The 271,351-nt window shown below is 42.4% G+C and overlaps 5 protein-coding genes and 1 non-coding gene across 23 annotated transcripts; 3 read left to right on the top strand and 3 right to left on the bottom strand.

Annotated features, from left to right (window-relative positions):
• Positions 1–91,767: 91,767 nt before the first annotated feature.
• LOC128110628 (60S ribosomal protein L39-like) lies at positions 91,768–91,950 on the bottom strand. Its single transcript, XM_052738260.1, has one exon. The coding sequence runs from the start codon at positions 91,948–91,950 to the stop codon at positions 91,768–91,770; it is 183 nt and encodes a 60-aa protein (XP_052594220.1).
• An 8,339-nt stretch (positions 91,951–100,289) lies between these two features.
• Cpsf2 (cleavage and polyadenylation specific factor 2) lies at positions 100,290–130,638 on the bottom strand. Of its 5 annotated transcripts, none has more exons than XM_052738816.1 (15): positions 130,525–130,638; positions 123,818–123,999; positions 122,732–122,891; positions 122,450–122,555; positions 120,896–121,025; positions 118,910–119,025; positions 117,584–117,771; positions 116,253–116,543; positions 110,589–110,689; positions 110,045–110,245; positions 107,869–108,021; positions 106,971–107,196; positions 105,542–105,841; positions 103,827–103,961; positions 100,290–103,452 (listed from the first exon to the last, which is right to left on the bottom strand). In XM_052738816.1, the coding sequence occupies exons 2-15, from the start codon at positions 123,964–123,966 to the stop codon at positions 103,360–103,362; spliced, it is 2,349 nt and encodes a 782-aa protein (XP_052594776.1). In that variant the 5' UTR covers positions 123,967–123,999; positions 130,525–130,638; the 3' UTR covers positions 100,290–103,359. The 5 variants fall into 5 exon arrangements, with proteins under 5 accessions (XP_052594776.1, XP_052594777.1, XP_052594774.1 ...); XM_052738817.1 differs by having other exon boundaries at positions 123,818–123,989; positions 130,525–130,637; XM_052738814.1 differs by lacking the exon at positions 130,525–130,638 and adding an exon at positions 130,284–130,415.
• Ndufb1 (NADH:ubiquinone oxidoreductase subunit B1) lies at positions 130,637–138,016 on the top strand. The gene is made up of 3 exons (XM_052738821.1): positions 130,637–130,764; positions 136,342–136,480; positions 137,909–138,016. Exons 2-3 carry the CDS (start codon positions 136,350–136,352, stop codon positions 137,943–137,945), a joined length of 168 nt encoding a protein of 55 aa, XP_052594781.1. The 5' UTR covers positions 130,637–130,764; positions 136,342–136,349; the 3' UTR covers positions 137,946–138,016.
• A 6,003-nt stretch (positions 138,017–144,019) lies between these two features.
• Atxn3 (ataxin 3) lies at positions 144,020–182,407 on the top strand. 10 transcript variants are annotated; one of them, XM_052738807.1, is made up of 11 exons: positions 144,032–144,112; positions 153,289–153,453; positions 153,683–153,724; positions 155,995–156,080; positions 156,457–156,523; positions 159,339–159,426; positions 163,869–164,001; positions 166,961–167,127; positions 168,316–168,412; positions 174,939–175,036; positions 177,932–182,407. In XM_052738807.1, exons 1-11 carry the CDS (start codon positions 144,089–144,091, stop codon positions 178,027–178,029), a joined length of 1,065 nt encoding a protein of 354 aa, XP_052594767.1. In that variant the 5' UTR covers positions 144,032–144,088; the 3' UTR covers positions 178,030–182,407. The 10 variants fall into 10 exon arrangements, 8 of the variants coding, with proteins under 8 accessions (XP_052594772.1, XP_052594767.1, XP_052594766.1 ...); XM_052738806.1 differs by having other exon boundaries at positions 153,680–153,724; positions 177,935–182,407; XM_052738805.1 differs by having other exon boundaries at positions 153,680–153,724.
• A 2,365-nt stretch (positions 182,408–184,772) lies between these two features.
• Positions 184,773–184,880, bottom strand: LOC128111291 (U6 spliceosomal RNA). Its single transcript, XR_008218557.1, has one exon. It is a non-coding gene; the product is annotated as a U6 spliceosomal RNA (small nuclear RNA).
• Positions 184,881–186,839: 1,959 nt separating this feature from the next.
• Trip11 (thyroid hormone receptor interactor 11) lies at positions 186,840–268,319 on the top strand. 5 transcript variants are annotated; one of them, XM_052738802.1, is made up of 21 exons: positions 186,840–187,359; positions 194,278–194,339; positions 199,746–199,856; positions 202,121–202,399; positions 206,202–206,261; positions 208,076–208,241; positions 208,895–209,257; positions 212,070–212,110; positions 212,840–212,926; positions 215,700–215,912; positions 216,613–219,642; positions 224,491–224,580; positions 225,437–225,630; positions 229,666–229,829; positions 231,896–231,999; positions 243,647–243,746; positions 257,397–257,478; positions 258,739–258,853; positions 259,446–259,562; positions 259,676–259,820; positions 264,588–268,319. In XM_052738802.1, exons 1-21 carry the CDS (start codon positions 187,221–187,223, stop codon positions 264,806–264,808), a joined length of 5,883 nt encoding a protein of 1,960 aa, XP_052594762.1. In that variant the 5' UTR covers positions 186,840–187,220; the 3' UTR covers positions 264,809–268,319. The 5 variants fall into 5 exon arrangements, with proteins under 5 accessions (XP_052594762.1, XP_052594761.1, XP_052594763.1 ...); XM_052738801.1 differs by having other exon boundaries at positions 186,841–187,359; positions 194,281–194,339; positions 224,440–224,580; XM_052738803.1 differs by having other exon boundaries at positions 186,841–187,359; positions 208,895–209,119; positions 224,440–224,580.
• Positions 268,320–271,351: the final 3,032 nt, after the last annotated feature.

Genomic DNA, 271,351 nt, shown 5'->3' with positions numbered 1-271,351 from the left:
GCAGAAACCAATGGAAGAGTGCTATTTAGTGGCTTAACCTCTGTGGTTTGCTTAGTTGCCTATTTTATATAGCCTAGGCCCATCTGCCTAGGGATTGCACCACCCACAGTGGGCTAGGTCATCTTACATCAATTAGCAAGTAAGAAAATGCCTCATAGACATGGTCATAAAGCAGTCTGTTTCCACCAACAATTCTTCAGTTGAGGTTCCCTCTCCCCAGGTGACTCCAGATTTGTGTCAAGTTCAAGTTGAAAGCTGAAGCTAACATGACATCTCCCAAAGGCCTCACCTCCAGCTAGTAACATGTGAATTAGAGATTAAGTTACTAATACATGAACTTTGGGAGACACATTCAAACCACCCCAGTGACTTTTGGTTCGGGTCTTGTGCTGGCCCCTGAGAAGACTGAGACAAAAAAGAGATAGCATCTGCCCCAGGATGTTCAGGGTCTAATAGAGGAGACTGGAGACTATAATAATTAACCTTCTTTTTTTTCTTTTAAATTCGTTCAGTTGTGTGTGGGTGGGTGGGAATGGTCATGTTCATGCCAAAGTGTATATATGGAATTAAGAGGCCAACCTGTGAGTTGGTTCTTTCCTTCCACCATAAGATTCCAGGGATTGAACTCAGGTTCTCAGGCTCAGTGGCAAGTGCCTTTACCCCTGAGCCACATCACTGGCCCCAAGTGATGGCTAGTCCTAATTGTTGACTTGATTTTGATGGAGAAGCACCTCATTTATTAAGGCACACTTCTTGTTTGTCTGTGAGGGCATTTCCAGATGTGCTTGACATGTGGGACAGTCACTAAGGGGGAAAGACTTGCCCTGACTATGGGGGTCACCAATGGCTTGGGGCCCAGATGGCACAAAAGGGACCAATGAAATCAGTATGTAGTACAACATCTAACCCCTTTGTCCTCGCTCCCAACTGATGACCGTATTATGTTCTGCAATCCCTTCTCCACCATGATAGATTGAAACCAAGCCAAATCCACTTTTCTTCCCTTCCACTGACTTCCTTGGGTGTTCCTTGGGCACACCATCAAATAGCTGACTAACACGGAGGACAAGTGCAAACAATGATGCAGAAGGATGGCTGGGGGACAATCATGACTTCAGTTCTGCCACAGATGGGCTTCCAGGCAGTTGCCAGTATGAGATTTGAAATAGAGAAACGCACAAGCCCCACTAAGAGAACAGGATCGGGAGACAGTAAGAAGGTTCTGTGGTTACCATGGGGACCCCAAAGTTGGCAATGTGCAGAGGACCCTGCCTGAGACCTAGGACTCAGCCCTGTTTCTTCCAAGGCTTATCTGTATTTGGGATGAAGAAGGTCAATCTCCTAAAATATACTGGCCCAAAGAATGCCAGGTTGCCAATAAAATGCAATATGGCAAGTCACATTGGAGTTCCTGAGACCCAATATCTTGACATAAGTATGTCCCACGTACTGTCCAGAGATTCTCAAACTGTGGGTAGTGAACCATTTGGGGTCAAATGACCCTTTCACAGGGGTTGCCTAAGACCACCAGAAAACAGATATTTATATTACAATTCATAACAGTAGCAAAATTACAGTTATGAAGTAGCAACAAAAATAATTTTATGGTTGGGGGGTCACTGCAACATGAGGAACTGTATTAAAGGGTCACAGCATTAGGAAGGTTTAAATGATTCATTCATTAACAGAACATTCTTCATATTACCTTGCTAAATCTAGCAACCGGAAGACACAGGTTCACCTCTCTCTTACTTGAGAGTCATATTGGTCTTGATTGATGGTCATTCAAGGACCCACTTTCATCTTCCTGCTTCACCATCCCAAGGAGCTCTTGGTTCAGAAGCCAGCAGCAGCAGCAGCAGCACTGGGAGACTTGATAAGGATGCAGTCTTTGGGCCCCGCTCCAGATATCCTGAGGGTGGGTCCAGGGATTGATGCATTAACAAGTTCTCTAGATCATTCCGATTAGCTTGAGTTTGACAACTGCTGACCTTAGGTGTTGTCCTCTTCAGTTGGATTGAAGTTGGGCTTTCCAGTACCCTCTTTTCCAGCAGGTGGAGGAAACTGGGGTGGGGAAGGGGAAAAAAACATGGATGAGCCTGCCTAGACCACCAAGAGCTTCAAATACTTTCCATTGACAGCTGGTCACATGGCCATGCCTATCCTCAAGGAGAGCCGAGAAATGTCATCTCCAGTGAGGCAACTGGGTGTTCAGCCACAGCTCTTTTACAAAATGGAAGAAATGGGCTGGAGATGTAGCTCAGATGGTATAGCGTTAGCCTAGTATGCAAGAAGCCATGGGTTTTATCCCCGACCTCATGTAAAACTAGACATGGTAGCAAACACCTTCGATCCTAGCACTTAGGAGGTGGAGGCAGGAGGATCAAAAGTTTAGGGTCATCTTTGGCTATATAGCAAGTTCAAGGTCAGCCTGAAATACATAAGACCCTGTCTCCAAAGAGGGAAGGGGAGGAGGAGGCAGATGAAGGAAGGAACGCTTTTCATCACTATGACTAAAGCATCTAAGGATTTATTCTGACTCAGTTTCAGAAGTCTCAGTTCATGACCAGATGACTCCATAGCTTCCTGCCTGAGGTGGGGCAGAACATCGTGAGGCAGGAGCACACAACAGAAGAGCTGCCCGCTTCATGGTGGTCAACACACAGAGGGAGGGGCAGCAGTAAGAGATCCCCTTCAAGAACACCGCAATCTATGTTCTACAGCTAGGGTACATCTCCTATGGCTTCTGCCAAAGTCTGTTCAGTTATGAGCCTATCTGTAGATTAATCTACCATAGAGGTCGGAGCCATCATGATTCAGTCACTTCCAAAAAGCCCATCAGCTAGCAACCTAACCGTTAGCACATGGCTTCCAGGGGACAGTTTAGATCCCATCAAAACAGAGGAGAGAACAGATTTGGATGGACCACTAGCCACTTCAGCTGGACCTGCCCTCTGGTCACCCTGGCAACAACAACATGGGGTCTTAAATCAGCTCAACCAGAAAATAAGGTGCCTAAAGTTAGGGTGTTGGTGGATCCAAGGATCCAAGGAGGGCAGAGAAAGTGGGTGTATGGCTTGGGGAACTGACCAAAGCCTTCCTGTCTTAGTGTCTATTCTGTTCTTTTTTTAGCAGCTAGAGCACTGCCTGGGCCCCATTGGGGAGTTCCCACGGTAACCCCTTCATTCCAGCATCTCATGTTTTCTTGATTTCTTTTCTTAAACCTTACCTTCTCTGTATGCCATAATAATTCCAAGTGGAAGTTTAGCCTAATGGCTCATGCAGACCCCAGGGGCATCCATGGAAGCACAGATCCCAACCCAAGTAGGTAATAGAGGCAATTCCATGCTGTTTCTCCAGCTAAAGGTTGCATGTCATATTATGTTCTGGTGGCTGGGCTCTGAACTGAATTTAAAAATTTAAAGCATACTTAACGGCAACTGTGATGTTTGGGGAATTGTTTAGATTAAAGAGGAAATCCTCAGAGATGTTTCATCTTTGAGCATTAAAAAAGGCGGTCATAGAAGAAAGTTTGACCTATTCCATGTAGTCAAAGTAGAAACAGTAACCATTGAGCACAAGACACAGGAGGCCAACATGGGTTCCATGATGCTAAGGAGAAGCAGGATTGAGGTTTGATCAGCAATGCAGTAAGGCAGTTGTCTTTTGGGGACTAGGTCCTCATTGTTTAGATTCCTAGCAGACATGAGGTGACTGTGAGATATTATAGAAGAGATGGCTCAGTTGATGAGACTGTAGCCCACCCCCAACACAGAGTCTTTAGGTTTAAAGTATATTTACTGGTGACTCTTAGCAAGCCATTTAACCTTTCTGTTGTTTTTGTCGCTTGGTTGGTTTTTTTGGTTTTGTTTTGGTTTTGGTTTTTGTCTGTAAAAGTAGGAGCCTTGATCTGGTGTGTTTCAACTGGGTCAAATGACGAGATAGACAAAGCCCCCTGTGACTGTAAAGGCTGGTCAAATCATAGTTCATGATGACAATAACATACTCCTACAACCCAGTGCCTCTAATAATCACTAAGCATGGATCAAAGTTCAACACCTCACATGAAAGAGTGTCAGGGAGAGGAGGGCGGTGCTTTGACAGGACATTTGAAACTTCTCAGATCTCTGCACCTCTTTGGCCCTACACTTGTGACTGCAGCTGTCAGAAGACATCTTAACTGGAACTCTGCCAGGCAAGTGGGGCATGTGTCCCCTGCTCCTCTGCTCTTGACCGTAAATCCACTTGACATTTTTATTTACAAATAGAGCTTTTCAGGCTTCTCAGGAGAGGCCCTTTGTCATCACAGTCTAGCTTGTCTCAGCTCCACTGAGGTCTCTTTCACAGATCCCTCAAGGGTAGGGGGTGGGGAAGCAGGTTTTGGATAATGCCACCCTGCAGAATCGAGCCATTGTCAACCAACAAATGTGAGGCTGACGACATGGACCTATTATCTGAGCCATGATAACTGCTGGGAAAGGACTGCTGGCTGGCTATTGTCAGGGCTCAGTTGACCAAAAAGCCAAGGGCAGTGAGCGGGGCAGCCACTGAGCTCTCTGCTGATCATTTTGCTGATTGTGTGACCAGTGGGGACAGAGAAAGTTCCATCAACTGGCTCCACACAACTGTGGCGGAGGGAGAATTGGTGGGGCTCTGTGCCTACTCTTCTTTATACTCATGCAAAAAAGGGGGGCTGGGGGAGCTCCTGAAAAAGCAGTTATTCATCCTACAGTGTACTGTCTATTCTGTTGGATTCTTAATCTGTCCCGTTTATAGTTATGAAGCCCATGGAGGACATAGTGACATTTTAGAGACTGCGATGCTTATAACATTTGCTTAGATGGGTTTCTCCCACTCAGGATAGAGAAGTATGGTGATGTGGTGTGCTACTGCATGTATGTGACTTTTTTAGGAGCAGAACTTATCTCTTACTAGATTAAAAAGTCATTTTAATAGGTGAGGACATTGGCTTGCTTGTTATTAGAGTCTAAGATTGAAACAGGATAGCATTCTTTCAAGTATCCATTCACTTAAAAAATAGTGATGAAGCACCTCCTATGTGGTGGGTCCTGACCTAGAGATGAGCCTGGAGCATCCATCAGACAGGTGGATGGATCCTGGAGCATCCACCAGACAGATCCTGCTCTGATGGGTTTATGCTGTATAGAGAAATCTACACACACACACACACACACACACACACACACACACACACACACACGAGTATATTGCCTAGATCTTACCTGGTGTTGGGCCCATAACCAATTGCTTATAAATATCCAATAACTGAAAGAACAAGAGTTGGGGACATAATTCAATTGGTAAAGCATGTGAAGATCTTATAGGTATGAAGATCTGAGTTTAGACCCCAGAACCCTTATAATAAAGGCCCGGTGTGGTGGCATTAGCCAGAGACTGCAAGATAGCCAGTACAGACAGGCAAATCCTTGGCAGCTCACTGGCCAAGTGAATTAGCCTGCTTATGTCATAAAGCTCCAGATTGATGAGAGACCCTGCCTCAAACAAAATACATGGAAGGTGCCTGAAAAGGTGACACCTGAGACTGTCCTCTGACCTTCACAAAGATGTGCACACATGTGCACTTATATACCCCCTCAACACACACACCATAAGAAAAGAAAGAACAAACGCATAAGAGTGACCTTGGATCCATGACCCCTTTTCCATTTCCCAAGGCCATGAGGTGTTCTGGATAGCACTGAACCAAGATGAAGGTAAGGATGCTTGCAGATGGATTTATTAGTGCCATTCCAGGGAACAATTTGACTTTCCCATGAAGCATGAACTTGGAATAATTTCCAAACGGAAGGTGCACAAATTATTTCCCTAAGGAGAAGACAATTTCATCTTTCCCCTTTCATCATGCAAATCTTCCAAAGGCAGGTTTATAAGAGGCAGAGATGGATATTGAACTGTTTAGAAAAAAAATGAGTTCCATTGAAAAAGAGATTGAATCAGACAAAGGGCTGTGGGGTAGCAGTGGCTGTGTCTGAGTCATGAGAGCTGGGGGAAAGGAGGCAGGAGGTCAGGGGTTGAGAGGGAGGCCTTTCAACTTTCAATATGAATGTTTAATAGTCAAGGCGATGGGCTCAACTGTTGCTTGCCCCTCTGTTCATGCTCCTGTGCCCACAGAGCCATCCTGAACAGACTTGCCAGGAGGTTCAAAGTCATTCATGATCAGACCCCCACCTGCCTTCCTAATACAGTTACTGAAGTGGGGTCATGGAACAGCCTTTCAGGGACTTCTTAAAGATATTCATTAGTTTGAGATGCACACAGGCTTGGGAGCAGGGAGATGGACCACAAACAGGATGCGGATGAAGATGAGGCAAAGAGAGGTCAGGGTGTCTGTCCCTGTCTGCCTCTCTTCTGGCTGGAGCACAGTCTTTAGAATGACCTCTTTCTATCACAGTCTTGATCGCTCCCAGGTGGCTCCTCTCTCCAGACCCCATCTCATACCCAGACTCCACCAACTGCATTCCCTTTCTTGGTCCTTCACACCTAGGGATATGGATATCTTCTTGCTGCAGGGAGTCCCTAGAGGCCACAGCATCCCACTGTTTTTATTTTATTTGCACCTTTATTTATAGGTCTTGGCTTTCCAACTTTCAGCTGTACATGTTAAAACTCTTCATCTCTGACAAGCCCACAATTCTGATTAAGAAAATGCTGGGTATCATTCTACACAGGGTATCAGCCAACATGCTTATTTTATAAACAAAGTTTTATTAGAACACAGTCATGACTATTTGCTTACGAAGTGTCTGGCTGCTTTCAACCTGTTATACCAACAGACACATAGCTCTGACAGAGACAGAAAGGCCTATAAACCCTAAAACATTTGCTATTTGGTCCTTTACAGTCAAAGTGTGCCCATCCCTGATAATTACTGTGTGTTGGAAGACTGACGCTTTTTAAAAATATTTTTTAATTTTTTGGAATTCTTATATAATTGCATCTCTTCCCTTTCCTCCCTCCAACCACTCCACTCCATGACTTCTTTTTCTGTCATTGTTACACACACACACACACACACACACACACACACACACACACACACACACACTCCTAAATATATGAATATAACCTGTTCAGTATATATACTGTTACTTGTATGTATGTGGTTTCAGGGCTGACCACTTGGTATTGGATACCCAATTAGGGGACCTTCCCTGAGGAAGACTGTTTATTCCACTCTCAGCATTCCTCGGTTGCCTGTAGTTCTTTGTCTAGGATTGGGGTCCCATCAGATTTCCCCTCTCGGTGTTAGTGTGTCTATTGGTGTATTCCTTGTTCTACTTAGGCAGCCATGTTGACGAGACTTCATGTTGCTTTAATCCATCTATAGTGCCTCCCTAGGGATCACTGCTTCTAAGGTCTGGTTCTCCCATCGCCCTCTGTTCTCACTATTTTCCCATCTGTTCTTCATGGGACTTCCAGGCAGATTCTGCCCAAATAGAATTCTGCCCTGCTCACTCTCCTTCTGGACTCCACAAGGTAAATCTTGACTTTGAGAGCCCATCTCTCTCCGTTTTCCACCTCTCTCATCGTATTGGTCACTTGTCATGGAGGCTCCTCAGACGCAAGTCCCTGCTGATTATGTTGACTTCCCAGCGCTGGAGGTGGAGAGAGAGCAAGGGTTCTGCATGAGAGACTGGCATGGGCAGATCTGGCTTTTAAAAAACTGTTCTTAGGGGTGTGATGGCTGCTGAGAGGGCTTGGTGGTTAAAGACATCTGCTGCTGTTCCAGAGGACCTGAGTTCGGTTCACCGAAGTCACACTGGGTGTGTCACAACGACTTGTAACTCCAACTTCAGGGGATCTAACGCCCTCTCCTGGCCTCTGTGAGCAACTGCATATGCACGAGCATATGCACATACATTAAAAATAAAATACATTTCAAGAACCTTCTGAGGAGCTGGGGTTGTGGCTCAGTTTCTAAAGCTTGCCTTACTGATAGGAAGAGTTGTGTTCCGTCCCCAGGATCCACACACAAAAGAGAGAGAGAAAGAAAGCAAGGAAGGAAGGAGAAAGAAAGAAAGAAAGAAAGAAAGAAAGAAAGAAAGAAAGAAAGAAAGAAAGAAAGGAAGGAAGGAAGGAAGGAAGGAAGGAAGGAAGGAAGGAAGGAAGGAAGGAAGGAAGGAAGGAAGGAAAGAAAGAAAGAAAGAAAGAAAGAAAGAAAGAAAGAAAGAAAGAAAGAAAGAAAGAAAGAAAGAAGGAAAGAAGGAAGGAAGGAAGGAAGGAAGGAAGGAAGGAAGGAAGGAAGGAAGGAAGGAAGGGTGTTGGGCATGGTGCCTCAAGTTTGTAATACCAGTGCTGGAGAGGAGGAGACAGCAGCATTTCTGGGGCTGACCCCCGTCTAGCCTAGTCAGCTAGTTTCAGGCCAGAGAGACCCTGGCTTAGTGAAGGTGGGTGATGTTTCTAAGAATGATGCCTGAGGCTGTCTTCTCTCCACATGCATGCACCCACATGTGCACCCACCCTCACATACATACATACCCCATCCCCGAGGTCAGGTATAGTGAGTGGCGTACGTCTGTCATCGTAAGCACTTGGGAGCAGGAGCAGGAAGAGCAGGAGTTCAAGTCCATCCTAAACTCACCCGAGAACATCAATTACATAGTGAGTTCTTGAGACTCTCTCAAACAAACCAAAACAACCCACAAATTAAAACCATTCTGCAACTGTCATGGAAGGAAGGTTGAAGAGGCAATTACAGGGAGGCCAATGAGTCGAAGAACACCAGTTTATCACAGGCCTGACATCAGGGCACTGACTCCCAAGAAATTCAGAGTGGAGTGGACTGGCTGGTGACTGGAAGCAGGGCTGGGACAGCAGAGGAGGAGGAGCTGGGATGGCTCCCAAGCTTCTGTCCTGAGAATCTGGAAGAACCAGATATATGCTGGAGCTAAGGGAGCTCACATGAAACCTTATATTTCCTTCATCCTTAAACCCAGATTCAGCTTGAATAAGCTCTAATATGAGTGATGTGCCTCTTCTGGCGTTACAAATGTCCTTGGGAAATCCACCATCTAGAACTGTGTGGCCTTGGCTGGCTTTCACGTACCCCGAGAGGCTCCTCTGATCTGGGGGACATTCTCACGCAAGGGTACAAGTGGAAATGGCTGACTTTTCTCATGAAGCCTGCAGAATCACCCCCAAGCCTTCCCAGGACACTACCTCCTCTGACTTTTCCCATGACCAGCCTCACAGGATGATGTAGCAGCGAAGAGAGGTGAAAGCCCCCACTGTCCAGGGAGCATCCAGCCCCATGAGGGGCACTTGCTCCGGAGCAGGGTCCTCCCAGTTCTGACGCAGGTGCTCTGCTGTCTAAGATCCCCCCAAAGGGTCTAGCTAAGGGTCCCCTCACTTCCTCAGCTCTTAGAAATGAATACTAACTTGTCAAAAGTAAGGTCTGTGCCCCAAGAATAGGCATCAAGACCTTTCTTACCAAAGGCAGGAATGCGAAAGAGTGGTCCCCCATCATTCCTGAGAAATTGATGCACAAGAGATGACCACCGGCCATGGACAGCAGGTGGGAGTACACTCAGGGCTGGAGTGGCAGCAGATGGCTGAGGATGCTAGAAGCGAGAACCATCCCTCCCTTTGCTTGGCCTGCTGAGAGATCAAGACCCAGGCAGCCTCAGGACACACTTTCTTTGTGAGGAGTGATGTGAAATTAATGAAGGAGGGCATGTCAGAAGGACCAAAAGTTTCAGTTGGATGATAAAAAGTGACTATAATAAAGCACCCGAGGTAGGGACCTGTATAAAGAAAAAAAAAAAGGTTTATTTTGCTCATTTGTTTCGCTTGGTACCAGATCTGGTGAGGCCTCCTGATAGCTGTATTGTCTTGTGGTGGACAGAATTACTACAAGAGCTGGTGTGAGGAGAGAATCTCTAGCCAAAGAGAAAGTCAGCCCCAGGAAGGATCCAGTTCTAGCCTCCCATAGGCCCACCTCTTAAAAGTCCCACCACCATTTGAAGTCTCCAACAGGATCAAGTTTTCTGTACATGACTCAAACTATAGCAGATGTGCATGTGTAGACCAGTTCCTGAAGGGCAGGGTTGAGGTTCACCTGGAGTTTAAGCTAAAGAAAACAATAGTATCCTCCCAATCCTGTTCAGATGTCTCTGGGGTCACCAGCTACACAGAGGCCATCACTTCCCATGTGTACATGTGTGACTTGCTTCCAAGACCATTCTGATTCATTTTCTCTGGTGGGTGAAGCAGATAAGTAGGGGTGTCACTGTGCTCTCCTCTCCTGCCAAGAACCCAATGACCTCACACTCTTCTGAATTCTCATAGTTGAGGGGTGGTGAAGCCTGGGGTGCTGGTTACTATTGGGAAGGGTGGGATGCTCCTAATCCATAGCTCTCTCTCCTTGACCCACAAGCTGTCCTTTAAATGTCTTCAATGTATCAGGAGAGACCCCAGAAGAAAAAGAAAGATGCTTCCATGGATGTGACCGAATCTGTCACAGAACTCTTATCACAGGTGTAAGAGGTCATGTGTTAACTCAGCCAAGATATATTTGTTTTTAAGTCACATTTAGGGGTGCTAACCGCCCTGCACAAAGTTGACTAGATCATCTGAAATATTTGATTGCTTCTAATCACCAAATAACTATTTTAAAAAAATCACCCACCCAATTAATTATGCTTTTAATTATGAGAGAATTGCAAGATTTTCTGAATGCTCCTTAATAAGGCTTTTAGTGTGAAGCATATTGTGTCATTTTGTTCTATTTACCACAAAGACCTGCCTTGGAGGAGATTAAAGTGAGGATTCTTCAAAGGGGATAATTTCTGCTGAAGTGCATAGTGAGCTCTTTATGTTGAGCCTCTGAGAACAGTAGCTTCATTCTACTCAAAACTTTTCAAAGAGAAGATGAGGTTTGAGACAGGGAGAGAGGATGAGAAGCAGCCGAGGGCAGAGAGGGGACAGGGTTGGAGAGGGAGTAGGGCCCTAAGTTTCCCCAATTATAAGAATAGTGTAGAAAGCTGAGGACATGGCTCAGGAGGGAAAGTGCCTGCCATGCAAACATCAGGACCTGAGTTCTGATCCCCAGCCCTGATGTGACAGTTGAGTACAGGTGTCCCTGTCTGTACAGCGTTGGAGTGGCCGAGATGGGGATTCCAGGGGCTTGCTGGCCAGACAGTCTGGCAACTCTGTCAAGCTCCAGGTTCAGTGAGAGACCCTGTCTCAAAAATTAGGGTATAGAATGATAGATAAAAATGCCCAGTGTTGACTTCTGGCTTCTATATGCATACACATGCATACACTCAACACACATGCATACGCAAGCAAACATGCACACTCACACACACACACACACACACACACACACACACACACACACTCACACACACACGCAGTCACATGTAATGTAAAGATAATATCAGTGGAGCAGGTTGGGAGTGGGGGTATCAGCAAGAAGGCGAGAGTGGGGCTTCAGCTTTGGAGATTCAGCTTCTGGTTGGAGGTCTTCTCTGCTTTGATTGGTCTGTCTACATCCTCTGAGCACTGAGTGAGGAGCAGGCAGACCCGGATAATAAATCCCACTTGCTTCTCCCTCCCTCTTGTCTTCCTTCCCCAAGAAACTGGGCTTGTGGCCACTCTAGGGAAAGCAATGCCCTCATAGGTAATCCCCATTTTGAAATAACTGGCCCCTATTCTCTCATCTGATACCCAACCAAGACAAAGAAATGGCTGGGCAGGAGTTACAGAGACATTGTACAAATGAACAGGCTGAGGTTCGTAGAGCTAAATGTCTCATCCACAGTCCCCAGAAAGTAATGGTGCAAATCTCCCCTGTCAAAGCCTGGGTTCTGAAATGAATTCCTATTCAGAAACCCAGATCCTATATTGTGTTCCTATTTGAATCTCCTTTTCCAGGCTGAACCCTGTTTTCCTATCGATGAGAGTGTGCTCACAAAGTGGGAGATTAATTGAGGTTGGGAGTCAGCAAAAGGGCACAGTGACAGAGTGGTATTTGTGAGATATTGGGGTCAGTTGGCTGAGGACATATGTTTCTCTGAGGAACCAATGAGAAAAGGCTTCTATGTCTTACTATATCCAAAAGACCTTAGAGGGCAGAGAAGGTGGTTCAGTGGGTAAGCACTTGCTACACCAGCATGAGAGTCTGCATTCATATCCTCATGCATACATTGAAGAAGAGAAGAAGAAGAAGAAGAAGAAGAAGAAGAAGAAGAAGAAGAAGAAGAAGAAGAAGAAGAAGAAGAAGAAGAAGAAGAAGAAGAAGAAGAAGAAGAAGGAGAAGCAGCTGCCAGGTATGGCCACATGTGCCTGTAACATCAGGGCTGGGAGAGGGTGGGACAGAGACAGGAAGATTGTTGGAGCTTGCTGGCATCAGCCTTGCTAAAAATGGTGACTCCAGATTCAGTAAGAGACCCTGTCTAAAAGGAATAAAAGCAGAGAACAACAAATGTCTACCTCTGGTCTCTACATCCACTTAAGGGCACACAAATTACACACACATGTGTACATGGATGCATAAATCACACACACAACTCTGTGTGTGTGTGTGTGTGTGTGTGTGTGTGTGTGTGTGTGTGTGTGTGTGTGTGTGTGTGTTTTAAATAAATAAAAGTGCCAGAATACCTTAGGACTCAGGGTGTCTAGGACTGCCTCAACCAATATCCATATTCAGGGTAGCCCAAGACAATAGAAGGTCATTTTCCTTGGTCCTAGAGGCAGGAAGTAAGATCCAGGCAGCTGCAGGAACATGCTCTGTCTGAAGGGTCTTGGGAAGAGTCCTGTCTGGTTTCCTAGGTTTCTATCTAGGTTCCGGTAGCTGGGAGCATCCTTGGTGTCTCTCGGCTGGCAGCTGTGCCACTCTGGTCTGTCCCAGTCATCGCCTTCTGCTTTCCTCTCTGGGTCTAGATCTTGAAATCCAAATGGTCTCACCTTATAAAGACATCTGCCACTGGGTTTGGACTCACCCTCCCTCATCTTAACTTGATGACATCTGCCAAGACCCTCTTTCCAATTAAGATCACTTTCACTGGTACAGCGACTTCTATCTTAACATACCTTTCTAAGAGACACCATTTTACCCATAACTGTGGCTGTCTTTCCCATTTCACCAATTCACAGGGGTTCATAAATAATTGTCAGAAAGGCTTCCTGCCACGGACACATTTCAAATGTTCTGCCTTTGGAAAAAGAAAAAAAAAAGAAATAACCTTAAGCAACTTCAAAGAAAAATATTTTTTTCTGTATTTGTGCAAGAAAGGAATTGCAATGTCCTCAAGCCTATTTTTCCCAGCACTCTACATTACTTATAAGAAAACTGAAGCCCCTCTGTTGGAACTCCTCCAGGTGTGACAATCTACTTAATGCTAAATGGGGTTCATAAAGCTCTCTGAACAAAGTCGCTATTGTTGGTGGAGTTTGCAGGGCCGCTCTCGCTCTGTGCACACTGTGCTTAGGAAGCCCATTCTGTGTTGCTGATCCATTTGAATGCTTATCTTAATACGTACTTTCTAAAGAGGTGGCTTTACCAACCTCGGCCCTGAGAACTGAAGAGTGTTTTTGCCAGAACGTTAAGGAATATGGTGCTTTTGTTAGAGGTGATGTGGATTCAAGGCAAACAAATGAAAGAAAGCAGCAGTAAAAGTTACAGAAAAGATGTTCCCATTTGGACACATCATTAGCTTCTCATGCTGTCATGAGAGGGGTCTTGTTCTTGCTTGGTGTCAACTGGAGATGTTTGCCACTCTATCCTCTCGTGTTACCTGTGTGTGCACGCATGCCGAGGCATTCATAGGGAGGTCAAGGGACAACTTTCAGAGTTGTTTTCTTTTTGTGCCATGTGGGTCTGAGGAATGAAACACAGGTGGTCGGGTTTGGTGTGACAAATGTCTTTTTTGGCCGAACTACCTCACCCCACTCCCTACACACACCACTACTCACCTGATTCTTCCCCTGAACCTTTGTTACGTATTTCTATAATTTGAGAAACAATATAGAAAATGTCTAATATACATGTTCTTCATTCCTTTTACATTTAAAAAATTATAATATAATTCCATATATAATATAAATATTTCCCTTTTCTTCCTCCAAATCCTCCCATACACCCCTCCTTGGTCTCTTTAAAATTCATGGCTTCTTTTTTTCATCACTGTATTTTGTTTGTTTGTTTTTTCAAGACAGGGTTTCTCTATGTAACCCTGGCTGTTCTGGATCTCACTCTGCAGACTAGGCTGGCCCCAGTCTCACAGATATCCGCCTGCTTCTGCCTACTGAGTGCTGGAAATAAAGGTGTGTGCCATCACTGCTCGATTTCATCACTGTATTTTAAAATATATTTTATTTGTGTGTGTGTGTGTGTGTGTGTGTGTGTGTGTGTGTGTGTGTGTGTATGCACAAATGCTACAGGTATGCAGGTACCCACAGATGCCAGAGAGGGTGTTGGAACTCCTGAATCTGAGTTGTAGATGGTTGTGAGCTGCCCTGTGTGATGCTGGAGATGGAACTTAGGTACTCTATAAGAGCAACATGTGTTCTTAACTACTGTCACCTTCCCAGCCTGTGTATTTTGATATTTGAAAGAAACACTCATTTGCTGGTCCTCTGGACACCTTGGAAAACCATTAATTCTGCATCTGAGGAAAGAATGCTTTTCCTAGGACACATACAAGGTGGAAGGAGCCAGTCTACACACTGAATCTACTGGGGTTCTAGCATGTGGTTCTGCTCCAGCCTCAGACTGGCTGTTCCAGGCGACCTACAGAGCCAAGTCCTCACAAATTCTAAGAAGATAGGACATGCAGTCCAACCCCACTTCTCTCTCTTCAGATCTACCCCTCCTCCTCTCTATTGGGCATCTGTGGGTCTTCCTTGGGATTAATGTTCTTCTTCTCACTCCCCAACAGCCTCCAATTTCTGCCTGAGAGTCTTTTTGAGTCAGAAATAGCTACTTCTACATGATTCCAGAGACCAAAATGAAACCCAAGACTGAGCCAAGCACTGCTTTTGGTGACCCTGGCCTAGGCTCAGGTATGGGGAGACATTTGTAGAAGACCCATTGTCCCCTTGAGACAGGAATAAGGAATATCTCCACTCCAGGAGCTACTGGCAGCTACTCTATGTCCAAGGTGATGCTTACTTTTGCATAGTCTACACTCTGTGTGTGTGGGAGGGGCGGGGGGGGGGGGCAGAGAGATGTCCTTTGAAAACACTGACCAGTTGCTTGATTAAAGCTTCAAGCAAAACCTGTGCTCCATTTAGTGTAAGGAACAATCAACTCCCCCTAGTCACTTAAGCTCATTCATAGTGGGTTGTATGTTACTTAACAACGAAAGCCAATCTGTTATCCCTCTCTCTTATCTCTGTTTGCTCACCCTCTTTTCCACGCATCCCAATAGTCTATGAGTAATATACTTTTTGTTTTGTTTTGTTTTTAGTTTTTCAAGACAGGGTTTCTCTTTATAGCCTTGGCCATCCTGGAGTACACTTTGTAGACCAGGCTGGTTTTGAGTTTACAGAAATCCACCTGCCTCTGCCTTCTGAGTGCTGGAATTAAAGGCTTGTGCCACCACTGCCTGGCAATGAGACATAATGGTGAGGTGCTTGCAAAATACCCAAGGGCAATAAAAGCTGAATAATGCTGTCCAAAATGGTTGCTTTATGCCACTAACAAACCCTCAAAATGCAACTTGTATGTGTATGTGTACATGTATGTGTATTGTGTGTGGGTATACGTGTACCATGGCATAAGGTGTGGTAGTCTGAGAACAACTTGCTAAGTTGGTTCCTTTCTTCCACTATGAACATCTCAGGGATTGAACTCAGGTCATCAGGCCTGGTGGCAAGTGCCTTTTCCTGCTGAGCCATCTTGCCAGGCCTCAATTTTACTTCAAGAATCAGTATTTGAGGAGCTGGAAAGATGGCTCAGTGGTTAAAGCACTTATTTATTTTTCTTGTAGAGGATCTGGATTTGATTCCCTGCACTTACATGTGGGGCTCATAACGATCTGTAACTCCAGTTCCAAGAGATCCAGTGTCCTCTTCTGACCTCTAATGGCACCAGGCATTCATGTGGGACACGAACAAGCAGGCAGGCTAAACAAAACTCACACACATAAAAAGAATGTATAGAAATCTTTTAAAAATACACATTAAAAATTTTAAAATAATACATTTTAAAAGAAAATGGAATTTGAATAGCCACATGGGGCTAGCAGCAGCTGTGCTGAGTAACTAGAACTGTTAGGAGCTAAGACATATACTGGGTGAGGGCAGAAAGGTGGGGGTCTCAAAGGTGCTTGGAGGATGTAGAGCAAAGGGGCCGTTTTCCAGTGATGTCTATGCACATGTAGAAGGTGAGGAGCCAGCAAAGGCTACTAAGAACACAGGGATGTGTGGTTGATATATTGTGCACCCCAATAAACTTATCTGGGGGTCAGAGAACAGAACAGCCATAATATTAACATAGAGGTTAGGCAGTGGTAGCCCATGCCTTTAATCCTAGCATTCCAGAGGCAGAGATCTGCCTGGATCTCTGTGAGTTCAAGGCCACACTGGAAACAGCCAGGTGTGGTAACAAGAGCCTTTAATCCCAAGAAGTGATGGCAGGAGGCAGAATGGTATATAAGGTGTGAGGACCAGGAACTAGAGCTGGTTAAGCTTTTAGGCTTTTGAGCAGCAGTTGGGCAGAGATACATTCGGATGAGGACTGAGAGGCTTCCAGTCCAAGGAAACAGGATCAGCTGAGAAATTGGCGAGGTGAGGTAGTTGTGGCTTGTTCTGCTTCTCTGATCTTCCAGCATTCACCCCAATACCCAGCTCCAGGTTTGTTTTTTACTAATAAGACCTTTTAAGATTCACGTTACAGGGATGACAAGTGAGAAACACATAAGGTAAGGCATGCTGAAACCTGAGGAAGGAAGGGTCCACAACAGAGCCACATGCAGTGGAGAGAAAACCAAAGAAAGTGTCCATTGACCTTATCAACAGGAAGGTCGCTAGTGATCTTTGGATGTGTGGATGGGGAAGCCAGATGGGTTGCAGGATCAGAACCAAGATGCCTTCATCATGGTCATTGCTAATCTTATTCAGACCATAGGATGTCCCGGCAGTGGCAGCCAAGGAAGTGAGGGCATCTAGTTCTGACATTGGTCGCCTGTCAGCTGTCGGGATTGGTTCAGCAGATCTGGTTGGCTAGGCAGGTGTGATAATTAATACTGACTGTCAATTTGACAGACTAGAATTAATGACCAGAATCCCTGAGGGGGCAAGTCTCTGAGCACAGCTGTGAAGGATTACCTAGGTTAGGTTCATTGAGTTCAAGGGTCACATGAGCCGTGGGTGGCACCATTCCACAGGCTGGGATCCAGAACTGAATCGAGCTGCCACTAGCAACATCCCTCTCTGCTACCTGACTTTGTATGCAATGTGGCCAGCCTCCACAGCGCCTGCTGCCACGGCTTCCCCATCATGGTGAACAATACCTTTGAACTGGGAACCAAAGTAGACCCCCTCCCTTGCTTGTGTGAGAACATTTTATGACAGCATCAAGAGCCGTAACCCAGACAGCAGACCTCCCCCTCCTGCCTTCTGTCTCCCTGTGCCTCTGCCAGAGCTGCTGAATGACCTTCTGTCTGGGGTAAAGTAGCTGTATTCTCCTGCTAGAATTTCCATAGGAGTTCTCAAGGAGCCAGCAGACAAATGGCCAACAGCTCATACATCCCTAGCTTTTCACCTTGCTTGTCTTGACTTATTTTTAGAGAACACAGTAATGTTTATTCCCCAACTACCTTGTTGGAAAACACTGTAGTATCTCATGATTATAATCTGGTTCTAATCTCCACACTCTTGGTTTAGGCTGACCACCAACAATTCCTTCTAAATCACCCCTTTCTTATTTTTTCCTTACCTCTGATATATATTTATTTGAGGCTTCTATTTTTAGCTTGTCTGAAGGGGGGTGGGAGGGTAATGGGAATTCACAGGATTTACTGCCCAAATTACTTCTCTGGCTCGCTCCAACCTCCACCCAAGCCTCTGACGGTGGCACTGTATTTCTTATTTATTAGATTGTTTCAGTGCTCTGTTAGGCAGCAGACAAGCTGCCCCGGATGTCTCTGCAACCCATGTGCACAATGACTGCTGGGAATTGGTCACAGGTCAGATGTGGCCCATCTTTGGATTGAAATCGCAGAGTCTCATCATCTGCAGCCTAGGTTCCACATAGAGATTGTTAGAGGACTTTAAAAAAAAAAGAAAAGAAAAAGAGGGGATGGATTAATTGGTAAAGTGTTTGCCATGCAAATATAAAGAACTGAATTCAGACACTCAGTGTCCACATAAAAACCCCAGCACAACAGTACATAGCTGTAATGTCAATGCTGGAGAGGCAGACACCGGACGGCCCCAGAGACTGGCTGACCAGTCCAGAGGAAGTGGTGTGTGCTAGCTGCAAAACCTGTCTCAAAAAAAAAAAAAAATAGATGGAGAACAACTGGGGAAGATGCCAGACATCAATTTCAGGCCTCCATACCCACACACAAACATGTGCACACACGCGAACACACACGGATATACACATGTGCTTGTGAGTGCATGTACATGAACACACATATACAAATTAAAAAAAATCAAAGAGAGACTAATGTCTGATGTTAGCTCATTTATAAGATACACAAGTGGAGAATTGTTTAGCCTCCATACTAAAGCCCAAAGTGAAAGTCAAAAACACATTTTCAAATATTTGCAAACCATTATGTCTCCTACAATAGTCACAGGACTTACAGTTCACTCTCGAGCTACTAAGTTGTAAACGGGCTTTTTTGGTTTGTTTTTGTTTTTATTTGGTTTTTCAAGACAGGGTTTCTCTGTGTAACAGTCCTGGCTGTCCTGGAACTCACTTTGTAGGCCAGGCTGGCCTTGAACTCACTGAGATCCCCTTGCCTCTGCCTTCCAAGTGCTGGGATTAAAGGTGTGCACCCCCACCACCACCCCCAGCATAAAGCAGGTTTTTGAGAGACTTCTCCTTTTACTACATTCATTTTCTCAGGTTTTGCTGCTCAGAATCTCATCAGGACACAAGAACAGCCAGTCATAGAATGGGGGAGGCAATCATACATTTCTCCCTGGTTGAAGACCCCAGGCCCTGTGACTCTGGATCCTGTGTGGAGACACAGCCCACATTGCTCCTGACCTTGAGCTATAGGTAAACTGAGTCTTTTCAAGCTTGCTGCCTTAGCAAACACATTTTCTATGCTTCAAATGCCCACCATGTGTCGGTGGTAGCAAACTCCTATTGGTCCTTCAAGGCCCTTTCCATGGTGTCCCTATGTCCTATATGTGTTAGAATTTTCAGTGTAACAGTGTTGAGACTTGGCACTCGAATGAGTGGAACAGATTAATGTTGTGTGCTGGTTAGTTCATTTATCAACTTGACACAGACTAAAATCATCCAGAAATCGGGACTCTTAATTACCGAATTACCTCCATCAATCTGTCTATGAAGCATCTTCTTGGTTAATGATTGATAGGAAAGGACCCAGCCCACTGTTGGTGGTGCCACCCCTGGGCAGGTTGTCCTGGGGATGTATAAGAAAGCAGATTGAGACTGGGAAAGCAGTGAGGAGCAGGCCAGGAATCAGCATTCCTCCCCGGCCTCTGCTTCAGTTGTACCTCCAGGCTCCTGCCCTGCCTGAGTTCCTGCTTTGGAGTCCTTCAAGAACCATGTGCTTAGAGCGTAAGCCAGATACACCCTTCCTCTGCATGTTACCATCAGTCCTGGTTATACCACAGTAATAGAAAACAACCTAGGCTTCCTCTTACGGTAGAAGTGGATTCCTGGTTTTAAAGAGAAGAATGTGTTCGGCTCATGTTCTCTGTCTTGCTCACTTTCACTCTCTCCTCCCCACCCCCACACACATCACGGAATGCTTTCTACCTTGTAATGATGCTGTAGCCTGAGGCCTTCACCAGGTGCAGCCCTTTATTCTTGGACTTCCTAGCTTCCAAAATCATGAGACGAATAAACTTCTGTTCATTATAAATTAACCAGCCTATGCCATTCTGTGATCAAACCACAAAACGAGATAAGACAACTTGACAACTTTATCCAGCCTCTGTGTCCCTCCTCGGAGCACCCACTTCCACTCCACAGCACCAACACATTGCCTTTTGTTTATTCATGAGTCATTCCCTCCAGATAGATTCTTCTAGGGAAGGGGTCGTGTCCCATCCACGGACCCCCAAAGCCCGCTTCATCATAGCTAGTCCCCATGTGTGGCCAAATAGAAAGCTGGAGATGAATGAATGGATGTTTTCTCCAGAATCCAAACCTGGGTCTGCATGATGAATGCCCAGTGGAGATTTTAGAACAAACGCAAAAGAGATTTAGGGTAAAACAAAATAATCTCTGAGCAAATAAAGCGTGGTTGAAAAGAGGGACCAGCTAAGAGCTGAGATGGGGACCACAGACTGTCTCTGGCACTAAAGATGTCCGATGTGATCTGGAGGAGTTGCTTTCATCTCTGGCTCCTTACTGGACAATATGGCACAACCCACTGGCCACTAACATGCCTTCCAGTCGCCTCTTCTCTATGCCAGTGGTGACTGACCATATGACAGATTTGAACAGGCATCAGAGAGGAGAAATTTGAATTCATCTTGCTTCCAACATTTGGATATATATATATATATATATATATATATATATATATATATATATATAAATAATGTGTGTGTATATACACATATATGTGTATATATATATATATATATATATATATATATATATATATATATAATGTATTCTCTTTGTTAATGCTTCACTCTTTGCCTCAAGCTCTCTTACCCATCTTGATGTTGATATAAAGGAGAAAGAAGGTTCCATGGATGTTGTTGTCCCTACACATTTCCAGGTTGGCATTCTCTTCTTAGTAAGTCACTCATTTCTTCATTCCATCCATAAATCTCTTCCTTCACTTAGCCACTCGCCCATTCAACCCCTCCTCTATCTATCCTTGCAGCCATTCGATAAACATCAGATTGTGCCAAGGTACCCAACATGGCACCAAGTCCTGAGTTGGTTATCAGGCAGCATTTTGGTGTGGGTAGTGTGGATGGTGGTCCTTACTTTGGGGAGAAATAAATGAAGAAATGAGCTATTCCAACAGGAATCTTGTCTCCAATGGCTTTGCCAGGCATCTTCACCGTGTGTGAGAAGGGTGAAAATTACAGGTTCTTGCCACCCACAGAAGTAGCATATGGGGACCCAGGAACAGGGACACTTCCAATCTGAAGGTCTTCTCTAAATGCCACGGGTGGCCTGCAGCGAGGCCATCCTATACAGTTACAGGAAGCAAGTGTCTGCCTCACCTAAGAGAACACTGGCTGGGAGAGCGGTCTGGAAATGAAATGGGCCGCCAGGGAAGGTAATGAGTTTTCTGGCATGGGACATGATTGTACAAGGGCTAGATAATCATCATTTGCTGGGGCTGTCACAGAGGGAATTCAAGCATGGGACAGAGAAGTCAGGCAAGGTGATCTTCAAAGTTCCCTGTTTGCTCAGAAGTTTTAGATGGCTGGGAGGAAGACGGCACCGTGTGTCCCACTCAGCACAGAGCCAGGCCAGTGAGTGCCAGCCCTGCATGCCTCCCCATCCCCCAAGCTTCTGATGCAGCAGCAGATCGGATGGCAGAGAATATGACAACCTCTTCACCAGGCCAGTTGCCCCTGTCTGTCTGTGAAATCAGCTTAGCTGCAGAAATCCTCGGACAGGAGAGTCAGGGCTGGGGACAGTGCCGTCAGTAAAGCGCTTGTTTTACAAGCGCGAGGAACAGAGCTGTATCCCAGGACCCCATGTTGTTGTTGTTGTTTTTATGTCAGCTAGGTGTAGCGGTACATCCTGTTAGTCCCAGCTCTTGGGAGGCAGAGGCAGACAGATCTCTGTGAGCTTGATGGCAGTTTGATCTACATGGTGATTCCCAGGCTCGCCAGGCCGATATAGTTAAGACCATGTCTCAAAAATATATAAATAATAAAATTTATAAACAAAGCCAGGGCCAGTGAGATGGCTCAGTGGGTAAAGGTGTCTGCCCCCAAACCTGACAACTTGATTGCAGTCCCCAGGCCCTGCATGGTAGAAGTCAAGAAGTGACTCCCATACGTTATCTCTGACTGCCACACACACCTCATGGCACAAGCAACCCTCACCCCTGTAACACACACACACACACACACACACACACACACACAAATAAATAAATAAATGGAAGTTTTAAAGAAGAGTTCAAGGTCATCTTCAGCTACATAGAGAATTTGAAGCCATCCTGGGCTACATTTGACTCTCTCTGGAAAACAAACAAATCCAGAAGTGGTGGCATGACTGTACTTCCAGCACTGGGGAGGTAGAGACAAGTGGGTCCCTGGGGCTTTCTTGCCAGCCAGTCTAGCCTACTTAACAAGTTCCAGGCCAGTGAAAGAGAGAGAAAGAAACTATGTCTCAAAAATAGCCAAGTGGCTAGCACCTGAGAGACCACATCCAAGGTTGTTCTCTGGTAACACAAATATGTGTGCACATGTGCACGTGGATTTCAAACCCACTGGCTTCTTCACACTTAACTTGCACCCAAATGTACCATGGAAGACAATTGTCCCACATCCCAGGAGCCAGGTGTCCTCTGCAGCTGTGTCGCGTTCTGTAGCTTGGAGCCTGCAGGACCAGTTTGGTCCCTTATGGAACGATGAGTTTGCTGACAACCATGCCTGTCATCTCTACCTTCCCTGACAGGTGAACCACTCTCTTAGATCATAAACCATCTTCTCTCATATTAAAAATTAAGACTGTCAACAGAACAAAGGAAATAGCTCCACGCCACACCACCACCATCACCTCCACCAGGAATCTCACGTAGCCCTATAAACATGGACGTTTATATAAACAAATGCCAGGGACGTTGCCTTGATCACCAACCAGCTGGCAGTAAGATTTCTGGAAATTCCCATGGTCCTTTTCTCCTGCACTCAACAACACAGGGGTTCTGGGTACATCCTGGGTCTGGCTTTCATTTCCCTGTAGGAACAGCAGATGAATGTGGAGGCCTGCAGAGTGGCATTTATTGGAGAGATAAATCTCTTTGGCTAAATATGAACCACACATAGGAGACAAAGGAACTGCTTTTTTAATGAAGGAGGTTTACACAAAGCCCAACAGCAGAAAGCAGAACGCCAATTAAGCAGAGATGGGAAAGCAGAGTCTAAGAGACCACTTACAAGCACATGTACCAGGAATGGGCTGGGCTCGTGGGATTTGAGAGGTAAGGAGCTTCCCTTGCACTCCGGGCGTGGGTACCCAATGGGACTAGTGCTAGTGGGGCCAAATAAAGAGGACGAAACAAGATAAGGACAACAATGATTGATGTATGACAGTGTTGGACGAAACAAGGTGAGGACGATGATTGACGTATGACAGGGCTGGGCAACAACTTGGAGGGAGAGAGGGCTTCCGGAAACTGTGCCATTGACCTTGTCCTGAAATATGTGAACAGTCTAAAAGGACAAGGCGATGAGTTCATCCAGACAGGAGACAGATTGTGTGCAGAGAGCTCAGGAAAGAAGAGGGCACATGAGGTTGGAAACAATGCCAAGGTCGACCTGAGTCTGGTTATGAGAAAGGAAACTAGACAGGTAGACTAGATCCCGGCTGCAAATGTCACAGGTGTTGTGAAGGCTTCGGGAATGTATTCCACAGCCAAGGGCTCTCAAACACATAGGACTTAGGGAGCTTATATCAAAGTACTGATGGACAAGAGCCTGTCCGAACAAATAAACAAAGTGCTGATCCTGAGACTGTAGCTCTAGCAACTGGGAATCTGTAGCTGTGAGGTAGGACCTGGAAATTTGCACAGTGACCTGTGATGCTTTGGGACAGGGAAGTAGCTGTCTGGAAGAGCTGATAGAGGAAGGCAAGTAAATCTGGGAGTTCTCACTGGTCTCCCGTAGGACTGACTTGAGGAGGAGGGGTGGAAAGGGGGCCCTCCCAGGCTAATGGGTAGGAGGGATACTGGCATGAGGCTAAGGAGGTTTCACTCTGGTGGATTGTTCGTGACATCTTGAATCAGTGCACCCAGGAAGAAGAACCTAGGCCAAGGAGCCAGGGAGGAAGAGACAGGATCCACCTCTTTAGAGGCAGTGCCCAGGGGAAGCTAGCCATCCCAAGGGGCCCAGACCTCATTTATATGTTGTGTTACTAATTAATCCCGGAGCCCCAAGGTGAGGCAGGGGCTGGCTCCTGGGCTTGGGCCGAAACTGGAACAGCAACAAGTCGGCCTGTCCCTGAGTGCAGCATGTGTGGACACCCTGCCCCTGCCCGGTGACAATTGATGTTGATAATCCAGTCCCCACCACTGCCCCAGTCTGGGCTCCCAGGTGTCCAGGCTTCTCAGGCTGTTACTGTTTGGCATACGTAACTGGGCTCGGAGGACCTATTCTTCCAGATATCTGCTCTCATTCTCAGCTCTTACATCAGAAAGCAGGATGACAGATGTTCAGGAACCTTGGCAGTGACCAGTCTAGCATCTGATTCACAGTCTGTTCAGGTGACAGCACAAGACTAGTTCCAAGAAGGCTCCACATCAGTCAAGTCACCCAGGTCCAGTGACACCAAGAAGGTAAAGAAATGTCAGTCACCAAGAGAGCCTCTGCTTGGACAAAGCTGGTATAGAATGGAGTCTTAGAATATCTTGTAATACAGTCCCAACCCTGATTTTAAAATATATTCAAAACTTCTCCTATACCTTTAAGTGAAGTTTTTAGATAATAAAACCACTCAACTCATTTCAAAACAATATCCAATGTGTTGACTGTAGAAAACTGAGAGGAAGTTGTAGTCACACATGTCCCAGCTATACTGGAAGACGTAGTGAGGCAGACACCTGCAGACATGAGCGGAACAGCCATGGCTGAGACAATGCCTGTAAACAGGAGAGCTGCCTTGGGATCAGGCACCACAATCACGGTTGCTCCTAGAGACCTGCTTCAGGAGCCTGTGCCATAGAAAATAAGTGTTGTCTAAACTAAGTTTTGGTAAAGGTTTAAAGCAAGTAACACACAACCTCCTTCAGGTTTGACTGGCTAGGCATGTCTACAAAGAGCGTGCATCGACAGTTTGCAAAGGGAAATAAGGTCTTTCCATAGGGAATTGGCTCCAGAATTCCCCACAGATGCCCAAATCCAACTTCTTTTACACAGAACAGCATTGTGTTTGCAACATAACCTGCAAACATCCTCCTGGATAATTTAAGTCACCTCACACTACTGATGATTCTTGATACAAAGTAAAGGCTAAGGGGATGTGATTTCTCTTGGACTGAATAGTTTAGGGGATAATGACAAGAAAGAGAGTGTGGGTTCAACATAGACACAAATTTTCTGCTATGTTTTTCTCTCTGAGGTTGGTGAATCCGTGAACACCAGGGGCCCACTGTACCTTTTGATTATATGTGGAATAGAATTAGATGCTAGATTATTATGAACATTTTCTCCCACCACATGAATATACAGAGATAGCTGTGACGGACGGCTCAGTTCATTGTTTGGGACTATCCCTCACGTATCCACACTTCTCCCTAGCTCCTGTTCACTAAATGTTCAGGGGTCCAACCATCTTAACAACCCCACACACGTAACATAGATTTCGAAAATTCCCCTTAGGGAGTGCTGTCCCTTGGAGGGCCCTTGCTGGAGAATTCACATTGTCCCTTCTTGTATATTCACTGATGCACTGCTCCCATTGGAGGAAGGCCAAGCAGCTATGAAAGTGGAGGTCCAGAGACCCCCACCAGGGCAGTTAGCAAGGCAGAGAGAGCCTAACTGCATCCTCTCCAAATCATCCTTCTCAGCCCCTCATCCTTTATAGCATAGCCGGATTCGGATGTGATTTAAAGGGTCAGGACACAGCTCATTTGGGTAAAGTACTTGCCACACAAGCAGAGAGATCTGAGTTTGATCCCCAGAAACCACATTTTAAAAAAGCCAGGCACAGAGGCACACATTTGTAATCCCAGAGGTAGGGAGGCAGAGGCCAGCAGACTTACTTGGACTTACTGACCAGCTCATCTAGAATTAGCAAGCTACAGGCCAGTGAGAGACTATCTAAAAGAAACATGACAGACAAGGACCTGAAGAATGACACCTGATGTCAACCTCTGATCCTCACACACAAGCACATGTGTACTCATACAGATGAACTCAGACATACATGAACATACATGCACAAAAACAACAACAACAAAAATACGCCAGTGTGTTTAAGGTCCAATGAAGTTGTATTGTTGGGACCTCATCCAGTATGTCTGGTGTTGGTCCAATAGGAGATTAGGCCACAGGCTCACGCAGACCGCATGAAAACAGGGAGAAGCGCCATGGGCAAGCCAAGGGAGAGGCCTCAAATACACCCTGTCAACACTTTGATCTCAGACTTCTAGCCACCAGAATTGTGAGAAAATAGACTTGCTTAATCGCAGGTCTGTGGTTCTTGGTTTGGTCAGCCCTAACAAACTCATAGGGGACTTTGCAGATCAACTTGCCCAACTGTCTGCCCTGTATAAATTGCCTTGTGATGACCAGAAGTCAGCCTTGTGGCTTCCTGTCCGCTGTTCTCCATAGACTGCCGAGTTGAAAATATAGACACTGCATGTTTACTGTATAAATCAGATGAAGTAATTCACACCACACCAGGTAAATGCAAGAAGAGTCTCCCGCAAGCTGAGTCAATAGGACTCATGTAGCAACCTCTAATTGTATCTCAAACACTTTCCAGACCTGTGTGGTCCAGATGAGAGTAAATCAGACCAATTAATTACCCAAATTACACGAATTACCCAGATCTCTGTGTTGAGACCTTATCTCCTTGACCAAAGGGGAATCCTAGTCATTGCCTGGGCTCGCAGACTCACCTAGTATTGGTGACTCATGTCTAGAGCCTAGTATTTTTGCCTTCACATTCTGCTCGTCCCGAAATTGGAATGGAAAACCAGGTGGCCTGTGGAAGCCAGACTGTGCATATGTTGTCTCCTGCCCACTGCGCAGTGATCTGGGCCCCGTCTGCAGCCCTCCATCCTGAGAAAGAACTGAATTCCCTTTCCAAGCCAAAGCGCCTTCTATGTTCTGCTTCCCGGGGCTTCCTGGTACGGCAGCCTTGCCCCCATATGTCCCCTCTCCTTTTCTCTCCACAGATACAGACCTGCCCTCCCAAAGCCCCAGGCAGCTTAGGAGTTGCCCTTAGATGGGCTCCTGGACTAGCTTCTTTGACGAGCCCATGGCCAGCTCTGGACTAGCTTCTTTGATGAGCCCATGGCCAGCTCTCCCACTCCAGTTTGAATCTTCCATGATCCGCAAAGAGCATTTGCTTGAAGCCTGTGGTGCTTCTGGGAGGTGGTGGGACCTTTAGAGGTGGGGCCTAGAGGAAGGGAGTTAGGTCATCAAGGGCACTGGGACCCCAGCCTCTTCCTCTGTCTCTTTTTCTCCCTAGGGCAGCTTCCTCTTCATGTGCTCCCCAGCCATGAAGTGCTGAGCTGCCACAAGCCCGAAGGAATGAGGCCAAGTGACCATGGACCAAAACTTCCGAGTTAAAGAATTCTTCCTGTTCTCCTTTCAAGTTGATTTTTTTTTTTTTTCAGTTCACAGTGACAGAAAGATAGCTAACATATTCCTCTTGGCAGCGGTCCCGGGGATCAGGTCTGGGGTGCCTTCTCTGCTCTGTCTATGTGCAGTCCTTGGGTTACGCTCATGGTTTTAAACACCATGTTGGAACTTAAGTCCCTAAATTGAACTCTCTCTCTTCTCCCAGACGTCCCCGTCCACACTGCACGCATGTTCTCCTCTCACAGCTGCTTCTCAGCTGAACATCTGTCAACTCCATTCCTCGGGCTCACCCTAACCATGTGATTTGGGCAGTCACTTAGCACTCTGTGCTTTAACAAATTCCTGTTTCTCAACTGTGAAATATGCTTCGTAGAGCTGTTATAGAATGGTGTCTTTTCACCTTTATAAAAGACCAAGACAGGGGTCTGAGATATAGAAACTGTTACAAGCTGCTTTAACTCTCTGTTCCATTAAACCAACCCTTGTCTCTTCTTTTCCTTTCCCATTTTACTGTGTGTGAGGGTGTAGGTACATGCGCATGGATATGAAGGTCAGAGGTCAATATCATGTGTCTCCCCTTGGGCATTCTCTACCTCCTTCCTTCCTTCCTTTCTTCCTTCCTTCCTTCCTTCCTTTCTTCCTTCCTTTCTTCCTTCCTTTTCTTTCTTCTTCCTCCCTCCCTCCCTTCCTTAGTTCCTTCCTTCTTTTCTTATCTATCTACCTGTCTATCTATCTATCTATCTATCTATCTATCTATCTATCTATCTTTCTATCTATTTTTTGTGGCAGGGTTTCTCACTGATCCTGGAGCTCACTGATTTGACTAGAATGGCTGGCCAGTGAGCTTACACATCCCCCTGTTTCTGCTCCCCAATGCTGGCATTACAAGTGCATACCACCATGCCTGGCTTTTTGTATAGGTTCTAGGGGTCTGAACCTGAGTCAGCGAGCACCTTTAATGACTGAACCAGCTCCCCAAACCTCAGATATCATTTTGAATCCATCAGCAAATCTTCTCCACCACATCCACTAAACAGTACCTGACTAGTTCCCACTGCCTGCTCCGTCATCTTCCCGATCCAAACCAATGATTTTTCTTTGAGTAAATTTATAGTTACACAACTGTTGCCACAGTCTAATTTTAGAACATTTCCGTCATGTCTCCTTTAGGCATTTGACATATGTAGATCATACCATATGTGGTCTTTTGTGTCTGGCTTCTTCCATTCCGCATAATGTTCTGAGGTTATCCACGTTGTGGCATGTATGAGTTGATTCCATCTTAATGCTGAACCATGCCTGATACCTGTTAGGAATGGCCCCCTCATGGGTCTCTCTGCTTCTTCCTGTCTGCCCTGACTCCCTGAGTTCTGAGTAGAGCAGCCAGACAGATTCATTGGAAATCTAATTTAGTACGTGATGTTCTAGACTCAAACCCTCTCACGGCTCCCAGTGTGGAGTAAAGGCCCAGCAGAGGTGTCTTAGCCAGCTCAAGATGCATGTGAGTGGCTTGCCTAACACACCTTTTCCCTCACAGCTCTGGAGGCCGCAGGCCTGAGGTGAGGGTGCCAGACTGCCTGGGTCCTACTGGATTGTAGAATGTCTGCCAGCTTCCATCTATGTCCTCAAGTGGCCATTCCCTGCTTAAGGCACTCCACCTTCTTTAAGACCTTAGTGATTTCCCAAACACCTGGCTCTGAATACAGCTCCACCAGGACTTAGGGTATCAATAAATGGATCGAGGGAAGAAACATAATTAAATAGACAGCAAGAAGCCACAAGACCCTGCCTGATTGTGCCTCAGAACACTATGTGGAATGGAAGAAGCCAGACACAAAAGACACATATGGTATGATTTATGTATGTCAAACGGCTAGGGGAGACATGACGGAAATGTTCTAAAATTAGACTGTGGCAACAGTTGTGTAACTATAAATTTACTCAAAGAAAAATCATTGGTTTGGATCGGGAAGATGACGGAGCAGGCGGTGGGAACTAGTCAGGTACTGCTTAGTGGATGTGGTGGAGAAGATTTGCTGATGGATTCAAAATGAAGTCTGAGGTTTGGGGAGCTGGCTCAGTCATTAAAGGTGCTCGCTGACTCAGGTTCAGACCCCCAGAACCCACACAAAAAGCCAGGCATGGTGGCATGCACCTGTAATGCCAGCATTGGGGAGCAGAAACAGGGGGATGTGTAAGCTCACTGGCCAGCCATTCTAGTCAAATCAGTGAGCTCCAGGATCAGTGAGAAACCCTGCCACAAAAAAAAGAAGAAAGAGAGAGAGAAGAGAGAGAGAGAGAGAGAGAGAGAGAGAGAGAGAGAGAGAGAGAGAGAAGGAGGAGGAGGAGGAGGAGGAGGAGGAGGAGGAGGAGGAGGAGGAGGAGGAAAAAAAGAAAAAAAACCCAAAAAGGTAGAGCATAGTTGAGGAAACATCTGATGTTGGCCTCTGGCTTCCACATCCATGTGCATGCACCCATACTCACACTCACAGCAAAATAGGCCTCAAATATGTCCAGCACCCTCGCACCCCAGGCCTTTATCTTTGCTGGTTCCTCTTCCCCAGTTCTTACATGGCTCCCTAGCCACATTGCTCTCGAGTCAGAGCTCCATGGCTCCTGAGACTGACTTGTTTATTCTGCTGCAAACTGTGACCCCTTAACACTGCTCTGTCCTGTCTCCACCTTCCCTTTCCCACTCGTGCTCACGCGGTAACATCTGACAAAATCTTGATTTTTTTCTTCGTTCTTGCTTTATGTGCTTAGCGCGTAAACTCTCTGAGGATGAGCCATCATGTTGCTTGGTCAGGCTCTATCTTCAGTCCTTCCGTGGCACACAGCAAGCACACCACAAACAGCTATACGAAGGAGCAATGAGATGCTGTTGAGTTTCAGGTCCTACTGCCACAGTGTTCCTCCCTCAGGACAGGGGGCAGATCTGAATATCACAGGCAATGTCAATATCCGGTAACAGATGAAGCTGAGCTCATGTAGTGGGTCAGGAAGAGTTTGCTTAGGCAGGACTGCACATGGCTCCACTCAGATTCTACCCATTCATTCCACCAAGGAATGAATGTTCTGCTCATGTGCTCCACCTGCAAAGCTAAGAGGCATAGTCCCTGTCCCTGGGAGCTCACAGCTCTGCTGGGGTGGGGAGACAGGCTCCCTACAAAGCGGTTAAGACTCCAAGCCAAAGAGGCACCAAGGAGTCAACCCCCCATCATGAGCTGGGTTTGCTTCCTGCCTTTGGAACTGTCTTGGAAGATGAATACGTGTTGATAGTCAATGTAGTGAAGCTTATGTTCTTATTGCATGGGGATGGACTGGAAAGGTAGGGTCAAAGAGGAATAATGCAGACAGGCTGGACCAGCACACAAGGACCATGTACTAAGTCTTTAGAAGTTTAGTCTGTAGACCAGTTTTGAAACTTTGCTTTGAAGGTCTCTGTGAGGTCTTTACAATCACCCAAGGTGAAAGATAGGCAGAATTCTGAACTGCTTCAGTCAGAACTTTCTCTCCCATCAGTTTTACATAGAGGACCACAGTAGTTTGGATGTGGTCTAAGTGTGTTCCCCACATGTTTGTGAATTGGAAGCTTAGTTTAAGTGTGATAGTGTTAAAAGTTGGTGGGACATTTAAGAGGCAGGGCCTAGTAGAAGGCCATTAAGTCATTGGGGACATGCCCTTGGAAGGGATTAACACAGGATTCCTGGTTGTTGTCTGGCTTCCTGTCTCACCAGATGATCCTTCACCCCCTCTCATACACTCCTGCCATGGGGTACTCATAGAAGTCAGGCTGACCCAGTACCAGGCCCTTGTGAATTAAACAGACATCTTTTCCTTATAAAATTCCTAACTTCTGGTGCTTTGTTGCAGTAACAGAAAATAGACTGATACAAGGACTTTATCCTATGACATCGTTTTATGAAAATTTTGGAAAATCAAGTCACAGGCTGAGGAGACAGCTCCATTGGTTACGTGCTTAGATGGCAAGTATGAGGACCTGAGTTGAACTCCCACAACACACACGCATGCATGCACGCACACACCCATGCACACAGACACATCAAAGCAAGCATGGTAGCAGAATGCTTATAATCCCAGCATTAAGGAGGCAGGCACAGGTAAATCCCTATGACTTTCCAGACAGCCAACATCGCTTGATTGGGAAGTTCCAGGCCAGCGAGAGACTCTGTCTCAAAAATTCATGTCCCAGGAGAGTTCATCCTATGTGTAAATTGCTGTCTCCAATGTGGCTTCTAGCTTCCTGTGAACTTCTGAGAAACCAAAGCTGTATGTCAAAGAGATAGCAGTTCAGAGACGGGGGCTGTGGAGGCAGGCACAATGAGACTACAGTCTGTGAACCATGGTGTAGGTCTTCTATCATAGGCGAGCCTAAGACCCTATGTTCCAAGGGCAACAGTCTGTAGGGTATCATTCCTTGTTCATTCCTCTTCTCCACTAGAATGTGAACTACAAGAAGACACAGACCATTTGGTCTTGCTTGGCTTTGTGCCAGACACCAAAAGGCCCACTACAGTTTTTAACTAGGAGTCCAGAAAACACCTGTTAAATGAGTTGGTAACAATGGAAAGATACTTTAAAGTCTTAGAAGAGATGGCAGGACCACATTTGTCTTCCCAAAATCCAAAAGAGAATGGTGGTTTGAATGAGACTGGCCCCCATAGGCTCATATATCTGAGTGCTTCGTCTGAAGTTGGTGGAACTGTTTGAGAAGGATTAGGAGTGTGGCATTGTTGGAGGAGGTATGTCATTGGGGTGGGAGAATGGGCTTTGAGGTTTCAAAAGCCCATGCCATTCCCAATTAACACTATTGTTCCCACTCTCTCCCTTCCTTTCCTCTCCCTCCCTCCCTCCCTCCCCTTCTCTCTGCCTCAAGTTTGTGGATCAAAAGTAAGCTCTCAGCTAGTGCTACAGCACCATGCCTGCCTGCCTGCTTCCATGATAGTCATAGACTCACCCTCTGAAACTGTAAGAAAGTTTCCAATTACATGTTTTCATTTATAAGTTGCCTCCATCATGGTGTTTTGTTCCATCAGTAGAACATCAAGAGACAGGTAGAAACAATACATGAGCCAAATCTCAAAAGATGGAGTGGAAGTCTAGGAAGCAAAGTAGATAGGGATCACTCCAAGCCAGGGAGGAAGAGATGAAGGTCCATTGTGGGGAATAAACCAAGCAAAGTATAAACTACAGTCATTCACTCACGCAGCCCATGTTCACTGAATATCTGCTGTAGTAGTGCCTAGGAAAGCATGATGGATAATATCATGTGTCAACTTTTCTAGGATAAAGGACGACCAGAAAGCTGGAAAAATGTTATTTCTAGGTGGGTCTATTGTGGTGTACCCAGAGATATTAGCATTAGATTCAGCATATGGAGTAAAGATCCCCACTCACCATTGTGGGCAGACACTATGTTCATACATCACTTGGACAAAGGGAAAAAGGGAGAAACATTGATCTCCCCCTGCTCTTAGACATTGTTGTCCATAATTTTGAATCTTTGGACTCTGGGGGACATTCCTTGTAAGCTCTGGCAACTTGTCAGATCCCTGACAAATGTTTAACATGAAGGGAGGCAAGTGCAGTGCTTGAAAAAGATATGGAAACACCTGCAATTAGGCCCCACCCCTAAGCAGTCCATGTAAAGACATCTTGGCTTAGTTCTTCCCTCTCCTCTAAATCTGAGGCAAAGAATTCTCCATCAGTGGATCTGGAGACCTGATCCCAAGGGGAGAGGAGCTTTGAAACAACGGGAGAAAGATTGCAGCTTTAATAACACATCAGAAATAATAACCTTGTTAGTTAAAACGAAGTCTCAGGGAGAATCCTACGGAAGCATCACTGACATTCTCATTAATGTCAGGAGGCCTCTCAGTGATTGGTTCCAATAGGCAGCCAGGGAATCAGAAGTGACTGGTTAGCCTGGCTTTTTAAAAGCATGGTGGGGGGCGGGGCAACTGCCTCTGGGAGTGTATTTGCACCTCAAGTGAAAACTGCATGTTTAAATAATTTGGGCCACTGTCTGTCCAGGGAGATACAAATTGCTCTGCTGATGCAAAGACCAGGTGTGTTGGGAGGCCAAGAAATTCTGGAGTGTGCTCTATACATCTGCCCGCGTGCACATTTCTACACCATCACCCTTTGTGTGGCAGGTAACTTAGGTGGTAAAAGCCGGCATCCTAGGTGGAGGTTACCCTTAGAACCTCCCTGCATCTAGGAGGTTGTGATTGGATTTGATGCACAGACTCCAGCCAGCTGTGGCCCATTGTTCTGCTTGAGAATGACAGGAGGACCCAGGATGGTAGTGGGGGGAGGGGAGGACCAGGGAGAGTTCAACTGTCTCCTTCCCATCATGGTCAAGCTTCATGGAATTACTTCCATACCTTTCTACATCTCTTAAACCTTCATTCAATCCACAGCCAGGGGGCTGTCTACACACCCAGATCACAAGATGCATGCAGTTAAGGTGGCCAGTAACCAGTGGTCAGCTACATGCCTTCTGGCTGTGACTCCAATGACCACTCTCCCCTACCTCCTGCTCAGTCCCTGGTTCCTATGACATCACCTCATCCCAGCTCCTCAAACTCCAGCTGCTGTGTGTGTCTCCCTTTCATCCTCTGCCTGCTGTTCAAGCCTCTACACTGTTACCCCTCCCTCCACACCTCAGAAATCCGAGGGACATCTCCATGCTGAGTGGATGTCTTCAGTTACCCCCAGACACTGCTATTGACCATGTGTGATGTATAACTGAGCCCAACTCCTTCAGGAGCAGTACTACCATGACTCAGGTCTGCCAACCAGCTCTGTCCAGCCACCTAGGCTGGAGTGATTGACATCCATGGCTGCATCTCTCACCAGCAGAACGCTTCTTGATCCTCCCGTAGTCCGCAAGGTCCTGCCTGAATCATTTAGGGACTGCTGGATGCTCCTCCCAAGTGGCTTCAGCCTCCCATCTCTCCACTCTCTAACCTCTTTCCTACAGTACAGTCATTTGTCCAAAATGCAAATCTAGTCTTGTCCATCCTCCTTCCTCTCCTGTGGCCTCCCACTCACTGTCCCTGACATTCAAACCCTCATGATGGCTCATAACATTTTCAGTCTCTGATTCCCACCTGACTTCCGTCCTAACTTCCCACACTCTCCCGGGCACCCACACTGCAGCCATTATAAGACCACCAGAACCCCACCTTCCCATGCTAGTCATACCTTCTGGCCTTTGCACTCTGGATTCCTTTGACCTACGTATGTCCTCTGCTTTCCTAAATGGCAGGTTTTTATTGGTCCCACCAAGGGACCAGCAAAAGATTTCCTTTCCCAGAGAAGCCCTTGACTTTGGTTCTGAGAAGCAGAGCCTGAGTCAGGGTTTCTCATTTAGGCAATTAACTGGTTGATCTCCAGAACACAGATGGATTTGAGGGGAAACAGAAATGGACAGGACTGAGCTGAGTATATGAGGAACCTTGGGTCATGCTCTGCATCTCAAACTAGCATTCCTCCACAGAGGAGGCAGAGAACATGACTGTACAGCCATGTCAGCCCTGCCAGTACTCTGAATCTGTAGAGGCATAAGAGGATTCCCCTTGCCAAGTGAGGCAGCCTGCTGCCAGGGCCAATTCTCCAGCAAAGGGGTTGTGGTGAAGGGTCAGCAGTAATGACCTACTGAGGGCACTGAGGAGCAACCAGACAGCTTTCAAACACCCAGAAAACTTCTCAGCACAGATTGCTGAGTCTCACACCAGCAGCTCTGATCTTGGGAGCCTGGGCTGGGCTGGGCAGAGCAGTTGCATTTCCTACCAGTCCCCAAGCACTGTTTGAGAATCTCTTCACATTACCTCTTCCTGCTGTCCATCCCTCAGCAAGGATGATCACATCCCCACTAAGATCACCCAGTCTTTGGTAGATTGTGAACCCTGACCCATGATAGGTGCTGTGGGCCTCCTGTCTCCCTGATGGACCAAGACAGTCGGAGTGCAAGGGATGTGGTCTTGTGCATCTCTCTGTCTGCACATCCCAACTCAGTGTGGGTGCGCAGCAGAGCTTGATTGATAGCTGTCCTTATTCTCAAGTGAGTGAGTGACAGCCTGCCATGCATGCATGGATAACATTATCAGGGCGTCATTCACAGTGATGCAAAGCCGACGACCTTCAGGATGAACTACAGTTTCAACGCCGCCTGTAGAAGTCTCCCTCTGAGGGAAGGAAGCGCTAATTGCTTTGAGAAATCGACATCAATGAATTTTCTCAGTGTGCAGAGGGAAAGCCAAGTTGGGGAAGGTGAGAATTGGAAGATAAGCTGCTCTGTGTGTTACTCAAGGCAGAGAATCCCCCTCAGAAAGATTTTGGGACAGGGACCCAGAAGTGAGAGGATACTAGCTAGCTACATGCACCCTAAGAGGCAGGAGGCATGCTGGGGAGAGATGGATGGTATCTCACTGCACAGGCTCATCAGCGGCAGATGTGACCACAGAGAGACAGGCAGTCCATTGGCCAGAGTCATGGGCAGCCATCCAGGAGCATGGAGCTCCACTCTCAGATGCCTTGTGTTCCCTTTCCCACCACAGTTCCTGGGCTCTGAAAACATTGGTGAGGCAGTGATTTTAACTGGGCTTTAGAGAGCCATGATGAGCTACTGAAAGAGGGATCAGGCTGGACAGGCCAATGGGGGAATGTGAGAGATGAGCCCGGAGAGGAGGCTGGCTGGGATGGTTTCAATCATCCCTGTTTTGGGGGACTGAGGGTTGCCCAGGACACAGGATGTCTAGTGCCAAGGCTGGCAAAGCCCCGACAGACAAGGACAGGATGACCATTCTACTACCTGGAATGATGGGAGACAGGACCCGTTTGTAGCATGTATAAGCAGCCCTCTGATATCCCCCAAATACATCAGGAGTGTGTGCAATGAAGTGCTCCCCAACCATGTTCTGAAGGAAGACAAAACTGGTTAGCTATTGAAGGAAAAGCCAACCCTGAAGGCTGGCATCTGAGAAACATAGGAGGTGTCTTAGCAATCTGAAGGTGTTTTGAAATCCATACTGTGGCTAATGACTTTATAGCAATCCTCGTCATGGGAAAACACCCAGCAAAGATGACAGAGTAGGCCTAGACATAGCTAGGAGCCCTAAGCCCCGAACTCCACTCCCAGCCTCTCCAGACCCACTGTGTGCCACAGACAAGAGAGGCTGGATCGTACTTTCTGGGCTCCACTTTCTTCATTTATAAAAATTTGTGTTTAGGGGCTACAGAGATGGCTCAATTACAAAGTGCTTGCCTTACACCATGAGGACCTGAGTTTAGATCCCTAACACAAGGCACAGAGGCACACATCTACAACTCCAGTGCTCAGGGAGGAGGGAATCACAAACAGGCCATCTCTGAAGCTCACTGGCTCCAGGATTAGTGAGAGATCCTGTCTCAACAACAAAATGGAGAGATTGAAGAAGACACCTGACATTGTCCTCTGGCCTACACATGCATGTGTGCGCATGAGGGCAAATACACACACATACCTGCATGCATATATGCACATTACACATATGTGCATATATACTTGGGCATATGAGCATGCACATGTGCATAGCCCACACATGTGCAGGTACACTTGAGCACATGTACATGACCCCTCCACCCCATACACACACACACACACACACACACACACACACACACACACACACACACACACACCTCATACATACACATCATATGCTGAAGTTCCAAATCTCTGTAGCTAAGGATATGATTCTTCAGACAGGGACTTTATATAGGTGACTACAGTTCAATGATGTCATATGGAAACATGCTAATCTTATAAGAAGAGTAGAATAGGACACAGCTATGCAAAGTGCGAGAATGCAGGGAGGCAGACATATGCAGGTCAAAGAGTTCCACCTCAGAAGAAGCCAGTCCTGCAACACCTTGACCTTGAGCGTCTGGACTCCAGAATTATGGGAAATACATCTTTGTTGTTTAAGACACTCAGCCCACAGTGTTTTGTTATAGCAGCACCCACAATCTGATACAACTCTCCAGTCAAAAGATGCCAAGTCCTGAAGACTACAGAATTAGACAATGCCATAGGTCCTTTCAACTTCTCATGCTACCAAGGCACCTCTGACAGGCAAGAAGGGCACTGGATACATCATTCTTGTGGTTGCTATGACCAATGGCCCTATTGAAGCAACTCAAAGAGGATTTAGTTTTGGGCTCTGGGATTGAGCGAGTGCATCCTATCAATGCAGGGAAGGCATGGTGGTGGGAGCAGCTTGAGGCTTGCTCATATCTCAGCACCAACCAGGGAGCAGAGAAAGTAGACTCAGGGCAGAACCAGCTCTGGCCTCTAACCCATAAGCCTCCACCCTGTCTGCCAGCTAGGCTCCATGTCCTGAGTGTCCTACAAGCTCCCCAGACAGAGCCACCAGCTGTGGGCCAACTGCCCAGACAGTGAGCCTTCGAGTCACATTTCATATTAGGACCATAACAGGTGCTGTAGATGCAAATAGAAAGGTCAAGACCTCGGGCTACTACAGGACAAGTTAGGGTGTCAGCGAGACCCAAATACCATTGGACCCCATTTGGGCTGTGATTGCTGCTGTCCCTGTGAGCTAGTTTCATATCCTCACACCTCTGAGTGCAGAATCTGGGAGACAGCCTCAAGGGCAGACAGTCCTGTGGACTTGACAGTGTATCTACAGACAGCCAGGCCTGCAAGGCTACATGGCTTTGACCCTGAGGCACAGTGACAGTGTCTGCAAGTGACAGAATAGACTCTAAGAACTGAGACTGCATGCATGCCAAGTTCTTGTGAGGAGCAGACTGGATGTCCCCAAACGATCACCAATTTCAAAGCATCGAGATATCTGCTCCAGGTGTGCCATCTCCCAGCCAGGGGGCAATGATGATGGTCAGGGGCAGTGATGATGGTCTGGGCATCTTGGGGTTCTGAAGAAGAAGAACTGCAGAAGGACAGAAGGAAATGAAGAGGAAGTGAGGTCTGAGTGAGGAGAGGGACAGGAGAGACAGGAAGAAGAAAGAAAAGGAAGCAATCAGGAGGGCAGGTCACTTCTCCTGAAGCTGTCGGAGGTTCCATTGTCTCTCCAGGGACTGCCAATGACCCGGGACAATGAGAATGAGGACTTTGGCAGGACCTCATCACACCCTGACACCTTCCAAACCAGTGATTCCTCATGAAAGACCTTTTCCCTACCAGCACATGAATGAGTAAAGCCATCCCCCTGCAGACCCAATTCCGCAATTCCTAATTCTGGAAAGCGGATGAGGAGGGGCAGTGCTGCTTTTCTGCCTGCCCAAGAGGGTCTCGACAGGAAGTTGCCTCCATACACAGGTAGGCTGCCCACCCCTGGGGCTCCCACTGCTCTTCCCAGCTAGAGCCCCAGCCTCCACCTTCTCAGGAAAAAAAATCTTTGACACCATTTATTTTCTTGATGCCAGTTTGTTTTCAGTCCCAGCCACCCTGATGTGCTGCTTAATACGTCCCTAGGGAGCAGGGTGAAGCCGCTGCAATCGCTGAGGTAAATACCTAATTAGGATGCTTCTGAAGGGCGTATTATTTACATGGGAGAATGTAGCTTGGATGTCTCTGCAATTAAGGAGGTTATTATTTTCTCTGGTTCCGGCAGGTCTTGCACTTAAATATGTCATTAGGTGCTGCTTAAAGTATCTGGGGTACCTAGAAGGCACCTTCATTTATTTTTAAGATACTTGCCTATTGCCGCAACCATACAGCGGAGCCACTACGATGAGGAGAGATGAGTTTCTAGTCTAACGACACAGCTGAAAGACACAGAGCAACACTCGGCAAGCACCCAGCTCAACAAGTAGCAATTAGTGATTCTGAGCCCGAAGGATCCATTGATTCAATCAGGAATGTGGTCTATCCAGGGCACAGCGCTCATCATTTTTAATTTAGTATTCCATTTAATCCTCAGCCCAGTACTATAAGGGGACATTATTCCTGTTTTATATTATAGATGAGAAAAGAGGCTCAGTGAAGAAACATGTCCAAAGTCACAAAGCTAATGAGAAGCCAGGCCACCACACCAAGAGTCCAACATAGGAACCGCAGATTACTGCTGAGAAATCTATAGGACGGATTTTTTTTTTCTAAGCAGGAAAGCTAAGTGGGAAAACTCAAAGTCAAACGGAGATGAAACTAGGACACCAGAGCAATCTGAAGGGTTTAGAGTGCACAACCGTATTAAATATTAAACACACCCCACTGTTAGACGATGAACAGAAACCCTCCGCTAACTGCCTCCTTACTTCCACTGCTGTCTCCCAGTATGATACCTCCAGCTCCCCGCCAGAAGTTACAAGGTTTGCCCAAAGGTAAGAAAACTCACCGAGTCCACAAGGCAGTCACTAGAACCAGACTCATTCCAAGAGGGCAGATGAGGATGTCAGGCAGGGGATCTCAAGTAAAATGATTGCTATGTATGCACAATGCATGTAAGGACATACGGCTAAGTAAGCAAAGAGAATGGAATTTTAAGAAAACACCAAAAGGAAATGTTAGAAATTAAGGACCTCATGACAGAAATGAAGACTGGCATTCAGGACTGGAGATGTCACTCAGTGGTAGAGCGTTTTCAATCCCCAGAATGGAAAAAAAAGTAAGAAAGAAAAGGAAAGAAGGATGGAGAGAGGGAGGGAGAAAGGGAATGCCTTTCAGGGATTCATCAGGAGACTGACATAGTCAACTCAGGCAGCTTGAAGACACGGCAATAGAATTATTTCTAACTGAAATGCAAAGAAGAGAAGGAATGTCCAAGACATAGCAGGACATCAAGAAGCATGGGGCAGGGCCTTCAGATGGCTCAGGGAATAAGAACACTGCAGAGGCAGAGCCTGTTGATCTGAGTTCGAGTCCCAGAGCGCACATGGTAGAAGGAGAGAACCAACTCCTGCAAGTTGTCCTTTGACCCCTGTATGCACACTCTGGAATAAGTGCGTGTGTGTACACACACACACACACACACACACACACACACACACACACACAAGCAAATAAATGCTAAAAAAAAACTTTCAATGAACAGTGGGATAATATTAAAAATCATAGCATGTGTATAATTAGAATGCCAGAAAGACAAGAAAAAGAGAATGGAGCAGAAGAATTTGAAGAGATAATGGTCACAATCCCAAGCTAATCTACTAGGTAGAATAAACTCAAAATAAATGAGGAAAACAAAGACACCCTCATATCTAGATAGGTACACATGTCCAAAATACAGAAAAACAAGGAAGGTGGTAAAAAGTCTGAGCTACGCACAAGCAGGGATGTGAGTTGCCAGCTCTACACACACCAGGCAAGCAGGAAGAGATTGGAGCCATGGACTTGAAGTATTAAAAGGGGGAACAAATCACCAATCAAAAAATTTATGCCCAGCAAAACTGTCCATTAAAAGTGAAAGAAAATAAAGATTTTCCTCAAGTAAGCAAGAACTCAGAAGAGGATGGGAGCATCAGGGTGGGGAGGTGATAGTGAGCTCTAGGCTAGGGAGCCAGGTCCCCAACCTGTGCGCCTGAGATCCAGCTGACCGTAGCTTGGTTCTGTGTCCCCCATTACCGGGGTCAGAAAAGCATCCATTAGGAATTGGTGGGAATGTCCATCCTCACTAGTGGAAGCTGCAGAGTCTGGTGCTCAAGCATGAGGTTCAAGAAGTGGACTATGCCAGCAGCTGCCAACCCCCTCCCCATCTCAGACACAGGGGTCACCATTGCCCATCTCAGTTTCCTCATCTGTATAAAATGGGGTGTCGATGCTTAGAACACTGACTTTTGAGGGTCACTGTGAGGACTGAAGAGTTTGCCCAATAAAAAGCACGGGACACAGAGCAGCCTGATTGCTGTTGTCCTTTTAAAGCCTTTGCTTCATCCAGTTCTTCCCTAGGCCAGATGTGCAATTGCTTCTGGCAGGAAACATGTTTCATAGCCTTCCCGGCCACAACCTGCTCCTCCAAAGGCCAGCTTGAAGGCCCCTCCCCTGTCCCACTCTGCACCCTAAAGGGACCTGGAGACAGACTCAGTCATATAACCTAAGAGCCCAGTGAATGGATCCTGTTGAGAATGTGTTGAATTCGTAGGTTTCCGGGACTGAAAGAGCTTGGTCAGCTGACATATTGGAAAGTCAAAAGCCAAGAGTTGTGTGGGAGCAGGAAGGGTGTGTTTTGTAGAGTGTGGGGGAACAGGTGCTTGGAGGGGCGGAAGGAAAGAACAGTCTATCACCTGAGCTCGACTGCACTTACTAAACTTGATCCTATCGGAGCCCTTATCTTTCGAGAAGGACTCTTGACTTCCCGAGTGCTTGAGTGGATGTCTGCTTCTTACACTTGGGTAGCACTAACTGAATGTTAATGTGTGGATCTCACCCACCAGCCTAGGTGCACCTTCTGCATTTCTAGGCACTCCTGTGGTTTCTGGGTGCACAAATGCTTCTTTAAGAGAGCCAGGCATGGCCAAGTGTGGTGGCACACGCTTTTAATCCCAGTATTCTGGCAGAGGCAGCCATATCTCTATGAGGCCAGCCTGGTCTACACAGCAAGTTCCAGGACAGCCAGGGTTACCCAGAGACACTAGGACAGCCAGGGTTGCCCAGAGACACTAGGACAGCCAGGGTTGCCCAGAGACACTAGGACAGCCAGGGTTGCCCAGAGACACTGTCTCAAAAAAACAACCTAGTAGCACTCATTTATAAGCTCAGGACTTGGGAAGGGGAGTCAAGAGACCTCAAGGTCAATTTGCAACACAGCAAGACTCCCACACAAAAAATAAGGAAGAAATAGAGAGAAAGAGAGAGAGGGGGGAGAACAAAAGATAGAAAGGAAGGAAGAAAGAGAGAGAGAGAGAGAGAGAGAGAGAGAGAGAGAGAGAGAGAGAGAGAAAGAAAGAAAGAAAGAAAGAAAGAAAGAAAGAAAGAAAGAAAGAAAGAAAGAAAGAAAGAAAGAAAGAAAGAAAGAAAGAAAAGGGATAGAGAGAAGGTTGGGAGATAGGAAGGCAGATATGCACCAGTCTAATTCTTACTTCCCGTGATGTTCCTACATCCAGCCTCATCCACTTCCTCTGACCCTGATGGTCCTTTGGTCTAAGGAATCCCTCTTACACATCCTTAAATCATAAAACTTTACTGGAGAGGTCTCTTATGTTATACAGCCTGGTGCTTCCCCCACACAGAGATGGAGAGGGCAATGGATGATTTTTGGAGAGTCATCTTAGGAGACACTACTGATTTAAGGAAGCTGGCTGGATCCAGAGGCTGGGCTCATCACAGGGATGATGATCCCTAAGATGTGTCCAGGCATCTTAGGTCTTGTGTGTACCTTCCCTGAGCCTGCCAAGCAGGTTTTGAGTCTCCTTGCTCCAGCTGACAGAAGGGATGTCCCCTGTCAGCCTCTGGGTTCAGCCAGGAGAGTGGACTGTAGAGACAGGACAGGACAGGGATTTCTCCTCCGTCTCAGGTGGCCTGTGCCTAGGGCTATGTGCAGTGACAGGGTCAGCCTCATGCTTCTAGCATACCTGGTTGTGTGACCCTAGGTGAAGGTCCCGTCACCTCAGGCCCAGAACTATCTTCTATTCATCCTTGGTTTGCCTTGCTTTCCCCAGTCAGCCATCACCTGTTCAGAATGCTGCTTTCGAATCTCCAGGGCTTCCCATTTCCTCGACAAGCCTGTGGAGCCCACATTCTCTACATCCACCTGTAGCTGTAACCAACCGTTTTATTAAATAAGAAACACAGAACCAATGCAAAGAAGAAAGCCAAGAGGTCAGAGCTAAGAGCTAAAACCTTACCCTTCCTCCTGCGGTGGTCCTACCTCTCCAAAAAAAAAAAAGGAAGGAAGGGTAAGGTTTTAGCTCTTAGCTCTGACCTCTTGGCTTTCTTCTTTGCATTGGTTCTGTATTTCTTACTTAATAAGACGGTTGGTTACATCTACATCCACCCCAAGCAAACAGAGCCCTATGAGCGGCTCACCCCAGGTTGGACTGTGGATAGTCAGTGATGCTGGATTTGAACACAGTGCTGCTTGACCCAAAGGTCATGCTTCAACCATATACCTCCTCCACTACCCGTGAACATTCCTCAGTCTCCAGGGAACCAGCTCCACTTCTACCTGATCTGTGGCATCCTTGGAAAGGGTCACAGTCCTGCCTGAACAGCAGGCTCCCGGCCATTTGGCAGCCATCACTGGGCTCCGTGTTAAGTTCAAACTCAAAAGCTCTATCCCTGGTGCTGGAAAGTGTCTGCCCTGCTTTTCCAGAGACTGTGAACATGGATGGTTCCGATGAGGCTCTTGAAGCTCTTGGCTTAACTGGCTTCTTCATGCCCTTAAAGAATCAAAACTGAGAATCTGTAATCCTCTCCCAAGCAGTAGAAGAAGTGAGTCTTAGTCCCTGTGTTCTCCAGCCCTGCCTGTACCTCCGCTTGTATCTTTCCCCCCGCCCCCGCTCCCCTCAAGGTACAGGTGATATAGGAAGCCATCTGGATCTTTGTTAGAAGTACAAGTGTAGTCTTTTCAGCCAGCTTTACTGCTTGACAGACCTCATGTAAGGGTAGGAGAGGGTGGCCATAGATGCTTCCATTCATATTTCCTGGGCACTGGTTATACATAATTTCCTAGCAATGCTACCTACCTTGTGGCAGATTAAATGAGTTGACACATGAGTGAACTATGCTTAATGTAAAGAAAGTGCTATATAATGTAGTACGATATTCATTTTTGTTATATGTGTGCATATGCTTCTGCCCGGGTGTGTAAACATGTATGCAGGTACACATACACGTGTGTGGGTAGGTGTTCTCCTCGATAGCTTTCCTGCTTATCTTTTGAGACAGGGGCTCACTGAACCTGGGGTTCACCAAGTCAGCTGAATTAACTGGCCAGCAAGCCCTGGGGAATCCTCCTGCCTCCACTTCCCCAGAGCTGGGATTACAGGTGAGCCACCACACATGGCTTTTTATGTAAGTGTTAGAGTTCGAACTCCAGTCCTCAGGCTTGCCCAGGGAAGCGCTATACTGACAGAGCCATCTCCCCCAGGCCATCACAGTCATTTTTACAACAATTTGCGCTAGGTGGCTCCAAGATTAATAGATGACTGGGACAGAGCTAGGCTGGGAGGAATGCAGGATAAGAGACGGAAAACAGCCTGTGTCGTAACAGTTATACTCTGAGACACAGGGCTGACCAGGCTGAGCAGCACTCTGTGATTTGCTGACAATTCACACATGACTCTGTTTGAACATGGCAATTTATGAGTCCTCTATTGCCTCAGAAGAACAACTTAAATGCATGTCCTGTAACTTCAGACTCAGTGTTCTTGCATGTAGCCCCATGACTGTCCCCAAAGAGAACGTAGCAGGCCACCACACCTTTGGCAAATTCCACGTGGAAGCCTGCATTTGGAAACTGCATCTTAGGTCAATGCTAAGCTTCAGATGTGGCTCATGTACCCCCAAAGACTCACGTGCTGAGAGGTGGGTTCCCAGTGTATCAATGCTGAGAGGCCGAGGGACCTTGGAGAGGTGAACTAGGATAGGAGGGGACTGAGTTCTGATTACCCTCAGAGGGGTCCTGCTGGTCTAAAGGATCAGGTCTGGTAGGAGTGAATTACCTTCTACCAGAAGAGGTAACTGTAAACAATGAGCTTCCTTCCCTTCTCCCCCCCCCCCCTTCCTCACTCTCTTGCACCTGCCTTGATGTATGACATTTTCGGCATGCCTTTCTCTATTGTGGTGGCATGTGCTGTGAGACCCTCTCCAGAGCTGGGCAGATGCTAGCACTATGTTCTTGAGCCTCCAGAATTGTAAGCTAAATAAACCATCTTTCTCTATAAAGCCCCCTCTCTAGTATTTTGTTACAGCTATGGAAACCAGAACAAGCCTGATATTGCATCATTCTCATTAATTTTATTATTGGAGGTCAGTGGCCAGGTTGGTACCACTGCTTCTCAGAAGTCATAGACATAGGCTGGAGAGATCATTCAGTGGTTAGGAAGGCTGGGTGCTCTTCCAGAGGACCTGGGTTCAATACCCAGAACCCACAGGGTGGCTCACAGCCATGTGCAACTCTAGTTCCATGGGCTCCGATGCCTTCTTCTGGCCTCTGTGGGCACCAGGCATACAAGTGATGAAAGCCAAACACCAACACACACAAAATATGGGGCTGGTGATGCAAACCAGTAATGCCAGTTCTCAAGAGCTGAAGGCCAAGGTCTTCTGGGCTACAGAGTGAGTTCAAAGCCAGCCTGGGCAACTAGTGAGACACTGTCTCAAAATAAAGAGAGCTGGGACATTCATTTCTCATTTTTTACCTTGATTTATGTTTGTTTGAATCAGGGTCTCATATATTCAAGGCTTGCCTTGAACTCCTTATCTTCCTGCCTTCTAGAATGCTAAAATTACAAGTGTATACCACCACACCCAGCTCTACATTTTTCCTTAAATTAGCATATGTTAATTTTCAGCATAAGGTGTTTCATTGTAACATTTGCATACATGCATATCATGTATCTGGATCATATGCACCCTGCTATTCCTCTTTATTATGGCCCTTCACACCCCTCCTTTCCTGATTCTCTTCTACAATCCTAGTATATCCCCCATTAGTTTACATCTTTCTTTTTTTTTTTTAGTTTTCACAGGTGAGAGGAAATATCTTCTGAGTCTGGCTTATTTCACGCTGTCCAGTTCCAGCCATTTAAATAAAACAACAAAACAAAACAAAACACAATGCCATTCTTCTTTATTGCTCAGTACCATTCCACTGTGAATAGATGCCGCTCATCTGTTAACAGATACCTTAAAGTAATTCCATAATTTGGCTATGGTGGTTAGTGTGGCAACAGAAATGGGTGTGCAGCTATGCCAAAGCAAGCTGATTCTGGTTCTAGATCCAACAGTGGTACGACTGGGTCATAAGGGAGTTCTGTTCTTAGTTGTTTTTTGTTTGTTTGTTTGTTTGTTTGTTTTTTGCAGCATTTCCATCCTGATTTGCATAGTGACTGGACTAATTTGCATCGCCCACAGTGACTAAGGGTACATTTGTTGTTTTCTTGCCGATGGCCATTCTGACTGGAGAGATGGAATCTCACTGTGTAGTCTTGATTTGCATACCTTTGTATTGTCTTAGTGTTTCCATAACGTAGTATCCCTGTGGCTGGCTAAGGAAAATCAGAATCTTAACAGACCCCAAAACACAGAGAGCATATTCTCAGGCAAGCAGGGAACATAGGATTAGGTCACTGATTCTTGATGGGACAGTTCAAACACATACCACTCTCCAGCCATGTCCCTCTTTGGGAGAAAGGGCTGTCTGTGATGGCTTGAGGAGTGGAGGCATTTTCTTTAAGTTTTAAAATGTGGTGTCTTCCCTAGTTTGATGGAACAGGAAGAATACCTGGCCTGTGAGACCTTGCCCAAACCTATCACAATAGCTAAACCCAACCCAAGGAACAGTCTACAAAAACCTAATGTGACTCCTCAAAATTGTCAAGGTCATGAGAGACAAGGACTGAGAAACTGTGATAGAGTAGAGGGTACCAGGGGGACCCGTGGACTATATTCCTTCATGAAATCCTGCCCCAGAAAAGAGACTTCCACCAAAATTTGGATGATATCTCAATACGGTCTAGAGTTTGGTTGAGCAAGCAGGTCATCACTGTGGGCCACCAGGACGCAGGCTTCCCTGAGATGGTAAACATGGCAGCTCAGAGCTACCCTTCAGGAGGCAAAGATGCTAGGATTCTTATCTTCCGTTCTTGGCAGCCATTGCTGGAGGGTAACCAGGATCCAGATGCTTCCAGTCTGCCTCATGTGGGCCTCACAGGCTTGAGCGACTAGAGGCAGTCCTGCCGGAGTCTTGGGGCTTACAGCTCAACACTGCCCTGTTGACAAGCTAGAATGTGTGGCTGATGGGTGGATTGCTGGCAACACTGTTGTTCTCAACATCTTGCCTGAAAATCTATAACTGCTTCCTGAGTGATGGCATCAAACACATCATTCTATCATAATAATGTCTGATGGCCAGGTCTGATGACATTATTTAAAACATCCACATTCTTTGTTAGAGTTCTATTAACATTAATATCAGACCATGTTCCCAGAGGAACAGTGGGACCTGGAAAGACATCCTCTTCTCTAGGTGTACCTAGTCCTGCTGATGCCTGATTCTGCCTGCTGTTTCTGTCACTGAGGCAACAGCAGGTGAGAGCCACTTGTGCTGATATTTCATTTGTGCTCTAACAAGTAAAGCTTGCCTGGGATTTAGAGGACAAAGTCAGCTGCTATATTAAACATAGAAGTCAGGCAGTGGTAGCACATGCCTTTAATCTTAGCATTTGGGAGACAGAGATTCATCCAATCTCTGTGAGTTCAAGGCCACCCTGGGAAGAGAGCCAGGCATGGTGGCACACACCTTTAATCCCAGCACTAGTTAACCATAGAGGTCTTGGAGGTCTGTACAGACAGACAGGAAGTGATAGAGCTGGGTGGAAAGAGGAAATGATATAGAACATAGCAGGGCACAGAAAAGTATATAAGGCAGGAAGTAGCTCTTTTGGGCTGAGGATTTCCTAGCAGTAAGAACTTGTGGTTGGCTTGTTCTAGTCCTCTGATCTTTCAGCTTTCACCCCAATATCTAGCTCTGGGTTTTTTTTTTTTTAATTAATAAGACCGTTTAGCAATTGGTGTTACAGCCATTGTTACAGCAATCAGTCTTGGGGGGAGTTGGGATTTGGGGTTCCTAACAGCAACTCCTTGACAGCTCTGGGGCTTGGGATATTATAATTATTGTGGTTTAAATGACAGATGCCCCATGGGCTCATGTATTTGAATACTTGATCCCCTGTGGGCACTACTTGGGAAGGTTACAGAACCTTTAGGAGGAGCCTTGCTGGAGGAAGTGGGTCACTGGGGGCGGGCTTTGAGGGTTTAGAGCCTCACCCTACCTTCTGATGCTCTTCTCTGCTTTCCATGTAGATGAAAATCTGATGGCGAGCTTCCTGTTCTTGCCATGCTGTGCCTCCCGGCCACAAACAGACTCTATCCCTCTGGAAGCATAAGTTCAAATCAACTCTTTCTTCCTTAAGTTGCCTTTGCCTGTAATGTTTATCACAGCAACAGGGAAGCAACTTAGATGGTGGCCCTCAGCCTTTAGGGCTTGGCAGCTCCCCGGAACTCTTCCAGCCACTATGACCTGCAGCCCTGTCTTGGGCTGTTCACAGACTCTATCTTCCCTATCCTCTTTACTGGCCAGCAGCCCTTGGTCGTCTCCACTACCTCTGCTCCCTGCTGCCTCTGCCCCAGTTGCTATTTGAAACTCTCCAGCTGCCCTCCTGTGCTGCAGTTGCTGATGTTAACCCCTGTTGCAGGCTGGACAGACAGCACTTGGTGGCAAAGACCAAAAGACTTGGGAGAAAGTCTTTCATTGGAGCCTAGTGCTGCAACACCAGGGTGCGCCATACAGAAGAGACCTCCTGGGTGACTCCAAAAGGAAATGGGGCTGTCTAGTTATACAGCCAGGAGGGGTGTGGCATGTGTGTGGTATGTTGTGGGATTTCTGCCATTTGGACCAATGACCAATGGTAGCGGTTTGGTCCTATGGGCGTGGTCTTCTCTGAGGATACATGACCCTTTAAGAATTCATGAGAGGTGAGTTGCACACTCTCTTTTGGGGTGGTCCCTCTCTCTCTTGGGGTAGTTGGAGCAGGAGGGAGCAGCGGAGAAGCATGGTTGCAAGTTTGGCTCCATCTCCCCTGGGCAGACCAGCAGCACAGCAGCAGCTGAATCTGTGGCGGCGAGTCTCCGCTCTATTCTCTGTTGTGAGTGTACCTATTTGATCACCTGCTAATAAACTTGATTTCACTCTAGAATTCAGTCCTGCATTAGTGGTATGCAAATGTGGTACCTAAAACTTGCACCACTTACAACATAACTTCCAGTTTTGTCAAGATCGATCACAGCCAAGCCCCGGTACAGCCCTCGCATCTGTCCATCACATGCTTTTTCTGAGTCACTAGGGGAGTGTACTTGCTCCTCCAGACCTGATAGAAGATGCCTTGGCAAGGTCTGGAGTACTCATAGGTCAGACTCTCTGGAACAGCTGAAAGTGAGGTCATTTAGAGTCTACTGAAGCTTTTCCTGCATGCAGTGAAGGCTTCCCACATTGCCGCGGATATGGCTGGAGGTCTCCTGAAGATTACCACATCCCTTGTAGCTGGAGTGCAGAGCTATGGACAGGTCCTGCTGAAGTCTGTTGAATAGACTCTCCTGCAGCTTCATTCATCCACAGAAATACATCAAAAGGTGTTTGTTTGTGAGACAAGACTAAGGCTTAGCTGGTATCTCAGTGGCATTTGACTGTCATCAGTAATATTTAACAGGTTTCATCTCTGCCCCAGCACCTCAGGGGAGAAGTTGGCCCCTATAATCTCACATAAGGATGACAGCTGTGGCCAGAGAGCCACTGCAGGGAGGAGACACAGTCGTGGCTTCTGCTGGAGGCAGCAGAATGGAAGACAGAGACTGTCTTCCTGACCCCCAGCCTCCTTCCCAACTGTCCTGACTCAACCAGAAGCCTGAGAAGTTCTCCCTGTCAGGGTCTGTCTCCTGGCAAAGAGTGCAGCTGAGGCTCACATGCACATCCCCAGTTACCACAAGCTATCATACAGGGAGAAGCAAACTGCCCATGACTGTCAATACGGCTGACCTATAAACGACGTAAGAACACTCTACTTGTCACCATCCTCAGAGCACTCAATTACCCTTTTGTAAAGCCGGAGACTGGCTTTTCTCACTTGCATGGTGTTCTGTACTCATGGCCTTTCACGAGTTTGCTTCAATTGACCACATTCATAGAGGGTCAAGTTGTCAGGCTCGTTCATGTGAGCACTGGGGAACGCTGCTGGCAGCTTTGAAAGCATACTTCCTTTCTGATAACAGTAAGTAGTGACCCCAAAATTTCCATCCTCTGTCTTTTGACGCAAGACAGGTTAGTCATCAGCGTCGTGATATCATGGATGGAGAGTGTAGAAAATTGAAATCTGGCCCTGGAGTGGAGGTGTATCCTGTGGTCACAGCACTCAGGAGGTAGAGGCAGGGGGATCTAAACTGTGAAGCAGCATGGGCTTCACTTAAAGACTCTGCCAAGGAAGGAAAGAAAGGAGGGAGGGAAGGAGGGAAGTTAAAGTCTGCCTGGAGGGCTAGGGATGTAGCTCAGTGGGTAGAGGTGAAGATCAATGGTGGAGCCCATGCCAAGCGTACACAGACCCTGGATTGAGGGGAGAAAAAAGTCTGACTGTAAGGCATTTAGTACTGGAAAGTTGGAAACGTTTATTTTTGACATCATGAAATTACATTGACAGTTTTACTTCTGTATAGTATCTTGCTGAGCCTCATTTTTTTTAGTGTGTGTGGTGTGAGCATGTCTTCCTGTTTGTGTGTGTGTGTGTGCCCAGTTGTGTGTGCACATGTATACATTCACACAGAGACCAGAGGCCACTATCAAGTGTCTTCCTCAATGCTCCCCACCTTAGGATTTTTGAGACACAGTCTCTCACTTAATCCAGAGCTCATCTATTTTGTGAGGTCAGCTGGCCAGTGAGCTCCAGAAACTCCCTATTTCTGCCTCCCCAGCCCTGAGATTACAGCCGTGTACCACCTTGTCCCGCTTTCTACATGAGTGCGGGGAATCTGAAGTCGGGTCCCTATGTTTGTTTGGCAAGCACTTTACTGACCAACCAAGCCTTATTCCCAACCCTAAGCATCACTGAAAAAAAACATATCCTACAGCTCTTGTGGCAAAGACTTGCCCAACAGAACCAAAATAGCCAGAGGAAGAGACCCGAGCACTGGCTTTAAAAAGGGCGAAGAAACTGAGGATTGGAGAGATTTCTCAGTGGTTGAGCACACTGGCTGCCCCTCCAGAGGACTTGGGTTTGATTCCCAGCACCCACACGGCAGCTCACAACTGTCTGCAACTCCAGTTCCAGGGGATCCAATTCCCTCTTCTGTTCTCCATGAGCACTGCATAAACATGGTATAAAGATATACAAGCAGGAAAAACACCTATACTCATAAAAAAAAGTGTGTGTGTGTGTGTGTGTGTGTGTGTTTAAAAAGACAAAGACCTAAGCCAAGTCTTCTACAGCGGGGAGGACCATGGAAACCAGTGAATGCACACACTTCCCACCTGCCCGGGTGCTGCTCAGCTGCTCCATCTTCACTGCCCGCCTTGGGGGCACATGGTGTCTCTGCCTCTTTTACATACAAGGAAACAAATTTACACAGGTCCATGTACCAAAGGTCCTGATGTGTTCAAACTCGGCTAACCCACCTGCGGAACTTGTTCTCAAGACCACTGCACTGTAAGCTATAGGTCCTCTCTGGCCCTAGTCACTCATTTTCATACTACAAGGCCACCAAGCCTTTGCCCATATGGTCTCTTCTTCCTTCCTGAGCACAGACCACCTACCTTGACCTTCAACTTCCTGCTGGAAGGCTCTGCCCCTGTGTTCTCCTATACACGATGCATACTAGAGCTGAATGCGAATGGACTCATGTCTGCATGTGCCTCATTAGACCCAGAGCCCCTCAACGGCGGATTCTGCATCTCATTCATCTTCATGTTCATGCTACACCATGTTTGACGGGAAGCAGGTGTCCCAGGTGTATGTGATGAAGGAAGGAAGAGAGAAGCCTGGACCCCACATAGCTCAGGAAAAGACTTCTAATGCATGGGACAGCAGACAGCTGATGGATCCCACCCCAGTCATTCCCGACTTAGGAAAAGGGGTCTTGTCCTCACCCATATCTAAGTGCACATGGAGATTATACTGCAGCTTGTAGCCTATTTCTCTGCTAATGAAGCAGCCTGATTTGTTTCTGGTAATAATTTGAACATCACTGAGGAGAACTGGAGAGAGGTCAGAGACTAAAGACTAAGTCTAATTTGGGGGCCTAAAGGCCCTTGGTAACCAGTAGCTGCTAAAGAAGCCCAAATTCAGTCATTCTCTCCAGAATGAGAAATTCACTAGCATGCACAGGGCACACTGAAATGTTTTTGGAAATGACTGATGCATGTATCCAGTCATTCACATTGTCACCTTCCAGGGCACATATCATGGAGGGAGCAGCACCCAGGATTCCTCAGACTTAAAAATTGTGGACATTTGGGCAGTGCCAGGTTGGTGTGGAGCCCTCTTTAATGAATGCATAATTAGCATTCTGCTGGACTGCCAAGGGCCACTGCTCAAATCCTTGAAAACAGTCAGTTCCCTGAAATAGGTTAACCTTCCCTTCCAATGCCAGTTACCTCCTTTACACTATTGACTCAGCCACAATGCCTATATGAAGAAAACAAGTCCCAAAAGAAATTATTAGTGTTGGCATAGCAACAATATGTTAATTGCATCTCCCCCGAACATCCCAGCAGGACCTCTTGGCCGAGCTTGGTCCAGTTACAATGCACTTGACAATAGAATAAAATTGTGTTCCTAGGACTGAAGCTGCATTTCAGGCCCTCCCTTCCATTTAGCCCAAGTTAATAGGGTTTGGGGGGTGTCTAATGCCTCCATGCTGAGACAGAAACAAGCTGAGTCTTGATCCACAGGATTGTCTTGATGTTGGGACCCTGAACATCGAGATCATTATCTTCTCCTCTGCCTCACCCCAGACTCTCTCCACTGCACCTCTGAAGTCTAGTTAGTCAAAGAAAGAGGGCTCCTGAGTTTAATGTAATAAACTCATGACAGCTACTCTGCTTTGTGATACAGATGATGGAGCCCTACTCAGACTGAGAGATGGGAAGCAGCATGAACAGCTTTGCAGAAGCTTCAAGAGGAGCATGCAGGCTGGTTGTTTTTGCAGCTCAAGAATGTAACAGAAGGCTGGGGTCGTGCCTGATCTCTGCTCTTGCAAGTACAGTCCAAGACTGGACCCCTGGGGTAATGGCTACCAACACTCCAAGGAAAGGAGAGAGAAACAGCTAGGCAGACAGGAAGGCACAGGAAGAGAATGAATCTGGCTGCCCTGCCCGCCACCAAAGGGAAGACCATTTATCCAGAGTCCTTCAGCAAACCAGTGTTGCATCTTATTGGTAGAATTAAGTCACCTACCCATTCCAGAGCTAGCTGAATATAAAAAGGTAAAGTCTCCAGTGTATTAAGATGACTGCCTGGGCCAAAGTCATGTTCTTCTCTGTGGGAGCTCTGGGTTGACTGAGAGACTCTGACTTAAATTAAGCAGAGTGACTGAGGAAGACACCTGGAATCACCCTCTCTGACTTCTACATACACCTACACAGGCCAAAACACACCCACCACCCACACCCATGTACACACACACACACACACACACACACACACACACACACACAGGGGGTTAGCTGATTTCAGCTGAAAACAGCAGGAGAGGACACTTTCAAACTAAACATAGCTTAAACAAAATAGAAGGCTTTTTCCCCCTTTCCTTAGTTTAGAAGTACAGAACCTACAGTCCACCAGATGAGGTGGACTGCTCATTGGTGCTTCCTCCAGAGGAAAAAGCACACCTGCTTTGGAATCAGCAGACCCACCACAATCTCCACCATTGCTTAATAACTTTATATATAGTCTTGACTCTTAACTTCTCTCAGCCTCAGCTTCCTCATCTGTTGAGATGTAAAGGATGTAAAATCCTACCAGAGCATAGCTGGACGCTTCAGATGATAACTGACCTTGAAATGCTTTGGGAGTGCTCATGTTCTTTGTACTTTTTTTCCCTATTATGTTCTTAAAGTATGACTGGATTTGGCTACAGTATGAAGTAAATGGGTTTCCAGACTAGTGCTGGAACTCAAGCATATTCCTGTTGGACCTTCAGCTCCAGTGACCAACCTGCGTTTGCAATCCCATTCTCGTGGATTGCCTGCTCTTGCATGCAGGTGTGTGTGCCTAGCATTTGCTGATGGGACACAGTTAACAATTTAACTAATCGTTAACAATTTAAGTGGGCCGGTTAAAGGGTGTTCACTCCCAGCTGCCTTTCTTTGGAGGTGGTCACAATTAAAAGATTCCAATTTATTGTTGGATTAAGTCAGGAACACTACCAAAAATATTTGATCATTTTTGTGGCTGTCTGCATTCATCCTATGATCCCTCTAGCAAAGTCCCTGAAGTCAGTTTTTTGGAAGTTGGGACAGAAAGCTTTGCTGTGCACTTGCCTGGTTTTTTTTTTTTTTTTTTTTTTTTTTAGATAATCCTTCGTATTTACAAATTTGCAATTTCCAAAGTGCTTTTGGATGCAGTGGGTCATCCAGATCTGCGGTGACTCATCACAAGGACAGATAATATTTTCCCCATTTTACAGATCAGCAGATTACTTTATGAGAATTACACCAATTAGAGTGGTTCTCACAGCATCACCCAGCCCTGACTGAAACAACCTCTTCTTCCCCCTAAAACTCCAGGAAGCAGGGTGGGGCTGGCCGAGTGATGATGAGGGCCCTGGTCTAGTTGTCTATGTACACTCGAAGTGAGAGACTCAAGGGACACTGAGATGCAACACTGGTTTGCTGAAGGACTCTGGATAAACGGTCTTCCCTTTGGGGGTGGGCAGGGCAGCCAGATTCATTCTCTTCCTGTGCCTTCCTGTCTACCTATTTTTTCAAATTTCTGTTGGCTGAAAAGTCACCCAGGAAAACATAGGGTAGGATTGAGCAGGACCATGGACTTTTTATGTTAATATTATTTTAAGATTTTTAAAAATGTGATATGTCTGAGTGTTTCCCTACATGGATGAATGTACATGTACTACATGTGTTCCTGGTGTTATTAAAGGCCAGAAGAGGGGTTGAATACCCTGGAACTGGGGTTACAGATGGCTGTGCGATGCCATGTGGGCAACAGAAACTGAACTGGGGTCCTTTGCAAGAGTGGCAAGTGCTCTTAACCACTGAGCCATCTGTCTGTCCCATTGTGAAATTCTTGATACTTGAAGAGTGGTCCCCAAACCCAAACCACCTGGGAGCTTGTTAGAAATGCAAACATTCAAATTCTTGCTCCAGCCCTACTGCATGAAAACCAGCATTTGAAGATCTACAAGCCAAGTGTGCACATGAAGATCTGAGAAGCCATTCCTATCTAGATTCCACCTTCCTAAACAGGGCGCCTGCACAAAACAAAATCAATTCATTCAATTCACGCACTCTATTCTATAAATAGGGTAAATCAAGGAACTAGAATAACCATGTGGTGAGGGTTATGGGGTGCTGAGAATCTAGCCCAGTACCTCATCCATGCTATGCTCAGACTCTGAACTACACTCCAGCCCCTAAAAACAGTTTTTGAATTAGTGCAATATTACTGACAACTCTGGGGTACAGGCTGGATGATCAGTGTGGGGACGAGCCTTTGTGAGGGAGCTGCCAACATTTGTTGCCATCTGTTCAGTAGCTCCACAGAGTGAGCGTATCGTCACAGTTCTAAAGACAGGAAAAAGGATCTCAGAAAATGGGAATGATTTGTTCAGGATTACACTGAGCACCGAAGACAGAGCCAGCATCATACCAAGGTCCATGTGATCTTCTCTTGTAGAACCTATGTGGTACCTGGGTTTCAGATGCTCTGTAATAGCACTCCTCCAACATGTAGTATTAGCATCCCCTGGGAAGTTGCTAGAGATGCAGTCTGGAGCCCCACCCTAGAGCTTCTGAATCAGAAAGTCTGTTGAGTGGGGCTGGGGTGGGGAGGGTGGCAGGGGTAGCTGCTGTGTTCTGTGCTTTAATACATTAAGTGGTTCTAATACACAGTGATGCATAATCTGCTTGCAGATCCACACCTGATAAAATGCAGATCCAGAAGGAGGGCCAGAGATTCTCACCTCCCAGGGACCACAGTCCTAGAAGTCATGATGTTGAGAAGCACTCCTGATTTCAATGTCCCTAAAATCCCAGCACAGGTAACCCTTCAAAAATGCAATGCCATGGGCCTTGATGCTTAAAATGTACACACATGCATTGCTATGGGGCCTTGATATTTAAAGTACATGCACCTCTAGCAGCTGCTATACTTCTTGGAAGCTTCTAGAGAAGCGGCATCCAGGACCCACCCCTAGATCTGCCCGAGTAGAGCTAGTGTATTAGGAATTTCCAGAAGCACTCTAAAGAAAGTGATGGAGTGGAGTGAGTACCAGGCTTAACATCTTCATTCCTGAGCATAAATTCCAGTTTTACCCCTTCCTTAGCCTTCCATCTAGGACTCCCATCCCACTTAATTCTCGAGTCAGTACAACCCAGTAAGTCTCGGAGCCAGCCCTGGTCTCCTACTAGGGTCCTGCCCTTGACCCTGTGAAGTCCTGGGATGTGATGTTATGCTGGGTCATCAGCAAGCAAAGACAAGAAGAAACATGAGGTTACCTAGAATATAGCTAAGAGAGATGTGAGGCATCGACAGAAAGAATAGCGGGGAGGCCAGGAACCACAGCCTAAGAAAACAGAGCAAAGGAGGAGGGGCATGAAGGATGAAGTCGATGACTTAGAAACTTCAGTCTGTGGAAACTGATGGCTGTGCTGTGCAGGGCAATCCTGACGGTACCAAACTCAATCCTAGTACTGGATTAGTCTCCACACGTGTCCCCTGCCCTAGGCACATCCTGAAGAGCCAATCTTCTGGGCAGGAGACATGGCTCAGCAGTTACAAATACTTACTACTCTTGCAGAGGACCAGGGTTCACGTCCCAGCACCTACATGGTGGCTAACAACTATCTGCAACTACAATTCCCAGGAATCTTACTGTGGTGATATTGTGTTCCCCAAAATATTGTGCACGCTAATAAATTTATCTGGGATCAGAGAACAGGACAGCCACAATATTAAACATAGAGGATAGACAGTGGTAGCACACACCTTTAATCCCAGCATTCCAGAGGCAGAAATCCCTCTGGATCTCTGTGAGTTCAAGGCCACATTGGAAACAGCCAGGCATGGTGACTCATGCCTTTAATCCCAAGAAGTGAGCCTTTAATCCCAGGGAGTGATGGCAAAAACAGAAAGATATATAAGGCGTGGAGACCAGAAACTAGAAACATTTGCCTGGTTAAGGATTTGGCTGGTTAAGCTTTTAGGCTTTTGAGCTATAGTTCAGCTGAGACCCATTCTGGATGAGGACTCAGAGGCTTCCAGTCTGAGGAAACAGGATCAGCTGAGGAACTGGCAAGGTGAGGTAGCTGTGACTTGTTCTGCTTCTCTGATCTTCTAGCTTTCACCCCAATAACTGGCCTCATGTTTGTTTTTATTAATAAGAACTTTTAAGATTCCTGCTACATCTTACACCCTCTTGTGGCCTCCATGGGCACCAGGCACTTAGGTGGTATACATGCATACACAGAGACAAAGCACTCATACACACAAAATAAAAATAAATGATCGTAATAATAGTAATAAAGAGGTGGCCAAGGGGAAAGCAATCCAAACTAAGGATTGTGAGATGAGAACTGGCCATGGTAAAGGCATCCAAGCTTTGGGGAAATCCAATATGCACATGCCTGCGGATTTTAAATCATCACTTTTTTATTAAAGCCACTTGATATCCAGGAAGCCTTGGGAGATAATTCAGTAGCCTTTGTTAAACTCTCTTTTCAACAGCAGGAAGTTGTGTTCTGCCAGGAGAGGATTACTTGGTTGCGAGATTATGTCTATAAGATCCCAGATAGACCTGACATGGCCCCAGCCTAGAGAGGATCCTGCTGGTGAGCTTGCCCATCCTCCTGCCCTGGGAGATCTCTCTGGAATCCAGGTGTTCTCTTCAGCAGGGTCTGCCACCACAGAATATCATAGGCTGGGTGATATGAAGTCACCAACTCCATTCGGGAAGCTGGGTCCACAGTCAGGGCTCAGCAGGTTGTGAGTCTGATGGAGGCTCCTTCTGGCTAACAGATGGTGCCTCTTGCTGTGTTCTCCTGTGGTCCATGGTGTACACACTCCTGATGTCTGTCTCCTCTAATGGGGACAGTGGTCCTATTGGGTTAGAGTCCTCAGCATGCAAAATGAGAGACAATGGGCTACCAATAATGCAGTGAGACAGACTGGATAGATGCATCATGTAAGGACAGGAAGAATGGAGAAGTAAGTAGCTTTCAGAAGAGTCTAAGAAATGAAACCAGTTCACCTGTATGATACCAACTAGCCTTAATTAGTTCATTTATAAAATCCTATCTCCACACACTGATTAGTACTTTTCCATTTGGAAGGGCAATGCCTGAATGCATGACCCAAGATTAAAAAGCAGGCTGTGATCATTGGGCAGGAAAAAGCAAGACAAGCCTGTTATGTGGTGAACCATCCGGACCTCGGGCTCTTCCTCTGTACAGACTGAAGTCAGACAACAAACAAAAGAGCCCTCTTGGGAGGTCAGGACATCTTAGATTTATAGAGCACCTGAATGTCACAGGGCCGTGTGTGTGTGTGTGTGTGTGTGTGTGTGTCTGCCTGCCTGCCTGTCTGTCTGTCTGTGTTGCTGAGGATCAGATCTAGAGCCTGGTGTTTGCTAAACTGGCACTCTACTACTGAGTTATATTCACATCCCATTTTTAACTTTTTATTTTGAGACAGTGTCTCATTAATTTTCCCAGATGACTTTGAGCTCATTCTGAAGCCTATTCAGGTCTTGACTTTGTGATGCTCCTGTCTCAGGCTCCTGAAATGTATAGAATTATGGATAATTACCACCAGGCCCAAAGTATATGGTGTGTGTGTGTGTGTGTGTGTGTGTGTGTGTGTGTGTGTGTGTGTGTGTGTGAGAGAGAGACAGAGAGACAGAGAGAGACAGAGACAGACAGACAGACAGAGACAGACAGACACAGAGACACAGAGACACAGAGAGACAGAGAGACAGAGACAGAGAGACAGAGACAGAGAGCTCATTCCTGCCCTTTTTGCAGTTCTGTAGATGAAACTAAGGTCCTGCAAAAGCTAGGGAAGTGCTCCACTGAGCTACACCCCAAGTCCTCACATAGCACCCCCCTGAAACAGGGTCTCACTATGTAGCCTTGACTGGTCTAGAACCCACTAAATTGACTGGGCTAGCCTTGAACTCACAGAGTTCTGCCTGTCTCTGCCTCCAGGGTACTAGTATTAAAGGTATGTGCCAGCACACCTGGGCTTTAACTTTCCATGTAGCCTTTTTATGATCAGTTTCTCTCCTATATAAAAAGAGGCATTATTCCAACAACTAAAAAATGGGCAAAGGACTTCAATAGGGATTTCTTCAAACAAAATACTCAAATAGCCAACACCCACATGAAAAGGGAAATGGGAATCAGAACTACAGTGAGATACCATCTTATACCCACGAGGATGGTCATTATCAGAAAACAAAATCACTAGTACAGGAGATGGTGGGAAGAAACTGGAACCTTTCCACATTGCTGGTGAGAATATAAAATGGGAAATGGTTTAGCAGTCTCCCCAAAATTAAATATAGAATTACATATAATTCAGAAATTTCACTTTTGGGTACACGTCCAAAAGAATGGACTGGAGCAGCTAATACTCACCATGTTTACAGAAACACTGCTCACAAAAGACATAGTGTGCACCCAAACCAAGGAAGATAGATTCTGGTACAAGCTGTGTGAGGACATGTGCTAGATAATCCAGCCACAGAAGAACAAATGTCGATGGCATAACTCCATGACTGAGTCTGACCTTGGAAGCTAAGCAGCATCCAGCCTAGTCAGTACTTGAAGACTAAAGAACAAATTGGTAGGATTCCACTCAAATGAAAAGTTGAACAGTTGGCAAGGAGGGACTAGAGGATTAATGTTCAGTGTGGACAGTTTTAGTCTGACAGGATGAAAATATTCTGGGGGTGGATTGGGGGTGTTGAATACTGAGAATGCCATTGAATTATACATTTAAACATGGTTTAAATGGTAAGTTTTATATTATATGCATTTTACCACAACAGAAAAAAAAATTAAATGGGGCACTAGGCCACGTCTAATGTGTCACCCAGCCATGAAATTCAATGTGTCTTGCTGCTGACAGAGCAAAAAAAGAGTCCCTCCTTCCTTTCTTCTAATGGCAAAGGGATCCTCAGCCCAATGGCACTGACCAGACCCATTCAGGAAATGAACATCTATTAGTATCCTGGTTCATCGGTCTGTTATCTAACCTAGGGATGCCTGCTGGTGGTGCAGGCAGCCTGGGCAGGACTTTTATGATCCTTGGGAGGGAGAAAATCTTTTGAAAAATGATTTATTTTATGTATGTAGGGAGTACATGCACATGTGTGCATGTGCCTGTGGGGGTCAGAGGTGACAGATCCTCATGAGCTGGAGTTGCAGGAGTTTATGAGCTACCTGATGTGGGTACTGGAGCCAAACCTGGATCCTTTGCAAGAACAGCAAGTACTCTTAACTGCTCAGCCATCCCTCCAGCCCCAGGAAGCACATCTTTACAAATTGGCATCCTTAGACTTTTGGGTAAGTCTTGCTTGATGTATTTCTTAGCTGGGAGAAGTGTCTAGGGCTTTGTCTCAGGAAAGCTGGGCTTCCTTGCTCAGCATTTGAACAAAATCATGGGGAGTTCTAGGCTAGAAATTGATTAGGAACTTTGATGTGTGCGTGTACACATTTGTGTGGATATGTGCACATGTGTGCTCAAGTGAAGGGATGTGCTGAGGCCAGAGATCAACACAGTCATCTTCTTCACTCTCAACCTTAATTTGTTTTTTTTTTAACCTTTTTATGTTTTGAAATTATAATACAAATATATCATTTTCTGCTCCCTTTCCTTCCTCCAGACTCTCCCCTATACCTCTTCTTGCTGTCTTTCAAATTTACAACTTTATTTTTATTAATTATTGGTACATGCATATATGTATATGTATCTTATTTCAATACTCTCTCACAATTATGCTTCCAAAGGATGGGTTTTGTATTTTGGCCTCATTATTTTTTAATTTTTTTTTATAAAGTAGACTGAAATTATCTTCAAATTTGCTTTGAATTGATAGTAAATTTGAAATTGTTGACATTTTCCAAAGACTCTTCTCTACAGATCATGAATTTTTTTAATTGATAAAGCATCCCCTTTAAGACAGACTCTCACACTATAGCTCAGACTGGCCTAATACCCATGGTGATTCTCCTGCTTCAGCCTCTTGAGTGCCAGAATTATAGACATATACAACCATAGCCAGTCCAGAAAATATTTTTTATAGGTACCAAGATGTTTAGTGAGTTTCAAGGAAAATGATCTAATATTTAACCTATATCATATTAAAAAGCATAACTAGGGGCTGGAGAGATGGCTCAGTGGTTAAGAGCACTGGCTGTTCTTCCAGAGGACCTGGGTTCAATTCCCAGCACCCACATGTCAGCTAACAACTGCTTGTAACTCCAACTGCTGGTCCAACTCTGACACCCTCACACAAACATACATGCAGGCAAAACACCAATGCACACAAAATAAAAATAAATTTAAAAAAAAATTTTTTTTTTTTTTTTGGTTTTTCGAGACAGGGTTTCTCTGTGTAGCTTTGTGCCTTTCCTAGAACTCACTTGGTAGTCCAGGCTGGCCTCGAACTCACAGAGATCCGCCTGGCTCTGCCTCCCGAGTGCTGGGATTAAAGGCATGTGCCACCACCGCCCGGCTAAAAATGTTTTTAAAAGCATAACTATTTTAACCCAAATATTTTCACAGAAATTGTCTTTTTATCTTCTTTTAGAGTACCTCTTTTTGATAAATACTATTACAAGATTTTTTAAAATCATCAATTAAAGTATTTTATCATTTTGAATATTTTGCCACTCTTAGAGTGCTAGCCTTCTCAATTCTATCCCACTCTGGTAAGGAATATGAATTTATACAATTATCCACGTATTCAGCTCCTCTCCCTCGAGTTAAGATTGTCTAGAGCAGTGTGGGCAGTGCCACAGATGTGCTCGTCTTCAGCTTTGCTCAGTTCCTTCCCTGTTCTCCTCAGGGATGCACCTCCATGCCTTGCCATTTGCAACTTTGTTTTTTCCCTTTTCTTTTTCCCAATGCTAAGAATTGAACCCAAGGTCTTGGGCCAGCAGGCAAACACTCTACCATAGAGCTGACCACTTGTCCTGTACACTTTGATTTCAACCGTTGCAAATTAACAGTTTTTTTTTTTTAACTTCATTAGTGTTCTATGCAGAGTATTTTGATTAACTATTTCCAAGTGATTTTTGATCAAAATATAGAGAAGACTCTTTTGGAAGAAAAGTCTGGTATGATTGCTAGATGTGGGCTGATTCACAAGCACAGGTAGACTGCCATATACATAGGTAGCCTGCCATATGCATAGGTAGCCTTCCATATGCATAAGTAGTCCACCACATGCATAGGTAGCCCTCCATATGCATAGATAGCCTGCCAGATGCGTAGGTTTCACATTGGAAGACTTAGCCAACTACAAATCAAAAATATTTCAGAGAAGAACTACGTCTTTACCAAATAAGTACAGACACTTTTCTTTGTTCTTATTTTCTAACAGGTGATTAGAACAACTATTGACATAGCATTTATGTTATTTTAGATCAGAGGTATCCATCCTTCTAGCTCCTTTGGCTACAAAGGATGAAAAGCTGCCTTGGTCCACACATTAAGTCTAGGAGTGTCTAACCTACAGTCCATGGGTTGTGAGGGCATACATGTTTGGATGATATTATGACACGGTGTTGTCACCTACAAAGTTTGTGCTTGAGAACGATGCAGTCGATTCACACACATACACACACACATACACACATACACACACACACACACACACACACACACATACGTAAAAATAAAAAATCTCAGTGGCTTTTTGTTTTGTTGGTTTTTTGAGACAAGGTCTCACTATGTAGACCAAGTTGGCCTCAATATCACAGAGATCCACCTGCCTCAGCCTACCAAGTGCTAGGATTAAAGGTGTGCACCACCATACCTAGCAAATCTCGTGGCATTTTAAGTACGTTTGTGATTTCATGTTGGACTGCATTCATAGTTATCCTGGGACACAGGGGGGTCTGCAGACTATGGGTTGAACACCCATGCTAAAGTGTTATAAGTCATTCTAGAGGCAAAGAATATACACTGAAGGATATACATAGGTTACATGCAACTACTCTGCCATTTTTTATAAGGGATTTGTGCATCCATCCCCAATTTGGGTGTTCACAGGGGCTCCTGGAACTTACTCAATTTTATATTTCTGCCAAAGCTTGAGCATTTCTAAACTCTGATTAATGGCTTTTAGCAAAAGCAAGCAAACATGCTCTGTGCCAGATTTTTTGTTGTTGCTGTTGAATATGACTTCAGCTTTATCACAGTTACTCTGGGTATATATAAAAATATTAACAACTGCAGTTTTAATTTCAGTTGGTTAGATTATCACAGCTGTTCTGAATGAATTAGAAATTACAAGTTCATCACAACCAATTCCAGGGTCATTGCTACTCAATAGTTAAATTTAGCAAAGTCATTATTTGTTTTATTATGAAACTGCGTTCCACCAAAATGGATATTTGAGACCACAAAGCCAATTTTATCTTGAATGCCAGGCATTTTAACTAAATCTGTGGTCATGTTTACATTCCTTTTGGATACCTCATATTTGGCAGGATGAGCTTCCTAAAGCCTTATTTTGAATCCGTGAATCAGTTGAGAAAAAGCAAACCCTCTTTAGAGCTATCTGATCCTTTGCTTGACACAGCAGCTGGCATTGCCCTGGAGTTGGCATCATCTGTCTGTCAGCAACGCTGTTCTCCTGGTAGAGCCCACACATTAGCAGTTATCATTTCTCATTGCACATGTGCAGAAAAGCTTGAAATTAAAAAAAAAAGTGAACAAGAGAGTTTTTATTTAAGGTAAAATATACATATACATTATAAAATTTCTCATTTAGCCATTTTTAATTTGTTTTTATTATTTGTAATCAACACATAATAATTGTAGGGGAATGGGAATAATCTCAGTGGGACACTGCTTGCCAACCATGCTTAAGGCCTTGGGTTCCATCCAGAGCATTGTAAAAAGTACTGTGTACATTATGCTTTTCTATGACCCAAGTTCAGTACATTCACATTGCTGTTCCGCCTCATCGTTATCTCTGGAGCTTTTTTCCATGAGTTCTTTTTATCATCTATTGTATTGGATTTTAATTATATTTAATTATATGTACACACACACACACACACACACACACACACACACACACACACACACAAAGGTCAGAGTACAATTTGTAGGAACTAGATCTCTCCTTCAACCATATGGGTCCCAAGAACTGAACTTCAAGTGGTCAGGTGTGGCAGTAAGTGCCTTTACCTGCTGAGTCATCTTGCTGGCCCCATCTGTTTTAAATGTGAAATGTCTCCCTAGGCTCACATATTTGAACAATTGGTCCCCAGCTGATAGTCCCTTTTGAGAAGGCTGTGGATCCTTTTAGGGGTTAAGCCTCACTGGAGGAAATGGGTCACTGGCTACAGGCTTTGAAGCTGCATAACCCAGTCCTAATTTCTGCTCACTCTCTGCTTCCTGAGTGTGAGTGTAATGTGACCAGCTGGCTCCCTGCCACTGTGCCTTCTCCATGGTGATGGACTGTATCTCCCTGGAACTACAAGACAAAATATTATCTTTTCTCCCTTAAGCTGCCTTTGTCAGGACATCTTATCTTTAGCAACAGAAAAGCAAATAAGATGCTATCATAAATGGAAATAGTAAGTCCTTATATTTCCCGCCCCCAGCTTCTGGTACCCACTGTTACACTTTCCTTGCAGATTCCACAACTCGCCATGCTTGACACAAGTGGGATCATATCAGAGTTGCTGCTTCACTGCTGGCTTAGTGTCTTCAGGGCTCATTATTCCGTAGTGTGTATCGGAGTTTCTGCCTTTTTTTTTTTTTTTTTTTTTTTGGTTTTTCGAGACAGGGTTTCTCTGTGTAGCTTTGCGCCTTTCCTGGAACTCACTTGGTAGCCCAGGCTGGCCTCGAACTCACAGAGATCCGCCTGGCTCTGCCTCCCGAGTGCTGGGATTAAAGGTGTGCGCCACCACCGCCCTGCGAGTTTCTGCCTTTTAAAGGATGAGTAATACTCCAGTGAGTATCAAGAGCACATCTTGTCCATTCATCCATCCATTCTTGGCATGTGGACTGCTTCCTCTCTTTTGTGAACAATGCTGCTGTGCACAGAAGTAGACCACATCTATTTCCATCACTGACTCAACTCTTTGGGGCATTTGCCCAAAGGTGGAATGGCCGGGGCAGATGCTCATTCTTTGCTGTATTTTTAACTTTCTAAGAGGATTCTGAGGAACTGGCAGACCATTTCCTCCCTTCTTTAAGAAAAAAAAAATTATTTGTTATTTTATATGTCTGTTTTGAGACAGGGTCTCATGTATCCCAGTCTGACCTTGAACTCCTAATCCTCCTGCTACCCCTCCCACGCACAGGGACTTCAGCTCCGCGCCACTTGTTAGTGCTCTGAGCTTGGATGCCAGCCATCCTCTTGAGCATGATGTGTTTGCTTCCTTCATTTTTGATTGGCACTTCCTTAGTAACGGGTGGTGACAAAAATCTTCTCACGTGCTTATTGGCAACAAAATATCTTCCTTGAAGATGTGTCTATTCAGTTCATTTTCTCCCCCACATGAGCAGGATTAATTTTAAAGAACAGTCCTTTCAGACGAGTCAAGAGCCCTGACAACAGAAAGCTGTATAAATATCCTTTCCTGTAGCTGCTGGTGCTAAACCATTCTTCTTGGGTGTCCTGTCCAAATACTAGCATCTTTGCTCTTTCAGCACAAATGGATGTTCACCATCAGATTTATGTCTTCTAGTTTTTATACGGCCAGTGACTTTAGCCCCCTTGGATGTTTGCAAACGTCTATATCTTGTGTCAAGCATGTGATTACCACAAGCTTTTTTTGAGAAACTGAAAGGGTATTTGTGTCCTTTGGATGCACACAGATCGTCTTTCTGAATGATGTGAAAGCATCACTAAGCAGAGCAAAGACTGGGAAGAGAGATGCTCTCAATGACTGACAGCTGTAACAATGTGGCCAAGAACATTCATGCTTCTCTGCTCAATGCTCAGCCTCTCTTTCCAACACATTAATATGACTCCTAATTTATGACTTCCCATATTTCCTACTGATGCCATCCATTGGCAGCCCAATGGCTTCAAGATCTCGTGGATCACAGCAAAGGCTCCAGGTACAAGCCACTGGTACAAGTGCCTATAAGGTCCAGTGCATCAAATCAAATACTTTTTCTATACACAAGGCAAAACTACAACAGTTAGCTCTCCCTGGTCACATGTGCTATTGAACATCCACCTTTGAGTCCCTCTGCATGCTGTCCTTGAAAAGGGGGTGTTGGTTAATTTATACAACAGAGAATTAAGGCTACTGCTAGTAATCATCTAAATTTGACTACAGATTAAAGTGTTCTCATGGGCTGGAGATGGCTCAGCTGTTCAGAGCACTTACTGCTCTTCCAGAAGACCATGTTTGATCCCTGGCACCAACATGGTGGCTCACAATCATCTGTAACTCCAGTCCCTCTATAGGCCTTCATGGATATCAGTCATGCACATAGTACACAGGCATACATGTAGGCAAAACACCCACATACATAGAATACATTTTTAAAAAATTAAAGTGTTCTCAAGTTGCTATGGTTTCAATATGTCCCTCTAAATTTCATGGACTGAAAATTTAATCCCCAGATTTACATATTAATGGTATTTGAATGTGAGATCTTTGAGAGGTAATTAGTATTATCTAACCAAGGTAATGAGGATGGGGTCCCCATGATGGCACTAGTGACTTAATAGGAAGAGGGACCCACTCTTACATACTTATTGAATGTCACTATGTGGTACCTCCATCAGATTATGATGTAGAAAGAAGATCCTGGACAGATGACAAGTAGATGCTGGCACCATGCTCTTGAACTTCCCAACCTCCAGAAGCATGATTCAAATAAACTTCTCCTCTTTATAAATTACCTGATCTCGAGTATTCTGTTATAGCAACAAAACGGGCTGAGATACATATTACACACAGCTGGGTGAGACCATGAAAGCTAGGAGTATCCAAGGGAGCTCAACTTAAACCCATCCAATCTGACTTATTAGAAATAATATAATAAGATGAATGCTGACTCATGGTGGGAGTGATGGCACACACCTGAAACTCCAGAACTAAGAAGGTCCAGGCAGGAGGATTGTTGTGAATTCTAATCTAGTATGCATTCCACATAAGTTCAAGCCCAGCCTGGGAGACACAGTGAGACTCTATCTCAACCCCCCTTATCCTGCCACAGACACACAAAGGCTAAATCAGATGAGACTTGGAGCCTTCACTAAGAACTATTCCGGGGAAACTAGGGTGGATGGTGGCTTACCATGACTGATCCACAGGGACACTTACATGCCCTTTGCCAGGACAAGCTCTGGTGCCCACATTACACCAATTTCTTCCACAAAGGCATTCTCAAAGACATCTCACTTGCATTAGATATTTCCTGGGAAAGAATCAAACACCAATCAAAATACTTTCCACCTGCTTCATCTCAGGACATGAGCACCAGGCCACTCCTCTGCAAAGTCTGGAAAGAGATGCTCTCAATGGTTGACAGCACTGTAGCCAAGAACACTCATCTTCTCTCCGTCTGCTCAACGCTCAGCCTCTCTTTCCAACACATTGATGTTACTCTTAATAAGCTCAGATCACTGTTGAATGGCAAAGAACCCGCCAAGGCTCTACCTTAAAGGAGGTTCTGGATTGAGACTTTCCAGTCCAGCCCTCTACTGAGCAGCTGTGCAAAGCAGGATAGACACCTCCATTACTCTGTTTCTTGTCTTCAAAATGGTATAAATATTTGACTTACTAGCCTTAGGCTTGCCAGATAAAGTTAGAAACCAATATATTTGGAATTTAGATTAACAGCTATTTTTAGTGAGTATGTCCTGAATTTAACTGGGCATCTTGGAATTTTTGTTTGCTAAATCTTGGCTTCTCCACGGATCTACCAGATAGAGGGGGTGTCTGTCAAGTTGTAAGTGGCCTGGATAGAGTTACCAGCAGCTGGAGGGTGCACAGGGACAGAGCTGCTTGTTGGGTGCCTTGTGATGTCTGCTCCTTGGCTCTCAGGAACTCTGTGGCCCTCCACAGTTGGACTCTCCTGGCTTGGTACCTCACTAACATCTGACTCAACAATAGTCTCCAACCTCATGCCTACACCAACTTGTAGAGCCAATCCTGTCTCAGTTGGGATTGTTGAAGACGCAGATCCTGAAGAAAAGAATTTCAGTTGAGTAGTCAAGTCTATTTGGGAGATAGCCCCCAAAACACCTTTAAGGGAGTAAGTGAGGCAGGGAAAAGAAGTTGGTAAACGGGGCATTATCAAATAAATGGCTGTTATGGGTAACTAAACTGGGAGCTGTTAGAAAACTCTGGAAAGCTGCTGTTTCAGCCGAGGGTCAAGGAAGCTGGGTACATTTATCCACTGACTCTGTTCGGCATACTGAGGGCTGCTCTGGGGCCATTCATTCAGTGGTGCTTCTGGCTGGCCTTGGGCATGGGTGGAGCACATTCTCAGCATTAGGCAAAAGTCCTTGCGTGCAGAGCAGACAGCTGCGTCACAAAGCTATGTGTGTATGTGATGTTGAGGAGCTACATGTGGGACCCCAACAAATCTGCCAGTCCCACGCAGTAGACTAGTTCAGATTCTCAGGGGAAAGCAACTGATGGACAGTGGCCAGCCAGTGGACCTGTGGTCTTGGTAAGGTGGCAGCCCTTACCCTTTATCAGCTGCACAGGGTGAGGCTGTGGGGGGATATAGGACCTGCTCTTTTGGCAGAGGCTCTGACCCAGGATAGCAATCACAAAAGGGGAATGGGTGAGGAAGCCCTCCTCACTAACCACCCATTCTGACATTAATCCAGACTATGTTTATGTATGAAGCCAAGCTGTGCCCTTGCCTGGGTCAGGAACTTTCTAGAATATACCTAGTGCCTCCTCTCTATCAGATACTGTGCTCATGGAGCCTTTCTCTTTTCTAGACTAAATCAACACCCCCAGTTTCTTCTTCACACCAGAGTCGCATTGTTAGAAGAAGTCCAATAAGCAGATGTGGGTGAGGACCGTGGAGGCAGGGAACTTTCCTTCTCACATGGGCCTGGAATCTTGCCGAGCTGATAAAGCCAGCTGGCAGGCCCATGGGGCAGAAGGCCTGGCCCTAGCTAGAACCACCTTGTCACAAATGTCAGTCAACACTGCAGGCTGCAGCCTCCAAGGGGGCTACTCAGAAGAGGGGTGAGCAACCCATACCTCACTGCCCTTGCTAACTAAGCCAGCTGTCTGGGAAACCCTGAAGTGAACAGTCTTCCTGGTGACTGGGGCAGCTTCATTTCAACAAAGGAAGGACAAGGGTTCTGTCTTAAAGTCCCTCTCTATCCCTCAAGACGGCCTGTTTGCCTCACTAGAAACCTTCGTGTTTTCACCAGGGGCACTGACTAGGAGCAAGACAAAAGACGCAACAGGATAAACAAATTAGTCCCATCAAAAGGAAGCTGAGCATCAGTCCTGGTGAACAGCATGCTCTCACCAGGATCCTCACTCCATTTCAGGAGAACCAACTCACTGTACAGTGTCCAGCCCACAGCTTAGTGCCACCCACGGCTTCTCTGTCACACAGAGTTGGCTTTTCCTTTGTGTATGTGGGGTGTGTGTGTGTGTGTCTGTCTGTCTGTTGTCTGTATTCTTGTGTGCAGATGCACATGGGGGGACTATACGTGCACGTGTACATGTGTACATATGAAAGCTACATGATCCCTCAGACATTGCTATTCATTTATTCATTCGTTTGTTTGTTTGTTTTGGTTTTTCGAAGCAGGGATTCTCCGTAGTTTTGGTGCCTGTCCTTGATCTCTCTCTGTAGACCAGGCTGACCTCGAACTCACAGAGATCCACCTGGCGCTGTCTCCTGAGTGTTGTGTTTAAAGGCATGCACCATTGCTGCCCGGCCACCTTTTTTTCATTTTTGACACAGGGTCTCTCTCCTGTTTTCCTTCCCCTCCTCCTTTATCTCCTCTCTCCTTCCACTCCCCTCCCCTCACTGAGTGGGCTAGGCGGGCCAGCCAGTGAGCTCCAGGGATCCACCTGCCTTTGCCTCTCAGGCCTGCGATGATAAGTGCACACAACATGCCTGCATTTTACTTTGCTTATGTTTGGTTGACCCGTCACGTGAGGACTGCCCTGGCTTCCCTATGGAGGATTCCATGCCCGTTTGTCCCGCACCTCTACAGCTCTTTCCCTCTTGCAGCTTCTCTCCTCCAGGGGAGCCAGCAGATGTTCTCTTGATCATCCATTCCCCCCACCTCTAGAATGGCCACTTCGCAGGGGCAGGAGTCTAACTCTCCTGCTTGTTCACAGATCATCAGTCCTTAGAACGCTGGTGTGCTAACCAACCATTTATCCTTTTGTGCACATTCATGCAACAAATATTAATTGTGTGTCTGTGCTGTGTCAAGCACTGGTCTTTGTCCTCATTGGGTGTCCACAGATTTCTCTAATTTCCACTGCCCAAACCCTCTATCTTTTGAACTCCATGCATGGCCAGTTTTCTGGGCTCTAGGCAGATCCAGGCCTCCATGATTTGTTGTCTTCTGTGACTGGAGTGACAGAGAGTGTGAGTGCACCCTTTTAGTGTGGCATGATCATAGGCGAGCCCCTCCTCACAGCTCCCCGCTGCCCTTTGAGGCTGAGCTCTTTGAAGCCAGAGCCTTGGGCTGCTCGTTTGTAAGTGATGATAGGTTTAGCGACTCAGCACTTCTGCAGGAGCCTCTGACAACCACTAGCTGATTTCTGCCCTGCTGTCTAATCAGCCTGAGTCTGAGCCAGCCAGCAGCATCTCACCTTCACATAAGCACCTCAAACTGCCTGCCTGCGCTGTGCGGCTGGGCACATCTCACCTTCAAAGCTCACGTTATTGGACTGTGGCAAAACATGTCTACAATACAGAGACTTCCCATGTCAGGCATAATGATTACAGAACTGACCAGAGTCTCTTGACATTCCCTCAGGGTGTGTGAAATGCAAGCAGAAGGAAGGGAAGGGCGGTAAGCAACAACAGAGAAAGAGAGAAACAAAGGAAGGAAGGAAGGAGGGAGGGAGGGAGGGAGGGAGGGAGGAAGGAAGGAAGGAAAGAACTGTATATGCAAAATAACCCTGCTCTGACAGGCATGTTACACCTTCTGTTTGGAAAAGCCAAGGGACTACTGTCAGAGATAGAGATTTTAGCAGCTGAAACCCTAAAGGCAAAATCATTCCCAAGAGGGCTACAAACAATGTGGTCCAGTACTTGGCTGCAGTTTGTCTACAGAGCTGGGAACTCGGTGGGCAGTGGGTATTCGTGGCGCTTTCCTGAACAGCAGAGATACCTCTTTTCCCCTTGCCAGGTTCCAGGAGACAGATGCTAAGGAAGGATGCAGACTACTCTGAGGGTTTGTCGATGAAATGCATCATGTTCTCTTTGGAAACAGTTGAAGACAAAAGAGGGAACGTGGATGGAGGGAGCTGAGAGAAGGGTGATTTCACACTGGGTAGAGGGAAGTAACCCTTGCCTGCCCCTCTTCAAAAGCAGGGCATGTGAAGTATGCTGCCCATGCCCCCAGGGTACAGAGAACACCCCAAAGTGAAGGACGCCTTAGGTAAGAACAGTGCAAACCGGGGCACTGGGAGCCCCATGGCATGCTGGGAATTGGGAAATACAGTCAGCATCAGGCTCACACAGGTACTGCTGAGATGGTTTCGTTGGTCAAGTGCCTGTCACAAAAGCTTAAGGATTTGAGTTAGATCCCCAGTGCCCAGGGTTTTCTTAAAGCCAGATGCAGTGAGGTACCTATAATCCCTGCACTGGCGTCAGTGGCAGGCAGATCCTTGGGCTTGCTGGCAGCCGGTGTAACAGAGTCAGAGAGCTCTAGGTTCAGTGAGAGACCCTGTGTCGACAAACAAGGTGGAGAGGGACTGAGGGAGATGCCCAATGTGGATCTCTGGCCTCTGCGTGGACATTCACACACATACATGCACACCTGCACGTACACATGCAAACTGGGGCCTGGAGATATAGCTCAGTGTATGAAACTCAGCATCAAAACAATTTTAAAATTTTAGCCTGGTGGTGGTGGCGGCACGGCGGCGGCGGCGGCGGCGGCGGCGGCGGCACATGCCTTTAATCCCAGCACTCAGGAGGCAGAGGCAGGCGGATCTCTGTGAGTTTGAGGCCAGCCTGGGCTACAGAGTGAGTTCCAGGACAGGCTCCAAAGCTACACAGAGAAACCTGTCTCGAAAAACCAAAATAAGTAAGTAATTAAATAAATAAAATAAAAATAAAAATAAAAATTTTAAAAGTAAACTGTATTATGTTGCATCTTTGCATAGAATCTTCAATGACCTGGGCATGGTGGTATAGCCTGTAATTCCATATTTGGAGGCTGAGGCAGGTGAATCCTTGGTTCGAGGCCAGGCTAGGTTATGCAGCAGGACTCTGTCCAACAACACATGACAAAACTTAAAGTGACTTTTGGATCGGAATCATATGCAGACCCTCTGTCACCGCCTATGTGGCCTGATGGAATCTGGCTTCTCCCTTCCAACCTGACCTTCCTCCATTCTTCCCATCACTCATTGTACTTCTGTCTCCACTTCCTTTGGTTAGTGTCTCACATGTCCCAGCTCTTTCCTGCCACAAGGCCTTTGCACTGACAGCTTTCTCTGCTTCAGAGACCCTTTTTGGGTCTTCACACCGTGATATAACTCCTTTCCATGTTGTGCCTCATCTCAAATGTGACTCCTTGATGACCAAGTCTTCGTTAGCTATTCTTCCTGTCTGAAATGCCCCCTCATCTGAAATGCCCCCCTCATCTGAAATGCCCCCTCATCTGAAATGCCCCCTCATCTCACTACCAGAAACCCCAAATATCTCCCAGCATTTCACCTTTGTAAGAATTATCACTGATCTATAATTATACTGTTTATTTGGCTAATTAGAATTACAGCATAAGAATGGAGACAGCTAGACCAGAAGGTCAGGAAAACAGGAACCAATTCCACCCAGATCCCACCCCCAACATACAGAATGGCAGCACAGACAGCCTGACAATGTCTGTCTCCAGTGAAATGGAATGCATTGCCGGCTCTGGGGAGAGTGTTGAAAGTAACATAAGTGCTCAGAATCCATCCATTTTTATTTTATTTTATTTTTTTTTAGAGCAGAAGTTTTGAAACTGAGCATAATGGGCTTGCATCTCTGTGAGCACAAAGCCAAAAATAGCACAGCCAAGAGATAAAAGAACAGAGAAAGATCTATTAGCTTCAGTGCATAAGGAGAACAAGGGAGTTATTTCCAAAGCAATGCCCTCACAGGCCATGGTGGCACACACCTGTAATCGCAATATTCAGAGGTGAAGACAGGAAGGCTGAGACTTAGGCCAGACCTAGCTATATAGTGTAACCCTATCTCAAACAAGCCAAAACAAACAAACAAACAAACAAACAGCAACAAAAAGCAATACTCTCCCCAAACAAAAAGAAGTTTATTCCAAGAAAAACATATGTATATATTTACATATATTCCTATAGGGGCCAGCAGGTTGATGGCTGTTATGCCAAGAGTCCAGAAAGATAGCTTGAGAGTCCAAAGAGATTTCGCCACCACTAAGGATGTGAACCAAGAAAGGCAAAACCAAGTCCTGAGATAAATTCCCACAACCAGTAGCTAGGGCTGGATAGCAACTGGAAAATGCCCACTGCACCAGAACAAAAGAACAGCTCGTAGAAAGCTGGGGGAAAGAAAAGCCTGTGACAACAGTGGCTGAAGGGAAGAGGTGCTGGGGGTGGTGTGTCAGAAGTCCTTGCTGCTTCTGGGCAGGTTGGAGTTAAGTCCCGGAAGTTTACAGTGAACCAGGTGATTGCCCTGGCAGTCCGCCTGCAGTAATGGACAAAGTAGAGGTCTCAACATACGTGTCTTTCGGCTGGTTTTCTCCTAGCTGTTCAGATCCACTCCCCTTATCTTTGCCTTTCTCCACCTTCTGACTTTCAAAATGTATTTTATTGTATGGGTGCTTTACCTGCAGATGTGTCTGTGCACCACATGCATGTCTGGTGCCTGAGAAGGTCAGAAGAGGGCATCAGATCCCCTGGAACTGGAGTGACAGACAGTTTCCAACTGCCATGTGGGTTCTGGGAATCAGACCTTGGTTCTCTGGAAGAGCAGTCAGTGGTCTTAACTACTGAGCCACTCCGCAGCCTACCTTCGGATTTCTATAACTCAGTTAGAGCATCTCTGATTTTTATTGGCTGGTTACACCTGTTTCCCTCCACCCCACTCCCTGCTCCTTTCTATATTTTCTATCTTCCACATTTCCTTTTCCAAGCATCCTCCTGACTTCCTTCCTTGGTTGGGAATTGGACATCTGTTTGGAGACAGCAGCCTATGGGTGCAGTTTTACTGATGTGTAGGTGTACAGTGGATGAGGACCAAGATCCTCTGAGCATTTAGGATGTGTCAAGGGTTGGTGAGAGTTGGACAGAGAAATCCAGATGTTTGTGGAGAGGGAAGAAGAGAGTGCTGAGAAGTTGGTGGGTGGGATCAGTATGAGAGAGGCCTGAGATGCTCTGGGAGCATAAGGGGGGAAAGGTTTGGTTTCCAACCCTCAAATTGGCCTCTCCTCATCCTCCCTATGCTCTTCCCAGCCTCTGTCTCCTCTTTCTTGTTCCTTCAGGGCCCTGATGCTACTGGAAAATCTAGCCTCTGGGACTAGGGACAGTAGTGAGGCATGCCTCCTGCTCCTCCTCTATTTTGGGGTAACCTGACTGGTCCAAACCCGAGAAAGGACATTCTTGAGGACACCCATGGGCTGCAGAGCCCAGATGGGCTCCCAGATGGACAGGCCAACAGTCCAGCTAAAGTATGGGCAGTAATGTGTCCACGGCTTTTAATTGATTTCAGATCCTGTAAACAGTCGATAGCCACCTGCTAAGTTGCAATTAAGCTTTTGGCCTTGGATGGAAAGGTAAGAGCTGGGAGTGCACCCTTCACATACTGGCATAGCGGACTTTGCAATTCCTCTCTGCCTCTATCGTTGGAACCTTTCCTTTTGCAGTAAATCTCCTGAGAAGACAAAGCAAGCTTCCCACTACAGATGTTCCTAACAGGAACCCAGAAAACACCCCAGTTTTCAAGCACAGGAATTTAATAAAAGGACTGTATATGCGGAGCATAGGAGTCCGGTGCACACACTTTGGCTTATTAGACACAGAGAGGTGGTACTACATAACTGTGTACAAAATTGCCCAACTGTTCTCCAACACGGCCAGATCGCCTCATTTCTGCCAGCACCGGCCAGAGTCCCAGCTGCTTAGCATCCTTACCAGCATTGGATATCATCAGATTGAAAAAGTTGAGCACTCCATTATTTCATTAGGTACTTCATTATAGTTTTTTTTTTAAGAAATTTTCTTTGAGATAGGATTTTACTCTGTTCCCTGGTTGTCTTTGAACTTCTAGAATCAAGCAATCTTCCTGCCTCAACCTTCAGGACCAATTTCCTTAAAGTTTGACTTGTATTGGCTTAATTGTCATCGTAGACTCAGTGTGTGCTTTGTAACTGTGGAGCATAGCTGTTATCACTCACCACATATCCTTTGGCAAAGTTCTGTTCGAATCTTTTGCTGATTTTGTATTGCTTTTTTATTTCATTCATTTCACTTCTGTTGCTGTGATTTAAAAAAAAATCCCAATACAAGCAAGACAAAGGGAAAAGGCTTATTTTGGATTACTGGTTCCAGAGAGCTAGAGTCTGTCATGGTGGGGCAAGAAACAGGTAGAGAAGGAATGGAGGTGGGAGCTGGAAGCTGGCTGGTCACACTGCACACACACTCAGGAGGCCCAGAGCGAACAGCAAGTGGTACTTGGCTATAAAACCTCAAATCCCACCCCCAGTGACATACTTCCCACCTCTTTTAAACCACTGCAGGACCTTTTCTTATTATTGAATTTTATTTAGAGTTCTTTACGTATTCTAGTTACCAGTCCTTTATCAGATATGTTTTGCAAATTTGTTCTTCCAGTCTATGGCTTGATTTTTTTTTCATAAGTGTCTTTCAATGTAGAAGCTCTAATCTGTGTGCAATTTCATTGTTTTTTCTTTTGTGGCTCATGTTTTGTGTGTACCTAGAAATATTTATCTAGCCCCAAATAACAAAGATTTCCTCCTGTTTCATAATTTTTTTTTCTTTCTTTTTTTTTTTTTTTTTTTTTGGTTTTTCGAGACAGGGTTTCTCTGTGTAGCTTTGCGCCTTTCCTGGAACTCACTTGGTAGCCCAGACTGGCCTCGAACTCACAGAGATCCGCCTGGCTCTGCCTCCCGAGTGCTGGGATTAAAGGCGTGCGCCACCACCGCCCGGCCATAATTTTATCTTCTTGCATTAAGTATTTCAAAATAGCTGTGGCATGAAGCTCCTTACATTTTTGCATAGAACTATCCAATAGTTCCTTCACCTTTTGCTGAAACACTAACCTTCCTCTGTGAACTACCTTAGTATCAACATCACAAATCACTTGTGCATTTTTCCAGACTGCTCTCTGTTGTGTTGACCTCGGTGTGTGTCCTATCGATTGCACCATACTGTGTTGATCACTACAGTTCTGTCTACAATAAGCCTTCAAATCATGTAGTATCAGTCCTATAGTTTTGTTTTTTATCAATATCGTTTGGGCCAATTTAGGCACTTTGCTCTTTTATATAAATGTTAAAATCACCTTTTCAATTCTCAACAGAGGCCTGCTAGTATTTTGATTAGAATTGCATTGAATCTGGAGATCAATAGGATGGTGGAGGTTGGGATGGGGAGGTACTGGCATGTTGATAGGTTCCATTATTTCCAGCCCATGAGCACAGTATCTCACTTAAGACTTAAGACTTCTGGGATTTCTCTTTGCAGTTTTCAGCTTCCAAATCTTGCACATTATGTATCTCTAAGTATCTCACGGTTTTGTTGCTGCTGTAAGTGGTGTCATTTGAATTTCTTTCAATGTTCTACTGTTCATTGCTAACATGTAGGGATGCAATGAAATACGTACATTTTAGGGCATTGAACTGGTGTCTTGCATTCTCCTAAACTCACACGCTAGATCTAATAGGGACTAGAAATTCTTTGAGCTTCCCTCTGTAGATACAATGTTGGCTGTTTGAAGTTCTTTATCCTTCCGCCTTTTCTCTCTTTCTCTCAACTCTTTCTACTGACTACATGTTGATTAGGAGTGGTGAGAAAAAGACATCTTTCCCTTTTCCAGTTTGGGAGGAAACATCCAGTCTCTGACATTAAGTACGTGAGTAGCTATAGATTTTTGCAGACACTCTTTATTAGGGTGAGGAGGTCCCTGCTAGTCCCAGTTTGCTGAGAGTGCTTGTCATAAATAGATATTCATTGACCTTTTAATATATTTCTTTTATGCTTAAATCAACCAGAGATGGTGTCTGTTTCAAATAAAAATTCTGACTGATTTAGCAGCCTTGTAAGGTTAGGTAAGTTCTTCGATTTCATCTGACTCAGGGTCTAAAGGGAAGATTAGGGATGGAAATGTTAAGTTCTCTTAATTTTACTATCCAAAAAGACTAGGCATGTGCTTGCTTGAGAAGCACATATATTAGAATTAGAATAGTCCAGAGCAGTGGTTCTCAACCTGCCTAACGCTGTGACCTTTTAATACAGTGCCTCATGTTGTATTGATCCCAATCATAAAATTATTTTGTTGCTACTTCACAATTGCAATTTTGCTACTGTTATGAATCATAATGTAAATCTGATATACAGGATATCAGATATGTGACCCCTGTGAAAGTGTTGTTTGACCCCCATGTTGTAGAATATTATTTCAAGGTGTGTTACTTTTGTTTATGCTCTGGAACGTTTGTTTAATGATGCAAAGATGTGTTTGATTAAATAAAATTCACCTGTGGTCAGGAGGCTGAGTCAGCAAGTAGCTGACAGGAAGTGGTAGGGAGGAGCCAGGTAAGGAAGGGTTTATAAGGAGGGGCGAGGAGCCGCACAAGGGCTTTTTGGGGGATTCGAGCAAGGAAAGGGGGTGAGCTACTTGCTATTCAGCCTCTCTGAAGAGCAGAATTTCATCTTAACCTTTGAATCTTGAGTTCTTTAGAGGGAGAGAAGTTTAATTAAGTTCCCTTCATAGCTTTGCAAGAGTTGGAGCCGGAGGGAACAGATTTCCCTCTGGCTATGGCCCTTGTGGCCTAACCGCTGCTGGTATCGTGAGTTGCAGTTGCTGATTCAGACAGCTGTGGCCTAAAAGGCAACAACCATTTAAAAAAGAACAGCACCTCCCAGAGGGGTCACAACCCAGAGGTTGAGAACCACTGGTCTAGAGACTAGCATAACCCCTGCACAAGGGTGATATACATAAGAACAGCCATGGCAATCTTCAAGGCTGTCCACTGTGTTACAGAAAAACTCTGAGTTGATTATTTTTCTTTCATCTCACCTTCAATAACCTTGATGATAATATTTATTTATATAAGTAACTTAGACACATTGTAAGCAACCTGAATGAATCTTTAAAACATGAGGACAGTTAAAGGTGCCCTGGATGTTTTCATCTTGAGATTAATTACCATTAACTATTTGGTAGCCATCTTCTGTGATTTCACATGAATGAGCCCAAAATATGCATGCTGCTTTATCATGGGCATGTGGCTACTTCCTCTCTCCATCCACATATATAAAATTCTACTTTATCTTCCAAGGCTCTTTGGAGTGACTAGGCCCCACTGGGTGCCTCTCACAAGGGGTCTGTCATGTTATTGCAAGCAAATATTTGCAGCTGTGATGGTCTGAATTCTCATCTAAATTGGGTGTCTACACTGGTCTCTGCTGTGGTCAGCACTTGGCAGTGACAGTCAACCGGGGTTTTAGCTGCTGACTGTACATAGCCTCTTCTGGGACCTCAGAATGCTTTGAGGAGAAACAGAGTCCAAAAGGGAGTCATCCAGGAGTGAGCATTCCAAGAACTCCAGGTAGAACCCTAAATACTTCTTACAACAGGTTCAGAGCAACATTTCTGCTGGGTTGCATTGGTTGAGTGAGCCACTGAGTCAAGCCTCCATGCAGAGTGAGGAGAGACAAACCCACCTCTCAATTGGAGAATTCACAAAGAATGCATGCCTACATTTAACATACCATTTCAAACAAATATTGAGCACCTACTCCATACCAGATGTTATTGTAAGTGCTGGAGATGCAGACTGTGCAGAGTTCCTTGTCTCAGTCTCGAGACTTGAACCTGGGAGTTTGGAAGAGCTAGGCCAGTGCTTTACCACTGAGCTACATCCTCAGCCCTCTTATGTCCTATTGTGAGGCAACATCTCACTTAGTTGCCTCACTTGGCCCTGAGCTCACTCTATAGTAAAAGTACATCTTGAATTTGGGATCCTCCTGCTTCAGTCCTCTGGGTAGCTGAGCTCACAGGCCCAGGCCACTAGGCCTGGCTCAACTTCCTACATTCATCAAACTTACATTTTATTGTCTGTCTGCAGACAATAGGCACAGCAGCAAATAAAGCTAAACAAACATATGACTGATGTTAATTGTTTATTAATTAATACTGTCCGTGTCTGGAATCCAATTGTCCTTGACTTTGAGTACCACATCCCTTTCTGCCCCACCCTTTAGGTGTTGTTATTCCAGCTGGCATTGTGGGGGGGTCATGCCATTTCTATCCTAGTCTCTTCTGAAGGTCACACAGGATACATGCATTCAACAGTGACTATACAGTAGGGTGCTTTGGAGCATGAGAGCTGTGAGCCTGATAATGTGGCTTTAAATCATAGTTCTACCTACCTGCTGTGTGACCTTAGTGATCTCATTTCTCCATGCCTCAGTTTCCCCATCTAGAAATGGAGGAACTGGAGCTAAGACTAGACACTGCTCAGGAGAGCTAATATTTGTGAGACTCTTGGACAGCCTCTGGAACACAGCAGGTGATAAGCCTGGGCTCTATAGGATAAACACAGAGCCTCAAGCCTCAGACATACTGAGTCAGCTTCCATTACAGGGTTGAAGTGGGGGATCTGGGAACATTGTGGAAACCTGAAGCAGCCAGCCACCAACATACTGGCCTGTACCAGTGTGCATGTGTGGGAGCAAGGCAGAACCCCATACTGCAGTTCCTGTTTCCAAATAACCCCTTGGGGATGGAGATGAGCAGCCTGACCCATAAGTCATTTCAAGAAAGACACATAGACATTGCCCCTTGGGGACTGCAGCAAAGTCACTCCACCACAATTACATCCCAGGAAGGCAGAAGGGTTCTGAGAGGCAGGAACAAGTTCATTAATAATTCACCACACAGAGGACTTCATATTTTCCCCAGTGGAGCTCTGCGGTACAATGCCAGAATTCAAGTCCCTGAAGCCGAGTAGCCCGGGACAGTGACAGCCTCGCTGAATCTCAGCTCCCAGCCCGCCACCCACTTGGTGCATGTGGAGTGATGTGGGTCTCTGTCTCCCACAGGTCATTAAGCCACTGGCTTACCTCCTGTGCCTTCTAGCCTTGGAAGTAGGCTAAGGCCAGCCTGGGAGATTATTTGCAGGGAATTAGCGTGGGAGAGAGCAGGATTAGAGCAACCGTTCAGTTAGGGCTCAGCAGCTCCACCTGCCAGGAGTTGGTGCCACCTTCAGCTGAGGAGGGGTGCAGCTGCTCTCCTTGTTTAGGAAGGACAGAGAGGAGGAAGGGGTAGTGTTGGTGGGAGGAGCTTCCAGGCCAGCAGAGGGGCTCCTCTGAGCCTTAAAGCAGGCAGATAGCTTCCTGTGCTTTTCTTCTTCTTCAGAGTGTGAGTCTTTGTCTAAAGCCCAGCGGCGGTCAGTTCTGCAGGCCACCCCCAGGTATCTGGGAGCAAGGAGACCTGGGAGGACAAGGGCATTTTCTGTTCTGCTACTTACTCTAGGACCTGAACAAGCCATCTTCCTTTTCTGGGCCTACGTTTTCCCACCTGAAAAGTGAGAGGGCTGAAACAAAAGACCCACAAGCAACCACATGCTTGAAATGGCTCCATCAAATCAGGAGGGAGGTGGATGAGGAGGAAGGACTCATAAGGGATTCCTACGAGGTTGGAAGCCGCAGCCCCAGCAGCAGCAAAGGAAGAGACTGAACTGTCACTTTGTCTCTGTCTCTGTATACGGGTATGTGTGTATGTGTATAAGTGCATGTGTCCACGGTATATGTATATGCATAAGGGTATAGAGGCCAGAGGTCAATGTTAGTTTTCCTCAATTGAAGTCTACCTTATTTTTAAATGTTTATTTAATTTTATGTGTATGTGTGTGTTCCTGAGTGTATGTACATGTACTGCATGCTTGCAGGAGCCCACAGAGGTCAGAAAAGGCATCAAATCCCCTGAAACTGGAATTAAAGGGAGTTGTGAGCTGCCATGTGGGTGCTGGGAACTGAACCTGAGCCCGGGGATGAGCAGCAAGTGCTCTTGACTTCTGAGTACAACTCTTTTTTCAGGCAGTGTCTCTCACTGAACCTGGAGCTCCTGAACTGGCATGGCTGACTGATGAGTGAGCTCCAGGGATCTGCCTATACACACACACACACACACACACACACACACACACACACACACACACATATGTGCACACACATGCACACACACTCACACTCACATGCCTGCCTGCACACACACAGAGAAAGACAGAGAGGGCATGTGGGAGTCCACTGGGATTCCAGAAGTGTATCATCACTTTCACACGGGTTCTGGGAATCTGAATTCAGGTCCTTCCATAGCAGGCCCTTTACCAACGGAGCCATCTCCCCAGACCCCTCACTAACAGGGAGTCTTCACAACTGAGTGAGTGACTCAATGAGTGAATGAATGAATGAATGAATGAATGAATGAAGCAGCAGCACTATTTTCTCCCAAGGATACAGAAATGGTAAGGTTAATTATATAATCCACATAAACTGAATAAATAAGATCAAAACTATTCAAACATACTTTATGTAGCATGAATAGTTAGCATTTATTGAATATTTATTCCTTAGAAATTGGTCTTCTTGAGCCAGGTGGTGGTGATGCATGCCTTTAATCCCAGCACTCGGGAGGCAGAGCCAGGCAGATCTCTGTGAGTTCAAGGCCAGCCTGGTCTATAGAGCGAGATTCAGGACAGGCACCAAAACTACACAGAGAAATCCTGTCTCGAAAAACCAAATAAAATAAAATTTGGGAGATGATCTCCACTGCTGGTTCCTATGCAGTGTGCTCTCTTTAGACAGAACTTTTGTGCTGCAAATTCTAGAAAAGCTAGCTCATACTAGCTGAAATGAACAAGCAAGCATTTTGGGTCAAGAACCTATGAGCCTTTGTAGTTAACTTCCTGAGACACTCAAGTGACAGCTCCAGCTTGGTGGCTTTCTCTCTACTCCCTCCCTTTTAGCTTTCCTCTGTGTTGACTTCTTTCTGGGGCAGACTGTTCCCCCAGGAAGAGGCAAAGATGACCTCTTCCCCAGGGCTAGATCCCACCAAATCAGCAGCCTAATAGGAAGTGGAGTGTTCTTTCCCAAATGGTCTGGGGCTGGAGATGTAATTCAGTGGATGAGTGTTCACCTTGAAAGCCACACACAAGGTCTTGGGGTTAGTCTCCAGCATACACAAGCAAAACTCCGGTCTGGGGCTGAAGTCCTGTGACCCTGGACTGAGTAAGGTTACACCAATCACTGTGTCTCTACCTTTAGTCACATGCTCAGCCCTGGAACTGAGAGTGTCGTCCTACCTCTTCAGAGCAGGGATGAGATGGGTTTCTCAGAGCAAAACCTAGCATTCTTACTAGCAAAGGGAGAAATGGATGTTGAGCAGGTAAAAACTGTGGGAATGACTCCATTTACATCCATGTTCTCCTTAGGCAAGTGAAGCAGAGAGGTTTTGTCTTGGGGGGGTCACAGACAAGTGTGACTCCAGATCTCAGGGCTCACTTCCACACTGATGGAGAGAAACCCACTTTCACACCTTAACTCGGTGCCTCTGCTCCCCAGCTCTAAACCTGCTGTGAGAAACCCCACTTGTCTCCATCTCAAACTGAGCTCCAGCTATGCTCTGAAGAACACCTCTTTATTCAGTTAGCATCCTCTAGTTCAGCTGAGCCACCGTGCAAACCCTCTCCTGTTCTTTTAGATTTTCCAGGAGGCAAAGAGAAATCCCTGGGCCCAGCCACTCTTCCTTCATCTCCTGATCCTCCATCCGAAGCTGACTCTACCCTGCACGAGCTATCCTGCCAGTAGGAGCCATGCCCTTCCTCACCATCGTGCCTCTTTCCCTCTGTGGTCAGCTCAGGCATCCCTCTGACTGCTTCTTTCTGATTTATTGAGGAGACTGCACTATCCACAGTCTCCCTTTCTCTGTTATTTTTTTTTTCTTCAGTGCAGAGGATTGAACCCGGGGCTTTAAACATACTAGGCAAGAAGGACAAGGGCTCTGCCACTGTGCTGTATCCCCAGCCCGGTGTCCATGGTCTGTCTTAGCATGCAGTCATCCAAAGCCAGGACTGCACTTCATGTCTTCCTCCTCCAGAATGCCCCAGGATGCTCCCCAGAGTCAGTTTCCGATCAACGGTTCTGTCTGGCACCAGTCCCACTTTGGGGGTTCGGTTAATGTTCCACAGGCTAGAAAGCATGAAAAACAACAGGTACTACTCATTTCTATTTTTAACTTTGCTAATCATAGATTGTTCAAGAAGCTATGGATTATGGGGTGTAGATGGGAGCAATTCCGTAAGTGTTGTGCAGGGTGTAGATCCATTCTGGGTTATTTTGTTATTTGTTGCTTTGTAGAATATGTTCTCCCTGCTCCCCACATCTGTGGTCAGATCCATTGCCCATTTCTGGCTCATCAGAATATGCTTTTTAAAAAAAGATTTGTTTATTTTATGTTTACGGTGTTTTGCTTGCATGTATGTCTGTGCACTAATTGCATGACTAGTGACCGCAGAGGCCGGAAGAAGGCTTTAAATGCTCTAGCACTAGACTTAGAGAAGGTTGTAAGCTGCCATCTGGGTGCTGGGAATCAAATCCATGTCTTTTGGAAGAGCAGCCAGTGCTCTCAACCACTGAGACATCTCTCTAGTCCAGAATATGCTTTAAAAATAACCTCTTCCGATAGTGTCCTTTCCTAGCCTGGCTACTCACTGCAAAAAACTTCCCCTTCTGCATTTCCACATTCTTTCTGGAAATAGATAACTGCAGATGAAGTCATGGATTTCATTCTCCTCAAATTTTTATATCTTCTTTGGCTTCTAGCCCCAACTTCAGGCTGAGGAAAGGGAGTTAGGGAAGTCAGAGCATTAAAGATTTATCACCGCCACTGCTCTTTGTAGAACTCCTCTTATTCCGAGGACTATCTCATTTTCTTAGGTTATTTTGCAGGAGAGACAGTTTAAAGGGAAATTGGGGCAGGCAAGATGGCTCATAGGGTAAAGATGCCTGCCACCAAGCCTGACGACCAGAGTCTGATCGTTGGGACCTATATAGGAGAAAACCTATTTCCAAAAGCTGTCAACCAACCACATGCAAACCTTGGCATAAATGCTAGTACACAGACATACAGACACGCAGACACAGACATACACACACACACACACACACACACACACACACACACACACACACACACTTTTTAAAGAGGAAGCTAAAGTTTTTCAAAGCCCTATATGAGTTTTTAAAAATCTGTAGCTGCTGAGTTTTTAATGACTCCAACTAATTACCCTTTCCTAATGATTAGATCTTAAGTCAAAATCATCAGTTTTACCACCATTGAAAAGTACAAATAAAACTGATTTATTGTAAAGAAAATGTGGTTTCAATACGAAATTACCCCCAGGGGATGGCCATTTGTACAACAAAGAGTGTCCCTAGTTCAGGTCTGTGGGAGGCAGATAGCAAATTGATTCCACATAGGAATGCTATTTGCAAGTTTGCAAGTGCTGAAATTCTGTGCGGCCGTCCCCCCTTAGCTGAAGAGTGAGCTGCATTAATGCAGTATTTGTTTATCCCCACTGGGTGCTCTTGGCAATGAGGAGAGGGAGGGCTGAGTGGAGGATGGGGGCAGTGGGGACCCAGAGAGGCATTCAGCAGCCAGGTCTTACATTCATTACCTACTCTCCAGTGTGTTGATTTAAAACATGGCAGGTCCTCAGCAACACAGTGTCTGTGGCACAGAGGACAGAATCAGAATGTAAACAGGGATCTTATTGATTATCTGGTCTAACCCCAACCCCATCTCCACTTGACAGACAAATACACTGAGGATCCGAGAGGCCCGGAGACATTCAAACGCTCCAAATCTGCTGTCAATCCACTCTGCATAGACACATCACGCTTGTCAGAACAAGAACCCAGCTACTTCTGCCAAAATGAGTGGGCACGTTCTTCAAGAATCTTCCTGAAACCGTGCTGGTATCTGAGCTCGTCCAGTCTTCTTAAAGGGCAATGGATCTCAGATCAGAAATGGAGTGGGCATAGATTAGATGACATTGTGATGTTCTCAAAGAGGGGGTGCCACTTATGCCAGGGTAGGTGATGAAGAGCAAAAATGTAGGCTGAGAGTAGCCAGGCTCTGCAGCAGGCCACGCCTTCTGTTCATCCTTCCCCCTTCCGTCCCCATCACCTCCTCTGCTACCTCTTCCAAGCCATTGCACACCGGCATGGGGAGTAAGGAAGATCAGGATTTTCATGCCCCATCCCTGTTTCCTTATAGTACTTATTCACAGGGACAGAAGCAAAAGGTAGTGAGAGTTATAAACTGTGTGCTTTGAAAAAAATCTCATTTTCAGTACGGGTCGAGGCTAGAATCTTCCCTTGGCCATTTGCTATATAGCTGTCTAAGTGACCTTGCATCCTTTTCTGCATCTTACTGACATTTTGTTTGTGGGGCTTGTTTTTGTTTTGAAACAGAGTCTTACTATTCAGTTCTGGCTGTCCTAAAACTCACTATCTAGACCAGGTTGGCCTTGACCTCAGAGTTCCACTTGCCTCTGCCTCCCAAGTGCTTGGATTAAAGCCGTGTACCATCACGCCTGGCCTTTTACTGATACTTTATTATAATATAACACAAACATTTTTTCAGGTCAGGATTAGTACTATCCAGTCTACCCATCTAAATTATATTTATTATTATTTTTTTTTTTTTTTCAAGACAGGGTTTCTCTGTGTTACCCTGGCTGTCCTGTGACTCACTCTGTAGACCAGTCTGGCTTCGAACTCACAGAGATCTGCCTGCTCTGCTGGGATTAAAGGTGTGCGCCACCACTGCCCAGCTAAATTATTATTATTTTTTTTTTAAAGAAGGTTTAAATATTCCACAGAGTAGCCAGGTCATATTACCCAAAGGACCTATCAGGTGCCAGTCAGAGAGTGAATACAGTCTTTAGCCTCCCTGCTCAGTCTGTCCCTCCTCACCCTTTCCCGCCCTCTCCTCCCCACCCTCTACAGACAGGGAATGAGAATGCAAGCGGAGGTGAGCCCAGTCCAAGGCCTCCTAGTAATCACTCAGTACTTGTGCTCTTGCTGAGCTGGTAGGTTTTCCCTTGACTTCTGATTTGCATTTGACACTAGTCCTTTCCTTACTGTATTTCAGAGGTGGACATCTTGAAATGTTAAATCTGCCCAGAGCAGCACTGCCAGCTGTCCCCACAGCGGGACAGGTGAGCAAGCACAGTACTACTGCAAATGCATTTTGAACAGGTGAGGCTGAGTGTGAATTAAATCCCAGCCTTAACCAAAATGATCACTATTCCTATTGTGAAGGGAGAAGTCGAGGAACAAGGAAAGCCCCAGAAATAAACAGATCCTGGGGGTTCAACCCAACAGAGAGAAACCTGGAGGTTCCTTTTTCTGAAGGCAGGAAATGGAATTTTTGAACTATTCGAATTCTATCTTTCCAGCTATATAATGCTGCCTTCCTCTTTTCCTATATCTGAGCCAGTCTGTTTTCTTTCTTTCTTCCTGTATTTCTCCCTCCCTCCCCCCCCTTCCTTCCTTTTTGTAGTGCTGGCAATGAAATTCATGGGTCTTACACAGGCTGGGCAAATACTCTACTGCTGAGCTACATGCCCATTGCCCCACCTCCTTCCTTCCTTCCTTCCTTCCTTCCTTCCTTCCTTCCTTCCTTCCTTCCTTCTTTCTTTCCTCCCTTGTAGATGTAACAGTCTTATTAAATAAGAAACACAGAGCCAAATGCAGAGTTAAAAGCCCAAGAGGTCAGAGTAGTAGCTAAGAGCTGATACTAAAAACCGTTTCTTACCCTTCGCTGCCACTGTCATCCTTCCCCTCAGAAAGAGACCTACTTCCTGTGTATCTGTCTTTTCATTGACTTTCTGTTCTGCCTTTTCATTGGTTGTAAACCCAACCACATGACCTCATCATCATTGCCTGTCTATACAGACCTCCAGGTCTTCTATGGTTGGTATTGAGATTAAAGGCGTGTGTCTCCATGCTGGCTGTATCCTTGAACACACAGAGATCTGCCTGTCATGTGATCAGGATTAAAGGTGTGCACCACCACCGCCTGGCTTCTGCTATGGCTTGCTATTAGCTCTGATCCCCAGGCAACTTTATTTATTAACATACAAATAAAATCACATTTCAGTACAAATAAAATATCACCATACTCCCTCCCTCTCTTCCTTCCTTCCTTCCTTCCTCCCTTCCTTCTTCCTTCCTTCCTTTCTCCCTCCTTCCCTCCCTTCTCTCTTCCTCCCTCTCTCTCTCTCCCCCCATCCTTCCTTCCTTCCTTCTTTCCTTCCTTCCTTCCTCCCTCCCTCCCTTTCTTTTTAGATAATAGTTTTTGCTATGCAGCCTAGGCTGGCCTTGATCTCTTAATTCTCCTGCCTCAGCTTCCCCATTGTTGGTATTACAGTATGTGCCACTATGCCCAGCTCCTACTGCCACGTTCGGATGGGTCTAACAGTCTTGGCCACTCTTTTTTTATTTTTTTTTGTTTTTAATATAATATTTTTATTTATTCCATATGTGCATGATTGTGGACAATTCACTGGAGCATGGGCTGCCTACCAGTGGCCGAACCCCCCAAGACAAACAACTATCTCTCTCCTAGTAGCCACCAACTGCCAACTGCCTCATGAGCTCCTTACTCATCCATGCTGGGATAGTGACTGACTTCATTTTCTTTTCTTTTTTTCTTTTTTCTTTCTTTCTTTTTTTTTTTTTTGGTTTTTCGAGACAGGGTTTCATTGTGTGGCTCTGGCTGTCTGGGAACTTGCTCTGTAGACCAGGCTCTCAAACTCACAGAGATCCGCCTGCCTCTGCCTCCTAAGTGCTGGGATTAGAGGTGTACACCACCAGTGCCTGGCTGACTGGCTTCATCTTGTCCAGGTAACCACAAGGGCTGTGAGTTCATGAGTATAACAGCTATGTCACTTCCAAAAGACAGCATTTCACAGTACTCCTCTCCATCCTTCTAGCCCTTACATTCTTTCCACTCCCATTTCAAGTGTTTTCCCTGAGCCTTGGGGGTTGGGGATGGTAGTTATAAAGGTCCCATTTAGGGCTGAGTACTCAGAGTCACTTATTATCAGCATTTTCACCAGCTGTGCGTCTCTGTACTAACTGTTAAACAATGCAAAAAGCAGCTTCCCCGACCAAGGTTGAGGGGAGCACTGATTTGTTGGTGTAAACATACTTAAGAGGCAGTTTGACAACGTGACCATTTAGCAAAACAGCAATAGCTGGTTTCCACCTAGTACCTATGACCTCCCCAGCCATAGAGTTTCAACCAGGTTTATAGAGCCAGGCATGAATTCCCTCGTGTGTAGTAGGTCTCAAACTCAATTAGAAAGCCATCTGTTACTCCCCAACAGTCATGCCACTATCACACCGGTGGGCATATCTTGCCTGGCAGGTCAGTATTGATTCCAGCACTAAATAAGATCATTGAAACCTTTTCTCTCCCAGAAAGCTGAATAATGAAAGCTAGCCACCAGGGAGAGTTTCCAGATGAATTTCTTTGTCTTGCAGCCAAAATGTGTGGTGTCTCCATCAATGTGTGGTGTCTCCATCAATGTGTGGTATCTTACCATCTAGTTACGGTGGAACCAAGAACAATGACACTAGCCTGTGTTATTTTGAGTCCTCTGGTATCTCCCTGGCAAGAACTTGTAAGGAGGGGTCCCATGCATCACTGAGAGAGAAGCATTGCATACCCATGCAGGGTACCTCTGTTCAAACCACTTTTTAAAATTATATGTTAAAAGTAGTAGGTTTCCATAGGCCTTTTTCATTCATCCTTAGTTTTGTTTAACCCATTCATTCTCTCCCCCTCCCTCACCCTCTTTTAAATATTTAATCAATTGCAGTGCAAGTGTGCACTTGGGAGTGCTCAAAATCTGATTCATATCCTTACGGTGGTTTTTATTCCTACTGATTGGCACCCAGAGAAACTGTGAGCCTGGATCTTTACTTCTTCATCTGTGAGGTCTGGTAACCTGTTAGATCTGGCATGAGATGCTGGAGGATTAAATCAAAGTAATGTACGGCAGGTGTGTGCACATGATAAATGCTTCAGTCTAAGACCATTAGGCCAGTGACTAAATAAAAACACTGGGCCCAGTGTATTAGAGTGTAATGTGCTCTGTCATTACGAGTTAGTTTATTTTCTGTCCTTCATTGACTTTTGTAGAATTTCCAACAGAAGTTCATCCTTTTAGCGTATGCGTATTGGGGCTAACCAGGTTAATACTGGCTTCATGTCTCAGGAAACTCAAGGCTGGTGCCTGGATGGATTTGTAATGGTTCTCCTTTTCCCCACTACGACATCTTTTGTCTTTTAAAAAATATTTTGTGTTCATTATTGTCATGTATGGTGTGATGTGTGTGTAGGCATGCACATGCCATAACATGTGTGTGCATGTCCAAAGACAATTGTGTGGACTCAGTTCTCTCCTCCCACTTTTATGTGGGTCTCAGGGATTGAACTCAGGTCATTGGGCTTGTTTGGGAAACACCTTTATCTACCGAGTCATCTAGCTGGCCAGAAGAGATCTTTTCACTCCAATCCTTTAAAATTTTTGGATTAGCATACAAAGCACTGGGTTTCATCATTGCATCCTCATGCGTGTGTCATGCTTTGTTCCCATCCATTTCCTGACAGTGCCCTCTCTACCTGTGACTTATTCCCTTCCTGTCCGCAGACAGTTTCCTCTTCTGCTTTCTTTTAAAGATGTTTTTTATTACATTAACCTTTTTATTTTATGCATGTATGTGCACCTACACAAGCCATGGTGTGCATGTGGAGAACAGAGGACAAGCGTCAGGGGTCAGTTTTCTCCTTCTGCCATTTGGGCCCTGGAACTTGAGCTCAGGTTGTCAGGCTTGGCAGCAAGTGCCTTGACCCTCTGAGCCATCTTGCTGCCCCGTCTTTTGCTTTCTTCTTATAGATATTTCAAGACCTTCTTATCTCTCACCCCTTTAAGATCTCGTCCTCCCATCTCATGATCCCTTTGCTAGTTTCATGACCTACATACACACAAACACTCATGCACACACACACACCTCACACACACATAACCCTAGGTTATACGTATTCAAGAATCTTTTGTTTGCTTGAATATTTCATGTAGCATAATGATTTCTGATCCTATGCATTTTCATGCAAATGTCATGATTTCATTTTTATTTACATCATTGAATTCCATCATGTGCATGACCACATTGTCTTTCATCTGTTGGTGGGCATCTAGGTTAGTTCCATGTTGCTGGCTATTGTGAATAGCATAGCAATAAATGTGGGTGTGTTGATATCTCTATGGTATGTTGACTTAGAGTCCTTCATGTACATCCTTAAGAATAGCATATATGGTAGGTTTTTTTTTTAAAGGTTCTACATTTTATTACTGGACAAACCACAGCCCCCCATTTAAACATGATGAAGTCTCCAGGTTAAAGATGTTGAACTCCATCTGATAGGATTGACCAATGAGCATGATTCAGTCAGTATAAACCCTTAGTCTTGCCATTGTGTGAATCCTGGCAGACCCATCTTCGTTCTCCTCTGGTGTCTTCCCTTGGAGTTGTACCTGATTTTGTTACCATTTGTTTTCATCCAAATCCATTGAGGAACAGGATGATTTTGCTTTTGTTTGTTGGCCAGGAATCCTTTGATTCTGGAAGTCTTGTGAGAAGACATAGTGAGAAGCTGAGTTAGGTATGGAGCATGATGGCAGAGGAAAGAAGAAGAAAGTCTGGGGTTGTTTGTTTGTTTGTTTGTTTGTTTTTAAGCCTCCATCTTGACTTCCACAGAGGCTGTGGAATATATATACTCATGTCAGCAATGAGTAAGTGAGTAAGGGATCCTCCCTCTTTCTGTTCATTTTCACCAATCTTTGTAGTCATTGGTTTTCTTGAAAATAGCCATTCTATGGTGACATGGAATCTCAAAGTTGTTTTGATTAGCATTTCCCTAATGACTAAGTGTGGGGATTAATCTCGATTGTCTACTTAATGTTATTTAGAATTACCATAGAAAACAAACTTTTGGCTATGCCTGTGAGGAATTGTCTGAATTATGTTCATGGAGGTGGGAAAATCCACCTATTCTCTGTTCTGAGGTCCTAGACTGAATGAAAAGAAAGTGATCTGAGATCAAGCAAACAAAGTTGACATTTTGTTTTCTGACTATAGGTGTATTGTGACCAGATAATGGAAATGTCTACCCCTATAACTCCTATCAGACTTCTCTGTGTACCCTCAAACCCTGAACCAAAATACACCCATCCTTGTTCGTTAGGCATCTTGTCGAAGCAACAAGACAGCTAGCATGCTGAGAATATTGAACAATTTTTCACGTACTTATCAGCCACTTTTACTTCTTTTGAGAACTGTATGTTCAGTCCATTAACTCATTAGCATTTGCTTTGTTTCTTTGGTGTTTTCGTTTTCTAGTTCTTTATATACTCCAAATATCCATTCCCAGTCTTGTGTGTAGTTAGCAAAGATGTTTTTTCCCCCATTCTCTACTCTGCCTCTACTCTCTGGTGATTGTTTCCTTTGGCATGCAGAAACTTTTCAGTGCTATATAGTCCCACTCGTTAATTCTTGGGATTTGAACCCAGGTCCTCTGGAAGAGCAGCTGATGTTCTTAACCACTGAGCCAAGACTCTCTAGCCTTATGGGATTTCTTTACCAGACCTCAGAATAGCCACACCAGGTTCTGTTCACTAGATTGCTTCTATCCTTGACTATCAAAAGTGTAAGAAGCAATCCTGTGGTGATATACTGTGTACCCTAATAAACTTGCCTGACAATCAGAGAAGCAGAGCAGCCAGCCACTAGTTCTTACCTCTACAAAATCCTCAGCCTAAAGAGAGTGAGTTCCTGTCTCCTCACACCTTATATACCTTTCTCTGCCCAGACATCACTTCCTGGGATTAAAGGGTGTGTGCTTCCCAAGCAAAGGCATGAGATCGCAAATGCTGGGATTAAAGGTGTGTGCCACCACTGCCTGACCTCTATGTCTAATCTAGTGGCTGGCTCTGTCCTCTGATCCCCAGGCAAGTTTATTAGGGTACACACTATATCACCACACAACCCCAACACTGAGGTCCGTACACACAGAGCACCTGGCTGTGCTTTCAAGACCTCCTGAGTATTAATCACCCTGGTAGAAGGCTGTGGCAATCAAGTACATCCCTGGAACCTCTGAATTCTTGAGCTCCGAAGGGCAGTGAAGGGCTAATATGTGGCTCTAGAATTTGACCCATCCATAGCCTCAGGCTCAGAGCTGTCAAACTCCAGAGTTTCCTCAGATGATGAGATCTGCTCCTGGCTCTAAGGATGGGGCTAGCTCTCCCTATGTACTTCCCAGGATGAACCAAGTCCCTTGCTGCCCACACCCCAACATGGTTCTCTTGCTCTCCACAACTGCCTTTCTGCTTTCCCCCATTCCAGAGCCGTGGCAGGCCAACCTGGGGTTCTTTGACCTGTGTTTGTTTCCTGATCTTGGGCTCTGATTTCACTGCAGGAGCTCTGGGATTATAGATGTACACCGACATATCAGTTTTATACAAGGCCTGAGGATCTGTACTTGGGGCCTCAGGCTGGCACAGCAAGTGCTTTACCCACTGACCCATCTCCCTAGCCCAGTTGTTGTTGCTTTTAATTTTATGTGCACTGATGTTTTGCTCCCCTCAAATGGGAGTTACAGACAGTTGTGAGCCACCAGGTGGGTGCTGGGAATTGAACCCATGTCCTCTGGAAGAGCAGTCAGTGCTCTTAACTGCTGAGCCATCTCTCCAGCCCCAGTTTTTTTTTTTCTCCCCAAACAGGGCTTCTCTGTGTAGTTTTGGTGTCTATCCTGGATCTCGCTCTGTAGACTAGGCTGGCCTTGAACTCAAAGAGATCTGCCTGGCTCTGCCTCCCAAGTGTTGGGATTAAAGGTGTAAGTCTCTACTGCTGATGCAAGGTAAGTTCTTCATCATGTATCTACAGGCCTCTCATCTTGCTGTTAAATGTTGAAGATGTTTATCTTCTTCCATCTACTACACATGGAATACAGAAATGAAGGACACTACTGGGGGTAAAGGGGGTGAAGCTTACCTGACCAGCAGCTTTGTGGAGGCCTGCTGATTCTTCATTGGCATCTTTGGAGAATGGTGTCTCTCTCAAATGAGTCCAAACGTACATCTAACCTAACAATCTTTAGTCCCTATTTGCTATGGTTTCCAGATCCTTCAGTATTCTGGCTGTGCTCCTCTGGACCTACACCAGTGATTAATGTTCTTCAAAAGTTGTACTTGAGCATTTGAAATTGTCTGCTAGTATGTATTTCACCATGCTGCCTGACTTGATGCATGTCTGCATTTCCAGCTACATAGAAAAAGGTTGGAAACCTTAGTCAGTGATTAGGAAGAAATTAATAAATAATGATACATGCATTTGATGAAGCATTTGCTTATAAATATAGGAAAATTTCCCCTAAGGGCACAATATCTACATATATGTGTATGTGTAGTAATATTTCATTTTTTAAAAAAGTTAGATATTGGCCAAACTGATAAAAAATATTATATCTAATATAGGACATTTCTACTCATGTTTTCTTGTACCTAAACTTTTCTATAACAAGTCTTTACAACTTCGTTGAGGTGTCAGTAAAAGGTTGGGAGGGGGTAAGTGTATGGAATAGAGAGCTCTAAACAGAGCCTTACCAATAAAATGAAACAGGATCAGTCCACCTTTATTATAAAATCTATTAGTAATTAGAGTCCACTGGTCTGTTAGCAATAGGGCCCAACTATCCATTTCTTCTTTTTTGGCAGCCATCTTTATATTCAACTTTCAGTCTCAAGAAACACTTCTTGTATAAAATCCAGATTCTGAGCTTTAATACTACACTATATACTTGTGCCACCAGTTTAGAAAGACGGGTGACATTTCACTTTCTTAGATTTAGCCCATTGCCCAAACTTGTCAAGATTCAGGCATCTCACACGAGGGTCATTTCCTCCGGTGGCAGGTCATTTGCCAAGTTTCGTAACTTGTCATCTATCTCTTGAACCAAGATTTATAAAAATGTCAAGAGAAGGAGGATGAAGACAGAGCCATCACATCAAATCAGCACAGATCCACCAACGAGCAGTCTTGGGAAAGAGCGCTGAAGGACCAGAAGCCCACTGATTGACTCCAAACCGGAACATCCCTTACTTATCCATAAAGATTTTTATGAGAAACTGCGAGGGGGCTTTTTAGAGACCACATGGAAGCATTCCTGGATAAACATGTTTTAAGATTCTCATGCAGCCCATGGGTTTTCTTTTTTGAACAGCGGAAGGCTGTTTTCTCTTATTCTGTGGACAACAGCATACAACCAGCAGTAGAGAGAATATTCAGTAACTTTAAGATGAATGCATTATCTCGTTGATCAAACTAGAAAGCTTGCTGCGTTATATGTGTTAGACCTACATTAGGCCACATGGTAGAAATTCCCCTGTTGCTTAGAGGACATTGTGAGTAATACAATTGGAAGTTATTTTAGAAGTTCTTGTCTAGAAGCTGAAAGGATAAATATGAGTGCTTTTTTTTTGTAGACAAAGTGGCATGTTAAAAGCTCTAGTTCACCAGTAATCAGCTCTGTGACTTTGAAAAGCTATTTAGACCCCTCAGAGCAAGTTCTTTTAAATTTGAAAACGGAGATGACACCTAGCCTTAGAGTCATTATGTAGTGCTGGGAGGCAATGTCTGTGAGCGTGGCATTTAATCATGAACATGTGCAGGGAGGCTTCCTGTGCACATACTGAGGGCTTTGGATGGTTAGACCACTGATCCTGGGAATGGTGCATCCACCATTCTCACTGACTTGAAGTGTTAGGGTAAGGCCACTGGTCCAGTCCACACAATGATGGCCATGGTATTTGAAGCCCTTGACCCTGAGCCTTCATTCTCAAACCCTATGCCTATGGAGTCGATATTTATCTTGCCTTACAGCATGTTCTTCTACCTTTTGATAATAGCTACTCGAATCTTCACTGACAACTCTCCCTATCTGTACCTAACTTTGGTAAAAGCATCACATTAGCCATGAAAACATGTCAGAGAGGAAAGGGCCCAAATTGTAGCCGATCCATTCTTTTACTAGTACCATCAAAGACTGTCAGGCCTGCTGCCTCGATCTTCAGAGACAACTGAGATATTGCCTCAGTAAGGTCCATTGGTTCCTAATATGACCATGGATAGTTTCTTCAGCTCAATCTGAAGAATTCTGATAGAACATGAAAACTATCCACTGGGCTGGGCATGGTAGCACATACCTTTAATATCCTAGCGCGTCTCTGTGAGTTTGAGGCCGGCCTGGTCTACCTACCCAGTCCCAGGCCAACCTGGGCTATATAGTGAGACTCTGTCTCAAACAAAACAAAACAAAAAACTATTACACATTGTTGGGGGCACTAAGGTGTCTCAGAGGCTTGAGTTCAGTTCCTGGGACCCACGTGGTAGAAGGCAGAAGCCACTCCAACCTGTTGCCCTTTGACCTCCACACATGCACTCTGACACACAAATAAATGGAATTTTACAAGTTAGTTTTAAAGACCATCATATACTGAAATCCCTATCATGTGTAATCCATGGCAGACTGTAAGCCTCAGTTGCCTCATTTATCAGTAAGGACTGTAAGTTGCCCATACAGCCCACAACTGTGAAAGCTGAGGCAATGTACATAAAGGACTTAGCACAGCATGTGGTACGAATAAAAGACTCAGTGAGAGCTACTATAGGTTAGGGGCTTGGGTTGTTTGTTTGTTTGTCTTTTGCAAAAAAAGAAAATTATTCTCATTAAGTGAGCCAAGTCTGTAAAATGGAAATAATTATGGTCACAGAACCCATTTCCCCCACAGGTAAGAACAAGTTCTAATAGGTTGCCCACATCAGTTATGTAACTGGACCCCATCCTGCGCTTACTGAGGAAGCATTTGTCCAGGGGCATATTATTCCACCCACTCCAAACTGTTAAGACTGAAAAATGACTGTTTAATAAAAGAACATCTCAACGTTCAATATAGTGAACTTGGTCCTGACACTACCAAAACTTAAGAGTTAAGGGGGTGGATGATCCACATGAACTGACAGTCAAAGTTCTCTGGCAAGGACAGTTATAAAATTGTGCTAGCACGTTACTTAAGATCTGGAACTGCTAGTGTTTTCTAGCTTAGAAAACCAGACTGCGATCACTACAGCTCCTTTTTCATCCATCCCTCCACTAACAAGCCCCCTCCACAGCAATCATTATTATTTCATCTTTGCTTGCCTGAGCAGTGAATATAAGGCTGATTGACAGAGAGTTATGAGGAGAACGTTTAACAAGACAGCCAAAACAGGGGGCTGAAGCCGAAAGGGAAATAGTATTTAAGTGCAGACATAACCCTGGTCAATAGGAGCTATTAAGAGCACTTTAAAAACAAATAGCAGCTACTTTCTTGGGGCTACCTGTGAAGCATTCACCATCAGGGCTGCTTTTGAACCTCTGGTGAAGCCCAAGACTGTCAAAAAGAGGACCCAGAAGTTCATCCAGCACAAGTCAGAGGGATATGTCAAAGTTAGGTACAACTGACAAAAACCCAGAGTACTGACGACAGGGTGTAAGGAGATTCAGGGGCCGGATCCTGAGGCCCAGCACTGGTTATGAGACAGGAAAACTGGGCACAGGCCACCCGGTGGCTTCCAGAAGTTCCTGGTCCACAGCATCAAGGATCTGGAAGACCTGATGTGAGCAGATCTGACCGTACTGAGATCACTCGCAGCGTTTCCTCCAGGAACCCCAAACCACCATGGAAACAGGGGCACAGCTGGTTCATCAGTCCCAACGCCAGGCTGTGCAGCTAAGAGAGTGAATAGATGGCTCATATGCATGTTTTATTTGTGCTTAGAAAAAAGGCTGCAAATAAATAAATAGCAACATCTGGATGGGGCTTGTGCATCCTGGTTGTTTTTTTTTTTCTTTCTTTCTTTCAAAAATACTGAAAGGCCAGTGTGGTGGCACAGGCCTGTAACCCCAGTACTTGGGAGGTGGAGGCAGTATGACTCAGGACCCAAGAGTCCCTGCTGCTATTGCAGAAGACCTAGGTTCTGTTCCCAGCACCCACCTCAGGCAGCTCACAACCACTTGCTAACTCTAGTTTCAGGGCATTGCTCTCTCCTGGCTTCACTGGGCACTGTTGAAAATCATTATAATTTTGGGCATATGTGCCTGGAGCCTGCACAGGCCAGAACACCGAATCCCCTGGGACTGGCATTATAAACCACCCTTACCTCATCACCTCTCCTGAAGTTCTGTTTTAAATTTATTTTGAAAAACGGAAAAAGTTCAACCTTTCGCTTGGACCTGCTCAGTTGGGCACGTCTAAGTTTTCCCCCCTTTTCAAGCTGCATCTTCACTCACTTGTCCTCTCACTCACCAACAGAGTGAAGACAAAGCACAGAAAGATTTGAAAATGTATCTAGAAGGGTTTCATGTCCCCCAAACCACTCTGCCTCTCAATGAATTAGTGATCACTATTGATACCCTTTGCCTTAAGCGATGATCAGTTCATTAATACTTTAAAGGGAAACACAGGATTGAACACGTCAATTCTTTAAAGAGAAGCACAGGGTCTCACCTTTAGTGGCTGACATATGATGGAAGTCAGTATTCTCATGCTAGCGTTCTATCTGGTGCCGTTCTTAGAGCAGATGAACTGGATGTATTATCCCTAAGCAAAGTAAACAGGCCAAGGAACTGAAGGGGCACACTGGATTCTTTTAGTCTTGCTGTGGAACCCAGAATGGCTTCGGATTGGTGATTCTTCGGCTTCAGCCTCCACATGCTAGGAAACTAAGGATGGACCACCATGCCTGACTCTGGGGACTAGACTCCCCACAGCTGGGCTCCAATTCCAACCCGGCCTTTAACCAGCTTTGTGTCTCTCAAACTAATTCTTCCTATTCCACAGCTTTGTTTATTGAATACGAAAATTCCACACAGACCTTTTTAGACACTGCACTGTAAGATTTGAAGTAATTTCAATAGCTCCCTTTTCCTATTAAGAGAGGGCTTTTTGCTGAAGTTGATGAACTGATTCCAACAGTCACATGGGAATGCAAAGGACTCCTTACAGAAGAAGAAAGTCCTGAAGGGAAACAGGTTAGGGGATTCAAGTGTCCCCATCTCACAGCTTACCAACACCTCTCACAGCTTACCAACACCAAGTTGTTCAGACGGTGTATCACTGGCATGAAGACACAGTGATCAATGAAACAGAACTGGGCAAGCAGACACAAACTTGGATTTGGTCAACTGACTTTCCACAAGGCAAAATAATTTGATAGGAAATTCAACAAATGATAGCAGGCCAACTGGACATCCACATGCAGAAAAATGAAATTAGATGCTTACCTCATAATTCAACATGGGTTAAAAAACAAAAACAAAACAAGAACCAACCTGTAAGAGTTGAAACTGTAACTATTAGGAAAAAAAAAAGTCTATCTTTGCAACTTTGGATGAAGCTTTTACAGGGTGGAAGGCAAGATGGCTCAGCAGGTAAAGTGCTTGTCAGCAAGCCTGACCACCTGAGTCTGCTCCCTGGGTCCCACATGGTGGGGGAAGAGAACAGACTCCTGCAAGTTGTCCTCTGACCTCCACACACGCTAAGGCGACTGTGCACCTGCCCCCACCTCCAAATAAATTAAAACATTCCAAATAAGAGAATGCTTTTTAAGAATGACACCAATAATGCAGGCAACTGAAAAGAGCAAAAACAAACAACAAAAAACCCCAAAAACTGACCTCAAAATTATACATTTTGTTTCATTTCACATGACCAACAAAGTGAAGACAAGCCATGTAAGTATTTACTACTCACATATAGAAGTATCTAGAAAACGTACAAAGCTTCTAACAATGAAAAAGATAAACAGTTTACAAACGGACAAAGGAGTTGAAGAGTCATTACTCCAAAGACATACAAACATCCAATAAGCACAAGAAACACAGCATGCTCAACATCATTGTTTATTACGAAATACAAAGCAAAACCTCCAGGCAATCCCTCCTCACATGCTAGGGATGGTGAGGACAGAAGATGTAGTCAAGAGTACATGTGACAAAAATGGGACCCTCACATATATGCCAATGGGGACAGGAAATGGTACAGCTGCTTCACAAGACAGTCGGTAGTTCCTTAGATGGTTAACCAGAGTTGCCATATGATCCAGCAATCCTATTCTTAAGGACACACACAAGAAAATTTAAAACACAAATGTTTATATTTTAAAAAATCTTGTACAAGAATGTTCAAAGCAACATTTTTGATAGCAGCCAGAAACTGGGAACCACTCAACGTACATCAACTGATGAACAAGCACGACACCGAAACAAAGGGGTGTCACATGACTGTAAAATGGATACTGAAAGTGTACGCCTATAATCCCAGCATTCTAGAGGCAGGAAGATTATGAGTTGGAAACCAGCTTGAGCTATACAATGCAAGACCACGTCTCAAAGCAAACAAAAAATGATGCTAACATATTACTACATTAATGAATCTTGAAAAACAAGCGTTAATTGAAAGAAGAGACAAAAGGCCACATGTTGCATGATTCTTTTTTATGAAATGTCAAGAGACAGAAAAGACTGATGACTGACTAGGGAGAAGAGAAAATCAGGGGCAAATGGTTACTGGGTTTCTTTTTGGAATGACAAAAACTAATCTGGAATTACATAGTACTGGCTGCACATTCTGGATCTACCAAAACCAGTGAATTACATATTGTAAGAGTAAATATTTTATGGTATGTGAACTGCACAAACACACAAAAAGGTGAACAACCCACCTTACAAAACCGATTTTTTCAATATAGGTTCAGGTCACCTACTGAGTCACACAGAAATACAGAAATAACTGCAATGATACTTGACATGTATAATTGTACTGTAACAAATACAATGAGAAACCCCCAACCTCCAGACCTGGGCCACACATGCTAGGTAAGTATTCTTCCACTGAGCTACATCCCCATCCCTTTTCTCCTTCTTTTGAGCAGAGTCTTATGCTGTCCAGGCTGGCCTTAAGCCAAGTTTGAATGAAGTGATGAAATTACAGGCATGTGTCATCATGGCCAGATAAAATTTCTTTTTAAGAAAACTATTTGTGTTATCAGCTGACAGTTCACATGCTGTATTTATTCTTGCGTCTCAAAGCTTCTCTGCACTCATGATTTATCCCATTGGTCTTTAAAATGTCATCTAGACACAGGCAGAAGTATTGTTCTCTAATGGCATTATGTAGAACAGCCATCTTCAAGCAGTACTTTACAATTTAATTCCTATTCATAGGACAGCAGAAAGGCTAGGCAAGAAATACTTTTACATGTAAGTATTACCATGTAATAGGTATAGCCAGAAACTTCATGCTATGTAACAACTGCAGGTTTTCTTCTCCTGGAATAGAAAATAGAATTATAGGCTTCCTCTATATAGTAATGGGGAACAAGAGGAATGTTTCATAACTGCAAAAAAGAAAACACACTCTTAAACTCATCTCTGCAACACTATTTTGTACATCTGCTTTTCAGTATCAGAAGGCTACAAACTTGCTTCAGGGCTGTAATCCAGAACAGAAGGCTCCGTCAGCACCTGAGACTGAATAAAAGGCTAATTCTAGTCTGACAGTGGCTCACTGGGTTGAAATAACATAGTTCTGAAGTTAAACAAGATTGAGGCTTCTCTAAATGCTCAGTGCAGAGAGGAGGGCTTAAAGCTTAGGCAAGCATCAAGGGCTGCCTTGATTATGCTGCCTTCTAAGAAATAAACCAACAGGCTACAATGGGACAACATGGCTCATTGTTCAAGTCAATGGAATTGCATATTTTCAGTTTTCACTCTTAAGCAGGATTCTTTGTACTATATTAAGGGAGGCAATTACCCTAGTTCAGTATTATTTTTGTGGTAATAAGCATAAAATCCAACCACTGTTTACATAAACTTAGAAAACAAGCTAAGAAAGGAAAACATTTACACCCTTTAGTTAAATTACACTGTTACCTTATAAAAATGTGAGAGTCAACATTTGTTTTTTAAAAACAAGAGCATTGGACAGTTTCAAATACAGCTGCTTGGCCAATAGGTAAGATGTGTCTAAATAAAATGTCCGCAGAAATGGTAACATGCCTGGCTTTCTTTTTGCTGGTTTTTGACACAGTCTCTCACTATGTAGCTCAGGCTGGCCTCTAATTCACAATCCTCCTACGCCAGTCTCCTGAGTGCTGCTGGGATTACGGCGTACGTACAACACTCAGCTTCAAGGCTTTCTTTTAGATGACATTTATTCAAATGATGAGGTTATAAATTCAAATTGAACAACAAAAAAAATCTTCATAAATAAGAAATGGGAGAAATAAAAATTTATTTCTAAACTAAATGTGTGCTGCCTCATATGCACTGAAAGAAGAGGGTAAAGAGAACCATGTGGAGGCAACTGCAGATCAGAATTCAAAAGGAGGAACAGCACAGCACGCTTTTTTAAATGTTTCACCAGTTTTTTGTTTGTGTTTGTATCTTTTATAGCATATCCTTTCTATGTAATTCTCCCTTTTCATTCCAGAAAACGTGAGAAACTGTCTGCACAAATGCATGCACACCAGTTTCTGTAAGGCCATGAACTGGTCTGCTAAGTTGCACTGCTTGTTTTTTCAAGTAGTAAACCCTTTGAAGCAAGGGGTCTGCAGAGGAAATCAATACCTTCAGCTCTGGGCCTGTGTCTTCGCTGGGCCTCCAGCATTCCAAGCAAGGTAGAGCATTTACAAAATGGGTTCTATTTACACTTTCTTTCTTTCTTTATTCAGTACTGGGAATCAAACCCAGGGCCTCGCACATGCTAGGCAAGAGCTCTACCACTGAGCTACGCCCCAGGCCCTTGATTCATATTTTTCAAAATCTAATACATGCTCACGTTTTCTGGCAGATTCTTTTTGTATGTTACAAAACAAGACAGCGAAAGCTTAGCCTCAGATGATAATCCTTTCTTCCTGAGAAAGGTCAAGCAGACACTTCCTGACATCATGTCCTTTACACAATGGCATATTGTTCATATAAAAGGTCTCGTATCCTATAAAAGTCTTGACAAAGGCAGCCTTCTAACCCGATGCGTCCAGTTTCTGTCTAGAAAAACAGTTTAAAAAGTTCTTTAGTATATCTCCCATTCATCAACATGCAGAAACAATAAACAACATCTATAACACGGGTCACTTTATGACTGGTCAGGAAATGGGTTGCCCTGACTTGGGAATATAGGTATCATATTGTAGTAATGAGTTTTTATAGACACATAAATGTCAGAGAATTCAAATAATAAAAATTTACTATAAAATTATGTACCATGTATTTGAATCACTGCTATAAGCCTTTAAAGTCATCATTATGAATGTAAATGGCTGGTTTTCAGTTTTATGAAATTATAAGAACTACAGAATTAATCTGAAAAACCTCAGAAGTGCATGCATGTTCAATGCAGTCCTTATTAAAAATAAACTTACTCTGCGGACTGCTACTTGGTTGTTGCAGACAAGTACGCCTCCTACAAATTCTGCTTGAATCCCCTCCCGCAAAAGAACTTGCTTGAAGTCAGACAGTCTTGGTTCATTCATAAAAACCGACTGATGTCCAGGAACCTTGAATAAAGTCAAAGGCAAGAGAGTAACTTCAATAAAACAATAGGCACAAAACTGTATCGGATAAAGTGGAGCACTGCATAATCTCTAAGATACTTATTCCCTCAAGTCCTTTGACAGGTAACGTCAAGACTGTAAGTCACATTCCAAGTTTGTGACTCTGGTTCTACTTTGTCACTTACCATTACAAAGCCCTTCACAGTTTCTGATGTTTCACAATTTTCTTAGTCATGCCTCCTAATAACAGAGACTCAAGGTAATATTATGCTCTTCACCCACCCACTTGCTGGAGGGGTCAACTAGAGTGTCAAGAGGCAGAACTGAACTGAAACCCCATTTCCAGGCCCCAGCCCCCTGCTGAGTTCAGAGTCTAAGTCTTCCTAATGCCACTTCCACGTCCCCTCCTCCTCAGAGTGACTGCAATGGATGCTCTGGGCTGAGAACCCGAAAGGCAAGTGGTTTTGCCCACTCTGAAAGTGCTTTGAAGAGCACTATAGCTTTAGCACGGAGAAAACCCTCCTCGTCCCCCTCCTCCAATTTCAAGAGCAGTGCTAGATCAGAAGCCGGCAGAAGGGCTGTCTCCATCTCAACTCCATGATGTGCTAAAGACGGCACTTGACAAGCCTGTAGGACTCTTACAGTATTAATACTGCTCTAGCTTCATCGCCTAGGAGCTTTTCTAATTAACTAGGTCCCTCTTGAGAATATGTAACTTCTAGGCTAGCATTAAAGCTGTACTCAACAGAAGATACTTAACTGCATCAAAACCAAAGTGATTTGAATGGAACTGATAACACAGAAAAATGGCATTCTTAGAAAACTCCCATTTCCTCACTGGAGAGCCTCACAATCAGACTCCACATTTTCCACGCTGAAAACACACATCCTGAACAACTGCATTATTAGCTAGGCGAGGGGGAATAATATGGCACACATGATATGAAAGCAGAAAAGGGGTTAGAGGATGAGGGAGAAGAGAAAGGGAGAATTGACAAAAAAAAAAAAAATTCTGTTTAAAAATACATAATAAAACATAATACTATGTATTCTACTTAAAATTTTTAAAAAAGATTCATTTATTTAATGTACGTTGGGGTTTTGCCTGCAAGTATGTCTGTATGAGGGTATCATATCCCCTGGAATTGGTTTTACAGACAGTTGTGAACTGCTATGTGGGTGCTGGGAATTGAATCCAGCTCCTTTGGAAGAGCAGCCTGTGCTCCTCACCGCTGAGCTATCTCTCCAGCCCCCCTCCTTAAAAATTTTAATAGTAATAATAAAAAAGATTTGTTAAAGGTTTCCTCTAAGTTATCATCCTCTAGCTGCAAAGACTGAGACACACAGACACATGCCCTGGGCAGTCCTTTGTAAGAACTCCAAGTTCGGGCCCCACACAATGTGTTTACACAGCTAAAAGCACAACAGGGGAACCAGAAGGATGACAAACACAGGACAGACGAACTACAGGACAGACGGACTGGGGATGCAGCTCAACGGCAGAGCACGTAGCTAGCACGTGTAGGCCCCATCAATCCCCAGGACCACTCAACAGAGAGACAGAGGACACAGAGGCCTCTCACCTCATGAGGCGGCAAAGGCTCCAGTGTGGGGATGATCTCACTCTCTTCGCCCAACTCTTTGTCGTCGTCTCCAAACAGACTCTTCATGGCCTTCTGCTGGGCTATGGCGCTGGAGTCTGAAGGAGCATCCACTTGCATCTCTGAGTCTTCTCCATCGTCCTTGAGCTCCCCTTCTTCTAAGATAACTCCGGTGTCCACTTTGGAGACCCTCATGTCTAAGACGCCATCTATCCAAGCTAACTCGGCATCTTTAGCTTTACAAAACTGTAGGGAGCTGACAAGGGAGTCCTTTAACCTGACCTGGATATGCAAAGGGAGGGGAGGAACAAAACCCACAGGGTGTACGTTAACAAATCAAGCACAGCCTTTGCCATTTTCTAACTCTGCAATATGAGCAACATCTGAAAATCTCTCTCCTCAGATCATCAATCTTCACAATGACCTAATTATCTGTAAGGGCTTGAGGATCCTTGGCCACTTTCCAAAACAAGGTTCTCAATCTGACTGCACAACAGAATCACATGGAGTCCCCAGCCCGATACTAACACTGGGGTGCTACCTCTAGTATTTCTAGCGTAATTACTGAAATTAAGATGGGAGCTCAGATGACCAACTGTGCAGCCACGGCTGGTGTGCCTTAGAGTGCTGGCTCCTATGCTTTCTGGAATGTGCCACGTAATTTCACACCTCCATGTCTCTTTCTCTTACTTACCCAGAATAATTTTCTGCCTGGCAAGTTCTAACTTCTTCCAGATATAGATGTCACACCTACCTTCAACTGTCACTATCTCCCACAACCAGAGAAGACTATCTCTCCTCTAACTAGCTGTTTGCTGTACCTGTCTATTTTTTTCCATTAGGAGAACTGTGGCATCTGTTGAGTGCTTAAACAAAATTATTTGAGGCTGGGCATGGCAGTACATGCCTATAATTCTAACACTTTGGAAGTTAAGGCATGAGAATCGAGTTTGAGACTAGCCTGGGCTACACAGTCAGACCCTGTCATTCATGAAGAAACGAACGTCTCTTTGGTTTTGAGAACACTTATCATTCCCTCACATTGGTACTTTGGCCAAAGCTGTCTATCTGACTATAACACTCTTTCCCCACTCTTTGCTGCTGTCTGTCCTGACAACCTAGCTATACATCCAATAACAGCCTGTTTAGTTAACATTTCTTCCAGAAAGCCTTTTCCAAACTTCCAAACTTGAGTTGGAGCCCTCTTCTCTATCCCCTGGCACCTTGCATACCACCAAAGGAACAAAAGCGTAAGGGGAATTCGATTTGTTTGGTTTAAACATCCCAAACTATGGGATGTTGTTAGGACGGGGAGCTGTACCCATCTCACTTGCCATATCCCTAACGTATGGGAGCTAGTGTGCTGACAGCCATGTCTATTTCCCAATGGCTCCACTGCCAACATATTTACCTGGTAGATATGCGTTTCGCTTGTGGCATCAACTGTCTCATGGAGTTTGGGCATGTACACTTTAATGTCCTTCCCACCGAAGGCCCGGCAGCACTCGGCCAGATCCTGACTGGCCTCTGGTGGGCCGTGGACAATGATCAGCTGTCGCGGTTTCATCTGGTTGATGATCTTCTTAATGGAGTCTCCATCTGAGCGTCCTTCATAGTCTATGTAAGTTACTCTGGCTCTGTAATTAGACATCATTAGTCAAGCTCTCTTTCCTGATAAGCTAATTCCAAAACTAGGCTCTTACCATCAGGAAAGAAATGCATACAACTATGTAAGGGGAAATTGTGAAATGCATGTCACAGTATGTATCCCAAGAATATATACAAACGATGTCACTGGACAAAAGACCAGTTGTTCTCTGATGATTCACATTCTGAATTATCACTCCTTGGCAGTACTAACTGTATTATATAGGAAAGGAAAGCGTTTCTTAACTACTCCTGGTCCTGATAAACTTTCTACTCCCAAGCATTAGAATGTCTAAGTCAAGGAGGACAGTTCATGAACCAAGCAGTAACGCAGAAGAATTAGTTTCTCAGCTGCACTGTTCTCCTACCTGCTACTAGACTTATTAGAAAGGCCAGAAATAATGTGTCTTCATATAAATGTACAATTTAATGTTCAGCTCCTTCCTCAAACTACCACTAACCCAATTACTTTGGTATTCGAGAATCATCAATGAAAATACCACCATACTTCACAGGTCTTTTCACTGAAAAGGGAATTTTAAAAGCATGAACTCACTAGAGGCTCTGTTGAAATTTCACTTTTGAAACAATACAAGTTATATAATTCAAGCGTTGAAACGGTAGATTCTAGCCTCATCTCCAAACCCCACAAAGGCACTTACTTGATCTCAATAGACTCTGTTGCAGAAACACACTTGGTGGGAACGTCAGACAGGTCCTGATCCATGGGCTCGTCTCCATTTGTCAAACCAGATTCCAATTTGCTTTTTTCTTCTTCAGTAGCTTGAAGTTCTGGCACTAAGAAATCTTCTGGCCTAAACAGCAAGTCTCTAATTAGACATGTGGAAGGCATGCTAACATTATGTAACATATGCAACCAACTAATAGGTGGCATAATTTAAAGACTCCTTGTGCATTTTAAGACTTACTCATTTAACTCAAAGCTAATTAATACATGATATCAATCATCAGATGATTACATGTATAATGTTTTCATAACCACTGAAGAGTGATATTTAATTATTTAGCTAGCAGCACTAAGGATTGAACCCAGGACCTTGCACAAGCTAGGCAAGCACGCTATTCCTGAGCTACATCCCTAGCCCAAGAGTGCTCTTTGAGGACGCTGTAGACCACTGAGAACCCCTAACACGTCAAGAGAAGATCTGAATGGCTGTAAGGAGCAACAAGCACCCTTGAAACCTGACCCTGTACTTTTTTGCCTTTTTCTTTTCTTTTTTGAGACAGGGTTTCTCTTTGTAGCCCTGGCTGTCCTGGAACTATCTTTGTAGACCAGGCTGGCCTCGAACACAGGGATCTACCAGCCTCTACCTCCCGAGTGCTGGGACTAAAGGCGTGTGCCACCACTACCCCATGGTGTTGTACTCTTTTTATAACTTACTTATTAGTGTGAGTGTATGTGTGCATGCCCAAAAACAAAGTTCTCCGTGTGAGCATTACTGAAAAGAGGGAGATACCTGTTTTTACAATTCTCTCTCTAACACCCTGTGATCACCTTTCTAACTTTCTAGTCCAGTCTCACTCCTCTCTGAGAACCCAGGCTCTATTCTCTAACAGCCACGTTGCTACAGCTTCTTATTCCCCAGGGCAACATCTCCAACTGTAAACCACAGAATAACAATAGCGGTAACAACCACTTAAAGCACATTTAGTATGATTCCAGGCTAGAGACCTTAAAAACAAAGCCTCACAGGCTGGAGTGTAACTCAGTGATAGAATACTGCCTAGCATGTACAAGGCCCGGAAAGCCCTAGAGCCCCACCCCAACCCCCCAAAAGAACCAAAGCAACAACGACTAAAACTTCCTACAACATTTCATTTGTATCCCCCTGTTTCTCAGGACAGTCAATCTGAAGAGCAGTGTCCAGTGCAGTGGGATCGCTCAGTGGGTTAAGTAAGTTGCTGCCCAACTTGACAACCTGAGCCTGATCTCCAGAACCTACAGTGCAATGAAAGAACTGACTCCTGAAAGTTGTGCTCTGGTCTCCACACGCACACATGTATACAAGGTACACACACACACACACACCCCAGTAGGCAGCAGACTGGTCACTTATCAAATGAAACTAAACAAACACCAGTGTCGTTTCCAGTGCTGTTTCTCTTGGTTGTTTTAGAGGGCTATGTAGACCATGGAACTTTCCTAAGTAAGCCAAGAATGATCTAAGTCTACCACCTGCTCAATAGCATTATGGAAGTAGTAGGTAAGTACAAAGTCCATGCTTATAGTCCTGGCTACAAGCGGTAAATAAGTGTAAATAAGAGAGAGACACTTAAGTATACCTATGTATAGCCAAAGAGGGAGGGGAAGAGGAAAACCTGAGAGGAAGCAGGAAGAACTAAGAGTGTCAGACACTGCACAGTAGGCAGAAGTACCTGACAGTTTCTGCGGAAGCAGAGGGAACCCTGGGAGACCTTTACTCAGGTTAGCAGTGTTTTCAAAATTGCAGCTCGAGCATGTGATTTCAGCTATTTTTCATGGTTCCACCCTTTATCTCATATTTCCCTTATAGCCAAAAGCATCAGAAGTCATGTCCCAAATAAATACAATCACCAACAAGTTTTTTCTCCACAACATGTCCCTTCTTAATCAGAGAAAGGATGTCTAAATCATCTTTCTTAAAATCTTTCATGCAACTGAGTAATGAAACCATACTCTCTTTACTACTAATTCTCAAGATGCCCCTCAACGCTTCTATTTTTATGCTTCAAATTAGAAGCCTCCTGTATCTTTCAAGCCAAGACACTCGGGAGCAAAGCACACGGTGACCAGAGAGCAAATTCACTGAGCCCAAAGTGTTTGTTTTGCTCACATACTTGATGATCTCTCCATATTCATCCCATTTAATTCTCTCTTCTGGGGCAGGAAACATGGGGTAGGATTTTTTGGCCTGTTTGAAGAAGCTGCCTTTGCGACTGCCTTCCCCTTTCATCATTAGGTCATGCTTTGTCTTATGAGCCGAAGGCTGGTCGATATCTTCTTCCACGTCACTCTCATCACTGGAGTCGATATCTGCCCTAGGAGGATTTGGGAACACAGCAGGGTCATAATGTCCCTAAGTCAGTTTGACTGAATATTTATAAAACTATGAATGAATTATTCTCCAACCTTAACCCAAATCATGATAGTTGGTATATGTGGATCAATGTTTTGTAAAAACCTAACATTAACTTCCTTAATAAATTGGTATTATTAGCACTAAAAGGATTTTACTTTTGCCATTTGAAAAGTTTAATAAAAGTCACAAAGTCCTAAGGAAATTTAAGTTGTTTCCACTGAATGTTTGAATCCTACAATGTTTTCTTTTTCCATCATCTGCAGACTTAGCCTTATGAATTACTCTTTAGGTGAGTGACTCACTCTTTGGACTGTTCAAGTTTCTTAGCAGCTTCTTTCTTTAGTTTCTCTTTCTCCACATATTCTTCAAGTTCTTTCCCTTCAAGCTTCACGCGTTTCCTCAGCTAATGGAGAACAGACAAAAGAAAAGGCAGTGTCAGGAGAGTTGGGCAGCAGGGTGAGATACCTCGCTCCTCTAAAGTGACCCATGCCCTTTAATTCTCATCTGAAATTAATCAGGCTTCCACGACACCGACTTAGAGATCTTATTTAGATTAGTACTAAAATTGAGCTATTAGAGAAGATGGATTTAAATCAAACTGGCTAAAATACACCAGTCAACTGGGAGAAGGAAGCAGTTAGGTATTTTTATAATTTGAAGTAGAAAAGCCACATAAAGCCCCAAGGCTAAAAGTCTTAAAGAAAGAGTGAATAATTAATTATCCAACATGGAGAAGATAAAACATCTTTTATATTTTAAATTTCACAGAACTAAAAGAAAAGGTGAAAATATTGGCTGTACTGACTGTCAGAATCTATATTTTCCTAAGAACTCCCCAGATCAAGAAAGAGATAATACATCAAAAAGGACAAAATACGTAGAGGAAATTTAAAAACTAAGAAACATGGATAGCTTATAGCCATGGATAGATGACTAAGTTTATCAATGGTTGTTGACACAGGCAACACATAAAAGTTAACACACTTTAATTTGCAAGACTGGAAATGCCTACCTGGAGAAGGGATACCTTCAGCTGTTTCCAGCAGGTACTATCAGTAAACTGTTAGAAGACAATTTGCTAACAACTAAAAATAAAAAAGTGCTTGTCTTTGGATGCAGTTCTTCCTATTTCTAGAACAGAGATATTTTTAAAAAGTATATAATAGTAATGTTGAAAATAAAAAAAACTAGCAAATTCATCCATGTGGAACAACTGAATTAGTAGCAGTTCATTCTCTTGTCCTCAGAGTACCTTAAAAGCTAGAGAACCCTGGGGCTGGTGAGGTGGCTCGGTGGGGAAAGGCACTTGTCAAGAAGGCCTCATGACATATGCTCCAAGTCCAGAACCCACTGTGGGAGGAATGGACTCCAGAAAGTTGTCTGAGCTCTGACTTCCATGTGTGTACCATGTGTATACAGAACTCAGATAAAAAATAAATTAAAACATAACCAAAGAACCCCAGAGGTTGGAGAGATGGCTAAGAGAACTGACTCCTCTTCCAGATGATCTGGGTTCAGTTCTCAGAACCAACACAGCAGCTCACAACTGTCTGTTACTGCAGTTCCAGGGCATCCAACACCCTCTTCTGGCCTCCATGGGCACCAGGCATGCACATGGTGCAGGCATATATGCAGACAAACCATCCATATACATAAAATAATGCGAAAATATTTAACGTAAACAGAGCCTAAATTTTTGTGTGTATATATGTATTTATATATGGGGGGGGGGGGGTCATGAGAAAGGAGGAAGAAATGTGAGAGGAGAAACAGACAGTAATGGAATACATTTGCCAAGAGCAGAAAAAGGAACTATTTGGGGGAAGAAGGGAGCTAGTGGGGCAGGGGACAGGGACAAAGAGAACGAAGTGCAATGGCACACTTGTACATCAAAACGCCACAGTGAAACTCACCACTTTGCATGCTAACCTAAAATTATTAATAATTTTTAAGTGTCAAGTCATAACAACTCAATGCAACATGTACTCCTGGGTAGGATCACAGACAAAACTGGAACAGGTAATTAAAAAGGATACTGTTGTGCCAACCAGCTAAAGTTGGCAGGGTCAGCGGATTAAAAGGTAGTATGGTGTCAGTGTTTATCTCCTGTTTTCAGTGGCTCTTGTTTCCACACAATACACACTGTGGTACTACTGAAGAAATGCTGGAATAACTGCCATTTCTTTCCAATGATATAGAGAAAAAAAAAGTGTGTGTAAAACTGTGTCTGTGTAGATACAAGATTTGATATAGCAAACCCAGCTAAAACCTCGACAACTGGGGTGCTGGAGTATTCACACTATTTTTGCAACTTTTGGTTACATTTGAAATTATCTCAAAATAAAAATTAAACCAAAATCAAGTGATGAACATTAACAAATGTGGCATCTCACATCTGGCTCTTGGCTTACTTGAAATGTGTTTTAAAATTATAAACTGTTAGCAACTTACATAAATACTTTGGACAAAAATTAAATTGTAATTAAGTATTTAATTCCCTGATTTAACTTGTACCTCTTGAAAATGTTGTTCTTAGCCTGGTGTGGTGGCTCAAGCCTGTATCTCAGAACCTAGGAGCCTCAGGAGGGAGAAATGAGTTTTAGGCCAGGCTGGACTACATAACAAGACCACATCGCAAAAAAATAAATAATTAAACAAATTTTGTCTCAGTTCTATATTCCATTTCTGAGATCTGAAATTAACTGTGATATTCATAAGTAGTTTCCAGAACAATCAACTCTAAGATACATTCTTCTCCACCTTCACAGTATCACTCCAAATCATGTCTTTTCCTAATATAAACCTCCAGTTTGCTCTTTGTTCACCTTTTTTGTGTTTTCAATTACTAGCTTCGCTCTTTCTAAATGAACAAGGCTTAACTTCCTAGGGCACTGTACGTACATGAAAACAGACCCACGATAAACGCTAATGCGTCAGAAGATTGGCCTGTTATGAACTCTCTCTTGTCATTATGATAGCAACCAGCACATTCACTGAGGGTCACCAGTGCATTAGCACTACCCCAGCCACTAGGAAGGTCCCTGTTCTTCTGGAACTTTATTTAATTTGGCAGCAAAAAGAAGACAACAAACAAGGAACACGTGGTAATGGACACTAAGAAAAATAATTCAAGGTTGTAAGTAACCAGATAGCTCTTTTAGATTCATAGTAGAGGCCCTTTAAACAGACTGAAATGACAAGGAAAAACCAGGGTAAAACCAAGACACTCCCCTATAGCCAGAAGAACTGCCAGGGCTAAATGGTACAATGAACAAGAGTGTGAGGATGTACCTAAGTCAGAAAAGTGGGTGCTTGCCCGGTGTGGTGGCGCACACCCTGTAATCCCAGCACTCTGGAAGCAGAGACAGATGGCTGGGACCATACAAAGTGATGGGAGAGAAGGGAAGTGGGGACAGGACCTGAGCACACTAAGGAGCCTTTTAAACTAAAGCCTCTCACTTTGTTTCTGCTGTTTCTGATATCAAGAGGATGCTTTGGAATATCATTTTCTTTTTCTTTTTCTCCAAACTTTTAATGTCCTTTTAATTCCTCAATGGCATATCAACCTTAATTGAGTTTCTAGTAATTAAAATTTTCAAATTCAGCATTTCATCTCTCATGAAACCATTTTAAGTACTTCTGAGTTATTTTAACTTGGTATTTCTAAGCTATTAAATAACCCAAGGCAGTATTTTATTTTGATATGCTTGCATGGAATCCTTATCAGCAATGCTGTAGTTAGTGAATACTTATCGGACTTTAGTTGCGGATAATGATGCTTTTCTTAAATGACTTAAAAGACAAGGACACCACATAGCTTTCCACAAATATTCCTTCAAATGCTGCTATGAGGATAAAATACAAAATGGCCATCTAAAACTATGCATAGTCCTGCAGTTACTAGCCAACCCACTTGAAATGATGGCTATGGACTTCTGTCAACAATACCAGCTGTGGAAAACAGACAGTTTGATGGCTTGGTTCTTAAGCAAAATCTTTCCACATCTTGGCTGTTCTGCTGGCTGTCTTGGGATGAAGGTGCAGAGGTGGGTTAGTGTATTTATTTAGTGGTAGGACAGGAATTCCTGACTGATCCTTTCTACTTCTCTGTTAAATTCCAGACAAGGTCTGTGCTAGGGATGACGATAGGTTAGTTGTGGAACACTGGAAGGAAAGAAGGCAAAGGTTGGCTTATTGAGGAATGAGAAAATGAACATCCTGTTGAATGCTAAATGCTACAGTTGGTGCCCTTCCGAGGTGAGGTCTCAACATGAAGGGAAATCTGTTTACTGCTCCTGTTGAACTCACATGGCGTAAAGCTGCCTGAACACAGGCACACACTAGGGCAAAGGTGTGGCCAGGCGAGAGGAAAGGTAGGCTTGCTAACAGTGCCTGCACGGTGTTTAATCACGGGGCACTGTCTCTATGCTAATAGGACAATGCATGGTAAAGGGGGGCGTTAATGAACTGAAAGACCCAATGGGACTGACAAGCTGCCGACACAGGAGTTAGAGAAAGGCAGCTTAAGATCAGACTCACACACTTGAAGCAGACAGGGGAGCAGCCTAGGCAGAGCGGACAAAGACCATTAGGAAATGGACAGGGCCTGGGTGTGAAGACATCTTTAATTCCAGCACGCAGGAGGTAGAGGCAGGTGGATCTCTGTGAGCTCCAGGCTGGCCAGAGTTAATGACTCTCATAAACAAACAAACAAACAGAAAGAGAGAGAAAAAAAAAAGAGACCAAGGCTTTGATTGCCTAGGGCACATGTATACATGAACACACAAACTAAAAAGTAAAACGTGCGTTCGCGCGTGTGTGCGTGTGTGTGAGTGTGTGTGTGTGTTTTCTTTATAAAGATAGTTAAAGTGTGTAAGGGTGCTTGCTGCCAAGCCTGATGACCTATTTTTAATCCTCAGGACCATCATGGGGGAAGGAAAGAAAGGACTCCAGAAAGTTGTTCTCTGCTTGAAGAATGAAGGTCAAGAGTCAGTAACGGGGCTGGGAGTGTAGCTCAGTGGCAGAATTGCCTGCCTATCATGGGCAAGGTCCTCGGTTTTAGCATGGGAAATAAACGTCACAGGAAGATTAATAAATGCCTAAAACAAGGATTAGGAAATCATCATGACTGACAGTATGAGTTGCAAAGGAAAAATGGGTTGAAGACTATGATATAGAGTAAGTATACTGAACCAAGGTACAAAAGCAGTAAAAGATTATCTCCTTGAGTGTGGCCACTGGTGCAATAGTGGCATGACTGTTATGGGTCTAACCAACTGACTGGATTTGAGGCATGTTCTACAGGAGGGAATTCATAACAGGCAATACTAAACCTGGTCAAAAGCTCTGACTAGAGAGGTCAGTGGCCACTGTGGGGAACTTACTGTTGCTTTGATATATGGTCATGTTGCCAAACTGCCTTCTAAATACTTATGTTTATATCCATAGATTAATGCTGCTCTCAACCTTGGGGAAAGAAGCTTTTTGCAATAGACAGCAGTTAATGGAGACTCTTTGCTGGTCAACTGAGACTGTGAGTGCTAAGCCCTAGACAGGAGAGCTGTACCAACTGCCCTGCACCTCCAAGGCTCAGGGAACACAGCAGAAGAGGAGACAGAAAGGACGTAAGAGCTGGAGGATGGGACAGGATGGACGTTAAGAGCTGTGAAATGCTGTCTTCTGGGTATAATATGTGCTGCACTCAGAACTCATGGCAGCTGTGGTTACCTGCATACGATCAAGCCAGTCAAATCTCTGGCATAGGTAGACCCACCTCGAGCTGAAGAGCTACTGGCAGGTGATGGCTGCTGAGGTGGGGAGATCATTTTTCTTTGGGGATACAGCACAAGCATGCTGCCTATGCTTCAGTAGATGGCTTCACGCACACTCATATGTATACAGGCAGCACTAACTGGAGCCAGTGCCAGATAATATAACAAATTTAAAGTTTGAATACAAGTGCTTACCTCTATTTCTGTAACTTTCTCAGAAGGATTATCAATCAAGAAACGTGCTAAAGTCCCAGGAGTTGTTCTATAGGTTAGAATGATTGAGTTTTTAGGGTCCTGACACCACTGAATAAAAAGGTCCCTTGAGAATCCACACTCCAGGTCAGGCTGGCTGGCAAGTACAACTTTGGGGCTTGGAACTCGAGCCAAGTCAGAAAGACCATGGCACAGAGAGAGATGGCGAAACTGAAATGGGTTATTTCTTTTGTCTTCAAAACATCTCATCAATTTATCACTCATCCATTCTACCTAATACAAGGAGGGGGAAAATGACAATAATTAGAAAATGCCCTATGTGTGAGATATTTAACAATAATAATAAAATTTTAAGTCGTTTCCTCCACTAGTTGATTAAATTTGTGCCATTTGGACAAGTAGCTTCTTTTCCCCATTAGATTCTCCTACTCCAGTTTTTAATCCTTAAAAAACAAAACAAAACAAAAAATCCAATTTTGTTGAGTGTGGTGTTGCCTGCCTTTAATTCTTACACTCGGGAGGCAGAAGCAGGAGTTGGGGCCAGCCTGGTCTACAGATTGAGTTCCAAAGCCAGGGCTACACAGAGAAACCCTGTCTCAATAGACAACAATTTTACAGTGTTTCACTTATTCCTGAGAAGAGAATGTTGTTCTAAATGAATATTGGAACCCATGTATCCATGTATCTTTGGAGAGAAAGAACTCATTTTAAGAATAATGATGCTGGGCAGTGGTGGTGCACGCCTTTAATCCCAGCACTTGGGAGGCAGAGCCAGGCGGATCTCTGTGAGTTCCAGGCCAGCCTGGTCTACAGAGCAAGATCCAGGACAGGCACCAAGACAATACAGAGAAACCTTGTCTCGGAAAAAAACAACAACAAAAAAAGATTCTAGAATTGATTTTTTCCCCCATTTTATAGATCAGAAAACCAAGAGTTAGAAAACAAGCAACTTGCTTAACCTGTAAAAAGGAGACAAAAATAGAAACTTTATGCTTAAGTGAAATAACATATGTGAAGAACACAGGACAGTAAACAGTTAACATTCAGCTGCTGTTTTTATCAACTGCAGAAAATATCTGAAGGGCAATTAAGATGAGCCACGCAGTGGTGGCGCATGCCTTTAATCCCAGCACTCAGGAGGAAGAGGCAGGTGGATCTCTGTGAGTTCGAGGCCAGCCTAGTCTACAGAGTGAGTTCTAAGACAGGCTCCAAAAGCTACACAGAGAAACCTTGTCTCAAAAAACAAAAACAAAACAACAAGAAAAAGAGATACTACATTTAACCTCTTTACTCAATGTCACATAAGAACAAACCTGTGACTTAGAAAACTCCACCACGTTATAACTGACGTTATTCAGGAGTGCCAGTGAATAAACACCCAATCCGGCATCTTTAGTTCTCCAAATCTGGTCAAGAAGTTGAGCAAGCTCCAGAACTCTGCCTGCTGTGTCCACTGCTATTAGCACGTTTCCATCACCCCGAAGAGTTTCCAGGACATTTGCTTAAACAAGAACAGAAGATCCCTATAACACATGTGCTTTGCAATAAAATTTCCCAGCATCTCTGATAAAGACTGCATAAGTAATTACTAGGACACATATAAAAAGTATTTGTTCAGATCAACACAATTACTTTTGACTTGGTTAAGTATATCTTTCTAGGAATAAAAATGATACATGTTTTGTATGCATGCACGTAGAATAAAACACAGAACATGTTCCCTTCCAAGAAGAAAATCATCTTTAGCAATAGATGTCCTTGTTCTCAAAGTCAGCTTGAAGTGTGGGGTAAAAGCAAACTCTACCTAGCAAGCAAGCAAACACACACACACACACACACACACACACACACACACACACACACGAATTGAGGCGCTTCTTAAAGTTAGTGAATTGTTAAGTAGACAGATGAGAGTGCTTGCTCACACGTTTAAAAGTGGAACCCAGCTTTCCTGTTGCCATCACATATGGCTTACAAAAAATAACACAAAGCACAGCAGAATGAGTCAAAGCTGAAGCGAGAGGTGAGGGCTCAGAGGCGCCTCAGTAAAATCAAGATAACTCTGTCAGAACAGAACAAGCAGCACCCAGCCAGCAGACCTTGCACACTTCCAGTTCTCTCTTGGGCTCACTTTCAGTTTTTCTGATATATATACACACATACTGCACACACACACACACACACACACACACACACACACACGTTATACAGAGACCAGTGAATGCCTGGGGGAGCTATCTACATGCTGAGTGGTATAGGAAGCCAACCTTTAGGGAGCATCTCAACATGGTCACATTAACATTTCTTAAAACAAAACAAAACACCACAGGAATTATGGGGCCAGCAAAATAGCTTAGTGGGTTGAGGCACTTGTTGCCAAACCTGATGCCCTGAGTTTAATCCCGAGACCCAGATGGTGGGAGGAGAGAACTGACTTCCACAAGTTGTCCTCTGACCTCTACATGTACTCTGTGGCAAGCATACACATATACATACACACACTGTATAAATGTATAAAGTATAATTAGAAAATTATTAGAGTTAGCTAATCTCTTATGACATAGCTAAATAGAACAAGCAGTAATTGCTATCTGCACACACGTCCACAGCTATTCCAATAGAATACTAGACATACGTACTCAGGAGTTGCTCATCTCTCTGTTTCCTTCTAGGCTGCACATATGTAGCATTAAATGAATCTGTGATAAGTAGAGAGGGTCTGCTTAGCATTTCCAGGGAACATCCATTTAAGTGGCTATAACAAAGTTTAAAGATGAAGAATACCTGTCATTTCAAATGAACAGTGATAGCTTCACCTATCACAAAAGTAACTGCTTTATAAGCACCCCCCACCCCCAATTATAAAGGAGGAAAGTAAAAATGTTTCAGAGGACCACTTCAGTGCTATGATATATTGGACATATCCTTCTAAACACACAAATTTTCTTGTGTATCTAAAAATGTATTTAGAACAGACATCCCATATATATTCCTATATATTTATTTCTATCTTCTGGCCTTTCCCATAACATTAACATTTTTTTTCTAAACTTAACTTTTAGAAATTGTAAAAACTTTCTGCCTGGCATTTGTTTCTAAAGAAATAGGCTATAGCAGCCCAGGTGATGACACAATCCTCCTACCTTAGCCTCCCAATAGCTAGGCATGTATAAAGGTATCCAGCTCGCAATTGTAAAAACTTTCCATTTTATCTGTACTATATTGTATTTATCTGATCATTTATTTTTACCTGTTTAAGTCACCTTTTCACCACTTTATTTTTGAAAGAGATGTTTCTGAAGTCCCAATCCTCCTGCCTCCATCTCTCAAGTACTGAGATTACAGAGGCGTGCCACCACCCCAGCTGTATTTTTTATTTCTTTAGGACACATTCCTTGAAATGTATATACAACTAGTGTCAATGGTTTTCCAGAAAGGCTCAACCACCAAGACTGACAAGCTCAATTCTTCCTAGAAGGCTATCAATATTTTAAAATAATGTAAACATATCTAATATTTTAAAATGTAATACATACTTTTTCAACATTCTCTTTTTGACTAATGCTTGCCCATTTTGCAATTAGTGTATTTTTAATTTCTTGAGACATCCCTAGTCTTATAGGTATGTAAACCTTTGGCTAATTGTTACAGTATTTCCCCTGGTTTAATGGTTTTATAGTGTAGGTTACTGTTTTAGTTTAAATCTGTATATAAGCAAATTTATCAGTCTTCTTTTGTAAGTCTCTTCCAAGTCAGACTGGACACAGCAACACTGCTTCCTTTTCTAGTTCATTCTAAACCCGCCTATAATTTATTGCTGTGCTTCCTAAAGTGGTTGAATTCATTCAACATTTACTCAGTTTTCCAACCTTCTCATCCCATGATTACAAGTATAAATTCAATCTGTTAGTCCTCAATGTTCCTTAATATAAAGATCTTAAGATGACTGCAATCTAACACAAAATAGCCATGAACTTAATGTACAGATGTAGCAAAGGAAGCCTGTAGGACAGTGAACACACACATAAAATTTACACTATTTTTCTGAATATCAAATGAATAATATAAAATTATAACCATCATATTCCCCTTAAAAGGAAATCTGTCATCAAATATCATTAAATTAGATGGTAATTACTACCCAGCCCCCAAAGACAAGAAGTCACAAATTTCTATTAAGAAATAAGTCAAGATCATATAAAATATAATTTAATGTATAAAAATTCACTACTTTTAAACACCTCCAGGGAAATACCTGCTTCATAGAATAGATATTGATATATAAAAAGTTTAAAGCTCTACAATGAAAATACTTAGTATTTGACATTTTTTTTTTTTTTTTTTTTTTTTCTGGTTTTTCGAGACAGGGTTTCTCTGTGTAGTTTTGCGCCTTTCCTGGAACTCACTTGGTAGTCCAGGCTGGCCTCGAACTCACAGAGATCCGCCTGGCTCTGCCTCCCGAGTGCTGGGATTAAAGGCGTGCGCCACCACCGCCCGGCTTAGTATTTGACATTTTTAAATTGCTATAGAGTTCTGATGAAAAAACAAAAAGTTGCTTCTAATTTTCCCTTCAGTGAATGAAACAGTAACCGCATTGCTTTTAGCACGTGTGGAGATATACCTACATCTCCCTCTTGTGGTTGAAGTCAACGGCATAAACAATTTCTTCTTCTCCATCTTTGACTATTTTCCATATTGTCCCTCCTATCATATGACCGGCTGGCAGGGGTGTGATAGACAAACCATGGCCTTTGCCTACATAACAAGATAGTGACAATACTCAGATTTTTTTTACAACCCCAAGGACAGATGTATTTCTAGGTTATGTTAACAGCATGTTCATTGGTGCAAACTTCAGATGTTACAACGCTTACAGTGAAAAGAAAGCCTCCTCTCCTGTCTCCAGCTACTCTACTCCCTTATTGGAGACAACTGTTCTCATTTCATTGGGCGTTCCCCCAGAGTGTCCAGCTGTGCTTAGGAATACTGGGTTAGAGAGCCAGCACACCATTACTCAGCATCAACTATACGTTGTATTTGTAGTGATACGGACTGAGCCCTAGGATGTACGCACACCAGGCAAACACCACTACACTACATTCCCAGGACTAAGTTTTGATATTTGTATTGCACAAATAATTGCCAAGTTGTTTCTACACCTGTTAATCTAACTGATGGAATAGCAATTCAAACCTCATTATGGTAAAGAATTTACTAAACCGAACAAAAACTAAGACTATTCCATTAACAGTCATTTTTTGGCTTAATCATTAGCATCGACTGCTTTTCTATTTTTATTTTTTAGGTAGGATTTCACTACGTACAGTCCAGGCTGCCTGAACTTGCTGTGTATCCTAAATGGGCCTTGAACTCATGATCCTTCTCTCAGGCCTCCCAAGCACTGGGGTTACAGGCATGAGCCACCACACTAGCTACTGTGCCATGTTTTTAATGCCAGAGTTCACATTTAAGAACATCTGTAACAGGATTCCCTCTTGCAGACTTGGTATTTGATATCCTTATTAAGTAATAAATTTTCCACTATGCTGTCCAAGTACTTCGTTTGCTACAGTTATTACATTTAGGGTTCTGAGTCACTTTGTCTCCTGAACCTAACTGGAAGCTACAAGGAGGATCCAGACATATTAGCTTTGTTCATTTATTACTGTTTCCCACCCAGCTATGAGGACATCCAAGCTGTTAACATATTGTTAGTATTTAGTCTGAAATATTTTGAAATTCTAATGGAAATTCCAGGTAGAAAGTGCTAATCCCACCCTCATCTCCTCCAGGGTTTCTCTGTGTAGCTCTGGCTATCCTGGAACTCACTCTGTAGACCAGGCTGGCCTCAAAACTCAGAGATCTGCCTGCCTCTGCCTCCTACGTGCTGGGATTAAAGGCGTGCGCCACCATGGCCAGGCAGAAAGTGCTAACTTTTATTCCCACACCACAGTGACTATAATTTGCATTATGAAGTCCTCTCAGTACTTTTCAGAAGGCAACTCACTCATTACTCCAGGCTGGGTAGAATGTGGCTAAGGGTAGATTCCTTGCCCAGCTAGCATAAGTGAGGCTCTGGGTTGGATCCCAGCACTGTAAAAATTAAAAAGCTAAAAACAAAAAGAAAAAAGAAAACAACAGAACTTCTACTCCATCAGTTCATCAATTTACTACATTACCTTTCAAGTTCACAATCTGAGAGAATTTTAGCTGCTGTATTTTATCAAAGGCTGCATCCACATCATCTAATGTAAAGAGAGTAAAATCTTCGGTATTGTGTCGAGACTAAAGAAAAACACAAGCCAAGGTTAAAAATGATCATGAGTGGAGCACAGAAGCCGCCTGTTAACTGCTTCACTTACCTGATAAAGATCATACATGAACATCTGCCCCATTTTATAAACAGGGATTGTAGCATAGTGGAGCACAGAAGCACCCCCCGTGTTAACTGCTTCACTCACCTGATAAAGATCGTACATGAACATCTGCCCCATTTTATAAACAGGAATTGTAGCATAGATGGCGCAGTTCAGACCCAGTTTCCCCACAGCGAATGGAAGGGCACCGAGGTGGAGAGGGTCAGGGTGAGACAGGAGCACCGCGTCAATCTGGTGAACGTGCCTGTGAACATAACCAAGAGGGCAGCTCCATCAGCTCTTTAAGCATAAAAGGCAGAAGCGCCGTCGTGATTCCCCTGCTTTAGACTCAAGGCTGGCTGAGGTAGAGAGCAGACCCCAGGGCTAAGACTGTGACACCGATGAATTGTAATTACTACTGTTACAGTATCCACTGTGCTTTAAGCCACTTCAAAGGGAAACTGTAGACACCACATTTAAGTTGATCTTGAATGGGTATTACCTATGCTACTAAAGTTAGGAAATCAGCTTGGAATTGAGGAAATTGTTAAAGGGCGATATTTAAATGCTCAAATAGTTGGTACTGACTTTGCTTCAGTTTTCTAGCTTTATGACAAAATAAAATGACAATTGTCATAAATATCATTAACCACCAAAGCATAGTGGCTCAAGGGCAACAGGATTAAAGGAGATGCCTTAGAGACTTTTTTTTTGCTTCATGTTCTCCTTTTTCATTCATTAATAGTAATAATGTAGCAAATGTAACTTTTTTTCTGACATATTTGTATGGGGTAGATACCATTCAAAGAGTAAAGTCACAATGTTGACTATGGAGACACACAAAGTCAGGTAATGTGATTGAGGACAGAGCTTTCACAGGGAAGTGTTGAGCCTCTCCTCAGGTTTTGACAGACTCATGCTCTTTCCAAAAATTAAAGAGCACACTTTCTGTGGTCAACTAGCAAAGTAACAACAAGGTTTTCCTGAATTTCGAAAACAAAACTTACTGGCCAATCAAAACTTTGTAAATTACAATGGTTACAATTTAGCTTTCTGCCATAAATAAAACTTACTGTAAACCAAAAAAATGATAGCAATAGTATATAACATCAGAATGACATTATAAAAGTATAGAAAAAGTTGAGGACCTGGTTTTTTTAAAGCTGATTTAAAGTACAAACTGTAACTTACTTCCTCAGGGAATCAATAATGTCCATAGAGAAGTGCTCATCCCAGCCACAGTCCAGCAAAAACCTAAACTCATCCACCTGGAGAAGATAGCAGAGTGCAGACTCCTCTTGGACCCCAGAGAGGGTGGTTAATTTGATGATGGATGTCATCTTTCTGGTCCTCTAATGGTTACCTAAACGGTGCTTACAAATAAAAATATAATTAAACATAAAGCACAGTCCACATAACAGGCAAACTTTTTCAATTTTTAAGTGCACCGAAATTCCAGAGTCTGATTAAAATCTAGCATGTTAAATTCATTCCATCCCAGCCACATTTAAAAGTATAACCTTGTTTACAAGGTCCTTCAGAGGCTCCCCAAGGTGGGCCTGTGAATAGTAGGGAACTTTGGAATCACTGATCCAGACTTCAATCAACTCCTACACGATTCAGGGCAAGTTAATTACCTTTTTCTTACCTAGGGACTCCTGTCCATAAAACATTAGTATTAATATACACATACAGAGGGTAGAAGATTCCAAATATTTTTCTCTGTATAAGAGGTCTTGGGACTCTCTTGAGAATCTGATTAAAAACCATGGCTCCTCTGTAGCAGGAATCTCAAAAGGTCTTATTAATAAAAACAAACCTGGAGCCAGGTATTGGGGTGAACGCTGAAAGATCAGAGAGACAGAACAGGCCACAGCTAACCTTACCTAAACAACTTCTCAGCTGATCCTGTTTCCTCAAACCAGAAGCCACTGAGTCCTCATCCAGAATGAATCTCAACTGAACTGCTGCTAAAAGCCTAAAGCTTAACCAGCTCTAGTTCCTGGTCCTCACGCCTTTCTGCTTCCTGCTATCACTTTCTGGGATTAAAGGCATGTGTCACCATACCTGGTTGTTTCTAGTGTGGCTTTGAACTCAGAGATCCGGATGGATCTCTGCCTTCAGAATGCTAGGATTAAAGGCGTGTGTGCCACCATTTTCTGGCCTCTATGTCTATCTAGTGGCTGTTCTGTCCTCTGACCCCAGATAAGTTTATTAGGATGCACAATATATTGGGGGACACAATATCACCACACTCCTTTCTCCCACAATCCTCAACACACCCACACGGTAAATGTATATACTCACAGAAACTCACATACTTTTCAGGAAGCTTAATATTAACAACACTTGTGCTACATTGTAAGCAACAGAAAAACATCTTACTGTTTGTAATTAATTCTGACAGTATCTTAAGTTCCCAATTCCCAAAACAAAGCCTGACACAAAGTAGGCACTCAACATAAATCCAATGCCATGTATATGGGGATACCTACTACACATTTTCCAAAAAGATTAATATGAATACTCTTTTGTAGTAAATTTGTAGGACAAAGTTTTTGGTAAAAGTCAGTGAGATGGCTCAGCAGGTAATGTATGAGTCTACATTTAAACTGTTCCAACTCCCTTTTGCTTATTTAATTTTTTTTTTTAAATTTTGGTTTTTCAAGACAGGGTTTCTCTGTGTAGCTTTGTACCTTTCCTGGAACTCATTCTGTAGCCCACACTGGCCTGGAACTCCCAGAGATCCGCCTGCCTCTGCTTCCCGAGTGCTGGGACTAAAAGCGTGTGCCACCACCGCCTGGCCTCCCTTTTATTTATTTTCTTTTTGAGACAAGATCTCATGTAATGTAGATGGCCTCTCTATGCAGCAAAAGATGACTTTAAACTCATCCTCCTGCCTCCCCTTTCCCAAATACTGGGATCATAGGCCTGGGTAATCACACCTTCCTAGACTTGAGCCATTTGATAACATTAATTGGCAGAAGCACGTAGCAGCTGTTCTAGTAAGTTAAAATCTGAAATACATTGATTTACTGTATTCCTATTTGAGGTATGAGAAATAACACATGCATTTTCTATCATTTGTTTGTTTGTTTTTAAGATATGGTATTACATAGCCCTGGCTGTCCTGGAACTCACCGCATAGACCAGGCTGGTCTTGAACTCACAGAGCTCTACCTCTCTCTGCCTCCAGAGTGCTGCCTCTGCCTCCATATTAAAGGCATGCAACACTATGTCCCGCTTAATTTTCTACTCTATAAAAATGTTTATAAATACAATTTTGAAGAGAATCCTGGCAATATTTTCTCCAAAACTTCTACTTGAGGGGAGAGCAGTGCGTGAACTCAAACTTGGGGTCCCATGCATGTTAAGCAAGTGCTCTATCTAGCATTGAGCTAAATGCCCAACTCTTTAAATCTACTTCAGCTCTCAGTGTTACTTAATTATGAACTCAAAAAACAAAGTGCTTGCAGCTATAACTGAATGAATTCCCATTGAAACTTTTACAGAAAGACCCAGACTCAACAGATGGAAAATATCATGTAGGTCTTTATGGTAAGTATGTATCCTTATCAGACATTCATTACTTACTGATAACTCAGTTGAAGATATGATAAAATACACATTCAGAAGTTCTGTATAAATCTTAAAAAAATAAGAAAGTCTTGTGGATGTAATGTAATTTGCTTCTGTTTATAATTATGGTGTTTCAATTTCTACATCTTTCCCTAAGATCATGAGCAGAAGTAGCACATGCTTTTGTCTGTTTTTGTTTTTTTGTTGTTGTTGTTGTTTTCAAGATGGGTTACTCTGTGTAGTTTTGGTGCCTCTCCTGGATCTCCCTCTGTAGACCAGGCTGGCCTTGAACTCAGAGATCTGCCTGGCTCTGCCTCCGGAGCGCTGGGATTAAAGGCGTGCACCACAGCCCTCAGGCCCAACCATTTTCAAGATAGCTGGCCAAGCTATTTGTCTGTTTTTTTTTTTTTTTTTTTTTTTTTTTGGTTTTTCGAGACAGGGTTTCTCTGTGTAGCTTTGCGCCTTTCCTGGAACTCACTTGGTAGTCCAGGCTGGCCTCGAACTCACAGAGATCCGCCTGGCTCTGCCTCCCGAGTGCTGGGATTAAAGGCGTACACCACCACCGCCCGGCTATTTGTCTGTTTTTTAAGACAAGTTCTTCCTATGAAGCCAGGTTGGTCTGGAACTGAAAAGCCCAAATGGCCTTGGTTTTTTCTCCCCTGACCTCAGCCTTTCAAATGCTAGGATTCCAGGAATGTACAATCATGCCTTGCCCTATATATTCAAATTTGAAAAAGAAAAAAAATTGGGGCTGGAGAAATGACTTGGCAGTTAAAGGCACTTGCTGTTCTTATAGAGGACTTGGGTTCTGTTTCTAGTACCCACACAGTGATTCATAATGATCCATAACTCCACTTCTAGGGGGACCCAAAGCCCTAAACTCAACAAGGCATCAGGCATGTACATGTTGCACATACATTCATACAAACATATATACAGGCAAAACACTCATACACATAAAATAAAATAATATATCTAAAAAGAGAAACAATTGTAAGGTGTTAATTTACTAAAGTGATAAAACAATCATGAGCCAAATCGGTTATAACCTGCTTACATATACAATTTAGAAAATGAATTTTAAAAATTCTCAATTGCTTCTGTTATTAAAAGAACTAAGATTACTTATTAAAGATTTATAAGGTCAGGGCAGAAAGAGAAAAGACGTTCAAAAGATTGGAATAACATCAGTTAAGACACAAAACACAAAGCTAGAGGATCAGTGAAGAACTCTGCCTGCCATGCTGACACAGAAAGACAGACGGACTGACCTAATGCACAGGAAAGGCCCAGCTGAAGGAGCCTGGATACCCTGGATCTAGTTCTACAGGCAATAAAGAAGCATTTAAACTTCATTAACAAGCTGGGCGGCGGCGGCGCACGCCTTTAATCCCAGCACTTGGGAGGCAGAGCCAGGCGGATCTCTGTTAGCTCAGGGCCAGCCAGGACAGGCACCAAAACTACACAGAGAAACCCTGTCTCGAAACCCCCCCAAAAAAGAAAGTTCATTAACAGGAAGATGGCATGATATAGGCAAGTCTGTACTGAAGGAAAGCAGGTGATGTGCATGACTGAACAAACACTAACAGAACAGACAAAGAAAAGATGTTTAGACTCCTAAATACTTCTCTCCACTTCACTGAGTTTAGTCTTTCATCCTGCCTGTATTTTATAATTCTTTATCAGTTCGTTGGTTTTTAGCTAAGTAGGTAAGGCTGAAGGTCTGCCCTTTATTTCTCTGGGAAGTATCAATTTGTCCCCTATCAATTTTGGGTTGTTTCTCCCTCAGAACACCTTGACATACACCATCCCTCTTCTGTTCTACTGTCAACACCTGAACGTCTGGCCTCATTACCTTACATTCTAGTTTCTCCGTTTCTTCCCCTGCGGCTCTCCCTCCCTTCATCTCAATGGAAACACCACTGCCAGGTTAATCTAAAACATCCCTACACACATTACCCTTGGCTCAAAAGCCTTTGAAGGCAGGGCTGGCAAGACAGCTCAGTGGTTAACTTGAACCTGAGTTCAATCCCTCGTATCCACATGGCGAAGCAGAGTAACTACTCCAGCAAGCTGCCTCTGACCTTCATCTGTGCACTGAGTACATGCATGCCCCACACACAAAGTTTAAAATTAACAAACAAAAAACCAAAACCCTTAAAAATGTCCGATTGCCTGAGGGGAAAAAATAAAAACAAATAACTCAGTGTTACTACTTGTAGGTAGGGTGAGGAGTCACAGGAAGCTGCCTGGACATCGGTTTACTCTCCTCTCGGGGTCTGGATCAAATTTTGCCCCCTCACAGAAGTAATCTAAGATTTTTCATAGCCACATTTAAAAGTCAAAGGAGGTAAAGCCTGATGTTTTAACAGTCATCATTTCAACATGTGATCATTTAACGAGTCTGTTTACATTGTTTTTGTACTGTCTTCAAATTCCAGTACATCTCTGACCCACCTCATTTCAAGTACTCAATACTGCATGTGGCTAGTGGCGACTGTAATAGCAGAGGTCTAGACTCCAAAATCAATGCTTTAGGCTGGGGAACATTGTGGTTTTGCCACTGCTCAAGAGCAAAGCTAGCACCATCCTGTTTTTATGTATACGTCTCAGACTGGATTGCAATGGTGTTACCCATTATGAGGTCTCCCAGACTAAAAGCTAGCCACCCCCTACCAGCAAATTAATACTCACTAGTTGAATCCCATGAGGCATTTACTTCATTCTCTTAGTCTTTCTTCTCCTGCCTTGATGGAGGTACCTGTTGCCTTACCTGAATGACTGCAATTACATCTAGTTTTCTTGCCTCAGGTTGGTCTTCCATACCCTTACCATGCCCACTCCCTACAAGTATGCACGGGCCTCCTGCTAACTATTGAATACCATCCAAACTGGAAATCAAGGCCACTCACAAGCTCTTCACAACCTCCAATTTGCACCTTCAGTCTTTTTGTTTGTTTGTTTTGTTTTTGTTTTTAAATCTCCCTTAACAATGCCCAACCTTCTCAAGTTTTTAATCCCTGTCCTGCATGCAAGAGTGACCTTGTTTTCCCGGGTTTAGCAAATTCCTTTTGATCCGGCTCAGGTGCAGCCTTTTCACTGTCCCCAGGTAAAGTTGGTTGCTTGATTACTTAGCACAAAGGAGGCACGAAGAATATTTGCTGAACAGATACTGAATGTCTAAAAGTGATCGTCTTTACATCACCCAAACCAAGCATAGGGCTCACGGCAATATAAATGCAGGCTGAAAGCAGTGAAATTCCTCCAGGGTAGTGATTTTGACTATCTCTGCTTCATCCCGAATATGTACTTGCTTTCTCAAGAATGATCGTGCACGGTTGAGGACAACCAATGAGAAGTATGCAAAAACTCTAAGAATAAAGATGGGTCTGGACTAGTCCTGGGGCTTAGAGAGTGGGAGAAGCCTCCCCTCAGTCGTTTAGGTAAAGAAGGGCTTTGAAACAGGCAAGGGAGTTGTAACGTTTAAAGGTTAGAGGGCAGGCAGATAGTGGCTTAAGTTCTCCCAGTCACAGAGGGTCAGACTACTGGGGTTAGAGCTGGCCTGACCTCTGGTTTCCTGAAAAGTATGTAAACAAGGAAAGTAAGAATGAGGTCTTAGGAAACGTAATGACTGTGGAAGCAGAGAGCGACAATTCTAACAAGGCGCGGCATAAACATCTCCAGGGTCTTTGAAGTTAAGGAGCCAAGAGGGCAGCTGGCCTCGTGGTCTCTGAACCCAAGATGGGCAGGGAAGGCTTGGGGGTACCGCGGCACCAGGGAAAGGGGTCCAGGCTGGACTCGGATTAACTCTTAGCTCCAACAGGATGAAAGGTCAAAGAAATATACAAGAGGGAGGGCAAGGAGCAAAGGAGAACCATAGGAGCGCCACAAACACCCGGAGGTTTCGACCCGTGGAAAAGTCCCTTTCCTTTCCCCTCGCGGAACGCTTATTCCAGGAACCACGGAGACGGTCGCAACCGAAACCGCGGGAGCGCGTCAGGGCGACACCGGGCCGATGAGGGAACCCCGGAGGGCCTCCTCCCGGACCCGAAGGCTCCTTTCTTTTTCCCGTCCTCACCTGCCTGGTCAGGCTCCCCCAGCACCGTCCACGGCCCTTCCCAACCCCCAGTAAAACCCAGGTTCGAGAGCGAGCGGGGCAGGCGCGCGCTCAGCGGCGGAGAGCGGCCGGCGGGAGCTCCTGTGTGGCGGCCGCCATCTTGGGCCTGAGGCGAGCCGCTGAGGCGGGGACGACCCGGGCGACACCATCTGTGGGGGTGGCGGGGGACCGGCTTGGGGAAGACGACAGCGCAAAAGCTCACCGATCTTGTCAGCTTGGATCCAGGTTTTATTCCGAACCTCTCATGACTATGGATAGCTTAAAAATTAAAGGACTCAACCAGAGGTTAAGAAGAGAGAGAGGCGTGGATTTGACGTCGCCACCCCTCTCCTCAGGTTGGCGCGGAGAGTGGCAGCTCCTGAGGTCACCGCTTCCGCTGGCGCCAGTGGCCTAGCTCCCTACGGCTGCCCTTGGTCGTGTTGGGCTTGTCACCGGGCTGCAGGTGGGTTTGGGGACCCGGGCGCCACCCGTCGAGGTGGTGCAGGCGGGAGGGTGCTGGGGAAGGCAGGGTCGCCCTCGGGGGACCATTCCGGGCTGCCCGCTCCACACCTTTTTAGCAAGGGTGCTCTGATGCTGGCTCAACCAGAGCGTCTTTGGGGACCACCCGATGGCCTCGCCCGCTTGGGACTGGAGAGGGCACCCGGGGATCCGGCTCCAATCCCGAAGCAGCGCACATTCGCCCAGGCCCAGACATCTGCCTCCTCGCCCAACTTCACTCTCCTAAATAGGAAGCATGCACTTACCCATTTGCCTTTTAAAAACGTGACTTTATGCCTGGTTTCCAGCTTGTGCATGTCACGATCTCAAGGGTCCCATTCCTCTACCCTTTCAGTTCTGTTTTCCATGGCCTAGGCGACACTTTGTGAGTAGTACTTACAAGGTACTGTGGGATCCAGTTAGATACAAGGTTTATCTCTTTAAATGTCTACATGTTTCTAAAGTGAATCCATAGCGGACTCACTAAAATAACATGCCAGTTTGTTTTCTTCTTGGAAGGGGAAAGAAAATTGTGTTAGAGAAAAATATTAGAAAAAATGTGGGTTTTGTTGTTGTTGTTTTTAAAAAACAAAAAACAAAAGTTGGGTATGGTAGTGCATGCCTTTAATCCCAGTGCCCCGGAGGCAGAGGCAGGTGTATCCCTGTGAGTTTGAGACTAGATTGGTGTACAGAGTTCTAGGTTACACAGAGAGGCTCTGCAAAAAAAAAAAAAAAAAAAAAAGGTATTTAAATGTTTATCTCTGTATATAACGTGGAAACAGTAGAACACAAGAACTTAAACCATGTCACGATAAAGATTGCCTGGGTATTATGCTAATCCTGACCCTTCACTCTAACTTAAAGCAAGTTACTTTACCATGACTGAACTTGGATTTCTTCATCTGAAAAAAAAATGCCCACTGCATTGAGACATGGTTACTTAACAAACCTGCAGTGCTAGAGAGGACTGTATGACTTAGTGATTATGCAGAGACACCTCTTAAAAGTGGCCCACATCTGTAATTCCAGCTACTTATGAGGATGAGACAGGGGGATAGTAAGTTTGAAGCCAGCCTAGCAACACAGTAACTGTTAAAAAAAAAAAAAAAAAAAAAAAAAAGATTCGGCTCCTTAGAAGCTTGACAAAAAATTTGGATCACTTTCATATTAAAAGATACATGACCAAGGCAGTGTGTGTAGCTCTGTGTTAGAGCATGTGCTTTACAGAGCCAAGTGCAACCCTAGCATCCTCCCTTCCTCCCCCATCCCTCCATGTGAGGCCTTAATGCTCTAAATGAAACCCATAGAAATACTATGGTTCCCACACCTTTAATCCCAGAACTCAGGAGGCAGAGGCAGGTGGATCTCCGTGAGTTCAAGGCTAGCCTGGTCTACAGTGTGAGTTCTAGGCAGCCAGGGCTACAAAGTGAAACCCTGTCTAGAAAAACAAAACAATCCCCAAAAAAAAAAACAAACACCAACAACAAAAAAGAAATACTATAGTTACTCCAAATTCTGAAATAACAAAATTCTTTCATGGGCCCTCATACAAAAAGACACCCCTGGGGCTAGAGAGATGGCTCAATGCTTGCTGCTTTTCCAAAGGGCCTGAGTTTGGTTCCTTAGAACCCATGTTGGGTGGCTCACAACTCCAGCTCCAAAGGGCTCTGATGTCTCTTGTCTTCTCAGGCACCTGTACTCATGTGCACAGGCACACACACACACACACACACACACACACACACACACACACACACAATTAAAAAAATAAATCTGAAGAGGTAAAAGGAGACTATTAGTATGTATAGTGCCTCATAAGCACCAGCCAGGAATATATTCCTTAAAGCAGTTCATTGGCCCTGCCTCTTGCTAACGTTCTTAGCTCATCCAAAATCTAGACTTACCTCAGTGAAGTTTGTCCAGTCCTCACCACCTTTGCCTATACTCGATGGAGCTCTAGATTTGGGCCCATGACCAAGATCCTCACTCTATTTCTCCTCTTACCCATGATTTTATGGAAAATCATTCTGACTAACAGATGGCCATCTTTGCCCTCCCTGTTCAGCTACTTGCAGGAAAATATCCATGCAGATGTTCACTGCACTGCTCCCAAGCCCATTGAATATATACTGTACCACTGTAATATGAGACACCTTTCTAGGACTGAGGTTTGTCATGATCTCTTATGGATATTCCTTCATGGTGACTGAATCCAACCATGGAATCTATAAAGAATCCTTTTCTTAGTACCATTGTCCTTATGTCTAGAGTCTATAAGAACCCATATGTGGCAAAAGCCCCATAGGCCTACTTCATCTCTTCTAAATAGAGCCAGACTAAACCTATTTCTTAGAATGCCAGTAGTAATGGCTTGTAGCCTACAGGTAGCTGAGCTTATTTTAAACTGTTCTGAGCTGGAAATCAGCAAGTACTCGTTAATACAAAATGATATCTAACAGCTGTGGAAATGATGAAGCTAATGCCTCCTTTTTTTTTTAATTTATTTGTGTGTGTGCATGCAGGTGTGTGTGTGTGTGTGTGTGTGTGTGTGTGTGTGTGTGTGTGTGTGTGTGTGTACCTTCATGCCACAGCATACATGCTGGTGCAGAGGTTAGAGGACAACTTTCAATTGATGGATGGTTCTCTCCTTCTATCATGTGGGTCCCAGGAATCAAATTTAGGTCCTTAGACCTGGTGGCCAGTACCTTTACCTGCTGAGCATGTTTCTTGCCCTTAAGTATGCAATAAGGACAGGAAGTGTAGGTGACCACTGAGTTTTTGGAACTTAACACAGGCTCCTGAACACAGACATTGTCTAGTATTTCGTAGTTGAGTGCTTTGAAAGTAAGTTCATATTATTATTAAGGGTCTTTATCATCTCCAGTCTTGACTCGCTCAAGTTTACAAAGCAGGTAAACAGTTCACTTGGTGAGCCCTTGGTTAGCATTTCAAGAGCTACTTTAAATAAAAGTGATACTTCTTAACAAAGGCTAAGAGAACTACTGTCTTCTAGGAAATAAAGTAAGATTGGCTTTACTTACATTTGTATCTTCAAGAAGCATTTGTATCCAGATCAGTGGGTGAGTTGTTAGGAGTCTGTAAGAGCCCACATGTGGCAAGAGCCCCATAGTCCTAACTCATCTCTTTCCTTGTCAATGGAGCCAGACCAAACCCATCTCTTTTCTAGTCTCATCCTGGAGATGAGGCCAAAGATTCCCTAGTTTAAGAAAGACTCCCTAGGTGGTTCTGATGTATGGTTAAGGTTGAGAATTCCAGCTTAGCTAGGCAACTACAATATAAACAACATAAAACTAACAGATGGACAAGTTGTAAGTAAACTGGAATTTTCCATAAGGAACATGGCATATTCTATATAGAAACTGCAACTTTTAACTTCATGATTATACTGTGACTTTAGTACTAGGTTCTTAAAATCTGACAAGTAGAATTGTGTTCACATACAGACTCATACAGGAGGTGAGGCAGGAATGGACTCTACATAAGCCGAGCACAGGCTGTGCTAAGCACTTCTGGCAGTAACGCATTCCTTCTCCCAGGGTTGCCGCGCCCTCTCGGCCACTCACGTGAAGTATCATTCGCATGTGGGTGTGTCATTGGTTCAGCTGTGTCTACAAATCTTAACAGAAAATTGACAATTCGGTGGCGTTTTTATTGAATTCAGCACACATTTGCTATTTTTTACTTGATTCCCAGTTCTGTTCTTCTTTATCTGCCCTTTGGAAAATGTTAAAAGGTAAAAAGCACTTAGATAACTAGGAATATCAACTCAGGGAGAGAAAATGGGCTATGACACAGGAGGCATTGTTTGGAGCGGACCTGAATTTGAACAGCAGCTTGCAATCATTAGCTACTTGAGTTAAGCTGTTGGGCTTTTAGTGTATTTTACTTTTTGTGTGTTTTGTCTGCATGTATGTGTGTACACCATGTTTGAGCCTCGTGTCCTTGGAAGTGAGAAGAGGTCACCGGATTCCCTGGAACTGGAGTTATGGATGGTTGTGAGCTTGAACTTGTGTACTGGGAACAGAATCTACATCCTCTGCAAGAACGAGTACCTTAATCACTGAGCCATCCCTCCAACCCTGAGTTAAGCTGTTTTCATACCATATAAAATGAGGATAAGAGTTAATCCACATTCTATATAGAAATATGATAGCCTAGGCTCTAGTACCATTTAATAGGCACCATTCTATAAAATTCTTTATCTTTTATAGTCATTTAATTTTCTGATACTGTGACATTATTTCTTTTCAATTTTTTTATCCTTCAAAAAATAGTTTTCAATAAATTTATCTTTACTCAAAAATTCTAGCCGGGTGGTAGTGGCAGACACCTTTAATCCCAGCACTTGGAGGCAGAGGTAGGTGGATCTCTGTGAGTTCTAGGCCAACCTGGTCTGCGGAGAGTTCCAAGATAGCCAGTGTTACACAGAGAAACCCTATCTTGAAAAACCAAAAAAAAAAAAAAAAAAAATCAACCTAGTAAAATAATATTCAGTTTGCATGTGTGTTGTGAGAGCATCCACAAATATTTTACGTATGTGAAAGTTGTGAAGCAACATGAAGAGTGCAGATATTCATTTTGCAGGTAAAATTTTCTAAATTCTCCATTTCTTTGCTCTACAGCATATCAAATCACTGATGAAATGAAAAATAAGATTTCATAAATAGTGTGATACAGTATACATTTTTTAAAAAGTTTATTTTATTATGTAGTGTTCTGCCTGTATGTATGCCTGCATGCCAGAAGAGGGCGCAAGATCTCATTCTAGATGGTTGCTGGGAATTGAACTCAGGACCTCTGGAAGAGCAGCCAGTTTTCTTAACCGCTGAGCCATTTCTCCAGCCCCACAGTATAATTTTTATTACATTTATTTTTGTGTGTGTGCATGCATGCATACATGGAGGTCAGAGTATAACCTGTGGAATGGTTCTCTCCCTCAACCATGTATGTGGGTTCTGGGATCAGTCTTAGCTAGGCTTGGCAGTAAGTGCCCTCACCCAGTGAGCCATCACACTGGCCCAAATACAGTGAATCTTATACTAACCATTGCTGTCTAGTTTAGGTTTTAATTGCATTCTGATGCCAAGAAAACCTAAAGAGGCTTATTATGCTTTAATCTGTCATGTCCACAGCTATCTTCTCATTTCAGATAAAGATTTAAAAGATAATTTGTTTTAAGCCAGGTGTGGTAGCTTATACTTGTAGTCTCAGCACTAGGAAGGCAGAGTCAGGAACATCTGTGGCAGGCTCAAGGTCAGCCTAGTCTACACAGTGGGCTCCAGAATATAACTGTAGCAAGGTTGAGCCTGTCTCAAGAAAATTTCCAAAGCACAGGGTAATTATTAAAACACTAGTTGTGCATATTAATGGAATTCCCATTCATACAGCATGCATTGATTATATCCATCCGTCCACCCTCTTCCCCTTCCTACAGTGTATTATTCCCAGCCCCTTGTAATCCCTTTCCTCCAACATTTCAAAGGCAGATGTATTTTAATTTCATTTCCTCCCTCTGTTTTAGCAATCACGATGTTTCAGCTTATACGTGACTACTGGGTTCATGTATTGGTTCCCATGGGATTTGTCTTTGGATGCTATCTAGACAGGAAGAATGACGAAAAGCTAACTGCCTTCCGGAATAAGAGTATGCTATTTCGAAGGTTAGTTCACGCAGCTCCGGTGCATTTGGGCTCTTTTCCAAAGATAAAGATGTGGTTTTTTTCCTACTCTGATTATTAATAGACAAGTGATGGATAGATAATTCAGGCTTGTTATTTAATCATTGGATGAAATTGTATGATTACCTCTGGAATGTAAATCTTTAGTTCATGATCTAGCCCTTTCAGATCTTTGAAAGTTTCCTGTTTTTCTTGTATTAATTTTTTTCATAGTGACTTTTTAAAAAATGGTTTTTATTTATGTGTCACATGTTGTGTGTGGGTACTCTTTGAGGCCAGAGGAGGGCATCAGGTTCCCTGGAGCTGGAGCCTCCCAGTGTGGAGATCCTATGTGAGAACAATAAGCACTCAGAACCACTGAGCCATTTTCCAGCGCCCTCATTATGCAGATATTTGTGCTTTTCATCCCCCTCGCCGGTTCCCTTCCTCTCCCAAATGGACTCCCTTCTGTTTTCATGCCACATCTATTTAAATCTAGATTTTGCATGATGGGAGAAATGCAGTATTTTGTCTTTTCTAATTTTCATGACCTTCTATTGTTGCCCTTTCCCTTGAGGTCTCCCCTCATAGTTCCCCCTTCTGCAAAGTTAGAATTTTTAAAAGTGTATTTTAGTGTAGAAACAAAAGTGAAGCCAGCTGCCCAAAACCTATCATATATGCTTTCATATGTGTTATTGTATATGTCTTAAGCCATGATATAGCTGAAATAAATGGTAATGCTGTGGCATCACTGCTTGAGAGCTTAACATATGGTGACTGAGCGGTAACACCCAGCAGTTGCCAGGGTCTATGGCACACCTAACAAGACCAGATAGTGTAGCTATTTGCCAGTGGCTATAGCGTTCTGGATTGGAAGCTCAAGGGATAAAGAGACTAGTAGCATCCAGTGCAGGTGTGGTTTACAAGTCTGGTATTTCAAGAAAGACAAAATGAGCTGCAAAGAATCTAGAAGCCATTAAGTGCACTCAAAAGAACAGAGCTGTCATGTAAATCAAGAGATTACTGTTCTTTGAGCTGGGAAAGAGACAGTAAAAGTTTATGAGAGAACTGAAGGAATGTTTAGATTAATCTAATGTAAAACTTCAATAAGTCAATTTGATAGAATGTAAACAAATATAAACTTCTGGCCCTCTCAAAAAAAATACTTACATGGGGGCTGGAGAGATGGCTCAGTGGTTAAAAGCATTTGCTGCTCTTAAAGAGGACCCAGGTTTGGTTCCTGGCACCTACATGGTGGCTCACAACTGCCTAACTCCAGTTCCAGGGGACCCACTGCCTTCTCCTGGCATGCTAGGACACCTGCGCACACATGGTCATGTATATACTCTAAGGCACACACACACATAAAATTTTAATATTTTTCTGTAAGCTGATTTACTGTTTTTCCTTTCCTTATTTCTATTCACACAGGGAACTGAGGCCCAATGAAGAAGTTACTTGGAAGTAAAGCCTGTGGCTAAATCACAGAATGTTCACATTTTAAAAGTTATTGGAGAAATAAAAACATTTATTAATTAATTGGAAGGATTTAAAATGTGATTCTTTTTATACTTTTTATTGAAGTAATCAACTATATCCTTTGTATTTTGAAGTATCTTTCAAGTATCAGGCACAGTTGACTTAAAAAATGACTGTTGAGGCCAGGTGGGGTAGTGAAGTCTGTAATCTTAGCACTGAGGAGGCAGAAGCAGAAAGATTGCTGCAAATGCCACATCAGCTTGATTTACATGGTAGGCTCTCTAGATCAGCCAAGGAGACACACACACATATATATATATAAAATCAAGACCATGTCTCAAAAACAGCTACAATTGACACGCTGTTGTATACATAGGTATCCCATTTATTATTAGCATTTCTTTTCTATTTCTCTCTTTGGATTACAGGTCTAAGTCATAACTACCATTTTTTCCCCTCATATTTTTCAAATGTATGCTATGGTTTCAGAGTGTCCCCCAGGAGTTCATGTGTTCAAGTTTAATCTCCACTGTGAAGTATTAAAAGAATAGAAATGTCTTTGAATCCTGTGTATAGGATTCTGAGAAGGTATTGGACTATACTGTGCATGAGGGTATTACAGCTATAATTGAATGTCTGGTGGCTTTGTAAGAGCTGTATCACTTGCCATGTGATACCTTATACCAACTCAGGACTGGCAACAAGAAGGTCAACATTGAATGTGGCTCTTGACCTTGTAACTTCAGAATCCTGAGCAAAAACCAACCTCATTATTAAAGTTGTCTGGCCTCAAACACCTTGTTACAGAAAGTGTGCTTCCAGTGATCTCTCAAGGATGATGCTAGGGTTTTGTTTGATAAAATCATTAAAAAATTAGGGAGCCTTAGATTTGGCAATGATTTCCTAAATAGAGCACACAGCATTGTTTTGTGAAAGATTAGTGAATTGTACTTAATCAAAATTTAAAACTTTTGCTCTTTTAGGGGTGGTGGTACAGCTCAGACAGTGGTAGAGCCTATTCTGGATAGTTTAGATGACTACTCATCTTACATGGCCTTCTGTGTGTCAGTTCCCTAAGCATGTTTTTTTGCTTTGTTTTAGGTTCTGTGCTATAGTATGTACCAGTGCTTCATTTATGTAAAGGCCACATGCTCCTTGTATGGTATTGTGTGACTTCCTGGGGAGCTGTGAACAAACGCGTACTTTCCCCACACAGGGGCACTAACAGTAGACCAAAGGAATTAGTCCATCCAGGTTTAGCTCCGTGGACCTGTAAGTTTACTAGGTTACTTACAGGAGCATGGGTGACTCAAAAGCAGCTAAACACTAGAAAGCCCACCCTGGCATGGGCAACAACTCACAAAGGCTGCATCTTCCTAGCTCCCTTTTCAACCTACATGCGGCCCCATTGAAGAGTCCTCTCCCCTGGTGACTGTTTATTGCTTATAGAACCTTGGGGAAAGGCTGGTGAATCTTGAAAACTTTGTCTCTGGAGTTTCATGAGCTTGTCCTAGAACCCCCATTTGGGGGGAAAAAAGTGAGATGGTCTTTTGCATAGCTCTGGTCTCAGCATACTGTTATTTGTTCACAGCAACACTGGTATTTGTTCAATAAAAGAAAAGTTGGTGAAATCTGTAGTTTTGAAAGGTCACTGACAATGCCATTCACTGGACATATTAAGGTCGGGTCAATTCATAGTTCCGAGGACTGGACTACACACGAGATCAAGAAGTTTGAACTACACAGTGACAACATAAACAAGGGGAGGGGGATGGGAGATGCACAGTACGTGAAGACTGGAGTGAGGGGCAAAGAGAATCACAAATGAGGCTCCAGCTCTTGATGCTGTCACCAAATCCTGTCACCTCCGAAGTTCACATGTTGAAAGATGAATTAGTATCACGAGGAGTGGCTTTGGCTGTGTCCTGGCCATGATAGCAGAGCTTTCCTCTATAAGAGAAGCAAGTGGGGTGGCCGCAGAAGCAGGCAGGTGAAGCGGCAGCGGCCGAGACGCAGTTGTAATAAAGACCAGAAACTGAGCTATTACCCGCTGAGGAGTTAGTGAAAACAAGCTCTTAATCAAGAGCTTGGAACAGGGACGCCTTTAATCCCAACACCCGGGGAAGGAGCCTTCTCCGTGGGACGAAACCAGAACGGATCTGAGCACTCTGTCTGAGACCAACCAGGGCCCAGCTGCTGATCCTGCGAAACCCAACAACTTGGAGGTGTTGGGGAGACTACCCTGCTCAGCTGAAATCCATCCGGGAGAGGATTCAGAATCCTACAGTTTGAAGTCTGAGGAAACAAGATCAGCTGAGGAGTTGATGAATGAGCAAAATGTGACCTGAGAACACAAAAGAAGGCGCCGCCCAGCCACCGAACCAGATCACCAGAATCGAAAGTATACACTTCACCAACTGAGAACAGGTAAGCTCCCATCTCCAGACCGGCAGATCAGGTCTCTAGCCCCTAGGTTCTACCCATCGGAGTCCCAATGACCAGACAGCTATCTTTCCCTGCTCCCCCACCAAAACAAACAAACAAACAAACAAACAAAAAAACCCAAAACAAAAAACTAACCTCTACAAACCTAACAACCACTGAAACCATAAGCACACCCTACACCAACTGGGAACAACTGCTCCCAGAGACAGAACCCACTAACACTGATTGGACTAAGCTGCTCCCGAACAAACAGAGTCCAACAGCACCAATTTAACCAAGAGAAGCAAGTGTTCTTAACCACGGAGCCATCTCTCCAGCCCTTCAGAGGCCGAAGGGAGCTTGTTTGTCCCCTCTGCTCCTCTGCCACACCAGGACAAACAAAAGACACCATCAATGAACAAAATAAAACTTAAGACATTTGGTCTGCTCTAGCCTTCATTGTGGAACTCACAGCCTCCACAACTGAGCAGTAAATCTCTGGCGATTTATCCAGTTGCAGGTATTGATAGCAGCCCAGCTTCATTTATTCACTTGAACAATTGTATCTTTAAGAAAATCCTAGAAAACATGGTTCGCATTTTTCTCATCAGGCTCTTTTCCTGGTGAAGCCACAACTCCTTCAGCACATAGGCTATGCTTGTGTTGTGTGACCCTGTTCCTGGGGAGCTGTGAACAAACATCTCAGAACTGATGACAGGCCAAAGGAAGGATACCGCCAGAGTCCAACTTGGTGAACCAATGAGTTTTATTGAGATTACTTACAGGAGCAGAGATGACTCAAAGACAACTCCAGCATGATGACAGCTCACGAAAGCTGGAGACATCAACAGCACTTCACAACTCCCAGGAAGCTCAACAGGTTGGAGTGTCCCTTCCAGGCAGCTTAGCTGGTCTCTGCTTCTTCCAGGCAGTACAGTTGGTGTGAGCCTCTTCTAGGCAACTCTGCCTGTCTGAGAGTGTCTCTTGGTAGTCCTTACTGCTTATATATGCTTGGGAGGAAGAAGCCTAGCGAATTCAATCAGTTTCAGGGACTTCCAGAAGCCTCTGAGTTGTTTACTTTCTGAGCTTACAATGCCCCTCTGTAAGATGGAATGTGTTCCCTGTCCTTAGAATATTCTCTTTCCTCACTAGCTTCCTTGCAAGATGGAATATTTCTCCTCCCTTAGAATATAGTATCCTGCACCGTAAAGAGCTTCCCTCCAATATGGACAGCTTTATCTGTTTTATCTCAAGAGGAAATTGCACACAGAATGTTCAACAAATAATATGGCACTTCCCTTGATCTGGTCTTCACTGGTAGTCTCCATTTCCTCACCTCTCACTTCCCTGCTTTTCTTGAACTTGTACTCACAAAGATGATCTTAACAGAAACAAAACTAAGCAGTCTCTTGTAAGTCTTCCTGCCTCTGAACTTCCTGGCAGCATCTAACACTGACTGGTCCTTGAAGCATTCTCTCCTGGACCTTCCATTTCATTATTTGTACTCTTCCTGCCTCCTGCTCTCTACCTTCAGGGCTTAGCTCTAGATCCTCTTTTCAATCTCTTCCTTTTCTCTACGATGAGACAGGGCTTCTTTCTGTAGCCCTGGCTGTTCTGGAACTTGCTTTGTAGACCAGGCTGGCTTCAAACTCAATGTAGATCCACCTGCCTCTGCCTCCTGAGTGCTGGGACTAAAGGCGTGAGCCACCATGCCCCACTAGTTACCTGTGTTTTAATTTTTTTCTTATATACTTATACTTCATGTGTATGGCGTGTTTGCCTGCATGTGTGTATATGCCTCACAGGGCATCCCTGGTGCCTAAAGAAGCAATGGATCCCTTGGGTCTGAAGTTACCAACTGTTGTGAGCCTCCAGGTGCATGCTGAGAATCAAACCCAGCTGCTCTACAAGAGAAGCAAGTGCCCTTAACCATGGAGCCACCTCTCCATCCCTTTTAAATAGCAACCAACCCCACCCCACAGCTCAAACCAGCTTCTGTAAACTCCAGGCCTGATGTCTACTACTCAAGAAAAGCACCTGTATGCTGCAGACACTTAAATTCATTCTTCCCCAAATTAAACCTTTGTCCTTTCTTCCCAAGACCTTGCTTATTCTGCTTAGTGTTTCTGATAGGAGTATTACTCCTACTATAGGCGGGGCCTACAGTGGAAATCCAGAAGTCTTAACAACACCTCCCTTCCCCACTAGATTCTTCTGAGTCTGCTTCCTAAGGGTTCTAAATGGTCTCTCTCCATCCCTCAAATTACTACCAGAGTCATGACCACCATCATCTCTTCATTTCTCCCCAAATGCCTTCAAGTATTCTGTTCCCCAGTGGTCCTTTAAAGTGCTAATTTGACCCTATATCTCTAGTTTGAGAAATCTATAACTGCTTGTCGCCTCTTTTTTTGGGGGGTGGGGGAGGGTCACCCTATATAATCTGGGCTATAGGCTGGCATTTCCCAGCTATCCTCCAACTCAGCATACTCCTTTCTCTACCTTCAGGTGCAAGGATGCTAAGAATGAGCCTTCATACTGAGTTTCCTTGCTGACTTTAAGGAACCTAAAATGGTTTCACGGTGCAAGATCTGCGCCCATCCTACGCTTAATCTTCATCAGCACGCCACCCCCCATCCCCCCCCCCCCCCCAGTCGTCGTCCCCGACGCCGTTGCCAGCGCACGCGCGCGCTCCTCCCAACATTTTGGACCTTTCACTTCCCCACCGATGCTTCCTCCTTTAGAGCTAGATAGTGCACTTACCCCGTGACCTGACTGATACTCATTTCAACAGGCAGAACTACCCTGGACACTGTACTGTTCCTAATTTCTTCGTGCCTCCATTTCCTCATTTGTATAATATTACAACAGACACACACATCAAAAGATGCCGTACTAAACTGCACTTAGAAATGGGCTCTAAGTCAGCCCTAACTAAATATTAGCTATAGTCTTTTTCACACAAGTACTAGGTGTTGAGAGAATATCTTTTCTTGAAAGAGGTTTTCAGTGGGAGAGGAGGTATTAATTACATGCAGTTAAGAAGAAAGTACCAAAGGAGATGGAAAAGAAAAAAAAAGACGGAAAACCTGGCCGCGAGGATCCTCATCTAGAACCCTAGAATCACAAGATACCTTTTCTTGAAAGAGGTTTTCAGTGGGAGAGGAGGTATTAATTACATGCAGTTAAGAAGAAAGTACCAAAGGAGATGGAAAAGAAAAAAAAAGACGGAAAACCTGGCCGCGAGGATCCTCATCTAGAACCCTAGAATCACAAGATACCTTTTCTTGAAAGAGGTTTTCAGTGGGAGAGGAGGTATTAATTACATGCAGTTAAGAAGAAAGTACCAAAGAAGATGGAAAAGAAAAAAAAAGACAGAAAACCTGGCCGCGAGGATCCTCATCTAGAACCCTAGAATCACAAGACTGTCTAGCAAAGAGCGGAGGGAGGAGAAGCTCCTCCGCACGGCAGGTGGCGCCGCAGCACCGCGCACGCCGGGGGAGAACAGGCGCCGGGAGGACCCACCGCCCAGGTCACGTGCCCCGCGCTCCCTGGCTCCGCGCGCCGCGTGACGTGCGCCCGCCGTAGTGATTGGTTGGGGGGAGGCACGTGGGCAGAGCGGGGCGGGCCGGGGTGGAGGGGTGGGACCGGGGGCGGAGCTGCTGGAGGGGGCTGCTCCGCGCCGGGGCCGTTGGCTCCAGACAAATAAACATGGAGTCCATCTTCCACGAGAAAGTGAGTGTGGGCGTTCGGTGGGGAGCCGACCGGGGCTCGGCGGCGGGCGTGGGGAGCAGAGTCGTCGCCTCAGGGACTCAGGACGGGGCCCGATCTCCCCCATCCCGACCTGGCTGGGTGAGGGGCGCTTCCTGCCTCCTCCCGGTGGCTCGGCTCAGGGAGCCTCCTTCATGCCTTCCCGGCGACCTCGCCAAAGAGGACCGGGCAGATAACCAGGGCTCATCGGGCACTTCGGGGGCTTCACCCGGGGGGGTTAGCGCGGGCATTCCTTTTCACTTGCCACGCCTTTTCGGGTTTCTTCTGTCTCCTCCTCTCGGGTCTAGTCTAGCGAGTCACCCTCTCCACACCTGGTGGACCCTTGCCAACTCCACCCATGCTCCCTGACCTATCCTATGGCAGAATCAACTTTCTCTTCAACTCAGTTCTATAATGGAATGGCCCATGCATTTAGATCTTGATGATCTATCCCACGTCCTTCTGCAGATGTTACCGTGGCTCTCCCATTGAAGGGCCTGGCACTTAGGAAGTAAAGTAGGAAACCCCGGAGTCCCTGAGGGAAGTCGTCATAAGAGTTTTTATTACGGGATGTTTGGGTTTGGTTTGCTAGCCGGTCTTTCCGGACTAGGAGACCAGCTTTGTTTTTAGGTATTATGGAATAGATTAGAATCTTTCTGCTGTGTGATCTGGCTAGTCTCTTCCTCACCCTAAATCCTAAATGACTACGCTTAAAAGTATTGTTGTGACATCTTGAGAAACTGGTCTTTGCTCGCATATAATTATTAAGTCATTTGGGTGTTCCTCAGACAACTTTGGCATATGATACTATGTTTCATAATCGTTTTAGATTTGGAGAAGATTGCTAGTTGGGGCTATTGTTTAGTAGGAGCAAAGGGTCTTTGTTTTGTTGAGTACTTGTAAATGAGCATTTATTCAAGGCATTTAAAGTTCATACACCACAAAGGAAAAGCAAAAGTGATGTAAATCCAAGAAATTGTTAATTGAAGTGCTCTTGAGAAGACATTTCTGAGTCTTGGAACTGGAACAAGTTAGTCTGCGACAAGATCTCTTGTAGCCCAAGCTTGCTCCTGACTCCCCATCCTCCCCATCCTCTTGTCTGCCTCCTGAGCGGTGGGATTACAGCCATGTGCCATGACTCCTAGCACCTCCCCCCCATACATTTGTAGTTAATTTTCCAAAGGCTTTGGCATAGAACCCATTTGAAATGTGGTAGACTTTAAACACTTCATACACTGCTTCATGAGACTCCTACCATGCATTCTTTTAAAAAACATTTTATTTCTGTCATGTGTGTATGATGCATGTGTGTGCCTGTGTGGAGGTCAGGACAACTTTACAAAGTCGATTCTCTCCTTGCAACTTTGTGTGAGTTCCAGGGGTCTAACTCGGGCTTATGGCAAACCCCTTTACACACTGAGTCATTTCTAGGGCACTTAATGCATTAAAAAATTTTTATGTGGGTGTTTTGCCTTTGTGTGTGACTATGCACTGTGTGTTCTTGGTACCCACTGAAGGCAGAATATCTCCCGGAACTGGAGTTGCAGAGGGTTGTAAGCAGCCACGTGGGTTTTAGGAATTGAACCTGGGTCCTCTGGAAGATCAGCCAGTGCTCGTAACTGTTGAGCCATCTCTCCAGCCCCCACAATCTTCTTTACAATATTGATTGATTCTCATTTGAGCAGATTCAGGGAAGGTAACTACTGAACCATTATATCCAAAGTGCTAGCCTAACACAAACTTACTCAGGCTGGGGAGATGCCTCAGCTGGTAAAGCGCTTGCTGTGTAAGCATGAAAACCTGAGTTCAGATCCCCAGCACCCATTTAAAGCCAGACAGAGCAGTGTGTGTCTGTATCCCCAGTACCTAAGGATCTTCGTGCATACATGGACACAGGAACACATATACAAACATGCACATGTGCACACACATATACACACAGAAACCTTGCTTATCAAGAAGTCACTCAGTTATCAGCATGTTTATACACTTAATAAATAGTTGAGTAGTACATTTACTTTGTGTGTGTGTGTGTGTGTGTGTGTGTGTGTGTGTGTGTGTGTGTACGTGTACATTCGAACAGATGGGTGAGGGTGCACATGTGTGTGTATGCATATAGAGTCAGGAGGACCACCTTGGTGGTGTTCCTCACTGGGTTGGAACTTGCCAAAGTGGCTAGCCCCATGTATCTGCCCATTTCTACTTCCCCAGCACTGAAGTTACAAATGGGTACCACCATGCTTGGCTTTTTAAATGAGGGTTCTGGGGCTTGTAGCACAAATACCTTACTGACCGAGGCATCTCACCCATCCTGAAAAGTACTTTGCTTTATCATCAACTTAAATATCCATAGCAAATGACCATTTAGTAAAGTCATAGTATATTTCAATGCACCTGTAACTATAGGTTATTAATCATATAAGAGGCCATTTTGGGAATATTTGAGCATAAATGCTATTTTCCAGAGAATTTTTTCCCTTCCATACTTGCCTTTAATCAGAGAATGATCTAGAGAAGACTTCAACTACTTCTCTAGGAATTAATTTTACACTTACCCCTTTGAGTACTTATTATTAAGTTGGAATATAAAAACAGTTGTAAGCCAGGCATGGTGATGGTGCAGGCCTTTCATCCTAGCACTTGGGAGGTAGAAGCAGGCAGATCTCTGTGAGTTCAAGGCCAGCCAGTTTACATAGTGAGTTCCAGGACAGTCAGGGCTACCTAGGTAGAGAGATCCTGTCTCAAAAAACAAAAAATAAATAAGTAAAAGCTGTTGTCCATTGGTAGATCTCCACTTGGAGATACTGTGTGAATGAATGGAGTTAAGTACATGATATGTGCCTATATCTCAAGTATTCATTATGCTCAGACTAGAATCACCAGAATTCCTGGCATATATGAGTGGGAATGAGAGTTCCTTGAACATCTAAAACAGTGATTCTCAACCTGTGGATTGCAACCCTTTGGGGGTCCAATGATGCTTTCATAGGGGTCACCTAAGACCATCTGTATATCAGATATTAACATTATGATTCATAACAGTAGCAAATTACAGTTATGAAGTAGTGAAATTGTGTGGTTGGGGGAGGAAATGTATTAAGGGTGTGTAGCATTAGGAAGGTTGATAACCGCTGCTTTAAAAGGTATGTGGTTCTATTTATTTAAAGGATACAACTCTTCTGTGATTTTTTTTTTTTTTTGGTTTTTCGAGACAGGGTTTCTCTGTGTAGCTTTGCGCCTTTCCTGGGACTCACTTGGTAGCCCAGGCTGGCCTCGAACTCACAGAGATCCGCCTGCCTCTGCCTCCCGAGTGCTGGGATTAAAGGCGTGCGCCACCTTTTTTAAAGATAGGGTCCCACTGTTGTAGCCCTGGCTGGCCTGGAACTTGCTTTGTAGACCAGACTGGTTTTGAACTCACAAAGACCTGGCTGCCTCTCCCTCTCAAGTGTTGGGATTCAAGTCACACACTACCATGCCTAGCCTCTACATATTTTAAGCCTTTTCAGGCCATATGTCTGTCACAAAGTCTCATTTATGTTCCTCATATATTCCTCAGACTCTCTGAATTTTTTTGTGTAAAATATAGTTTTTAGCTATTGAGGAAGATTGAACTTGGGCCCATGAGCTATAGAGTTTACCATCTCCCAACTTTAATAGTAAATTACCAATACCAGCTGCTTTCTTGGATATGATGTTTTGTTGCTCTTATTCTGGTGCCTCCGTCACTGGCTACGGTCGGTGCAGTCTGTACCTGTACTTCCAGTGTAATGTGAACTGGGAGTGCAAAGCACAAAAAGATGGAATAGAGGCTAAGCATTGACCTTGTCACATCCGTCGTGCCCTTTTGTGATTGCCAGCTCTTAGTGACATTCAGGATATGTGGGGTTTAGGGAAAGCCTAATTCCAAATATTTGATTTGAGGAGATGTTAACAGCACAGAGCCTCTGCCTGGGTGTGAACTCCAGCTCTGCCACTTGCTGCTTGTAGGATTTCTGGAGTTATTACCTCTGTGGTTTTCTTTTTTTGCCTCTGTAGTTAATGACAAATTAGCTGCCTCAAAGTCACGCATGCTAAGAAGCTGTGCAGAAGTCAGTGTTGCAGAAATGGTAACTGCTGCAGTACTCAGGTCTTGTGTTTGATGGCAGAAGAGATCTGGGGGTGTAGTTCAGTGGTAGAGTACTTACTTAATATGGGCAAGGGACCAATCTCTAGCATAAAAGAAAAAAGAAGGACTAGGAAAACACTAAGCAGTAAAGAGGTGGCTACAGTAAGCATTGTGGCTGTGATTTGAGCTCTAAGTCACACAGTCCTTACCCACCCAGGGAGACCAGTCCACTATTGGTCCATTTTAGAGCGCACCATTAGGGTTCTATCTGTTTTTATTATAGTTGATACTGTCACTGGGGTTTTACCTAGTTTCAGGTTGGACCCCAAAACCCGGGGGGTGACTTGGTTGCAGTTTCCTTTTGTGATTTTATATACTATCTTGGTAGAAGTGGAAGTGTAGTGTGTTTATCTTCTGGGCCCAACACAGTAAAATATGGACTCCAAATCATAGAATTTTAGTAGCAAAGTGAGTTTCTCTTCTACTTGGGTGAAATAGTGTTGTGTTACATTTTATTACATTGTATGTATTGTGGTGCTCCATGCATGCCACTGTACATGTGGAGGGTCAGAGGGCAATTTGGTGGGAGTTGATCCTCTCCTCCCACTGTGTGGGTCTTCATGATCACAGCAAGCAAACATTGAGCTATCTTGCCAGCTCCCCACTTGGGTAAAACCCCGATTAGAAAGAGGAAACAGGCTAACTTGGGCAGTGGCAATAAGACAGAAAAATGCATGATCAGAGGTATAGATAAATAACTTTTTTGGTTCATGTAGAATTTGTTCAGTGTTTGTCAATGAGATTTTTAAATTGAGTTGAACAATTTGTTTTTTTCCTTCCATTAATTATATTAGAACTATAGAGCATATTTCTAGTAGCAGTACCATTTTACTTGGTCAAGGTTTGATTTTAAGTGCTTATTTTTTCATAATAAAAAGTTTTTTAGGGACTGGGAATGTAGCTCAGGCCTGAGTTTAATCTATCCCCAATACCACATAAACTGGGCATAATGAGACACAATCTTTTGTTTTTTAAGACTTCATTATTTTTATTTTATGTGTATGAGTGCCTACATGGATCAAAGTGTACCATGTGCAGACAGTGAGGAGACCAGAGGGCATCAGATCCCTTGGGACTGGAATTACAGCTGGCTGTGAGTTCCCCTATAGATGCTAGGAACCGAACCCACAACCATTTCTCCAGACTCCAAAACCCCAATCTTTAATAGCAAGAATTTTTTATCAAAATTTTGGACGTCACTATTTCTATATGTTAAATATGGCGACCAGGGGCTAGATGACTCAGTGATTACGAGAGCAGGCTGCTTCAGAGGACCCGGGCTTCCCAGCACCCATATGATGATGACTTAGCCCTCTGCAACTCTAGTCTCAGAAGATCCAACCCCTTTTTCTGGCCTCTGAATACCAGGCATGTACATGGTGCAGATATACATGGAGGCAAAACAACTATACACATAAAAATAAAAATACCTTTAAAAAATATGGTGACTGTAGTTTAAGAACCCCACACTGAAGCATATTGCCTAGCAATAGGACCGAAAGTTGCATCACAGCTGCTTTCCCAAATGGAGTGTCTGGTTGCCATGTTAGATGTTTCTTGATTCTTTTCTTTCCTTTTTGAGATGAGGTCTCACTATGTAGGTAACAGGCCAGGAACTCATGGAGATACACCTGTCTCTGCCTCCTGAGTGCTGGGATTAAAGTTGTGCACCACCACAGCCTGGCCTTGTCTGAATGTTTTAAATTAAGTATGTCATACATAAGAACACACAAGTCAAGGAAGAACACATGGAAGCTACCCTTAGATGAAGTCACAGACTATTTCCCTACACCTGCTAAGTCCCCTCAGTCCTCTCCTCCAAGAACTAGCCCTTCCAGTGCTTACTTCTGCCAGGAAATTCTACCATCACAGATTAAGAGATTAATTCTGCCTATTTGTAAACTCTTTTAATTTGTTATTATTATCATGTGTTTCTGCATGATATGTTGATGAATGGACACACACCTCTGTGTAGAGAGATCAGCAGAATGTTCTCTTCCACTTTTAAGTCTGTTCTATGGTTGGAACTTAGGACACTAGGCGCCTCTTACTTGCCCCACCCTGTACTTTTGCTGTCTTTGTTTGTTTGGTGGTGGTAGTGGGGATTGAACCCAGGGCCTTACACACACTGGCTACACACCCTTAGCTCTGATGTCTACTCTTTTGAGTGTTGTGCGCTTTTTATTTTTTAAAAGTATTTGAGAGATTCATCCATATTGTTGCCGTTACTTGAATTTAATTTACTTTTAGTCTTATACACTGTTCTTTTGTAAATACAGTTCTGTGATCTAAACTGTCTTTGAATGCTTTCCAGTTTAGAAGCCTACAAGTAGTGCTTTGGTGAGCACATTTGCAGTGTATGTGTGTAACCATGGAGCACACAGATGGTAAACTGTGGTAGAGATGAAGGTGGTTGCAGAGTGGTTTCACTAGGCTATACTTGCTCCTGTAACAGCTGTTGTCTGTCATTCTAAACCTCTCTGTTGGAATAGCTGTCCTGGAGACTGGATAGTAGTAACACATTATGAATTTTTCTTTTATAAAAATTTTTTTTTAGCTAGGTAGTGGTGGTGCACTGTAACCAGAGGAGTTTCTCTGTCTTGCCCCATCCTGCAGCCATTTCCAGTAATCACTCAGAGGCTTATATTAATTATAAATATTTGGCCAATGGTTCAGGCTTATTACTAATTAGCTCTTACATTTAAACTAACCCATATTTCTTATCTATGCTTTGCTACATGGTTTGTGGCTTGTTACCTCATTTTCTATAGTCTTGCTTCCTCAGCAGCTGGCTGGCATCTGCTGACTCCGCCCTTCCTCTTCCCAGAATTCTGGCTCTCATGCTCAATCTCTTCCTCCCCAGCCCTCAGCCAATCAGCTTTATTATAACAATGAGCATAATCCACATCAGTGTACATCTTTGATCTTAGCACTTGGAGTCAGAGGCAAACATTTCTTCTTCTTCTTTTTTTTTTTTTCAAGACAGGGTTTCTCCATGTAGTTTTGGTGCCTATCTTGGATCTCGCTCTGTAGACCAGGATGGCCTCGAACTCACAGATCCGCCTGGCTCTGCCTCCTGAGTGCTGGGGTTAAAGGTGTGTGCCACCACTGATTTCTATGAGTTTGAGGCCAGCCTGGTTTACATAGTGAGTTCCAGGCCAGCCAAGGCTAGATCACAAAGTGAGATCTTGTCTCAGAAACACAACAAAAACATCTTTAGGGCCTGAAAAGATAGGTTAGCAAGTAAAGGCACTTACTGCCAAGGCTTATAGCCTGAGTTTGATCCTTGGGACCCACATTGTGAAAGGAGACATTTGAGTCCTGCAAGTTGTCTTCTGCATCTCCTCCAGCCAATCAATCAATCAATCAATAAGGAATATTTAAAAATAATTTTTTATTATTTGTATGTATGTGGCATGCATGTGAGTGCTGGCGTGCACATGGCCATGTGTGCAGGTGGAGGTCAAGAGGGCAAGTACTCAGGAGTCATTCTCTCCTTCTACAGTAGTATCTGGGGATTGACAGCAGGCACCTTTACCTGCTGAGCCACCTCCTGCCGTGTGTTGTGGTTTTGATATACATTTCCCTGGTGATTGATGAAGTTGAGATCTTTTTGTATGTTTTTAGCCTCTTGACTAGCTTGTGAAATGCTTGCATTTCCACTAGGATATAAGGTGAACATCTGTACGTCTCTGCTTCATAGTAGGCAGTATTCAGTGGAAGTTGCTCCTAGCAGTAGATAAACAGTAGAAGGAAAAAGAGGCAGAGACAAAGAATTCTGTCACCATGTGACAGAATACTTAACTCTAGCTCCAGGTCAGCCTGGACAACATTTCTTAGCAGACTGTGAACATAAGCTTGCTCTAGCTCTGTGTCAGACTCAAGCTCTCTGAACTCTGCCTTCTTATTCCATAACAGACATGTATACTGTATCTACTTCAGCAATTACATTTTGTTTCTATAACATTGATTCATCAGGGGGAAATGCATCTTGTAAGGTGCTCTTTGGAGTCATCATCTGCCATGTAACATAGCTCAGACCAGGAGGCATGATGCCTGGCAGGTTGAGATCAGTAGGCCTTATTGGTCCCTTAGTGGGTCAGAGTTAACAGAGGAAGTTTTCTCCCATCTGCCTTTGCCCCCAAGAAAGGCGGATTTTGGGTCTGTGTCCACCGGACTCATCCACTCCTGAGTCCCCCTTCTTTACCTATAGCTTAGGAAAGCAACACTCTAAGGACTAGGAGAGTGACAAGAAGGCCGTAGGTGCCGGACAGGCTGGATTTGGAGTTCGGGTTGGGTGCCAGCTGTATAGGAAAGCCAGCTAACCAGGCCCGTGGGATGTTGTACCCACCTCCACGAGAGGATGCTAAGGACTCCTTGGGGAGCTGAACTTGGCTGCAGTTCCTCTTGCTAACTTGTCCACTCATGGACGTGGACTGCGGTCAGCTTGGGACAGTTCTCCTTTTTACATACCACATGGAATAAGTCTGAAAAGTTGGCCGATGGAAGCCTCAGCTCTAGAGCTGGGTCTTATTTAGCCTGAGACAGAAGTGTTCTCACTTACACCAGGTCTGGAGTTTGAAAGGACAGGCTTTTAATGTTAAATACTGACTAACTTGTTAGAAGAATGAATGTTCTAGGGGATAACATTCCCTTTTTGCAGTAGTAATTTGCCATGAAATCTCCAAAGATGAATTCTTGTAGGTACTGAAAAATTCACAAGGCTAAATGTTTTAATAGGGTGATTTTTAGGCTTCTATGAGATTGGGTAGTTGAAGTTGTACTGTAAATCATTCTTCATTTTTGTTCCTGTAGTGAAATAGCTGTAAAATAAATGTGGACAAATGAAAATGCATATGCCTGTACAATAGGTTTGCCTAAGGATTATAAAGTTTGTTTTGACCGTATTAAAAAGTTAGTAATTATAGTTTTTAGAAGATACTCTACCGATCCACTTAATAAATCACATTTAAATTTATTCTTTTGGAAACACTAGCAAGAAGGCTCACTTTGTGCTCAGCATTGCCTGAATAATCTGTTGCAAGGGGAGTATTTTAGCCCTGTGGAGCTGTCCTCGATTGCACACCAGCTGGATGAAGAAGAAAGGATGAGGATGGCAGAAGGAGGCGTTACCAGTGAGGACTATCGCACATTTTTACAGGTACTGACTTCACACTGGCAAAGCCCGGGCTATTTTTAAAGTACGGGTGCTCTTTAAAGGAGGAGGAGCCATTCTCCCCACAGGAGTCCGACGTGTTAATTATAACTCTGTTCTTCACTTGGTAAATGGGACTGTGCAGCGGGTTCTTGTCAATGTGCACACTAATGACAGTTTTAATCCTTTCCTCATCCCTCTCTGCCCACAACTGCCCATGAAAATTGAACAGCAGCCTTCTGGAAATATGGACGACAGCGGCTTTTTCTCTATTCAAGTAAGTAGTCTGGGGTGTGTGCGAAGTGCTGCCTCTTTTTAGTGCTGTTGTGCTTATTCTAAGTTTGTGGTTGATGTGGCACAGCCTGGCACAGCTTTTTATGTAACGATGGAGCCTTCAGTAGTTTCCTCAGTGAACTGTGTCTACAGAAGACTGCGCTCCAGAGTGCTACACATAGAGAGATGAGCATTAGGACTGTACACTTTAGAACAGGGCTTTGGTCGCTCACTTGCTTAGGACAGGCAGGGTCTCACTATATAGTCCTGTCTGGGTCCGGCACTTATGTACATCTTCCCATCTGTGTCTCCAGACTGGAATTATAGGTGTGTGCTACCATACTCAGTTTAGAACAGGGCCTTTAAAAATTGCTTTCTGAAAGAGATGGCTTCATTTGCATGTAGATGCTAATAGCTTTAATTCTAATAAATTACAGTGCTTCAAATTTATTATCTGTGGTACATCTGAGAATCACAGTGGCTTGCAGCCTTCCATTTGAGTCATCCTACAGGATTGGGTTCCTGTAGTACTTCTCTGGCTTCTGATCTGTGTGGTAATTTGTAGCCCTTTTGGAGTGTAGGATTGGGATTGGCTCCAAGGCCTCACAGATGCTCAGACTCTACCACAGAGCCAAGTCCCATTAGGCTCCATTTTAATTCTATGGTGGTTTATTCTTTATGGTGCTGGGGGTGATATTTAAGATATTTCTGTCCTAGAGAAAACCTCCAGCCCTGCGGTTATTTATGTGTGTTTGTTTATTTTGCTTCTATAGACAGGGTGTTGCTTTGTAGCCTAGCCTGGTCTTGAACTTCCCAAAGTCCTGCTTTGGTCTCCCAGGTGCTGGGATTGCAATTGGGGACCACCATGCCTAACTTAATTCATGTACTTATGGGGTTCTTTTCTCTATGGACACATTCTAACAATGTGAGAGTTGTCTAAGTTCTTTCAGAATCTCTTTTGAGAGATCTATTTCTGCAGGTGTTTTTCTTTATTAATTCCTTCTGCTCCACCCTCCTTGAGTCCCCCTTTTCTAGCACTTCCCCCCAGTGCTTCACTGTGACATTATAAGGACCACTGGCCCTGAGCTGAGAGCCGTGGTCAGAGTTGGCACAGCGGGGGACACACACACCCCCACACCCCCCACCCCCCTGTCTCCTGTGTGTGCGGCACTTGTGTTTGCTCTGTTACTACGCAGTGTGCTTGTTTCTTTATTGCCCACCTGGGAGGACAGGTAGAATGTTTTCTCAGTTTGCAATAATCAGGTTTGACTTTTTGTTCATGACTGCAGAAGTCTAAAGTATATCAAACCTTTTTAAAGATTTACTTTTATTTTAAAAATTATTTGTATATGTCTGTCTGTGTGTGGGTATGTGCACATGAGTGCTTCTGTCTGCAGAGGCCAGAAGAGGGCATTGGAGTCCTGGAGCTGAAATTACAGGTGCTTGTGAGCCCTCTGACATGGGTGCTGAGAACTGAACTTTGGTCCTGTAAGAGGAGTATGCACCATTGACCACTTAGTCATCTCTCCAGCCCCCAAACCTTTCTTTCAATCCCTAGGGAGAACTTACTTTATACTGTATGCCTTTGGTCACTGCCATTGCAAGTGAGTGTATGTAGTAGACTAGTTTTACAGTCAGTGTATGTAGTGGACTAGTTTTACAGTGAGTGCATTTAGTGGACTAGTTTTACAGTGAGTGTGTGTAGTGACTAGTTTTACAGTGAGTGTATGTAGTGGAATAGTTTTACAAACAATACACACAGATGGAATGTGCTTCTGGATTCTTGAGACAGTTTTATCTATGAATTGTGTCATTTTCTGACATTTCTCAGAAACCTAGTATGGAAAGCACTCTTTTAAAATGGATTTGTGGGGGCTGTAGAGATGGCTTCACATTTAAGAATGCTTAATAGTATTTCAGAGGACCAGTTCAGTTCCCAGGACCCACATTAGGCTGCTTACAACTGCCTGTAACTCCAGTATACAGGGACTTGATATTGTCCTCTGGCCTCTACAGGTACTTGTACAGTGGTCTCTACTCACTCAGACACACTAATACACTTAAATAAAAATAATAAAAAATAAATCTTTAAAAAATAACAATGAAATTAAATTCACATGTATATATTATTTATGGATTTATTGGGGTATCATGGGGATATACTTTTTAAAAACAATATCCTCAAAGTTTATATTTGAGCACAGTTGCTTACACAATGTAGCTGTGCTACTTGAAGGTTTAGCTCATGAAAAGTTGCTGTTTTTCTTTTGACAGGTTATAAGCAATGCCTTGAAAGTTTGGGGTTTAGAACTAATCCTATTCAACAGTCCAGAGTACCAGAGGCTCAGAATTGATCCTATGTAAGATTTTTTCCTACATTTCTTTATTTAAACTTGATTTTTAAAGCTATAGTTTCTGAATGAGGACAAATTCATCATGAATGTTTTTGCTTTGATACTGAATTTGATGCCCTTGGACTTCACTATGTCACTGTGTCACATTTTTGGTACCCTCGAGTGTCAGTGGTGGCACTGACCTGAGGTGTGGAGGCTGTGGGGCATAACATTACTAAGCTCCTATGGAAAATGCATAGAGTTATGCAATTTTTATTTTTTTAAAATTAGTAACACTTAAGTGTAACTATATCATAACTGATAGAAATTTTATAGTACTTGCTAGTATATATCATAATATCCCACTTAACAGTATTAACAGTATATGTTTTATCTTTTCTAGAAATGAAAGATCCTTTATATGCAATTATAAAGAACATTGGTTTACAGTTAGAAAATTAGGAAAACAGGTAATATTTCTTCTCCTTTCTTGTCCTTTTATCACACTATATACTCCATTTAAAAATAAAATGCAAGCAATTGGTGTCTTTAGAATGAAGCCCAGATCCCATACACTCTACCTGAGCCTGGACTCAATTCAGCAGATAAAAATTGGCTATCTTAAGAGAAGATAATCAGTTTCTCTTCAGATTTTTAAAATAAAAACCATACAAGTTATATCATAATAAAAATTCTATATTTAAAACAATGCATATGTGGTTACTATTAAGTATGTTTTTGTGTGACGATTTGTGTTTAGCACAGTACTGTAACAAAGTCTGGAATGTCAGGAATAAGCAAAACATTTAGCAGTTGGCATTGGCCAGACAGGGTTATTCAGGCAGTTCCATTGTTCTGTAGTACATACATCTGCATAAAATCACCATTGCCCATGCTTTTGAAAGAAGCAGTCATGTAAAGGTCTTCTTATTAGAATATTAAACTTGGATAAGGTTATTAAAAACAAGCTCAGACAGTCAAAGGGAATAAACTGTTAATACACAAGCAGCATGGATGAATCTCAGCAATGAGTAGTAGACACAGTGACACCAAGTAGGCTGACCAGTGCTTGTGTAGGGCTGGAGATGGAGAGAGGGAACACCAGAGAAAGGCCAGAGGGGACAAGAGACTGGACTCTGAATGTGTTCAGTGTCCTGGTCATGTTGATGGTTTAATAAATATTTTTTAAATGACTAATTGTAAAAAAAAAAAAAAAAAAAAAGACAGGTTCTAATAGATGTATGTGCAGTTTATCCAAGTAGAGTGGTCCATACCTATGACTCAACACTTAGGAAACTGACCTAGGAAGACCTTGAGGCCAGCCTGGACGACAAAAGAGACAGGAGAGGGACAGCAGTTTATTTCATGTCAGTTATGCCTCAATAAAGCTGTTTTTTGTTTTTAAATAAAAGGCAAAAATGCTAAGTGTGGTGGTGCACACCTTTACTCCCAGCAGAGACAGGGAGATCTCTGAGTTTTAGGCCAGCCAAAGCTGCATAGTGAGACCCTGTCTTAAATCCAAGAAGAAGGGGCTGGAGAGATGGCTCAGCAGAGCACTGACTGCTGGGTTCAATTCCCAGCACCCTCATGGCAGTTCACCACTGTCTGTAACTCCAAGATCTGAAACCTTCACACAGACAATATATGCAGGCAAAACACCAGTGCACATAAAATAAAAATAAATAAAATTTAAAAATCCAAGAATAAATAAATTACCTTAAATGCAAAAAGAAAAGAAACAATACATTGAACCTGGAGATAGGGCTCAGTGGGTATGACCTTACTGCTCTTGCAGAGAATCTGGGTTTGGTTCCTAGCACCCACATGGTGCCTCACAATGGACTGTAATTCCAGGATCATAGAAGCCAATGCCTCTTCTTCCTTCTGTGGGCACCAAGCACACACATGGTGTGCAACATACATACACATAAAATTAAGTATTTAAAAGGAAAGGACACTCTGTGCGCGCGTGTGTGTGTATTATGTATGTGTGTACATGTTTATTTATTTTAGGTAAACCGTACTGTAGCTTTTAACTGGGCCATCTGGAAGCAATCTTCAGTGATTGCTGAGTGCTGTAGATCATTGGCAGGACATGTGCTTAAAATAAGCACAGGGTCCTAGGTTCAATCTTCTCCAAAAACTAAGGAAAAAGCATTATTTATGTTCTCTGTGAGGTCGTGAAGAGCAGGTCAGGAGATGTGTGTAGTAGCCCAGAGATGAATTGGGACAGGAATCACCTCTATCAAGAGCCAGGTCAATTTCATTTGACTTCTCTGCCCTCCTCCCTCCCAGATGTTGAGGGTTTATTTAGAAAATTTGGACCTAGTGTTGTTTTTCTGAATAAAGCAACCCTGGATTTTTAAGGCCTAGAAATTTAAAACTCATAAGCAACTTTGTAGTAATTTGTAGGAAAACATTGTTTTGAGCTTTTTAAATTTTGAGCTCTTTTTTGGATTTTTTACATTTTGGACTATTTTATCTTTGACATTTACAGAAGATGGCTAGTATTGGTATATTGGTCCTTGGTTCTCATTTATGTTCTTAAGAACAGATTTTTAGCTGGGTGTGATGGCATACACCTGTAATTCCAGCACTCAGGAGGCAGAGGCTTGGTGGATCTGTGAGTTCTGAGGATAGCTTCTGGTCTCTGTGTAAAGAAAGAAATAATTGGAAGAAGTACTCTGGCTTGTATCAAAGTCCAGGAAGAGTTGTTAGTTTTGCATGGAATTGAGCATGACTTTGGAACCTTTTTGTATTTTTCTGTTTAAGAAAGGGCACCTCTGCGGTTATGACTTAATGCTGTTAATCACATGCAGTAGTAGCTTAGAGGTCTTGTTAAAGGGTGATTATAAATCCCTTCCCAGAATGTCTACATTTTAAAAATCGGAGTCTTTTGACCAAATGAAAAAGTGTGTAGCTATCATTTTTTCCTATGCCAGTATGACATGAGTAGGTGTGTTGACCTGATATTTTGAAACCATGTAATTATAGCTGTCAATAAAGGCATTTTAAGGTACTATCAGCTTTTGTCCTTTTAGAAGGAGTTCAAGTTTATGCCTTAATTTGTTGTTAAAAAAATTGTTTTTAAAAAGGCATTTAATAGTGACAGGTGTACAGCATGTTTTTCTAATCACAGTATTCAGTACTTCAGAAAAATCTTAGTTTGATATATTTGTTATTTAGACTGTCTTACTAAATTTTGGTCTGTTATATGTTTAACATGAGAAATTATTTTTGCATATAATGTTCATTAACTTCGATATTGGTATCTTTTTTTTCTAGTGGTTTAACTTGAATTCTCTGCTGACGGGTCCAGAATTAATATCAGATACATACCTCGCACTATTCTTGGCTCAGTTACAGCAAGAAGGTAAATAAATACCAAAAATTTTATTTTTGAAAGTAGCTTAAAGAAAAACTGAGTCATTATTTGTGTGTATACTAGTATATGATCTCTGGCAGTGGCAGTGAATTACCCTTACAGTATAGGTGTTCACCTCAGGGCTGTGGTTTGGGTGACATAGTTCCATGTGGGTGCTCCCTACATTAGGACCTCCCCTCAGCCAGGGCCTCCTTTGCATCCCTTATTAAGTGATACCTTTTCCCTTCTACATCCTGTATATCACAGGGCTGACAGGAGGTACAAGCTCCTACCATTCCTGTTGACTTATTTTCAGCCACTGTTCTTTCTATGGGCTCCATGCCTGTGAATAACCTACCTCTGGATTAACCACGCCCTACCTGTGCTCATCTGTAAGCCACCTTTTTTACTGGAGACTTTAGATGACTGGTTATCTGTCTCTCTTCCTTAAATTTTTAGTCATTTCTACGCCAGTAACCATGTCTCTTTCAAAGATTATTTTCTTCACTCTTGTCTTGACATTACCAATAACCAACTACCTTTAATTCTCAGTTGTAAGCATCGTATTTTTTGACCATCACCTTCTACCTCTATGAATGCCTTCTCCTTTGCCATTCTGACCAGGCTTTCAAGTTGTCAGGAGACCCAAGACTCTGCAGTTTTTACTTTGATTATTTTACTTTTTAAAGATTTTTAAAATTTTAAGTGGAAAGGTGTTTTGCCTGCATGTTTCTGTGTGCACTACATGCATGCAGTGCTCAAAGAGGCCAGAAGAGAGGTATTGGGAATCCTGGACTCAGATTCACACAGAGACAGTTGTAAGCCACCATATGAGTACTGGGACCAGAACCTGGATCTTCTGTAAGAACAGCCAGTGCTCTTAACCTCTGAGGCATCTCTCCAGCCCCTGATTATTCCTCAGCTTCTTTCCTTGCTCTCCCCTATTCCCCCCCCTCTTTTTTTTTTTTTTTTTTTTAAGATTTATTTACTTATTATATATACAGTGTTCTGCCTACATGCCAGAAGAGGGCACCAGATCGAATTATAGATTGTTGTGAGCCACCATGTGGTTGCTGGGAATTGAACTCAGGACCTCTGGAAGAACAGCCAATGTTCTTAAACTCTGAGCCATCTCTCCAGCCCTCCATCATTCTTAAATAACAAGAATCTTGACCACAATTAAACCAAATCTTGACCCTAGACATTCTTGTACTACAGTACCAAACATGGCTTAAAAATTACATAAAATATGTTGGTTAGTTTTTCTAATTTGTTATTTGCCCTTACAGATTTCAAATGTTTCTTTGGTGATTATTTTACAGCTTAGCTTTCCCTTCCTTACAGCTTGATATGCCTTATGCCTTGCTCTCTTGTATTCTTCTGAGAACATAGGCATAATTCTCTTCCTGATAGCAAATCTGTCACCTTACTTCTGTGTCTTCTTGTATTTTGAGCCCTACATCTAAGGCCATCCCTCCATGTATGCTGTATCCCTGTTCTTTTCACCTAGTCAACATTCGATTTTGGCTTTCTGCTCTCCTGGGTTGAACATTCCCCCCACTACCTAAGTGTCTGTCCATGGGTAAAAAGCTCTTGGCTTTTTATGAAATGAAGAGCTTCTCTTAACTATGAAACTATAGCTGCTTGCCCATTTATAATTTTCTCATTAGAATTATTTCTGGTGCACTGTCTCCTATTGAACTCATTCCAGTTGTGTTGCCATAAACCAGGGCGTCTCCAAAAGTCTCTCTTCTATCACTGGTGAATCCTGCCTTTTCACCAGGATTCAATTCCTGGACCTCCTTTATTTGAGGAGGCAGTTGATTATACCCTGTCTAAACAGAATACAACAAATTTCGTGTGTGTGTGTGTGTGTGTGTGTGTGTGTGTGTGTGTGTGTGTGTGTGTATGTGTGTGTCTCTATGTGTCTCTGTGTGTGTGTGTGTAATATGAAAGGAAAGGAAATGATTTCTTGATCTCCCTGTACCTCTACCTCTACATGGCCTATTTCTTTATACCTTTCCTATTTCTTGTTCACTCTACTGTCTTTTCTGTTAAATCTTTAAAAATGATTTTTTTTTAAAACAAAAACATACATAATGACTTTGTAACCTTACTTAAAAATGTTGTGCTTTGTGGTGATGGGGATTGAAAACCCCATGGCTGTGTGCATGTGAGGTAGAACTCTACTCTGACCCATGTCACTAGCTGGCTAACCACAGTGCTTTCATGACATCAGATACCCAGTGCTTAAGTCTCTCTTACCTCTCAACCCTGATTAGTTCTTTCACATTTCTCTCTGAGTTGAATGAAATCAGGTTCAATAATTGTATTGGGTTAATTTTTTTTTTTCTTAGATCTACTTAGAAATTTCCTCATCTCTGTTTTTTTCCTTTAATTTATTTACTAATGTTGTTGCAGGGGGAGAGAATGGGTCTTTTGCCTATTTCCTACATCTTGGCTTTTTTCTTGTTGCGAATATTTTCCTCTGACCTCCTGGCTGTTCTAGTGACTAGAACTGAGTTGTAGGTACTTACCTAGGTTCTTGCTGATTTGGGGATGACGTGGCATTTGATGTCTGCTTGTCCTTTGTCATCTCAGCCTCTGTTAAGCAACAGTGCTTAGATCCCTTATGTCCTTAAAGATTACCCAGTGGTATTACATGTCAGCATCTGCCTGTCTCACCGCTTCTTTCAGGCTCATACCCTTTCCCGTCTCTAACTGTTGGAGTCGCCCAGATTCCAGTTCAGCTTCTTCCTTACGTGCCATTTCATTGTTTTAATCACAGTACGATCTGTACACTCATAATTCCCAGACTTTTTTCTTTAGCTTAGACATTCCTTCTGAACACCGGTCCTGGTGCTAGCATCTTCATTTAGCAGTCCAGGAAGATTTCAAATCAAACATGTTCACAGAAGACTTTTTTGAAAATTATTTTTGTATTTTATGTGTATAAGTATTTTCTTTATATGTATGTCTGTGCATCATATGTGTGACTGGTGCCCCATGGAGGCCAGAAGAGGGCATCAGATCCTCTGGAACTGGAGTTAGAGATGGCTGTGAGCTGCCATGCAAGAGTTCTTCCTCACTGAACCATCTCTCCAGCCTCAGAGGACTTGGCTTCTATGGTTGTTGTTTGGTTAGTTGGGTTCGCCTGCCTGCCTATATGTGTTTTCTTTCCGGCTTCCGTTGCAGGAAGAACCGTTCTTCTTGGACCCTGGTTCTATATGTGATGTTGATAAAGCAGTCTGAGCGCTTTTCTAAAAACATAATGTATATTATATCACACACTTACTTTACCAATTAGTGGTTTCCTAACATACTGAAAATTAATTCCAACGTGGTAAGTAAAAATCCAGAATTAGTATGTTGTCTGCATAAGACAGAATATCTTTTCTTCAAGACCTACTCAGTAGATATCATAGTGATCTGACATACTGATTCTATGGTTTAGAAACAGTTTTATTAGCAGAAAACACATTAAGACATCTGAACTCTGAATAAGCTCGTCCGTACCAAAAAAATGTGTTAAATGTATTCTTTTTAGTGAATAGCCCTCTCAATCTTTGTTTCATTGAAGTTCAAGAAAATCAATGGTAGAAAACATTCAATAAATTGGACTTAGTTGTAGCTAAGAAAACCTGGCTTATTTGGTGCATGTTTATTAAAAATTGCATTGTACCAGTGTATTTTTTTCCAAAGCATGAGGCCCATTGGCCCACTGACTATATTTGAGGTACTGGCCTCTCAGCTTCTGTTTTCAGTTAGAAGGGCTCTGTGGATGGGGCAGGGAGCAGGGTGAGGAGCTGCCATTTCCCACATGTATTCCATCGACTTATTTTATCCATGTTACCAGTCACCAGACGTATTTAGCAAATGTATCTTCACACCATTCATTTGAAGAAGGTTCCTTTATCTCTGTTCAACAATTAAAGATACCAACACAGATAGATCAAATAATTGGGAAGGGGAAGAGCTAGGATTCAGCACAAGCAATTGAGTCCAGATCCTTTTCTCCACCCCTCCTCTACCTGCCTGCCAGCTCCACCCCTCCTCTACCTGCCTGCCAGCTCCACCCCTCCTCTACCTGCCTGCCAGCTCCACCCCTCCTCTACCTGCCTGCCAGCTCCACCCCTCCTCTACCTGCCTGCCCGTTCCCTTCAGTGAGTAGTCCTGTGGTCAGACGCTGCCTTTCTAGGGCCCGTGTAGACAGGACTGCTTTTGTTTCCTGTAGTCACGGAGTCTACCCGATGAGAACAGTGAGGCTCGATTCTGTGGGGTTTGTCAGAGACTACCCTCCTGATCCAAGTGAGAGTTATCACAGAAGTCAGGTCTTTCTGAATTGCACCTCATGTGTTTCCAACTGTACTGTTACCTTTCTGTTAGCTATCATTTCAGGTTAAGTCTGAACCTCCTACTAGTTGTTTTAGTTTGTTTTTGCCTCTTTTTAGGTTATTCTATATTTGTTGTTAAGGGTGATCTGCCAGACTGCGAAGCTGACCAGCTTTTGCAGATGATCAAAGTCCAGCAGATGCATCGACCAAAACTTATTGGAGAAGAATTGGCACAGCTCAAAGAACAGAGGTAAACATTTGGTGTGACTATGGAGTACATGATATAGCATGCCCTTAGAATGAAGTGTCCATGCGTACAGTTTTCATGTCTGTGAGTATATGCCACATGTGTGTGGGTGTCCACCAGGGCTGGTATTGGGGGTTGGATCCTGTGGAGCTAGAGTTACAGGTGATTGTGAGCTGCAGGATGTGGGGGTGCTGGGAACTGAACTTAGCCCTTTGGAGAGCAGGAAGTAATATTAACCACTGAACCATCTCTCCAGACACTGCTTATATTTAATGTGTGATCACTTATCACCAATGATTTTTTTTTATCTTATTTTTAATTTGGGGATTTGTTTTTGTGGTGCTATGGATCAACCTCTTGTTCATACTAGGCAAATATTCTATTCAGTTATGCCAATCCCCTATTTTTGTTTCATGTATTTTTAAAAATTTTTGACCATTTTATTTAATTATATATATGGAAATACTTTGATGGGGGACAGGGAATTCAAGACTTTGATGTGTTTATGTAATTTTATTTTAAGTATTATTTACTTGACAATTTTATTCATGTATATAATTATTTTTATTATGTTCACTCCTCATTATCCTGTCTTAACCCCTTTCTATCCCCTCTGAATCCCTTTATTTTTCCCACAGGTCCACTTTCTGTTTTCTTCTGTTGTTTCTTTTTTAATCACTGAGTTTAATTAGAATTGCTTGCATGGACACCCTACCCGTGGCTGTACCACTGAAGAAAAATTGCCCCCTCCCTTAGCAGCGAGAACTGCCAAGTAGCTTTTCAGCTAGGGATGGGGACCTTATGAGTGCTCCCCTATCCGTTCAGGAATGGTGATCGTCTGATCTTGTGCAGGTTTGTGCTGGTAACTATAGTGAGTTCACAAGCATAGCAGCCATGTCTTGGTCAGGAGATGGCATTTAGCAGCATCCCTCCCTAATCTCCTGCTCGTACATCCTTTCTGCCCCCTCTCATGAAGTTCCTTGAGGGTTGATAGAGGCATCCCATTAAAGTCTGAGCACCTAACCGTCACCTATTCTCAAGCACTTTGAATGGTTCTGAGTCTTTGCATTAGCTGCTATCCGCTGCCTGCCCCTCACAAAGCAGTTTTTCTGACCGAGCACAAATCTGTAGGTCTAAATGTATTTTGAAGGGAGTTTGACATGTCTATTTAGTAAAACAGTAGTAGTTGTGTCCCCCACCTAGGGCCCATGACCTACTCAGCCCTATGACCTATGGGCTTTTGACAGGTTTATGGTACCAGGCATGAATTGCTTTCTGTGGAGTGGCCCTCAAATCCTATCAAAAAATGGTTGGGCCGGGTATGGTGGCACACGCCCTTAATATTCAGGAGGCAGAGGCAAGTGGAGTTCTCTGAGTTTGAGGCCAGTCAGTTCTATATATTGAGTTCTAGGACAGCCAGAGCTACATAGTGAGACCTTGTCTGGGGTGTGGGGGGGGGGGTGCGGGATATGGTGGGGTAAGAAAAGAAAAAGTTGCCCCCCATAATAGTCATGTCACCATTTCTGGCATGATAATATTATAGCGTAGCATTTACAGGGTCTGGTTAAGACTATTAATGATTTTTCTTTTCCAGTAGCCTACATAGCACCTACCAGCCTATGAAAGCTAGTCAGTGAAGTGGAAGCTTCCAACTCAGTTCCTGCTTGATTTCTCTATGTTATGTAACCGAAGTGTGTGGTGTCTCCACCAATTAACTCTTCCTAGTTATTTAGTTCTGGTGGGCAACCAAGAACTGGCTGCAAAAAAGAAGCTTTCCTGAGAGTAGCACTCGTCTACAGGTCTAAATGTGTTTAGGAGGCAGTTTGACATGTCCACATGTTGTTGGAGGAGCCTCTGTATTTATTTTTTGAAATAAGATCTCTCCAGGCGGTGGTGGTGCACGCCTTTAATCCCAGCATTCGGGAGGCAGAGGTAGTAGGATCTTTGTGAGTTTGAGGTCATTCTGGTCTATAAAGCAAGTTCCAGGACAGCCAAGGCTGTTACACAGAGAAATCCTGTCTTGAACCCCCCCCCAAATTTAATAATAAATAAATAAATAAATAAATAAATAAATAAGATCTTAAGTAGCTCAGGCTGGCTAGCATTACAAATGTGTGTGCCACCATGCTCTTTTATTCATGATGCAGGAAAATGAACCCAGGGGTTTGTGTATGCTAGACAATTATTCTACCTATTGTGCTACATATCTAGGATATACCTCCCCCATTCCAAACTGAGCTTCTATATTATTATTATTATTATTATTATTATTGTTATTGTTATTTGTAGTGTTTGTGTTCAAATCCTGAGTTTCATGAACAACATCCTAGTCATTGTTGTCCCCCCATCCCGTCCTGTCCCATCCCTCCCACTCCACCCCTCCCCACTGCACCCCACTCCATCCCCCATCCCCCACTTCTGATGACAGGTCTCATTAGGTTGCCCAGTTGTTAACTCTGACATCCTTCTGTCTTTGCCTCCCAAGTAGCTGTTACTCAACAGGCATATGCCACAGTGCCCAACAAGGCTGTGTTTTAGTGAAGTTTATGGAATGAGCCACTTTGAATTACTTAAATATCTTCCTTTAGATTCAGTTGTTCTGTTATTAGACCTTATCTTCTAGAATGTTGTTTTTTGATCCCAAATCTTTAGTTTGTAAGTGCCTTTATGTTTTATCTGAAGTAGAAGACTATGGAGCTGGAGAGATGGCTCAGTGGTTAAGAGCAACGGCTCCTTTTCCAGAGGATCTAGGTTTGATTCTCAGCACCTATGTGGTAGCTCACAACTTTGTATAACTCCAGTCTCAGGGAATCTAACACCCTCTTCTGGCTTGCTCAGGCACTACACACACATTGTGCAAAACACACATGCAAACAAATCTCCATACACATAAAACATTTTTTTAATGAAAAATAAAATCAGAGACCAGGCTGTAATTTTTATGAATGCATTTGTTGTTTAGTGTTCTCAAAGCAGATCTGGAACGAGTCCTAGAGGCGGCCGATGGGTCGGGAATGTTGGATGAAGATGAGGATGATTTACAGAGAGCTCTAGCGATAAGTCGTCAGGAAGTTGATATAGAGGATGAAGAAGCTGATCTCCGAAGGGCCATTCAGCTTAGTATGCAAGGTATGAACATTTTGGTGTGTACTTTAGTTATTTTTGGATAACTGGTTCACGTCCTCAGCTTTTCTGGAAATTTTGTGCTTTTGGAAGTTCTTTGATAGTTACTGCAAAAGCAATAGCTCTAGAATTTCAGTATTTTTTTTAGATTTCCCACGTCTTGAATCAGTTTTATGACCTGTATTATACTAGGACTGTATTTGTTGTGTTTAATACAGCTATAATTTTACTTCTGATTATGTTACTTGATTACAATACCAAACGAATACAAACAACTAATTGAATTAGTCTTCTAGTGGCTAGATGACCCTTACCCAAGCTAGCTGTTTTAACAAATGCATGCCAGTGGACACGCTGCACTTCCTGACTGTACAGCTTAATAAAACTTAAGCCCTCTTCTTCGGGTACACCTTTTTCATTGATATAAGTCAATCAGTGGAGGAGAGTGATGATAAACCCCCTTGGGAATGTAGGCAGAAAAAAAGTGTTGAAACACTCAAAGCAGTTTACTGAAAGCATGAAGTACTTTATTTTTGTGATTTTCTTTTAATCTAATTTATATGAAGCTGCTTCTACTTTTAATGAGATTGCTCATCATCTGAATTCCTTAAATGTCTTAGTGAGTTGAGGATCCTTTAACATAGCCAATTCCTGTTATCCTAGACTTCTCACCTCCAGGCCTGCCTCTGCATACTCCATGTAGTGTGAAGTACCATGTTTTATTAGCAGGGGCCTGGCTGGATTATTGCAGTAATGCACAGAAAACGATCTTACCACTGTCACAATTAATATGGGATCTGTGTTTAGTACAATTATTGGTGAGAACTTAGGTTTCTAAGTTGTTGAGAACAGAGTGAGGTCATGTCATGGTTGTGATTATGGATTGCTTTGAGGAATATCATGCCTTTGAAGGTATAAATGCAGTTTGGGGAAGTTAAAGAGTATACAAGTGTGGTCTTGAAGACTTCTCATACCAGGTGAACTGTGGACTTGTATTCGCATATCAGCATCACAGATGGCATCAGCCTCGGTTGCAGTAACACATTAGATTTTCCCTGAGACTTCCATAGCCTCCTTACATTTACAGAGCAGTAGTGGAATGTTCTTAAGAAGAAAACTTTCTAGAAGCTTGCTCCAGGAAGAACAAACATACTGCTGCTTGAACAGGTATATAAAATGATTGGCTTTTTTTAGGTAGTTCCAGAAGTATGTCTCAAGATAGTCCGCAGACACCAAGTACCAATCTTACTTCAGAAGAGCTGCGGAAGAGGAGAGAAGCCTACTTTGAAAAGTAAAGTAGTTGGTACAGATTAAAGTTACATATTTAATACTTGGTTATTTTGTCTGGTTGTAAATTACTGCTTACTGCCTGAACCTATGAACATACAGAAATCTATATATTTTAAGTTTTTACAGCAAATAAGGTGTGAAATACTTAATGGTTTTAGAGAAAAACCTTTGCCCGATCTTGAATAAATTGACATGGAGTAGAATAAAGGAAACCTTGTGGAATTTTGCTTATCAGAAGGAAACCGGACTTAGGACAGGAAGAACTAACTGCCTATCGATCCATTGGCCTTGCTAACCCTCCCTTCAGTTAACAGGGAGAAGAGCATTTGAGGAAGGTGGGGTGGGGCGTATTCCCAAGTACAAGCCATAGGTGCTCTGTAGTCCTGCTGTGTCACTTTAGGAGGCCCAAGGCCCATCAGCATCAGGGGTATAGAAACCAGAAGTCTGAACCATATGCTCCCAAACCTGTATGTTATACTCAGTTTATAAGTACTTAAGACATAGTTACACTTTTATAGTGTCTTCCTTTCTAGTAATTGCCATTCACAAGTCTTCTTTTATTTCTATCTTTGATTTTTTGGACGGGGCTTTGTCATGTGGTCTGGTGGCCTTAAACTCCTGGCTATCTTCCTGCCTCAGCTTCCCTTGTGTTAGGATTACAGATATATGTCATCATATGCAGCTTTTTTTATTATTTTTAAACCAAACTCTACCTTAAAAGTGACCAGTAATATGATCAATTATTATGATCAATAATAGATAATTGAACCCTCTGATCTCAAGTCAGAAAGATAAGGCCAGAGATGGACTCTACAGTTATATAACAGGTCTCATCAATCAGTGATGCATTTATTTTCACATTTAAAAATCTCTGAACATCTGGAATGCAATTCAGCGTGGAGTGCTTATCCAGCATGTGTGAGGAGGCTAGGGCTTCAACCCCAGCACAACAGCAGCAGTCACACATCAGCACCTCTGAGCCCAAGCAGCCTCGTCTTAGAGTCGTAGTTGGTAGATTAGTGGTATAAAGTTTAGATCATTTTTGCATCTGCTGGTATTGTGAAGATAATGTTTATCTTTTTCTGTTTTCTGTTTTTTTAAGTCACAACTCAGAAGTATATGAAGGAAAGTTCTGATCAGCTGACATCCTCTTAATGTGAGATATTTCTAGTCTTTATTCAGTGACTGATTAATAGATTTAGTTATATTTACATTTTAAAATAGTGCTTACTGGTGCTTTTCATATCCTTTTGAATTTTAAAATTAACTATTACTTTTTAAATTATAATAAGCCTTAGATTTATGCATAACACACCCATATTTATTACTCAAATTTAATAAATACCAACACATGACCCAGGTTTTTATGCCCCTGACTCCCATTTCTTTCCATTCTCCCACAGGCATGGACTTGTAATAAGTCACAGTCGTCATGTCCATTACTATTTTAGTATGTGCCTACAGAATTTTGGGAGGTGTTTGTTGTGTTCTGTAGGGTTGTTTAGGTTTTGTTTCTGTGTTGTTTTCTGATCAGTCTCCCTTACTGCCTGGCCTGGTCCTAAACCTCCACTCACTTTCGAGTGGTGGATTGCCGGTGCGCACACCATACCTGGCTTCTCTGCTTTTCTCTTTTCTTTTTCCCTAATAAATGCTGTTGTCACAAAATAATAATGATAGTCAACAATTTTATATAAATATCTAGTTTTAAAAATAACTCAAAAGCTACTTAAGTAGGCATAATTAGTAGTCTGGAAATTTAAGAGTTTTTTAAAAGTATGTTCCCACTCTCTCTTCCTTCAAGAAGTGATGTTAGTGACTGCATACATTCCCCTCTTATCATATACATACTCTTTTTCTGTCATATATATTCGCTCTTTCCGTGTGTATGTGACAGAGAGTATGTGTGTATGTGTGTATACATGAGAGTGTGTGTGCGTGAGACTGTGTGTGAATGTGTGTGTATGTGTGTGTGCATGAGTATGTGTGAGAGAATGTGTATGTGAGAGTGTGTGTGTATGTGTGTATACATGAGAAAGTGTGTGTGTGCGTGAGACTGTGTGTGTGAATATGTGTGTATGTGTGTGTGCATGAGTGTGTGTGAGAATGTGTGTGTGAGAGAGTGTGTGTATGAGAGAATGTGTGTATGTGTGTGTGAATGTGTGTGTATGTATGTGTGAGTTAGTGAGTTGAGAGAGTGTGTGTAGGAGTGTGTGTGTGTGTGTGTGTGAGAGAGAGAGAGAGAGAGAGAGAGAGAGAGAGAGAGAGAGAGAGAGAGAGAGAGAACTCCACTGTGTACGGCACACGGGTCACTTGGCAGGAGTTGGTACCTCGTCCTGTGAATTGAACTCAGGTCGTCAGGCTTAGCAGCAAGAGTCTTCACTTGCTGACCCTTGTCACCAACCCCTTTTATTTAGACATTTTGTTAATTCTTTTGAAACAAAAGTTTGAAACTTCCAGTAGGTTTGAACTTTTAGTAATAGTAAAGATAATTTAGTAACATCCCGTGATAAATATTAAGCTATAATGATCACAACTTAAAAACCGTAACTAGTGCTTTTGAGATGACAGAGATTTTGTCCAACTTTGCACCCTTTTAAAAGGCAGTTTGGGTATGAGCATGCCTCTTTTCTAGTGGTTGATTGTGCATTGAAGATTGTCTTTTATCCTGTCCTGAGGACTTAAAGACAGCTAGGGAATGTTCTACTTAGTCACATATAGCTGAGATGAATTAAGGGTTAACTTGGTGGTGTTTATTTTTAACATTGACTAGCATTTGAAAGTGCTAGTTTACTACAAGTTTAAGAACAGGGTGCCAAGGGGCTGAGGATAGCTCATTGGTTAAAAGTGCATGCTGCACTTGCCTTTTACTCAAATCCCTGATTGCTTTGCTGGAATAGTTCCCTCTCTCTCTAGAGTCTGTCTTTGGGCTGTTGGCTGTAAGATTGTCTGACTTTCCTTCTTTCCCTCTCCACACTGGCCTGGTGCTAACTTGTTAGTCACAGTTCATCCCTTGTCTTCCTCCATTGAGTGTTAGAAGCCTCATACTTAATGTAGATATCAAATAAAACACATTGTAGGATTTCTTTTCTTGTGTAAAAAATAGTACTAAAAATTAGCCTATTATAAATTCATAGTTTATGAGCAAGGGTAACTAAGTAATATCTCTTTAACATGACATTTTTTCTAGCAGTGATCTGTATATCTGTTTATCAGTCATAAAACCAAAGCCAGAGTCCACACCAGCACTGTTAACGCCTGCTGTTGGTTGGGAGCATAGAATTAAGTGATGAATCTTAAGACTATTTGTCAGCTGTCACATGTTCCACAGATATTTGTTAGCGTGATTAATGTCTTCTCCAAGTAGAGCTTTGAATGCTGTATTCTGCCTGTTACAAGAAACAGTGTTTCTCAGCAGGATGGATACAAATGTCCATAGCCATGGAGTGTTGTGATGCTTTGGTTGCCTAATACTTATGTGGTCACTTAATGGCTTGGCTTAGTTTATTACACAGTTCAGTTTAAGAAACAGAAACAGGTAAGGGTGTTAAACAAAACACTAATTAATAGTGAAATTAGAGGCTTATAATATTAGGGAAGTTCTGAGCCAGGCTTCTGAAGTATATAGCAGTTTGTGAGAAGGGCTATGACCACTCCTGATTAGGATGACGGGTATCAGATATTCTTGCAGAGGACCAAGGTTCAGGTCTCAGAACCCCCACATTGCTCACATCTGAGCTTCAGAGGACTTTACACTCTGTTCTCACTCTGAGGGTACTCACCTATACAATTATATAATCTAAAACATTTGTGTATCATATATAAATATATTAAATCAGAAAAAACATTTCCTTCAATTTTATTTTATATGTATGGGTATTTTACCTGCATGTATATATGTGTACCACATGCTTGCAGTGCCTGAGGAGGCCAGAAGAGAGTATTAGGTCCTGTGGGCCTGGGGCTGAGGTTGCAGGTGGTTGTGAGCTGCCATGTAGGTGCTGGGAATTGAACCCAGGTTGTCTGAAGAGCAGCCAGTGCCCTCAACTGCTAAATCATCTCTCCAGCCTCTTGTTTTTCTTGAGACAGGGTTTCTCTGTGTAGCCCTGGATGTCCTGGAACTCACTATGTAGACCAGGCTGGCCCCAAACTCACAGAGATCAGCCTGTCTCTGCCTTTAGAGTGCTGGAATTAAAGGCGAGCACCACCACATGTAACTCCCTAACTAAATCTTAAAACAAACAAACATACAAACAAAAAACAAATATAGCTGGATCCTGGAATTAGGAAGCCATATCATATTGTCAAGACTTCCTGGTCCCACTGAAACAGCCCTGAGGTAGGATTCAGGACTGAACCTCCTTGACTTTGCTTGTCAGGAAAATAGCTGTGCCTCCGTGACTCATTTCTGCCCTTTGTAGCTCGTGTGAGTACTTACTCTGCAAGCAGAAACCAGGTTCTAGCTCTGCAGCCTCTGTAGGACTGAAGACATGGTGGGAAGGGTGCTGAGGAACTTGTTCCATAGCAACATCTTAGTGCTTTGCAGTGCTTGTTTCAAGGTTGGCAGCGAACTTTCTTCTCATTTTACATAATTGAAAGTTATAATAACCAGATGAATATGTACAATAATTGGCAGTTAAATGAAAAATTAGAAGTAGATTAAAGGTTATCCCTCTATCAGACATAGATACTTAAGTGGAGGAAGAAGAGAGCATCCAGAAGCCTCCATGATATGCCAGGGTCCCCAGAGCTCAGGCTGTGCTACAGACGGCCCGTGTGTGAAGGCATACAACCCAAGAAGGCCAACAGGGAGAAGATGGAGTTCCTACTATCTCAGTTGTCTTGTTCCTCACCTTTAAAACTCAAAACTGAGAAGGCCAAGCTGGGTGTGGTGTTGCACCATGCATATGGGAGGTAGAGGCCAGCAGATCTAGAATTCAAGGTCATCCTAGGCTAGCAACCTGATTAGAGGTCCTTTCTTCAAAATTGAGGGGAATGCTGGGAAAAATATGTGCTGTTTATAACTGAATTCTGGTCATTTTAAAATCATGCACAACTTTTTAATCTATGACTTCTTAATCTCAGTCATTTATAGATGCTTTCTGTGTATGTTTATTACTTAAAAGTAGAACTAATGTGCAGAATTCCTTGTAGCTCCAAGAACCCTTTACCCAGATTGTTGCCATATCAGAAGCATCTGGGAGTAACTTGTGTTCTTTCTCATTGTAGCTTAGTATTTCAGCTTCCATTTTCTAAATATAAGAATATACTCCCGCATGTTTTGTTTTCTTTTTGAGGTAGGGATTGATATGTTATCCAGGCTTGCATTGAATTCCTGGGCTTGGAATTCAGTAGCACAAGCCACCACAGCCAGCTTCACGACTTGTTTGAGAGAGTGTCTTATTCAGTGTCCTGTTGCTGTGAAGCGACACCATGACCACGGCAACTCTTAAAAAAGAAAGCATTTAATTGGGCTTGCTTACAGTTCCAGAGCTTAGTCCATTATCATCATGGCGGGAAGCATGGCGGCATGCAGGCAAACATGATGCTGGAGAAGTAGCTGAGAGTTCTACATCCGAATCCACAGGCAGGAAGTGAGAGACTGGCCTGGCATAGGCATTTGAAACCTCAGAGCCCACCTCCCAGTAGCACACTTTCTTCAGTAAGGCTACACGAATATGAGCCTATGGGGGGGGGGGCATTCATATTCAAACCACCAATTTCACTCCCTGGCTCCCATAGACTTGTAGCTGTGTCATAATGCATAAGTCTTTCAGTCTTAGGACTGCTTAAAAAGTGTCTTCTGAGATTCATGTAGTCTCTTAACTGTAACCCCTTGTAAAATCAAAATCAAAATGCAGAGCACATACTTCCAACATACAGTGGCACTGTTGTTGCCATACAGTTGTTTCCGTTTCTTTAATTCATCAAGTGTGTGATGAAGTTGCTGTGTGACTGACATAGTCTCAGGTACTGGGGACACAGGAGCAGCATATGGTTGGTGCTCTAGTAAGCTTACAGACCAGACAGAAGCATCACAGTGGCAGTATGTTTGTGCTGGGAACTGAAGTGAAACAGGTGGCTGCTTGATGTGGGATGGTCAGGAGAGTCTCCAGGGAGTCAAGGGGGTCTCCAGGGAGAAGCTTGACTGACTGACTAGAGGAGCCAGCCAGGGAAGAGCACATTAAATTGAGATGGTTCGTCTTATCAAAGGTGTTTTTCAGTGGCTCCTAATAATATTAAAGATGCATAACAACATTCATTTGCATTTGAATAACTACTCGTGAACCTTATAAAGGAAATGAAAATGCCTACTTCCTGTCTGATAACTCAAATATGTAAATTTTTTTTTTAGAATAAATTTGACACTTTTATATTTGTAATTATCAAACTAATTCTCACCTTCCGGGGTGTTCAGGCCAGTGACCACTTTGATTTATGAACAGCTTATTTCCTACCTGGATAGGTATTCTCGTGGAATATTTATTTCTTAGGTGTTGTTAACATATATTCACTTTTGAATCTTTCAGGCAGCAGCAGCAGCAGGAGGAGGTAGACCAACCTAGACAGCTTTCATACCCTTGTGAAAGACCGACCACAAGTTCAGGAGGACGTGGGAACAACCAAGGTATGGCTCTCTGGCCATTCACCAGGACTGTTACTCAAATGCTTTACTTGACACCCAGGGTCCATGTCATTTTTACTTTATATTTTCTTCCTTTTTTGATTGTATTAAAACTCCTAAATGGATTTGTGATCAACTAAGCTCCTCTGAAGTAAGAAGCAGACAGACTAGAACACTTGGTGAATACTTAGGTTTTATTTATTTAGTTTTTTCTTGGGTCTTTTTATAGGCATGCACCACCATGCCCTGGTTGGTTTTAAAATCACACACATAGTACTTGAACTTCACAGTTAGCACATTCTTCAAAAATCCTCCAGTGGTGGTCCAGAGGTAATGAATATTAGTGAATGGAAAATAAGTACCTTTCACCACCTAATAAAGGAAAACATACTTTAGCATAATTGAGATAATAGCTGGAAGTCCAGGTTACTCACCAGGCCTTGATTTAATAGGTCTTAAACTTGAGCCAAGTATTGGTAAAAGTTGAGTGGAAAAGAAACCCTGTCGATCAGAGGAGGATCTATGCAGAACTCTCAGAATTGTACACTAAGAAAACAGTCAATAAACTGATGAAGGATTGTTGATATGAGATGGGACTTGCACTAGAGAGCACATTATAAAGAATCCTCTAACTCCAGCTGCAGGTGGATTTAACATCTCTGTCCGACTTGGGCACCTACAGTGGATGTACACATACCCCCACACAGACACCTCTGTCAGAGGAGGCTCACAAATCAAAGACTGGAGTAGATTTGCAGTTTGACAATACCTAAGTACCCAGGGTTCAGTTGAAAACCACTATCATGTGAAGAAACATGAAAGAAGAAGCCACACGGACAATTTTAATCATTGTTTTTTTCATTCTTTCCTCTTTTTTTTTTTGAGGCAGAGGCAGAGTCTCACTGTCTAGCCCAGACTAGCCTAAAATTCACCAGTGTCCTACTTCTGACTACTGAGTGCTGAGATTATAGTTATGTTCTGCCACACCTTGATTCCACATAAAAATTCAAGAGCAGAAACATAGCTGAAGTGTAAAAACTCAGTGAATAGTCTCAGTACAGACCAGTCAGTAAACTTGATGACAGGCTTGTAGAAATTACATCATTCTCGTCAACACAGATAACTGACCATAAATGATGAGCAGAGGTTGGAGGCCTGTGACATTGTAACAAAAACCTCTTAACTCATAGGAGTCTCCAAAAGAGATGGGGATGAGGGAGGGACTGAAAAAGTTTGTGAAGACATAATGGCTTTCAATCTGACAGAAACTAGAAACCTACAAACTGAAGAAATTGAATGAATTTTAAATGAGTATAAAGCCAAAGAAATACACACCAAGACTCACAGACTTCTGAAAACTGAAGACACTATCCCAAATCAGCAAGAAATAACCTTCCCAACAACAATTTGAAATGAGCTTTCTTATGAGTGAAGGAGTGGATAATGTATTTTAAAGTGCTGGAAGAAACTTTGAAACCCAGGATCACATATGCAGTAATTAACACACTCTTTAGAATTGAGAAAAATTGTCTCCAGCAGTCCTGTCTTTAAAAGCTAAAGAAAGGGAGCCGGACGTGCTGGCACAGGCCTTTAGTCCCAGCACTTAGGAGGCAGAGGCAAACAGATGTCTGAGTTCAAGGCCAGCCTGGTCTACAAAGTGAGTTCCAGGAAAGCCAGGGCTACAGAGAGACCCTGTCTTGAAAAACCAAACAAAAGGTAAAGAGTGGGGCAGGCTGCACGGGCCTGGGAAGATGAGCCATCATCAGAGCCAGCACTAGCCATCACTTCCAGAGACCTACAACTGGACCATGTGCAGGGAGTGAGAGACCTTGAAATACCCAATGCTGAATGGGATGTTTCCTTCAAACTGCCCCTTAGGACTCAGGGCACTTTGAGGAGGGGTGGCAGAAGATGGTAAGAGCCAGTGGGGCTGGAAGATACCAGGAAAACAATGCCTTCCAGATAGAGCATCGCTGACACACACAAGCTCAGAGAGGGTGGCGGAATATGCACAGGGTCCTGCACGAGTCCAGGACGGTCTCAGCACTGATCCAGGAGGGAGATAGGATCTACCCTACCTCAGAAGCTGTCTCCAGTTGACAACCACTTGCAGGAGAAAAATTAGTTTTCTCCATTGGAGTCTCATTGGATATACAAATCACATTCAAGGGCAGGCCCCATGCCAGGGAGATGACCGACTCCAAACAAACTCCGTGTTCTTTTTAAAGAATTTTTGTCTCTTAATACTTGCTTTTTTTTTTTTTATTCGTTACTGGTCATTTGCTTATCTATTATGCTTTCTGATTTTGTGTTTTTATGGATTTTCTGTGTGCATGTGTCTCTCTGCATGTGTATGTATGTCTAGTGTGCTTTTTCTTTTTCTTTTTTTTCTGTTTCCTTTGTTCTGTGGATTTTGTTTATTTGTTTTAAATTTTACTGTTTCTTTTCTAAAGAGAGAAAGAAAGCATGAAGTTGGAGGGGTGGGAAGGTGGGGAGGATCTCTGAGGAGGTGAGGGAGGGGAAAGCATGATAAGAATACATTATATGAAAAAAATCTGTTTTCAATTTAAAAAAAAAAGAAGTAGAAATGTATTTCCTAACAGTTTGCGCTTTTTTCTCTTCATTTTGGACAGATTTCATGTAATTTGGGCTGGCTTCAAATGTTATAAGTCAAGGACAACCTTAACTTCTGATTTGCCTGCCTTTATCTCTTGAGTACTAAGATTACAGGAATCTCCATGCCCGATTTTATGCCATGCTGGGGTTGAACCCAGGGTCTCATGCCTGCTGGGCAAGCACTCTACCAACTTAGCTACACCTCTAGTTCAAATATTTGCCTTTTGATGATTGAGAATCTTCCAGAAATGATTCTGAGAACTCTTTTTTTTTTTTCCCCAGCAGGTGATGGTGTGAGTGAAGAAGACATACTCCGGGCAGCTGTAACCATGTCTTTAGAAACTGCTAAAGATAATTTGAAAGCAGAAAGAAAAAAATAATACCTTTCAAAATCATTTTGCTCCTCATCCTTTCTAACATTGTCTGTGTGATTACAGTGTAAGGTCCACTTTGGCAGTGTGTTCACTGGAAGAGATAAGACACTTTGGTGGTTTATAAGCAAAGGATAAGAAAGCCAGAAACATGTCATAGGACTAAGTAATGACCCGGATGCTAGCCAAAGAGGCAGTCAGCAACTAAAGAAACTTAAGATAGTTTTCTAAATGTCCCTTTTTGTGTTTCAAGTGTGCAATATCTAACTGAAATTAGGGAGTTTTCTTGGCTCTTTGTGGACCAACTAACTAGCTCTTGCCATTGAACTTGATTTTGTATTCTTGTTTTCATTTTCTCTCTTCATTGGAGGTGGCTTGGCTCACTTGAGCTTCTGTTTCATGTAATCTCTGGTTGTGGTTATTCTCCCACAACTCTAACATGGTAATCTGTTCTGAGGTTTGACTTTTTAAGCCCTCTCTAGTGGGATTATTGTTTGTTAACTTTGGTGCATTCCTATACTCTGAAGTCAGAACTCTGCTCGAGTATTTGACTCTAAATGAGCTGGATTTTGTGTGAGCATGTGTTTTCTGGGTGCTTTGTGAAGGTTTCCAGTTATGTCCTGTTTGACATCTATAATCCTTCCTGCACCCTGTTTCCTTTCTTTTCCAGTTGAGAAAGGGAGAAGCAAACACATTCCCTTCTTTTTTTTTTTTTTTTTGGTTTTTCGAGACAGGGTTTCTCTGTGTAGCTTTGCGCCTTTCCTGGAACTCACTTGGTAGTCCAGGCTGGCCTTGAACTCACAGAGATCCGCCTGGCTCTGCCTTCCGAGTGCTGGGATTAAAGGCGTGCGCCACCACCGCCCGGCTTCACATTCCCTTCTTACTTAACATGCGGCCACTATGAATGTACTGCAGGAGAAACTTGGCCTTCAGTGTTGGTGTCGGGTTTGTTTTCGTTTTTTTCTATTGTGACAGGAGCTTTATGTTCTAGTTACAATAAGTCCTGGAATATAGATGCCTGCTTCTTCTTTTTTTTTTTTTAAGTGGAATATAGCCTGCTGGGATGGTGGTCTAGAATGTGAAAGTAATTTAATAATGAAAATATATAAATATACTGTGGGTTGACCCTTGCAATCATGTTTAAATTGTTTAAGAATTACAGAAGTCAGAGTGGCTCTGTCTGTAAATAAGAAAGCCCTTAGTTTTGATAAACATTGTTTAATTGTGATGCACAGTCTCTCTGGGTCAATACTTTGGTATGATTTGGGTGAAAATTAACTGTGTCTCATGGGTGTCATAGATTCTGATATCTGCTCTCCCTCCCTCCCTCTCTATCCCCTTTTGAATGTTGACTTGTACATAGGTAAAATCCAAGAAGAAATTTTAGCCAACAGTTTAGGAAGGTGAAGAATGGTATATCGCTGTACTGGTGTGTGTTCTGCACACGTTTTATCAGGGAAAGTTTTTGATGTAGGATTTATTGCTGTCTAACTGCAAAAAAAATACAAATATTTTTATTTATGATTATGAAGTAGTTTTTTCTTGGATAGGGCAGATTGTCTTGTTTTGCTTTGCTTTGCTAGAGATTGGACCCAGGGCCTCATGTGTGCTAGGCAGGCACTCTACCTCTGAGCTATATCCCCAGTTCCAAAACAGGTGAATTTTTTTCTTAATCATTTTGTGCCAATTAAAGTGGGTTCTGTTTTTTTTTTTTTTTTGAGTTGGCTTTATGAAAAATTAGTTAGTCTTATTTTAAAATCTATGAAGTTTTCTTTTAGTAATTGCAAAATTTCAGAAGAATTGTGCAACTTTAGGGTGTTGGAGTTAGGACCTTTCTTACTATTCACAGATAAGTGTTAGACTGAAGTATGTAACTACCCCAGTGTGCCAGTCACATTGTCTGGACATTGGCCCTTTCTTTTTCTCTTTGAAAGATCACAAACTTTCCATACGGTTTGATTGATGAGCTATCTGATAGAAAAATGAGAAAGCCAATATGCATTTCAGTTTTAACTTTAGAGTTTATAAGACATTCATGTAACACACCCTAGTTAAATCACTTATGAAATACAGCATGTTGATCTTATTAGAGACATTTTGAAGAGAAACTTAGCATACACTGAATATCTGAGTGTATTTTTTTTAGTTTGTTATGAATTGTTATATTTGGCAAGGCAAATCCAGACTCACTATTAACTGCCATCTCTTTTGGATTGACCTAGACTTACCTGAACATCTGGATTTCATTATTAACGGGTAGCCAGTATGAAAAGATGCCAATGCTTATAACCACAGTATACAAAAGTGCAAAAGTTCTATGAATCTCTAGTTCATACACCAGGAGCTGCCTGTATATGTACAGCACTGCATGACAGTCAGGGGCAAGGAAATCAATCCACGGTCACAGTTGTGCTGTGGACTTGACTGACATTTCCATTCTGTTTTTACCAATTGGGAGCACCTTAATGTTTAATATTTAAACTACTGGTATCATTTTTTCTAATGTGTAACTTACACACCAGATAAAATATGTACATATGCTAGTGTAAGAACACTTTGGAAGGCCAGGCATAGTGTTGCATGCCTTTAATCCCAGATCTCAGGAGGCAGAGGCCAGTAGATCTCTTTGAGTTCAAGGCCAGCCTGGTCTATATAGTGAGTTCCAAACCTGCTAGAGCTGCACAGTGAGACCTTGTGTTTAAAAAAGAAAAGAAAAGAAAAATAAACTTTGGAAAGACCACTTTCTTATTTTGGGATGTCATGAGTTTATATTTTAAAAATCCAGAGTAGCTGCCATCTGGCCTAAACCACAAATCAAAAAGAAAAAAAAAAAAACAAAAAACAAGACAGTGATATGCAGACATTTCACTGATATAAATTGTTTGATACAGTAGTGCAGGTAAATTCTGCACTAAACTTTTAAGACCTTGGCCAAATCATTTACAAGTCACAGGTGTTATTTAAGGTGGTGCTTTATTTTCCCCTGCAAACTTGATTTTTCTTGATGAAGCCAAAGTTAATGAGGAAGAATGCTCAAATTGAGTAGTCTGAATTGTTTTATTATCAAGTTGATTAAAGTAAGTTTTATTCATGTCAGAGTCTAAACCACACATTTTGAATACTTGCATGTTTGGTACTATTTTTAAATCATGACAGTGCCAGGAATTACTAAATTCTTACAACTGGCCCCTGTGACCTGCACAAATCCACATTGGGTAGTGCAGAACCAGACTGCTATCTGAAGGTCTTAAGCTGGGAAATCCTGATGTTTTAAATTAGTAAGAGGATTCAGATTCAGACCTTTGATTCCAGCTTTAAATTCAGCAGCAAGGATGTGCTCAATGGTAGAGCAGTTACCTAGTGACCCCAGCCTTGAGTTCAGTCCTTACCACTGCAAAGGAACAAAAGTTGAAAATGCAGTCTACATTTAGAGAGGCCTTAAGGAAATACTTTTAAAGTGAAGTGTCTGCTGTATTTTAGCTCTGCGAAGTATAGAACTACGATACATGTGACCTTAATTAAGAAAAAACAGATTAGATTAATCAGTAGTGTGGATAATTTCTGTTTTTCATTTTTAAAACAAAAACTCTCCCTTTATTCCTAATTTGTCAATAATAAGGTAAAGAAACAAACTGGTTTTGTATTTTTTTAAAAGTGTTATACATAATAAAAAGTTTTGTTTAGTCTTTCGTGAATGAAAAGGATATTGACTTTTTCTTAATTTGAAGATTTTTTTTATTTGTATAATGGTCTGTCATTTTAAGAATTAGCACAAAATAATATACTCCCTAAATTTATGGAGGTTTAATAGTGCCAGCACACTTTTAAGACTGCAGTCACAGATAAGGTATTAGTGGAAAGTGTGTGGGAAATGCAGTTATTTAGGAAATACTCGCTTGTTTCTTGCATAGTTTGAAGGTGGTATGTTTCCTGGAATTTTTTTAAGGATTTTTTTTTTAAGAGGACGACAGACATTTGAAATGTGATTATCTAATTTCTACAACACTGGACTAAATAGGAATAACTTTTTTTTTTAAATGACTGTTCTGTATAAATAAAATATTTGAAACTTAAGTGCAAAAGCCGTGAAATAAAAAGGCATTGTCTTCTGGCCAATACGATGCACTGTGGCAGTGCTGTTCGCTCAGGACCCAACTCTGCAGCCCTTCCTCATGTGCCCGGTCTCCTAGAGTTCTGGTCTCCTAGAGTTCCGGTCTCCTAGAGTTCCGGGCTGCCACTCCACAGGTCTTCCGTCTGTCTACTCCTTCGAAAGCTGGGCTTCCAAAGCACTGTTGAACACCGAGGGTTCTGTTGATGTGGATGTTAATGAGCTGTATTTTAAATATCAGAGATTATTAAATAAAGAGAATGATTGCTTTTCTATTAACCTTTCTGTGTTTGTTAATTTTGTAGCCTTGCTATTCAATATGTTGGGAGGCACAGCTGCATCTCTGTCCTGTGGGAGCTTTTCCTAAATGCAGTTTCAGGTCACTGTCAGACCCACTATACCAAGACCTTGTAGCTGGAACGTGGAGAAGCTGTCTTTGGAGCTGCATATTTTTATACAGCTGCAGTGATGCATGAAGCAGACCAGGGGAGCCCTCCCAGATTCCTGTCAGAATACATTACCACCTGATCCCACATACACAAGCCTTCCACAATTTTCATTGTTTGAGACTGAAGCCAGTGGCCTTTATACCTGTACCTCTCCTCAGATCTTTTCCAAGAATAGAATGCCACATTTTTCCTTGAAATCTGGTTTTCAATATTTGTTCAATTGTTCTTAACCTTGAGGGACGAAGCACATTAATAACTCATTTTTGTTAATTTGAGACATTTTCTATATAGCCTAACTGACTTGGAATCTTTGGGATCTCCTACTTTGGGATCTGCTTTAGACTCCTGAGTGCTCGGTTTGCAGGTATGTGCTACTAAGCCTGGCTAGCATTGTTTTCTCTTGACCATTCTCTACTCCGTGCCAGGGACCTGCGCCACCCTTTGTCTCTCGGGTCATCGAGAAACAGAGAAAGTCCATTCATGTAGCATTCAGTGAACAGTTTGTGTGCTTACTATTGAGCATGCATTGTTCTAGGTTCTTAGAAATAACCATGAGTAATACTGCTTATTCAGAATATGAATGTTCTCAAGGCCTGTGAGAGAAATGTCTACTACACTACATGGCTCAGTAGCAATGAACAATGTATATAATCTGTTAGTTGCCTTTCTTGCCACTGTGACAAAATGCTCGACAAGAGACAATTTAGGAATGACCAGTTTGGGCTCACAGTTTCTCAGGGGACAGGCCATCATGGCAGCTACCACATCTCCCATCTTGGCAGATCAAGAAACAAGACTAGACAGGTATTGAAGCTGGGCTGTAATCTTCTAAGTCCTGCCTCTAGTGCTGTAGCTAGGCCTCACCTCTTAAAGAGTTCCATAAACTCCGTAAACAGTACCACCATCTAGGGCCGAAGTAGTCAAACAATACCCCAGAGGACATCTCACTCAAACCACACCAAGTCATGCACTGTAAACATTGATGACTTCTCAGTAATTATGGTAACACTATTTAGAGTCCAGAAGGGAAGGGAATAGGGACATAAGAAATACAGAAATATCACATCTATTTTTTCATAAAGGAAATAGGTAGTATATAGTATTAATGAGAAAATGCTGGGAGTGGTGGCTCATGTCTTTAATCTTAGTACTTGGGAGGCAGAGACAGGTGGATCTTTATTGAGTTTGAGGCCAGCCTGGTCTAGATAGCAAGTTCCAGGCAACCAGGCTACATAGTGAGATGGGGGTGGGGATGGCACAGCTAATAGTATTTTTCTGACTTAAGATTTACTGCTTGGAACCACTAAGGCATGGGGCTTCTCTCTGATGTGATATGTTTAATTGTGCTGTGTTGGCAACTTCCTGAATGATGATCGGGAACATTCAGGCTAACTATGGGGGTGTTTGGCAGGAAAGGGAAGAGTCATCTGTGATGACTAATCTTGGATGTCAGCTTGACTGCCTGGGAAGAGGGAACTTCAACTAAAGAATTGCCTCCATCAGAGTGGCCTGTGGCCATGTCTGCGGGGTGTTTTTTGTTTTTTGCTTTAAACTAATTGATACAGGAGGATCAGCCATTGTGGGTGGTACCATCCCTAGGCAGGTGGGCCTGTACTATATAAGAAAAGGCTGATCATGGACAGGGAGTGAGCTGGTGAGTAACCCTCCTCCATAATGTCTGCTCCAGTTCTTGCCTTCAAGTTCCTGCCTCGAGTTCCTGCCCTGACTTTCTCAGTGATAGATTGTAACCTGGGAGTTGTAAGATGAAATAAACCCTTTCCTCCAACTTGCTTTTGGCCATGGTGTTTTTTCACGGCAACAGGAAACCAAACTAGAACAGCATTTTAAAGTCAAATGTTAGCAAATGTATGTTTTTAAGCTTACTAGAATAAAATTCAGGCGTGCGCGCGTGCGTGCGTGCGTGCGTGCGTGCGTGCGTGCGTGCGTGCGTGTGTGTGTGTGTGTGTGTGTGTGTAAGCAAGATTAGTACAATGAACAGCTATGTTCTCAACCCAATTTCAATAATGACTGATATCTGACAATATTTTATCATTTACTTTTTGAGACAGGGTCTCACCATCTTACTCTGGCTGGCTTTGAGCTTGCTATGTAGACCAGGCTGGCCTGGGGCTCATAGATCCACTTACCTCCTGAATGCTGGTATTAAAGGCATAAACCACCATGCCTTGCCTCTGACAATTCTTTTTTTTGGAAAGAATTTGTGTGTCATCCTTTCACATGGGGCCATGCTAATCCTCTCTGTATCATCCTAATTTTAGTATATGTGCTGTTGATGTAAACACTTTTTTTTTGTTGTGTTGTGTTTTGTTTTGTTTTTTCAGGACAGGGTTTCTCTGTGTAGCCCTGGCTGTACTGGAACTCACTCTTTAGACCAGACTGGCCTCAAAATCACAAAGATCTGCCTGTCTCTGCCTCATGAATGCTAAGGTGTGTGCCACCACCACCCGGCTCTGACAATCTTTCTAAATGTATGTGTGTGCATGTTTGTGAGTGTGTGTGGAAGCCAGAAGACAACTTTGTCACCCTCAGGAAAGCTATATATTCCTTTGAGACTGTGTCTTTTACTGACCTAGAACTCACCAGTTAGGCTAGCCTGGCTGGCCAATGAGCCCCAGTGGTCTTCCTGCCTCTGCCCAGCATTGTGGCACACATATGTCCTACCATGCCTTAATATTTTTTTATGTGGGGTCTGGTGATCAAACTCAGGTCCTCATGTCTGTAAAATAAGCACTCGCTTAACTGAGCCATTTCCAACCTGGTTTCTGACAATTCTTGTTTCATGTTCTCTCTGTCTCTTTGAAGCACATCCAAGATAGCATATCATGCTACTTATCAGGGTAATACGTTAGATCAGGGTACTCCTGTCTAAAGGACTTTGTATTCAGTTTTATCTTCCTGACTGGTCTGTTTTCCCCCATATATCTGTGTCTCTAACTTATTTCAAGTCTCTATTCAAAATTACCTTATCGAGGCCTTAACCATTGTCTGCATTACCAGTGCTCCACTTACCATGTCATGCCCATATTGTCCTTACCCTGTCTTACTGTTGTCCCTAATGGCAGTCATTACCACCTGTCTAACACTACATTTTGTCTAGGTGTGCCTTCCCATTGGGACACAATCTTTATAAGCTCACAGACCATTTATCTTCTCTTACACCCCTAGTGCCCAGAATAACAGTAGACACGTTAATCATTTGAGGATTGTGTATGCTACATTTAAAAGACGCACAAGATGGTACATACTTGTAATTCCAGTACTCAGGAGGTAGAAGCAGAAGGGTCATCAGTTCCAAGCCAACCTGGGTTACAGGAGCTCCTGTCTCAAACAAAGGTTGAGGGTGTAGCTAAGTCTATATGCATGGTGTGCACAAGTCTCTGATTTTAATCCTCAGCACCAGAAATTCTCCATCAAATCAAGCTGAATGTGTAGCTCATCAACGCCACCACTACAATGTTCTGGTTTGTTTATTTTCTTGGGTTTGTGGGTGTTTTTTTTTTTTTTCTCTCGATGCATTTTCTCACCTTTCTTGCTACTATCCTCATGTTTCTGTCCAATTCCTTGCTCTGGGACACAGAAGCTGAAAATCCCCTGAAGGCGCCCCTAAACCCAAATAGATATACGGTAAGATTATTCAGATTCCAGGAAGATATAATTCGGTATAGGGGTTATCATATTCTACAAACTGGGTTTATTCCCAATGTTCCTTTAAGTACAGGGTAACTGGTTAAAAAAAAAAAAAAAAAAAAAAAAAAAAAGCCCGACAGTGGTGGCACATGCTTTCAATCCCAGCACTCGGGAGGTAGAGGCAGGTGGATCTAAGAGTTCCAGGACAGCCAATGCTACTCAGAGAAACCCTGTCAAGAAAAACCGAAAACAAAACAAAACCAAAAACGTGCTTCTGCTTGGACTCTTGAATTGCAGCCCGCTTTTGCAGCTTTGTAGCCTCGTTTCCAAGGCTCTGGCACGGAGCAGCCTCGCAGAGGCTGTTGAATAGAGTAATGTGGGTGTGTTGAGGTCGCTCTCCAGTGTGGTGGGTGGACCCTGTCGAATTGTTTCGCTGCAATGCAATAGCTCTTGTGGATAGGATTAAGGAGACGTCCTCCAAGGGTTGCCTCCGCCTATAAACAAATGCAGCTGCGAAGTTGGCAAACGCCTGGCTGTGGCTGCCTCTTAGATCTCCACCTCCACAAGCTATCAGTCCTGCCCGCCCATACGCAGTCCTCCTCAATCCCACAGTCCTTCGCGCCTAGGGCGCATCTGGCAGCGGCCCTTCTACGCCATCGCGGAGCAGCTCTATGGTCGTTGCCGCTGTCCCGGCGGTGTCATGGCGGCCGGCGTTGAGTTGGCAGGACTGGCCCAGGAAACTGAGGAAAGTCACTAAAGCTGAGAAAGAAGTGTTCCAGTCGTACGGCGGGAAGTCGTGGGAATGAGCAGAGGCCTCGTGGGGCCCACGGAGTCCACAGCGGCGAACCCTTGGTGAAGGGCCAGGCCGGGCCTCGGCTTTCTGACGCGGCTGTTGGTGGGAGTGCCGCGTCCTGCGAGTCCTCGGCGTCTGGATCGGCACCAGCCCCGGCGTTCAGGGACATTTGGAGCGGACGTCGTTCTTTCCACCCGCAGCGATGTCGTCCTGGCTCGGGGGCCTCGGCTCCGGCTTGGGCCAGTCTCTGGGTCAAGTAGGGGGCAGCCTGGCTTCCCTCACTGGGCAGATTTCAAACTTCACGAAGGATATGTTGATGGAAGGCACGGAGGATGTGCCAGGTAACAGCTGGAGCGAGGCGGGAGGGCTCAGCTGGGACCCTGAGAAGTCCGCTTGGTTCCGGGTCGGGTGCCTATCCATCGGCAGATGCGGACGGCGAAGGAGTCATTCCACACTTTTCCTTTGCCTCCGCAGTCGCTTTTCCAGCCTTCAGGACCACTGGTGGAGAGTTCTGGTTCTCGCCCTCCCCTTCCTCCCCATGAAAACCCTGGATAGCTCAGTAAAGGGGATCTGCTACTTTTACGCCGAATATTATCTTAATTGGGCAGTTTATCCTATTTCTTACTTTGCCTTAGTTTGGGGGGCGGATCTGATTTTGATCCTGTTCCCTTATTATGACAGCTAAAATAGTATGGCAATTATTTTTTTCTTAAATACTCATAATTAAATTAAACATTTGATGACTCTTGTCCTGTCTTTAGCACGTTGTTAGGGGAATAGGGCTGTTTATCTCTTCAACTGTTTTCTAATTTTGCTCATCGTGAAGACACATTGAAGCTAAAAATATATTTTTGTGTACGATTGCACATTTCTCCCATATTTTGACAGGACCAATGAAATACTTTGTCTTTTGAGTACTCTTATCTACTTCACTCACTTAAAAATTTTTTTTAGAAATTATTATTATCGGTGTGTGTGTGTGTGTGTGTGTGTGTGTGTGTGTGTGTGTGTATGGGCGTCTGTGACATAGCGCCCACGTGTGGAGAGGTCAGAAGACAACTTTGTGGAGTTCTCTTCCCCACTTAGTTTGGGCTCTGGGTATGTAACTCAGTTCATTAGGTTTATATGACAAGTGCCTTTATTCACTGATTCATCTAGCCAGCCTCCTTCAGCCATTTTTAAAGTCTTGCTGTCCTAATGTGTAGTGACCTAAAATTGTTATCAGTGATTAGGTTAATTACTATTACTATTCTTGCCGTTTCTTTGAGAAGATAGGGGTTTTAAAAGTTTGAATCAAGGGAGTGGTCAAATAATTCAGTGGTTAAGAGCGCTGGATGCTCTCTCAGAGTTTGCAGGTTTGATCCTCAGCATCCAGTAGCAGCTCACAACTCTTTCTAACTTCATTCAGTTCCAGGGGATCCGATGTCCTCTTTGAGTCTTACCAGGCTCTATGTGCCCAAATGATCCATAGGCATATGTGCAGAGAAAACACCTGTACTCATAATAATAAGACAATTTTAAAGTTCTAATCAAGGTTTGCTGTGCAGCTCAGGCTGGCCTGGAGCTGACAGTCTTCCTGCCTCTGCCTTTCAGTGCTGGCATTACAGGTGTGTATCACCACACTACGGCAGTTTTATTCCTTTATAAATGAACAACTTACTGTTGTAGTTTACACTGTGGGAAGGAATTGCTAGAGATTGAACCCAGGGCCTCATGCATGGTAAGCACACTCTATTGAATTATACTCTTAACTCCCCAGTTTTTTCATCATGGTTTAAAGCCGTGTGTATTTGCTAGAAATAGAGTAAAATGGTTTGATAGAAAAAAGTCCTTATATTTAGAAGGAAAACTGGGTTGCTGCCCAAACCCATTTTACGCTTGGGCTTCCCTTGAGTGGAAGGTTCATGACTTGGGACAGTTAGAATGTGTCCAGTAAAAGATCATGGGACTTTAAAGGCAGAAAAGGGCTAATAGCCATGGGAAAGACTAGATTCTCACTGTAGTACAGATGGGAATAAGAGTATTTCTTTGACCTTAAACTGGAAAATAGGCACCCCAACCTGATGTAGAGTTTATTGTGTTTTTCTCAGCAGAGAGCTTCCTGTAGTCTCAAAACAACAAAACCCCTACTTTTTTTTTTTTCCTTTTTTCTTTTAGAGACAAGGTCTTATTTTGTAGCCCAGACTGTCCTGGCACTTGTACTCTAGCCCAAGGCTGACCTCAAATAGCATTTCTCCTGCCTCACCTTCATATAGTCTCAAATCAAAAGTTTGTTTGATTTGTTTTCTGAACTCTGAAGCCCTGGCAGGCCCAGAACAGATCTGCCTGCAGGGCACTAGGATTACAGGTGTGCACCACCAAGCCTGACTTATAGTCTCAATTTTAGTGATTTGGCTAGCTGCTAATCTTCCTGACCTAGAAATCTTTATCATCTTTGTTTTGCGTCTTTTTTGTTCATCTACTTCAAATTGGCCACCAAATCTTGTTCATCCTGTGTCATACTTTTCCTTTTTCTTTATAACTGCTGCGCTAGCTCAGATTCTGTCTCTCTTCAGGTCTGGTTCTTAATTCATTTTCTCTTGTACTGCCAGTGAGGAAGCTGTGGCTTGTTCTGCTTCTCTGATCTTCCAGCATTTACCCTAATAACTGGCACTGGGTTTGTTTATTGATAAGACTTTTTAAGATTCATGCTACATGCCAGTCTAAAAATAAATTTGCTTAAAAGTTTCTTGACTTACAGAAAAAAACCAAACCTCTTATTTTGGGGTGGTCAAAGACCTGTTCTCTCTGGATTCAAACTGTCTTTTCTAGTTGCCGTACCAGTTTCCATACCTACTGTTGTATATAAACACGTGCAGTCTGCCACACAGAACTGTGGCAGGTTTACCCACCATCCCAAGACTCTGAATGGAAAGTCTTCTCTACTTCCTCCTTTACCCTCCTTGGTCTGGAAAACAGTTTTTCTATACATACAGCCCTGCTTATATATCACGGACTTCGTGAAAGTCTGAGTTGGTTGGTGTTCTGTATTCTAACAGAGCTTTGTGTATTACTGTCTGATAGCACTAATGATACTGAGTGATAGTTTGTCTTTTTCCTTGATGTATAAGAAGGGGTGTTAGTTATTTTCGTATTGCTGTGACAAAACACCATGGCCAAGGCAACTTATAAAAGAAAGCACTTACTTTGGAGACTGAAGGTTCCAGATGGATAGAGTCTATGGCCGTCATGGCAGGGAGCATGGCAGCAGGCAAGCAGGCATGGTGCTGGAGCAGTAGCTGAGAGCATACATCTGATCCACAAGCACCAGGCAGAAAGAGGGAGAGCTAACTGGGAATGGCATGGGCTTTTGAAACCTCCAAGCCTGCCTGAAGTGACACACTTCCTCCAGCAAGGCCACACCTCCTAATCCTTCCCAGATAGTTCTACCACCTGGGAACCAAACATTCAAATATATGAACCTTTGGGGGCCATTCTCATTAAAATCACCACAAGGGGATTTTTTTTTCTCCTTCCTATATATATTAACCAGCATAGGACATCTTCTTTTGTATGCTATTGTTGATGTTCAATAAAAAAATTTCCCTTCGTATTATGTAAGACTTGATTAATACCTGTTTTGTTGTTGAAACTTTAAAAAAATTAGTTTGGAGTAGAGTTTATTAAGACATTCAGATATTTAGTGTCAACTCTATGTCAGCAATGAACAAAAAAAATAACCCCCAAATAGCACTTTAAATATATTTTGAAAACCATCCATATTTACAATATTAGAAGGTTGCTTTTCTGCCACTTTATTATAGTCAAGGTTAAGAACTTGGGCTTTTAGTTGTGTTTGGGGTTTTATTTATTAATTTTTTTACCCTCAGGGCTACTGGGTATTGGAATCCAGGGTCTTGTGCATGATAAGCACAGAGAACTTGGGCTTTTAAATTAGATTGACAGATTCAGTTTTGTTTTTTTTTTTTTTTTTTAATACACTACAAGTTGTGGGATCTTTGACAAATTATTAAATACTTATCTCTAACACAGTTTCTGGGCTGGAGAGATGGCTCAGTCATTAAGATTACTTACTGCTTTTGACCCAGGTTTGATTACCAGTACTCACATGTCAGTTTACAACTACTTTTAACTCCAGTTCCAGGGAATCTCAACCCCCTTAGGATCTCCAGGGGCTCCTGCATGTGTGCAGCATACATGCATACACTCAGGCACACATTCATACATTTACAAAAGGGAATTTCCTTATCTGTTCAAAAGGAATAAGCACATCATTTGTAAATGAGAGAATTAAATGAGATCCTGAATGTATGTTATCTAGGACTGTGCCCAGCAAATAGCAAGCACTGAACACACAGGCAGGTGTCAGGTTTTCCCTCACTGAGAAGGCCAAGGGGTTGCTGCTGTTGTTTATTTTCCTGTCGTAAGACTTGTTAAAGGCAGGATTGGAGCAGGGAACCTTGCACACAGGCCCTGGGTTGGATCCCCAGCACTAGAAAGAGAAATGGTGGGGAGTTTTTATAAAGCTGGTTGAGAGGGTGGGTTGCATGGATAGCCAAGGTAGTTTGCATAAACTTGATTTTCAAGCCCCTCTTTGATACAGTTGCTACTTTTTTTTTTTTTTAAAAGATTTATTTATTTATTATATATACAGAAGAGGGCGCCAGATCAAGCCACCATGTAGGTGCTGGGAATTGAACTCAGGACCTCTGGAAGAGCAGTTGGTGCTCTTAACCTCTGAGCCATCTCTCCAGCCCACAGTTGCTACTTTTAGCAATTACTTTCCTAAACAAATTAGATCTTACTTCATTCTCTTGAGGATAACATTAGGCATTCCTTTTAAACTGAGTTTCAAGCAAGATGTCCAACACCTATCAAAGCAATCCTGCCTTGTGGTTTTCACAAATGTCACTCTAATTTATAAGCATGCCGTGTGTGTGTGTGTGTGTGTGTGTGTGTGTGTGTGTGTGTGTGTGTGTGTGTTTTAATAAATGGTAGTTCTGGGAAGTTATGTTTATAATATTTATTATTATTACTGTTATTATTTTTAGTTTTTCAAGACAGAGTTTTTCTGTGTAGCCCTGACTGTCCTGGAACTCACTCTGTAGACCAGGCTGGCCTTGAACTCACAGAGATCTGCCTGCCTCTGCCTCCCAAGTGCTGGGATTAAAGGCAAGCGCCAGGCCTTATTTTTTTAAAGTGTTAATGCTCTTCTAAATGAAAATATTGTTTGTTTGTTTATTTATTTATTGTGTATGTATGTGTATGCCACATGTATGTGTGGTACCGTTCAAGGCCAGAAGATGGTATTGGACTCCTGGATTTGGAGTTATATATAGGTGGTTGTGAGTTGCCTGATGAGGATAATGGCAACAGAACTCGGATCCTCTGGAAGAGGAGCTGGTAGTCTTAATTTCTGAGCCATTTCTCTAGCCCGGGCCTTTTGTTTACTTTTTATTGTAGGGTCAAGCCCAGGACCTTGACTAAGCAAGCAGCTCTACTTCAAAGCTCTATCTTCTGCCCTGTCTTCTTCTTATAATGTTTAGATGTATAGTGTTTAGTAGTGGGAAAACAGTAGTACCCACAGGAAAAAGAATGTAACTGTATAGATGACAGTTTCCAGCAGGATTAGTGGTGCCATTTGGCATTCCTGGACCCTGACTATGTTTACTAATTTATTTATTTTTAATTTTTATCCACTTATTTGTTTGAAACAGGGTTTTGTTCTATACTGCAGGCTGGCCTCCATCTCAGGTTCTTTTTCTATAGTCTCTTAAAGTTTTGGGATTGTACTTCCCCTGCACCCCAGATTCATTTATTCTTTGGTACTGGGTATTGAGTCAGGGCTTTGAATGTGCTCAGTACCATCTGAGCTATAGCTCTCAGTCCTTTGACTACCCTTAAGAAGTCAGAATGATTTCATCCTTTTTTTTTTTAAAGATTTATTGTGTATGTGTGCATGAGTATAAGTGAGACACACACACACACACACACACACACAGAGGGAGGGCGGAAGGGGGAGGGGAGAGAGAGGAGAAGAGAGCACATATGTGCATGTGCATGCTCTGGCGTGTATAGAGGTCAGAGGACAACTTTTTAGGAGTAATTCTCTCCATCCACTAGGTTTTTGAATCAAGGTCTCTTGTTCCTGCCATTGCACTGTATAAATGAGCTATTAATTCTCTCTTTTCTCTTCTCTTCTCTTCTCTTCTCTTCTCTTCTCTTCTCTTCTCTTCTCTTCTCTTCTCTTCTCTTCTCTCCCTCTCCCTCTCCCTCTCCCTCTCCCTCTCCCTCTCCCTCTCCCTCTCCTTCTCTCTCTCTCTCATCTTGACACAGGAATGTTGCATTACAGGTTTCAGGTACCTCATCTGGCTTTTCATGTAGATTTTAGGGATTGACTCAAGGGGTTAGGACTTTTACTCTTTGAGACATCTTTCTGGCCCCTCATCCCTATTTTTAATGAATTATGTTTGTGTTACTCCTAAGTATTCTCAGAATATTTTTATGTTTTAATTATAGGTCATTAATTTTATAGTCTTAGGGCTAGAAGGTAAAAGTAAACTGTAAGCTCCAGTTGAGTACATTTTATGTTTATTTATTTATTTGGTTTTTCCAGACAGGGTTTCTCTGTATAACAGCCCTGGCTGTCGTGGAACTCGCTTTGTAGATCAGGGTGGCCTTAACCTCACATAGATCTGCCTGCTTCTGCCTCCTGAGAACTGGGGCTAAAGGCGTGTGCCACCACCACACTGCAAAAAGAGAAGTTTATTAAAAACTTCAAGTTTATTAAAAACTGGGCAGTGGTCGCACACCCCTTTAATCCCAGCACTTGGGAGACAGAGGCAGGCAGATCTCTGAGTTTGAAGCCAGCCTGATCTATAGAGTGAGTTCCAGTACAGACAGGGCTGTTACACAGAAAAAAAAAAACTTCAAATCTCATACAACAAAAATTTAAAGAATGTTTCCAAGGGGTCAAGCCATACCTGTTAAGGTGTAGGAGAGAGTAAGAAAGGGTAGCCTGTATGGTAGTGAAGAACATCATTAGGGAAGTCCTGGTAAAGATGGAATAGTACTTCTTCTGACTAAGCTTTCCAGAGGCCTCTTCAGGGTTGGAGATACAGCTCAGTGGTGGAGCACTTGACTGACGTGGACTAGGCCCAGGATTCAGTCCCTTAACACCAGTCCCACCCCACAAAACAACTGTTTATTGCTCCATATGGTGTTAATCAAATATTCAGTATATACTGTTTGTTTTGTAGCAGATTTGCTCAATTCCGGGAGAGAGGAAAATGAAGCTACTCATTCAGTCTTAAGATCAGAGGTAAGGACAATTAAAGACAGTTGTCAAACTTCAGGTTTTCTCTTTTGAAGCTGTGAAAGTTACTGAAACTTTCAGAATTTTTAAATGCATCATCTCACCTTTCAGCCTTTCCTGTTCTCAGGGTTTTGTTTTGTCTTGTCTGTTTCGAATCTCCCCTAAGTAAAGAATGTCTATGTTTGCCATGGTTGGTTCTTTTATAGTCTCATTTCTACTTCTATTTATTAGAAGTAGGAAAACTGCTAAATGTAGAAATAGTTGTGGTAAAAGTTTATCATTGACATTATCCAGCAGTGTGCCACGTTGTAATGGTACATTTGTTTGTTTTTTGGTTTTGTTTTTGGTTTTTGTTCAAGACAGGGCTTCTCTGTGTGGTTTTGGTGCCTGTCCTGGATCTCACTCTGTAGACCAGGCTGGCCTCGAACTCACAGAGATCTGCCTGGCTCTGTCTCCCGAGTACTGGGATTAAAGACGTGTGCCACCACTGCCCGGCACATTTTTTTGTTTTTGCTTATTATCTGTTATTTTCTTTTACTTTGCTTTTCGAGCTAAGGTTTCCTGTATAGCCCAAGCTGTTCTTGAACTGATGGTCTTGCCTCAGCCTCCTGAATGTTGGGCTAACAGCCCTGTTGTAGTCAATGTTCTATTGCTATGAAGAGACACCATGGCCAAAGTAACTCTTATAAAATAAAACATTTAATTGGGGGCTAGCTTCCAGTTTCAGAGGTTTAGTCCATTATCATCATGGTGGTAAGCATGGCAGCAGGCATGGCCTGCATGGTGCTGGAGAAGTAGTTGAGAGCTACATCCTGATTCACAGGCAGAGAGAAAGACACCACCTAGTGTGGGTTTTTGAAACCTCAGATCCCACCTCCAGTGACACACTTCCTCCAACGAGGCCACACCTCCTAATCCTTTTCAGGTAGTGCTGCACCCTGATGACTAAGCATTCAAATGTATGAGCCTATGGGGGGTATTTGTATTTAAACAACCACAAGGCTTGAGCCATCACACCTAACTAGTGGCCCATTTAACATATGAAAAATGGAATTCTGTTTAATCTAGAGTTTAAAATTTCCTAACATTAGAATAATAATGTAATACTTGGAGCAAAGAAGTTAAGAATATAGGAATAATAAGATAACTTTACTGATTTGTTTCTTATGAGTCAATGTGTAGTTGTGACTAATTCTGGACATTATATTATACTTAATAGGAATGAGAAAAGCTTGGAAAAGTTCAAAGGAAAGCCCTAAAGAAATGAAAAGGATTTCAGAGTGGGAGCTATTGTAAAGGACTATCAGAGCTCAACAATTTAGCCTTGGGATAAGAACAGCAAAAGAACACTTAGTGTTGTAGCAAGAGATGTTCTTAGAGGATTGTGGTAAGCATGATTCCCTCAATTCTAAGCCTATAAAAAGAGAACACTGAATCTAGATGCTAAGACAATATTTCCTAACAAGTCTTGTTGAACTCTGGTCTAGGATATCAAGGTGAGATTGTGGAATTTGAAAGTAGAGGAGGGACTTGTGAGAGAGGGACATTAGCACTGAGCCTCTAGAAGATAGCATTGTGGTGGCATTTTGAGACCTTAGCATAGTCACTTGATAAGGAGCACAAGTGCGGCAGTGGCACGTGAGTTCTTAATAAGACCGAGGTAGAAAATCCTTGAGGAGGCCCTCATTGGTACAGACCCACCCAGGAAAGTTAGCAGCAGAGTGTACATGCTGCTGTAACTTAAGGGAATGTGCCAGTGTGTATTTTGGGGGAAAGTGAGAAAGATGAACCTACTTGAATAATGTCTGCTTTGTACTGAGTCTAAGAAAGGAAATAGAAGTCTTCTGTCCTGTAGATCTCAGTCCCTTTAATGCTTTTTATGGCCATATTATCTATGGCAAGTATAGTTCTAGAGTTTAGAAATATTTATTTGGGTAGACACATCTACCCCCTGTAAGCCACTTCCTCATTTGATATACTCAAATACCAGAGGGAAACAAGGGCTCTGTTATGTTGGTACTGTAAATGAGAGCGGTTCTTGCTGCGTCTGCATAAGTACATGCCTCCATAGGCCTGTGTCCTGCTCTTGTTCTAGCCTTGCTCCAGCACCTACGTCACCTTGTGATCTGTTGTTGTTCAAGACTCACTGATGTCCGAAAATAAGGTGATGGGAGCAAGTTTTAGTCTAGAAGGGAAGCAATGTGTTTCCAGGGGAGATTAGATTTGCCTGTGAGTGGTTGACCGAATTCCTTAGGGCTCTTTTTATTTTTTACCTTTGGTGTTTTGTGTGTGCGAGACAGATGTGTGTGCCACAGCACGTGGAGGTCGGAGGACAACCTCAGTTGTCTGTCCTTACCGTCCACCTGAGACAGGGTCTCTTGTGGTTTGCTGTTTCATATGCCAGGCTACCTGGGCTACAGGCGTTCAGGATTCTCCTGAATCCACCTCACGTCTAAAAGTAGGAATAGTAGGATTATAGATGAGTCTGGCTTCACGTGTGTTCTGGTGTTCTGAGGTCTGGTCCTCAACTCGTGCAGCAAGCATTATACCCACCGATCCACCTCCCTAGCTCTTTTTTGTTGTTGTTGTTTTGTTTTTGTTTTTATTTTTAGAGACAAGGTCTTGCTATGTCACTGGCTAGCCTATTCCACATCCTAGTTAGTAGTCTATAATTGCAAACCATACAAATTACCTGAGCTGCCTTTTCCTCTTTTTGCCAAGGAAATAGTTATTACATTTATTATTTATACCTAGTAGACGCTTTTAGTCTTTCTTATATTTTTATATAATGTAAATCGTTTTTCACAAGTGTGAATAAAATGATAATGAAGAACTTTCTTTTTTTGTTTTTTTAGACAGGGTTTCTCTTTGTAGCCCTGTTTTCAGACTGGTTATAGACTAGGCTGCCTTGAACTCACAGAGATATGCCTGCCTCTGCCTTCCAGTGCTGGAATTAAAGGTGTGCACCACCACTCCTGACTTCACTAGAAGTTTTAATATTTATAAATATAGAAAACCCCAATTTTTAGTGTGTGTATGAGTATTTTGCTTACAAATGTTTGTGTACCACATGGGTACAGTGCCTGTGAAGAGCAGAAGGTGGCATCACATCACCTGGACTGGAGTTATAGATGGCTCTGAGCCACCGTGTAGGTTCTGGAAGTCAAACCTGGGTCATCTGGAAGGAAGAACAACCAACCAGTGATCTGGGCCACTTCCAGCCTCCCATTTCATGGCTTTGAAAGCATGGAGAGTTGGGTGTGATTTGTGTTACATGCCTGCAATCCCAACTATACTCAGAACATTAAAGCAGAAAAGAAGATCACTTGGACTGGGATTCAGGCCAGTCAGGATGAGATAGTAAAACCCTGTCTCAAAACAAACACAAAATAGGCAATGTTCTTTGGATTCATCTGGCCACTTACTAATTCATGCATAAACAGGAACATAATTATCTTGTAACTATTGATTATAGATTTCAGCTGCCTCCTATGTCGACTTTTAGTTGTTCCTTCTTCCTTCTTTTCTTTTGTGTGTATTTACGAACATGTGGAGGCCAGCAGTCAACTTTGGATATAATTCTTCAGGAGTCATCCACCTTGTATTTTGTTTGTTTATTTGCTTTATTTATGGGTGTTTAATATGCATGTATGTCTGAGGACCATATGCATACAGTGCCCATGAAGGCCAGAAGAAGATCCCCTGGAATTAGTGTTACAGACAGTTGTAAGCCATCACATGGGTGTTGGAAATTGATCCTCTGGAAGAACAGTCAGTGCTTTTAACTGCCATCTCTCCAACGCCAGGTTTCTTATCTTTGAGACAGTATCTCTCACTGGGACCTGAGGCTTACAGATTAGTTTAGGCTGTCTGGAGAGCAAGCTTACCTGTTTCTGCCTTCCCCATGCTGGGATTGTAACATGCACCACCATCTCATGACAAGGACTTTTGTTTGAGATAGTGTGTTTTATTGAGCCCTGGCTAGCAAGGGACTGTCTATGTAGATCAGGCTGGTCTCCAACTCAGAGAGATCTGGCTCTCACTGCTCTTGAGTGCTGGGATTAAAGACATGCATTATACCCAGTCATGTAATATTATAATTATTGTTTATTTTATGTGTATGTATGCTTTGTCTGTATATGTCTGTGCACCACATGTGTACAGTGCCTTGGAGGCCAGAAGAGTGCCTCATATCTTCCCTGAGACTGTAGTTACAGATAGTTGTGTGTCTATATGGATGTTGGGAATTGAACCTGGATCCTCTGGAAGAGCCATCTCTCCAGCCCCAACTTATTTTAAGAAACATTTATTATTTTTAATTTATGCATGTATGTGCATGTTCATGCCAGTGCCTGAGGAAGCCAGTACTCTTAGCCTCTCCTTGAACTGAGGTTACAGGTGGTTGTGAGCTTCCTAATGTGTGTGCTGGTGCTAGACTTGAGGGTCACAAAGAGACCACTCTAATTATAGTGCCCTTTTTTTTTTTTGTTCTTCTTTGTTTCTTGAGACAGTGTCTCTCTATGTAGTCCTTACTGTCCTGGAACTCTCTATGTAGACCAGACTGGTTCCAAACTTCCGAGATCCACCTGCCTTTGGCTCACAAGTGCTGGCTTTAAAGGCCTGCACCACCAAGACTGGCCTCAATTGAAGTGACTTGACAGGCAAAACTTCGTTCTTTTTCAAGAGGATGTGCTCAGGAGAGTGAGCACATCTGGATAGGAAATGAACTTGATTTTTATTCTAACTATGTGGTAACTGGGTCTCTTCTCAATGACTGGGGTGTGACCTCACAGTCTTTCAAGATTGGGCTCAAAGGAAATGAAAGAAAGCCACTTAATTCCCAGCAGGCCTTTTGTAAACCAAGGTTTTACTGGGTATGTATGGGGGATTAAAACATCTGTTTAAAAGTCTTTGAATTCCTTGTCATAAACATAAATTTTACAATGTTTGATAGAAAGAGAGAGAGAGAGAGAAAAAGCAAACCCTAATGTTTACTGTTCTTCACACTGGGAACCAAATTTGGGTACTGTACCAAATTTGCTCCAGGACTAAATGATGCTGAGGTTGGCACTGCAATCAACTGTCTTCACCAACTGAGGCATCTACCTAGCTTTACCTCAGCTTTTCCTTGTTTCTTTAAAACTGATAAATATTTTGGGAACCTAATGCTAGCTTCATTTTCTCTTCAACAAACTCAGAAGCTGCCAGCTTGTGAGTTTGTTGAAGAGAAAATGAAGCTAGCATTAGGATTTTAATTTAAAAGTGTATATTAAAAGCCAGAATTCAGTCTGAGACCTTTGATATTTTACATCATTTTTTTGTGTAATTTTTTTATGATGTGTACATGTAATGATTGCTAACATGCTTGACTTGAAATCTTTTTGTTGAAAATACTTTTCTCTTTGCTTCTAGAATGAAAGACTTAAAAAGCTTTACACTGACCTAGAGGAAAAGCATGAGGCCTCAGAACTACAAATCAAGCAGCAGTCCTCCAGTTACCGCAGCCAGCTGCAGCAGAAAGAGGCAAGAGCTGACCCTCATTACTTCATCCTTCCTTCATGGCTCTTTTTATATTCATGAAAGCATAAAAAATACTAGAGTTCATAAAATTGGGGAAGCCTCCCTGTTAAGTTTATTTTAGAAGCTAATCTTCAGGAAGAATAAATTGTAGCTTCTAAATGAAAAGTCTTTTATAACATATTTTAATGATCTGTTGCTTACAATTTCTAATATTTATGAAATATAATTTATTGTATGTTCTTAGGTTTTAAAAACATTTATTTAGTTTAAATTGTTTTGCAGTGCTTAGAATTGAACCCAGGACCTTGCATATGCTAGATACTTTTCTAAAGTTGATTTTAAGTCAGTATGATCATTGCTAATGCCATTTTCCTTTGTAAGAATACATTTTGACTGCATATGTTAATACTTTTTGTATTGGCATGTACTTGCGTTTTCCACATAGAAGTATATTAAATGTTTTACAATTCAATTTTTTTTGCTAATGTTTCTATTTTCTTTTAGTTTAATTAAAATGATTGTTTTGGCATTATTTTTTCTTTGAAGTCTTAATAATTGATAATAGGTAAATATTATGTAATTTAACCAATCTTACCCTGATTCCTGTTGTAAATTTTCTTTTGTGTTTAATTCATAAGTAGAGTCCAGTAAATGCTTCCATTAAGTTGACCCATTTCTTATTTTATTATCCAGGTCCTTTGGATACTCTTTAATTTGTTGACTAACTTCATTTCTACCACACTCATCTTTTGGATTTTATATTTCAGCAAGGACTGAGACTGTAGCTCAGTAGTTGAGCAGAGTACTTGTCTGGTGTGGAAGGCCCTGGGTTCACTTCCCAGCACCACAGAAGAAAACTAAAACACAACAAAAATGTAGATGAATTGGTTTCTAGTTCTTCTGGTAGTGATTTGTTAAAGTAGAATAAAAAGTGTGCTGCATTTAAGAGAAAAATAAACAGAGCTAAAGTTTCTAAGCTAATGATAATTGATAATTTTATATTAAAATCAATTACTGCAAGAATAAAACAAATACAAAAAAGAGATACAAGTTCAAATTAAGCTTATATGCCTTTTTTTTTTTTTTTAGTACTGAGGGTTGAACCCAGTACCTTGCACATGTTCAAGCACTTTACAACTAAGCTATATCCTAGCCCTCTTCTTAAAATTATTTTCAAGACAGGATCTCATGTAGCCCAGTCTGGCCTCAAACTTGCTATGTAGCTGAGGAAAACCTTTAACTTCTGAGCTGCTTCCTGTCTCAGTCTCCAGAGTGCTAGGATTGCAGTATGTGCTACTGTGCCCTGTTTTGTTTACTACTGGGGATCAAATCAGAACTTGATGCGTACTAGGAAAAGCACTCTACCAACTGAGCTATATCACCAGCTTTTTTGGCGGTGGTGGGGGAGTGTGTGTGTTTTGTTTTTGTTTTTTTCTTTTCTTTTCTTTTTTCTTTTTGACAGAGTCTTGCTAGGTAGCACTGTCTGCTCTAGTACTTATATATAGCCCAGAATGTACTCAAATTTGCAATAGTCCTCCTGCCTCAGCCCCATGATTAATGAGATTATAGATACGTGCCACCACACATAGCTTTATAAGTTGATATTGGCAGCCTTCAGTTAGAACTCTGCTTAAGAATTCAGAATTTTTATGCTGTTCTCTCTCTAAATAGGGTCAGGTTGTCATTGGCTCCTCTTGGCTAGTTTTAAAGCCTGGGCCTCTTTTAATGCATTTCTTTCTAAGACTCATGGGCTAATCACCATAGGCTGACTGTTATCTTATCTAGAAAGATTGGATTAATAAATCAAAACATTCTTTCAGACATGTTGTGCAGACTGTGCAGAGTTACTACTGATTCATGAACCTCTTGGTCCTAAATCTAGCTGTGGTCTGAATTACCTAAGTTACCTAAGACTTCACTAGCAGGAGAGTCCCGAGAAAACGTTTGGATATATAAATTATACATGTCTGAGAAATTACCTATATTTTGGTGATAGCAAATTCACATTCCTCTGAGAAATTTAGTGTGTTAGTTGACATGTGAGTGAAATTCTAATCTTCATACCATTTCCAACGTTATCTGAACTTTATGGGAATTATGTTTGTCTTTCAACTAACAGTCTTGTGGTTAGGGTATGGTGGAAGATCTGGATTCACTTAATTAAGTGCTATTGTTGGGTCATAATGCCTTTCAACATTTGAATCTATAAGAAGGCCAATAGAATTTTTAGATATATGTTCTCTAAAACATGGATTGTAAATACATAGGAAGAAATCAACCACCTTAAAGCAAGACAGATTGCACTCCAGGATGAACTGCTCAGACTGCAATCAGCTGCCCAGTCTGTACATCCAGGATCTGGCAGGGTACCAGCAGCCACTGCATCACCTTCATTGAGTTATGGTATCAGTCATCATGTGTCAGCTTTCCATGAAGATGACATGGACTTTGGTGATGTGATTTCATCACAACAAGAAATAAACAGATTATCAAATGAAGTTTCAAGACTCAAATCTGAACTTGGACACTGGAGACATATTGCTGAGGTTTGTAAAAAAAATTGGATGAATTTGTGAAAACTATGAGTTAGTAAACTTGCTGCTATTATTTAGGCAGAGCATTTGGTACCAGAAATAATTCTTGACTAGAAAAATAGAAAAGATATATTTGTTTTCTAATGCAGCATCCAGCTTTCTTTTTCAGCCTCAGTCTTCTTTTCTGTGTGATATGTAGAAATTTTTTTTAAATTAAAGCAATAAATTCACTTTCAAAAAATAAAGTTATAAACCCAGACTCAAAAGATAAAAATTAAATTGAGCTAGTACCCCTGGAGTCTTTGGTGACAGAAATACAGAGCTTTAAGACATTGTTTTTGAAACTGTGTTAGGATTTTGTCTGAGGTCCTAGAAACTCTAGTAACATGGAAAATGAAATTTTGATCATTAGTATTAAAAGTACATTGTTATGCTGGGACTGAAGAGGTGACTTTCCATTAAGAGCACTCACTGCCTGCTCTTCCAGAGGACCCAGGTTTGATTCCCAGCATTCACATGGCAGTTTACAACTGTAACTCTAATTCCAGGGGGCTCTGATGCCCTTTTCTGACTTCTGTGGACCCTGCATGCATGTGATGCACAGATCAGACACAACAACTACACATAAATAATCTTTAAAAATATGTGTTAAGCTGGGCATTGGAGGCGCACACCTTTAATCCCAGCACTCGGGAGGCAGATGTAGGCGGATCTCTGTGAGTTGGAGGCCAGCCTGGGCTACAGAGTGAGTTCCAGGACAGGCTCCAAAGCTACACAGAGAAACCCTATCTCGAAAAACCAAAAAAAAAAAAAGAAAAAAGAAAAAAAAATGTTAAATGTTGTGTGTTATATCTAATGCACTAGAAATTAAGTGCTAATATTTTGTGCTGTAAACTTTCTTCCAAGGAACTTGTGTCCTATATACCAAGGGTTCTTTGTTGTTGTTATTGTTTTCCCCTTTCTTTTGAGACGAGGCTCTCATTGTGTAGCCTTCACTGGACTGGAATTGACTTTGTAAACCAGGCTAGTCTTGAACTCATAGAAATCCCCTTGCCTCTGCCTCCCTAAGGCTAGGAATAAAGGTGTTCACTGTCACACCCAGCTATACCAAGATTATATGTATTATGGAGGTTTCAGTAGACAGTAGACATTTGGATTTAACTTCATCAATATAGGGGGAAATATAGCATATAAGTATACTTCAGTATATTAAAAAAACCAAAGTATGTGGATGTAATCAGGTTATGAAAAAGAAAAACCATCTCAATTAAAATTTTGCTTACTGTGTACAGTACTCAAAACCTTAGCTGGGACTGTCTGTACATCTTACCTCCTCGAAGCCAGGTTTTAAACTTTATAGGCAAAGAATAACCTGGAGCCTTGAAAATGGCCTGGATTTCCTTTGTCTTTGGAGGCTTTGGTTTAATGTCTATTTTAGGGTCTTCGGAACTTCAAAGAAGTACCAGGCAATTGTGATAATCTGGGAATCACAATTAGTTTTTTTTTTTTTAATCCTATTCATTTATGTGTGGGGTGAAGAGGAGTTACATACACACACATGCATGTTAAGGTTGGAGGACAGCTCGTGAGAGTCAGTCCTCTCCTTCCTCTGTGTGAGTGAGTCCTCGGGATTGAGTTTAGGTCAGCTGTCTTGGCAGCGAGTGTTTTACCTCTTGAACCTGTTTAAGACCACCTTACATAGCAAAATCTTATCTAAACAACAAAACAAAACAGCCAAGTAAGCAAATAAAAGAAACATGGTTAGGTTAAGGTTTAAAAGGGAAGAAATGGCTCTTTTTTTTTTTTTTAATGTATTTGACATATCTTGAATGCTTAGTATATGGAAGATTAAAAACTGGACTATAAAGGTAGAAAAGGCATAATTGGAACCTTTCAGCAAGGCTTATTTTCTAGTTAAGACAAAAAATTATTGTTTGTATTATACTTTATAAAATGTTTCCATGTATTACCCCAATATATATTATTATCCTTAACATGTGGGACATTTATTACTTTTGTTTTATAGATAAGGAGTCTAAGTTATTACTATAAACAGTATTCCTATTGTCAGAGTGATTAATTTACACACACACACACATTTTGAGTATTGAAGTGATGGCTACTCTAGGCAAGTACTCTGACACTAAGCCACATCTCGAGCCTCTCTCCCACTTCCTGTGCCTCCTGGACCTCTTGTGTTGCCCCAGCTGGTGTGAACCTGCCATCTTCCTTTCTTAGCTGCTCTGTCTAGCTGGGGTTGTTGATGTGTACCATCACATTTGCTCAGATAGACATCTTTTGACTGGAGCTTTGGAGTCTTACCATTATATGTTCTTTCAATCTTAGAGCAGCTTTGGTTCAGTACCATGTCATACAATAAATGTTAATGAAGATAAATAAGTGGATACTAGAGGTTTGGTTGGGTAGTGGAGAGGTGGATAGATGTTGATCAAATACAAAATTACCTATACATGAGAGAAATGAGTTCTGGTGTTCTTTGTATATTAGGGTGGCTATGGATAAAAGTAATAATGTATATTTCAAAATAGGTAGAATAGAGGATTTTGGATACTGTCACCACAATAAACATTTGAGATGATGGTTCTAACCACCCTGCTTTGAACATTGCATACATAGTATGGACATGAATTGAAACATCACAGTATACCTCATAAGTATGCAGAATTACTAGATATCAATTAAAAAATTTAAAGATTATGAACAATATATAAAATTTAAAAGTTTAATTATGTGTGTTGGGGGGGATAGGTAAGTAGTTAGGGTGTGTGTGTGTGTGTGTGTGTGTGTGTGTGTGTGTGTGCGCGCGCGCGCGCGTGCATAGATATGTACATGTGGATGCAGACACCTATGAAGACCAGAGGCTTCAGATCCCCTGGAGCTTGAGTTTACAGGCAGTTCTGGGCTGCTTGACACAGATGCTGGGAGTTGAATGCATGTCCTGGAAGAATTAAGCCATCTCTCAAGCCCAGTCAGTATACAACATTGAAAGGAATCTGAAAGTTTTTTAGTTAAAGATTATTCTGTATTAAGTAAAATATGACCTTATGGGTAAAATCATTTTATTTTTAGTTTGTTTGAGACAGGATCTCATGTCACCCAGGGTGGTCTCAAACATCTGTGTAGTCAAGGATGATCTTGAACTTCTGATCCTCCTGGCCCCAAGTGCTGGCATTACAGGTTTTGTGTATTGCGGGGACTCCTAAATGCTAGACAGTCACTCTACTAACAGAGCTACATCCTCAGCCCTGTATTAAATCATATTTATTTATTTATTGTTTTTGTTTTGTTTTGAAACACTATGTAGCTCTCACTGTTCTGGAACTCACTATGTAGACCAGGCTGGCCTCAAACTCATAAAAATCCACCTGCCTCTGCCTCCCATGTTCTGGGATTAAAGGCGTGCACTACTACGCCAGGCTTAAAATCTTTTTAAAAAGACCTTTACTGGCATTGGTATTGGGTAACTTTTTATCATCTTAGAAAGCTATTCAGTTTTCCTCATATTCATATTTTGGTTAGCTAGTAAAATATTTTATTTTTTCCATATAAACTTTATTTTGTAAAGCTATTATCTCCTCAATTAGTTAAAAAGTTCTTGACTGTGGTATCTTTTATGTATTATGTACTAATATACTAAAGACTTTGAAAAGTGTATGGTATTCTTAATCAGAACATGTCTGGGAAATGCTCTTGTTTTACAAAATAATAACCTTTTAATAAAGTTAGTTTGTGACTTTTTGTTTTACAGAAAATACCAGTGTAATATTTTAAAATTCTTTCTTTCTAAACTAAGGTGCAGGGAACACAAAGCTCTGATCAAACCGAAATCTGCAAGCTGCAAAATATTATTAAGGTAAATCAAACTGTTGATTGCCAATATCTTCTATGCATCTAATATCTGTATATTATAGATATAAGCCAAATTGGTAGGACTCTTAGTTATAAATTGATTACTTAGATGATGATACTCAAGTATTTTATTCTTTTTCAACTGTTTTATTTTATTTTATTTTTTTTTGAGACAGGGTTTCTTTGTGTAGCTTTGGTTCCTTTCCTGGAACTCACTCTGTAGCCCAGGCTTGTCTCGAACTCACAGAGATCCACCTGCCTCAGCCTCCCGAGTGCTGGGATTAAAGGCATGCGCCACCAATGCCCAGCTGTTTTATTCTTTACAGTAAAGTATATCCGAGAACATTTGGTTTTAAATGTTTTCTTAATAATCCTAGATCTTTGTATTTTTCTGTTCCTCCTATTGCCAAGTTGATGACATTTTAAGGGTTTGAGCTTAAAGAATATTGGCTAAAATGCTAACATTCACTGTAAATAACTATTTTACATTAGTAATAGAGTTTTTCTGGGTTTTGTCAGTTCTTTCTTTTATGAAAAAAGTCTTGATTACATGTATTCATCATGGCAGTGAATTGGTTTTAATTATAGTCAGGTACAGAACTTTTAGTTTTGGCGTAATGTTACATTGCAAGTGTAGGTAGATCCCAGAGTCAGATGTGTGTGAATCCTGGCTGCACCCGCTCTCAGCTGTGCTGCTTGGGCATGTTATGTAACCTTTCCCAGAGTCTGTATTTTCATCAGTCAGAACACCGTCCTACAGCCTTGTTCAGAGGTGTCAGTGTAAAGATCAGTGTTGGTACATAGGTTCATATAATTCCAGGATTATTTTTTTCTTAGGAAGTGGCAGCTACTTATTATTAGGATCCTTGGTGATATACAAGAACCTTTTCTGGCTTGGTAAAGCAAAAGATTTACTGGATGGTCCCAAAGTAGTCTGTGTCAGGAGGGATGGCAATGGGAATGGCTCTGAGAACACACTAGCCAGACTTGAAGATGCAGCTCAGTGCTCTTCCAGGTCAGGACCTGGAGAAATTTTATCAGCTTGGGTGGAGGCACTGCTCTTGGCAGTTTGGGAGTTCAAGACTGACAAAAGGGTGATTGTGCAAGAGAATAGCAGCAGAAGGAAAACCTGTATGGGTTGAAGAACTCTAATCTGTTAGAGCAAGGTTGTTAGTCTGTCAGATTAGATGATGTAACTAAGTGATACATCCAGCACTCTAAAACTAGGCTGTGCTGGAAGTGTGGACTGCATTCTGCAGAACGAGACCGTGACTAGCTGTGTTCATCGTCAGAGGTTTCCAGTGACCTCACTGCTTTCACAATCCAAGATTAGCCAGAGAGCTGGATGTGGCTCTATGCACCTGTAATCCCAGCACTAGGGAGGCTCTGACAGGAGGAGTGTCACAAGCCAAGGTCAAGCCTGAGCTCTATATTGTGTTCCTGGCCAAGCAGGGCTACATAACAAAGACCTGACACAACAGCAACAACAAAACAAAGCCAGGTTGTTGACTCTAGTATTGAGGGAATATGCCATTAGGAAAAGACGGGTATAAGGGAAAAGATAGTTTGTGTATCTTTTGTTTCATTGTGTTCTTGATGTTTCCCTATTAAAAATATGACAGCTCTTTAAGATCCTAAGAAGGCATGGATCTGTCAGAATTGTCCTAATTTGGGAACTGTGGTTGAATGCTTTTCATCTTTAATATGTTCAGATAATTTTAATAATACAAACTTCTAGACAACAGTGAGATGAATCACTTTTTACTGGATTATTTATTGATCATACATGTAGTTAAATTTGTTCTTGTTTTTTTTAAGGAGCTTAAACAGAATCGAAGTCAGGAAATTGATGACCATCAGCATGAAATGTCAGTATTGCAGAATGCGCATCAACAGAAACTGACAGAGATAAGTCGTCGGCATCGAGAAGAGCTAAGTGACTATGAAGAACGAATTGAAGAACTGGAAAATCTGTTACAGCAAGGTTTGAGTTTACTAACTCACAGACTAGGTGACATTGTTAAATAACAAGCCGTAGACAATTCATAGATCAGAATATTAGACTACTATCGTAAACTTAGACCAAGGTCCATGGAATAAGAAGTGGCTCATTCTGGCCGGGTGGCAGTGGCGCACACCTTTAATCCAAGCACTCGGGAGGCAGAGCCAGACGGATCTCTGTGAGTTCGAGGCCAGCTTAGTCTACAGAGGGAGATCCAGGACAGGCACCAAAACTACACAGAGAAACTCAGTCTTGAGAAACCAAAAAAAAAAAAAAGAAGTGGCTCATTCTGCTCATTGCTAAGTCTGCAGTGATGGCTGTAGACATGGAAAGACCTTCTGCACTTATGGGTTGGATTGCTTTGCATTGTTTGCTGATGATGCTACAGAAAAAAAAAATAGAGGTATCTTCACTTTGTTATAGACTCAGATATATAGACTTTTTAGTAGTTGATTCAAACAAAATATTTGACTTTTTATTTATTTAAAATTATAAGATAGTAATTTGACTTTTTAAGTTGTCCGAGTTCTAAATCTCTTAAGTCTCTGTATTGTACATAGCAAGCAATTTACTTTTTGGAACTTGTCATTTGATTCCTCTTGTTTTTTTTTTGTTGTTGTTGTTTTATGTTTTAGGTGGCTCAGGAGTTACAGTAACTGATCACTCTAAAATGTATGATATGCAAAACACTATTCAGATTCTACAGACGGAGAAAGTAGAATCTACCAAAAAAATTGAAGAACTTGAGGATAAAATAAAAGAGATATATAAAAGATTGTCTTCTGCAGAACATGAGCGAGAAGTGTGGAAGAGGGAACAGGAGCGGCTAGAAGTGGAAAAGCGACAGCTGACTGAGCAGTGTGAGCGCTTGAAGCTGGAATGCAGTACATCACAGCCTCTTGCTCGGGGCCAGAGGGATGTTGTGACAGAGGAGGAGAGGACTCTGCCACAGAGTTCCTCAGCTGCAGAGGTCTTGAGATTACAGCAAGCTTTGACTGGTATAAAATGTTTGGAACTTACATTGGTGTTTCTTGGCACTTATAACTGTATATTCTATGGAAATGGAGTGTTTATGGAAATGATTTTGTCGTTTGAGTAGATTGTGGGGTTTGGTCAGCACCAAATAGGAATTGTCTATAATAAGGGTTAAGGATTAGCAGGATGTCTCTCAACCTCCCTTCCTTATTCTGTTAGGTGTTTACATGGTAGTCAGTGATGTAGGAAGCCAGATAGATTTCTGAGAAATGTGTATGGATATAGGAATTGTTGTTCACAGGTATTGGTCTGTTCCTTTAATGTAGACAGAACTCAACATTGTCTGTAACTAATCAGAGCCCAGCATTCCATCAGCAAAAATCCATTGTTATCCTTTGAAGTGTTCTATATAGAAGCAAAGGCTTGAGTGACAGGAACCATAGATAAATAGACTATTATTTTCCATATTCCAACTGATGCTTAGAATTTTAAATACTTGAACAAAAAAGTTAGTATTAAAGAAAATAGGCAAAGCACCTGTATTCATACGTAGCAGGAAAATAGTGAGAGGAAACTCTTTAGCTGAAAATATGCATTTTATTTTTCATTTTGTCCTCTTTTAGTATAAACTCTGTATGAACTCATTCATCCCTGCTCTGAAAATTTCCAGCTCTTGGGTGCTAGTGAACACCCATATCTCTATCTTTCATGCCACTCTATCATGAGCTCCTGACCTGAATGGCCAAATCTATATATAACATGGATTTTCAACCTAAAATTAAATTCAAAGTAAGATCATCTTCTCCTTTCCCTTTCTCATATTCCTTCTCCAGTCCTTGGGAAGCAGAATTCTAGAAGTCAACCTTGACCGAGTCTTGTAGTTTTTATTTCCTGGTTTTTAATTTGTGTGTGTGTGTGTGTGTGTGTGTGTGTGTGTGTGTGTGTGTGTGTGTGTGTGAGTGAGTGATATTTCAGGATTGTACCCCCACAACCAGGGTTTCTTGGGTGCATCAGCTCTGGGAGCTGCCACTTAGGCAAAGGGAAGGCAGTTCAGGGGGATCTGGACCCCCAAATAGCTCTCCTCATTTATGAAATAAGTATATTAGATTGAGTGAGCCACTTGAGTTTGTCTAACAATAGAGCCACTCTCCTAGTCCTTCCCTCTTTTCCCATTTCTGTAATCATGGACTTACTTCAATCAGTCATAATTGCTTATTGTCCAAGTTAACTGTTACAGATCTCTTAATGGAGTAAGTAGAAAAATGGTTAAGAACAAGAGGGTTGGGGCCTGGAGGAGGGCTCAGTTGCTAAGGGTGCTTACTGCACAATCATGAGGACCAGCCTTTGGATCGCACCATCCTTATGTCAAGCTGAGAGCATCTGTGTGTACCTGAACAGGAGGATTACCGTACCAGCATGGCCTAGAGAACATGAGTCTCAGGTGCAGGAAGAGACCCTGCCTCAAAGGACTACTAAATAGATGGAGAGTCACAGAGGAGGAAACACAACACCCTCTTTTGGCCTGTGAACAAGCACACAGATGCACTCACACATGCAAATCAAGCTTTAAAAAAACAAGAGGGTTGGGCAATACTATTATCTTCCTTGTAGGACTGGAGTAGTCTATGGGCTAAGTGAGTTGCTATTTGCAGGCTTTCCTTTTGAACAGCATCTAGTCCAAAGTGAGTGTTAGAAAGTGTTGGCTTTTTATTCTCTGCATTCCATTGTTCTTCGATCCATCTTTTTTTCCTTCTATTCTGAAGTGAGAATACATTTTCAGAAATGCAAAGCCAGTTAGGCCCCTACTTTCTAGTACTTTCTGACTTTCTGGGAACTTGTGATGAAATTGGAACTTTGTTAGGTGGACGTGGCTGTTCATCTGGTCCCTATCTGCTTCCTCAGTTTATTCTCATTGCCCAGCTTTGTAAACTTTAGCCATCGTGATCTCTGTGGTTCCTTCAGCCGGCTGTAGTAGTCTCTAGTTCCCTCTTGATTGTATTTGCTGCATTGTCTGGGCAGGGTGTTCCTGGTTTTCCTTGGCCACCTGGATAGTCCACTGACTCAGTAAGGTCTTCACTGCCACCGAGGAGGAGAACTGCACTGCTCCTTCCTGGGCCCCTCTGTTCCTACCTGATTTTGACTAGATGACTAATGCCCGTGTTCGCTGTATCACACCGGATTGTAATCATTGTTTACTTGCTTCTGTCCCAATTCTGTTCTGAATTGTAAGCTCATCAAGAGCAAGAACTGAACTTTTCTGTCTTTTTGTCTAATGCTGGCTTTGTCATAAATGCTCAGTTGTCCTAGAATGAGCATTAAATGAATTGCTTCCACTGATCTCATGCTATTCTGTCTCTGGGTTCTTTTTCAGAACCTTTTTTCTCTATGGATCTAAATGTAGTACATTTATTGCTAAGTCACTTTAGATGTTTGAGAGATAATTATACTGTTACAGTGTAAATTTTTATTTATTGCTTTTCAAGTTTTTCTTTTCAATAATAATCTTAGACCATATACTATTTCTGACTATTCAAACTAATGGATTATATTTTAAAACACATTGTTACTATTTTTTTTATCAGAACCGTAACTTACAGTGATAATTCTTACACTCTTCCAAAGCATTGGACTTTAACATGGTTTTAAGCTTGTAGCTTACTTTTTATAGTCATAATAGAAATGGAAAATGGCAGGAATGTTTTTTATTTCAAACTGTCAACCTGCTTGCTAGTTATAAATATACTTTGTTTTAATGGGCTGCACCTCTGAGTTTAATGTGAGAGGTAATTATTAAAATATTTTAAGTAATGTCAGGTTCATTTATTGTTTTTACAGATGCTGAAAATGAAATAATGAGACTAAGTAGTTTAAACCAGGTAACTTCTTGTTATGGGAGCAAGTTTTGGGCATTATTTTACTATCATTTTTTTTGCTTATCTTTTGTTTTCTCACAAATTCATGTAAATTTACCCTAGGAACTTTCAGTAATCTTTGCTTAATGATCAGTAACAAAGTTTTTGCATTATAAATTGATATGTTTGGTGTGTAATGGGTAAAGGTATATTATTTCAGAGTAACTTGACAGTATAGACAAGAACCTGATCCTATCTCAAAGTAAGGGATGCATTTTGATTTTCCTTAAAAAATTCAGTTTTTTTTAAATGGGTGTGTTCTTGTGTGTGTGTGTGTGTGTGTGTGTGTGTGTGTGTGTGTGTGTGTGCGCGCGCGCGTGCGCGCATGTATGTAGGGAGGTCACAGGATAATTTTATGGAGTCTGTTCTTTCCTTCCAACTTTACATGGGTTCCTAATATCAAACTAAGATTCCCAGATTTGCACAGCAAGCGCCTGTACTTGCGGAGCCATTTCGCCGGCCCATGTGTATTAATTACAAGTTTCTTTGTAAATATACTTTTATATTTTTAAATATAATAAATACTCTTAAGAATGTCAAAAGTGAGCGACTGATTCTAAACTGTCCAACATTGATTCTTTATATGTTACTAAAAATATTCTGAGTATAATTGTACAAATATGTAACTAGACAGCTTTCTTGTAAACTGGAAATTCTGTATTATCTGAAAATACTACTTTAACATTTTTATAGGATAACAGTCTTGCTGAAGACAATCAGAAACTTCAAATGTGTGTCCAAATTTTAGAAAAAGAGAAGTCATTATTGAGTCAAGAAAAGGTAGGTGCTGTTAAAATGGGGTAGAATTAAAATGGTGTGTGTCATAGGTCACGGCTAAGGATCAGTTCATATCAGTGGAATGCTTAAGTGCTAGAGTCCTCAGAATAAGTCTGAGCTCATTGCCAAGCCAGGTTGGAGTAGCTGGGCAAGGTTCAGAGTGTGAGAGGTTGGCCAGAGTGTATGTGCAAGCATAAACCAGTAGGCATACAGATCTGAGCAGAGGAGATGCAATTTCTGATGGGGCCCTGACAGCAGCACCTATAAGCACAGGAGATGTCTGGCTGATGTGGCCCAGGATGTCCATTGTGGTAGGTAGGACTTTCTTACTGTTGAACAGTGAATAGGGATAGTTTTACTATTAGCAGTGGAATCTTTTTTTTTTTTAATGTGTTAGTAGCAAAGATGGAATAGAGTGCTATGATACACTGTTTGATATAGGGAGGAGCATTATGTTTGTGTCTCTGGGAATTAATTAAAAAAACCCTTTTTTCCTTTTTTTAAAATTTATTTACTTTTATTTATGTGCATTGGTATTTTGTCTGCCGATAAGTCTGTGTGAGAATGTCAGATCTTGGAGTTACAGACAGTTAGCTGCCATGTGGGTGCTGGGATTTGAACCCAGGTCCTTTGGGAAAGCAGTCAGTGCCTTTCACCACTGAACCATCTTTCCAGCCCCAGGAATTAATTTCTTATCAAGGACAGATACTTCACTAGAGGCAGCTAAGAATTAGGTTAAAGTTACAGGCCAGCACTTGAACTCAGTTTCAATTGTGAATTCTTTAAAGTACTATGCATTTATGGATGAAAGTATTCAGTAATACATTCTGGAAAACTTCATGCCTTTGTTACTTGGCCTCTTGCCCAAATACAGTCTGTGTTACAAATTCCTAGAATACTACTTTTTCTGGGTATATCAGTACATGTCTGGTTCGGCATATATCCTTAAGAAATGCCAGAGTCAACATACTGTATATGTTGTTCTTATGTCCCCTAACATTTTAGTTTCAGCTTCTTTCTGCATCAGTATATAGGCGGTGTTCTCAGAGAGCCATGATGGGTTTTCAGTTCTAAGTTGTTTGTGTACAGCCCTGGACATTGAGATCTTTGCTGCCATCCTTCCCAGAGTGCTGGCAGTGAGTCACCATCACTGTTTATTGCTGTGTGTGTGCTGCTCTGGTTCTGCTCCCACTGAGCCCTCCTCTTTACCTAACTGGTCTAACTACACTTTGCAGGTGGAGGCCTCTCCACAAGTCCTGTAGGGCCTCCCAGCTTCTTTTACAGTTTCAGTTTTCTGGTAACTGTTTCTCCTTGCTTCTGATGGTTAGTATTCACTGTAACTCTTCACTGAATTCTGTTTGTTTCCCACTTAATAATGCCAGATGTGCTTTTCAGATCAGCGTGAAAAGTTATGTGCTGTTCTCCTAAATGGACAGATAACTTTAGAAAGATTTAAGGAAATATCATTTTCTTCCTTTTCTTTCTCTCCTTTCTTCCTTTTTATAATTTACTTATTTTTACTTTATGTGTACGAGTGTTTTGGCTTCATGAAGTGTATGGATCACATGCATGCCTGGTGTGTGTGGAGGCCAAAAGAGATTATCAGATTCCTTGGAACTACAGGTACAGGCTGTTGTGAGCCGCATGTGGGTATTGGGAACCAAACAGGAGTCCTCTGTAAGAGCAAGGGCTCTTAACTGCTGAGCTGTCTGTCCAGCACTTCACCCTCCTTTTCTTGTTGTTTGAGATAGGGTCTCACTGTATTCTACACTGACCTGGCCTGTCGTTCACTATATAGCCTCGAGCTGGCCTCAAATTTATAGCAGCTGTCCTGCTTCAGCCCCACAAGTGCAGGCATGAACCCCCACACCTGCCTCCATCTTTCAAGGACAATTCAGAATAACTGTTTGGATCGGAAGGAAATGAGAAAGAGAGATGGTGGAGATACTCTCGTACTCTCATACAGTTTTATAGGACGCTTTTATATGGGACTATTAGGTTCTCTAAAGGAAATTGAGATATGTATTTCAAAGTAGATCCCAGAGAAATTCAGTTTTAAAAAAGCACTGGGGGAAGAAGGCTTTATATAACTTATAACAGACATAACATGAGAAAATGATGTTGAATCATAGAGAACTGTCTAACCTGTTAGGTTTTCAAGAAAATATTATTCCATAATTGACTATTAAATACATGTGTAGGTCTGTGTTTAGTAATGTTGGGTTTGTGAGAGGGGAGCCTGGTCTATTTGCTCAGAAGGTAAAGGAAACAGATAGATTCATTCTTTAGTTAAGAGAAGGTTTTGTATTCCAATAGAATCAAATAATAGGTCCCTTTAATGAGAAAAATGGGCCCTTTATTTTCTAATTAAAACTAATAGTCTGAATGGGTACTTTTTTTTTTTTTCATTTTTATTTAATCTGGCTGGGTGTTAGGGAGTGGAAGTGAACTGGGAGGTTGGGGGCTTTTCTTAAGAGTATGTTTGGTGGGTATAAGGGTAAGGGTGGTAGCCATGGGAATAGAATAGAAAAGGCTCTGCCCTGGGAATGGTCCTCTGCAAAAAATGTAGGGCTAGAAAGTAAATGCAGAGTTGTAGAAATGTTCCCCTTGGAGCTGTAAGTAAAACTGTACATGACTGAAGGCTGTGGTTTGTTCAGTAATGTTTCCAATACAAAGAATTTAAGATAGATCCCCCAGTTATGTTTATTTATGTCTGTTTGATGTCTCTTCTTGAATGATGGCATGTGCTGCTTTCCCTGTCCCCTTGTCATTTAAGGAAGAACTTCAGATGTCACTTTCCAAACTGAGCAATGAATATGAAGTCATTAAAAATACAGCTACAAGGGACATAGATTTGTTTTCTCAAGTACGAGACTTGAAACTTAATTTGGAGGTGAAGGAACAAGAACTGAATCAGAGTATTCATGAGAATGAAGTACTCACGGCTGAGTTAGAAGAACTGGACAGGCAGAACCAAGAGGCTACTAAGGTAACACTGCATTAAATGTGATGAGGCAAGAGGCACATGCTCACTCCAGCCAGTTGAACTAACATAGACAGGGATATAATTTTGTGGTTTAATATTTCCGTTCGCTTATGATCTAATCAAATTTAAATATGCAGAACATATCTCAGTTGCAGCTATTCAACTCGCTGAGTTAGGATATGTAAGCAAGCAATGGCTTTGCTTTGGTAAACTGTATACAGAGACAGGTAACAGTTTGTGGGCTACCATTTGTTGAAGCCTGCTCTGGTGTTTAAAGGTTAGAAACAACATGTGTGATTAGCCTTTTTGATTTTAGATTCTTACTCCTAAAATGATAAACTTTTTGTAAATTATTTTGTGAGACATAATGGGATAGAAAGGTTTTTTTTTTTATTGTTTTTTTTTTGGTTTTTTTTTTGGTTTTTCAAGACAGGGCTTCTCTGTGTAGCTTTGCGCCTTTCCTGGATCTCGCTCTGTAGACCAGGCTGGCCTCGAACTCACCAAGATCCGCCTGGCTCTGCCTCTTGAGTGCTGGGATTAAAGGTGTGTGCCACCACTGCCTAGCCTAGAAAGTTATTTTTTAAGAGGGATTAGAAATATTCAGATTATTATTATATGATACATGAAATTTTATAAAATTTTCTTTAGATACTAACATGAGAAAATGTCACAAAGTTACTGTGCAAATTAATTTTTCTTTCAGCATGTGATTTTAATAAAAGATCAACTATCAAAACAACAAAGTGAAGGAGATAGTGTCATCAAGAAACTAAAAGAAGATCTAGATGATGGAAAACAGAGAATCCATCAACTGGAGGATGATAAAATGAACATTATCAAAGAGTTAGACATGCAGAAAGAAAAGCTAACTCACAGTGAACGGGCCCTAAGTGATTTACAGTTAACCAAGCAGAAGCTTGAAGATAAAGTAGAAGACTTAGTAGATCAGCTAAGTAAATCAGAGAAAAATAATTTCAACATTCAGAAGGAGAACTGTGAACTGAGGGAACACATCAGACAGAATGAGGAGGAGCTGTCCACAGTCAGGAGTGAGTTGACTCCGTCCCAAAGCCAGGACTCTAATAGTAATTTGAAGGATGACTTCCTTAAAGAAAGGGAGACTGAAGTTAGAACCTTAAAGCAGAATCTTTCAGAAGTAGAACAGCTCAATGAACATTTAAAGCAAGTCGCTTTTGATCTCAGGACCGAAAATGAAAAGTTGGTTGTAGCATGTGAGGATGTAAGAAATCAGTTGGAAGAATCTATTGCTGGCAACAACCAGGTTTCTCTGGAAAGAACTGCCATGCTGGAGACTCTGAAATGTGAGAAAGCACAACTAGAAGCAGAACTGTGTGGAGCTGAGAAGAGGCTGTTGGAAGAAGCAAAGAAATACAAGCAAACCATTGAGGAACTGTCCAGCGCACGCAGCCTGACGACCTCTGCCTTGCAGCTGGAACATGAGCGCTTAGTTCAGCTCAGTCAGGAAAAAGACTCTGAGATAGCAGAGCTCAAAAAGAGTATTGAGCAGATGAATACTGATCATCAACAGATGAAGGAATCTTTGTTGTCTAGTTTAGAAGAGCAGAAACAATTGACACAACTTATAAATGAAAAGGAAATTTGTATTGTGAAACTTAAAGAAAAAAGTTCAGAACTGCAGGGGGAATTGGACAAATGTGCTCAGACCTTAAGAAAAAATGAGACTCTAAGGCAGACCATAGAGGAAAAGGATAGAAGTCTTGGAGCCATGAAAGAAGAGAACAATCACTTGCAAGAAGAGCTGGAGCGGATCAGGGAGCAGCAGAGTCGGGCTGTGCCCATGCCTGAGCCTAGAGCTCTTGACAGCACCACAGAGTTAGAATCTGAGCTGTCTAGGCTGCACATAATCAAGGATCACCTGGAAGAAGAAATTAAACATCACCAGAAGATGATTGAAGATCAAAACCAGAATAAGTTGCAACTACTCCAATCTCTACAGGAGCAGAAGAAAGAAATGGATGAGTTTAGATACCAGCACGAACAAATGAATATCACACACACCCAGCTCTTTTTAGAAAAAGATGAGGAAATTAAGAACTTGCAGAAAACAATTGAACAAATAAAAGCCCAGTTACATGAAGAAAGACGGGACATTCCAACAGAGAATTCTGATATTTTTCAAGAAACCAAAGTTCAGAGCCTTACTATAGAAAATGAAAGTGAAAAGCATGATTTATCCAAAGCTGAAACAGAAAGGTTAGTGAAGGGGATAAAAGAACGGGAGCTGGAGATTAAGCTTCTGAATGAAAAGAATATCTCTTTAACTAAACAGATTGACCAGCTGTCCAAAGATGAGGTCGGCAAGCTCACTCAGATTATCCAGCAGAAAGACTTGGAGATACAAGCTCTTCACGCCAGGATTTCCTCGGCTTCCTGTTCTCAGGATGTTGTTTACCTTCAGCAGCAGCTGCATGCCTATGCTATGGAAAGAGAGAAAGTAATGGTTGTCTTAAATGAGAAGACAAGGGAAAATAGCCAGCTAAAAACAGAATATCACAAGATGATAGATATTATTAGTGCCAAAGAAGCAGCCCTTATTAAACTGCAAGATGAGAATAAAAAAATGTCCACTAGATTTGAAAGTAGTGGTCAAGATATGTTTAAAGAAACAATTCAGAATTTATCACGGATCATTCGAGAAAAAGACATTGAAATAGATGCACTGAGTCAGAAGTGCCAGACTCTCCTGACAGTTTTGCAGACTTCTGGCACGGGTAGCGAGGTTGGAGGAGTTAATAGTAACCAGTTTGAGGAGCTCTTACAAGAACGTGATAAGCTAAAACAGCAGGTGAAGAAAATGGAGGAGTGGAAACAGCAGGTGATGACCACCGTCCAAAACATGCAGCATGAGTCAGCCCAGCTTCAGGAAGAACTTCATCAGCTTCAGGCACAAGTTTTGGTCGACAGTGATAACAATTCTAAACTTCAAGTGGACTACACTGGCCTGATCCAAAGTTATGAGCGGAATGAAACTAAACTTAAGAATTTTGGGCAGGAATTGGCACAAGTTCAGCATAGCATAGGGCAGCTTTGTAATACCAAGGACCTTCTTTTAGGAAAACTTGATATCATGTCACCCCAGCTCTCTCCTGGCTCATCGCTTCCTGCTCAGTCAGCAGAGCCTCTTAAGGCATGCCAGTCTGCTGGGCCACATGAGTCTCCTCAGCTGCTTCAACAAGAAGTGGATGATCTGAGACGGTCACTCCAGGAAAAAGATGCCACAATTAGAACGCTTCAGGAAAACAACCACAGACTGTCAGAGTCCGTGGCTGCTTCCTCAGAGGTGGGAAGAAGAGAACACGAACAAACGGATTCGGAAGTCAAGCAGCTGAAGGAGAAACAAGAGGTTTTACAAAACTTACTTAAGGAGAAAGACCTCTTAATCAAAGCCAAAAGTGACCAATTACATTCTTCAAATGAAAATTTCACTAACAAAGTGAATGAAAATGAGCTTTTGAGGCAGGCAGTGACAAACTTGAAGGAGAGAATATTGATTTTAGAAATGGACATTTCTAAATTAAAAGGGGAAAATGAAAAAATAGTAGAAACTTCCAGGGGGAAGGAAACAGAATACCAGGCGTTACAAGAGACGAACATGAAGTTTTCCATGATGTTACGAGAAAAAGAGTTTGAATGCCATTCGATGAGAGAGAAGGCGCTTGCTTTTGAACAGTTATTGAAAGAGAAAGAACAGGTATGTTCTTGGTGGGGTATGCAGGAAAACATTGAGGGCAGAGGAGCCCTTTTAATGTGTTCATTACTTTATAGATGGTGTTTCTGAGGAAGATGAAACTTGCTCATGTAGGAATATTTATTTGGTGCTTTGGTTCGTGTACAGTTTCTTCACCCCCAAATTACTAGATATTTTCAAATATTTTTAGTAGTAGATTAATTCTTCATAACCTCCTAAGTATAAAACCAAGATTCAGTAGCAAGTACCATTTTCCTTTGTAGTAGAAGTGAGTCGTCAGAGCAGTTCTTAAGGGATGGTAGAGAGCAAACCCAGGACCTCTGCTATAGGTGCATTCTACTTTTTTTGCTGTCCTTGAACTCACAGAGATCTGCCTGCCTCTGCCTGCCGAATGCTCGGATTAAAGATGTGTGCCACTACCACCTGGCCTGGCAAGCATTCTACTTAGAAGCTATTTCCTCAGCTGACCAGAGGGAAGTTTTGAAGTCACTTGAATCACATTTTAGGCATATTTCAGTAGCTTCTAGAAATGGCCAACATTTTAGAAATTTCTGGATGAAAGGGAAGCACTAAGAGATGTATTTGACCGTGAGCTGTAGTAAGGGTACTTCTAGTATGTATATATTTGTGTATGTATGAGTGTATGAGAGAAACTGAAAAGTTTCAGAAACCCCAAATTATCCATGTAACATGTGATAAACTATTAGAAAAAAATATGCTGGATGAGCCATTCAATTGACTTTATATACTATTTATTTATTTGTTGCATGTGTTGCGTGTGTGTGCTCCTGGCACAGTGGATGTGTGAAAGTCAGAGAATATCTTTAGAGGGTTGCTTCTTTCTCCACTCTCGGATCAAATTCGAGTCATTAGGCTTAGCCACCTTTCCCCACTGAGCCACATTGCTGGCCTTGAATTGGCTCTGATGGATCAGTCCACAGTTTGAAACATGTTTGGAGTATTTCCTTAGACAGAATGGGCTCTGCCGATACCCTAGTCCTGGCTCTGTCACTTCTAGAACCTGGGGTATGTTTTGATCAGACTGGTTTGTTTATTCACTCTTTTTTTTTTTTTTGGTTTTTTTTTGAGACAGGGTTTCTCTGTGTAGCTTTGCGCCTTTTCCTGGATCTCGCTCTGTAGACCAGGCTGGCCTCGAACTCACAAAGATCCACCTGCCTCTGCCTCCCGAGTGCTGGGATTAAAGGTGTGCGCCACCACCGCCCAGCTGTTTATTCACTCTTAAAATGGATGGCCATAGCAGTTCAGTGTAAAGTGCCAGTAACTTTTGATGTGTGCAGTGGCATACATGCTCACTCTAAGCTCCTTTAGTGAACTTGTTTTATGGCTATTTTACATGTTGGGTGTGGCAAGAACTAATGAAGATAGTCTGGTAAGTACTGTACTGTGTCTTTGGCATTACTCTTGTAGTATGAATTCTTCACTTTGGTAGTAGAAATTTGGAAAGGGCATGATAGACAGAACAATACAATATTCAACAACAGTTTATTTTTTTCTTCTTTTGGCAGTGCTGGGGATTGAACCTAGGGTCTCATGCTTACTAGGGAGGCACTGTGCCACTGAGTTATATCCCAGTCCAGCATCTGCTTCTTGAGCATGTATCTGCTGCTAGACACAGGATTAAAAATGTTAAGTTCTCCTGTAAGAGTCCTGGATTATCTGATTTAAAAGGTATACTGTTTGGCCAGGCATTGCAGTCCATGTAATCCTAGCACTTGAGAGATGGAGGCAGGAGGATCAGGAGTCAGCCTTGACTACTTTATGAAGCTAGCCTAGGTCTTTCAGAGATCTCAGCTTGAATGGTATTGGCCTGTACCAGTCTAATTGGTTTAAAAGATCTTGGAGCATGAACCTTCCCACTGTTCTCTGACTGACAACGGGTGTAGTATTTTATGGTTCCAAGAGCATAACTGGGAGGTGGACAGTGAAGTATCTTGTTATACTGAATGTACCTTTTTATGCAGTTTTGGCATTGGTGCCATTTCCTTCTATTATATTGACATCTATAGATCTAAATTATGCAGATTTTATTGAAGATCTACCTTGTCTAAGTGAGAGTTTCTGTTGTTGTGAAGAGATACCATGACCATGGTGACTCTTCTAAAGGAAAACATTTGAGGTGGTGGCTTACAGTTTCAGTTACAGTTTAGTCCATTATCATCATGGCAGGGACCATGGCAGCTGGGAGTATGGTGGTGTGCAGGCAGACATGGTGCTGGACAATTCTACATCTTGATCCAAAGGCAACAAGAAGTGAAACTGACATACTGGATATGGCTTGAGCATATATGAGACCTCAAGGCCTGCCTCCACAGTGACATACTTCCTCTAACAAGACCACACCTACTCCAGCAAGGCCACACCTCCTAATAGTTACACTCCCTTTGGGGCCCATTTTCTTTCAAACCACCACATACCTTAAGTATTCTATTATTTGAATGTATTTAGTATAAGCTAAATATTTTTCTAATGATTTTCCTTATGTAATTTAAGGGTACCTTTGTTTAACCTATACAGGTTGAACAGCTATAATATAGAATCAGAAATGGTCCAAAATCCAAAATCCAAGACTTTTTGATCACCAACCTGATGGTGTGCCACCTCACAGAGCTTATATGCCCCCCTCTTCCGAGTTGTTCCCTGAACCTTAGCTGTGGAGGCTCTGTTGGAGATGAACTAACAGGATGGGCACCTCACATTCAGTTGGTCTCTTTATTTTGACCAGTTGTAAATTTATGTAACTGTCTCTGTCCATTGCAAAAATAAGCTTCTTAGCCGGGCGGTGGTGGCGCACGCCTTTAATCCCAGCACTTGGGAGGCAGAGGCAGGCGGATCTCTGTGAGTTCGAGGCCAGCCTGGTCTACAGAGCAAGATCCAGGAAAAGGTGCAAAGCTACACAGAGAAACCCTGTCTCAAAAAACCAAATAAATAAATAAATAAATAAATAAGCTTCTTTGTGGGGTGAAATTGACGAATATCTGTGGGTCTAAGCATATGTTTTTAGAATGGAGTTAGAAATTACACTGGTTTAGTAAAGTGGGAGTAGTAGGTCCTCTTCTAGGGTCTGTGACCCCACTGGCCACAGGTAGTTGGCAGGAATGAATCCCACCTTACATAGCAGGCTGTAAGACCTGTCAGACAGCACCATTGGTGATATCTTAGCAGGCTGGTCCCTGTTGTCCATAGGCTTTGCAGATGGGTAGAAATATTAGTTGCTTTTCTCCTTATGCTTCTTGCATTCACCTTTAGATACTGGTGAGAGCCTGGTGCTCAAGGAGGAGGCTTCTAGGTCAGTTCCAGTTCAGTTCCTCCAAGTCTTGTGTCCAAAGTGTGTAGTATCTTCAGCAATAGGGTTTACCTTCAAGTTCTGGGAGGTAACCAAGGGCAGTGTCAGTATTGTTTGGGGGGTCTCCTAGACCCTCTTGACCAACAATTCAAAGGGAGCTGTCCAACGCCTAGCTCTGGGATTTTTTGTAGGGTAGGCTGTGGCTCTTGCAGAGGACGTTGTCATTCCAAGTGGTATGACTTCATACAAACTATATGTATGCATATACACATACATTCATATATGCATTTTTAAAGTAAAGATAAAATAATATTTTCCTATGGCTTTTTCAAATGCATTTAGTATTACTTATCCTTCCTTCTTCCCCCTTCTCTGTTATCCTGCCAAGTTAAGTCTCCCCTGAATTTTTCCATTTTCCCCTTCATATCACCTGTGTCCTACTATCTTAAAATGTTTCTTTCATTTTTCTGTATTCTGTTTTTTAAGTACTAGTGATTGAACCTATGGCCTCCTCATATATGTTGGGCAGGTGTTCTACTACTAAGCTAGATTCCCAGACCCCTTGAAAACATGTGTGTGTTGGGGGGGGGGATTCTTGAGATAGAGTCTTGTTATGTAATTCTGAACTTACTATGTAGATCAGGATGGTCTTGAACTCAAAGAGATCCACTGGCTTCTGATGGAATTAAAGGCATGAACCACCATACTGGCTCCCTTAAAGATATTTCGTTTTTTCTTTATGGTTTTTTTCAAGACAGGGTTTCTCTGTGTAGTTTTGGTGCCTGTTCTAGATCTCACTCTGTAGACCAGGCTGGCCTTGAACTCACAGAGATCCGCCTGGCTCTGCCTCCTGAGTGCTGGTATTAAAGGTGTGCGCCACCACCGCTCGGCTTCCTTTAAGACATTTCTAATGAACATTTCCTTTAGCACAGCTTTGGGATTATAGACAAGTTGTAGAGATTGTGAAGAGAATTTTCATCTACCTTGCACTCAGTTTCTCTTGTTGTTACTATCTTGCATATTTCAGTGGTTGTTACAGCTAAAGAACTAGCATTGCAGCAGTGCAGGTTCATGCTTATTGGAATCCTTCCGTCTCACCACATGTCCTGCTGCTGCTGCAGGGGCTATGTGGGACACCACATTATATTTAGATGTCCCAACCTTATTTATATATTATGTATACAGTGTTCTGCCTGCATGTCTGCCTGTAGGCCAGAAGAGGGCACCAGATCTCATTATGTATGGTTGTAAACCACCATGTGGTTGCTGGGAATTGAACTCAGGACCTCTGGAAGAGCAGCCAGTGCCCTAAACTGCTGAGCTATCCTAGATGTCACATCTTAAACTCCTTCAGATTGTCTCTTCTTTGGATTTTAAATGTTGTTGGATTTTGTTGACATTGTTGTTATTAACTGTATTTTTAAAATATTTAATGAAGAAAATGTCATTTTGAAAATATATTATTTTTTCAAGCTAAAGTTATTTCTTTCCAAAAGGGCAAGGCTGGGGAGTTAAATCAACTTTTAAATGCAGTTAAATCAATGCAGGAGAAGACAGTTACATTTCAACAGGAGAGAGACCAAGTTATGCTGGCCCTGAAACAGAAGCAAATGGAAAACACTACACTACAGAATGAGGTATACGTTTATTGTAATGGACTGTGATGCAGGCTGTATGTTTTTTAACCATTAACTAAGGCAAATGAAATTATCTTGTGGTTTTTCTCTTCCTTTTATGTACTGTGGTAGGGTATATTATAATTTGGTTTTTCGAAATGTTAACTGTGATATGTACCTTATGTATAAGAAAATTGCCAGGCGGTGGTGACACTTGCCTTTAATCCCAGCACTTGGGAGACAGAGGCAGGCAGATTTCAGTGAGTTCAAGGCCAGCCTGGTCTACAAAGTGAGTTCCAGGACAGCCAGGACTGTTGCACAGAGAAACCCTGTCTCCAAAAACAAACAAACAAAAAACCCAAAAAAAAAAAAAAAAAGAAAGTGAAGAAAATTACCTCATAAAGTATGAAAAAAATGACATTTACTAAAAAGGTACTCTGCCATAAAAGTCCAGTACTTCTGTATGATTCCATTTCTGTTATAACCATGCAAATGAGACCTTGCAAATGTAAAGCTTCCATTTGAATCTTTTTAAACATAATTTTGGGAAAAGTTTTCCTGGTATAAACACACTTTGCAGTGTGAGGCATTAGTATCTTAATATATTGTTATATGTAATACATAATTAATTTACTTGTTATAACTAAGTAAAACATGTTATATTTATGTTATTTCTTTAGATGTCACAGCCTTATGTATAAGTAATAAAAATAATTATTTAAATGCTATAATTAACAATTATAACAACATTGGTAGTTATGTATAATTTATATTAACATATTAGTACATTTCCATGATATGGAATAATATGATGACATAAGTGTTCTGTAGGAATGAGCATTGCATAAAAGAAAAGTAAAGAAGGTCCTCTCCCTAGGTTCAACACTTACGTGACAAAGAGTCCCGGTTAAACCAGGAGCTACAGAGACTGCGCGACCACCTTTTAGAGTCAGAAGATTCTCACACCCGGGAAGCTTTGGCTGCAGAAGATAGAGAGGCCAAACTGAGGAAGAAAGTCACAGTGTTGGAAGAAAAGCTAGTTTCATCCTCTAATGCCATGGAAAATGCAAGGTAAGTTTTTCTTTTTTCTTTTTGCATGAACTTTAACTGGTCACTTGTTGAGCATCATGCTCAGTAAATGTTTCGCTTATATTCATTAAGTCATTGTCTCCATTTTACAGTTGAAATATCTTATGGTAAAGTGGGGTGAAAACTTGATCAAGACAAGCTCATGGTGTGGGTCTCTTGAGGATCTAGCACTCAAACTTTCTGCTGCTCGGTCGCCCTGCCCCCCACACTTAATGTCACTTGTCATTTTAGGGGACTAGTCTTGAGAATCTGGCAGGTTGTATTAGCTCTGTCTAGTTCCCGAAGAGCTAATTTAATTCATGTGGTATGACTTCAGCAGATGATTGAAGGTTGACAGCAGGTGGATGTTAGAAATGAAAGTATACAGGAAGGGGCAGGTTGGAGAATGGATCAGCTTGTGGAACCAACCCGTGCCTTTTTAAAAGTTTTCAGTGACTAGGTTCCTTCTTAAATATTTCAAATTTTCATTTTTCTCAGTAGAAAGGTTTTATTCTTAGTACTTGGTTTTGTTTTGAGACAGGGTCTCACTAAATCACGCTGACCTCAGTTTTGAAATCCTCCTGCCTGTGTTTTTCTCAAGTGCTAGGATTACTGGTGTACATAAATGCACCCTATAAGAATATTACATTTTAGAAAAATCATACAAGCTAAAAAGACATAAAGCAAAGCTCTATTTACCCAAAATCATCCTTTGCACCATTTTATGCCTTTATATTTGTACATATATATTCTGTCTTTTAAGAGCAAAAATGACATCATATTATTGCTACTGTTTTACGACCTTTTTTTAGCACTTGGTAATATGTTATTATATGGTAAGCCATATATTTCTACAGCAACATTTTATGACTACATAGTACACCAGTAATATACTTACTGGGCACTTAGAGGTTTGGGATTTTTTGTTTTTGTTTTTGTTTTTTTTAATTTATGTGTGCCATGTGCATGTAAGTACCTGCAGATGCCCCAAGAGGGCATTGGTTCCCACTGGAACTTGAGTTAATTTGAGCTATCTGATAGGGCCACTAGGAATCAAACTTGGGTCCTCTGGGAGAGCTGGAAGCATTCATAATCACTGAGCCATTTCTCTAGCCCTAGAGTGTTTTAACTTTTAAGTATAACTAAGAATATTGCCATGAAAACTGAAAATGTACTTCTGTGTTGATGTCAGAATATTTCCTAAGTGTATATATTGAGAATTGGAACTTCTAGGTCAAAGGGGCATTTAAAAACTTTTGAGATTGTACTGTTGATGAACTTTTAGGAAAATTATGTCTATTTATATTTTTAAATGCTATATTACATTTTTCTCTCTTTACTGTGTACGGTGCTGGGGGTGATATGAGGAGACAGTAGATAGTTCTGTCTTCAAAGAGGTTGTAAATAGAGACAGCACTGAAAGTGAGTCCTTCCCTACTTACATGACATGTTATTGTGCTTTCTGATTTAGATGGAAAAACTTGTTTCATGTGGAAATTAAAATGATGAGTGGTCATTTACACATGTGTGTTATTACATTGGCAGAAATGCCCAGACACCCTCAGGCTATAACAGTACATGCTAAAACCCTTCTTTAGAGGCCCTCATTTTCTCTAATACTTTCAGTCTCTATCCATTTTATTTACCCTTTGCTGTAACTTCCAAGCTTAAGCATCCTCAAAGTAGAACTCTGGCCTTATCTGTATCACCAATCTGTATCACTCAGCTCCCCAATACTGCTTTCCTATTTCTTTTCCCCCCTACTTTTTTTTTTTTCATGTTCACTAAAGAATGGACCTGACTCTGTCAAGAGTTTTTCTGTGACTCTCATCTATTTTTCAAATTCTGTTTTCTTCACAAAGGGTTATTATCTAGTGCCCCATCCCTCATTTCTAAACCCAAACCCTGAGGTAATGTCTTTTTCAGAACCGGTATGGAGTTTTGAATCTTTGATGGCTCTTATGTTTACATTTAGTGTATAGTTAATTATTGCATGTCTTCACCTCTCTCTATCAAAGAAAGTGTGAGTTCCCCTGTGGCTAAAAATGATGCTGTTCATCTATCTTCCCACAACATATATTAAACGTAGACTAATAGACAGTAAATATTTGTCATGTGAGTAAATCCAATCTGTAGGCCACATTGTGGTATTTTGATCCTTACCAAAGTAACACCTGTTGTCTGTTAGCTTTCTGAGTATTTGAAAAGCTCATTTGTCTTTACAATCATCCTTTGATTTATTTGCTAACCAGTCAAGTTCAATGAATAAAAGCCTGGGGACATTTGGGGACAGTTTAGCTCTTAGTTTACCTATGTTTCCACAAGAGGGTGCTGTTGGGTAAAATGTCTTCCAAGTGAGTTGCTTTTAATTGGCTTTTAGTTAATCTTGAGTAAGGGTTTAACCGAATATGAAATACTAATGAAGACACTGTGGTATTCTAAAAATAATCATCAGTCATCAAAGATATCCTCCAGAGATAATATATAAGCCAGACCAAGTGTGGTAATGCATGCCTTTAGTCCCTTTAATGCCTTTGAGTACTTTGGAGGCAGGTGGATCTTTAAGAGTTTGAGGCCAGCCTGGTCTACTTAGTGAGTTACAGACCAGCCAAGGGCTACATGGTGAGACCATGTCTCAAAAAATATATGTACTTATAAATAAATAAATAAAAGATGTTAGTCAGGATAGGTGCTATGATGTTAGTATTGCCATTGTGGCAGGATCTATAGCTGGGAAGACCTGGGAAGACCCAGCTCAACTGTGGACAGCATCTTCCTATGATCCAAGGGCCTGGATGGGATAGAAAGGAGAAAGCAAGCTAAACACAATCATGCCCTGCTGTCTGCTTTTTGACTGTGGATGCAGTATGACCAGCAGCTTACACAAACTTGCCACTGTGACTTCTCTGCTGTGATGGACTGTATCTGCCCGCAGACTGAGCCAATAATCTCTCTTAAGTTGCTTCTTGTCATGTACTTGGTCACAGTAATGGGAAAAGCAACAAATACAGTTGCTGTATAAGTCTCTTAGGGATCTCTGGGTTCATAGTTGGAGAAATGATAAGGCTTCTGTATGTGTTTGTAACATAGACAGAAAGTTAATAGAAGATAAGCAATCAGAACGCCTTGTCAGTGGGATGGCCATTGGAAAGTTATGGGTTCACCATGATTCCATGTGTGAGATGCAGAAAGGAGTCATCAGAGTCCATTCCTTATTAGGGCTGAAGCTGACAAAATGACCTTGAAAGTCCCTGCAGATTTGAATTTATGATAAATTATGCTATGGAATTTAAGTATGAAAACTTGAAAGTTGCATGCTACTTGTAAACCTTTTTTGAGGGGCAGGCATAGTTTCTTATTTAGCCTAATTTTTTTTAAAGATTTATTTATTATGCATACAGTGTCTGCTTGCATGTATCCCTGCAGACTGGAAGAGGGCATCAGATCTCATTATAGATGGTTGTGAACCACCATGTGGTTGCTGGGAATTGAACTCAGGACCTCTGGAAGAACAGTCAGTGCTCTTAACCTCTGAGCCAGTTCTCTAGCCCCTTAGCCTAATTCTTAATCTTTAAAAGGGCCATCATTTGTTGAGAATCACTTTCACAGGATGAAACAGATAATAGAAACAGCTCAAAGAACTCTTGAGGGCTTTTTGTTTGTGACTTAACTAGAATTTAACACTCCACATGTAGGGAAAGTCAAATCAGAGAAGTACGGAATCTCAGTTTGTAAAACTAGACAGAGCTCTGGAGATGGATGGACTGACAGATGATGGGTGGTGGATGGTGACAGTGCTTATTCAGCAATGTGAATGGACTTAATGACTCCACACTATGCACTTGATAGTGAATACTTGGTGAATGTTTGATTTTACCAGTAAAAAATGCAGAGAAGCCTTTTGTGTGTGTCTTGCTACATAGTCACTAAATACCTTGCAATATAACTGGAATTTAATGTATTAAAATGTAGGGAAAGCATTTTTTGTTAAATTACTTAAGCAGATGAAGCAGTTTGCCTTTATTCTTTTATTTGAAGTCATCAAGCCAGTGTGCAAGTAGAATCTTTGCAAGAACAATTGAATGTGATCTCCAAGCAGAGGGATGAGACTGCCCTGCAACTTTCTGTCTCTCAGGAACAAGTAAAGCAGTATGCTCTGTCACTAGCCAACCTGCAGATGGTTCTCGAACACTTCCAACAAGGTGCGTTATTTACCTGGCTGATGTCTTAGTGAAGAAAAATTGTAGTTATGGTAATTTTGCCTTATTTGAATATGAAGGTAGGTATAGGAAATCCCTAAATGGTTACTGACTTGTTAAGAGGAGAGGTAAGTCTCCACCAAAAAGTAAATTCATACTCCTTTTATGATTAAAATTATTGTGATTTTTTTTTAAAGTTTTAGTATATTACTAATTAAGATGAATGTGGAGTATAACTCTTTTGTGGGTTTTTTTTTTGTTTTTTGTTTTTTTTTTGCTTTTGGTTTTTGGTTTTTTGAGACAGTGTTTCTCTGTGTAGCTCTGGCTCCTGGAACTCACTCAGTAGACCAGGCTGGCCTCTAACTCAGAGAGATCTGCCTGCCTGTCTCCTGAATGCTGGGACTAAATGCATGCACCACTGCCATCTGTTTTTTTTTTTTTTTTTTAACTATTTTATTTATTTTATGTGTGTTGGTATTTTGCCTGGACATTTGTCTGTGTGAGGGTATTGGATCTCTGGAACTGGAGTTACAGACAGTTGTGAGCTGTTATGTGGGTACTGGGAATTGAACCTGTGTCCCCTGGAAAAGCAGCCAGTACACTTACCACTGAGCCAGAAGTTGAGTTAGAAAGGTAAAGAAAATGAAGAAGGAGAATCAAGTGATAAAGGAGGGCTTCTCACAGGGCTGGTGAGAAGACTCGGTGACTAGGTGCTTGTTGCTAAGCATGATGACCTGAGTTTGATTCCCCAGGACCCACATGCTGGAAGGAGAGAACTCATTCTTGCAAATTCTCCTCTGACTTCCACATGCACACTGTGGCCCGAGTGCACTCAGACATACACACAAAGTAAATAAATGAATATTTATTAAGGGACTGGGCACGGTGGCACACACCTTTAATACCAAACTAGGGTGACAAAGGCAGGCAGGTCTCTGTGAGTTTGAGATAAGCCTGATCTACATGAGTTCCGGACAGCCAGAGCTACATAGAGAAGACCCTGTCTCAAAAATCTCAAAAACTTAAAAAAAAAGAGAAGAGAGAGAAAGAAAATGTAAAAGAAGCTCATACAAGAGGAGAATGACACACACTTAGAATGATTAGGTTTGAGATTCTAGAGTTTGAAGCCCCTTTTACGTGTTAATCATTGTAATTGCTGACCTTTGAAATATTAGCTTATTCTTATCTGTTCATTTGTGCTTTGAGATGGCTACATTTCTACTCTAAGTGGAAAATACATTTTAGAGAAACATTAAGAGAGACCAGAACATTTTTATTTATGCTAAGAACAAATTTTGTTTGTTTGTTTGTTTGTTTGTTTTTCAAGACAGGGTTTCTTGGTGCCTGTCCTGGATCTTGAACTGTAGACCAGGCTGGCCTCGAACTCACAGAGATCTTCCTGGCTCTGCCTCCTGAGTGCTGGGAATAAAGGAGTGCACCACCGCCGCCTGGCAACTAAGAATGAATTTTGCTTTTTCACATTCGCCCTACTTTGATTAGGATTACCCACTTTATATCACTGAACCATCAAAAAATTTGTTGACTCAGTACATATGGTAATTATTAATTGGGTTAACCGCTAGTTTATTGGGGGTTAGAGGATATCTTTGTGCCTAAGAAAATCTTTAAATTTGTACTGGTGTGACCCTTTAGGGCCGTGCATTTAGTTGAGGTCTTTAATATACAATTCCCAGGTGTGGTGGTTCACACCTTCAGTCCTAGCACTCAGGAAGCAAAGGCAGGCTGATCTCTGAGTTACACATCAGCCGGGGCTACAGAGTGGGACCAAAAAGTAAAGTCTAGTTTTTAATGTAATTTCTAGACTGTCTCTGAGAACTAAGGAGTGTGGCAAGGAGGCTAAAGAGGGAACAGAATGGGCTTATTACACAGACGAGAAGAGCCTGCAAGGCACACGGGCCCCTGGTGTTAGTACACTTGATATGTTCACTGCAACAATTGTACTTCCCTTTGAGGTATTTAAATGTTTTGTTTTTAATTATTAAAAGTCCAAGTGATGCCAAATTCCAGCTTTATTGCAAAATATTACTATAACTTTCCTTTGTCCTTAGAGGAAAAAGCTATGTATTCTGCTGAATTAGAAAAGCAAAACCAGCTCTTAGCTGAATGGAAGAAAAAAGCAGAGACTCTGGAAGGAAAAGTGTTATCGCTGCAGGTAGGCAAAATGCTTTCTTTTCAGATCTGTGTCTTGGAAATAGTCTCAGAAACCATTCATCTACTATTTACTGTTTGAGTGATGGTTTCCAGCCTCCTACTGGGTATAGCAATAAATTGTCAGGTTCAGAATCTCCCAGGTGACAAAATTGAGAGCAGTCACAGTGAATGTGAGATAAAGGAACTTGAAATGCTTTAGCACACCTCAGTATCTTAGGGACTATGCAAAATGAGAACAAATTAATCTGCAGGATTAAGTTGAATTTTTCTCTTTTGAACAAAATGTTTTGTATGTTGTATTTGATATGTATTAAAATTACATATATTATCTTGTTTAATCTTTTAGAACCAGAAGGGTCCCCTCTTTTCTTACTGATTTTAGTAATCTGAGGGAGTTTGCTTTGTTTTGTTTTTGTTTTTTGAGTCAGGGTCTCACTTTGAGGCCCAGGCTGCACTTGAGCTCTCAGCCTTCCAGATGCCAGATTGCAGGTATGAGTCCCCATGCTCAGTCTTTTCTTTTAAAGCCTCTTGCAGATTTTCCATTTTATATATAAAAGTCATGGAAGGTATCGGTGAAGTCAACCCCGCTGTAGAGAAATGACACCAAAGTGACTTGCTTTGGGTTTTGGAGACAATTTCCTCAGTCATAGGTGGATTCTGACAATAGTTGCTGAAACTAATCAAATCCCCTTACTTGGAGTTAGTGACAATGCTTATTTAGGACTGTTGATATTCTAAGAAAATTTAAAATTTTATATTAAATACTAAGTGGCTGTAAAATGTTTAATGTGTATAATATTATATATAAAATATGTACACAATAGAAGGATAGCAATTTAGCAAATGCCCACATTCTCTTCCCCACCACAATTGGAATGCTGCCTTTACAGTTCTCCTGTGTTCTGCCACAATCCTTTCACTTGTTTCCTATGGAAACTGATGTTCACCTTGTTTTCCCGTTTACTGGAAAGGAATTTTTTTTTTAAGAATTTTTTTATTCATTTTACACACCAACCACAGATCCCCCTCTCATCCCTCCTCCTGCTCTTCCCCAGCCTTCCCCCTCCTTCATGCCCTTCGTCCTTCCCACCCCCTCCTCCAAAAGGTTAAGGGCTCCCATGAGGAGTCAGCAAAGCCTGGTACATTCAGCTGAGGCAGGACCACGCCCTTCCCCCTGCATCAAGGCTGAGCAAGGTGTCTAACCATAGGTAATGGGCTCCAGAAAGCCAACTTATGCACTAGGGGTGTATCCTGATCCCACTGCCAGGGGCCCCTCAAACAGACCAAGTTACACAACTGTCTCAGAGGGCCTAGTCCAGTCCCGTGCAGGTTCCACAGCAGTTGGTCTAAAGTTTGTGAGTTCCTATAAGCTTGGTTCAGTTGTCTCTGTAGATTTCCCCGTCATGATCTACACCCCACCCCCAATATAATCTCTTTTCTCTCTCTTTGACTGGACTTCTGGAGCTTGGCTTGGTGCTTGGCTATGTATCTCTCCATCTCTTCCATCAGTTACTGGATAAAGGCTGTATGATGACAGTTAGGGTATTCACCAGTCTGATTACCAGGGTAGGCCAGTTCAGGCACCCTCTCCACTATTGTTAGTAATCTAAGCTGGGGTTGTCTTTGTGGATTCCTGGGAATTTCCCTAGCACCAGGTTTCTCCCTAAACCCATAATGTCTTCCTCTTTCAAGATATCTCTTTCATCACTCTCCCTCTCTGTCTCTCCCCCAGCACGACCATCCTGTTCCCTCATGTTCTCATCCCCCATCCCCTACTCTCTGTTGTCTGCCCTCATCCCCAGTTTACTCATGGAGCTCACCTGTTTCCCCTTCCCTAGGCGATCCATGCATGCCTCTTAGGGTCTTCCTTGTTTCCTAGCTTCTTTGGAGCTGTGGGTTGCAGTCTGGTTATCCTTAGCTTTACATCTAGTATCCATTTATGAGTGAGTACATACCATGTTTGTCCTTCTGAGTCTGGGTTACCTCATTCAGGATGATATTTTTTTAGTTCCATCCATTTGCCTACAAATTTCATGATGTTGTTTTTTTACTGCTGAGTAGTACTCCATTGTGTATATGTACCACATTTTCTTTATCCATTCTTTGGTTGAGGGGCATCTAGGTTGTTTCCAGGTTCTGGCTATTATGAATAATGCTCCTATGAACATAGTTGAGCAAGTGTCCTTGTGGTATGATTGAGTATGCCTTGGGTATATGCCCAAGAGTGGTATCATTGGGTCTTGAGGTAGATTGATTCCCAATTTTCTGAGAAGTTGCCATACTGATTTCCAATAGCTGTACAAGTTTGCACTCCCACCAACAGTGGAAGGGTGTTCTCTTTGCTCTACATCCTCTCCAACATGAGCTGTCATCAGTGTTTTTGATCTTAGCCATTCTGACAGGTATAAGATGATATCTCAGAGTCATTTTGATTTGCATTTCCCTGATGACTAAGGATGCTGAGCAATTCTCTAAATGTCTTTCGGCCATTTGGGATTCTTCTGTTGAGAATTTTCTGTCTAGCTATGTAGCCCATTTTTTAATTGGATTGTTTGGTATTTTGATGTCTAGTTTCTTGAGTTCTTTATAGATTTGAGAGATCAGCCCTCTGTCAGATGTGGGGTTGATGAAGATCTTTTCCCATTCTGTAGGCTGTTGTTTTGTCTTTCTTACCCTGTCCTTTGCCTTACAGAAGGTTCTGAGTTTCAGGAGGTCCCATTTATTAATTGTTGCTCTCAGTGTCTGTGCGACTAGTGTTATATTTAGGAAGTGGTCTCCTGTGCCAATGCATTCTAGGCTACTTTCTACTTTCTCTTCTGTCAGGTTCAGTGTGGTTGAATTTATGTTGAGGTCTTTGATCACTTTTACTTGAGTTTTGTGCATGGTGACAGATATGGATCTATTTGCACTCTTCTACATGCCCCCAACCAGTTATGCCACCACCATTGTTGAAGATGCTTTCTTTTTACCATTGTATAACTTTGGCTTCTATGTCAAAAATCAGGTGTTTGTAGGTGTGTGGATTAATTGAGGGTCTTCGATTTGATTCCATTGATCAACGTGTCTGTTTTTATGCCAATACCAAGCTGTTTTTATTATTATAGCTCTATAGTAGAGCTTGAAGTCAGGGATTGTGATGCCTCCAGAAGTTCCTTTATTGTAAAGGATTGCTTTGGCTATCCTGTGTAGCTAGAGTTTTCCTGGTCCTGCCTGGCCCACAGTCAGGACAAATCTCTCTAACCCGCCAGTCCCGCAGCAGCTCAGACCCAACCAAGTAAACACAGAGACTTATATTGCTTACAAACTGTATGGCCGTGGCAGGCTTCTTGCTATCTGTTCTTATAGCTTAAATTAATCCATTTCCATATATCTATGCCTTGCCACGTGGCTCATGGCTTACCGGCATCTTCACATGCTGCTTGTCATGACGGCGGCTAGCAGTGTCTCCCTGACTCAGTCTTCCGCTTCCCAGAATTCTCCTCTCTCCTTGTCCTGCCTACTTCTTGCCTGGTCAGTGGCCAACCAGTGTTTTATTTATACAGAATGATATCCACAGCAATCCTGGGTTTTTTGTTTTTCCATATGAAGTTGAGTATTGTTCTTTCAAGGTCTGTGAAGAATTGTGTTGAGATTTCGATGGGGATTGAGTTGACTCTGTAGATTGCTTTTGGTAAGATTGCCGTTTTTTTTTTTTTTTTTTTTTTTTTTTTTTTTTTTTTTTTTTTGGTTTTTCGAGACAGGGTTTCTCTGTGTAGCTTTGCGCCTTTCCTGGAACTCACTTGGTAGCCCAGCCTGGCCTCGAACTCAGAGATCCGCCTGGCTCTGCCTCCCAAGTGCTGGGATTAAAGGCGTGCGCCACCACCGCCCGGCAAGATTGCCGTTTTTATTATGTTGGTTCTACCTATCCATGAGCATGGGAGATCTTTCCATTTTCTGATATCTTCTTCAGTTTCTTTCTTCAGAGACTTAAAGTTCTTGTCATACAGGTCTTTCACTTGCTTGGTTAGAGTTACCCCAAGGTATTTTATATTATTTGTGGCTATTATGAAGGGTAATGTTTCTCTGGTTTCTTGTTCGACCAGTTTATCATTTGTATATAGGAGGGCTACTGATTTTTTTTTTTTTGGTGGAACAATTTGAAGAGTATTGGAATTAGCTCTTATTTGAAAATGTGGTAGAATTCTGTGCTGAAACCATCTGGCCCTGGGCTTTTTTTGATTGAGAGACTTTTAATGACTGCTTCTGTTTCCATAGGGGGTATAGGTCTATTTAGATTGTTTATCTGGTCTTGACTTAATTTGAGTATGTAGTACCTATCCAGAAAATTGTCCATTTCTTTTAGATTTTCCAATTTTGTGGAGTATAGGTATTGGAAGTATGACCTGATGATTCTCTGGATTTCTTCATTGTCTGTTGTTATGTCTTCCTTTTTGTTTCTGATTTTGTTAATGTGGATATTCTTTCTCTGCCTTTTGGTTAGTTTGGATAAAGTTTGACTATCTTTTTGATTTTCTCAAAGAACCAACTCTTTGTTTCATTGATTCTTTGTATTGTTCTCTTTGTTTCTACTTTATTGATTTCATCACTCAATTTGATTATTTCCTGGCATCTACTACCCTTGGGTGAGTTTGATTTTTGTTGTTGTTGTTGTTCTAGAATTTTCAGGTATGCTCTTTAGTTGCTAGTGTGAGATTTCTCCAACTTCTTTATGTAGCTATTTAGAACTATGAACTTTCCTCTTAGTTCTGCTTTCATAGTGTTCCATAAGTTTGGGTATGTAGTACATTAATTTTCATTGAATTCTAGGAAGTCTTTAATTTCTTTCTTTATTTCTTCCTTGACCCATTGGTGATTCAGTTGAGTGTTATTCAGTTTCCATGAGTTTATAGGCTTTCTGTAGTTTGTGTTGTTGTTGAATTCTAACTTTAAACCATGGTGGTCTAATAGAATACAGGAGGTTATTCCATTTTTTTTTTTTTTTTTTTTTTTTTTTTGGTTTTTCGAGACAGGGTTTCTCTGTGTAGCTTTGCGCCTTTTCCTGGAACTCACTTGGTAGCCCAGGCTGGCCTCGAACTCACAGAGATCCGCCTGGCTCTGCCTCCCGAGTGCTGGGATTAAAGGCGTGCGCCACCACCGCCCGGCCATTTTTTTTTTTTAATCTGTTGAGATTTGGTTTGTGACCGAGTATGTGTTCAATTTTAGAGAAGATTCCATGGGGTGCTAAGAAGAAGGTATATACTTTTGTGTTTGGGTAGACTGTTCTGTAGATGTCTATTAAGTCCATTTGCATCATAACATCTGTTAGTTCTCTTATTTCTCTGTTAAGTTTCTGTCTGGCAGACCTGTCCATTGGCGAATGTAGGGTGTTGAAATCTTCCACTGTTAGTGTATGGGGTTTTATGTGTGATTTAAGCTTTAGTAATGTTTTTTCTACATATGTATTTGCCCTTGTATTTGGGGCATAAATGTTCAGAATTGAGACTTCATCTTGATGCGTTTTTCCTGATATGAATATATAACGTCCTTCTCAATCTCTTTTGATTAATTTTAGTTTGAAATCTAGTTTGTTAGATATTAGGATAGCTACACCAGCTTGCTTCTTAGGTCCATGTGATTGTAATGTCTTTTCCCAACCTTTTACTCTGAGGTAGTGTTTGTCTTTGAAGTTGAGATGTGTTTCTCGTATGCAGCAGAAGAATGGATCCTGTTTTCGTATCCATTCTGTTAGCCTGTGTCTTTTACACGTGAATTGAGCCCATTGACATTGAGGGATATTAATGACCAGTGATTGTTAATTCCTGTTATTTTTTGGTGATAGTATGTGTGTGTTTCCCTTCTTTGGGATTTGTTGGTGTGGGATTATCTATTGCCTGTGTTTTCGTGTGTGCGTCTGACTTCCTTAGGTTGGATTTTTCTTCTAGTGCTTTCTTTAGGGCTGGATTTGTGGATAGGTATTGTTTAAATCTGGTTTTGTTGTGGAATATCTTGTTTACTCCATCTATGGCGATTGAGAGTTTTGCTAGGTATAATAGTCTGGACTGGCATCTGTTGTCTCTTAGTATCTGCATAACATCTGTCTAGGACCTTCTGACTTTCAGAGTCTCCGTTGAAAAGTTGCATGTTATTTAATGGGTCTGCCTTTATATGTTACTTGGCCTTTTTCCTTTGCAGCTCTTAATGCTCTTTCTTTATTCTATATGTTTAGTGGTTTGATTATTATGTGGTGAAGGGACTTATTTTGGGGGGATCAAACCTATTTGGTGTTCTATAAGCTTCTTGTATCTTCATGGGCATTTCCTTCTTTAGGTTGGGAAAGTTTTCTTCTATGATTTTGTTGAATATATTTTCTGTGCCTTTGAGCTGGTATTCTTCTCATTCTTCTATCCCTATTATTCTTAAATTTGGTCTTTTCATGGTGTCCCAGATTTCCTGGACATTTTGTGTTATGACTTTGTTGGCTTTAATGTTTTCTTCGACTGACAAATCTGTTTCCTCTATCATATTTTCAACACCAGAGATTCTTTCTTCCATCTCTTGCATTCTGTTGGTTATGCTTGCATTTGTAGTTCCTATTCTTTTACTCAGATTTTCCATTTCCAGCATTCCCTCAGTGTGTCTTCTTTACTGCCTCTATTTCAATTTTCAAGTCTTGAACTGTTTCCTTCACCTGTTTGATTGCTTTTTCTTAGTTTTCTTGGCTTTCTTCAAGGAATTTAATAATGTCTTCCAATTTTTTGTTTGTCTTTTCCTCGATTTCTTTAAGGGAATTTTTCATTTCCTCTTTAAAGGCCTCTATCATCTTCATAAAGTCATTTTTAAGGTCGTTTTTTTCTGCTTCTTCTATGCTTGGGTGTTCAGGTCTGGCTCTTGTAAGTTCTGCTGGTGCCGTATTGCTCTTTATGTTGTTGAATGTATGCTTGCATTGGCGTCTACCCATCTCTTCCTCCAATCAGTGCAAGGAGTGTCTGTGTCTCGGGGAGCTGCTGGGGTCTCGGAGGATTGGGTTTGTTTGGGGGACGGAGTGGGACTTGTAGATTTCAGGGTCCAGTGGTGGTGGTGGGGAAGTCTTGCCTGCTGGCCTGCAACTGGGGCTGCAATGGGTGGGGGTGAGAAGGGGGCACAGGTTGTGCCTTGGGGCCTAGGGTCTAGAGACTGGGCTGACCGGCTGGGAGAGGAGTCACTCACCTCTTGATCCTATTGGGGAGCTACCGAGGTCTTGGGGAATGGGTGGGTTTGGGGGATGGAGTGGGGCTTTTAGATACAGGGTCTGATAGGGGGTGGTGGTGGGCAGGCCAGCAGATGTCTTGCCTGCTGACCTGCAACTGGGGTGTGAAGGACATTTTATATTCGTCTGTACAAGAATGTGCTTATTATGTACTTCCTTGTTTACATCTCATGGTATACACACATACAGATTTCTATCAGGTTTGCTTTTATTGGAATTACTAAATTATAGGCTATATATGACAACCTAAGCTTTATGGTTAGGACGATAGTTTTCTAAACATGGTTATGTTAAGTTACTCTGACTCTTAATATATTCATGATTCTTGTTCTACATCCTTGTCACATGATACACTACCAGACTTTGAAGTTTTACCACACTGGGTGGGAAGATATATTATTTGTTTTGTGTTGTTTTGGCTATAGCCAGGGTAATTTATAGTGAAAATAATTTTGTTAGCTAATGGTTCTAGGGGCCAGGAACTCAAATACTGAGCATCTTGTACCTGAGAGGGGCCTTCTTGTTGGTTTATTCCATTGTAGGACTAGAGAGACACGGCAAGGAGGGGCCTGCACTCTTCCTTTCTATTACGGACCCCTCCTGCAGAAGTGGCATTCATTCTTCCTGGAGGACAGTGTTCTAGTGTCCCAAACACCTTCCAATAGGCCCTGCTTTCCAGTGTCCCATTTACTTTATCAAAGTTATTAATGGATCTAGAAAGATGTATTTTGTTTTGTTTTTTTGAGATGGGGTCTCTCTATGTAGTCCTGGATGTCCTAGAGCTTGCTCCATAGACCAGGCTGGCTTCAAACTCACAGAGATCATCCTGCGTCTGCCTCCCGAGTGCTAGGATTAAAGGTGTATACCATCACAACTGACTAAAAGATATATTTTTGTTCAACATTTTTAATTGTGTCCAGTGGTATCAGATTATCTTGTCTATGAGACTCTTAAAGTGTAAATCCAGATCTTTTTCTACAAAACTAGTTTTCTTCTTAATTTAAAATATAATTTATCAATTTTAAAAGAGCAAAATAAGCCAGAAGGAATTAATAAACATAAAAGGTGAACAAGTGAAATAAAATCCAAACAAATGGTAAAATAACAAAATATAAATGCTAATGTGCAAAGAAGCTTGTTCTTCTTTATTGACTTTGTAAGAGGGCTGGAGTTGGGGTGCAGGGGTGGGGGTGCTTGTGTAGTGCCTATGACACCCTGGGTTCTATTTCCAGCACAACAAAGCCGCATAACCACAAACCCTACTTCATACATACCAACACTATGATGTTGTGTTTTAGTTTTTTTGTTTGTTTTAATGTTTAGATTTTTAAAAATTATTTAAATTTTCTTTATATCAAATTTAGATTTATAGATTTGGAATAATACATTTCTATTTAAATTTTTCACTTCAGACCTCCTATCAGAGTTCAACTCCTACAAACTAGAATTCGTAAGGAGTGGATGTGCCCATATATTTATGTGTATAATATGTGAACACACATGTACTTGATTACAGGGAATTGCTACATGGTTGTTGGAGCTGGCCTAAGCAAGTCTGGAGTTTGGAGGGCTGGCAGTCAAGATGGGAAGACCACATCAAAGGCCTGGCTGGAACTCACAGGCACAGGACAGAGCTTTTGTCCTCAGGCAGTTAGGGCAGTCACAGCTGGAGGGAGTTCTGTGAGCACAGGAAGAAGCTGCTGTCCACCAAAGGGATTTGTCATTTTGGGGGAAGCCCAGTCTCTGCCTTTAAGAATTTCCGATTGGCCCAACCAGGGCATTCCAGGTTACTCTGGAGGATGAGCTTTCCTTAAGGACTTGAAGCATGCTTGCAGAATGCCCCTCATAGTAACTGATGAATAACTAAGGACTGTAATCTATCCTAGTAACACACCAGACAAGATTCAGACCAAAACGTGGCCTGGAATTTACATGAGTAAATTCTTAAGGATAACCAAAAAATTAGAACCAAGAAAAGCAGTGAGGAAGGACTAAATCAAAATAGAGCCAATACAATGTGGTCTAGATCAGTGGGACAAAAGAATAATCCAGAAGTGGAGCCCAGAATATATTTGAGAATTTAAAATGAAACGGATTTGAGCATTTTTTTTTTTCTTTTCTTTTTTGGTAGCAGTTGAAAAAGTCAGTGGACTCTTTATTGCTTCTGGGTTGAAGAGATCAGGAGCTCTTGGTAGTATGGGTTGGCTTCCTCTTCACCACCACAGGCTGCTGGCTTCACAGGATGCCACTGGCTCTGCGAATGGCCACCATGCCCACATCAGGGCAGTACTGTTCTTGCAGATCATGTGACTGATGCTGCTGAGGCTGCCCATGCATTCTTTTTTTTTTTTTTTTTTTTTTTTTGGTTTTTCGAGACAGGGTTTCTCTGTGTAGCTTTGCGCCTTTCCTGGGACTCACGTGGTAGCCCAGGCTGGCCTCGAACTCACAGAGATCCGCCTGGCTCTGCCTCCCGAGTGCTGGGATTAAAGGCGTGCGCCACCACCACCCGGCAGCCCATGCATTCTTAATGGTAGTCCTCACATAGAAAGTGGCTGGTTTTTCCTGATATGACTACACAACCCCTTTGTCTTGGGGTGAACCAGCCTGTTGTAGCAGAAAGAGTTGTAGGACTTCAGATTACTGAACTTGGTGCTGTTCATCTGTTTATTTCTCATGATCAGGAATCTGGAGCAGTTCTGCAGGACTCCCCATTGCAGATGCATGGACATGGCAGCAGCTCCTCTCCCTATGGTGGCCAGAGACAGAAAGAGCCCAATTTGAATTATTTTTAATTTAGTGAGAAAGAAGATTTTCTAAAAATGATATTAGCTGGGCAGGACTTTAATCGCAGCACTCAAAAGGCAGGGGCCAGTTCAAGGCCAGCTTGGTCTACATAGGGAGTTCCAGGCCAAGCAGGGCTACATAGGAAGACCCTTTCTCAAAGTAAACACACACACACACACACACACACACACACACACACACACACACACACACACACAATGCCATTGGCAAACTATCCATACAGAAAAAATTAAGTTGGGCTCCATCTTATATCATATAGAGAAATAAATTCCAGTTATATCAAAACAAGAATCCTTACCTGGTAGGAGTCTTGGCTTCTGAGAGTAATTTTTGTTTGTTTTGAGATAGGGTCTTGGTGTGCTCAGATTGGCAGAACCTTCCTGCCTCTAGAATGCCGGAAGTACAGGCCTCACTAGTAGTACAGGCCTATGCCACCACATCTGGATATGAGAATGCTTTTGATGGTATAGTGCTGGGTGACTCTTCTGACATTTAGTAGGCTAGGAATTGTCAAAAAAAAGTATATTCAATGAGAAATGCTATATTAAAATTTAAATACAGCTAGCCGGGCGGTGGTGGCGCACGCCTTTAATCCCAGCACTCGGGAGGCAGAACCAGGCGGATCTCTGTGAGTTCGAGGCCAGCCTGGTCTACAGAGTGAGTTCCAGGAAAGGGGCAAAGCTACACAGAGAAACCCTGTCTCGAAAAACAAAAAACAAAAAACAACAACAAAAAAAATCACCACACCCACTTTGCCGGGCGGTGGTGGCGCACGCCTTTAATCCCAGCACTCGGGAGGCAGAGCCAGGCGGATCTCTGTGAGTTCGAGGCCAGCCTGGTCTCCAAAGCGAATTCCAGGAAAAGGCGCAAAGCTACACAGAGAAACCCTGTCTCGAAAAACCAAAAAAAAAAAAAAAAAATTTAAATACAGAGAACAAACTATCTTATAATAAATTCTAGACTGTGTGTACAATCTAGAAGTAAAGAGGATCTTAATCCAGATTAAACTCAAGAAACTGTAAGAGTAAAGGAGAACCTCTTTGTTATTCACTAAAAAGGGGTTAATTAGTAGACCAATGAGTGACTCTATTTTCTTTGCCCAGAGAACAAAGCGTTCCTATCTGCCGTCCAAAGTACTCACACAAACTGATGGCAAGACAATGAGGAGAAATACGTAAGCAGTGTACACAATGAGGTTTTCATATAAGAGCAGATCCAACTGTTGTATAAACAGAACAAAGATGTATAATAGTAGTTATAATGAAGCATCCCTTTAGATGTTAGCTTACAAAAATTTAAAAGAACAAAAACATTTATTGCTGTATTTCTTGACTTTTTTATATATTTTTTAAGTTTTTTATCTTGTTATTGTTACTTTAACATTTTTCGTTATGTTATCTTTTAGTAACACCTATACTTCGTTTCTCTAAAAGGGCAGTGATGCATTGGGAAAGAGTATGAGGTCAGTAGGCCGCACAGACTTGCCAGTGGTCACAGAGGTGCAGCTTCACCACCAGCTGAGCTCTTGATTGATTCTGAAGTGTCATCCAGCCCTGTAGTTTTGCATACTGCTTTTTAATAACCTCCTCTTCCTCCCTCCCCTCCCCCTACCTCCCAGGAACGTTTGGATGAAGCAAATGCTGCGTTGGATTCGGCCTCAAGACTTACAGAACAATTAGATCTAAAAGAAGAACAAATTGAAGAACTTAAAAAGCAAAGTAGGTCTTTTGTCTTTGTTCTCTCTAACAGTGCTTATGTTGAATCAAGTGTAGTCTTCTGCCATACGTTGGCACAGCTGAGTGAGGCTGGGGGATGTGGCTTCCATTTCCCATTCCCATGTGCAATTTGTGTCTATCTGAGTTTGTATCTAACGAAACCAGAGTCATTAGGATAGCCATGGCTGTCCAGTTAGTTCTCCTGGTTGCCAAGCTGTGACTGCTTTTTGGTTGTTGCCCTGTTGATCAAGGAGACTGATTTGACTGGTCCAATTTTTATCTTCTCCCTGATACATCTGAAGCCATCTGAGAGGGCATATGCTCAAATACTGGGTCACTTTTTGTGAAGTGAATGGCTGAGTGTAACTTACTAGATTTTTATGGTTGTGGATGGGCTTTACACCAGGCACTCAGTGTATTTGGGTTTGGTGCTTGTAAAGTATCTCGTAGTTGGCCAGTTCTCTAAAGCTGATCCCCTGTATTTAGGATTATCATTGAATTTCACATGGTATGGTAGTTCACAGTGCTATGCTAAAGCTAACAGCCGACAGTGATAGCATATCATTAAATTTAATCTCTCGATTAGGGGTAGCCAGGGACTTGAAGTTCCTCTGGGACTGTGTTTAATTAGTAATGATTTGAAGTGATTGGGGAGGTCGTAATGGAACCTAGGAATGCATTGGCTATAGATGTTTCTGTTGTCACAGCAGTTAAGAAGTATATACCATGTGTCACAAGATAGAAGTCAGAAAACACAAACAGAATTAGATGGAACAGCAGAGATGCTGTGTTCAGAAACAGTGACATGGATACTTAGGAAATAAGCCCACAAGAACCACTGGCCCACAGATACAACCCCAATAACTTGGCCTGGATCCCCCAGGAGACCCCAAGTAGATGCAGCAAAATAGTACTAGGTGCAAGGGAGTTGACATCATTGGGATAACTTCACTCTGAGACTTTGTCCTGAGATTTTGTTTCATAAGAACTGATTAGCATAGGAGCTCTAAATCTCAGGTAGGCCTGGAAATAGGCAGCAAGGAAACAATACCTAGTGAGTATCTGTTATGGACAGTTGACCTAACTTAGATTGTAACGCTTAGTTTTTTCCTTACTCATTTGCCATTCATAAACAACTAAATGTATAGTATCAGTTCCCCGTCTATAGATTAAAGAAACTGAGCTTTCCTTGCAGCTCTCTTTATTTGTACCAAAGCTTTGATCTTTCCATGTTCTGTATTCCTGTCAGGGGAGTGGGTGTTTATAAAATGTCTAGCTTGTCTTTTGTTCTCTGTAGTTCCCTTGGAGATACAGTGTTGTCCTATGTACTGAACTCTCACTGTTGAAATGGCTTCTTTAATGAGAACTGTGTATTGGGAAAATAATCTAGTTAGATAGAAAGCTAGTGCAGCTACATTAATTGGAAGACTTGGTGAACCATAATGAACACTGAGCACCCAGGGGTTAGCCACGGATGTCATATCTTAGTGCTGAGCTAAATCAGTGGAGGGAAAGGTGAGTTTTGAACTACATCACTGGGCTGTGACAGCTTGATGCCGTGTGCCTTGATGTCTCTGGCCACATCCCCATTTAGTCATTCACCGGAGTCATTCCAGTAGACCATGGTCAGATAACAGAGTCTGTAACTGAACTGTGGTATTTGGTATTTGCTCAGGCACCTATTTCAACTTCTAGGAGTAGAAATTTTTCATTGTAGCTGGTAGGACAGGTAGCCTGGGTTCCTATTTGTGTAAAACATAATTAATACTCACTATTAATAAGTAAGAACTTTGGGCTCATTCTAGGGAGTCAGTACTGGAGAGAAAGCTCTGCTTACTTCGGCTTATACAACTGCTATTTGAAAAGGCCAAGGGAGCTAGTATGGCATAGACAGGAAGGGAGAACACCAAGATGGTTGGTTGTTATGTCTTTAAATTATTCCTGCCTGTTATAGCTTCTCCTGATAGTGTTTTCTTACATTCCCTAAGCGCTTAGTGCCACGTTTATACCTCTAAACACAAATGCGATTTTATTTTCTCAATGCTGTATTCTCGATTTGATAATATAAATTCTTGATTGGCTTACTTATTTCAAAAAGCATCCCTATATATTTTTATAAGTCATTAAGTACTTTACATGTTGATTGATGTTGTAATACTGTACTTTATTTTTAACACAAAAGTTGGCCAGACAGCAAAAGTTTTTGCCAGGAGAAACAATTTTGAAAAAGACAGATTGGCTTTTGTTGAAAGAAAATACACAGACTTGAATTGTAAAGGCAAAGTATTATTTTATTTCTAAGCCTCTGTAGACTAATGATTAGTTCATCTGCTGTTTCAACATTTAGACAATATTAGGAAATTTACTTTAAGAAGTGGTATTTTATTCAGAATGGTTGATTATATCATTACTACCAAGATATGATTCAGTCTGTTTAAACATAAGGAAAGAGTGGTTACATATGACCCCGATATTAAAGCAGTACAGCATGGATGACATCAGTCCCTCTTAGAATATGTAATTGTTAATGTCAGGTACGTGCAACTGTGGTTATGAACTGGAGGCATTTATGGGCCCTGTATGAGAAACATAAAGACAGATGCCTGGGGCTTTACTAGTCAGTAAGCACCTAATAAAGACCAGCTGCTTGGCTTCATGATGGCTGCTGTGTAGAACACTAGATAGGCCCCTTTTCAAGGAGCTGAAGAAACGGCACATGACGAACTTCATAAGCTGATAATTTAAGACAGTTGTACACAGCAGTGGCCTTAAGTGGCATGTTTAGTTCCTCTTGTTGAGGGACAGAGACTTGAAGAAAGTGTTAAGCCACTAGTAGGATTTTACCTAACAAGTGTGAAAACTATTTAAACCATAAGAACTAGTTAGCTAACTCATCCTCCCAACAAGAGAAACCCTAAGATCCTGCAGGTGCTGTATTCTACTAGGCAGTGTTGACTGGTAGAGGGGTTACTGCTGCCCTTCCTTTCGGGGATTGTTCTTTCAATATTTCATCCATAGTTCAAAACGACTCTTTGCACGTGCCATCCTGGACTTTGTGTACAGTCAGTGCACCAGTCTATGAGTTGAGTAGGATGTTGTTATTCTTAGTTCATCAGAGTTGAGAGTGCCTATGGACTTGTTATTGATGAGAAAATACATTTGTGTAAACCTAGTACAGCTGAGCCACTAAAGACACATACATTGTCATGTATGTAGGTGTGTGTTTTCCTTTCTCCATTTCCCTAATTGTTTGTAAGATAAATTTCTTCTTAAATGAAAATGATAAGTTGAAATGGGAAGTATAAGGTAGTTTTTGATTTTGTAATTAATACTAAAAAGCACCTGAGTTTTGTGGTATGCAAAGAAAAGTAAGTTTTCGTAAGTAATAGAAATTTAATTCTAGTACAAGGAACATCTTTGCTCTACCTGCCAGTTTATGCCTATGTCTTTATGTGCTGGGGATGGAACCCACCGTCTTTTGCATGCTAGGAAAGTCAACTGCATCCCAAGCTCTATACTTGTATCTTAAAGGCTTTTGTAACTAATTTTTAAAAATAGTGACTACTTTTTAAAATGTGTTGTATGAATTGAAAATGGAAACTTTTCCTTAGAATATTTTTAAAAAGAAAGTCTAAAAGTATATATAAAACGAGTCCAGTAGCCGGGTGGTAGTGGCACATGCCTTTAATCCCAGCACTCAGGAGGCAGAGCCAGGTGGATCTCTGAGTTCGAGGCCAGTCTGGTCTACAGAGCGAGATCCAGGACAGGCACCAAAACTACACAGAGAAAGCCTGTCTCAAAAAAAAAAAAAAAAAAAAAAAAAAAAAAAAAAAAAAAAAAGTCCAGTAAAAGGTACTGTAATATATGAAGCATGAAAACATGTTTTAAAGTCACAGAGACAGAGGGGCTTGAAATGTTTCACATGGAACTACCTTTATGATGCTGAATGTGCCTGAGTTTTTATTTTAAATAAAGACATTCCATTTTCCAAGACATGATTTATACAAGAAAACATATAATGTCCTGTTGAACTTAAGCCAAATACATTCCCAGACGCTTTGTTACCCAAATCTTTTGAGTGAGTTCTTTATAGATGTTTTTGGCAGAAGTGGCGGTTTTAGAGGAAACATGTAAGAAGTACCAGATGCAATTTTCTGAATTGCCATAAATGGTTAAAAGTCATTTGTAATGATATAAACATCTGGGTATGCTAGACAATGCCAACATTTAAATTAAGGGGAAAAGTATATTAGGTAAATAAGCTATTTTGTACTTCTAGTTACATTTTAAACATGTTTGATATTTGATATTAATGTCTAAACTGAACAATGTTTTATAAGTTGCTATTGAAAACTAATTTCTATAAGCAGAAAGGGAAAAATGAATTATGTACTGATGAGAATATTTTATATATTTCATCTCCTTTTTTCAGTAAGGCTGAGTCATTCAGTATGTAATTTATTTTATTTGTCCTTCCTAGAGAACACCAGTCATTCATTCATTGTTATATCAAGTATTCATTGTCTATGTGTTGAGTACCAAGCACTGAATAGGCCCTGAGATAAACAGGTGACAGAGGTCTTTTTCAGGAGGGTGGCAGGCAGGAAGGGGAAGAGGCTGTGTAATCAGGTACATGCAAGGAATTGTTTTGAAAGAACCAGAAATGGTGAACAGCTATAAGGACAGAGCAGGGCAGCTGCACTTATGAACATACAATTGTGACAGTGTGTACGAGAACTGTGCACACTCAAGTCAGACAAAAGCCCAGCAAATCCCAGCAGGGAGTGGGAGGTGAGCACGGAGTCCACCCTGCCTGAGGAGCTCTTGGCAACTGAGAGCCCCTGGGAGAAGAGTCATTCATTTTTCTTTGAGAGTGCAGTCCCTTACCAGTGAGTAACCGAGCTCAAATGGAAGACACACATCCAAAAATATCTGGGCAGCACACACTGCACTGGATGGGTTATAAATAAAATGGCACAGATATTGTATGAAAAAATTTTTTCAATTGAAAAAGGGAAAAAAGACACAAAGTTGGGTGAGTAGAGAAGGGGAGTGGATCTGGGTGAATCTGGAGAGTGGTAAATATCATCAAAGCACATTGTACGAACTCACCTAAGAACTAATAAAAAAATTTTTAAAAAGAAATTGTTTTGAAAGAGTTATCCATTCTACTTGGTAATAGTGGTATGGGAAGGTAAGAAAAATTAGTGACTTATCTTTCCTTAAATGATGGATACGTATATCCATCATTAAATAGATTGATAGTTAGGGAAAATCATTGTAGACAGAGGGAGGAATTCACATGAAATGAGGTGGCATACCCTGAAAAATGTTGAAAGAGCAGTGTGGTGGGGTGGGATGGCGTGGCTTGGTATGGAGGACTGGGAAGGTAGAAGTGAAAGTGATTTGCTGTATGGGGAAATGAAACTTAGTCATGAATCACAAGTAGATTGTAAACTGTAATACCAAAACAGCAAGGGAGATGGGCATAAGTAGGTCTAACCTGTTGACATTGCAGTATGGCATTGTAATCACACTGGATACCATTGGTTTACCTCCCCTCTAACAACACCCCCACCCCCACTCCCCCCACTTCCCGTAATCTCATCGTGTTTTAAGTAAGCTAATAGTTTTGTGTCAGGCTGCATTCATAGATATTCCTGGCTACAGCTCTGACAGGCCTGGTAAAAACTGGTGAGTTGAAGTGTTTCTGTTGGGTGGCGGAGTCTCAGCTCAACCCCATTATTTCTACACAGGCTTATGAGCCCAGTGCTGCAGATCTTAGGTCTTGCAAGGGATGGTGAAATCTGGATTTTCATATGATAGGTCCTGGCTTTCTAGTGTGATGCTTATTTAGAGCTTTGTAAAAACCCTGTGTGGGCAGGACAGGTCTCTCCTTTGGGGACGTCGTCCATTACAATTTGCAGTAGGAAATGAGGTTCGTGCTGAGGCCTAGAAAACCTTCTGTTCTCAGAGGGTTTGATGTGGTGTTAACATTTACTAGGTAGAAAAAGTGTTACAGCTTTCCTTTTCAGTGATAAGTTGCAGTTCTCTTTGGATATGTCTTGTCTTTGCAAAACATTTTTTAAAAAAGTTTATACTATATAAGGATGCTTTTAAAATTTTCTGTATGGAAACTGTAAAATCTCTGAATTGATAGTGAAGGGTTGAGGGGGACTAATTGAGAGGGAAAGCATATTTGATTTGCTTGTATTAAAAATATTATTAGATGTGTGGGTGCTGGAGAGAAAGCTCGGTTGATAAAGTGCTTATCCTGTGAGCATGAGGACCTGACTCAATCACCACACCCACGTAAAAGCTGGGCATGATCGCTCACCTGTAATCTCAGTGCTGGAGAGGCTTAGGCAGAAGGACCTCTGAGTCCTGATGGTCAGCCAGTACAGCTGAGTCAGTGAATTCAGGATTCAGTGGGAGACTGTCTGGAAAAAAATAAAATGTTAAGTAATTTGGAAAAAAAAATACAACAACTGCCTCTGGCCTTCACACACACATGTACAATGCATACCCACATGTATACATACCTCTCACCTCCCATGCACACATGAACACATACATACATATACACAAAAATGTATAATTACATAAAATCTCTTGGTCTGATCTAGTGGTACAATACTTAACTCTGAGACTAGATTTACTCCCCACTGTTGAAAATCTCAGTCAGTTTCTCCCTCCCTTGCCTTCTCCTCCCATTTTCTCCCCTCTCTGCCTTCTTTCTTCCAAGTGTGCATAGTATTTCCAATTAGCTGTGTAAGTAATATAGTAAGTCTTTTATTTTCTTCACAAATGATGGTGTAGTAGAACTCATATTACTGATATTGTACTACATTAATGAAATGAATTTATTTCCAACAAGTAGAATTTTAAGAGTTACTTTGGGGGCTAGAGATATCCCTCAGTTGGTAGAATACATGCCTAACACACACAAGCCCCTGGGTTTAGTCCTCCGCACATGCCTGTCATCTTAGCACTTAGGAAGGATAGGCCAGAGGATTGGAAGGTCAAAGTCATCTTTGTCTAAAGCAAGTTTAGGGTCAGCCTGGGATACGTGAGACCTTGTCGGGAGAAAAAAAGTTAACTTTTTACTCAGCAGTTAATTATGATGGGACAAAACAACCAAAGAAGCAAAACAAAACAACAAAAAACCACATTCACCATGTACACTCTAAACCTTAAAATTCTGCCTGATAGATTGAAAATACTTAAAAGACAAAGCAATTGCTAACTTCAAATTACAAATAGACATGATATTCTTTTTAAAAACATTTAGTGTTAAAAGTGATTTTGTATGAATTGAAATTCTATAATAAAAAGACTGTCTAGTGGAATTGGGGTGGCCCAAGCCCTTAATCCCAGCACTTAGGAGGCAGAGGCAGGTGGATCTCTGAGTTCCAGGCCAGCCTGTTCTACAGAATTCCAGGACAGCCAGAGCTACACAGAGAAACCCTGTCTCTAAAAAACAAACAAAAACCAAAAAAACCAAAGCCAGTCTAGAGGTTTGGAGAGATGGCTTAGCAGGTAAAGCACTTGCCATGCAACCACATGAGTGCCGAGAAGGAGTAATTTAGTGCTTAGGAGGTAGCCAAGTGATTCCTAGAGCCATCTGTAGAGTTCGAGTAGCTAAGTCAGTGAGTTCTTGGTTCAGAATGAGAGACCCTGACTCAAAGTACAAGATGGAGAGCAACCAAAGAAGAAACCTGATGTCAACCTCTGGCCTCCACACATACCCCTGTACACACAAAGACCATCTAGTTTCTAGTTTTTGCTTTGGTTATAGTTAAATGAAGAAGCCAAATCATATTCAGTTTAATACTATGTCAAGTTTTAGTTTATTTTGGGTACTAGAGAGATGGCTCACTGGTTAAGAGCATGTACTACTTTTGCAGAGGACCCAAGTTTGGTTCCCAGCACCCGTGCCCACACAGCCACCCATAATTCTAGTTCCAGGGTACTGGGTATCCCCTTCTGGCTTCCATGGGCACTTGTACTCATGTACACTGTGATGGCTAGTTTTATGTCAACTTGACACGAGCTAGAGTCATTTGGGAAAAGAGAACCTCAATTGAGAAAAATGCCCTGATCCAATTGGCCTGTGGGTGAGCCTGTTGAGCATTTTTTCTTGATTGATGTGGGAGACCCCAGCTCACTGTGGGTGGTGCCCCCCCAGGGCCTGTGGTTCTGGATGCTCTAAGAAAGCAGGCTGAGTAAGCCATGAAGAACAAGACAGTAAGCAACATTTCTCTATGGCTTATGCTTCAGTTCCTGCCTCCAGGTTCTGCTCTGACTTTCCTCAGTGATGGACTGTGCTGTGAAACTATATGGTGAAATAAATCCTTCCCCAAGGTGTGTTTGGTCATGATATTTTCTCACAGCTACAGAAACCCTAAGACATACATTATCTACACATAGGCACATATTTAAAAATCAAATCAAATAAAAAATTATTGTCAAGTGATGTGGGATGTCCTTCTGTATGCTGTTAATATGTGTTGCTCTTATTGGTTAATAAAAAGCGGACAGGCCGGTAGCTGGGCAGGAAGTTAGGCAGGAAAGTCAAACAGAATGCTGGGAAAAGGAAGGCAGAGTCAAGGAATCACCAGCCAGACACAGAAGCAGCAACATGAGAATGTCATTTTGAGAAAAGGTACCAAGCCACATGGCTAAACATAGATAAGAATTATGGGTTAATTTAAGTGTAAGAGCTAGTTAGTAATAAGCCTGAGCTACCAGCTGAGCATTTATAAATAATATTAAGCCTCAGAGTCAATTATTTAAGAAGTAGCTGCTGGGTATTTGGGAACAGGCAAAGTTGGAGAGAAACTTCTGCCTACAGTTAAGGTTGCCAAGCAAATAGTATCTCATACCTCATTTACTTACTGACATTTATACAGACTGGTGAAATTGTCTTTCAAACATTTTTCTCTTTCTCCTGTTTTCTCCTTTGCCTTGGCTCTTAAAAATGAGAAAAATGCAAAATAAGGGAAAAAATTACAAAGTATCAGTATCAACCAAAGTGATATATGTGATTGCTGTTGATTAGAGCAAAATTTAACAATGAATTTGTTATTTTAAGAAATCAGATGAAAGCTGGGTGTGGTGGTGCATGCCTTTAATCCTAGCACCCAGGAGGCAGACAGGCACCCAGGAGGCAGAGGCTGGTGGATCTCTGTGAGTTTGAGACTAACCTGGTCTACAGAGTGAGTTCCAGTTCAGCCAGAGCTGTGTAGCAAAAAAGGAAGAAAGAAAAGAAATGAAATGAAAGAATATTTCCATTTTATATAGCACTTTACTATTTAGAAAGTCAGCTTTTGGTCGTTTATTCCATTCTCTCAAAATCCTTTGCATGAAGCACAGTCATTTTAAAAGAGGCAAACCATGCCTGGCCCTGAGCATGGTTCATCTCTAGGGTTTCTGGGTTCTCATTCTGGTCTTCACAGTTATCTCATTCAGCTGACTATTCAGTGAACCTGCTCACAGGCACTTAGTCATGCGATAACCAGAGGAATATAAGAAGTATGATACACTTTAAGATGTTCTCTGAATATGATACACTGTCATCAATCACAAGTAAAATGTAAAGTTATGATGCACTCACTCTTCCACATTCGATTTTGATTCTAAGACCATGGCGTCATCTCTGGGAGTTTCAGAGCTCTGCTGTGGAAGATTTACTGTGTCACACACTCAGAGTCATGCTTTCTCTAGACTAGACTCCATCTCAGCTGATTCATTGCTCAACTTGAAAATGCTTTCCAGCCTCAGCTTGTGTTTCTACAGAGTTATTTGGGTGTGTGTGATTATTCACAGGACTATTGTATTTGGACTAGAACCCATTTCTGAATAATAATATTTTGCCTGCCCATATAAATATAGTTCTGATTTTAAATTGTGGTTTGAGTCCAGTGTTCATAGAGAAATATTCAGAATTTCTGACGGGAGGAGAGCAAGTGTTGCTGGAGAAAAAGATGAGTCTTTAGGGACTTTGGATGGGTGTGTGACTTCCTTTTCTTCTAACCTCTCAAAATTAACACATTCCTTCCCGTGCTGTCCTTAAGTTCTGAGGTTCTTTCCTTTTCCTTTCTCTACTCAGATATCATGGTACATTTAAGCATGTGAGTTTGAGATAGCCTTGCTTGCGCATCCCATATTGCATTAGGTCACGGACTAAAGTTTTAAGACAATTTAATCTCGTCACTTTAACCTAAACGATGCTTTGACTTTCTGACTTACTTTATTCAAGTAACTTTTTATTAGAATCTTTGCTTTGTAAGTTTTACTCTGAAGATATTTATTCATCATGCAGGCCTTTCGTTTGCTTGGGATTCTTTGAGATAAGGTCTCACTATGTTGCCCAAGCTGGCTCCAAACTCTCAGACTCAACTGATCCTCCTGCTTTGGCCTTCTTAGCATCTGGGACTACAGGTACATACCACAATGCCCAACTTATTAAAAGAAAAGCAATGTTTTATTTGTTGTTGTTATGTGTACATATGATGTGCGCTGGGTGTACACAGGCCTGCCATGGAGCATATGGAGGTCTGAAATCAGTTTTGTGGAGTTGGTTCTCTCCTTCCACCTTTATGTGGATTCCAGAGATAAAACTCAGGCCGTGACTTACAGAGCAGCACTTTGACCTGCTGGCCATCTCTTGGCTCAGAGGCTTACCTGCTGTTCTTGTTTGTTTAAAGGGAGACAGTGTAATATAGCTTTAGATATGAGTTATGTGGTAAGAACATACTATCCAATACATGTAATTCTCTCCCTCTTCCGTCTTTCTGTCTCTCTCTTTTGAGAAAGTGTAGGTTGGCTTCACTGTGTGTAGCTCAGGGTGGCCTCAAATTAGGAATCCTTTTGCCCCAGGTTCCTGAGTTCTTGGGGCTGCAAAAGTGTACTACTATGCCTAATGTAATTTTTTGTTTGTTTGTTTTTAATGGCTACATTGAAACAGTAAAATAAATAAATAAATAAAAAATAAGTTATTTTAAGATTACTTATTGGAGCTGGAGAGATGGCTCAGCATTTGCTCTTCTAGAGGACCTGAGTTTGATTCCCAGCACCCACATGGAAGCTCACAATCATCTCTTAACTCCAGTCCCAGGCGGTCTGATGCCTTCTTCTGGCCTCCTCAAGTACTACATGTATGTGGTACACAGACATGCATGCAGGTAAAATACACACTTAAAATAGAGGCAAAATCTTAATAATATTGTTAATATTTTTCTGTGTGTGTATCTGCATGGGTTTATGTGCACCATGTGAGTACATGTCTGTGAGAGCATCAGATCCCCTGGACCTAGAGTCCACGTGGTTTTAAGACACCATGTGGACTCTGGGAAATAACCCAACTCCTCTGCAAAAACAGCAAGTGCTCTTAACTACTGAGCCCCATGAAATTAATTTTTATAATTTATTTTACATCACATGTCCCCAAATTATTATCATTTTTAAATGTAATCAGTATAAAATTAATAGTAATAGATACATTTTAGAAAGAGAAGGCAGCAGGGCTAGAGAAGTGGCTCACAGGTAAGAGGGCTTGCTGGCAAGTTTAAAGACCTGCATTTGGATTCCAGAACCCAGGTAACAAGGCCTTATGGTTGCACTTGTTCCCATAGGCCAGCACTGGGGGGCTGCAGGTCACAAGGCCTCCTAGCTCATTGAGAGACCCTGTCTCGAGGGACACCAGGCAGAGAGTGACACCTGCCATGCTCAGCCTCTACATGAATGCACAGCACATGTGCAGAGAGTGGGGAAGTTTGGGCTGTTCCTAGGCTGCTAGTCTGTCGTCCTGGAGGAGGGGAGGGCTGTACAGTGGCTCCTGCTTCAGCTTGTTGAGTTGATGTTTTTCCTGTGGCCAAGAGCTCTGCCACATCTAGAATGTAATGCTAGGGAAAGCGGCACATGCCCACAGTGTAAAGTACTTGAAGAGTCTAAGAGAAAACATCTTCTACTGAGTCAGATTTCAGTAATAGACCCCCTCCCCTGCCTTTTATATTCAGTTGAAATTCCTTGCTGGAAAGACGGGAAAGGAAAAGTTTATAGGAAATCTTCCAAACACAAACCTTGGCTTTTATAATATGGTTATGGCAACCATCTCTATTTTGGTAAAGTTAGTCTATTATGTGAGTGGCATTTTGTAATTCAGAAATTTGCAATTTAGAGAAGCACAAGCCATTGCAAACCTTTCACATACAAACCTTTATATTTGTATTCAGTACTGTAAGTCAGCATTCTAGTCATTGTACAGGACAGAATGGAGACACAGGAGACCTAATGTGTCTTGGAGGAAAGTCATGAGAGGAAGTAAGTTAGGAACTTCAGGATGAAGAATGCTTATGAGTCAGTAGAGTAGGCAGTCCTATCAATAAGAGCTCTTCATCAGAGGGAGGAAAAAGCAGAATTCTGTGGGAAGCAAGAGAAGGAAAACACACCAGAAGTTGATGGTCAATTGATTTTTCAAAACAGTACCAAAAGAACAAGGTTTTACCATGTAATGCTGGAGCAACTGCTTTCTCATGAACACCTGTCTCATACCACACACAAAAATGAACTTGATAAGGATCATGGCCCTTTTCTATTTTTCTATTTTATATTTATATTCAAAACCATTAAAACTCTTAGAAGATGTAGAAGCAAATCTTCACAGTACTGGGCAAAAACAACAAAAAGAAATGTAAAACTATTGTTTCAAAAGGTAACGGGAAAGAGAAATGACACATAAAATGGGAAAGATAATTGCAAGGCCTGGTGCCTGGTAAGGGGACTCATCTAGCCATCCCCCGTCAGGGAAGGAGGAGGTGTGTGTCGTCCCTTATTGGGACCTTACATGCAGTCTCCTCTTGCTTTCTTCTGGGATGAAAACATGTGTTTTTCCTTAAAGTCACTAAGCACCTCTTTGAGTTCTACTGCCTGCTTCTAAGTAAAAGGTGTAGACTGTTGGATGGAGAGGTCTCTAGTCCAGAGCTCTTGATCCTTTGGCATGATTAGCATGTGCACAGGACATCTGATTTAATTTTAAAGTTTGCCTTTAAAAATTGCCTAGATTCCAACCATTTTACAGATTTTGCTTATTTTTTAAAGTACAAATTTAGAAATAATCTAAACATCCTTTTAAATCAGCCAACAGCATTGTATCATGATTAGCATGTTAGTGCCCATGCTTTCACTGTCTTTGCCCTGTCAGTGTCCTAAGCCAGTGTTAGTTGGTTAGATACTCTTGGCTCACCAACACCAGAGCCCAGCCAGGAAAACAGAATGGGGAAAACCTAAAGTTATCCTTTCCGTTTCCTCTCGTTAAGTGAGAGTTGCTCTGGAAATACGTCCTGCAAGAAAGCACTGGAGACAGTTTGCTCTTTGCTTGTATGTTTCTACGTGGATGGAAACCTGTTGGGATTATTACATTTCTGTTAAGGAGCTGACTGACCATTTTACTGAGGGCAAACACTGTGGAATACTGCATCCCCTGTCTTCTAGGTAATTTCTGTCCAGGTTCCCAGAGCCAAAGAAAAGATGACAGCAATCGACCATTCCCCAGTAGAATAGGGCACGTATTCACATTTCTAAGTAGGTCTTGCTGCATGTTTATCTAACCTGGTTGGCTAATGCTGTCTTTATCCACTTACTTTAAAACAGATGAGCTCCACCAAGAGATGCTGGATGATGCGCAGAAGAAGCTGATGAACTTAGTGAGCAGCACAGAAGGAAAAGTGGACAAGTAAGCTTTGCCTCTTGACTTCCTCCTGAGTCATAGGAATTGCTTTCAGAGAACAGCAGAGCTACAGCAGATGTTTACACGTGACCACATTTTCAAGAAGCAGTTTGCTTTTCTGATATAGTGAGGTGTAGGTAGTTTTCATGGCAGTCAGTAAAGTGACTTACCTTCTTTTATTTTTTTATTTTATTTTATTTTTTTTGGTTTTTCGAGACAGGGTTTCTCTGTGTAGCTTTGCGCCTTTCCTGGATCTCGCTCTGTAGACCAGGCTGGCCTCGAACTCACAGAGATCTGCCTGACTCTGCCTCTTGAGTGCTGGGATTAAAGGTGTGAGCCACCACCGCCCAGCCCTTCTTTTATTTTTAAAGTCTGTTTCTCCCAACTCATTGCTTTTGTCAAAACCATATGCAAGAGTTAAAAGAAAAATCATTCTTGCAGGGTGGTGGCACACACCTTTAATCCCAGCAGAGGCAGGTGTGAATTTAAGGCCAGCCTGGTCTACAGATCGAAGTTCCAGGACAGCTAAGGCTACACAGAGAAACCCTGTCTAGGAAAGAAAAAAAAAAATCACTCCTTTATGAAATACTTAGAAAATAAAAGGTTTATTTTTAATATTTCTCCCCCCCCCCTTTTTTTTTTGGTTTTTTGAGGCAGGATTTCTCTGTGCAGCTCTGGCTGTCCTGGAACTCACTCTGTAGACCAGGCTGGCTCGAATTCACAGAGATCCGACTGCCTCTGCTCCCAAGTACTGGGAGCCAGCACCACCGTCACCCCGGCATATTTTCCCCTCTTTACTACTCTTAAATGAACGTATCTAGTATGTTTAAATGTATTAGGTCTGAAACCTAGTTATTCATGCAATAATATCTCACTTAATATATTAAAATCTAAGATATTATTTAAAATTTTTAATAAATATGGCTGAGGGCATATAACATTTATCTCCATTTTTATGTCTTTCTCAGATGAGAGTCACCTAGTTAGGTGTTGAAAATTACTTATGAGATACCTCCTCAGTTGGTTATGAGTCTAAAAATTGCTTGGCTAAAAAGTGATTTTTTTAAAAAGTATGCATTTTGGGTTATCTGAAATATTCCTAATTAGACTTCTTTAAAAAGCCACTTTAGAATTCCTTACTATTCAGTTTTTATAATTCAGCATCTCATTGTTTAAGTAAATGTTTATTTGTTTAGTGTTTGGGTATGCTTGTGTTAGTTTGGCCATGTTAGATCGACCTAAACTGTTTGTGCCTTGATTTTCTAGAGTCCTCATGAGAAACCTCTTCATTGGTCATTTCCACACACCTAAGAATCAGCGCCATGAAGTGCTACGACTAATGGGGAGCATCCTGGGTGTTAAAAGGGAGGAAATGGAGCAGGTAACTAGACAGTAAAAGCACTCTAAGCCCTCCCCACCTCTTTCTTTGTAGTTCTCTTATTCTCTGGTATTCTCTCCCCTTTCTCTCTCTTTCTCTGGGGATAGAACCTAGCATGTCTTTCACATGTTAGGTAAGCACTCCACCACTGAGCTACATCCTGGTTCTCATACTAAATATGCTTGTAATTACATTTATAATACAGGGGCATGGTAGAAAATAGTTTATATATATATATATATATATATATATATATATATATATATATATATATATTTAATATTGTTTTCTTAATCAAAGAAGTAGATTTGTTCAGTTTTTTGGTGTTAGTGTAAATGTAAATATTTTACAACTTATAAACTAGTTCTTACATCAGATTGCTGAAATTTTTGAGACATAACCATGCCCAGAACATTTATTTCAGATTGTGCTTAGATGGCATTTTATTTTCTCTGTAACCTTTGTCAGTAATAGGAAACATTTACTAGAATTTGAATTATAAAGCATGATTTACTATTCCTTGACATCACATAAGAGAGGTTCTTATTTTTCTTGTCTTATATTGGTAATTTTCTGTTTTAAAATGTTCTTGCAGTTGTTTGCTGAAGATCAAGGAGGTGTTACTCGGTGGATGTCTGGATGGCTTGGAGGAGGATCAAAAAGTGTGCCCAGTACACCACTGAGACCAAGTCAGCAGTCTGTGTTTAATAGTGTAAGACCCCGAATGATGAAATGGTTAAATATCATGCTCATTTGTATAGGATCAGATTTCTTTTTACATCATCTAATACAACCCTAGTAATATAACCAAATATTTTCTCCTAGTCTTTTTCAGAACTTTTTGTTAAATTTCTGGAAACAGAATCTCATCCATCTGTCCCACCCCCAAAACTGCCAGTTCATGACTTGAAACCTCTGGATTCTCCAGGAAGAAGGAAAGTTGACACCAGCATACCCGGAAGCTCCAAAGGTAAAACTAAATACTTGATTTCTCTCAGTGGTAAAAAATAAAATGTTTAACTTATGATTTAGACTTACAGTGACATTAGGTTTTCAGCATTTTTGGAATATGTAATACTGCTTCCAAAATTCTAATCTCACTAAATTTGAGCCTTACATGTTGTAGTACCTTATTATTTATTTGCTTTAATTAATGTAAATAGTATAAAATGTTTTCATTGAGAATTATTTTGTCTTCATGAGAAATATTTTATTCGTCACTTCCACACACCCCCAAATCATATATATTGTAGTGTATTTATAGACATGGTAGGAACTTGTGATTTTATTCGCTTTGTTTATCAGCATAAGCCACTTTGAATTACTCTCCTGGAAATGGTAGTCAACTAGTTCTATCTTTGCTTTGTCATCTGTTACACCATTTCTCTCTGATAGTAGTTACTACTAATCAAAGTTAGATGCATATAGTTGAAAATGATTTTCATCTTTGGACTTCTTGTATTCAATAACAAAACCTGTCACATAAATAATGTACATAGGTTGGTTTAGTTAACTGACCTAAACATCCAAGGATGTGGAAAAGCACCCTATGTGAGTAAATGTCTGTGGAAGGAAATGGTTTGTGGGTACATGTGTATATATTTTTGATCCCACTAATTTTGAGTTGTAAAGGTCTTGTTTATTTCATATTGATGATACTGGCTTATAGTAAAATTTCTTGAGTTGAAATTGAATTATCTACTAGACTATAGTCAATTCTCTTTTTTTCCCCCTATAATTTACATATTCCAATTTAAACTCACATATTTTAGTAGAAACTTAAGGCATATATCATATGCTTCATAGTTTATATCACACACCATAGTTAAAATTTGGATAAAATACTAAAGAAGTTCTGTTTTATAATTTTTATAACTTTCTTAGTTATTTAGACAGATATTTCTGTTTTTCTGAACTTTTATATGAAGGTGAAGTAATAAAGTTTGTCACTAAGATAAAAGGTTTGGCTGCTAAATTCAGTAAAAGTTGTCACTCTAGGAAGTACAGACTATACTGAGAACATTTTTCTTTTTCATGTTGTACTAGGTTGTAGCTTCTTAAGAGAGAGTCTCATATTCTTTATTGAAAGGTCTCCTCCTTTCTCTGCCTTTCCCATCATTCTTTCTCCCTTTTGTAACGGGAAGCTTTTTTGTGTCCCACCTGGCCCCACAGCAGCTTATAAAATAATCACTCAGAGGCTTAATATTAATTACAGACTGTTTGGTTTATGGCTCAGGCTTATTGCTAACCAGCTATCACATCTTCAATTAACCCATTTCTATTAATCTAAGTATTGCCAGGTATCTCATGGCTTTACCTGTGTTCTGTTGCATGCTGCGCCCCCCCCCCCCTCCAGCTCGCTCGCAGTGTCTCCCCAACTCTGCCCTCCTTCTCCCTGTATCTTTGCTTGGATTTCCTGCCTGACTATAACCTGTCTTGCCATAGGCCAAAGCAGCTTCTTTATTAAGCAATAGTAAGAATGGTAGGAACACATATTCATATACAGAAAGACCATCTCACCCGTCCATCCTCCTTCCTTCCTTCCTTCCTTCCTTCCTTCCTTCCTTCCTTCCTTCCTTCCTTCCTTCCTTCCTTCCTTCCTTCTCTCCCTTTCCTTCATCAGCTGAGCTCAGCTTGGTGTATGTATCAGTCAGAGGTGGACTGAGTTGTGGCAGGGTTTGCATGGAGGACACAAGCTTAGAATTCATACTGTGTTCACCAGTGTGTGGAGCTTAGTCTCCATGCTGGGTTCATCATTGTGTAGAGCTGTGTCTACACTGTGTTCACAGTGTGTAGAGCTTAGTGTCCACCTGTGTTCACAGTGTGTAGAGATTAATGTCTACCTGTGTTCACAGTGTGTAGAGCTTAGTGTCCATCTGTGTTCACAGTGTGTAGAGCTTAGTGTCCATCTGTGTTCACAGTGTGTAGAGCTTAGTGTCCATCTGTGTTCACAGTGTGTAGAGATTAGTGTCCATCTGTGTTCACAGTGTGTAGCGCTTAGTGTCCATCTGTGTTCACAGTGTGTAGAACTTAGTGCCCATCTGTGTTCACAGTGTGTAGAACTTAGTGTCCATCTGTGTTCACAGTGTGTAGAGCTTAGTGTCCATCTGTGTTCACAGTGTGTAGAGCTTAGTGTCCATCTGTGTTCATAGTGTGTAGAACTTAGTGTCCACCTGTGTTCACAGTGTGTAGAGCTTAGTGTCCACCTGTGTTCATAGTGTGTAGAACTTAGTGTCCACCTGTGTTCACAGTGTGTAGAGCTTAGTGTCCATCTGTGTTCACAGTGTGTAGAGCTTAGTGTCCATTTGTGTTCACAGTGTGTAGAGCTTAGTGTCCATCTGTGTTCACAGTGTGTAGAGCTTAGTGTCCACCTGTGTTCACAGTGTGTAGAGCTTAGTGTCCATCTGTGTTCGCAGTGTGTAGAGCTTACTAGGCAGCATAGGAGCTTTTCCAGTTTAGAAAGTTGTTGGTCACAGGAAGTCTGGCATGGGAATCCAGAAATGCTCCGTGACAGCTGCATATAATGAGTTTGTCTCTGTCTTTGTCTTAGGCACCCACTTTTTTAGTTTCCCATTGTTTAAGAAGGGACCTCCCAGGGTTCGCTTAGCTCTCACCAATGAATTTATTAGTGTTCTTGAGTAATAAGGTAGAATTCTAGCCACTAAGACAGGTCATAACCAAATACCTATTCTAATGAAAATGAATTGTAACTGCTCAACCTGATAGAGAAATAATACCACTGAGAATGTTCTCCAGTCTTTAATGCCTAAAAAGATGACTGAGTCATGTATGTATATATTGTTTGCTCTTCTGGCAAATTAATTTTATTACTATTGCATCATTATAAAAATAAGGAATGCTAGCATTTTTCATAGCCATCTTAATCACTGGGAAATCCTAAGTTCTCAGGTCCTTCATCTTTCAGGTAGATATGGAAAGTAACCCTGCAACATACACACCATTCATTATTTCAACACTATGACAGCAAGTTCAGCTCTCCATTATCTAGCTAGTATTTGAGAATAAAATACTTTGATCAGTATTGTTGTGTATACAAACACTCTTTTGTCCCTTTTTCTACCATTCCTTTTTCTTCTCTTTTATGCTGGGGTCTCTGAGACCACCATGACCTGTAGAGTAATGATCAGTGGGAGGCAAGAAGGCAGTTTGGTTCAACACAACTGAGTAGCATGTGTTGGTTCAAACTTGGGGAGTCTGACCCTGAGTAGTTTATTTTAGCCATATATAAACACAGCACAATTTAGTGAAATTTTTTTCTGGTGATAAATGATTCATTCCCTGTGCACAATAAAGCTTAAGACATGACTACATCAAAGCTCTTTGTAAAGTTAAAGTACACATGACATCTTCCATACGGATGGGTTCTATGGATTGACTGTATGTGGTACCTCCTATAAAGATGGGTTCTATAGATTGACTATATGTGGTACCTCCTATAAAGATGGGTTCTATAGATTGACTATATGTGGTACCTCCTATAAAGAGGGGTTCTATAGATTGACTATATGTGCTACCTCCTATAAAGATGGGTTCTATAGATTGACTGTATATGGTACCTCCTATAAAGATAGGTTCTGATTGAGAAGCACATTCTAAGGGTCTGGAGTAGGATCCATGTGGTCTTGGACACACAGATAGCACAAAGGTCACCAAGATCCACATCCATCCCTGGCCTTTGGGCAGAAACAGGTCATACATCCCCCCTCTTTGAAGGAATGACCGCATGTGTTTAGCATTCCTGGTTCCTCTCCTGCTTATCTGTGAGCTTAAGGACTTCTGTACCTCCCACACTTTTGCCCATCTCCTTTTCTTTCTTTCTTTTTTTTTTTTAAAGATTTATTTATTTATTATGTATACAGAAGAGGGCGTCAGATCTTATTACAGATGGTTGCGAGCCACCATGTGGGTGCTGGGAATTGAACTCAGGACTTCTGGAAGAGCAGTTGGTGCTGGTGCTCTTAACCTCTGAGCCATATCTCCAGCCCACCCATCTCCTTTTCATAGATAGAGTCTGCTGTAGGAACAGCAAGCAACAGCATATCAATTCATAGGTAGCCACATATGGAAGCCTAAAGCACATGTGGCATTGTTTTTTTATTGGAGAATGCTTTGAATGACTAGGAATGAACTTTCATGAGGTTTTCATAATACACATTGGTATTCTTAAAATGTTATTTGTTTATTGCATGTATATGTGTTTATATGTGTATACTCCATGCATATTTTTGGAAGTCAGAGCAACTTTTGGGAGTTTGATTCCCTTTTACCACGTGGGTTCTGGGGTTGAACTCAGGTCATCAGGGTTGGAGGCTTGGTGGCAGGTACTTTTACCTGCTGAGCCATAAGTTTGCATTTTATGCTTAGGATTTGGGTGGGGTCTGTTGGTGTTCTTGTTTTGAATAAAGGATGGCCCAAAACTTGTGCTAAATAGTAGTGTTATGATCATCAGGGTGGAATTTTAAAATTGATAGTAGTGATAAATTGATTACTCCAGTGTAAAAACTGAGCATGGTAGCACAGTTCCAGCTCTCATGGCCAGCCTGAACGAAAGACCCTGTCTCAGTAACAAACCACAGACCATGCTGATGAGTTTGATTAAAAAAAAAAAAAAAAAAATACTGGAACAGGTTTCTTTATATAATTGTGTTCAGAGGGTCATTTCATTTAACTTCTTTGTGAAGGATAGAAACCAAATCATCTGTATCTTATTTTTTAGATGTAGCAGAACCCAGGGCAGGAAGAAGAACAGATCTGAGTCCATTCTTGGCTCCCCGCTCAGCGGCTGTGCCCCTTATTAATCCAGCTGGACATGGACTCGGTGGGCCCGGGCATCTTCTTTTGAAACCCATCTCAGATGTTCTCCCCACGTTTACACCTTTGCCAGTGTCGCCCGACAACAGCGCTGGCGTCGTATTGAAAGATCTTCTAAAGCAATAGGAAGCTCTTGAGCCAGAGACTATAGCACTTTAAGGAAACTATGAACACTGTATGTGTGAACTTTACCACAAAGTGGCCTTCTGGAAAGAGTCATTATTTGTTTGTAGTTGTAATTTCTCTGTTAATAAAAATATTCTTAATGCTTTTAGAAATCGCAGGTGTCAGAAGAATAAGTAACTGATACATAATCTGCTTTTTGTTCACTTTATGATTTGACCTCATTTAAAACTAGAAACATTTGGTTTACTTTTTTATTTACAAAACTCTAAAAAGGAGAGGCAAGAATAACTCTGCTTTTATTTCCTCGGATTTTCAGGCTCGTTTAATATAGGGGCATGTGGTTCATCTTTATAAGATAACGAATTTATCCTCCCCACCCACCCCAAAAAAGGTACCTAAGCAGTGAATGCTCTGCAGTGTCTGTCAGCCACCTGTAGAGGACCTCGTGTAGGGAGAGGACAAGCTGTTCCTTGGAGGTTGGGGGTGCCCTGAGGCAAAGTGGGTATTGGTTCTATGCAATTTTATCATGTGTGTAGATTCATCTGGCCATCACAGTTAAGACCCAACTCTTCATCAAAGGGTCCCTGAGCTGCCTTTTTGTAGACCTTGCTGCCCCCTTACCCCTTGAAAACCACTAACTATCACCCTGTATAATTTTGTAATTCTGTGAATGCTGTTTAAATGAAATCACTGTTAATGTAACCTCTTGAGATGGGTGTTTTCATGTAGCATAGCTCCCTTGAGGTCCATCCAAGTTGTTTCATGGAGGGGTAGTTTGTTTCTTTTTATGGTAGAATCCATGATGTGAGTAACCAAATGGTATCATTTAGTTTCAAGAGCTGAACTGTCTTTTTTAAAGTATCATCTAAAACTACAGGTTTCCAGCAGGGCCTGAGGTGTAATGATTAGTCTTAGCACTTGGGAAGCAGATGCAGGCAGATTCTTAGGAGTTTGAGGCCAGCCTGGTCTACACAGTGAGTATCAGGCTAGCCAGAGCAAAAACCATAGTGAGACCTTGACTCAACACACACACACACACACACACACACACACACACACACACACACACACACACATACATACACACACCACAAAACCAAATGAAAAAACCTAAAGGTTTCCTTGCACAAATACACAAAATCATATAACTCTCATGTAAGTGTTACATTGTACGGCTGCATCCACATAGCCCTTAGACCACAGTTAGCAATATCTGGAGACCCGTCACCTGCCTCTGGCTGAGCTTCAGCTGTCTAGGGTGTAGCTTCCCATGCAGTGCACCAGCACCAGGGGCTTGGAACTTAAAGCCAGTATTTCCCGATTTTTTTTTACAAAGCCTAACATGACAGAAAAAAATCCTGACTCACAGCTTTTGTTGTCTCAGGATCTTCATATATGTATCAATTGTTGACGTTGTACATTTAAGTCATTTCTTGCATATTTTGTAAGTTTAGATAAGCCTTTAAAACAGAAAAGCCTGTATAGCAAGAAAGGGTGGAAACCAGACTGATCCAGAAATGTCAACAGTTCTGGCACCTGTTGGAGCCAAGCTGGGTTGTTTGTGAATTTATCTATGATAAGCTGTGTATTTCTAATGCCTTTGAAAGACTGGAGGTTTGGGTTTTAATGATGTGCTGATGGTTGAAATACCCTTTTCTGAAAAATTACGTAACTGAGATAATGCTGCTTCCTGGTACCACCTGTGTCCTTAACTAACTTATTTATGGTTGGGTCCCTTCTCTGCTACATGGTAGGAAAAGTTGCCATCAGAGAAATGTTATGCTGCTCCCACCAGTTTTGCCAACGTTACAGATGCCCCTCAACTTACAGTGGGCCACAGCCCACCAACCCATTGTACTTAACATCTTGAGTTAAGCCTTCATTTGCTGTACCCAGTTGTCAGCTGGCCTGGCTTAGCACAGCCACTTCCTCTCAGGACCACGAGGCTAACCAGGCCCCCGCTGCAGCTAGCCTGGGGAAAAGAGAAATTTTAAATCTGAAGCATGATTTCTGCTCAATGTGTATCATTTTGGTAAACCCCAAAATTGGAACAGTTAAGCCATTGTAAGTTGAGGTTCTACTGGTACAGGGGTTTATATGTTCCTTAAAAAGTCACCCTCACTAGTCTGGATCATTTACTATGTGCCAGGGAATTTTAAGTTCCACATGAAGCAGTTTTTTTTCTAAAAAAGACTAGTTTTTAAACTAAGAAGAAAAGGGAAGATGTAAAATGCTTTCTTTTAAAGAGGAGGTACATGGTGGATATTTAAACAATGTGTTTTATATTTGAAATATCTTTTATGACATTTGAAGTTCCTTGACTGAAACAACCTGCCCTCCCCACCCTTTTACTTAGCCTAAGTTTGAAAACTGTCGTGGGGGTACTCCACACCCAGGTCTCAAAGAACAAGGTATTACATGGCTGCTATTGAAGTATATGACCTTGTCTGAAAGCTGCAGTACCTAATGTCTGTGCTGTATGCATGCTAAGTGTGTGTTGATCTAAAGCAGACATAACTCATAGCCTTTCTGAACTAAGTTGTGTCAGAGAGGAACCATCTGCTCAAGGAAACTTCTTAGCAGAGAGTGAGAAGCATGCACTTTGAGTTACCCACAGGACACCGCCAGTGGTATGCTGACTGCAGTGTGGTGATGCAGTAAGTCTGCTCTTGATATCTTCCGACACTCTGTGGAATTTGCGGTTGAATTTTACATCAGATGCCACAGGCTTACAGCACTATTGATATCTCTGTGCACTTTGTAGAATTGGTGGTTGAATTTTGCATTGGAAGCCACAGTTCTTCAGAACATTCCTAATGGTTTTCAAGTACAACGAAATAGACTATCAAGAATTCACCCTGCCGTTGGAGTTGATTGAATGTAATCACTAGCATGTACTTCTGTGAGTTTCCCTTCCTGACATTCTTGTTTGTTTTTTAAAAGGGGGGAAACCAAAGCACAGAGGCAAAAAGAGATGGCATGCAACTAACCAGTTAAACATCAAATATCATCCAAGAAAAGCCCTTAGTTCTTTTAACTTTCCAAAGGATTCAAGAGCATTCAAGTGCTTACCCAGTCAGCTACAGAGTAAGCTTTACCCAGGCACAGGCAAAGAGATGAAAACCATAGAAAGTGCTGCATTTAAACTGGGTTTTTAAAAGAAATTTTCATATATCAAAGCATTTAAAGCATCTTCTAGTAACAAAAATTCATCTTCTGTAAATATTGGTTAAGTTAGGTAATATTTATTTTATATATTCCTATGGAAAAATAATGATCATTGTAATGTTGACATTTGTGATTATTTGTCAGTCTTTACATCTTAACTTATTGTGATTTAATCACTTAAAATTGATACACTGTCTTTTGATTTATAGGAAAATAACAAATGTGTATCATAAGATTTGGTTGTGTTTTCTACAGAGCTAAAGCCAGTGCACTCTTGAATTTCTCAAGAGCATTGCAAGGCAGAAAAAAAAACAAAACCTCCAAATAAAAATGATTTAAGTTGGCTGTGTCTTCATCCACAATAAAAACACTTGGGAAACAGCTGCTGGCGTCTCTTCAGGAGGAGGCATTAGTCCACGTATTGCCTCTGCTGACTGCTGACTCAAGATGTCTGCTGTTGGGATTCAGTTTGAGCCGTGGAGATGTTAAGTATGGACTACTTAAGACTCTTCAGGATTGTGTGTGAAAGGAGGGTCTGAGGGATTAACTGGATTTTTCCTCTTTTCCTCTCAGAGGATGTAGTGTGGATCACTGGTTGCTTAGTCTTTCTCCAAGGTGGTTAGTACATCTTCATTTTATCTTAGATATAAGATATAAAAAACTTACTTTTTTAATAATTTATTTAAATTTATTTTATGTGTATTGGTGTGAAGGTGTTGGATCCCCTGGAGCTGAAGTTACAGACAGTTGTGAACTGCCATGTGGGTGCTGGGAATTGAACCCAGGTCTTCTGGAAGAACAGCCAGTGCTCTTAACCACTGAACCATCTCTCCAGCCCTGATAGAACCTATTTTTAGCATTATTGGAAGAATTTTTTTTAATTTGACAGCTGAATTGGAGTTGTGACTTTCACCCTTCTGTGTGACCTTCAACAAAATTCCTTTGAGGGCCTCATGTTTCTCACATCTGAAGTATACCTCGAGAGTCTTGTAAGTTATAAAGAACAGCTGACACATTTGTTCATATGTGCATTACATGAGTAATTTTACTGCTGTTGGATTTAGGAACCAGGAACTGTTGGAGATTTGATTAGAGTGGTGTGGATGGAATCATGGGAACAAACTTTCGTAGTAGAAGTAGTGTTGGTAGACAGCTCTGCTGACATTAGGGGTGGAGAGAGTCATTTAAAACAGAAAGACTGTGTAGGTGCTGTGGGAAGGGTGGTGGGGAGCCCAGGAGAAAGGACAGCAGAGAGGAGATTGGCCCTCAGGTGGAGGAATTCTCCTCAGATGGGATAGCAGCTGGACTGTGTGGAGGTGTGCTGTGGGAAGTCTCTGAGAAGGAAGGAGTGAGGTCTGTTCTGAGGCTTGAGCCACCTGGGTTACACAGGTGAGTGGGAAAGTGTGAGAAACATCCATGGGGTCACACATGCTGAGGACTAGGGGCCCTGATTTGGGGCTGGCAGACAATTGGGCAGAGCATATCTTGAAGGAAGCAAACTAGTACATTAACTATCCACAGACAGTGGTTCTCACCCTGACCAGTTCTAGTGGAGTACAGAGTGTTAGCAACTGAACCTTGTCTTCCTGCCCTTGACTCCGGTCATGTGAATAGAGATGTAACTGAGGGTTTTAAGCACGTTGTCAAAACTCTATAAATTAATAATCTTTTATAATTGCAACCATATTTATCTTGGAGATAAGTGGCAGTTTAAAAATGGTACTTAGATCACTTAAGGCAAACCTTTGAACTCTTAGTTGGCTCCTAACATGGAGTCTTCCTTTTAGACCTGCCGGGGTTAGGATATCAGCAGTTTGCCCTGTAATGATGCCTAACTGAGACTTTTCAGCTGTCTTTTTACACATTCTTTTTCGGCTTCAACAACCTTTAACTTCAGTTCACTATTTCTGGCCCTTAGTTAAATCTCAGTGATTTGAAGTATTTGGCTGAATTTCATAGTTTGTTAAATTTGTTTCTAGATAGCCCAGAAAGCCCTTAAAAATCCAAGGTACATTTTTTTGTTGTCACTTTGGAATACAAGACGTGCAGATGTTGGAGGTATGTGAGTTCTCTCACAGTGCAGGGCCAGTCTCTACCCTTGAGCCACAGTGACAGTGTGTGTGTCCTTAACTGTACCCACTTCCAGAAGGCACAGTCCCCTACAGCTGGTGAAGGGTGATGTCATTTCTTTGAAAGAGCAAGAAACAAAGCGGTATAAATTTGCCTTGTGTTTCCTGTGCGGCCTGTTTGGGTAGAAGGAACTGTGACATCATCTGTGAGCCTCTTAGCCAAGACTGTTTTCAGGTATTTTCTCAAATAAAAGGGACTGTCAGGATAAAATTAGAAACTTTTTATTACAGTTTTGGGTGGGGTGGGTGGGTGGGGTGCATGTGTGTGAACATCAGGGCGGCCTGTGGAAGCTCTTTTTCATCATGTGGGTTCCAAGGATCAAACTCAAGGGTCAGGGTGACAGGAGTCACCTCCTTCCTGAGCCAGCTCACTGCTTTGTAAAATTCTAAATGAACAAGTTCATTTATGTTGTAAAACTTACACGAGGTGTTTGGTCTTTTGAAATTTTGAAAAAAAAAATCATTACGAAGTTTGTTTTTCTCCTCAAAGCATTTCCACACCTCATAAACTTGCTGCCAAAGGAGTCTTGGATACATTTGTTCAGCTGTGTCTTCTGCTCGGGATGGTCCTTGGTAGTTGGCACCTGGGTTGGAAAAGTAGTAAGGCTGTTGAGTCAGCTCTTCACAGAACTGCTACTTAGGAAAGGAAGACTTCCCTCTTTCCAAGTCCGTCTGCCTCTTGTTCTCTTTGTTCTTGTTATTTGTTTGATCATTTTCTAAACTTTTGTTTTTGAAGATTTACTTTTATTCCTCTGTGTGCTGGGAACTGAGCTGGAGTCCCCTGGAAGAGTGCTCAGCACTCCTAACCAGGGAGGCAGCAGCCTGTTGTGGTGTTTATGAAACAGGATCTTGCTAGATCCTCCTGTTCATGCCTCCACAGTGCTGGGGTCACAAGCCTGGGTCACCATACCCAGTCTCTTTCCTACCTTGGACATCAGATTTACTTGCTGAGATTTACCCTGCTGTCAATCTTCAGTGTGTGTGAAATACCAGGACCCATTAGGGGGGTCTGGATGGCCCATAGTGAAGAGATGAACCAGTCCTTCCTACAGAAAGCAAACTGACTTGTCAAAAAGGCAACCACTTGAGGGCTCTGGGAATTGACAGTCGCAAAGTTTATAAGGGCAATCAAGAAGCTGAAAACAGTTTCTGAAAAGCTGCTTGCACTTTGTGTAAGAACTCTTGGAATCTAGGACCTTTCTTCTTGTCTTGGGCTCCTCTCTCCCAAACTCTGAGCAGGTCATGA

Source organism: Peromyscus californicus, unplaced genomic scaffold, assembly GCF_007827085.1.
Source record: "Peromyscus californicus insignis strain IS unplaced genomic scaffold, ASM782708v3 Scaffold_15__1_contigs__length_86483966, whole genome shotgun sequence".
NCBI classification, from domain to species: Eukaryota; Metazoa; Chordata; class Mammalia; order Rodentia; family Cricetidae; genus Peromyscus; species Peromyscus californicus.
This window is presented reverse-complemented; position numbering and strand designations above follow the sequence as displayed.

What these genes read in the sequence shown, in the direction of transcription:
- LOC128110628 (XM_052738260.1), bottom strand. Translation starts at nt 91,950, where the DNA reads ATGTCTTCTCACAAGACTTCCAGAATCAAAGGATTCCTGGCCAACAAA.
- Cpsf2 (XM_052738816.1), bottom strand. Translation starts at nt 123,966, where the DNA reads ATGACATCCATCATCAAATTAACCACCCTCTCTGGGGTCCAAGAGGAG. An exon ending in AGAAAGTTACAGAAATAGAG is followed by an intron (nt 110,690 to 116,252) that starts GTAAGCACTTGT and finishes GTTCTCCATTAG; the next exon opens with CTGAGGAAACGCGTGAAGCT. An exon ending in GAATATGGAGAGATCATCAA is followed by an intron (nt 108,022 to 110,044) that starts GTATGTGAGCAA and finishes CTTGCTGTTTAG; the next exon opens with GCCAGAAGATTTCTTAGTGC.
- Ndufb1 (XM_052738821.1), top strand. Translation starts at nt 136,350, where the DNA reads ATGTTTCAGCTTATACGTGACTACTGGGTTCATGTATTGGTTCCCATG. An exon ending in AAGAGTATGCTATTTCGAAG is followed by an intron (nt 136,481 to 137,908) that starts GTTAGTTCACGC and finishes CTATTCACACAG; the next exon opens with GGAACTGAGGCCCAATGAAG.
- Atxn3 (XM_052738805.1), top strand. Translation starts at nt 144,089, where the DNA reads ATGGAGTCCATCTTCCACGAGAAA. An exon ending in GCACAGCTCAAAGAACAGAG is followed by an intron (nt 164,002 to 166,960) that starts GTAAACATTTGG and finishes TTTGTTGTTTAG; the next exon opens with TGTTCTCAAAGCAGATCTGG. An exon ending in AGAGAAGCCTACTTTGAAAA is followed by an intron (nt 168,413 to 174,938) that starts GTAAAGTAGTTG and finishes TGAATCTTTCAG; the next exon opens with GCAGCAGCAGCAGCAGGAGG.
- Trip11 (XM_052738800.1), top strand. Translation starts at nt 187,221, where the DNA reads ATGTCGTCCTGGCTCGGGGGCCTCGGCTCCGGCTTGGGCCAGTCTCTG. An exon ending in ATTACAGCAAGCTTTGACTG is followed by an intron (nt 209,258 to 212,069) that starts GTATAAAATGTT and finishes TTGTTTTTACAG; the next exon opens with ATGCTGAAAATGAAATAATG. An exon ending in TCTCGAACACTTCCAACAAG is followed by an intron (nt 229,830 to 231,895) that starts GTGCGTTATTTA and finishes CTTTGTCCTTAG; the next exon opens with AGGAAAAAGCTATGTATTCT.